Source organism: Pongo pygmaeus, chromosome 21 (assembly GCF_028885625.2).
Source record: "Pongo pygmaeus isolate AG05252 chromosome 21, NHGRI_mPonPyg2-v2.0_pri, whole genome shotgun sequence".
NCBI classification, from domain to species: Eukaryota; Metazoa; Chordata; class Mammalia; order Primates; family Hominidae; genus Pongo; species Pongo pygmaeus.
Genome location: NC_072394.2, coordinates 21063378 through 21351735, shown reverse-complemented (window position 1 = coordinate 21351735; position 288358 = coordinate 21063378). Strand labels below are relative to the sequence as shown.

The 288358-nt window shown below is 41.8% G+C and overlaps 3 protein-coding genes, 3 long non-coding RNA genes and 2 pseudogenes across 14 annotated transcripts; 3 read left to right on the top strand and 5 right to left on the bottom strand.

Moving 5' to 3' along the window:
* Window positions 1–117414: 117414 nt before the first annotated feature.
* Window positions 117415–139053, bottom strand: LOC129021898 (uncharacterized). 3 transcript variants are annotated; one of them, XR_010125213.1, is made up of 5 exons: window positions 138764–138948; window positions 136206–136303; window positions 135100–135177; window positions 124021–126466; window positions 117415–120023 (listed from the first exon to the last, which is right to left on the bottom strand). It is a non-coding gene; the product is annotated as an uncharacterized LOC129021898 (long non-coding RNA). The 3 variants fall into 3 exon arrangements; XR_010125212.1 differs by lacking the exon at window positions 124021–126466 and having other exon boundaries at window positions 117687–118657; window positions 118838–120023; window positions 138764–139053; XR_008496170.2 differs by lacking the exon at window positions 124021–126466 and having other exon boundaries at window positions 117687–120023.
* A 24374-nt stretch (window positions 139054–163427) lies between these two features.
* LOC134738926 (putative vomeronasal receptor-like protein 4) lies at window positions 163428–202592 on the bottom strand. Its single transcript, XM_063659508.1, has 2 exons — window positions 202121–202592; window positions 163428–165761 (listed from the first exon to the last, which is right to left on the bottom strand). The coding sequence occupies exons 1-2, from the start codon at window positions 202368–202370 to the stop codon at window positions 165478–165480; spliced, it is 534 nt and encodes a 177-aa protein (XP_063515578.1). The 5' UTR covers window positions 202371–202592; the 3' UTR covers window positions 163428–165477.
* On the top strand, window positions 202136–224082 carry ZNF337 (zinc finger protein 337). Of its 7 annotated transcripts, none has more exons than XM_054467875.2 (6): window positions 202349–202456; window positions 207184–207347; window positions 212698–212773; window positions 213042–213168; window positions 213499–213594; window positions 221246–224082. In XM_054467875.2, exons 3-6 carry the CDS (start codon window positions 212741–212743, stop codon window positions 223249–223251), a joined length of 2262 nt encoding a protein of 753 aa, XP_054323850.1. In that variant the 5' UTR covers window positions 202349–202456; window positions 207184–207347; window positions 212698–212740; the 3' UTR covers window positions 223252–224082. The 7 variants fall into 7 exon arrangements, with proteins under 7 accessions (XP_063515574.1, XP_054323849.1, XP_054323850.1 ...); XM_063659506.1 differs by having other exon boundaries at window positions 202374–202401; XM_054467871.2 differs by lacking the exon at window positions 202349–202456 and adding an exon at window positions 202555–202756.
* Window positions 217040–234837, bottom strand: LOC134738927 (uncharacterized). The gene is made up of 3 exons (XR_010125214.1): window positions 234090–234837; window positions 224290–224445; window positions 217040–221347 (listed from the first exon to the last, which is right to left on the bottom strand). It is a non-coding gene; the product is annotated as an uncharacterized LOC134738927 (long non-coding RNA).
* LOC129021896 (mediator of RNA polymerase II transcription subunit 28-like) lies at window positions 228413–228946 on the top strand (annotated as a pseudogene).
* A 17536-nt stretch (window positions 234838–252373) lies between the features above and the next one.
* On the bottom strand, window positions 252374–271490 carry LOC129021897 (uncharacterized). The gene is made up of 3 exons (XR_008496169.2): window positions 271345–271490; window positions 259182–259287; window positions 252374–258606 (listed from the first exon to the last, which is right to left on the bottom strand). It is a non-coding gene; the product is annotated as an uncharacterized LOC129021897 (long non-coding RNA).
* On the top strand, window positions 271042–282359 carry NANP (N-acetylneuraminic acid phosphatase). The gene is made up of 2 exons (XM_054467876.2): window positions 271042–271648; window positions 279353–282359. The coding sequence occupies exons 1-2, from the start codon at window positions 271199–271201 to the stop codon at window positions 280007–280009; spliced, it is 1107 nt and encodes a 368-aa protein (XP_054323851.1). The 5' UTR covers window positions 271042–271198; the 3' UTR covers window positions 280010–282359.
* A 2354-nt stretch (window positions 282360–284713) lies between these two features.
* Window positions 284714–284792, bottom strand: LOC129022194 (U6atac minor spliceosomal RNA; annotated as a pseudogene).
* Between the last annotated feature and the right edge of the window lie 3566 nt (window positions 284793–288358).

Sequence of the window (288358 nt, the reverse complement as noted above, 5' to 3'; positions counted from 1 at the left end):
ATTCTTCCCATATGAAGCATTTCCCTCCAGTATGAATTCTCCTATGTCTAATAAAGATTGAGGACCAGTTAAAGGCTTTGCCACATTCTTCACATTTGTATAAATTCAATCTAATATGAATTATTTTATGTTGAATTAGGTGTAAAAGCATGCAAAACGACTTACCACATTTTTTACATTTGGAAAATTTCTTTCTAGTATGCCTTATCTTACATCTATTTGAATTTGAAAATTTATGAAAGACTTTCACATATTTATCACATTGAAATATTTTGCTCTGAGTAGTCGTCAAAAATTGGATAAGTTTCTTATAACCTCCTTTGTGTACTTTGCAATCATCTACATGTTTAAGGGCTTTTCTTAGTTGTAAATTCTCATGTCCATATTTTCCATATCTTCCCAGTATCATTTTTTGGAAAAAATGTTTTTCATCCTGCTCTGGCCAAATAACTTGGGCAAAATGAGAACACACAACTGAAACAAATAAAAATAACAACTTACTCTACTTGCTAGACTCAGATGAATATATGTTACAAATCTAACCTATAAAATTAGACACACTATGTAAGCAAGATGGCAAAGCAAAGTACCACAGGTCCTAATTCCTTCATAAACATATAAATGTAAAAAGAAAAAATAAACTGACCAAAACACATTTATGGAAAATTTATATATGAATTTTGTGTGTGCATGTCCCAGGTGAGTATAATGCAAAGAGTCCCATAGAAAAAAAGAGTCCGTTACATTTACCCAGCACAACTCTTCTTTCACCTCAATATAACATAGTGCCCTTAGAAGTAGGTTGCCAACTCTTGTTCTTTTTGTAAAGACAAGAAAAATTGTGGCAAATACATCCTTATTTAAGGCTTCTACAGGCCTTTCCAGTCAATAGCTTCTGTCTCTCATGACATAAAGTACTAAAAATAAAATGGTGATATACTTTGGAATGACCGTTTAAGTCTGCTGAGACCAAGGGTAAATGTTACAGCAGCAGAGAGACTGCAGTACCACAGGGAGGAAACAGGAATAGCAAGTAATGACTGACCATTAAAAAGAAACATGAATAATCTTGTGTAACAAAAAAAAAAAAACCACAAAATTTCAGACAAGACTCATCCTAAGAACATGTTTGAGACATTCCCAGAATCTCTAGCTAAGACTATTGGTTTTAGACTATGCCAGGACAAAGGTACATTATAAAGATTGTGACAGGTAGATATTTTTAAATGTCCAGTTCTCAATCAATGATTATAATATATACAAAATATTAGGGAAACATGTCCCCATTGAAAAAATTATAAAATATTCAGAAAGCAACCACAGAAACAAAGATATATAAATTAATTTTATAAATTTAAAATAAATTGAATAATACTCTGAGTAAAAGAGAAATACAGACAACCATAGAAAATCAGAAAAATGAGGATAACAACAAAAATATTTAAAATATCAGAAAAACAGAAATTGTGGAGACACAAAATAAAAAAGAAATAATGACTGAAAAATCCTAAAAGTAAGAAAACATGATGTAAAACTAAAAAAGCTCAAGAAACAAACTAGGATACACACAAAGATATTTATAACAAACACATATATAAGCACAATTTTGAAAGTCACAGATCACAAGAGAATCTTGGGAGCTGCAAGATAAAAGTAATGTTTACAAGCATAGTCTTATGAGATAACCAGTAAATTTGTTAACAAAAATTTTTCAGACCAGAAGGGAATTGTGTAATTAGTCAAAGTCCTGAAAGAAGTAGCTGTCAAGTGAGAATAATACAATCAGTAAAACTTTCCTCCCAAATAAAAAGAAAAAGGCCTTCCAAAATAATCAAATCCTGAAAACGTATATTGGCACTATTATGCCCTACATATCAAAGATGCTGAAATGAGTTCTTTCCATTGAAAATAAGATGATGCAAGAAAATAACACATAATTATATTAAAACACATAAATTTTTAGGAAAAAAACATGCACATGCACAGAAATAGAATTCTTCAGGATTATTATAATGATGCAGAAAACATTTTCAATTATTCTCTAAAATCTGAAAAATAAAAGCATAGAAATTATAAACATCTGTTAATGAATATACAACTTAAACAAGATATTATTAGTGACATCAATAACAAAGTTAGGAGCAGATGTAATGAGGAATAATTTCTGTATGCACCTGAAGTTAACTTTTTATCAGATTAAAACATACTGTATCTTTTAGGGGTTTTATGTAATCCCCAAGGTACCACAAAAAATGTCTCTATAGATATATGACAAAAAATAAGACAGTGAAAGCACACTAATACAAAAAACAAAAAGCTACAAAGGAAGACAGAGAGAAAATGAGAAATGAAGATACAAGAATCATATAACACAATTAATAAAATAACATTAGTAAGTTTTTCTTTCAGAAAAGTATTTAAATATATATAAAATTAACTTTCCAATTAAGAGATATACTTCCAATTAAGAGATTTTTCCAAAAAAACTTTTTGAAAACAAGATCCAACTTTCTACAAGTCAGTTGATATCTAATGATTAAAAAAACCTGAAAGTGGTAAAATAGAAGTAGACATTACATGCAAATACTAAGCAAATGATAGAAGATGTCAAAATAATCTTACAGTTAGAATGGTGATTATTAAAAAGTCAGGAAACAACAGGTGCTGGAGAGGATGTGGAGAAATAGGAACACTTTTGCACTGTTGGTGGGACTGTAAACTAGTTCCACCATTGTGGAAGTCAGTGTGGCAATTCCTCAGGGATCTAGAATTAGAAACACCATTTGACCCAGCCATCCCATTACTGGGTATATACCCAAAGGATTATAAATCATGCTGCTATGAAGACACATGCACACATATGTTTATTGAGGCACTATTCACAATAGCAAAGACTTGGAACCAACCCAAATGTCCAACAATGATAGACTGGATTAAGAAAATGTGGCACATATACACCATGGAATACTATGCAGCCATAAAAAATGATGAGTTCATGTCCTTTGTAGGGACATGGATGAAGCTGGAAACCATCATTCTCAGCAAACTATCACAAGGACAAAATACCAAACACCGCATGTTCTCACTCATAGGTGGGAATTGAACAATGAGGACACATGGACACAGGAAGGGGAACATCACTCACCAGGGCCTGTTGTAGGGGAGGGGGAGGGGGGAGGGATAGCATTAGGAGATATACGTAATGTTAAATGATGAGTTAATGAGTGCAGCACACCAACATGGCACATGTATACATATGTAACTAACCTGCACGTTGTGCACATGTACCCTAAAACTTAAAGTACAATAAAAAAAAGAAAAAAAAGAGAAAAAATTTCTGACTTTTAAAAAATAATAATAATAATAATATTACACAGGATACATCTTAAGTCAGAAACTGTCATATTTTACAAAATGTACTTAAAAATCAAAACTCCAAAGATACAAAAAAGAATATTAAATAATAATAGATTTATTCACTGGGAATCTGTGAAAACTTTGTATGTGTGTGTGTGTATGTGTGTGTGTGTGTGTCTCACATTAAGGCACCAAACATATAAAGCAAATATTGACAGGATTGAAGAAACACACAGAGAGTAATATAATTATAGTAAGATATTTTAATACTCCACTTTCTGTAACAATAATAAAACAGGACACTATATTAGCAAAGAAACAGAAAACTTGAAAGCATTATAAAACAATTATTTCTAAAAGAGGTATAGAGAACATTTCTCAACAACTTCAGGATACATACCCATCTCAATACCTCATGAAACATTCTCCTTGATAAACTGTCTGTTACCCCAAAAAAGAAGTCTTAACAATTTATTTTAAACTGAATTTGTATAAATTACTTTTTATTATCAACATGGAATGAGAGTCTAAAACAATGATAGAGCCTGGGTGCAGTGGCTCATGTCTGTAATTCCAACACTTTGGGAGGCCAAGGCAGGTGGATCACTTGAGGTCATGAGTTTGAGACCAGACAGGTCAACATGGTGAAACACCATCTCTACTAAAAATACAAACAAACAACAACAAAAAAAAATAGCTGGACATGGGTATGTATGCCTGTAATCCCAGCTACTGGGGAGGCTGAGGCTGAATTGCTTGAACTCAGAGGGCAGAGGTTGCAGTGAGCTGAGATTTTGCCATGGCACACCAGCATGTGCAACAGAGCGAAACTCCATCTCAAAAATAAATAAAAAATAAATAAAATTAAAATTAAACAATGATACAAAAAACTGATTTTTGAACATATAGAAATTAAACAACACACTCTTGAGCATGCTCTTGTTCAAAGGTTGAAATAACTAAAATTGTGAAGATGTCCACACTACTCAATGTAATCTACAGATTTAATGCAATACTCTTTAAATTTCTCCTTGCATTTTTGAAGAAACAGAAACAGCAACTTCAAAAATATATAAAATCTCAAGGGGCAAAAAAGTGTTCAACAATCTTCAAAAAAGTAACAAAGTTGGAGGCATTAAAGTTTCTGATTTCAAAACACAAAGCTATAGAATTAAAACAATTTGGTATACTATAAAGGTGAAAAAATAGACTAATAAAATAGAATGTAGCACATATATAATCTTTCACATATATGGTCATATGAAGAGTCATTTGCTACCCATAGTTATTGCAACACTGTATTCAAAGCCAATAGGTAGAAGCAATGCAAACTTCTGTCACCAAATTATTCAGTAGATATAATTTGAAAAATAAAAATACTGAAGTATCACTCAGTTTTCTAAAAGTAGGAAATATCCTAACAACTATAAAGATAAATCTTGATGACATTATGCCAAAGGAAATGAACCAGCCACAAAAAGAGATTTTATAGCATATATAAATCAGTTACATTCTTAGAAACAGAAAACAGAGTGGTATTGGAAAAGTGCCAGGAAATTACCAAAATTGGTAGTTGTTTAATGTGTATTGAGATTGAGCTTTGCAAGATTAAAACATTCTAACAATATGCTGCATAACAACGTCAACATAATTAACATAAATAAACTGAATTTTTAAAATACTGTATTGTAAATTTTGTTATGTGATTTTGACAAGTCAAAATGAACAATAATACCTAAAAAAGATTCAGAATTAGGATAGTTTTCAACTTATCTTCAAATCAAATAGTGTTTCTCCCACATAAAAATAATATAGATTCACAAATAAATAGATAATAAAATTAGAAGAATTTTTATGACTATTCACCTAGACAGGATTAAACAACCATTCACAACAAACCTACATCACAAATATAAAAGTCATTAAAATATACCGGGATAATATTTATCCAGGCAAACAAGCATAGAGATAATTATATTGGCAATAGACATATGGCTGATTTATATTTGATTTTGCTCCACACCATCTTAAATTGTACAGTTAAACATTTTCATACAGAATTATAAACTAAAAAATCAAAACACAGTTAACTGGTGTAAAGTGGCATACCCTAAAATATATAACACAAAAATATAAAACTGTGAATTAAAACATGGAATTTAAAACTTATTGGACACCCTCAAGTAAATCAATATATTCATGAAAGGAATCTCAAAAGAAGAATATAGGGAAAAAGTAACACAGAGATTACTTGAAGATAAAAAAGGCTGAAATCTTCCCAAATTTTGATGTAATAAAAATTTCTAACCAATATTACTTAATTCAAAATTATTTTACTTCAAAACCAAGATACAAATAAAGACTTTCTAAAATAGAAGGCAAGGGTGTTCGTCACTACTAGCACAGTCCTACAAAAAAAACTCTATATGGTGGCCAGCCACAGTGGGCCATGCCAGTAATCCTACAGCTTTAGGAGGTCAAGGCAGTCAGATCACTTGAGACCCAAAGTTCAAGATCAGCCTGAGTAATATAGTGAGACTCTGCATATAAAAAAAAGAGAAATGCCAAAATGAGTTCATTATGTTGAAAAATGAAATGATACTGAACAGCATCATAAAACTGTATACAAGTATAAAGCTCTCTGTTAAATGTAAATATACAGACACAGAATTCTTTACTATCATGATGGTGTATAAAACCCTTAAAGTTCTTCTACAAAATATGAAAAATGAAATATAAATCTGCAAAATCTGTAAAAAGATATACAATATAAAGTAATATAATCTTTAATATCAATAACAAACTAAACAAAATGTAGTTTTTGCATTCAATTGAAGTTGTCATGAGATTAAAATATACTGTTTTAACTTTAAGATGTTTTAGGTAATCTCCATTATTCAAGATTAAAATGATAATATTTATAGAAAGTATGTAAAACAAAATTAAAAAATCAAATCATCACTGCAAAATTAAAATAAACAAAAAAGCAGTAAAACAGGAAATGAGAAAAAACTACAAAATACACACAAAACAATAACAATAAAACTGGTAATAGTAACTTCATTTCTTTAAGCAATCATTTTAAATATAAATTAATTAAACAACTTTAAAAAAAGAAATGTAATCCCAGGACTTTGGAGTGCCAAGTGATTCTAGAAGCTGGAGACCAACCTGGGCAAAATGGCAAAACCCTGTCTCTACAAAAAATACAAAATACTAGCTGGATGTGATGACACAAACTTGTAATCCAGCTACTTTAGAGGCAGAAATGAGAGGATCATCAGAGTTTGAAAAGTTAAGGCTGCAGTGAGCTGTGATTATGCCATTGCAAACCAGCCTGGTTGACAGAGGAGATGCTAACTCAAAAATAAGTGAACAAATAAATAAATAAATTAGAAAAAGAAAAAGAAATAAAATTCCTGAGTGGCTTAAGAAAAAATGCATAGAGCCAGGCATGGTGGCTCATGCCTTTAATCCCAGCAGTGTGGGAGGCGGAGGCAGGTGGATTGCCAGAGGTCAGGAGTTTGAGAACAGCCTGGCCAATGTGGCAAAACCTCGTCTCTACTGAAAACACAAAAATTAGCCATGCGTGGTGGTGCATGTCTGTAATCCCAGCTACTTTGCAGGCTGACATAGGAGAATCGCTTGAACCCAGGAGGCAGAGGTTTTAGTGAGCCGAGATTGCACCACTGCACTCCAGACCCAGTGACAGAGCAAAATTCCACCTCAAAAAAGGAAAAAAAATGCATACAATCTACTGCCTACAAGAGATTGATTTTAACATTGAATCAAATAGGCTGAAAGTAACAGGATGGAAAAAATATATATTCCATGCAAATGGTAACTATGATTGGGTGAGGTAGTCTTAATTATATTAGACATTACATGATTTAAGTCAAGTACTAGCATGAGACAATAGCTGATATTATATAATGGCAAAATGGGTCAATTTAACAAGAATCTATAATTATTATATTTATCTATCTATATGTATGGGTATATACAACATCAGTGCTCCAAAATATATAAAGTAAATATTTACAAAAGTGAAGCAAGAAATACATAGAAACATAATAATTGTACCTAGCAAAACCCCATTTTCAGTAATAAATAGAAAATTCAGATGAAAAATCAATAAGAAAATAGAAAACTTGGGGGGAGGAGCCAAGATGGCCGAATAGGAAGAGCTCTGGTCTACAGCTCCCAGCGCGAGCGATGCAGAAGACGGGTGATTTCTGCATTTCCATCTGAGGTACCGTGTTCATCTCACTAGGGAGTGCCAGACAGTGGGCAGAGGTCAGTGGGTGAGTGCACCGTGCGCCAGCCGAAGCAGGGGCGAGTCATTGCCTCACTCAGGAAGCACAAGGGGTCAGGGAGTTCCCTTTCCAGGGGTGACAGATGGCACCTGGAAAATCGGACCACTCCCACCCGAACACTGTGCTTTTCTGATGGGCTTAGGAAACGGTGCACCAGGAGAGTATAGCCCGCACCTGGCTCAGAGGGTCCTACGCCCACGGAGTCTCCCTGATTGCTAGCACAGCAGTCTGAGATCAAACAGCAAGGCGGCAGCGAGGCTGGGGGAGGGGCGCCTGCCATTGCCCAGGCTCGCTTAGGTAAACAAAGCAGCCCGGAAACTTGAACTGGGTGGAGCCCACCACAGCTCAAGGAGGCCTGCCTGCCTCTGTAGGCTCCAACTCTGGGGGCAGGGCACAGACAAACAAAAAGACAGCAGTAACCTCTGCAGACTTAAATGTCCCTGTCTGACAGCTTTGAGGAGAGCAGTTGTCCTCCTAGCACGCAACTGGAGATCTGAGAACGGGCTGACTGCCTCCTCAAGTGGGTCCCTGACCCCTGACCCCCGAGCAGCCTAACTGGGAGGCACCCCCCAGCAGGGGCAGACTGACACCTCACACGGCCGGCCAGGTACTCCAACAGACCTGCAGCTGAGGGTCCCGTCTGTTAGAAAGAAAACTAACAGAAAGGACATCCACACCAAAAACCCATCTGTACATCACCATCATCAATGACCAAAAGCAGATAAAACCACAAAGATGGGGAAAAAGCAGAGCAGAAAAACTGGAAACTCTAAAAAGCAGAGTACCTCTCCTCCTCCAAAGGAACGCAGTTCCTCACCAGCAACAGAACAAAGCTGGACGGAGAATGACTTTGACGAGCTGAGAGAAAAAGGCTTCAGACGATCAAATTACTCCGAGCTACGGGAGGATATTCAAACCAAAGGCAAAGAAGTTGAAAACTTTGAAAAAAATTTAGAAGAATGTATAACTAGAATAACCAATACAGAGAAGTGCTTAAAGGAGCTGATGGAGATGAAAACCAAGGCTCGAGAACTACGTGAAGAACGCAGAAGCCTCAGGAGCCGATGCGATCAAATGGAAGAAAGGGTATCAGCCCAGGAAGATGAAATGAATGAAATGAAGCGAGAAGGGAAGTTTAGAGAAAAAAGAAAAAAAGAAACGAGCAAAGCCTCCAAGAAATGTGGGACTATGTGAAAAGACCAAATCTACGTCTGATTGGTGTACCTGAAACTGACGGGGAGAATGGAAACAAGCTGGAAAGCACTCTGCAGGATATTATCCAGGAGAACTTCCCCAATCTAGCAAGGCAGGCCAACATTCAGATTCAGGAAATACAGAGAACACCACAAAGATACTCCACAAGAAGAGCAACTCCTAGACACATAATTGTCAGATTCACCAAAGTTGAAACGAAGGAAAAAATGTTAAGGGCAGCCAGAGAGAAAGGTCGGGTTACCATCAAAGGGAAGCCCATCAGACTAACAGCGGATCTCTCAGCAGAAACTCTACAAGCCAGAAGAGAGTGGGGGCCAATATTCAACATTCTTAAAGAAAAGAATTTTCAACCCAGAATTTCATATCCAGCCAAACTAAGCTTCATAAGTGAAGGAGAAATAAAATACTTTACAGACAAGCAAATGCTGAGAGATTTTGTCACCAACAGGCCTGCCCTAAAAGAGCTCCTGAAGGAAGCGCTAAACATGGAAAGGCACAAGTGGTACCAGCCACTGCAAAATCAAACCGAAATGTAAAGACCATCGAGACAAGGAAGAGACTGCATCAACTAACGAGCAAAATAACCAGCAAACACCATAATGACAGGATCAGATTCACACATAACAATATTAACTTTAAATGTAAATGGACTAAATGCTCCAATTAAAAGACACAGACTGGCAAATTGGATAAAGACTCAAGACCCATCAGTGTGCTGTATTCAGGAAACCCATCTCACGTGCAGAGACACATATAGGCTCAAAATAAAAGGATGGAGGAAGATCTACCAAGCAAATGGAAAACAAAAAAGGCAGGGGTTGCAATCCTAGTCTCTGATAAAACAGACTTTAAACCAACAAAGATCAAAAGAGACAAAGAAGGCCATTACATAATGGTAAAGGGATCAATTCAACAAGAAGAGCTAACTATCCTAAATATATATGCACCCAATACAGGAGCACCCAGATTCATAAAGCAAGTCCTGAGTGACCTAGAAAGAGACTTAGACTCCCACACATTAATAATGGGAGACTTTAACAACCCACTGTCAACATTAGACAGATCAACGAGACAGAAAGTCAACAAGGATACCCAGGAATTGAACTCAGCTCTGCACCAAGCGGACCTAATAGACATCTACAGAACTCTCCACCCCAAATCAACAGAATATACATTTTTTTCAGCACCACACCACACCTATTCCAAAATTGACCACATAATTGGAAGTAAAGCTGTCCTCAGCAAATGTAAAAGAACAGAAATTATAACAAACTATTTCTCAGATCACAGTGCAATCAAGCTAGAACTCAGGATTAAGAATCTCACTCAAAACCACTCAACTACATGGAAACTGAACAACCTGCTCCTGAATGACTACTGGGTACATAATGAAATGAAGGCAGAAATAAAGATGTTCTATGAAACCAATGAGAAACAACACACAACATACCAGAATCTCTGGGATGCATTCAAAGCAGTGTATACAGGCAAATTTATAGCACTAAATGCCCACAAGAGAAAGCAGGAAAGATCCAAAATTGACACCCTAACATCACAATTAAAAGAACTAGAAAAGCAAGAGCAAACACATTCAAAAGCTAGCAGAAGGCAAGAAATAACTAAAATCAGAGCAGAACTGAAGGAAATAGAGACACAAAAAAACCCTCAAAAAATTAATGAATCCAGGAGCTGGTTTTTTGAAAGGATCAACAAAATTGATAGACCACTAGCAAGATTAATAAAGAAAAAAAGAGAGAAGAATCAAATAGATGCAATAAAAAATGATAAAGGGGATATCACCACCGATCCCACAGAAATACAAACTACCATCAGAGAATGTTACAAACACCTCTCCACAAATAAACTAGAAAATCTAGAAGAAATGGATAAATTCCTCAACACATACACCCTCCCAAGACTAAACCAGGAAGAAGTTGAATCTCTGAATAGACCAACAACAGGAGCTGAAATTGTGGCAATAATCAATAGCTTATCAACCAAAAAATGTCCAGGACCAGATGGGATCACAGCCGAATTCTACCAGAAGTACAAGGAGGAGCTGGTACCATTCCTTCTGAAACTATTCCAATCAATAGAAAAAGAGGGAATCCTCCCTAACTCATTTTATGAGGCCAGCATCATCCTGATACGAAAGCCTGGCAGAGACACAACAATAAAAGAGAATTTTAGACCAATATCCTTGATGAACATTGATGCAAAAATTCTCAATAAAATACTGGGAAACAGAATCCAGCAGCACATCAAAAAGCTTATCCACCATGATCAAGTGGGCTTCATCCATGGGATGCAAGGCTGGTTCAACATGTGCAAATCAATAAATGTAATCCAGCATATAAACAGAACCAAAGTCAAAAACAACATGATTATCTCAATAGATGCAGAAAAGGCCTTTGACAAAATTCAACAACCCTTCATGCTAAAAACTCTCAATAAATTAGGTATTGATGGGACGTATCTCAAAATAATAAGAGCTATTTATGACAAACCCACAGCCAATATCATACTGAATGGGCAAAAACTGGAAGCATTCCCTTTGAAAACTGGCACAAGACAGGGATGCCCTCTCTCAACACTTCTATTCAACATAGTGTTGGAAATTCTGGCCAGGGCAATTAGGCAAGAGAAGGAAATCAAGGGTATTCAATTAGGAAAAGAGGAAGTCAAATTGTCCCTGTTTGCAGATGACATGATAGTATATCTAGAAAACCCCATTGTCTCAGCCCAAAATCTCCTTAAGCTGATAAGCAACTTCAGCAAAGTCTCAGGATACAAAATCAATGTAAAAAATCACAAGCATTCTTATACATCAATAACAGACAAACAGAGAGCCAAATCATGAGTGAACTCCCATTCACAATTGCTTCAAAGAGAATAAAATACCTAGGAATCCAACTTACAAGGGATGTGAAGGACCTCTTCAAGGAGAACTACAAACCACTGCTCAAGGAAATAAAAGAGGATACAAACAAATGGAAGAACATTCCATGCTCATGGGTAGGAAGAATCAATATCATGAAAATGGCCATCCTTCCCAAGGTAATTTACAGATTCAATGCCATCCCCATCAAGTTACCAATTACTTTCTTCACAGAATTGGAAAAAACTACTTTAAGTTCATATGGAACCAAAAAAGAGCCCACATTGCCAAGTCAATCCTAAGCCAAAAGAACAAAGCTGGAGGCATCACGCTACCTGACTTCAAACTATACTACAAGGCTACAGTAACCAAAACAGCATGGTACTGGTACCAAAACAGAGATATAGATCAATGGAACAGAACAGAGCCGTCAGAAGTAATGCCACATATCTACAATTATCTGATCTTTGACAAACCTGACAAAAACAAAAAATGGGGAAAGGATTCTTTATTTAATAAATGGTGCTGGGAAAACTGGCTAGCCATACGTAGAAAGCTGAAACTGGATCCCTTCCTTACACCTTACACAAAAATCAATTCAAGATGGATTAAAGACTTAAATGTTAGACCTAAAACCATGAACCCTAGAAGAAACCCTAGGCAATACCATTCAGGACATAGGCATGGGCAAGCACTTCATGTCTAAAGCACCAAAAGCAATGGCAACAAAAGCCAAAATTTACAAATGAGATCTAATTAAACTAAAGAGCTTCTGCACAGCAAAGGAAACTACCATCAGAGTGAACAGGCAACCTACAAAATGGGAGAAAATTTTCGCAACCTACTCATCTGACAAAGGGCTAATATCCAGAATCTACAATGAACTCCAACAAATTTACAAGAAAAAAACAAACAACCCCATCAAAAACTGGGTGAAGGACATGAGCAGACACTTCTCAAAAGAAGACATTTATGCAGCCAAAAAACACATGAAAAAATGCTCACCATCACTGGCCATCAGAGAAATGCAAATCAAAACCACAATGAGATACCATCTCACACCAGTTAGAATGGCAATCATTAAAAATTCAGGAAACAACAGGTGCTGGAGAGGATGTGGAGAAATAGGAACACTTTGACACTGTTGGTGGGACTGTAAACTAGTTCAACCATTGTGGAAGTCAGTGTGGCAATTCCTCAGGGATCTAGAACTAGAAATTCCATTCGACCCAGCCATCCCATTACTGGGTATATACCCAAAGGAATATAAATCATGCTGCTATAAAGACACATGCACACGTATGTTTATTGTGGCATTATTCACAATAGCAAAGACTTGGAACCAACCCAAATGTCCAGCAATGATAGACTGGATTAAGAAAATGTGGCACATATACACCATGGAATACTATGCAGCCATAAAAAATGATGAGTTCACGTCCTTTGTAGGGACATGGATGAAATTGGAAATCATCATTCTCAGTAAACTATCGCAAGAACAAAAAACCATACACCGCATATTCTCACTCATAGGTGGGAATTGAACAGTGAGAACACATGGACACAGGAAGGGGAACATCACACTTCGGGGACTGTTGTGGGGTGGGGGGAGGGGGGAGAGATAGCATTGGGAGATATACCTAATGCTAGATGATGAGATGGTGGTTGCAGCGTACCAGCATGGCACGTGTATACATATGTAACTTACCTGCACGTTGCGCACATGTATCATAGAGCCTAAAGTATAATAATAATAAGAAGAAGAAGAAGAAGAATAAAAAGAAAAAAAAAGAAAATAGAAAACTTGGACGACATTAGAAACTGGAATATTTTGCATATAGAGGAATACTTGAGAGTAGATAATTTATTTTAAAAAAGGTTTATTTGGCTCACAGTTCGCAGACTTTACAAGAAGTGTGTGCCAGGATTTGCTTCTGGTGAGGGTCTCAGGAAGATTACAATCATCATGGAAAGCAATGAGTAACTGGACATATCACATGGTAAGAAATAGAGCAAGTGTGAAGTAAAGGAACCACGTTCTTTTAATGAACCAGCTGTCATTTGAATTAATGGAGTGTAAACTTTTTGATTACTAAGAGGCTAGAGTCAAGCCATTCATAAGGAATTTAACCCCTTGACCCAAACATCTCCCACCGGGTCCCATATCCAACACTGAAGATAACATTGCAGCATGAGGTTTGGAGAACATGGACATCTAAACTAACCATAGACCAACTAGGCTTAGTAGACATGTACAAACTTTTGAGTCAAAAGCCAGATAATACATTATATTCTTATTTGCACCTGTTGTATTTTATTAAGACACACTAACAAGTCTTATTAAATTTAAGAATACCGTCTGGGTATGGTAGCTCATGCCTATAATTTCAACACTTTGGGAGACTAAGGTGGGAGGATCACTTGGGACCAGAATTTCCAGACCAGCCTGGGCAACATAGTGAGACCCTGTACCTCCAAATAATCAAAAAGTTAGCCAGGCATGTTGGTGAAGGTTTGTAGTTCCAGCTACCTGGAAGACTGAGCTGGAAGGATCCCTTGCACCCAGGAGGTTGAGGCTGCAGTGAGCCAAATTTATGCCACTGAACTCCAGTCTGGGCAACAGAGTAAGACTGTGTTTAAAAAAAAAATAGAGCCAGACACAATGGTTTACACCTGTAATCCCAGCACTTAGGGAGGCTGAGTCAGGTGGATCTCGTGAGGTCAGGAGTTCGAGACCAGCCTAGCCAACATGGTGAAACCCAGTCTCTACTAAAAAATACAAAAATTAGCTGGGTGTGGTGGCAGGTGCCTGTAATCCCAGCTACCTGGGAGGCTGAGGCACAAGAATCACATTAACCTAGGAGGTGGATGTTGCAGCAAGCTGAGATTGCACCACTGCACTCCAGCATGAGCAACAAGAGCAAAAGTCTGTCTCAAAAGAAAAAAACCCAACAACTACAAATAAATTTAAGAATATCAAAATAATAAATCTGTGTTTTCAGACCAAAACAAAACGAAACTGGAATTAAAAAAATAAACTAAAACTAAAAAAAACAAAAATGTATAAAATTAAAATACACTCTTCAACATATTCTTGCCCAAGAGTCAAAAACTTTAATTTTTAAAGATGCTACTACAGGGGGGAGGGGCCAAGGTGCAGAATAAAAACAGCTCCGGTCTGCAGCTCCCACTCAGACCAATGCAGAAGGTGGGTGATTTCTGCATTTCTAACTGAGGTACCCAGTTAATCTCACTGGGACAGGTTAGGCAGTGGGTGCAACCCATTGAGGGTGAGCAGAAGCAGGGTGGGGTATCCCTTCACCTGGAAACTGCAAGGAGCTGGGGGACCTCCTTCCCCCAGCCAAGGGAAGCCGTGAAGGACTGTGCTACCCAGCTGGGTTACTAGGCTTTTCCCACGGTTTTTGCAATCTGCAGATCAGGAGATTCCCCTGTGTGCCTACACCACCAGGGCCCTGGGTAACAAGCACAAAACTGGGCAGCTGTTTGGGCAGACACTGAGCCAACTGCAAGAGTTTTTTTGTACCCCAGTGGCACCTGGAACACCCAGAGAGACAGAAATATTCACTCCCCCGGAAAGGGGACTTAAGGCAGGGAACCAAGTGGCCTCACCCAGCGGGTCCGACTCCCATGGAGCCCAGCAAGCTCAGAACCACCAGCTTGAAATTCTCATTGCCAGCACAGCAGTCTGAAGTCAACCTGGAACAATTGAGCTTGGTTGGGGGAGGGGGGTCCACCATTACTGAGGGATTAGTAGGTGGTTTTCCCTTGACTGTGCTAAAGAGCCTGGGAGGTCTGGACTGGGCAGAATTTATCACAGCGTGGCAAAGCGGCAGTGGTCAGACTGCTTCTCTAGATCCCTCCTCACTGCGCAGGGCATCTCTGAAGGAAAGGCAAGGGACCCAGTCAGGGGCTTACAGAGAAAATCTTCATCTCCTTGGGACAGGAAACCTGGGGGAAGAAGCAGCTGTGGGTGAAGCTTCAGCAGATTTATTCATTTCTGCCTGTTGCATCTGAAAAGAGCAGTTGGTCCTCACAGCAAGGATTCTCCTAGCACAGCACACCAGCTCTGCTAAGGGACAGACTGCCTCAAGTGGGTCCTGACCCCTGTGCCTCCTGAAAGGGAGAGAACTCCCAAAAGGATTTGAGAGACACCTCATACAGGAGAGCTCCAGCTGGCATCAGAAGCTGGAAAGATCTAAAATCGACACCCTAACATCACAATTAAAAGAAGTAGAGAAGCAAGAGCAAACAAATTCAAAAGGTAGCAAAAGACAAGAAATACCTGAGATCAGAGCAGAACTGAGGAGACAGAGACACAAAAAAACTCTTCACAAAATCAATGAATCTAGGGGCTGGTTTTTTAAAAGATTAACAAAATAGATACACCATTAGCTAGACTAATAAAGAAGAAAAGAAAAAAGAATCAAATAGACACATTAATAAATGATAAAGGGGATACCACCACTGATCCCACAGAAATGCAAACTACCATCAGAGAATACTATAAGCACTTCCATGCAAATAAACTAGAAAATCTAGAACAAATGGATAAATTCCTGGACACATACACTCTCCCAAGACTGAACAAGGAAGAAGTCAAATCCCTGAATAAGCCAATAACAACTGCTGAAATTGAGGCAGTAATTAATAACCTGCCAACAACAACAACAAAAAAGCCCAGAACCACACGGATTCACAGCCGAGTTCTACCAGAGGTACAAAGATGAGTGGGTACCATCCCTTCTAAAACTATTCCAAACAAGAGAAAAAGAGGGACTCCTCCAGAACTCATTTTATGAGGCCAGTATTATTCTGATACCAAAACCTGAAAGAGACACAACAAAATAAAATTTCAGCCCAATATCCCTGATGAACATCAATGCAAAAATCCTCAATAAAATACTGGCAAACCAAATCCAGCAGCACATCAAAAAGTATATCCACCAGGATCAAGTTAGCGTCATCCCTGGAATGCAAGGCTGGTTCAACATATGCAAATCAATAAATGTAATCCATCACATAAACAGAAGCAATGACAAAAACCACATGATAATCTCAATAGATGCAGAAAAGGCCTTCAATAAAATTCAACATCCCTTCATGGTAAAAACTCTAAATAACCTAGGTATTGAAGGAACATATCCCAAAATAATAAGAGCTAATTATGACAAACCCATAGCTAAGATCATACTGAATGGGCAAAAGCTGGAAACGTTCCCTTTGAAAACAGGCACAAGAAAAGGATGCCCTGTCTCACCACTCCTGTTCAACACAGTATTGAAAGTCCTGGCCAGGGAAATAAGCCAAGAGAAAGAAATAAAGCATATTCAAATAGAAAAAGAGGAAGTCAAAATGTCTCTGTTTGCAGATGACATGATTTTATATTTAGAAAACCCCATCGTCTCAGCCCAAAATCTCCATAAGCTGATAAGCAACTTCAGCAAAGTCTCAGGATACAAAGTCAATGTGCAAAAATCACAAGCATTCCTATACACCAATAATAGACAAACAGAGAGCCAAATCATGAGTGAACTCCCATTCACAATTGCTACAAAGAGAATAAAATACCTAGGAATCCAACTTACAAGGGATGTGAAGGACCTCTTCAAGGAGAACTACAAACCACTGCTCAAGGAAATGAGAGAAGATATAAACAAATGGAAAAACATTCCATGCTCATAGACAGGAAGAATCAATATTGTGACAATGGCCAAACTACCCAAAGTAATTTACAGATTCAGTGCTATTCCTATCAAGCTACCATTGATTTTCTTCACATAATTAGAAAAAAAACTACTTTAAGTTTCATATGGAACCAGAAAACAGCCTGTATGGCCAAGACAATCCTAAGCAAAAAGAACAAAGCTGGAGGCATCACACTACCTGAATTCATACAATACTACTGGAGCTTGTAGCTGCAGTGAGCACCAAGAATGAAGTACTCCGACAATTCCAGCTGAGCAGAGCAGAGCACCTTCTCTGAGAAACTGCCACCCAGAATCCATCCTTCAAGTATTTCTTGAAAGGGCTGGTTAGACCACAAACATCCACCAGATGGCCTTTTGCAGTCTGGTCATAAGACACATATGGCCTTGAAAAAGCATTCAGACCACATTCTCAGAAGGCTGTTTTCAGCGATCCTTATCACACATTCTACTCCTTGTCCTGTTTTCAGGGTCATGGAGTTACAGTCTGATGTGCAAACAACGTACACATACTGCCTCAGTATTTTTCCTTGCCATGACCTCAAATGCCTTGTACATAAACTTGAATATATTGTCGTGCATCCCCCACATCTCCCCCTTCTTTAATTCTTAAAGCATGCTTGCTATCCAATGCAAAGTAAGCTTCTATTGTTCTTCCCTGGTCATAGATCCATTGGGTGGCAGCACAGAGTCATTTGTAGATGCCTAGCAAACAGATACAAAAAAGAATAAGTATAGCGGCCATCACCCAAATATGTATGTTTAACCCAGATAACCAAGTATTCAGGTTTAACCATTGAAAGCCTTGTAATTGCTGAAGGGTATTTGTTTGTAATTGCTGTGACCATTCTTCAAGTTGTTTCTTTAACTCACACTCAAGAGTAGAAATTTGAGAGGACAAGAGGTCATGATAATCCCCTTGCAAGTATGCCTTAACTCTCTCCCAAGCATATTGGGAGCTATTATGTGGCAAAGGGGTAAAATAGATAGAATTATATTGCCAATCACAATGTAAAGTTTGATGGGTAATGAATTCCTGCTGCTGATCCCCTAGCCTTTCAACAGCAGCTTCAAGAGCCTCCAGGTGAGACAAAATACTGTTACCAATATTTACTTGTTCTTGAAATTCATGGGTTACATTGTATACAATGTGGTTCACTACTGAGGCTGTATGAATAGATTCTGACAGAGAGGCAGCTGCAGTAGCAGCAGTTGCTAATATAATAATAGCTGGGATTAAAAAGGCAATTAAAGTGGCCAGAAACTTTTTTTTTTTTTTTTTTTTTTTTTTTTTTTTTGAGTATGAGACAGTGCCTTTCTAAACAACTGCAGTGTGGAATCCCTTTCCCAGCTCCATGTTAAATTTACAGGGAGCCACAATTTTGCATGCCGTTTTAAGATCATAACATAAGTTCTATTTAACTCTGTAATGTTTTGATGAGACAACCATGTAGCATACCAACTATTGGAAGAGACATTAATACTATAAAAGGATTGATTCTGCTCTATGTTAGGAACACCTTGCCCAGACAAAAGTATATAAGGGTGTGTAGTACAAATCAAGGCTGTATCAGTAACATTATTGTGCAAGGAAAGGGTGTAGTTGCCACCTCTAGTAATGTACTCACCACTTGAAAGAACCTGTTCAAAAAAGGAAGTCCTAAGCTCCAAATTTGGTTATGAGCAGGGCTTAAAGCTTGATCCCTTTTAGTTGTAATATTGGTCCTGAAAGCCCATACTCTGACCAGGTGATTTATGTTAGGGACCAACCTCAACACCACCCATAAGGTACCTGAAATCTGATGTTGATGAAGGAATGAGAACAGACAGTTAAGAGGGCATAAAGGTGGGGGTAAGGGGGCCAGGTGCAATTATGATGCTGCAAAGATACAGAGCTCTGGTCTCCACACTATTTATTGAGTACAATCACTTAGATCTAAGAAGCAGATGTTCAGGGGTGAAATGGTGAAAGTGAGGAAGTGTATCATACACCTAATCTATAGCAGTGGCAGTTTAGGTAAATTTTCTTTGTGCTGAAGCAGCATAAACTTAACTACAGATTTATTCTTTAGCTTATCAGAGAGCAGATGTGGGGAGTGGGCCTAACTAGGAGCCAGCATATCTGGCCACATTGCAATGCTTCAAAGGACTGTCTTTCCCCTTGAGCACAGTGTTTATAGATAAGAGAGCAGGTCATGCTCTGGTCATGGGAACGTGATGGCAATAAGGAGGCTTTCCTCCTCAGAGGCCTCCTGTGGCTTTCCACAACTTATTGTCCCATATCGTTATGGCCAGTTTACACAGGCACCTCATAAGCCTTTTTCCCAACAATGTAACTATTGGAGGGACCCCAAAATCCTATAGTCTGATTTGCAGACACAAGATTACCATGAGGACCCCAATCAAGTAAGGTGCCATTATCAAACAGAGGCCCTTGGCACAGCACAGGTTGTTTCCGTGGAGACCACCGGATGGCCTCAAACTTATATTGCCAGTCCCTACTCAGATGGCATATAGGAAGATCAGGCACTTGTGTAGCTTCATTAGACACCTCGGTAAGTTTAGTAGTAACCGCAGAAATAAAGGTCAAGTTTGTGAGCTTGGCATCCCTTTTGGGCTGATGGTAAAGATACACCTGAGGAATGAGAGTAACAAACTTATCATAGCTATTATGGAAAAACAGAGTGGGATTACTAGACAAAAAAGTCAAGGAGTCATTAAGTTTAATCCATCTCAAATTTTCAGTTAAGGGGTAAGACAGGGATATCCATCGACCTCCTGTCCAAGAAGTATCATTAGATGACAAAGGCGGTTCAGCATCCCACCATGTAGTAACATTAAAAACAGGGAGATTCAGAACATGACTCCAATAAACATGTTCTTGAGCTGATCCCACTTGGCAAAGGACAAGAATTACCAGCCCCCCCAACATCCATGTCTGTCTTACTTTCTCAGACGTTTCCCCAATTACCGTCCGATACATAAGAAGCCGATTCTCTGCAGTTGCAGGGGCTCCCACAGTAGCAAGCTGGATAGATGCTTATTGATCCAATCTCTTTAGCTGTCCCCAGGCAATGTCAGGTGCCTTCTGAGTTATCACCGTCATTGTCGATCAATTCTCCAATGACAGGTACTTCATCATCGCGAGGAGATTGTTCAGTGGTCTCCAACTCATAATATGGCTTTACTCATTTTATGGGGATCCACTCTAATCCTGTAGTTCATGAAACACAAACCGCACCTTGACTCCATTGCAGTGACACATAAGGTCCCTCCTAATTCCCCGTGCAAATGTCTTGAATTAACACCTTTCTTTCTGTGACCTCAACTGGCTGCATTCTATGATCAATAGCCATCTGACCATCTTGTCCGATATACAAAAAGTTGAAAGTAAATAAGACCTTTGCTATCTGTTCTTGAGGAGACAGCGCCATATTCCCTCTTTTTTGTTTATTAATAAATATTTTAAGAGTTCAATCAGCTTATTCACCAATGGTCTCACTGGTTGAGTTATAGGGAATGCCAGTTTTATGTTGTATGTGCCAAAGATGTAATGCTTATGCAAAGTGAACACTAACATAGAAAGGGCCATTATCAGTTTTTATAATGTGTATAAGGCCTAGAGTCATAATAGATTGTGAAACATGAGCAATTGCTTCCTTAGTTTTTTCTCCATTCCAGGGGATAGCATGTATCAAGCCTATAAAAGTGTCCACACTAAGGTGAAAGAATTTGAAACAGCCAAAGGGTGGATACTGAGTAACATCATTTTGCCACATACCATTAGGCACCAGACCTCGTGGGTTGGCACCAAGTCCTAATGAAAAAGTTGAGAGAGAATGCCATTGGCAATCAGGACAAGTTTTTTTTTTTTTTTCCTTTTTTTTTATTATTATTAAACTTTAGGTTTTATGGTACATGTGCGCAATGTGCAGGTTAGTTACATATGTATACATGTGCCATGCTGGTGCGCTGCACCCACTAACTCACCATCTAGCATTAGGTATATCTCCCAATGCTATCCCTCCCCCCTACCCCCACCCCACAAAAGTCCCCGAAGTGTGATGTTCCCCTTCCTGTGTCCATGTGTTCTCACTGTTCAATTCCCACCTATGAGTGAGAATATGCGGTGTTTGGTTTTTTGTTCTTGTGATAGTTTACTGAGAATGATGATTTCCTATTTCATCCATGTCCCTACAAAGGACATGAACTCATCATTTTTTATGGCTGCATAGTATTCCATGGTGTATATGTGCCACATTTTCTTAATCCAGTCTATCATTGTTGGACATTTGGGTTGGTTCCAAGTCTTTGCTATTGTGAATAATGCTGCAATAAACATACGTGTGCATGTGTCTTTAAAGCAGCATGATTTATATTCCTTTGGGTATATACCCAGTAATGGGATGGCTGGGTTGAATGGAATTTCTAGTTCTAGATCCCTGAGGAATCGCCACACTGACTTCCACAATGGTTGAACTAGTTTACAGTCCCACCAACAGTGTCAAAGTGTTCCTATTTCTCCACATCCTCTCCAGCACTTGTTGTTTCCTGACTTTTTAATGATTGCCATTCTAACTGGTGTGAGATGCTATCTCATTGTGGTTTTGATTTGCATTTCTCTGATGGCCAGTGATGGTGAGCATTTTTTCATGTGTTTTTTGGCTGCATAAATGTCTTATTTTGAGAAGTGTCTGTTCATGTCCTTCGCCCACTTTTTGATGGGGTTGTTTGTTTTTTTCTTGTAAATTTTTTTGAGTTCACTGTAGATTCTGGATATTAGCCCTTTGTCAGATGAGTAGATTGCGAAAATTTTCTCCCATTTTGTAGGTTGCCTGTTCACTCTGATGGTAGTTTCTTTTGCTGTGCAGAAGCTCTTTAGTTTAATTAGATCCCATTTGTCAATTTTGGCTTTTGTTGCCATTGCTTTTGGTGTTTTAGACATGAAGTCCTTGCCCATGCCTATGTCCTGAATGGTAATGCCTAGGTTTTCTTCTAGGGTTGTTATGGTTTTAGGTCTAATGTTTAAGTCTTTAATCCATCTTGAATTGATTTTTGTATAAGGTGTAAGGAAGGGATCCAGTTTCAGCTTTCTACATATGGCTAGCCAGTTTTTCCAGCACCATTTATTAAATAAGGAATCCTTTCCCCATTTCTTGTTTTTCTCAGGTTTGTCAAAGATCAGATAGTTGTAGATATGTGGCGTTATTTCTGAGGGCTCTGTTCTGTTCCATTGATCTATATCTCTGTTTTGGTACCAGTACCATGCTGTTTTGGTTACTGTAGCCTTGTAGTATACTTTGAAGTCAGGTAGTGTGATGCCTCCAGCTTTGTTCTTTTGGCTTAGGATTGACTTGGTGATGTGGGCTCTTTTTTCGTTCCATATGAACTTTAAAGTAGTTTTTTCCAATTGTGGGAAGAAAGTCATTGGTAGCTTGATGGGGATGGCATTGAATCTGTAAATTACCTTGGGCAGTATGGCCATTTTCACGATATTGATTCTTCCTACCCATGAGCATGGAATCCTTCCATTTGTTTATATCCTCTTTTATTTCCTTGAGCAGTGGTTTGTAGTTCTCCTTGAAGAGGTCCTTCACATCCCTTGTAAGTTGGATACCTAGGTATTTTATTCTCTTTGAAGCAACTGTGAATGGGAGTTCACTCATGATTTGGCTCTCTGTTTGTCTGTTATTGGTGTATAAGAATGCTTGTGAGTTTTGTACATTGATTTTGTATCCTGAGACTTTGCTGAAGTTGCTTATCAGCTTAAGGAGATTTTGGGCTGAGACAATGGGGTTTTCTAGATATACAATCATGTTGTCTGCAAACAGGGACAATTTGACTTCCTCTTCTCCTAATTGAATACCCCTTATTTCTTTCTCCTGCCTAATTGCCCTGGCCACAACTTCCAACACTATGTTGAATAGAAGTGGTGAGAGAGGACATCCCTGTCTTGTGCCAGTTTTCAAAGGGAATGCTTCCAGTTTTTGCCCATTCAGTATGATATTGGCTGTGGGTTTGTCATAGATAGCTCTTATTATTTTGAGATACGTCCCATCAATACCTAATTTATTGAGAGTTTTTAGCATGAAGAGTTGTTGAATTTTGTCAAAGGCCTTTTCTGCATCTATTGAGATAATCATATGGTTTTTGTCTTTGGTTGTGTTTATATGCTGGATTACATTTATTGATTTGCGTATATTGAACCACCCTTGCATCTCAGGGATGAAGCCCACTTGACCATGGGGGATAAGCTTTTTGATGTGCTGCTGGATTCTGTTTGCCAGTATTTTATTGAGGATTTTTGCATCAATGTTCATCAAGGATATTCGTCTAAAATTCTCTTTTTTTGTTGTGTCTCTGCCCAGCTTTGGTATCAGGATGATGCTGGCCTCATAAAATGAGTTAGGGAGGATTCCCTCTTTTTCTATTGATTGGAATAGTTTCAGAAGGAATGGTACCAGCTCCTCCTTGTACCTCTGGTAGAATTCGGCTGTGAATCCATCTGGTCCTGGACTTTTTTTGGTTGGTAAGCTATTGATTATTGCCACAATTTCAGCTCCTGTTATTGGTCTATTCAGAGATTCAACTTCTTCCTGGTTTAGTCTTGGGAGGGTGTATGTGTTGAGGAATTTATCCATTTCTTCTAGATTTTCTAGCTTATTTGCATAGAGTTGTTTGTAGTATTCTCTGATGGTAGTTTGTATTTCTGTGGGATTGGTGGTGATAACCCCTTTATCATTTTTTATTGCATCTATTTGATTCTTCTCTCTTTTTGTTTATTAATCTTGCTAGCGGTCTATCAATTTTGTTGATCCTTTCAAAAAACCAGCTCCTGGATTCATTAATTTTTTGAAGGGTTTTTTGTGTCTCTATTTCCTTCAGTTCTGCTCTGATTTTAGTTATTTCTTGCCTTCTGCTAGCTTTTGAATGTGTTTCCTCTTGCTTTTCTAGTTCTTTTAATTGTGATGTTAGGGTGTCAATTTTGGATCTTTCCTGCTTTCTCTTGTGGGCATTTAGTGCTATAAATTTCCCTCTACACACTGCTTTGAATGCATCCCAGAGATTCTGGTATGTTGTGTCTTGGTTCTCATTGGTTTCAAAGAACATCTTTATTTCTGCCTTCATTTCGTTATGTACCCAGTAGTCATTCAGGAGCAGGTTGTTCAGTTTCCATGTAGTTGAGTGGTTTTGAGTGAGATTCTTAATCCTGAGTTCTAGCTTGATTGCACTGTGATCTGAGAGATAGTTTGTTATAATTTCTGTTCTTTTACATTTACAGAGGAGAGCTTTACTTCCAAGCATGTGGTCAATTTTGGAATAGGTGTGGTGTGGTGCTGTCAAAAATGTATATTCTGTTGATTTGGGGTGGATAGTTCTGTAGATGTCTATTAGGTCTGCTTGGTGCAGAGCTGAGTTCAATTCCTGGGTATCCTTGTTGACTTTCTGTCTCGTTGATCTGTCTAATGTTGACAGTGGGGTGTTAAAGTCTCCCATTATTAATGTGTGGGAGTCAAAGTCTCTTTGTAGGTCACTCAGGACTTGCTTTATGAATCTGGGTGCTCCTGTATTGGGTGCATATATATTTAGGATAGTTAGCTCTTCTTGTTGAATTAATCCCTTTACCATTATGTAATGGCCTTCTTTGTCTCTTTTGATTTTTGTTGGCTTAAAGTCTATTTTATCAGAGACTAGGATTGCAACCCCTGACTTTTTGTTTTCCATTTTCTTAGTAGATCTTTCTCCATCCTTTTATTTTGAGCCTATGTGTGTCTCTGCACATGAGATGGGTTTCCTGAATACAGCACACTGATAGGTCTTGACTCTTTATCCAATTTGCCAGTCTGTGTCTTTTAATTGGAGCATTTAGTCCATTTACATTTAAAGTTAATATTGTTATGTGTGAATATGATCCTGTCATTATGATGTTAGCTGGTTATTTTGCTCGTTAGTTGATGCAGTCTCTTCCTAGTCTCTATGGTCTTTACATTTTAGCATGATTTTGCAGTGGCTGGTACCACTTGTGCCTTTCCATGTTTAGCGCTTCCTTCAGGAGCTCTTTTAGGGCAGGCCTGGTGGTGACAAAATCTCTCAGCCTTTGCTTGTCTGTAAAGTATTTTATTTCTCCTTCACTTATGAAGCTTAGTTTGGCTGGATATGAAATTCTGGGTTGAAAATTCCTTTCTTTAAGAATGTTGAATGTCGGCCCCCACTCTCTTCTGGCTTGTAGGGTTTCTGCAGAGAGATCCACTGGTAGTCTGACGGGCTTCCCTTTGAGGGTAACCCGACCTTTCTCTCTGGCTGCCCTTAACATTTTTTCCTTCATTTCAGCTTTGGTGAATCTGACAATTATGTGTCTAGGAGTTGCTCTTCTTGTGGAGTATCTTTGTGGTGTTCTCTGTATTTCCTGAATATGAATGTTGGCCTGCCTTGCTAGATTGGGGAAGTTCTCCTGGATAATATCCTGCAGAGTATTTTTCAACTCGTTTCCATTCTCCCCATCACTTTCAGGTACACCAATCAGACATAGATTTGGTCTTTTCACATAGTCCCACATTTCTTGGAGGTTTTGCTAATTTCTTTTTATTCTTTTTTCTCTAAATTTCCCTTCTCACTTCATTTCATTCATTTCATCTTCCAGGGCTGATACCTTTTCTTCCATTTGATCGCATTGGCTCCTGGGGCTTCTGCATTCTTCACGTAGTTCTCGAGCCTTGGTTTTCAGCTCCATCAGCTCCTTTAAGCGCTTCTCTGTATTGGTTATTCTAGTTATACATTCTTCTAAATTTTTTTCAAAGATTTCAACTTCTTTGCCTTTGGTTTGAATATCCTCCCATAGCTCAGAGTAATTTGATCATCTGAAGCCTTCTTCTCTCAGCTCATCAAAGTCATTCTCCGTCCAGCCTTTTTCCGTTGCTGGTGAGGAACTGCATTCCTTTGGAGGAGGAGAGGCTCTCTGCTTTTTAGAGTTTCCAGTTTTTCTGCTCTGTTTTTTCCCCATCTTTGTGGTTTTATCTACTTTTGGTCTTTGATGATGGTGATGTACAGATGGGTTTTTGGTGTGGATGTCCTTTCTGTTAGTTTTCCTTCTAACAGACAGGACTCTCAGCTGCAGGTCTGTTGGAGTACCCAGCCGGCCGTGTGAGGTGTCAGTCTTCCCCTGCTGGGGGGTGCCTCCCAGTTAGGCTGCTCAGGGGTCATGGGTCAGGGACCCACTTGTGGAGGCAGTCTGCCCGTTCTCAGATCTCCAGCTGCGTGCTGGGAGAACCACTGTTCTCCTCAAAACTGTCAGACAGGGACATTTAAGTCTGCAGAGATTGCTGCTGTCTTTTTGTTTGTCTGTGCCCTGCCCCCAGAGGTGGAGCCTACAGAGGCAGGCAGGCCTCCTTGAGCTGTGGTGGGCTCCACCCAGTTCAAGTTTCCAAGCTGCTTTGTTTACCTAAGCGAGCCTGGGCAATGGCAGGCGCCCCTCCGCCAGCCTCACTGCCGCCTTGCTGTTTGATCTCAGACTGCTGTGCTAGCAATCAGTGAGACTCCATGGGCATAGGATCCTCTGAGCCCGGTGTGGGCTATTATCTCCTGGTGCACCGTTTCCTAAGCCCGTCGGAAAAGCACAGTATTCGGATGGGAGTGGCCCAATTTTCCAGGTGCAGTCTGTCACCCCTGGAAAGGGAACTCCCTGACCCCTTGTGCTTCCCAAGTGAGGCAATGCCTCGCCCCTGCTTCGGCTGGTGCGCGGTGTGCTCACCCACTGACCTGCGCCCACTGTCTGGCACTCCCTAGTGAGATGAGCACGGTACCTCAGATGGAAATGCAGAAATCACCCATCTTCTGCATCGCTCACGCTGGGAGCTGTAGACCAGAGCTGTTCCTATTCGGCCATCTTGGCTCCTCCCCCCAAGGACAAGTTTTAATAATCATGCAAGCTAGAGCAAGCATCAAATGAAACTGCTGTTTAAGACTGCAGTCTTTCTGATGAAAAAAAGAGTGATCAGCTTGAGCTCACAAAAAGACAGGAGAGTCTGCAGACCACATCTGTGGTCGTACCAGAGCATCAGCTCGAGCATTCCCTTCTGATAAGGGACCAGGTAGCCCAGAATGAGAGCAAATATGTGTGATGTAAAGAGGGTGATGATGGCCACAGAGGAGCTCTTGCACTGTGAGAAACAAAGCTAATGGGGATTCATTAGTAATGCCCTTCACGTGTGCAAGATTTAAATGAGTAATACAGTACACTGCTTAAGCAGAATCACTATATTTATGTCTTGCTGAGGAAAAGTTTGTAAGGCTAGCCAATTATCCCAGCACGATTTGTTGAAAAGGGTGTCCTTTCCCCAGTTTATGTTTTTGTTTGCTTTGTCGAAGATCAGTTGGCTGTAAGTATTTGGGTTTATTTCCAGGTTCTCTGTTCTGTTCCATTGGTCTGTGTGCCTATTTTTATACCAGTACCATGATGCTTTGGTGACTATGGCCTTATAGTATAGTTCGAAATCAGGTAGTGTGATGCCTCCAGCTTTTTTCTATTTGCTTAGTCTTGCTTTGGCCATGCAGGCTCTTTTTGGTTCCATATAAATTTTAGAATTGTTTATTTCTAACTCTGTGAAGAATGATGGTGGTCTTTTGATGGGGATTGAGTTGAATTTGCAGATTGCTTTTGGCAGTATGGTCATTTTCACAATATTGATTCTACCCATTTATGAGCGTGGTATGTGTTTTCATTTTTTTGTGTCATCTATGATTTATTTTAGCAGTGTTTTGTAGTTCTCCTCGTAGAGGTATTTCGGCTCCTTTGTTAGGTATATTCCTAAATTTTTTTATTTTTTGCAGCTATTGTGAAAGGGTTTGAGTTCTCGATTTGACTCTCCACTTGGCCATTGTTGGTGTATAGAAGAGCTACTGATTTGTATACATTAATTTTGTATCTTGAAACTTTTGCTGAATTATTAGTTCTAGGAGCTTTCTGGAGGAGTCCTTAGGGTTTTCAAGGTAAACGATCATATCCTCAGCAAACAAGGACAGTTTGACTTCCTCTTTACCAATTTGGATGCACTTTATCTCTTCCTCTGTCTGAATGCTCTGGCTAAGACTTCCGGTACTATGTTGAAGAGGAGTGGTGAGAGTAAGCATCCTTGTTCTGTTCCCATTCTTAGGGGGAATGCTTTCAACTTTTCCCCATTCAGTGTTATGTTGGGTGTGGTTTTGTCATAGATGGCTTTTATTACACTAAGTTATGTTCCTTGTATGCCAATTTTGCTGAGGGTTTTGATCATAAAGTGATGCTGGATTTTGCCAAATGTTTTTTCTGCATCTATTGAGATGATCATGTGATTTTTGTTTTTAATTCTGTTTATGTGGTGAATCACATTTATTGACTTGCATATGTTAAACCATCCCTGCATCCCTGGTATAAAACCCACTTGATCATGGTGGATTATCTTTTTGATATGTTGTTGGATTCAGTTACCTTGTATTTTGTTAAGGATTTTAGCGTCTATGTTCATCAAGGATAGCAGTCTGTAGTTTTCTTCTTTGGTTGTGTCCTTTCCTGGTTTTGGTATTAGGGTGATGCTGGCTTCATAGAATGAATTAGGGAGGGTTCCTTCTTTCTCTTTCTTGTGGAATAGCATCGAAGGGATTGGCATCAGTTCTTCTTTGAATTGGTAGAATTCTGGTAGAATTCTGCTTTGAATCCATCTGGTCCTGGACTTTTTTTTAGTGGTAATTTTTAAATTACCAATTCATTCTCACTGCTTGTTATTCATCTGTTCAGGGTATCTAATTCTTCCTAATTTAAGCTAGGAAGGTTGTATTTTTCCATGAATTTTTCCAGCTCTTCTAGGTTTTTTAGTTTATGTGCATAAAGGTATTCATAGCAGCCTTGAATGATCTTTCGTATTTCAGTGGTATCAGTTGTAATATCTCCTGTTTCATTTCTCAGTGAGATTATTTGGATTTTTTTCTCTTCTTTTCTTGGTTAATCTTGCTAATGGTCTATCAATCTTATTTATCTTTTCAAAGAACCAACTTTTTGTTTCATTTATCTATTGTACTGTTGTTGTTGTTGTTCTTGTTTCCCTTTCATTTAGTTCTGCTCTGATCTCAGTTATTTCCTTTCTTCTGCTGGGTTTGGGTTTGGTTTATTCTTCTTTCTCTAGTTCCTTGAGGGGTCACCCTAGATTGTCTGTTTGTGCTCTTTCAGACTTTTTGATGTAGGAGTTTGGGCTATAAAGTTTCCTCTTAGCTCCATCTTAGCCATATTTCGGAGGTTTTGAGATATTGTGTCATTATTGTCATTCAGTTCAAAGAATTTTTTAATTTCCATCTTGATTTCATTTTTGACTTAAAACACTGTTAGAATTTATAAATGAATGCAGTGAAGTAGCAAAATACAAAATCAACATACAAAAATAAGTAAAGTTTCTGTACACTAACAATGAACTATCCAAAAATAAGAAAACAATCTAATTTACAATAGCATCAAATAAAATAAATGCTTAGGAATAAATTTAACAAAAGAGAGAAAATGTATACACTGATAAGTACAAAATATTGATGAAAGAAAATGTAGAAAATACAAATAAATGTAAATCTACCTCATGTTTATGAATTGGAAGAAATAAAATGTCTATGTTATTTAAGCACTCTAGAAATTCAACATTGGCCTTTGCATAAAGTTTTGGGCTAAGTCCTCAAAAACAATTGCAACAAAAATAAAAATTGACATATGGGACCTAATTAAACCACAGAGTTTCTGCACAGCAAAAGAAACTATCTAAAGAGTACACAGGCAACCAACAGAATGGGAAAAAATATTCACAAATCATGCATAAAACAAAGGTCTAATATTCAGAATCTATAAGAAACTTAACAAATTAACAATCAAAAATTAAATAATCGTATTTTAAAAAGTGTGCAAAGGACTTGAACAGGCACTTCTCTAAAGACATACCAGCAGCCACAAAACATATGAAAAAAGTTCATCACTAATCATCAGAGAAATGCAAACTAAAACCACAATGATATACCATCTCACACTAGTCAGAATGACTGAAACAGTCAAATTATGAAAAAGTAAAAGAAAAAAACAGATTCTGGCAAGGCTGCAGAGAAAATGGAATGCTTATACACCATGGGTGGGAATGTAAATCAGTTCAGCTACTGTAAAAGGCAGTTGGCAAATTTTTTTTCAAAGAACTTAAAACAGAGGTACCACTTAACCCAGAAATTCATTTAGTGGGTAAATACCCAAACAAAAATACGTCATTATACCAAAAAAATACACTCACTTGTATGTTCATTACAACACTATTCACAATAGCAAAGACATAGAATCAACCTAGGTGCCCATCAACAGTGGATCAAATAAAAAAATTTGATACATATACTTCATGAAATACTATGCAGCCATTAAAAAGAATGAAATTGTGTCCTTTGCTGCATAATGGTTGGAATTGTAGGCCATAATCCTAAGTGAATTAATGCAGAAATAAAAAAGCAAATACTGCATATTGTTACCTATAAGTAGGAGCTAAACATTGAGCACTCATTTACATACACATGGGAACAATAGACTACAGACATGAGAAGGCATGGGTTGAAAAACTACCTACTGGATACTATGGTCACTACCTAGGTGGAATATGCCCATGTACCAAACCTGCATGTGTACTCCCTGTATCTAAAATAAAATTTGAAACTAAAAATAAAAAAATAAAAATAAGAATTCTTATCAAAATTTAAATGACATTTTTACAGAAATAGAAAAAAAAATCCTAAAGTTAGCATGATCCAAAAAGGATTTCAAATAGCCAAAGCAATCTTGAACAAAAAGAACATACTACCTCATTTCAAAACCTACTACAGTGCTTTCATAATCAAAACAGCATGGTAGGAGCACATAAGCAGGCACATATATTAATAGAGGAAAGAATACAGAAATAAATCCACCCATTTACAGTCAACTTATTTTCTACTAAGATGGCAAGAGTACACAATGGGGAAAATAGATTGTCTTCAACAAATTTTGCTGGGAAAATGGAATATCCACTTCAAGAAGAATGACATTATATTCTCCTCTCACACTCTATGCAAAAATCCACTTAAAATGAATTGAAGACTTAAATATAAGACCTGAAATTGCAAAATTACTAAAAAAAAAAAAACAGAAAAAAAACTTCACAGCATTTGTCTGGGCGATGATTTTTAGATATGATTCCTAAAGCATAGGCAACAAAAGCAAAAAAAATAGACAAATAGTGTTGTGTCAAACTACAAACCTTCTGTACAGCAAAGGAAATAGTCAATAGAATGAAGAGACAACTTTTGGAATAGAATAATTGAAACCATATATTCAATAAAGGGTAAATATCTAAAATACATAAAAAACCTCAAACAACTCAATAGTAAGATAATAATACTAATAACCCAACTTAAAATGGGCAAAGGACCTGAATAACATTTCTTAAAAGAACACAGACAAATGGCTAATGGGTATATGTTTTAAATGTTCAACATCACTAATCATCAGGAACATGCAAATTGAAACCACAATGAGATATCATCTCACATCTGTTAAAATGACTATTATAAAAAAGTTGAAAGATAACAAATGTTGGAGAAGATGTAGAGAAAGGAGAACATTTGTACACTGTTTGCAGTAATATTATTTAGTGCAGCCATCATGGAAAATAGTATAGCGTTTCATCAAAAAATTAAAAATAGAACTATCATGTAATCCAGCAATCCCATTAAGAGGTACATATCCAAATAGCATGTATCAGTATCTCAAGGAGACCTCTGGTCTTCCATAACAATACATTGCTGGTGGAAATGTAAAAGTGTAGTCATTTTGGAAAACAATGTGAAATCTATGAAAGTCTTACTCATAAAAAGAGAGAGTGAAATAATGATTACCAGAGGCTGCAAAGTTGGGAGATTGGGCCAAAACTGGTCAAAAGAGAGAAAATACCAGTTACAAGGAATAATTTCAAGAGATCTATTGTGCTTCATATTTCTTTAACATGTATGTTAAATAGTTTCATTCAGCCATTTTACAATGTGCACATATATCAAAACATGTTGCATACCATAAATATATGCATTTTTACTTATCAATAAACAAAAAATTAACTACATCTTACATAACTTTAAGTAATGAAGTTGGTATATAATCCCTGATACAATGCAATGAGAAAAAAGGCCCTTCATACTGTGATGTTCTTCCCTCTCCTAAAAAAAATTCCAAGCTAATTATGAGAAAGACACAATTAAATTGATGGACACTCTACAACTACCTGACTACACGTTTCAAAACTGTCAAGGTCATGAAAATAAGAAAGTACTAAAAAACTGTCATAGAATGAAGAAAACTCAGAAGGCATAAGGAATAAATTTAATAAGGGATCTTGGTTGGAGCTCTGAGCCATAAAAGAACATTAGAAAGAAAACCGCTAAAATCTAAATAAAGTCTGTAGTTTAGTTAGTAGCAGTATGTTGATGTTAATTTCTTAGTCTTGAGAGATGTACCACAGTTATGGAAGAGGTTAACACAGGAAATCTGGTTGAAGGGAATTCTTTACTATCTTTGCAACTCATTTTGACCACAGCAAGTGTCTACAGCTGCCAGGGCTGGGCATTCTCACTCTAAGAGCTTGTCAATCTTAATTCACAGAATATAAATGAGTTAGTAATCTGTGTAATGAATGCATTCATTCTCTAATTTCTATCATTTTGCATGAATTGAATTTGCATTGCCAGATCAAAATGTTCCATTTTACAGTAAAATAGTTTACAAATGGAGTTTGTCCCCAAATCACTTTAAACCTTTCAGTCCATGAATAGTAATCCTGGCTGTGATAAGTTGTTACCAAAACACTCTACTGTCTGTGGATGAGTGCCATTTTCCTTTAGAAAATAAGGTGGTGCTATTAACTAACATCCTCATGGCCTTGTAGGTGGTAAATTCCCAGAGCATCATGGATTGTAATTTTACTTGGCTTAATAAAATTGACAGAAATATGTCCTTTCATCTATGTCAGACATGTCCCAAAATCTTTCATTCAGAGAGATGACCTGTCTTCCACACACTGTCTTTTAATGTAATGTCAAACATTTCATAATACGTGGAATGTATATGTTCACCGATATATAACTATGAACAAATAATGTATGTCCAGGTATGAACAATAAATGGGGTAGTTACATACATTACAAATTTAATACAATTGCTTAGAAAAATTAGAGTGAATTGCCTCTGTCCTGACACTATCCACAGAACATCACATCATTGGTGGCCACTTTGTGTTTTATCTGTAACAAAAAGCACAATGAGCCACGCAGGTTGTGTTGCTTCTATTTTGGAAACAGTCTCACATTTCAGGTACCATATATAACTAGATCCACTGTCCATCGTGGGACATGAAATTTAAACTTTAGCTTGGGGTATAGCTCCCTTTGTAGGGGTGTCAGGGCCACAAACACCACACTGGAAAAGCACAATAAAAAGGCTTCTTACCTTTAAGTGGCTTCAGAGTCATAAAAGGTATTTTTAACAACCTCATTCAATTACATAATCAGAAGTCCTGGGAAGCTCAGTCATTTACAAAACAACATGTTATTCTTAAGTAATTTCATATTCACAGAAATTATTTAAATCAATAAAGGAACAAAAAAAATCAAAAACAAAAAGAAACCTGAACTAAACCAGCAACAGCAGTCTTGGGGAAGATCAGAACTCAGAGTTGCTGTATTATCTCAAATGTCCAGCTCCCACCCTAAAAATTATGACACATGCAAACAAATGAGAGTACAGCCATTACATGGGAAGGAAAAACAGTCAATCAAAGGGAAGAGTGGGAGGGACTTGATGGGATTCCACCTTGCTGGAGAAAGATGAGCAAAGAATGGATTTATCTGGCCCCATCAGTTTGTTTCCTGGAGAGAATGTTTATCATTTACTCTGTCTCTTTAATTTACCTGCAGCTTTGCCGTTGGTATTTCCAGTCACCCCATGGAGGATTTTAACTGCACCATACACATTTTATGTAAATATTTAATCACTTCAGGACATTGCATCTCTGCAAAAGTCCATTATCAGTAGGTGAGAACATCCCCACTTTAAGGGAGAAGGGAAAGGTTGTAAGCAGCACAGCCACGCTCACTGCTGACCTCAAACTCAAGCATCTACCTGTCTACATAGCATTTGCCCTCAGAGTTCAAACACTGCAAATGCAAAGATTCTGTTTCTGAGCTCCTAACTCTTCACTCCCCTTCTCATTCTCTTTTTTTTTTCCTTTTTTTTTCTTTTTTTTTCTTTATTATTATTATTATTATTATTATTATTATTATACTTAAGGCTCTATGGTACATGTGTGCAACGTGCAGGTAAGTTACATATGTATACATGTGCCATGCTGGTACGCTGCAACCACCAACTCGTCACCTAGCATTAGGTATATCTCTCAATGCTATCCCTCCCCCCTCCCCGCACCCCACAACAGTCCCCGAAGTGTGATGTTCCCCTTCCTGTGTCCATGTGTTCTCATTGTTCAATTCCCACCTATGAGTGAGAATATGCGGTGTTTCGTTTTTTGTTCTTGCGATAGTTTACTGAGAATGATGATTTCCAATTTCATCCATGTCCCTACAAAGGACATGAACTCATCATTTTTTATGGCTGCATAGTATTCCATGGTGTATATGTGCCACATTTTCTTAATCCAGTCTATCATTGTTGGACATTTGAGTTGGTTCCAAGTCTTTGCTATTGTGAATAATGCTGCAATAAACATACGTGTGCATGTGTCTTTATAGCAGCATGATTTATAGTCCTTTGGGTATATACCCAGTGATGGGATGGCTGGGTCAAATGGAATTTCTAGTTCTAGATCCCTGAGGAATCACCACACTGACTTCCACAATGGTTGAACTAGTTTACAGTCCCACCAACAGTGTCAAAGTGTTCCTATTTCTCCACATCCTCTCCAGCACCTGTTGTTTCCTGAATTTTTAATGATTGCCATTCTAACTGGTGTGAGATGGTATTTCATTATGGTTTTGATTTGCATTTCTCTGATGGCCAGTGATGATGAGCATTTTTTCATGTGTTTCTTGGCTGCATAAATGTCTTCTTTTGAGAAGTGTCTGTTCACGTCCTTCACCCACTTTTTCATCGGGTTGTTTGCTTTGTCGTGTAAATTTGTTGGAGTTCATTGTAGATTCTGGATATTAGCCCTTTGTCAGATGAGTAGGTTGTGAAAATTTTCTCCCATTTTGTAGGTTGCCTGTTCACTCTGATGGTAGTTTCCTTTGCTGTGCAGAAGCCCTTTAGTTTAATTAGATCCCATTTGTCAATTTTGGCTTTTGTTGCCATTGCTTTTGGTGTTTTAGACATGAAGTCCTTGCCCATGCCTATGTCCTGAATGGTAATGCCTAGGTTTTCTTCTAGGGTTTTTATGGTTTTAGGTCTAATGTTTAAGTCTTTAATCCATCTTGAATTAATTTTTGTATAAGGTGTAAGGAAGGGATCCAGTTTCAGCTTTCTACATATGGCTAGCCAGTTCTCCCAGCACCATTTATTAAATAGGGAATCCTTTCCCGATTTCTTCTTTTTCTAAGGTTTGTCAAAGATCAGATACTTGTAAATATGTGGCATTATTTCTGACGGCTCTGTTCCGTTCCATTGATCTATATCTCTGTTTTGGTACCAGTACCATGCTGTTTTGGTTACTGTAGCCTTGTAGTATAGTTTGAAGTCAGGTAGTGTGATGCCTCCAGCTTTGTTCTTTTGGCTTAGGATTGACTTGGCAATGCGGGCTCTTTTTTGGTTCCATATGAACTTTAAAGTAGTTTTTTCCAATTCTGTGAAGAAAGTCATTGGTAACTTGATGGGGATGGCATTGAATCTGTAAATTACCTTGGGAAGGATGGCCATTTTCATTTTGATTCTTCCTACCCATGAGCATGGAATGTTCTTCCATTTGTTTGTATCCTCTTTTATTTCCTTGAGCAGTGGTTTGTAGTTCTCCTTGAAGAGGTCCTTCACATCCCTAGTAAGTTGGATTCCTAGGTATTTTATTCTCTTTGAAGCAATTGTGAATGGGAGTTCACTCATGATTTGGCTCTCTGTTTCTCTGTTATTGACATATAAGAATGCTTCTGATTTTTGTACATTGATTTTGTATCCTGAGACTTTGCTGAAGTTGCTTATCAGCTTAAGGAGATTTTGGGCTGAGACAATGGGGTTTTCTAGATATACTATCATGTCATCTGCAAACAGGGACAATTTGACTTCCACTTTTCCTAATCGAATACCCTTGATTTCCTTCTCTTGCCTAATTGCCCTGGCCAGAACTTCCAACACTATGTTGAATAGGAGTGGTGAGAGAGGACATCCCTGTCTTGTGCCAGTTTTCAAAGGGAATGCTTCCAGTTTTTGCCCATTCAGTATGATATTGGCTGTGGGTTTGTCATAAATAGCTCTTATTATTTTGAGATACGTCCCATCAATACCTAATTTATTGAGAGTTTTTAGCATGAAGGGTTGTTGAATTTTGTCAAAGGCCTTTTATGCATCTATTGAGATAATCATGTTGTTTTTGTCTTTGGTTCTGTTTATATGCTGGATTACATTTATTGATTTGCGTATATTGAACCAGCCTTGCATCTCAGGGATGAAGCCCACTTGATCATGGTGGATAAGCTTTTTGATGTGCTGCTGGATTCTGTTTGCCAGTATTTTATTGAGGATTTTTGCATCAATGTTCATCAAGTATATTGGTCTAAAATTCTCTTTTTGTGTTATGTCTCTGCCAGGCTTTGATATCAGGATGATGCTGGCCTCATAAAATGAGTTAGGGAGGATTCCCTCTTTTTCTATTGATTGGAATAGTTTCAGAAGGAATGGTACCAACTCCTCCTTGTACCTCTGGTAGAATTCGGCTGTGAATCCATCTGGTCCTGGACTTTTTTTGGTTGGTAAGTTATTGATTATTGCCACAATTTCAGCTCCTGTTATTGGTCTATTCAGAGATTCAACTTCTTCCTGGTTTAGTCTTGGGAGGATGTATGTGTTGGGGAATTTATCCATTTCTTCTAGATTTTCTAGTTTATTTGTGTAGAGGTGTTTGTAATATTCTCTGATGATAGTTTGTATTTCTGTGGGATCGGTGGTGATATCCCCTTTATCATTTTTTATTGCATCTATTTGATTCTTCTCTCTTTTTTTCTTTATTAATCTTGCTAGCGGTCTATCAATTTTGTTGATCCTTTCAAAAAACCAGCTCCTGGGTTCATTTATTTTTTGAAGGGTTTTTTGTGTCTCTATTTCCTTCAGTTCTGCTCTCATTTTAGTTATTTCTTGCCTTCTGCTAGCTTTTGAATGTGTTTCCTCTTGCTTTTCTAGTTCTTTTAATTGTGATGTTAGGGTGTCAATTTTGGATCTTTCCTGCTTTCTCTTGTGGGCATTTAGTGCTATAAATTTCCCTCTACACACTGCTTTGAATGCATCCCAGAGATTCTGGTATGTTGTGTCTTTGTTCTTGTTGGTTTCAAAGAACATCTTTATTTCTGCCTTCATTTTGTTATGTACCCAGTAGTCATTCAGGAGCAGGTTGTTCAGTTTCCATGTAGTTGAGCAGTTTTGAGTGAGATTCTTAATCCTGAGTTCTAGCTTGATTGCACTGTGATCTGACAGATAGTTTGTTATAATTTCTGTTCTTTTACATTTACTGAGGAGAGCTTTACTTCCAAGTATGTGGTCAATTTTGGAATAGGTGTGGTGTGGTGCTGTCAAAAATGTATATTCTGTTGATTTGGGGTGGAGAGTTCTGTAGGTGTCTATTAGGTCTGCTTGGTGCAGAGCTGAGTTCAATTCCTGGGTATCCTTGTTGACTTTCTGTCTCATTGATCTGTCTAATGTTGACAGTGGGGTGTTAAAGTCTCCCATTATTAATGTGTGGGAGTCTATGTCTCTTTGTAGGTCACTCAGGACTTGCTTTATGAATCTGGGTGCTCCTGTATTGGGTGCATATATATTTAGGATAGTTAGCTCTTCTTGTTGAATTAATCCCTTTACCATTGTGTAATGGCCTTCTTTGTCTCTTTTGATTTTTGTTGGTTTGAAGTCTGTTTTATCAGAGACTAGGATTGCAACCGCTGCCTTTTTTTGTTTTCCATTTGCTTGGTAGATCTTTCTCCATCTGTTTATTTTGAGCCTATATGTGTCTCTGCACATGAGATCGGTTTCCTGAATACAGCACACTGATGGGTCTTGACTCTTTATCCAATTTGCCAGTCTGTGTCTTTTAATTGGAGCATTTAGTCCATTTACATTTAAAGTTAATATTGTTATGTGTGAATATGATCCTGTCATTATGATGTTAGCTGGTTATTTTGCTCGTTAGTTGATGCAGTCTCTTCCTTGTCTTGATGGTCTTTACATTTTAGCATGATTTTGCAGTGGCTGGTACCGGTTGTGCCTTTCCATGTTTAGCGCTTCCTTCAGGAGCTCTTTTAGGGCAGGCCTGTTGGTGACAAAATCTCTCAGCATTTGCTTGTCTGTAAAGTATTTTATTTCTCCTTCACTTATGAAGCTTAGTTTGGCTGGATATGAAATTCTGGGTTGAAAATTCTTTTCTTTAAGAATGTTGAATATTGGCCCCCACTCTCTTCTGGCTTGTAGGGTTTCTGCCAAGAGATCCGCTGTTAGTCTGATGGGCTTCCCTTTGATGGTAACCCGACCTTTCTCTCTGGCTGCCCTTAACATTTTTTCCTATATTTCAACTTTGGTGAATCTGACAATTATGTGTCTTGGAGTTGCTCTTCTCGAGGAATATCTTTGGGGCGTTCTCTGTATTTCCTGACTCTGATTGTTGGCCTGCCTTGCTAGATTGGGGAAGTTCTCCTGGATAATATCCTGCAGAGTGTTTTCCAACTTGTTTCCATTCTCCCTGTCACTTTCAGGTACAGCAATCAGACGTAGATTTGGTCTTTTCACATAGTCCCACATTTCTTGGAGGCTTTGATCGTTTCTTTTTATTCTTTTTTCTCTAAACTTCCTTTCTCGCTTCATTTCATTCATTTCATCTTCCAGGGCTGATACCCTTTCTTCCATTTGATCGCATCGGCTCCTGAGGCTTCTGCATTCTTCACGTAGTTCTCGAGCCTTGGTTTTCATCTCCATCAGCTCCTTTAAGCGCTTCTCTGTATTGGTTATTCTAGTTATACATTCTTCTAAATTTTTTTCAAAGTTTTCAACTTCTTTGCCTTTGGTTTGTATATCCTCCCGTAGCTTGGAGTAATTTGATCGTCTGAAGCCTTCTTCTCTCAGCTCGTCAAAGTCATTCTCCGTCCAGCTTTGTTCCATTGCTGGTGAGGAACTGCGTTCCTTTGGAGGAGGAGAGGTACTCTGCTTTTTAGAGTTTCCAGTTTTTCTGCTCTGTTTTTTCCCCATCTTTGTGGTTTTAGCTACTTTTGGTCTTTGATGATGGTGATGTACAGATGGGTTTTTGGTGTGGATGTCCTTTCTGTTAGTTTTCCTTCTAACAGACAGGGCCCTCAGCTGCAGGTCTGTTGGAGTTCCCAGCCGGCCGTGTGAGGTGTCAGTCTGCCCCTGCTTGGGGGTGCCTCCCAGTTAGGCTGCTCGGGGGTCAGATGTCAGGGACCCACTTGAGGAGGCAGTCAGCCCATTCTCAGATCTCCAGCTGCGTGCTGGGAGAACCACTGCTCTCCTCAAAGCTGTCAGACAGGGACATTTAAGTCTGCGGAGGTTACTGCTGTCTTTCCGTTTGTCTGTGCCCTGCCCCCAGAGGTGGAGCCTACAGAGGCAGGCAGGCCTCCTTGAGCTGTGGTGGGCTCCACCCAGTTCAAGTTTCCGGACTGCTTTGTTTACCTAAGCTAGCCTGGGCAATGGCGGGCACCCCTCCCCCAGCCTCGCTGCCAACTTGCTGTTTGATCTCAGACTGCTGTGCTAGTAATCAGTGAGACTCCGTGGGTTTAGGACCCTCTGAGCCAGGTGCAGGCTATACTCTTCTGGGGCACCGTTTCCTAAGCCCATCGGAAAAGCACAGTATTCGGGTGGGAGTGGCCTGATTTTCCAGGTGCTGTCTGTCACCCCTGGAAAGGGAACTCCCTAACCCCTTGCGCTTCCCGAATGAGGCAATGCCTCACCCCTGCTTCAGCTGGCACACGGTGCACTCACCCACTGACCTGCTCCCACTGTCTGGCACTCCCTAGTGAGATGAACACGGTACCTCAGATGGAAATGCAGAAATCACCCGTCTTCTGTGTTGCTCACGCTGGGAGCTGTAGACCAGAGCTGTTCCTATTCGGCCATCTTGGCTCCTCCCCCTCCCCTTCTCATTCTTATCCCCAGTACTGCTTTTCCTGAAACTTCCTGGTCTCCACCCTTTACCCAGTTTCTCAGGACAAGCCCTCATGTGATTCTTACATCATCCCTTCAAGAGCCCCATCCACTGAAGGAAGAAACCTGGCAGGTCTACATTCAAAACACATCCTGAGGCCAGTCTCTCCTCATGGCCTCCATCACTTACTCTAAGCAACCACCTTCTCTCACATAAAACACTAAAAGAAGAAAAAAAAAAAAACCCTTAGGCCGGACGCGGTGGCTGACGCCTGTAATCCCAGCACTTTGAGAGGCCGAGGCGGGTGGATCACAAGGTCAGGAGATTGAGACCATCCTGGCTAACGCAGTGAAACCCTGTCTCTACTAAAAATACAAAAAATTAGCCGGGCGTAGCGGCGAGAGCCTGTAGTCCCAGCTACTCGGGTGGCTGAGGCAGGAGAATGGCGTGAACCTAGGAGGCGGAGCTTGCAGAGAGCAAAGATCGCGCCACTGCACTCCAGCCTGGGCGACACAGCGAGACTCCGTCTCAAAAAAATAATAATAATAAAACCGGCACCATTTGATGCTTGAGGTCTGACCCTTTGACCTCCACTAACTTCTATTCATCAAAGGCTTTCCAAAACCTAAGTTAGGTTATGCCCTTCCTTCTGTGGTTTCCATCACACTTCAAATACATTCTGAAGCAAAGGCCATCTTGTTCTATATGACCTGATCCCTATTTACATCTAAACCTTTATTTCCCACAGTTGTCCCATTGCTCACTGTGCTCCAACACATATGCTAAAAAGCTTGTCATTGGGGATGACAGGCTTCTTTTATTTTCACAGTCTTAGCATTTGCTGCTTCCTCCAGCTAAGTCACTCTTCTCACACAGATCCACTGGGTCCCTCCCTTACATTATTTTATGCTCTGCTTAACTGTAAGATCTTCAGGGAGGCCTTCCCTGCAACTCACCTAAAGTACTCTCTTTTTTATTTATAATTCTTTTTTTCTCTTCATAGTACCAAGCACCACCTGACAAAATGTCACCTTTTTATTTCTCTACTATTTTTTGCATGTTTTCCCATTTAATGAAAGCTCACAGTGAGCAGGATCTTGGTCCCTTTTGCCCTCTGCTATAGACCTGATGCTCAAGCATGGATAACAGCTGCTGAAGGAATCCAAAATCTTCATATATGTTATGGTTGTTGAATGAATAAGTGAAAAATAAAGTGAGCAAATGAAGAGAATTGGATCACAGAAAAAAGCCCATGTTCATGCAAACTCATGGTAATCTTAATTATTCATTTTGTAAAGGAGCAATACTTCTTACATTATTGTCACATTAGGACCTCCCTTGTAGTCTTTTGATTTTTTTTTTTTTTTTTTTGAGACGGAGTCTTGCTCTGTCGCCCAGGCTGGAGTGCAGTGGCATGATCTCTGCTCACTGCAACTTCTGCCTCCTGGGTTCACGCCATTCTCCTGCCTCAGGCTCCTGAGTAGCTGGGACCACAGGTGCCCGCCACCAAGCCCGGCTAATTTTTTATATTTTTAGTAGAGAAGGGGTTGCACCGTGTTAGCCAGGATGGTCTCGATCTCCTGACCTTGTGATCCGCCCACCTCGGCCTCCCAGAGTGCTGGGATTACAGGCGTGAGCCACTGCTCCTGGCCTTAGTCTTTTGATTTTGATTTATGAATTCTCATTGTTCAAAGGGAGGCATCTAAGTTGTGCAGCATCTAAACTGAGTTTAAGGTATCAGGCACATTGTGATCAAGCCAGGGGCCTTCGGTTGCACATGGAGGTGTAACTAGTGTTCTTGTTTGGGCCCCAAAAGAGAAAGTAAGTGATGAAGAATGATGGCGTGCATCCCAATCCTACTTTCTGCATTTTCCAGCTTTGTGAATTTGAGCAAATGATTCGAGACGCTGTACTTCATTTGTAAAAAAGGCGGTGATAAAATGATCACCTTACAGCTGATTACAAGAGTCAAATTGGAGCTCATTGGGTTAGTCCACCATTTAACTTTCATTAAAGATTCCTGGCATTACAATTATCCAGGAGAAGAGGAATCTCAAGAAAGATCACCAGATTCACCTTTTCTTTATTTACTTTCTTTTTGGAGACACAGTCTTGTTCTGTTGCCCAGGATGGAGTGCAATGTCATGATCTTAGCTCACTGCAAACTCTGCCCCCAGGCTCAAGTGAGTCTCATGCCTCAGCCTCCCGAGTAGCTGGGACTACAGGCACACACCATCACACCCAGCTAATTTTTGTGTTTTTAGTAGAGATGAGGTTTTTCCATGTTGGCCAGGCTGGTCCAGAACTACTGACCTCAAGTGTTTCACCTGCTTTGGCCTCCCAAAGTGCTGGGATTACAGGCATGAGCCGCCGTGCCCTGCCACACAGAAATTTTTTTATGTAGAAAATCCTAAAGATTGTACACACAGGAAAAAAAAATAGTTGGAACTAATAAATTAATCAAACATGCATGACATAAAACCAACATGTAATAATCAATCGCATTTTTATACAGTAACAGTAAATCATCTGAAAAACAATAAAACAATACCATGAATAATAGCATAGAAAAGAATAAAATACTTAGGAATTAACGAAAAAGGCAAAAAATGTGTACATGTAAAACTACAAAATGTTGCTCAAAGAAATTTAAAGATATACAAATAAGTGGATGCACACCTTTTATTCATGAGTTGGAAGACTTAATATTGTTAAAATGTTGATGTTACCCAAAATTATCTACAATTTTAATGCAATCCCTACCAAAATCCCAATGGCATTTATTTTCACAGAAATAGAAAGCACCATCCTACAATTCATATGCAATCTCAAGAAATTTCAAATAGCCAAAACAATTAAAAAAGAAAAACTAATTTGCAAGTCTCACTTTCCCTGATTTCAAAAGTTACTCAAAGTTATAGTAATCAAAACAGTGTGGTACTGGCATGAAGACAAACATATACACCAATGGAACAAAATAGTGTTCACAGAAATATACCCTCACATATATAATAAAATGATTTTCAGCAAGGTGTCAAAATCACTTAATGGGAAAAGAAAGTCTTTGCAAAAATGGTTCTGTGAAAACTAAGTATTCAACATGTAGAAGTATGAAGTTAGACCCCAATGCTACACAATGTACAAACGAAATCAAAATGAATAAAAGACCTAAAATTAAGAGATAAACCTAAACAACCCTTAGAAGAAAATATAGAGCAAATGCTTCAAAACATTTAATTACACAATGACTTATAGAATACAACAAAATGAGTATGGTCAACAACAACAAAAAGACATTTGATTTCAACAAATCAAAAATGTGTTTCCCTCAGGAAACACTGTCAATGGACTAAAAAGGCAACACACAGAATTGTAGAAAATATTCGCAAGTCATATACTTGGCATGGCATTGATATCAGGAATTTACAAAGAAAAAGAGATCTTCCTCAAGATGCTATAGGGCACCTAAAATCCCCACAGCTAACATCATACTTTATGACAAAAGACCGAATGCTTTCCCTCTAAGATCACTGACAAGACACATATGCATGCTCTCACCACTTCTATTCAACAAGATAAGGGAGGTGCTACCAGAGAAATCAGGCAAGAAAGTAAAGTAAAAGTACTCCAGATTTTAAAGGTCATACACACATAGCTCCCCAGAAATATACAAAATCACAGACTTTTTCACTGTACATATAGGTGAGTACAGCCAGAGATGAACACACAAGCTCACTAATCCTCAGAGATAGCCATCCAAGGACACCAACAGATACCCAGATAGACACACACATCCCAGGCCTCTGTTCCCTTCAGCACGGGCATCTCACTTTTTAATAATAACCACCATCTGTGTTTTTTACATATATTTCTCATTTGTTGTTTCCTAGTATATCACGTTTGGGTAGACAGAATCTTTGCTGTGTTTTATTCACAGTAGAACCTACTAGGAGACCTGTTACACAGAAGAAAGTTTATACTTAATGAATCACACACACACTAGTTTTACATAAATGTTATCCACATTCACTTGATTTCTCACATAGTAGATTGTTCTTAACCCTATACTATGTAGCAGAAAGCTGCCTTCTGCACCCCAAACTAGTTCCCAAAGGTTAATTTACCAATATGAGTTGAAAATGAAAATTTGCACAGAGATGTTTGTAGCAGTACTCATAATTTTTAAAATTTACCAGCAACAAAGATGAAAATGTGGTCACCAAGGCTGGAAGTACAAAACAAATACACAAACATGAATTCTACTTCTATAAACTTGCAATAAGATATCTTAAAAAGACATTTAAGGAAAAAAATCCATTTACAATAGCACCCAAAAAACAAATACATAGGAATAAATTTAACAAAAGTGGTACAAAACTTATACTCTAAAAACTACAAATGTTGTTGAAAGAAGCAACAGATCTAAATCAATGGAAAACCATCCCATGCTAACGGATCAGTAGGCTTAATATTATTTAGATGACAATAACTTCCCCCAGAAATTTTCAGATTTCATACACTCTCTATAAGAATGCAGATACGTTGTAGAAATTCAAAATTGATCCTGAAATTTAAGTGGAATTAAAAAAGCAAACAATCTCAAAAGGCAGCAAAGTACAAAGACCCAAACCTCACAATTTTAAAACTTGCGTCAAAGCAGCAGTAATTAAAATAGTGTAGTAATGGTACAAGGACAGTCATTTAGATTAATGAAATATAGCAGAGAGCCCAGGGAGCATAAGGTCAGCAAAATGGCAGAGTGAGACCCTCCAAATACTTGTTCCTGCAGAGAAACATGAAAAAAACAAACAGAATTGTCAGAAATAACCTTGTCAAAACTATTCAAAACTGTCAAAGATTTACAGCAACCATGTGAATGCAAAGTCAGGAAACACAGTAAAAACACAAGGAAAGCTTTGGTCAGTATTTACTTGTCATTGCCCGAAGGTTTCCTTAGCTTTCTGCCAGTCTTAAAGATAGCAGGCTGAGTTCCCAGCTTGGGATCCTGGCCACTGGTTCCAGAGGGAGCAGAACAGATCTTATTTGCAAATTATTATATTTTTATATTATGATATTTATGAGGATAACTAAGAGGCTTACCTGAAATAAGTATCTTTCACTGTTTTACCTAAGTCAGAATTTACAAGGCTTGCTTGAAAATGTTGTTAAGAAAACAAAAAGGCTGCAGCCTTCTGGAAAAATAGATTATGGTTGACACATAGAACAGACTACCTAAAGCAAGCTTGTCCAACCTGTGGCCCATAGGCCACATGCAGCCTAGGATAGCTTTGAATGCAGCCCAACACAAACTTGTAAACTTTCTTAAAACAATATGAGACTTTTTGGTATTTATTTATTTATTTTTAGCTCACCAGCCATCATTAGTGGTAGTGTATTTTATGCGTGGCTCAAGACAATTCTTTTTCCAATGTCACCTAGGGAAGCCAAAAGATTGGACACCCCGACCTAAAGCCTGGGAGAAAAAGCTTGAATAGAAATTTCTTTTAGAAATTAAAATACTCAAATGCACCCAGGTATACAAGGAAGTTCAGAAAATTATGTGCATTTTCAATTTAAAAAAACTCATTTTCATAAAACACCAGAGAAAGAGAACACTAGGCTCAGTTCAGTAGGAAGTAAAGGCTGAAGCAGAGTATTAAACAGCCCGGCTGTGTGTTAAAGAATTCCTCCAACACAAATCCATTGATGAAAACTGGAAGATGTAAAGTATTTTGTTGTTGGCTGCTTCATTTTCTTTTTCATCTCCTAGCATTCAAAAAAAATCTGTGTCAAAACACTGGCTAAACACAAATGAAAAATCAGATTTCAGTGACTGCACACAACTATTAATACAGTCTCTATAAAAATACTTTGGAAGAGTCACCAAACAACTGGAAAGGACAGCCTTCAACAAGCAAGAAAAGCAAACACTGCAGAATGGGGAGCAATTGATTTCCAGAATTACCACATTATAATACTCAAATGTCCACTTTTCAACAACAGAAAATTAGGAAGAACACAAAGAAACAGGAAAATATGGCTCACGAATAGGAGAACACCCTGAAGATAAAACATCTCTGAGAAACCCCAGACATTAGACTTACTAGATAAAAACTTTAAATCACATCTTAAATTTGTAATTAATATTTATGTATCTAAAACAGAAGGTCAAGATACATGAGGTACTAGAAGTACAGTAACTTATCCCTATAGTCTCAGCTACTCTGGGGGACTGGGGTAGAAGAATTGCATGAGACCAGGAGTGTGAGATTAGCCTGGACAACTTAGTGAGACCTTGCCTTTAAAATTTTTTTAAATAAAAAGTCAAAACTTTTAGAACAGAAAAAAAAGGGAGAAAAATCCACAATTACATTGAGAGACAACAACATGCTTCTATCAATAATCAACAGATTAACAAGGCAGAAATTCAGTAATGATATAGTTTAACTCAACAGCAACATTAATTGCCTGGATTTAATTGATATTTATAGAATATTTTAACCAACCACAGCAAAGTACACATTTTTCTCAAAATCACAGGATTCTGAGACCACATTCTGAGTCATAAAACACAAGTTAACAAGTGTAAAAGACCATTAAACATATAAAGTAGACTCTAAAAATATATTGAAATTAAACTAGAATGTGATAACAAAAAAAAATAGCTGGAAGGTGTTCAAATAATTAAAGATTAAGCCACAAAGTTCTAAGTAACACAAAGTGTCAAAGAAAAGTCTCTAGAGAAATTTAATTTTTTAAAGGGAAATAACTAGAGGTATATTATATGAAAATTTGTGGAATGCAGCAGCTCTTAGGAGAAAAGTTAAGGCATTGAAGGCATGTGCTAGAAAAAAATTAAAAAGTCTAAAATCAATAACCTAACCTTCCACTTTAGAAAAGTAGAGAAAGAAAAGAAAGGTAAACCTAAACCAAGCAAAGAAAAATAACAATTGGAGAAGACACCAATAAAACTGCACACAGAAAATCACCAAAGAAAATCAATAAGAAGAAAAGCTGGTTTTTCATAAACATCAATAAACTTGATAAACCTATAGGCAGGCTGAAAAAAAGAAGACACAGAAATCACTGTGCCAGAAATGAAAGAGGGCCTATTACTACTAATCCTATGAACATTAAAATGATCATAAAAAATATTAAGAACTATTCCATGATCACGAATTTGATTAGAATAAATGAACTAATTATTGGGGGAAAATAGCCCCCAAAACTCATACAAGGAGAGAGAAACAACATGAAAAGATCTGTATGTAATTTAAAAATTTAATCCATAACTAATAAGTGCTCAGAAAAGGAAGAACACCCAGGTGGTTTTATAGGTGAATTCTCCCAAACACTTAGGGAAAAACTGACAACTATTCTCTACAATTTCTTTCAGAAAATAGGAGAGTAAACACTTTCTACATTTATGCTGTGAGATCAGCATCACCCTACTGCCAAAGCTACATGGATACATTGGAAAAACACAGAGCTACATATAAAGAACCCTTATGATCATACATGCAAAAGTTCTCAACAAATAGCATGTTGGAAATAAAGCTTGTAGTCTTAAGGAAAACGAGCACTCAAACAAAGGGTTTCTCAGCAAAGCAAATTTACTTTTGTGCAGAGGGGTGCTTCTCCTTGGCCAGTTGCCATGAGAGCACACTAGAACAAAGGAGGGTGAAAGTTTTTATCCCTGATGCAAATCCTGCCCCTGTACCCTTTCCCCATTGGCTGCAGTCAGGCCACACAATCTAAACTAGACCCGATTGGCTAAACATTTGAACTTTCTTTAGATAAGGTGGGCAAGGGGAGAAGGGGAAAGGGTGTCTGCAGTGAGTTGGAGAGTTAGTCTTCTTCCCAAATAAGGAAAGGTATGTGAGTCAGTACTGATAACTCCTGGTACTGTGGCATGCCTTGGCATGTAGCAAAAGCAGAAAGAAAAGAAAAAAGAAGGAAAGGGAAGGGGGTGGTGTTGTGAATTAAAGAATAAAGGATTGATCAGTGTTGGGAGCAAGCCCCCCAAAATCCGGCCATAAACTGACCCCAAAACTGGCCATAAACAATATCTCTGCAGCACTACGACATGTTCATAATGTCCCTAACACTCAAGCTGGAAAGTTGTGGGTTTACAGGAATGAGGTCAAGGAATACCTGGCCGGCCCAGGGCGGAAAACTGCTTAAAGGCATTCTTAAGCCACAAACAATAGCATGAGTGAATTATGCCTTAAGGACATGTTCCTGCTGCAGTTAACTAGCCCAACCTATTTCTTTGATTTGGCCGATCCCTTCTTTTCCCATAAGGGATACTTTTAGTTGATTTAATATCTATAGAAACAATGCTAATGACTGGTTTGCTGTTAATAAATATGTGAGTAAATCTCTGTTCGGGGCTCTCAGCTCTGAAGGCTGTGAGACCCCTGATTTACCACTTCACACCTCCATATTTCTGTGTGTGTGTCTTTAATTCCTCTAGTGCCACTGGGTTAGGGTCTCTCTGACTGAGCTGGTCTCGGCACATCAGGCTATTTGAAGAGAAACTTTTCATATCCCATAAATTTCCTCTTCTTCTTTTTAAAACTCGTTCTCTTTAAACGTTTTTAGCATATTCTGGCTGTGTTGTTTGGCTTGATTTTCTAGAAGAAAAAGTCCATTTGAATAGGTTGGAAGAGGGATGGAAAAAGCTTTGGTAAGAGTTGTTTCAAAAAGTTTTTGTATTACTCCTCCAGCACAGGGTATGAGGTAGCATCCAACAAGGATTAGTATAATCGTGACAATTACAAAACAGGTGAGCACTGAGGTTATTAATCTTTTCCATCTTCCAAACCACTTTTCTATAAGGCCTGTAAAGGAAACATCTATCCCTGGGTTCTTAGCTAACTCATTTGATAGGAAGGTAAGGCCTTGTAAAGCTTTTGTAATCATCCCATTGGGGGCCGTGTTATTAGGAATATAAGTACAACATAGGGTTCCTATCATGACACAAACTCCACCTTTTTCTGCCAGTATCGTGTCTAATGCTAATCTGTTTTCCCAGGCTATTTGACTGGTGGGTTCTCATTGTTCAGCTATTCCTCTAATTGCATCTCAAGTATAATTAACAAAACATTGTTGGATATAGTAATGTTGTAACCATGCGAGATACAGAGAAATGCCACACTCTGAGATGAATTCAGGAGTCCTTTATTAGCTGGTGACCAAGAGATAGCTAGTGCTCAAAATTATCTCAGCCCCGAAGAAGGGGCTAGATTTTCTTTTATACTATTGTTTAGACAGGGGAAGGGGGCAGTCTAGTTAAAACAATCTTACAGAAGTAAAGCAGGCAAAAAGTTAAAAGGATAAATCGTTACAGGAAAGCAAAGAGTTCCAGGTGCAGGGGCTTTAAATCTATTACAGGGTGAGAGACACAGGACTTTGGCTGTTATCAGCTGGACACAAAGCAGGGGCTATGGGTGCTATCAACCAGGCGAATTCCTAGGAACTGCAGATATAGCATGCCACAGTATCTTATCAGTTAACTGCATTCTTGGATGTGCTGGGAGTCTGATTACACAAGTTAATTCCTTGAGGAAGGGTATGGGTAAGGAGCTGTAAGGGAAGGAGCCAAGATGGAGTCTATCTGGCTCTCTCAGCTAAGGGAGAATCAATACAGTTTAAAATAAGGTTGGGTATCACATTCCCCACTTGTGTTTTTGGGGAATCAAATTGTTGATTCCTCAGTTATAACAAGGGGGTTATATTGAGTTTAAAGATACATAAGCTTCACAGAAGCTATGCGTTGCTTTACAAATTTAAGAAACCAATTTAATATACAAAGTCCAAAGACTAAGCCTAACAATAGGAGAAGGGGTCCAGCTAACCCAGTGATTAGAGTAGTTAGCCACGGATTCCAGTTAAACATGTTTTTGCTGGGTTCTGCTTGTTTGTCCCTCACAAAGGTTTCCAGAGCACCGCTGCTGATTTCTGAGTGTTTGTCTATCACATAGGATTCCAGAACACTTTTACGAGTGTCTGAACGTTTGTCCCTCAGATAGGATTCCAGAACACAGTGGCTGGGTTCTGAGAGTTTGACGCTCACATAGGATTCTAGAACACTGCTGCTGGGTTCTGAGAGTTTGTCCCTCATATAGGATTCCATACACTGCTGCAGTGTTCTGAGTGTTTGCCCCTCATTTAGGATTCCAGAACACTGCTGCTGGGTTCTGACTGTTCATCCGTCACATAGGAGTCCAGAACACTTCTGGTGGGTTCTGAGTGTTAGTCCCTAACATAGGATTCCAGAACACTGCTGCTGGGTTCTGAGTGTTTGTCCCTCACATAGGCTTCCAGAACATTGCTACTGGGTTCTGAGTGTTTGTTACTCACATAGGATTCCAGAGCACTGCTGCTGAATTCTGAGTGTTTGTCCCTCATGTAGGATTCCAGAACACTGCTACGACGGTCTGAATATTTGTCCATCACAAGGGATTCCAGAACACTGTTTTAGTGTTCTGAGTGTTTGTCCCTCACATAGCATTCCAGAAGAGTGCTACAACATTCTGAATGTTTGTCCCTCACAAACGATTCCAGAGCACTGTTGCTGGGTGTTGAGTTTTTGTCCCTCACAAAGGATTCCAGAACACTGCTGCTGGCTTCTTAGTGTTTGTCCCTCACATGGGATTCCAGAACACTTCAACGAGTGTCCGAATATTTGTCCCTCAGATAGGATTCCAGAACACAGTGGCTGTCTTCTGAGTTTTTGTTCCTCACATAGGATTCCAGAGCATTGCTGCTGTTTTCTGAGTGTTTGTGCCTCACATAGGATCCCAGAACCTTACTGCTTCATTCTGAGTGTTTGTCCCTCACTTAGGTTTCCAGAACACTGCTTCAAGGGTCTGAAGGTTTGTCCCTCACAAAGGATTCTACAACACTGCTGCTGTGTTCTGAGTGTTTTTCACTCACGTAGGATTCCAGAGCACTGCTGCAGGGTTCTGAGTGTTTGTCCCTCACATGAGATTCCAAAACCCTGTTGCGTATTCAGAGTGTTTGTCCCTCACATAAGATTCCAGAACACTTCTACTAGGTTCTGAATGCTTGTCCATCACAAGGGATAATAGAACACTTTTGCAGGGTTCTGAGTGTTTGTCCCTCACTTAGGATTGCAGAACACTGCTGCTGGATTCTGAGTGTTTGTCACTCACATAGGATTCTAGAAAACTGCTGCTGCATTCTGAGTGTTTGTCCCCCACATGGTATTCAAAAACACTGCTGCTGTGTTCTGAGGGTTTGTCACTCACATAAGATTCCAGAACACTGCTACGATGTTCTGAAAGTTTGTCCCTCACGAAGGATTCCAGAACACAGAGGCTTTGTTCTGAGTGTTTTACCCTCACTTAGGATTCCAGAACGCTGCTGCTGTGTTCTACTTGTTTGTCCCTCACATAGGATTCCAGAACACTGCTGCTCGATTCTGTTTGTTTGTCCCTCACAAAGGTTTCCAGAGCTCTGCTGCTGATGTCTTAGTGTTTGTCCCTCACAAAAGATTCCAGAACACTGCTGCTGCTTTCTGGGTGTTTGTCCCTCACATATGATTCCTGAACACTGCAGCGAGTGTCTGAATGTTTGTCCCTCAGATAGAATTCAGGAACACGGTGGCTGGGTTCTGAGTGTTTGACGCTCACGTAGGATTCCAGAACACTGCTACGATGTTCTGAATGTTTGTCCTTCACGAAGGATTCCAGAACATGGCTGCTGGGTTCTCAGAGTTTGTCCCTCATATAGGATTCCAAACACTGTTCCTGTGTTCTGAGGGTTTGTCCCTCATATAGGATTACAAAATATTGCTGCTATCTTCTGAGTGTTTGCCCCTCACATAGAATTCCAGAACACTGCTGCTGGATTCTGAGTGTTTGTCCATCACAGAGGATTCCAGAACACTTCTGCTGGGTTCTGAGTATTAGTCCCTAACATAGGATTCCAGAACACTGCTGCTGGGTTCTGAGTGTTTGTCCCTCACATAGGTTTCCAGAACACTGCTACTGGGTTCTGAGTGTTTGTCACTCACATAGGATTCCAGAACACTCCTGCTGAGTTCTGAGTGTTTGTCCCTCACATAGGATTCCAGAACACTGCTACGACGTTATGAATGTTTGTCCATCACGAGGGATTCCAGAACACTGCTGCTGCGTTCTGAGTGTTTGTCCCTCACATAGGATTCCAGAAGAGTGCCATTGGATTCTGAATGTTTGTCCCACACAAAGGATTCCAGAACACTGCTGCTGGTTTCTGAGTTTTTGTCCTTCACATAGGATTCCAGAACACTTCTACAAGTGTGTGAATGTTTGTCCCTCAGATAGGATTCCAGAATACAGCGGCTGTGTTCTGAGTGTTTGTCCCTCATATGGGATCCCAGAACCCTACTGCTGGGTTCTGAGTGTTTGTTGCTCACATAAGATTCCAGAACACTGTCTCGAAAGTCTGAAGGTTCCTCCCTCACAAAAGATTCTAGAAAACTGCTGCTGTGTTCTGAGTGTTTTTCACTCACATAGGATTCCAGAACACTGCTGTAGGGTTCTGAGTGTTTGTCCCTAACATGGGATTCCAAAACACTGTTTCTGTGTTCAGAGTGTTTGTCTCTCACATATGATTCCAGAAAACTTCTACGAGGTTGTGAATGCTTGTCCCTCACAAAGGATACTAGAACACTGCTGCAGGGTTCTACGTGTTTGTCCCTCACTTAGGATTCTGGAACACTGCTTCTGGGTTGTGAGTGTTTGTCCCTCACATAGGATTCCTGAACACTGCTGCTGGGTTCTAAGTGTTTGTCCCTCACATAGGATTCCAGAACACAGCAGCTGGGTTCTGAGTGTTTGTCCCTCACATAGAATTCCAGAACACTGCTACGAAGTTCTCATTTGTTGTCGCTCACTTAGGATTCCAGAACACTGCTGCTGGGTTCTGAGTGTTTGTCCCTCACACAGTTTTCGAGAACACTGCTATGAGGGTCTGAATGTTTATCCCTCACAAAGGATTTCAGAATACTGCTTCTGGGTTTTTAGCGTTTTTCACTCATATTGAATTCCAGAACAATGTTATGAATGAATGAATATTTTTTCCTCACACAGGATTCCAGAACACTGCTGCTGGGTTCTGAGTGTTTGTACCTCACATAGGATTCCAGAACACTGATACGAGGTTCTGAATGTTTATCCCTCACAAAGGGTTCCGGAACACTGCTACTGGTTTATGAGAGTTTGTCCCAATATAGGAATCCAGAAGAATGCTGCGGGGGTCTGAATGTTTTTCCTCACATAGTATTCCAGAACACTGTTACGAGAGTGGGCATATTTTTCCCTTCTAAAGGATTCCAGACACTGCTGCCGGGTTCTGAGTGTTTGTCTCTCATATGGGATTTCAGAACACTGCTACAAGGGTCTGAATGTTTTTCCGTCACATAGGATTCCAGAACATTGCTACGAGTGTCTGAATTTTTTTTGCCCACAAATTATTGTGGAACACTGATACTGGGTTCTGTTTGTTTGTTCCCCACAAAGGATTTCAGAGGACTGCTACAAATTTCTTAGTGTTTGACCTTCACATAGGATTCCAGAACATTTCTACAAGATTCTGAATGTTTGCCCCTCAGATACGATTCCAGTACACAGTGGCTGGTTTCTGAGTGTTTGTCCCTCACATAGTATTGAAGAACATGGTTGCTGGGTTCAGAGTGTTTGTCCCTCACATAGGATTCAAGAATACTACTGCTGGGTTCAGAGTGTTTGTCCCTCACAGAGGATAGCAGAAAACAGCTACGAGGGTCTGAATGTCAGTCCATCCCGAAGGATTGCAGAACGCTGCTGCTGGGATCGAAGTGTCTTCCCTCACATAGGATTCCAGAACACTGCTTCGAGTGCCTGAAAGTTTGTCCCTCACAAATGATTCTAGAACATTGCTGCTGGTTCCCGAGTGTTTGTCACTCACATAGGATTCCAGAACACTGCTGCTGGTTTCTGAGTGTTTGTCCCTCACATATGATTCCAGAACACTGCTGCAGGGTTCTGAATGTTTATCCCTCAAAAAGGATTCTAGAACACTGCTGCTGGGTTCCAAGAGTGTGTCCCTCACAAAGGATTCTAGAACACTGCTGCCGGGTTCTGAGTATTTGTCCCTCCCATAAGATTCCAGAACACTGGTGCTGGGTTCTGAGTGTTTGTCCCTTACATAGAATTTCGCGACACTACTATGAATTTCTGAAAGTTTGTCTCTCACGTAGGTTTCCAGAACACTGCTGCTGGGTTTTGAGTGTTTCTCCATCACATAGGATTCCAGAACACTGCTACGAGGGTCTGAATGTTTATGCCTTACAAAGGTGTCCAGGACACTGCTACTGGGTTCTAAGTGTTTTTACCTCATATTTGACTCCAGAACAATGCTACGAGGGTCTGAAAGTTTTTCCCTCATATAGGATTCCAGAATATATTTATGAGGGTCTGAATGTTTTGCCGTCAAAAGGATTGCAGAACACTGCTTCTGTGTTCCCTTTGTTTGTCCCTCACAAAGGATTCCAGAGCTCTTCTGCAGATTTCTTACTGTTTGTCCCTCAGGTAGGATTCCAGAAAAATGCTACGAGGTTCTGAGTGTTTGTCCTTCAAAAAGGATTCCAGAACACTGTTGCAGGGATAGGAGTGTTTATCCCTCACGTAGCCTTCCAGAACACTGCTTCGGGATTCAGAAATTTTGTCCCACAAAAAGAATTCTTGAACACTGCTGCTGGGTTCTGAGTGTTTGTCCCTCACATAGGATTCCAGAACATTGCTGCTGCGTTCTGAGTACTTGTCCCTCACATAGGATTCCAGAACACTGCTGCTGGGTTCTAAGTGTTTGTCCCTCACATAGGATTCCAGAACACTGCTGCTGAGTTCTGAGTGTTTGTCCCTAACATGGGATTCCAGAACACTGTTACAAACTTCTGAAACTTTGAGGATCACACAGGATCCCAAAACCATTGCTACTGATTTCTGAGTGTTTGTCCCTCACATAGGATTCCAGATCACTTCTTCGAGGTTCTGAATGTTTGCCCTCAGCTAGGGTTCCAGTACACAGTGAATGGATTCTGAGAGTTTGTCCCTCACTTTGTATTCAAGAACACTGCTACTAGATTCTGAATGTTTGTCCCTCACAAAGGATTCTAGAACACTGCTGCTGGGTTCTGAATGTTTGTCCCCCACGAAGGATTCTAAAACACTGCTGCTGGGTTCTTAGTTTGTCCCTCACATAGGATTCCAGAACACTGCTGCTGGGTTCTGAGAGTTTGTCTCTCACATAGAATTCCAGAAGACTCCTACGAAGTTCTGAAAGTTTTTCACTCACGTAGGATTCCAGAACACTGCTGCTGGGTCCTGAGTGTTGTCCCTCACGTAGGATTCCAGCACACTGCTATGAGGGTCTGAATGTTTATCCCTCAGAAATGGTTCCAGAATACTGCTACTGGGTTATGAGTGTTTGTCCTTCATATTGGATTCCAAAACAATCCTACGAGGGTCGGAATATATCGCCCTCACAAAGGATTGTAGATCACTGCTACTGGGTTTTGCTTTTTTGTCCCTCAAAAACGATTCCAGAGCTCTGCTGCAGATTTCTTAGTGCTTGTCCCTCACATTGTATTCCAGAACACTGCTATGAGGTTCTGAATTCTTTCCCTCAGATAGGATTCCAGTACACAGTTGTTGGATAATGAGTGTTTGTCCCCCACATACAATTCCAGAACACTGCTGCTGGGTTCTGAGTGTTTGTCCCTCACATACGATTCCAGCCCACTGCTACGAACGTCTGAGGGTTTATCCCTCACAAAGTTTCCCAGAACACTGCTACTGAGTTCTGAGTGTTTGTCCCTCATATTCGATTCTAGAACAATGCTAGGAAGGTCTGAATGTTTTTCCCTTACATAGGATTCCAGTACACTGTTACGAGTGTGTGAACGTTTTTCCCTCCCAAAGGATTCCAGAACACTGCTGCTGGGTTCTGAGTGTTCGTCCCCCATATAGGATTCCAGAACACTTCTACGAGGGTTTGAATGTTTTTCCCTCACATAGGTTTCCAGAACACGCCTGCGAGTGTCTGAATGTTTTTGCCTCACAAAGGATTGTAGAACACTGCTACTGGGTTCTGTTTGTTTGTCCCTCACAAAGGATTCCACAGCACTGCTGCAGATTACTTAGTGTTTGTCCCTCACATAGGATTCCAGAACACTTCTACGAGGTTCTGAATGTTTGTGCTCAGATAGGATTCCAGTACACAGTAGCTGGATTCTGAGTGTTTGTCCTTCACGTAGGATTCCAGAACACTGCTATGAGGTTCTGAATGTCTGTCCCTCACAAAGGATTCCAGAACACTGCTACTGGGTTCTGTGTGTTTGTTCCTCACATAGGATTCCAGAACACTGCTATCAGGTTCTGAATGTTTATCCCTACAAAGAGTTCCAGAACACTGCTTCTGGGTTCTGAGTGTTTGTCCCAAAAATTGGATTCCAGAACAATGCTACGAGTGTCTGAATGTCTTTTCCTCACAAAGGATTCCAGAACACTTTTAGGAGGGTGTGAATGTTTTTCCCTCCCAAAGGATTCCAGAACACTGCTGCTGGGTTCTGAGTGTTTGTCCCTCATATGGGATTCCAGAACACTGCTACGAGGTTCTGAATGTTTTTCCCTCACATAGGATTCCAGAACACTGCTACGAGGGTATGAATGTTTTTCCTTAACAAAGGATTTTAGAACACTGCTACTGGGTTTTGTTTGTTTGTCCCTCACGAAGGATTCCAGAGTACTGCTGCAGATTTCCTAGTGTTTTTCCCTCACATAGGATTCCAGAACACTGCTATGAGATTCTGAATGTTTTCCCTCAGATAGGATTCCAGTACACAGTGGCTGGATAATGAGTGTTTGTTCCCCACATGATTCCAGAACACTGCTGCTGGGTTCTGAGTGTTTGCCCCTCACATACGATTCCAGCCCACTGCTACGAAAGTCTGAATGTTTATCCCTCACAAAGTTTTCCAGAACACTGCCCTTGAGTTCTGAGTGTTTGTCCCTCATATAGGATTCCAGAACAATGCTAGGAGGGTCTGAATGTTTTTCCCTCACATAGGATTCCAGAACACTGATACGAGTGTGTGAACGTTTTTCCCTCCCAAAGGATTCCAGAACTCTGCTCCTGGGTTCTGAGTGTTTTTCCCTCGTGTAGGATTCCAGGACACTGCTACGAGGTTCTGAATGTTTTTCCCTCACATAGGATTCCAGAACACTTCTACGACGGTCTGAATGTTTTTCCCTCACAAAGGATTTTAGGACACTGCTACTGGGTTCTGTTTGTTTGTCCCTCACAAAGGATTCCACAACACTCCCGCAGATTACTTAGTGTTTGTCTCTCACATAGGATTCCAGAACACTTCTACGAGGTTCTGAATGTTTGCACTCAGATAGGATTCCAGTACAGAGTAGCTTAATTCTGAGTGTTTGACCTTCACATAGAATTGCAGAACACTGCAAGAGGTTCTGAATGCGTGTCCCTCACCAAGGATTCCAGAACACTGCTACTGTGTTCTGAGTGTTTGTTCTTCACATGAGATTCCAGAACACAGCTGCGAGGGTCTGAATGTTTATCCCTCACAAAGTGTTCCAGAACACTGCTACTGGGTTCTGAGTGTTTGTCACTCATATTCGATTCCAGAACAATGCTACGAGGGTCTAAATGTCTTTTCCACACATAAGATTTCCCATCGTATGTGTGGAATCGAAAGTCCCACTCGTACGATTCCAGAACACTGCTACGAGTGTCTGAAAATATTTCCCTCCCAAAGGATTCCAGAATACTGCTGCTGGGTTCTGAGTGTTTGTCCCTCACATGGGATTCCAGAACACTGCTACGAGTGTCCGAAAATTTTTCCCTCACAAAGGATTCCATAAGACTGCTACTAGGGTCTGTATGTCTTTTCCTCACAAAGGATTGTAGAACAATGATGCTGGGTTCTATTTGTTTGTCCCTCACAAAGGATTCCAGAGCACTGCTGCAGATTTCTTAGTGTATGTCCCTCACATAGGATTCCAGAACACTTCTCCGAGGATCTGAATCTTTGTCCACAGATAGGATTCCAGTACACAGTGGCTGGATTCTGAGTGTTTGACCCACACATAGGATTCCACAACACTGCTACGAGGTTCTGAATGTTTGTCCCTCACAAAGGTTTCTAGAACACGGCTGCAGGGTTCTGAGTGCTTGTTGCTCACAAAGTATTCTAGAACACTTCTGCTGGGTTCTGAGTGTTTGTCCCTCACATAGGATTCCATAACAGTACGGCTGGCTTCTGAGTGTTTGTCTGTCAGATAGAATTCCAGAACACTGCTACGAAGTTCAGAACGTTTGTCGCTCACATAGGATTCCCGAACCCAGCTGCTTGGTTATGAGTGTTTGTCTCTCACATAGGATTCCAGCACACTGCTGCTGGATTCTGAGTGTTTGTCCCTCACATAGGATTCCAGAACATTTCTACGAGGGTATGAATGTTTATCCCTCCCATAGGTTTCCAGAACATTGCCACTGGGTTCTGTATTACTGTCCCTCATATTGGATTCCAGAACAATGCTACGAGGGTCTGAATGTTTTTCCCTCACATAGGATTCCAGAACACTGCTACGAGGTTCCAAAAGTTTGTCCTTCACAAAGGATTCTAGAACACTGCTTCTGGGTTCTGAGTCTTTGTCCCTCACAAAGGATTCTAGTACACTTCTGCTGGGTACTGAGCATTTGTCCCTCACATAGGATTTCAAAACAGTGATGCTGGATTCTGATTGTTTGTCGCCCACTTAGGATTCCAGAACACTGCTGCTGGGTTCTGAGTGCTTGTCACTCACATAGAATTCCAGAACACTGCTACGAATTTGTGAAGGTTTGTCGCTCCCATAGGATTTCAGAACACTGCTGCTGATTTCTGAGTGTTTGTCCCTCACATAACATTAAAGAACACTGCTGCTGGGTTATGAGTGTTTGTCCCTCACATAGGATTCCAGAACACTGCTTCGAGGGTTTGAATGTTTATACCTCACAAAGGGTTCCATAACACTGCTGATGGGTTCTGAGTGTTTGTCCCTCATATTGGATTCCGGAACAAGGCTACGAGGGTCTGAATACTTTTCACTCACATAGGATTCCAGAACACTCTTACGAGGGTGTGAATATTTTTCCCGCCAAAGATTCCGGAACACTGCTACTGGGTTCTGAGTGTTTGTCCCTCACATAAGATTCCAGAACAGTGTTGTTGGTTTCTGAGTGTTTGTCCCTCACTTAGGATTCCAGAACACTGCTGCTGGCTTCTGAGAGTTTGTCTCTCACATATAATTCCAGAACACTGCTACGAAGTTCTGAAAGTTTGTCGCTCCCAAAGGATTCCAGAACACTGCTGCTGGGTTCTCAGTGTTTGTCCCTGACATAGGATTCCAGAACACTGCTGCTGCGTTCTCAGTGTTTGTTCCTCGCATAGGATTACAGAACACCCCTGCTGTTATCTGAGTGTTTGTCCCTCTCCTAAGATTCCAGAACACTGTTATGAGCGTCTGAATGTTTATCAATCACAAAGGGTTCCGGAACAATGTTACTGGGTTCTGAGTGTTTGTCTCTTATATTGGATTCGAGAACAATGCTACGACCTGTTGAATGTTTTTCCCTCACAAAAGATTCCAGAACACTTTTACGAGGATGTGAATGTTTTTCCCTCCCACACTGCTGCTGGGTTCTGAGAGTTTGTCCCTCATATGGGATTCCAGAACTCTGCTGCGAGGGTCTGAATATTTTTCCCTCTCATAGGATTCCAGAACACTGCTACGAGTTTCTGAATGTTTTTCCCTTACAAAGGATTCTAGAACACTGCTACAGGTTTCTCTTTGTTTGTCCCTCACAAAGCTTTCTTAGTGTTTCTTAGTGTTTGTCCTTCACGTAGGATTCCAGAACACTTACCCGAGATTCTGAATGTTTGCCCTCAGACAGGATTCCAGTACACAGTGGCTGGATTCTGAGTGTTTGTCCCACACATTGGATTCCAGAACACTGCTATGAGGTTCTGAATGTTTGTCCCTTACAAAGGATTCTCCAACACTGCTGCTGACTTCTGAGGTTTTGTCCTTCACTTAGGATTCCAGAACACTGCTCCTGGCTTCTGAGTGTTTCTCCCTCACATGGAATTACAGAACCCCGTTATGAAGTTCTGAAAGTTTGTCGCTCACGTAGGATTCCAGAACACTGCTGCTGGGTTCTGAGTGTTTCACCCAAAGATAGGATTCCAGAACACTGCTACGAGGTTCTGAATGTTTGTCCCTCACAAAGGATTCTAGAACACTGCTGTTGGGTTCTGAGTGTTTGTCCCTCACAAAGGATTCAAGAACACTGCTGCTGGGTTCTGTGTGTTTGTCCCTCACATAGGATTCCATAACACTGCCGCTGGTTTCTGAGTGTTTGTCCCTCACTTAAGATTCCAGAACACTGCTGCTGGCTTCTTAGTGTTTGTTCCACATATGGAACTCCAGAACACTGCTACGAAGTTCTGACAGTTTGTCCCACAAATAGGATTCCAGGACACTGCTGCTGAGTTCTGAGTGTTTGTCCCTCAGATACGATTCCACAACACTGATGCTGGTTTCTGAGAGTTTGTCCCTCACATAAGATTCTACAACACTACTACAAGATCTGAATATTTATCCCTCACAAAGTGTTCCAACAGTGCTACTTGATTCTGAGTGTTTGTCCCTCATATTGAATTCCAGAACAATGCTACGAGGGTCTGAATGTTTTTCCCTCACATAGGATTCCAGAACAATGTTAGGAGGGTGAGAATGTTTTTCCCTCCCATAGGATTCCACAACACTGCTGCTGGGTTCTGAGTGTTTTTCACTCATATAGGATTCCAGAGCACAGCTACGAGGGTCTGAACGTTTTTCCCTCACATAGGATTCCAGAAGACTGTTACGAGGTTCTGAATGTTTTTCCCTCACAAATGATTGTAGAACACTGCTACTGGGTTCTGTTTGCTTGTCCGTCACACAGAATTCCAGAGCACTGCTGCAGATTTGTTAGTGTTTGTCCCTCACATAGGATTCCAGAACAACTCTCCGAAGTTCTGAATATTTGCCCATATATAGGATTCCAGTACGCAGTGGCTGGATTCTGAGTGTTTATCCCTCACATAGGATAACAGAACACTTCTACGAGATTCTGAATGTTTGTCCCTCAGAAAGAATTCTGGAACACTGCTGCTGGATGCTGGGTGTTTGTCCCTCACAAAGTATTCTAGAATACTGCTGCTGGTTTCTGAGTGTTTGTCCCTCACTTAGGATTCCAGAACACTGCTGCTGGCTTCTGAGTGTCCCTCTCATAGAATTCCAGAACACTGCTATGAAGCTCTGCAAGTTTGTCCCTCACATAGGATTTCAGAACACAGCTTATGGGTTTTGAGTGTTTGTTCCTCTCATAGGATTCCAAAACACTGCTGCCGGGTTTGAGTGTTTGTCCCTCACATAGGATTCCAGAACACTGCTAAGAGGGTATGAAGGTTTATCAATCACAAAGGGTCCCAGAACACTGCTACTGTGTTCTGAGGGTTTGTCCCTCATACTGGATTCCAGAACAATGCTTCGAGGGTCTGAAAGTGTTTCCCTCACATAGGATTACATAACACTGTTATGAGGGTGTGAATGATTTTCCCTCCCAACGGATTCCAAAGCACAGCTGCAGGGTTATGAGTGTTTGTCCCTCACATGGGATTCTAGAACACTGCTGCGGGGTTCTGAGTGTTTGTCCCTCACATAGTATTCCAGAACACTGTTACAAAGTTCGGAAAGTTTGTCACTCACATAGGATTACAGAACAAGTCTACAAGGTTCTGAGTGTTTGTCCCTCACTTAGGATTCCAGAACACTGCTTCTGGGTTCTGAGTGTTTGTCCCTCACGTAAGTTTCCAGAACACTGCTACGAGTGTCTGAATGTTTATCCCTCACAAAGAGTTCCAGAACACTACTACCGGGTTCTGAGTGTTTGTCCCTCATATAGGATTCCAGAACACTGCTACGAGGGTATGAATGATTTTCCCTCACATAGGATTCCAGAACACTACTACGAGAGTCTGAATGTCTTTCCCTCAGAAAGGATTGTAGAACACTCCTACTGGGTTCTGTTTGTTTGTCCCTCACAAAGGATTCCAGAGCACTGCTGCAGATTTCTTAGTGTTTGTCCCTCACATAGGATTACAGAACACAGCTACGAGGTTCTGAATGTCTTTCCCTCGCAAATATTCCAGAACACTGCTGCTGGGTTCTGTGTGTTTGTCCCTCACATAGGATTCTAGAACACTGCTACTGAATTCTTAGTGTTTGTCCCTCACATAGGATTCCAGAACACTGCTGCTGGGTTCTGAGTGTTTTTCCCTGGCTTAGGATTCCAGAACACCACTGCTTGGTTCTGATTGTTTGTTCCTCACATAGAAATCCAGAACACTGCTACGAAGTTCGGAAAGTTTGTCGCTCACATGGGATTCCAGAACACTGCTGCTGTGTTATGAATGTTTGTACCTCACATAGGATTCCAGAACACTGCTGCTGGGTTATGAGTGGTTTTCACTCACATAGGATTCCAAAACACTGCTGCTGGGTTCTGAGTGTTTTTCCCTGGCTTAGGATTCCAGAACACCACTGCTTGGTTCTGATTGTTTGTCCCTCACATAGAAATCCAGAACACTGCTACGAAGTTCGGAAAGTTTGTCGCTCACATGGGATTCCAGAACACTGCTGCTGTGTTATGAGTGTTTGTCCCTCACATAAGATTCCAGAACACTGCTTCTGGGTTCTGAGGATTTGTCCCTCACATGGGATTGCAGAACACTGCTGCTGGTTTCTGAGTGTTTGTCCCTCACAAAGGATTCCAGAATACTGCTACTGGGTTGTCAGTGCTTGTCCCTCACATAGGATTCCGGAATACTGCTACTGGGTTGTCAGTGCTTGTCCCTCACATAGGATTCCAGAACACTGCTACGAGGGTCTGAATGTTTGTCCATCACATAGGATTGATTACAGAACTCTTCTACGAGTGTCTGAATGTTTGTCCCTCAGATAGGATTCCAGAGCACAGTTTCTGGGATCTGAATGATTGTCCCTCACATAGGATTCCAGAACACTGCTGCTGGGTTCTGAGTGTTTATCCCTCACATAGGATTCCAGAACACTGCTGCTGGTTTCTGGGTGTTTGTCCCTCACGTATGATTCCCAAACACTGCTGCGAGGTTCTGAATGTTTGTCCCTCAAAGAGCATTTCCGAACAGTGCTATGAGGGTCTGAATGCTTGCCTTCACGTAGGATTCAAAAACATTACTGCGGGTTTCTGAGAGTTTGGTCCTCACATAGGATTCCAGAAAACTGCTCTGAGTGTCTGAGGGTTTGACCCTCACATGGAATTCCAGAACACTACTGCTGGGTTTTGAGTGTCTGTCCCTCACATGGGATTCCAGAATACTGCTATTGGGATCTGAGTGTTCTCCCTTACATAGAATTCCAGAATACTGCTGCTGGGTTCTGAGTGTTTGTTCCTTACGTAGGATTCCAGAAAACTGCTTCAACTCTCTGAATGTTTGTCCCTCACAAAGGATTCTAGAACACTGCTGCTGGGTTCTGAGTGCTTGTCACTCACATACGATTCCAGAACACGGCTGCTGGGTTCTGCGTGTTTGGCCCTCACATGGGTTCCAGAACACCGCTGTTGGGTTCAGAGTACTTGTCCCTCAGATAGGAGTCCAGAACACTGCTACGAGGTTCTGAATGTTTGTCCATCACAAATAATTCCACTGCACTTCTGCTGCGTTCTGAGTGTTTGTCCCTCACGTAAGATTCCAGAACACTGCTGCTGGTTTCTGTTTGTGTGTCCCTCACAAAGGATTACATAGCACTGCTGCGAGGTTGTGAATGTTTTTCCCTCAAGAAGGATTCCAGAACACTGTTACTGGACTCTGTTTGTTCCTCACAACGGATTCCAGAACACCACTACTGGTTTCTGAGTGTTTGTTCCTCACAGAGGATTCCAGAACACTTCTACGATTGTCTGAATGTTTGTCCCTCAGATCGGATTCCAGAACACAGTGCCTGTGTTCTGAGTGTTTTTCCCTCACATAGGATTGCAGAAAACCGCTGCTGAGTTGTGAGTGTTTGTCACTCACATAGGATTCCAGAACAGTGCTGCTGGGTTCTGAGTGTTAGTTCCTAACATAGGATTCCGGAACACAGCTGCTGTGTTCTCTGTGTTTCTCTCTCACATAGGATTCCAGAACAATGTTGCTTGGTTCTGAGTGTTTCTCCCTCACAAAGGATTCCAGAAGACTGCTACTGGGTTATGAGTGTTTGTCCCTCACATAGGATTCCAGAACACAGCTACTAATGTCTGAATGTTTGTCCATCACAAAGGACTCCAGAAAACTGCTGCTGAGTTCTGAGTGTTTGTACCTCACATAGGATTCCAGAACACTGCTTCGAGTGTCTGAAAGTTTGTCCCTCACAGAGGATTCTAGGACACTTCTGCTGGGGTCTGAGTGCTTGTCACTCACATAGGATTCCAGAACACGGCTGTTGGGTTAAGAGTGTTTGTCTTTCACACAGGATTACAGAACACTGCTAAGTGCTTCTGAATGTTTGTACCTCACAAAGGATTCCAGCACACTGCCGCTGGATTCTGATTGTTTTTCCCTCACATAGGATTCCAGAACGCTGCTGCTGGTTTCTCTTTGTTTGTCCCACACAAAGGATTACAGGGCATTGCTGCTGGGTTCTGAGTGTTTGTCCCTCACATAGGATTCCAGAACACTGCTTCGAGTGTCTGAAGGTTTATTCCTCACAAAGGACTCTAGAACACTACTTCTGGGTTCTGAGTATTTGTCCCTCACATGGGATTCCAGAACACTGCTGCAAGGTTCTGAGTGTTTCTCTGTCACAAAGGATTCCAGTACAATATTGCTGGGTTCTGACTTTTTGTCTCTCACGTAGGATTCCAGAACACTGCTGTTGGGTTCTGTTCGTTTGTCCCTCAGAAAAGGATTCCAGAACACTGCTGCTGGTTTCTCAGTGTTTGTCCGTCACATGGGATTCCAGAACACTTCTGCGGGTGTCTGAATATTTGTATCTCATATAGGACTCCAGAACATAGTGGCTGGGTTCTGAGTGTTTGTCTCTCACATAGGAATCCAGAACACTGGTGCAGGGTTCTGAGTGTTTGTCTCTCACATAGGAATCCAGAACACTGGTGCAGGGGTCTGAGTGTTTGTCCCTCACATAGGATTCCAGAACACTGCTGCTGGGTTCTGAGTGTTTGTCCCTCACATAGGATTCCAGAACACTACTGCTTTGTTCTCAGTGTTTATCCCTCACATGGGATTCCAGAAAATTGCTGCTGTGTTCAGAGTGTTTGTCCCTCACATACGATTATAGAACACTGCTACAGGGTTCTGAAAGTATGTCCCTCACAAATGATTCTAGAACACTGCTGCTGAGTTTTGAGTGTTTATCCCTCACAGAGGATCCTAGAACGCTGCAGGTGGGTTCCGAGTGTTTGTCCCTTATATTGTATTACAAAACACTGCCCCTGGGTTCTGAGTGTTTTTCCCTCACATAGGATTCCAGAACAGTGCTGCGAGGTTCTGAATGTTTTTCTCTCACAAAGGATTCCAGAAAAATGCTGCTGGGTTCTGTTTTTTTGTCCCTCACAAAGGATTCAAGAGCACTACTGCTGGTTTCTGTGTGTTTTTCCCTCACATAGCATTCCAGAACACTTCTACGAGTGTCTGAATATTTGTCCGTCGGATAGGATTCCAGAACACAGTGGCTGGGTTTTGAGTGTTTGTCCCTCACATAGGATTCCAGAAAAATGCGGCTGGGTTCTGAGTGTTTGTTCCTCACGTAGGATTCCAGAACACTGCTGCTGGGTTCTGTGTGTTTGTCCCTCACATAAGATACTATAACACTTCTGCTGGATTCTTAGTGTCTGTCCATCACATAGGATTACAGAACAGTGCTACGAGGGTCTGAATATTTCTCTGTCACAAAGGATTCCAGAACAGTGCTGATGGGTTCCGACTGTTTGTCTGTCATGTAGGATTCCAGAACACTGCTTCGGGGGTCTGAATGTTTGTCCCTCACAAAGGATTCTAGTACATTGATGGTGAGTTCGGAGTGTTTGTCACTCATATATGATTCCAGAACACTGCTGGGGGCTTCTGAGTATTTGTCCCTCACAAACGATTCCAGAACACTGCTTGGAGTTTCTAAATGTTTGTCCCTCACAAAGGATTCCAAAACACTGCTGCTGGTTTCCGTTTGTTTGTCCTCCACGACGGATTCCAGAACACTGCTGCTGGGTTCTGAGTGTTTGTCCCTCACATAGGATTGCAGAACTCTTCCATGAGTGTTTGAATGTTTGTCCCTCAGATAGGATTCCAGAACAGAGTGGCAGGGTTCTGAGTGTTTGTTCCCCGTATAGGATTCCAGAACACTGCTATGAAGTTTGGAATGGTTGTCATTCACTTAGTATTCCAGAACACTGCTTCAGGGTTCTGAGTGTTTGTCTCTCACATAAAATTCCAGAATACTGCTTCGAATGTCTGAATGCTAGTCCATCACAAAGGATTCTAGAAGACTGCTGCTGGGTTCTTAATGTTTGTCACTCACTTATGATTCCAGAACACTTCTGCAGGGTTCTGATTATTTGTCCCTCACAATGGATTCCAGAACACTGCTGCTGGTTTCTGAGTGTTTGTCCCTCACAGAGGATTCCAGAACACGTCTGCAGGGTTCTGAGTGTTTGTCCCTCACAGAGGATTCCAGAACACGTCTGCAGGGTTCTGAGTGTTTGTCCCTCACAGAGGATTCCAGAACACTGCTTCGAGTGTCTGAATGTTTGTCCCTCACAAAAGATTCCAGAACACTGCTACTGGGTTCTGAGTGTTTGTCCCTCACATAGGATTCCGGAACACTTCTGCAGGGTTCTGAGTGTTTGTCCCTCACATAGGATTCCAGAACTCTGCTTCAAGTGTCTGAATGTTTGTCCCTCAAAAAGGATTCGAGAACACTGCTGCTCGGTTCTGAGTGTTTGTCCCTCACAGAGGATTCCAGAACACTGTTACTGGGTTCTGAGTGTTTGTCCCTCACATAGGAGTCCAGAACACTTCTGCAGGGCTCTGAGTGTTTGTCCCTCACATAGGATTCCAGAACTCTGCTTCAAGTGTCTGAATGTTTGTCCCTCAAAAAGGATTCGAGAACACTGCTGCTGTTTTCTGAGTGTTTGACACTCACATAGGATTCCAGAACTTGGCAGCTGGTTTCTGAGTGTTTGTCCCTCACATGGGATTCCAGAACACTGCTTCTGGGTTAAAAGTGTTTGTCCCTCACATAGGATTCCAGAGCACTGCTGCTAGGTTCTGAGTATTTGTTCTTCACATAGGATTCCAGAACACTTCTACGAGTTTCTGAAGTTTTTTACCTCCAAATGATTCTAGAACAGTGTTGCTGCGTTCTGAGTATTTGTCCCTCTCATGGGATTCTGGAACATTGCTGATGGGTTCTGAATGTTTGTCACTCACATAGGATTGCAGAACACTGCTGCGAGAGTGAGAATGTTTTTCCTTCACAAAGGATTACAGAACACTCCTGCTGGGTTCTGTTTGTTTATCCCTCACAAAGGACTCCACAGCATCGCTGCTTCTTTCTGAGTGTTTGTCCCTCACAGAGCATTTCACAACAGTGCTTCGAGTGTCTGAATGTTTGTCCCTCACAAAGGATTCCAGAGCACTGCTACTGGGTTCTGAGTGTTTGTCCCTCACATAGGATTCCAGAACATTTCTGCAGGGTTCTGAGTGTTTGTCCCTCACATAGGAATACAGAACTCTGCTTCGAGTGTCTGAATGTTTGTCCCTCAAAAAGGATTCGAGAACACTGCTGCTGGGTTCTGAGTGTTTGACACTCACATAGGATTCCAGACATTGGCAGCTGGGTTCTGAGTGTTTGTCCCTCACATGGGATTCCAGAACACTGCTTCTGGGTTAAAAGTGTTTGTCCCTCACTTAGGATTCCAGAGCACTGCTGCTGGATTCTGAGTATTTGTCGCTCACATAGGATTCCAGAACACTGATACGAGAGTCTGAAGTTTTGTCCCTCACAAAGGATTCTAGAACACTGCTGCTGCATTCTGAGTATTTGTCCCTCTCATAGGATTCCGGAACATTGCCGATGGGTTCTGAGTGTTTGTCACTCACATTGGATTGCAGAACACTGCTGCAAGAGTGAGATTGTTTTTCCTTCACAAAGGATTACAGAACAATCCTGCTAGGTTCTGTTTGTTTGTCCCTCACAAAGGACTCCAGAGCATCGCTGCTTGTTTCTGAGTGTTTGTCCCTCACAGAGGATTCCAGAACACTTCTACGATTTTCTGAATATTTTCGCCTCTGGCAGGATTCCAGAACACACTGGCTGGGTTCTGAGTGTTTGTCCCTCACATGGGATTCCAGAACACTGCAGCTGGTTTCTGAGTGTTTGTTCTTCACATAGGATTCCAGAATTCTGCTACTGGGTTCTGAGTGTTTGTTCTTCACATGGGGTACAAGAACACGACCGCTGAGTTCTGAGTGTTTGTCCTAACATTGGATGCCAGAACAGTGCTACGAGGGTTTGAATGTTTGTCTGTCAGAAAGGATTCCAGAACACTGCTGCTTGGTTCTTAGTATTTGTCGATCACGTAGGATTGCAGAACACTGCTTTGATGGTCGGAATGTTTGCCCCTCACAAAGTATTCTAGAAACTGCTGCTGGGTTCTCAGTGTTTGTCACTCACGTATGATTCCAGAACACTGCTAGGAGGTTCTAAATGTTTATGCCTCACATAGGATTCCAAAACACTGCTGCTGGGTTCTGTTTGTTTGTCCTTCACAAATGATTCCAGTACACTGCTGCTGGTTTCTGAGTATTTGCCCTTTACATAGGATTCCAGAACACTTCTACGAGTGTCTGAATGTTTGTCCCTCAGATAGGATTCCAGAACACAGTGGCTGGGTTCTGAGTGTTTGTCCCCTAAATAGGATTACAGAACACTACTACGAAGTTCTGAATGTTTGTCACTCACATAGGATTCCAGAAGACTGCTGCAGGTTTCTGAGTGTTTGTCCCTCACATAGGATTACAGAACACTGCTGCTGGGTTCTGAGTGTTTGTCCCTCATATAGAATTCCAGAACAATTCTGCTGGGTTCTCAGTGTTTCTACCTCATGTAAGATTCCAGAACACTGCTGCTGGGATCTAAGTATTTGTTCCTCACAAAGAATTACAGAACACTGCTACTGGGTTCTGAGTGTTTGTCCCTCACATAGGATTCCTGATCCCTGCTACGAGGGTCTGAATGCTTGTGCATCACAAAGGATTCCAGAACACTCCTGCTAAGTTCTGAGTGTTTGCCCCTTCATTAGGAATCCAGAAAACTGCTTCGAGAGTCTGAAAGTTTGTGCCACAAAAAGGATTCTAGAACATTGCTGCTGAGTTCTGAGTGTTTGTCACTTACATAGGAATCCAGAACACGGCTGCTGAGTTCTGAGTGTTTTTCCCTCACAATGGATTCCAGACCACTGCTGCTGGGTTCTGAGTGTTTGTCCACAACATAGGGCTGCAGAACAGTGCTACAAGGCTCTGAATGTTTTTCCCTCACAAATGATTCTAGAACACTGTTGCTGGTTTCTTAGTGTTTGTCACTCACATTGGATTCCAGATCACGGCTGCTGGGTTCTGAGTGTTTGTCCCTCAAATGGAATTCGTGAACACTGCTGCTGCGTTAAGAGTGTTTGTCCCTCACATAGGATTGCAGAACACGGCTACGAGGTTCTGAATGTTTGTCCCACACGAAGAATTCCAGAACACTGTCTCTGGGTTCTGAGTGTTTGTCCCTCACCTAGGATTCCAGAACTCTGCTGCTTGGTTCTGTTTGTTTGTCCCTCACAAGGAATTCCAGAGCACTGCTGCTGGGTTCTGAGTGTTTGTCCCACACATGGAATTAGAAAACACTGCTGCTGGGTTCAGAGTGTTTGTCCCTCACATAGGATTCCATAACACGGCCACGAGGGTCTGAATGTTTTTCCTCACAAAGATTCCAGAAAACCGCTTCTGGGTTCTGTTTTTTGGTCCCTCACAGAGGATTCCAGAGCACTGCTGCTGGTTTCTTCGTGTTTGTCCCTCACATTGGATTCCAGAACACGTCTACGAAGGTGTGAATGTTTGTCTCTCAGATAGGATTCCAGTACACAGTGGTTGGGTTCTGAGGGTTTGTTCCTCAGATGGGATTAGAGAACCCTGCTGCTGGGTTCTGAATGTTTGTCCCTCACATAGGATTCCAGAACACTGCTGCTGGGTTCTGAGTGTTTGTCGTTACATAGGATTCAGGAAAACTGCTAGTAGGGTCTCAATGTTTGTCGATCACAATGGATTCCAGAACACTGCTGCTGGGATCTGAGTATTTGTTCCTCACATAGGATTCCAGAACATTGCTTCGAGGGTCTGAATGTTTGTCCCTAACAAATAATTCTATAACACTGCTGATGGCTTCTGAGTGCTTGTCAGTCACATGGGATTGGAGAACACTGCTGCTGGTTTCTGAGAGTTTGTCCCTCACATAGGATTGCACAACACAGCTATAAGGTTCTGAATGTTTCTCCCTCACAAAGGATTCCGCAACACTGCTGGTGGGTTCTGAGTGTTTGTCCCTCACATAGGATTCCAGAACACTGCTTCTGGGTTCTGAGTGTTTGTCCCTCACATAGGATTCCAGAACACTACTCCTTTGTTCTGAGTGTTTATCTCTCATGTAGGATTCCTGAACAATGCAGCCGAATTCTGAATGTTTGTCCATCACAATGGATTCCAGAACACTGCCGCTGGGTTCTGAGTGCTTGTCCCTCACATATGATTCCAGAACACTGCTAGGAGGTTCTGAATGTTTGTCTCTCACGTAGGATTCCAAAACACTGCTGCTGGGTTCTGAGTGTTCGTCCCTCACATATGATTCCAGAACAGTGCTAGGAGGTTCTGAATGATTGTCTCTCACGTAGGATTCCAAAACACTGCTGCTGGGTTCTGAGTGTTTGTCCGTCATATAGGATTCCAGAACACACCTACGAGGGTCTGAGTGTTTTTCTGTCAGAAGGAATTCCATAACATTGCTACTGGTTTCTGTTTGTTTGTCCCTCACGTACAAATCTGGAACACTGCTGCTAGGTTCTGAGGGTTTGTCCCTCACATAGAATACCAGAACACTGCTGCTGAGATCTGAGGGTTTGTCCCTTACACGGGATTCCAGAACACTGCTACGAGTGTCTGAATGATTATCCCTCACAAAGGATTCCAGAGCACTGCTGCTGGGATCTGTTTTTTGCTACCTCACAAAGGAATCCAGAGCACTGCTGTTGGTTTCAGAGAATTTTTCCCTCACATAGGATTCCAGAACACTTCTACGATTGTCTGAATGTTTGTCCCTAAAATAGGATTCCCGAACACAGTGTTTTGGTTGTGAGTGTATGTCCTTCACATAGGATTCCAGAACACTGCTGCTGGGTTGTGAGTGTTTGTTCTTCACATAGGATTCCGGAACACAGCTGCTGGGTTCTGACTGTTTGTTCCTCACATAGGATTCCCTAACACTGCTGCGGGGTTCTGAGTGTTTCTCCTTCACATAGAATTCCAGAACACTGCTACACGGGTCTGCATGTTTGTCCATCACAAAAGATTCCAGAACATTGCTGCTGGGTTCTGAGTGTTTGCTCCTCAGCTGTGATTCCAGAATACCGCTTGGAGGGTCTGAATATTTGTCTCTTAAAAAGGATTCTAGAACACTGCTGCTGGTTTCTTAGTGTTTTTCAATTGCGTAGGATTCCATAAAACTGCTGCTTGGTTCTGAGTGTTTGACACTCACATAGCATTCCAGAATACGGCTGCTGGGTTCTGAGTGTTTGTCCCTCACATAGGATTCCAGAACACTGCTTCTGGGTTCAGAGTGTTTGTCCCTCACATACTATTACAGAACACTGCTACCAGGTTTTGAATGTTTGTCCCTCACAACGGATTCCAGAACACTGCTGCTGGGTTCTGAGTGTTTGTCCCTCACATAGGATTCAAAACACTACTTCGAATGTCTGAATGTTTGTCTCTCACAAGGGATTCTGGAACACTGCTGCTGGGTTCTGAGTGTTTGTTATTCGCATAGGATTCCCGAACACTGCTGCTGGGTTGTGAGTGTTTGTCACACACGTAGGATTTCAGAACACTTCTGCTGGGTTCTGTGTCTTTGTCCATCATGTAGTATAAAACAACACTGCTCCTGGGTTTTGAGTGTTTTTCCCTCACATACGATTCCAGAACACTGATGCTGTTTTCTGAGTGTTTGTCTCTCACATAGGAATCCAGAACACTGCTGCTGGATTCTGAGTGTTTGTCCCTCACACAGGATTCCAGAACACTGCTGCTAGGTTCTGAGGGTTTGTCTCTCACCTAGAATTCCATAACACTGCTGCTGGGTTCTGAGGGTTTGTACCTCACATAGGATTCCAGAACACTTCTATGAGGGTCTGAATGTTTGTCCCTCACACAGCATTCCAGAACAGTGCTATGAGGGTCTGAGTGTTTGTCCATCAGATAGGATTCCAGAACACTGCTTCTGGGTTCGCAGGGTTTGTCCCTCAAATAGGATTCCACAACAATGCTTCTGGGTTCGCAGGGTTTGTCCCTCAAATAGGATTCCACAACAATGCTCTGAGGGTCTGAATGTTAGTCCATCACAAAGGATTCCAGAACACTCAGGGTACTGAGTGTTTGTCTCTCACTTAGGATTCCAGAACACTGCAGCTGGGTTCTGAGTGTTTGTCTCTCACCTTCCATTTCAGAACACTGCTACGAGAGTCTGAATGTTAGTCTGTCACAAACGATTCCAGAACACTGCTGCTCGATTAAGAGTGCTTGTCTTCCACATAGGATTCGAGAACACTGCTACAGTTTTCTGAGTGTTTGTCCTTCACATAGGATTCCAGAACACTACTAAGAGGTTCTGAATGTTTGTCCCTCACATAGGTTTCCAGAACACTGTTGCTGGGTTCTGACTGATTGTCCCTCACATAGGGTTCCAGAACACTGCTGCTGGGTACTCAGTGTCTGCCACTCTTATAGGACTCCAGAACACTGCTGCTGGGTTCTGAGTGTTTGTCCCTCACATGGGATTCGAAAACACTGCTGCTGGGATCATAGTGTTTGTCCCTCACATAAGATTCCAGAACACTGCTACGACGTTCTAGATGTTTGTCCTTCACAAAAGTTTACAGATCACTGCTGCTGAGTTCTGAGTGTTTGTTCCACACAGAGGATTCCAGAACACTGCTGCTGGGCTCTCTTTGTTTGTCTCTTACATTGGATTCCAGAACACTGCTGCTAAGTTCTGAGGTTTTCTCCCTCACATAGGATTCCAGAACACTGCTTTGAGGGTCTGAATGATTTTCCGTTACAAAGAATTCGATAACACTGCTGCTGGGTTCTGAGTGTTTGTCTCTCATATTGGATTCCAGAACAATGCAACGTGGGTCTGAATTTATTTCACCTGACATAGGATTCCAAAATACTACTAAGAGGGTCTGAATGTTTTTCCCTCACAAAGGATTCCAGAACACTGCTGCAGGGTTCTGAGTGTTTGTCCCCCATATAGGATTCCAGAACACTGCTACGAGGGTCTGAATGTATTTGAATCACAAAGGATTCCAGAACACTGCTGCTTGCTTCTGTTTGTTTGTCCTTCACAAAGAAGTCCAGAGCACTGCTGCTGGATTCTTAGTGTTTGTCTCGCACATAGGATTCCAGAGCACTTCTGCGAGTGTCAGAAAGTTTGTCCCTCAGATAGGATTCCAGTTCACAGTGGCTCGGTTCTGACTGATTTTCTGTCACATAAGATTCCAGATCTCTGCTCCTGGGTTCTGAGTGTCTGTCCCTCACATAGGATTCCTGAACACTGGTAAGAAGTTCTGAATGTTTGTTGCTCACATAGCATTCCAGAACACTGCTGCTGGGTTCTGAGTGTTTGTCCCTCACATTGGATTCCAGAACACTGCTGCTAGGTTCTGAGGTTTTGTCCCTCACATTTGATTCCAAAACACTGCTGCTGGGTTCTCGGTGTTTGTCCCTCACATAGGATTCCAGAACAATGTTGTAGGATTCTGAGTGTATTTCCCTCATATAGGATTCCAGAATAGTGCTACGAGTGTCTGAAGTTTTTGCCTCAAATAGGAATACAGAACACCGCGAAGAGGGTCTAAATGTTTTTCCCCCACAAAGGATTCTGGAACACTGATGCTGGTATCTGAAGGTTTGTCCCTCATATAGGATTCCAGAACAAATCTACGAGTTTCTGTATGATTTTCTCTCACAAAGGCTTCCAGAACACTGCTGCTTCTCTCTGAGTGTTTGTCCTTCACATTGGATTCCAGAACACTGCTGCCAGCTTCTGAAGTTTTGTCCCTCACATAGGATTCCAGAACAATGTTTCGAGGGTTTGAATGTTCGCCCCTCACCAACGATTCTAGAACACTGCTCCTGGGTTCTGATTGTTTGTCAGTCAGATTGGATTCCAGAACACTGCTGCTGGGTTCTAAGTGTTTGTCCCACACATAGGATTCCAGAGCACTGCTACGAAGGATTGAATGTTTGTCCTTCATAAAGGATTACAGAACACTGCTGCTGGGTTCTAATTGATTGTCTCTCACATAGGAATCCAGAACAATGCTACAAGCGTTTTGAGTGTTTGTCCCTCACATAGGATTCCAGAACACCGCTAAGAAAGTCTGAATGTTTGTCCCTCAGATAGGATTCCACAACACTGATAAGAGGGTCTGAATGTTTTTCCATCACATAGGATTCTGTATAACTGCTACGAGTGTCTGAATGCTTGTCCCTCACATAGGATTCCAGAACACTGCTACTGGGTTCTGAGTGTTTGTCCTTCATGTAGGATTCCAGAACACCTCTGCTGGTTTCTGAGTGTTTGACCCTCTCATAGGATTCCAGAACACTGCTGCTAGGTACTGAGGGTTTGTCCCTCACTTATAATTCCAGAACAGTGATGTTGGGTTATGAGGGTTTGTACCACACATAGGATTCCAGAACACTTTTAAGAGGGTCTGAATGTTTGCCCCTCACATAGGCTTCTTGAACAGTGCTATGAAAGTCTGAGTGCTTGTCCATCACATAGGATACCAGAGCACTGCTGCAAGGTTCTGAGTGTTTGTCCTTCAAATAGGATATGAGAACAATGCTCCGAGGGTCTGAATGTTTGTCCCTCACAAAGGATTCCAGAACGCTGCTGGGATCTGAGTGTTTGTCCCTCACATAAGATTCCAGAACCCTACAGCTGCGTTCTGAGTGTTTGGCTTTCACCTAGGATTCCAGAACACTACTCTGGGGGTCTGAATGTTAGTTCCTCCCTGCTGCTGGGTTTGGAGTGTTCATCATTCACATAGGGCTCCAGAACACTGCTACTGTTTTCTGAGTGTTTGTCCTGCACATATTATTCCAGAACACTGCTACGAGGGTCTGAATGTTTGTCCTTCACATAGGATTCCAGAACACTGCTGCTGGGTTCTCACTGATTGTCCCTCATATAGGATTCCAGAACACTGCTGCTGGGTTCTAATTGTTTGTCCCTTACATAGGATTCCAGAATACTGCTGCGGAGAACTGAGTGTATGTCCCTCATATACGATTCCAGAACACTGCTGCTGGGTTCTTAGGGTTTGTCCCTTACATAGGTTTCCAGAACACTGATTCGAGGGTCTGAATCTTTGCCCCAGATATGATTCCAGAATACTGCTGCTAGGCTCTGTGTGTTTGTCCTTCACATAGGATTCCAGAACAATGTTGCTGGCTTCTGAGTGTTTGTCCCTCACATTGGATTCGACAACACTGCTGCTGGGTTCTGAGTGTTTGTACCTCACATAGGATAACAGAATACTGCTGCTAGGTTCTGACGGTTTATCCCTGAGCTAGAATTACATAACACTGCTGCTGGGTTCAGAGCGTTTGTACCTCACGTAGGATTCCAGAACACTGCTATAAGGGTCTGAATGTTTACCCCTCACAGAGCATTCCAGAACAGTGCTATGAGGTTCTGAATGCTTGTCCATCACATAGGATTCCAGAACACTGCTGCAGGGTTCTGACTGCTTGTCCCTCAAATACGATTCCACAACAATGCTTCCAGGGTTTGAATTTCAGTCCTTCCCAAAGGATTCTAGAACACTGCTGCTGGGTTCTGAGTGTTTGTCACTCACTTAGGATTCCAGAACACTGCAGCTTGGGTTTGAGTGTTTGTCTCTCACCTAGGATTGTAGAACACTGCTACGAGGGTCTGAATGTTAGTCCCTCAGAAACAATTCCAGAACACTGCTGCTGGGTTCAGAGTTTTTCTCCCTCATATAGGATTCCAAAACACTGCTGCTGGGTGCTGAGTGTTTTTCCATCACATAGAATCCAGAACTCTGCTGTTGTGTTCTGAATGTTTGTCCGTCACATAGGATTCCAGGTCACTGTTGCTAGGTTTGATGGTTTGTCCATCACATAGGGTTCCAGAACACTGCTGTAGTGTTCTGGGTGTTTGTCCCTCACATAGGATATCAGAACAATGCTCCGAGGTTCTGAATGTCTGTCCCTCACAAGGGATTCCAGAAAACTGCTGCTGGGTTCTGAGTGTTTGTCCCTCACATAAGATTCCAGAACACTACGGCTGGGTTCTGAGTGTTTGTCTCTCACCTAGGATTCCAGAACACTGCTACGAGGGTCTGAATTTTAGTCCCTCACAGCTGCTGGGTTCAGAGTGTTCGTCCCTCACATAGGATTCCAGAACACTGCTACCGTTTTCTGAGTGTTTGTCCTTCATATAGGATTCCACAACAATGCTACGAGGGTCTAAATGTTTGTCCCTCACATAGGATTCCAGAATACTGCCGCTGGATTCTGAGTGATTGTCCCTCACATTGGACACCAGAACATTGCTGCTGGGTTCTGAGTGTTTGTCCCTCACATAGATTTCCAGAACACTGATTCGAGGGTCTGAGTCTTCGCCCTCAGATAGGATTCTTGAACACTGCTGCTAAGCTCTGAGGGTTTGTCCCTCAGATAGGATTCCAGAACACAGCTGCTGGGTTCTGAGTGTTTGTCCCTAACATTGCATTCCAGAACACTGCTGCTGGGTTCTCAGTGTTTGTCCCTCACTTAGGAAACCAGAACACTGCTGCTGGTTTCTGAGTGTTTGTCTGGCAAAGAGCATTCCAGACCACAGCTGCTGGGTTTAGAGTGTTTCTCCCTCACATAGGATTCCAGAACACTGCTACAAGGGTATGAAAGTTTGTCTCCCATAAAGATTGCAGAAAAATGCTGACAGGTTCTGAGTGTTTGTCCCTCACATAGGTTTCCAGAACACTGCTGCTGTTTTCTCAGTGTTTGTCTCTAACGTAGGATTCCAGAACACTGCTGCTGGGTTCTGAGTGTTTGTCCATCACATTGAATTACAGAACACTGCTCCTGGGATATCAATGATTTTCCCTCAATAGGATTCCAGAACACTGCTGCTGGTTTCTGAGTGTTTGTCCCTCATAAGCATTCCAGAACACTGCTTCGAGTGTCTGAAAGTTTGTTTCTCGCAGAGAATTCTAGAACACTGCTGCTGGGTTCTGAGTGTTTGTAACTCACATAGCATTCGAGAACACGGTGGCTTGGTTCTGAGTGTTTGTCCCTCAAATGGGATTCCAGAACACTGCTGCTGGGTTCTGAGTGTTTGTCCCTCACATAGGATTCCAGAACAGTGCTACGAGGGTCTGAATGTTTCTCTGTCACAAAGGGTTCCAGAACACTGCTGCTGGCTTCCAACTGTTTTTCTCCACGTAGGATTCCAGAACACTGCTTCAAGGCTCTGAATGTTTGTCCCTCACAAAAGATTCTAGAACAGTGCTGCTGGGTTCTGAGTGTTTGTCACTCGTGTATGATTCCAGAACACTGCTGTGGGGTTCTGAGTATTTGTTCCTTACATACGATTCCAGAAGACTGCTTGGAGGTTCTAAATGATTGTCCCTCACAAAGGATTCCAAATCAGTGCTTTTGGATCCTGTTTTTTTGTCCTTCATAAAGGATTCCAGAACACTGCTCCTGGTTTCTGAGCGTTTGTCCCTCACATAGGATTCCAGAAATCTTCTACGAGTGTCTGAATGTTTGTCCCTCAGATAAGATTCCAGAACGCAGTGGCAGGGTTCTGAGTGTTTGTATCCCACATTGGATTCCAGAACACTGCTACGAATTTCTGAATGTTTTTCGCTCATATAGGATTCCAGGACACTGCTGATGGGTTCTGAGTGTTTGCCCCTCACATAGGATTACAGAACACTGCTGCTGTGTTCTCAGTGTTTGTACCTCACATAGAATCCCAGAACAGTGCTACGAGGGTCTGAATGTTTGTCTGTCACAAAGGATTCCAGAACACTGCTGCTAGGATCCGAGTGTTTGTCTCTCATGTAGGATTCTTGAACACCGTTTCGAGAGTCTGAATGTTTGTTCCTAAGAAAGGATTCTAAAACCCTGCTGCTGGGTTCTGAATGTTTGTCCCTCACACAGGATTACAGAGCACTGCTGCTGGTTTCTGACTTTTTGTCCCTCATGTAGGATTCAAGAACACTTCTATGAGTGTCTCAATGTTTCTTCATTAGATAGGAGTCCAGAACACAGTGGCAGAGTTCTGAGTGTTTGTCCCTCACATTGAATTCCAGGACACTGCTGCTGGGTTCTGAGTGATTGTCCCTCACATAGGATTCCAGAACACTGGTGCTGCTTTCTGAGTGTTTTTCCCTTACAAAGCATTCCAGAACACTGCTTTGAGGGCCTGAAAGTTTGTTCCTCACATAGGATTCTAGAACACTGCTACTGGGTTCTTAGTGTTTGTCACTCACATAGGATTCGAGAACACGGCTGCTGGGTTCTGAGTGTTTGTCCCTCATATGTGATTCCAGAACATTGCTGCTGGGTTAAGAGTGTTTGTCTCTCACATAGGATTCCAGAACACTGCTACGAGGTTCTGAATGTTTCTCCTTCACAAATTTTTCCAGAACACAGCTGCTCAGTTGTGAGTGTCTGACCCTAACATGGGATTTCAGAACACTGCTACTGGTTTCAGAGTGTTTGTCCCTCACATACTATTCCAGAACACCGCTACGAGGTTCTTAAAGTATGTCCCTCACAAATGATTCTAGAACACTGCTGCTGCGTTTTGAGTGTTTATCCCTCACAAAGGATTCTAGAACGCTGCTGCTGGGTTCCAAGTGTATGTCCTTCACATAGGATTCCACAACACTGCTACGAGGGTCTCAATGTTTATCCCTCACAAAGGGTTCTAGAACACTGCTACTCGGTTCTGAGTGTTTGTCCCTCCTATTGGATTCCAGAACAACGCTACCAGGGTCTGAATGTTTTTCCCTTATATAGGATTCCAGAACACTGTTACGAGGGTGTGAATGTTTTTCCCTCCCAAAGGAGTCCAGGACACTGATGTTGGGGTATGAGTGCTTGTCCCTCATATAGGATTCCAGGACACTGCTATGAGGTTCTGAATGTTTTTCCCTCACATAGGATTCCAGAAGACTGCTACGAGAGTCTGAATGTTTTTCCCTCACAAAGGATTGTAGAACACTGCCACTGGTTTCTCTTTGTTTGTCCGTCACAAAGGATTCCAGAGCACTACTGCAGATTCTTAGTGTTTGTCCCTCACATAGGATTCCAGAACAATTCTACGAGGTTCTGAATGTTTGCGCTCAAATAGGATTCCAGTGCACAGTGGCTGGATTCTGAGTGTTTGTCACTCACATAGGATTCCATAACACTGCTACGAGGTTCTAAATGTTTGCCCCTCAAAAAGGATTTGAGATCACTGCTGCTGGGTTCTGAGTGTTTTTCCCTCACGGAGGATTCTAGATCACTGCCGCTGGATTCTGGGTACTTGTCCCTCACATAGGATTCCAGCACGGTGCTGCTGGGTTCTGAGTGTTTGTCCCTAACTTAGGATTCCAGAAAAATGCTGCTGGGTTCTGAGTTTTTGTCCCGCACATAGAATTCAAGAACACTGCTACAAGGTTCTGAAAGTTAGTGGATCACATAACATTCCAGGACACTGCTGCTGAGTTCTGAGTGTTTGTCCCTCACATAGGATTCCAGAACACTGCTTCTGTGTTCTGAGTGTTTGTTCTTCACATAGGATTCCAGAACACTGCTACGAAGGTCTGAATGTTTATCCCTCACAAAGGGTTCCAGAACACTGCCACGTGTTCTGAGTGTTTGCCCCTCATTTTGGATTCCAGAACAATGCTGCTAGATTCCCAAAGTTTTTCCGTCACATAGGATTCCAGAACATTGTTACGAGTGTGTGAATGGTTTTCCCTGCAAAGGATTCCAGAACACTACTCTGTGGTTCTGAGTGTTTGTCCCTTACATAGGATTCCAGAACACTGCTACGAGGGTCTGAATGTTTTCCCTGACATAGGAATCCAGAAGACTGCTACAAGGGTCTGAATATTTTTCCCTCACAAAAGAATGTAGAACACTGTTACTGGATTCTGTTTGTTTGTCCCTCCCAAAGGGTTCCAGAGCACTGCTGCAGATTTCTTAGTGTTTGTCCCTCACGTAGGATTCCAGAACCCTTCTATGATGTTCTGAATGTCTGCCCTCAGATAGGATTCCAGTAAACAATGGCTAGATTCTGAGTGTTTGTCCCTCACCTAGGATTCCAGAACACAGCTGCTGGGTTCTGAGTGTTTGTCCCTTACTTAGGATTCAAGAACACTGCTGCTGGGATCTGAGCGTTTGTCCCTCACATAGAATTCCAGAACACTGCTACGAAGTTCTGAAAGTTTGTCGCTCACTTAGGATTCCAGAACATTGCTGTTGGGTTTTGAGTGTTTGTCCCTCGCACAGGATTCCAGAACACTGCTGCTGGCTTCTGAGTGTTTGGCCCTCCCATAGGATTCCAGAACACTGCTACGAGGGTCTGAATGTTTATCCCTCACAAAGGATTCCAGAACACTGCTCCAGTGTTCGGAGTGTTTGTCCCTCATATTGGATTCCAGAACAATGCTACGAGGGTCTGAATGTTTTTCCCTCACATAGGATTCCAGAGCACTGTTACGAGAGTGTGAATGTTTTTCCCTCCCTAAGGATTCCAGAACACTATTTCTGCGTTCTGAATGTTTGTCCCTCCATAGGATTCCAGAACACTGCTACGAGTTTGTGAATGTTTGTCCCTCACAAAGGATTCTAGAACACTGCTGCTGGGTTCTGAGTGTTTGTCCATCACTTAGGAATCCAGAACACTGCTGCTGGATTCTGAGAGTTTTTCCCTCACAAAGGATTCTAGAACACTGCTACTGGTTTCTGTTTGTCCCGCAAAAAGGATTCCAGAGCACTGCTGCTTGTTTCTTAGTGTTTGTCCCTCACATAGGATTCCAAAACCCTTCTACGATGTTCTGAATGTTTGCATTCGAATAGGATTCCAGTAAACAGTGGATGGATTCTGAGTGTTTGTCCCTCACATAGGATTCCAAAACACTGCTACGAGGATCTGAATCTTTGTCCCTCGCAAAGGATTCTAGAACACTGTGGGGGTGTTCTGAAAGTGTTTCCCTCACAAAGGATTCTAGAACACTGCTGCTGGTTTCTGTTTGTTTGTACCTCACAAAGGATTCAAGAGCACTGCTGCTGTTTTCTTAGCGTGTGTCCCGCAAATAGGATTCCAAAACACTTCCGTAAAGGTCAGAATGTTTGTGCCTCAGATAGCATTCCAGTACACTCTTGCTGGGTTCTGACTGTTTGTCCCTCACATAGGATTCCAGAACACTGCTGCTGTGTTCTGAGTGTTTTTCCCCTACATAGGATTCCAGAAAACTGCTACGAGGGTCTTAATGTTTGTGTATCACAAAGGAATACAGAACTATGCTGCTCGATCTGAGTGTTTGTCCCTCACATACAATAACAGTACACTGCTTCGAGGGTCTGAATGTTTGTCCTCACAAAGGATTCTAGAACACTGCTGTTGGTTTCTGACTGTTTGTCGCTCACATAGGTTTCCAAAACACGTCTGCAGAGTTCAGAGAGTTTGTGCCTCACAAAGTATTCCAGTACAGTGCTATGAGGGTATGAATGCTTGTCCCTCATATAGGAATCCAGAACACTGCTACAGGTTTCTGAGTGTTTGTCCCTCACATAGGATTCCAGAGCACTGCTCTGAGTGTCTGAGTGTTTGACACTCACAAAGGATTCCAGAACACTGCTGCTGCTTTCTCAGTGTTTGTCTCTAACATAGGATTCCAGAACACTGCTACGAGGAGCTGAATGTTTGTGCCTCACAAAGGATTACAGAACAGTGCTGCTGAGTTCTGTTTGTCCCTCACTTAGGAATCCAGAACACTGCTGCTGAGTTCTGAGTGTCTGTCCCTCACATAGAAATCCAAAACACTGCTACGTGGTTCTGAAAGATTGTCGCTCACATAACATTCCAGAACACTGCTGCTGGGTTCTGAGTGTTTGTCCCTCGCATAGTATTCCAGAACACTGCTTCTGTGTTCTGAGTGTTTCTCCTTCACATAGGATTCCAGAACACTGTTTCGAGGGTCTGAATGTTTATCCCTCACAAAGGGTTCCAGAACACTGCTACTGGGTTCTCAGTGTTTGTCCCTCATATTGGATTCCAGAACAATGCTATGAAATTCTGAAAGTTTTTCCGTCACATAGGATTCCAGAACACTGTTACGAGGATATGAATAGTTTTCCCTCCTAAAGGATTCCAGAACACTGCTGCCTGGTTCTGAGTGTTTTCCCTCATATAGGATTCCAGAACACTGCAACGAGGGTCTAAATATTTTTCCCTCACATAGGATTACAGAAGAATGCCACGAGGGTATGAAAGTTTTTCCTTCACAAAGGATTGTAGAACGCTGCCTCTGGATTCTTTTGTTTGTCCCTCACAAAGGATTTCAGAGCACTGCTTCAGATTTCTTAGTGTTTGTCCCTCACTTAGGATTCCAAAACCCGTCTACGATGTTCTGAATGTTTGCCTTCGGATTCGATTCCAGTACAGTGGCTGGATTCTGAGTGTTTTTCCCTTACATAGGATTCCAGAACACTGCTACGAGGTTCTGAAAATTTGTCCCTCGCAAAGGATTCTAGAACACTGCTGCTGGTTTCTGAAAGTTTTTCCCTCACAAAGGATTCTAGAACACTGCTGCTGGTTTCTGTTTGTTTGTCCCTCAAAAAGGATTCCAGAGCACTGCTGCTGGTTTCTTAGTGTTTGTCCCTCACAAAGGATTCTAAAACCCTTCTACGATGTTCTGAATGTTTGCCCTGGGATAGGATTCCAGTAAACAGTGGATGGATTCTGAGTGTTTGTCCCTCACATAGGATTCCAGAACACTGCTACAAGGCTCTGAATGTTTGTCCCTGGCAAAGGAGTCTAGAACACTGCTGCTGGTTCTGAAAGTTTTTCCCTCACAACGAATTCTAGAACACTGCTGCTGGTTTCTGTTTGTTTGTCCCTCACAAAGGATTCCAGAGCACTGCTGCTGTTTTCTTAGTGTTTGTCCCGCACATAGGATTCCAAAACACTTCTGCGAAGGTCAGAATGTTTGTCCCTCAGATTGGATTCCAGTACACACCGTCTGGGTTCTGAGTGCTTGTCTCTCACATAGGATTATAGAATACTGCTGCTGTGTTCCCTACATAGGATTCCAGAAAACTGCTACGAGGGTCTGAAAGTTTGTTTATCACAAAGGAATACAGAACAATGCAGCTGGATCTGAGTGTTTGTCCCTCACATACGATAACATTATACTGCTTCGAAGGTCTGAATGTTTGTCCTCACAAAGGATTCCAGAACACTGCTGCTGGTTTCTGAGTGTTTCTCACTCACATAGGATTCGAGAACACGTCTGCAGAGTTCTGAGGGTTTGTGCCCCAAAGAGTATTCCAGAACAGTGCTATGAGGGTATTAATGCTTGTCCATCATATAGGAATCCAGAACACTGCCGCAGGGTTCTGAGTGTTTGTCCCTCACATAAGATTCCAGAGCACTGCTCTGAGAGTCTGAGTGTTTGACTCTCACAAAGGATTCCAGAACACTGCTGATGCTTTCTTACTGTTTGTCTCTCACACAGCATTCCAGAACACTGCTACGAGGATCTGAATGTTTGTGCCTCACAAAGGATTACATAACACTGCTGCTGAGTTCTGAGTGTTTGTCCCTCACATTGGATTCCAGAACCCTACTGCCAGGTTCTGAGGGTTTGTCCATCACATAGGATTCCAAAACACTTCTGCTTGGTTCTTAGTGTTTGTCCCTCACATAGGATTCCAGAACGCTGCCGCTGTGATGTTTGTCGCGCACATAGGATTTCAGAACACTGCTACGAGTTTCTGAATGTTTGTCCCTCACAAAGGGTTCTAGAACACTGCTGCTGGGTTCTGAGTGTTTGACTCTCACAAAGGATTCTAGAACATTGCTGCCGGGTTCTGAGTATTTGTCTCTCACACACGATTCCAGAATACTGCTGCTGCGTCCTGAGTGTTTGTCGCTCACTTAGGATTCCAGAACACTGCTGCTGGATTCTCAGTGTTTGTCCCTCACATGGAATTCCAGAACACTGCTACGAATTTCAGAAGGTTGGTCGCTCACATAGGATTGCAGGACACTGCTGCTGGGTTCTGAGTTCTTGTCCCTCTCATAGGATTCCAGAATGCTACTGCTGGGTTCTGAGTGTTTGTCCCTCACATAGGATTCCAAAACACTGCTACGAGTGTCTGAATGTCTATCCCTCACAAAGGGTTCCAGAACACTGCTACTGGGTTCTGTTTGCTTGCCTCTCACAAAGGATTCCAGAGCACTGTTGCAGATTTCTTGTGTTTGTCTCTCACATAGAATTCCAGAACACTTCTACGAGGTTCTGAATGTTAGCCCTCAGATAGGATCCCAGTACCCAGTGACTGTATATTGAATGTTTTTCCCTCACATAGGATTCCAGAATACTGCTACGAGGCTCTGAATGTTTCTCCCTCACAAAGGATTCTAGAACACTGCTGCTGAGTTCTGAGTGTTTGTCCCTCACATAGGATTCCAGAACACTGCTGCTGATTTCTGAGTGTTTGTCCCTCACTTAGGTTTCCAGAACACTGCTGCTGGGTTCTGAGTGTTTGTCCCTCACATAGGATTCCAGAACACTGCTACAAGGTTCTGTATGTTTGTCCCTCACAAAGGATCCTGGAACACTGCTGCTGGATTCTGACTGTATGTCCCTCACAAAGGATTTTAGAACACTGCTGCTGGGTTCTCTGTATTTGTCCCTTACATAGGATTCCAGAACACTGCTACGAGTTTCTGAATGTTTTTCCCTCACAAAGGATACTGGAACACTGCTGCTGGGTTCTGAGTGTTTGTCCTTCACATAGGATTCCAGAACACTGATTCTAGGCTCTGAAGGTTTGTTCCTCAAAAAGGATTCTAGAACACTGCTGATGGGTTCTGAGTGTTTCTCACTCACACAGGATTCCCGAACACTGCTGCTGGTTTCTGAGTGTTTGTGAATCACATGGGACTGCAAAACACTATTCCTGGTTTCAGAGTGTTTGTCCCTCACATACGATTCCAAAACACTGCTGAGGGGTTCTGAATGTTTTTGCCTCACAAAGGACTCTAGAACAGTGCTGCTGGGTTCTGCGTGTTTGTCGCTCACAAAGATTCTATAACACTGCTGCTGGCTTCTGAGTTTTTGTCACTCACTTAGGATTCCATAACACTGCTGCTGGGTTATGAGAGTTTGTCCCTCACATAGGATTCCAGAACAGGGCTGCTGGGTTCTGAGTGTTTGTCCCTCACATACGATTCCAGAGTACTGCTTCTGAGTTGTGAGTGTTTGCCCTCACATAGAATATCAGAACACTGCTACGAAGTTCTGAATGTTAGTCGCTCACATAGGATTCCCGAACACTGCTGCTGGGTTGTGAGTGTTTGTCCCTCACATAGGAATCCAGAGCACTGCTGCTCTTTTCTTAGTGTTTGTCCCTCGCATAGGATTCCATAACATTTCTACGAATGTTTGAATGTTTGTCCCCCAGATACGATTCCAGTTCACAGTGACTGGGTGTCCAGGGGGTGTCCCTCAGTTACGATTCCAGAACACTGCTGCTGGGTTCAGAGTCTGTATCCCTCACATGGGATTCCACAATACAGCTGCTGGGTTCTGAGTGTTTGTCCCTCATATTGGATTCCAGAACAATGCTACGAGGGTCTGAATGTTTTTAGCTCACATAGGATTCCAGAAAACTGCTACGAGGGTCTGAATGTTTTTCCCTCATCTAGGATTCCAGAACACTGCTACGAGGGACTGAATGTTTTTCCGTCACAAAGGATTCCAGAACACTGCTGATGGGTTCTGAGTGTTTTTCCCTCATATAGGATTTCAGAACACAGCTGCGAGGGTCTGAATGTTTTTCCCTCACTTAGGATCCCAGAACACTGCTTAGATGGTCAGAGTGTTTTTCCCTCCCAAAGAATTCCAGAACACCCCTCCTGGTTTCCTAGAGTTTGTTCCTCACATAGGATTCCAGAACACTTCTACAAGGTTGAGAATGTTTGTCCCTCAGATAGGATTCCAATACACAGTGGCTACGTTGTGAGGGTTTGTCCCTCACATAGGAATCAAGAACACTGCTGCTGCGTTATGAGTGCTTGTCCCTACCATGGTATTCCAGATCATTGCTGCTGGGTTCTGAGAGTTTGTCACTCACATAGGATTCCCGAAACCTGCTAAGAGGGTGTGAATGCTTGCCCTTCACAAAGAATTGCAGAACACTCCTGCTTGGATAGGAGTGTTTGTCCCTCACATAGGATTCCAGAACACAGCTTCTAGGGTCTGAATATTTGTCCCTCACAAAGGATTCCAGAACACTGCTGCTGGTTTCTGAGTGTTTGTCACTCACATAGGATTCCAGAACATTGCTGCTGGGTTCTGAGTGTTTGTCCCTCACATGGGATTCCACAGAAATGCTGCTGGGTTCAGAGTGTTTGTCCCTCACATACGATTCCAGAACACTCCTACGAGGTTCTGAATGTTTGTCCCTCACAACGATTCCAGAACACTTCTTCTGGGTTCTGAGTGTTTCTCCCTCACATAGGATTCCCCAACACTGCTGCTGGGTTTTGAGTGTTTGTCCCTCAAATACGATTCCAGAAAACGATTGCTGGCTTCTGAGTTTTTGTCCCACACACAGGATTCCAGAACACTACGGCTGGGTTCTGAGTGTTGATCACCCACATAGGATTCCAGAACACTGCTGCTTTGTTCGGAGTGTTTGTCCCTCACAAACGATTCCAGAACACTGCTGTTGGTTTCTGAGTGTATGTCCCTCACAAAGGATTCTAGAACAGTGTTTCGAGGGTATGAAAGTTTCTCCCTCATTTAGAATTCCTGAACACTGCTACGAGGGTCTGAATGTTTTTCAAACACAAAGGATTCCAAAGCACTGCTACTGGGTTCTAAGTGTTTTTCCCTCACATAGGATTGGAGAACACTGCCACGAGGGCCTGAACGTTTGTCCCTCACGTGGGATTCCAGTACACTGCTGTTGCGTTGTGAGTGTTTGACGCTCATATAGGATTCCAGAACACTGCTCTTGTGTTCTGATTATTTGTCCCTCACATAGGACTCCGAAACACTGCTATAAGGGTCTGAATGTTTGTCCCTCACATAGGATTTCAGAACAGAGCAGCTGGGTCCTGAGTGTTTTTCCCTCACAATGATTCCAGAACAGTGCTACAAGAGTGTGAATGTTTGTCCCTCACTTAGGATTCCAGAACACTGCTGCTGGGTTCTCAGTGTTTGTTCATCACATAGGATTCCAGAACACTACTGCTGGGTTCCGCGTGTTTTTTCCTCACATAGGAGTCCAGAGCACTGCTACGAGGCTCTGATTTTTTGTGCCTCGCATAGGATTCCAGAACACTGGTTCGAGATTCTGAATATTTGTCCTCACAAAAGGTTGCAGACAACTGCTGCTGAGTTCTGAGAGTTTTTCCCTCACTGAGGATTCCAGAATACTGATTTTCTGTTCTGAATGTTTGTCCTTCACATAGGATTCCAGAGCAGTGATGCTGGCTTCTGAGTGATTGTTCCACACATAGGATTCCAGAACACTGCTACGAGGTCTAAAAGTTTTTCCCACACAAAGGCTTCCAGAACACTGCTGCTGGTTTCTGTTTGTTTTACCCTCACAAAGGATTCCAGAGCACTGCTGCTGGTTTCTTAGTGTTTGTCCCGCGTATAGGATTTCAGAACACTTCTGCGAATTTCAGAATGTTTGTACCTCAGATAGGATTCCAGTACACAGTGGCAGGATTCTGAGTGTTTGTCCCTCACATAGGATTCCAGAACACGGCTACTGGGTTCTGAGTGTTTGTCCCTCACATAACATTGCAGAACACTGCTACTGGGTTCTGAGTGTTTGTCCCTCACCTGGGATTCCAAAACACTGCTGCTGTTCTCAGAGTGTTTTTCCCTCACATACAATTCCAGAACACTGCTATGAGGTTCCATATGATTGTCCCTCACAAAGGATTCCAGAACACCGATGCTTTCTTCTGAGTGTTTGTCGCGCAGATAGGATTCCAGAACACTGCTGCTGGTTTCTGAATTTTTGTCCCTCACATAGGATTCCAGAACACTGTTACGAGGGTCAGAATGTTTGTCCATCACAATGGATTCCAGAACACTGCTGATGGGTTCTGAGTGTTTGTCCCACACATAGGATTCCAGAACACTGCCTCGAGGGTCCCAATGTCTGTCCCTCACAAAGGATTCTAGAGCACTGCTGTTGTATTCTGTGTGTTTTTACCTCACATAGAATTCCAGAACACTGCTGTTGGCTTCTGAGTGTTTGTCCCTCACCGAGAATTCCAGGACGCTGCTGCTGGTTTCTGAGTGTTTGTCCCTCATGTAGGATTCCAGAACATTGTTATTGAGTTCTGAGTGTTTGTCCCTTACATAGGATTCCAGAACCCTGCTACAAGGGTATGAGGGTATGAATGTTTACCCATTACAAAGGATTCCAAAACACTTCTACTGGGTTCTGAGTGTTTGTGCCTCACATAGGATTCCAGAACACTACTAGGAGTTTCTGAATGTTTGTCCCTCACAAAGGAGTCTAGAACACTGCTGCTGGGTTCTGAGAGTTTGTCCCTCGCATAAGATTCCAGAACACGGATGCTAGGTACTGAGTGTTTGTCCCTCACATGGGATTCCAGAACACTGCTGCTGGTTTCAGAGTGTTTCTCCCTCACATAGGATTCCAGAACACTGCTACGAGGTTCTGAATTATTGTCCCTCACAAACGGTTCCAGAACACTGCTGCCGGGTTCTGAGTGTTGGTCCCTCACATAGTATTCCAGAACACTGCTGCTGGGATCTGTCTATTTGTACCTCACAAAGGATTACACAGCACTGCTGCTGGTTTCTGAGTGGTTGTCTCTCACTAGGATTCCAGAACACTGTTTCTGGGTTCTGAGTGTTTGTCCCTCATGTAGGAATCCAGAACACTGCTACGAGGATGTGAATGTTTATCCCTCACAAAGGATTCCAGAACACTGCTACGAGGATGTGAATGTTTATCCCTCACAAAGGATTCCAGAACACTGCTGCTGGGTTCAGAGTGTTTTTCCCTCATATTGGATTCTAGAACAATGCAACGAGGGTCTGAATGTTTTTTCCTCACATAGGATTACAAAACACTCCTACGAGGGTCTGAATTTTTTTCCCTGTCATATGATTCCATAGCACTGCTACGAGGGTCTGAATGGTTTTCCCTCCAAAGGATTCCAGACCACTGCTGCTGGGTTCTCTTTGTTTGACCCTCACAAATGATTCCAGAGCTCTGCTGCTGGTTACTTAGTGTTTGTCCCTCACATAGGATTCCAGAACAATTCTATTTGGGTCTGAATGTTTGTCCCTTAGATAGGATTCCCGAACACTGCTTCTGGGTTCTGAGTGTTTGTCCCTCATATTGTATTCCAGAACAATGCTACGAGGGTCTGAATGATTTTCGCCACATAGGATTCCAGAACACTTTTACGAGGTTGTGAATGTTTTTCCCTCCCAAAGGACTCCAGAACACTACTGCTGGGTTCTGTTTGTTTGTCCTTCACCAAGGATTCCAGAGTACTGCTGCAGGTTTCTGACTGTTTGTCCCACACATAGGATTCCAGAACATTTCTACGGGTGTCTGAATGTTTGTTCTTCAAATACGATTCCAGAACACAGTGGCTGGGTTCAGAGTGTTTGTCCCTAATATAGGATTCTAGAACAATTCTGCTGGGTTCTGATTGTTTGTTCCTCACATAGGATTCCACAACACTGCCCCAGGTTTCTGAGTGTTTTTCCCTCACATAGGATTCCAGAACACTGCTGCTGAGATTTCAGTGATTGTCCCTTACATAAGATTCCAGAACACTGCTATGAGGGTCTGAATGTTTGTCCATCACAATGGATTCTAGAACACTGCTGCAGGGTTCTGAATGTTTGTCCCTCACATTGGATTCCAGAAAAATGCTTCGAGGATCTCAATGTTTGTCCCTCTCAAAGGATTCTAGAGCACTGCTGCGGTGAAATGAGTGTTTGTCACTCACGTAGGATTCCAGAAAACTGCTGCTGGGTTCTGAGTGTTTGTCCCTCACATGGGATTCCAGAACACGGCTCCTGGGTTCTGAGTGTAACTCACCTAGGATTACAGAACAGTGCTGCTGGGTTCTGAGTGTTTGTCCCTCACAAAGGATTCCAGAACACTGCTGCTGGGTTCTGTGTGTTTGTCCCTCACATATGATTCCAGAACACTACTAGGAGGTTCTGAATGTTTGTCCCTCACATGGGATTCCAAAACACTGCTGCTGGGTTCTGTAGGTTTGTACCTCACAAAGGATTCCAGAGCACTGCTGCTTGTTTCTGAGCGTTTGTTCCTCACATGGTTTTCCAGAACAACTCTACAAGTGTCTGAATTTTTGTCCCTAACATGGGATTCCAGAACACAGTGGCTGGTTTCCGAGTGTTTGTCCCCTAGACGGGATTCCAGAACACTGCTAAGAAGCTCTGAATCTTTGTGGATCACATAAGATTTCAAAACACTGCGCCTGAGTTCTGAAGGTTTGTCCCTCACATAGGATTCCGGAACACTGCTGTTGGGTTCTGACGGTCTGTCCCTCACATAGGATTCCAGAACATTGCTACGAGGGTCTCAATGTTTTTCCCTCACAAAGGATTCCAGAACAGTTCTACTGGCTTCTGTTTGTTTTTCCCTCACAAATGTTTCTAGAGCACAGCTGTTGGGTTCTGAGTGTTTCTCCTTCACATAGGATTCCAGAACACTGCTGCTGGGTTCTGAGTGATTGTCCCTCACAAAGGATTCCAGAACACTGGCGCTGTGTTCTCAGTGTTTGTCCATCACGTAGAATTCCAAAATACTGCTGCTGGGTTCTGAGTGTCTGTCCGTCACATAGAATTCCAGAATACTGCTGCTGGGTTCTGAGTGTCTGTCCCTCACACTGGATTCCAGAACACTGCTGCTGGGTTCTGAGTGTTTGTCCTTCACAAAGGATTCCAGAATACTGCTACTGGGTTGTGAGTGCTTGTCCCTCACATAGGATTCCAGAACACTGCTACGAGGTTCTGAATGTTTGTCCCTCACAAAGGATTCCAGAACACTGTTGCTGGGTTATGAGTGTTTGTCCGTCAAACAGTATTCCAGAACACTGCTGCTGGGCTTTTTTTGTTGGTCCCTAACAAAGGAATCCAGAGCACTGTTGCTGGTTTCTGAGTGTTTGTCCCTCACATAGGATTCCAGAACACTTCTACAAGGCTCCGAATGTTTGTCCGTCAGATAGGATTCCAGAACACAGTGGCTGGGTGCTGAGTGTTTGTCCCTAAAACAGGATTCCAGAACACGGCTTCGAGGGTCTGAATGTTTGCATATCACAAAGAAATCTAAAACACTGCTGCAGGGTTCTGAATGTTTGTCACTCACTAAGGAATCCAGAACAGTGCTGCTGGGTTCTGAGTGTTTTTCCCTCATATAGGATTCCAGGATACTGCTTTTGAGTTCTGAGTGTTTGTTCCTCACAAAGGATTCCAGACTACTGCTACTGGTTTCTGAGTGTTTCTCCCCCACATAGGATTCCAGAAGACATCTTTGAGGCTCCGAATGTTTGTCCTTCATATAGAATTCCAGAACACAGGAGCTGAGTTCTGTTTGTCCGTCACATAGGGTGTGAGAACACTGCTGCTGGGTTCTGAGGGTTTGTCCTTCATATAGAATTCCAGAACACAGGAGCTGAGTTCTGAGTGTTTGTCCCTCACATAGGGTGTAAGAACACTGCTGCTGGGTTCTGAGTGTTTGTCCTTCACATAGGATTCCAGAACACTGCTGCTTTGTTCTGAGTGCTTGTCCCTCACATAGGATTCCAGAACACTGCAGCTCGGTACTGAGGGTTTGTCCCTCACATAGAATTCTAGAACACTGCAGCTCCTTTCTGAGCTTTTCTCCCTCACTTATGATTCCATAAAACTGCTACGATTTTCTGAATGTTTGTCCCTTACCAAGAATGCCAGAACACTGCTGCTGGTTTCTGAGTGCTTTGCCCTCACAATGGTTTCCAGAACACGACTATGAGGGTCCGAATGTCCCTCACATAGGATTCCAGAACGCTGCTAAGAGTGTCTGAGTGTTTGTCACTCACAAAGTATTCCAGAACACTGCTAATGGTTTCTTAGTGTTTGTCTCTCACATAGGATTTCAGAGCACTGCTACGAGGATCCGAATGTAGTCCATCACAAAGGATTACAGAACACTGCTGCTGGGTTCTGAGGTTTTGTACCTCACATAGGATTCCAAAACACTGCTGCTGGGTTCTGAGTGTTTGTCCCTCACATAGGATTCCAGAACAATGTTCTGATTGTCTGAATGTTTGTCCCTCACAAATTATTCCAGAGCACTGCTACTGGGTTGTGTGTTTTGTCCCTCACATAGGATTCCAGAACAGTGCTGCTGGTTTCTGCGTGTTTGTCCCTCACATATGATTCCTGAACACTGCTGTGAGTGTCTGAATGTTTGTCCCTCAAACGGATTCCAGAACACTGCTTTTGATTTCTGAGTGTTTGTCCCTCACGAAAGAGTCCAGAACCCTGCTGCTGGGTTCTGAGTGTTTGTCCCTCACATAGGACACAAGAACACAGCTACGAGTGTCCGAATGTTTGTCCCTCACAAAGGATTCCATATCACTGCTAGGAGTGTCTGAATGCTTGTCCCTCACATAGGATTCCAGAACACTGCTCCGAGGGTCTGAATGATTTTTCCCTCACAGGGGATTCCAGAACACTGCTGCTGGTTTGTGAGTGTATGTCCCTCATACAGGATTCCAGAACACTTAGCTTGGTTGAGTGTTTGTCCCTCAAATATGATTTCAGAACACTATTGCTGCGTTCTGCGGGTTTGTTCCTCACGTCGGATTCCAGAACACTACTACGAGGGTCTCAATGTTTGTCCCTCACAGAGTGTTCCCGAACAGTGCTATGAGGGTATGAATGCTTGTCCCTCACAGAGGATTCCAGAACACTGCTGCTGGGTTCTAAGTGTTTGTCCCTCACTTAAGATTAAAGAACACTACTATTGAGTTCTGACTGTTTGTCCCTTACTTAGGACTCCAGAACACTGCTACGAGGGTCTGAATATTTGTCCATCACAAAGGATTCCAGAACACTGCTACTGGATTTTGTGTGTTTGTGCCTCACATAGGATTCCAGAAAACTGCTGTGAGGGTCTAAATGTTTGTCCCTCACAAAGGATTCTAGAACACTGCTCCTGGGTTCTGAGTGTTTGTCACTCACGTAGGATTCCAGAACACGGCTGCAGAGTTCTGAGTGTTTGTCCCTCACATGGGATTCCAGAACACTACTGCTGGGTTCAGAGTGTTTCTTCCTCACATAGGAATCCAGAACACTGTTATGAGGCTCTGAATGTTTGTCTCTCACAAACGATTCCAGAACACTGCTGCTGGGTTCTGAGTGTTTGTCCCTCACATAGTATTCCAGAACACTGCTGCTGGGATCAGTTTGTTTGTCCTTCACACAGGATTACAGAGCACGGCTGCTGGTTTCTTAGTGGTTGCCCTCACATATGATTCCAGAACACTGCTTCCAGTGTCTGAAGGTTTGTCCTTCACAAAAAATTCTAGAACACAGCTGCTGGGTTCTGAGTGCTTGTCCCTCACACGGGAGTGCAGAACACTGCTGCTGGGTTCTGTGTTTTTTCCTCACATAAGATTCTAGAACACTGCTAGGATGTTTGGAATATTTGTCCATTACAAGGGATTCCAGAACAGTGCTGCTAGGTTCTGTGTGTTACTCCCTCACATAGGATTCCAGAACACTACTTCGAGTGTCTGAAAGTTTGTCCCTCACAAAAGGTTCTAGAACACAGCTGCTGGGTTCTGAGTGTTTGTCCCTCACACGGGATTCTGGAATACTGCTGCTGGGTTCTGAGTGTCTCTCACATAGGATTCCAGAACTCTGCTACGAGGGTCTGAATTTTTTTCCCTCACAAAGGATTCCAGAACACTGCTGCTGGGTTCTGTTTGTCCCTCACAAAGGATTCCAGAGCACCCTGCTTGTTTCTGAGCATTTGTCCCTCACATAGGATTCCAGAACACTTCTATGAGTGTCTGAATATTTGTCCCTCAGATAGGTTTCCACAACACAGTGGCTGGGTTCTGAGTGTTTGTCCCTAACATAGGATTCCAGAACACTGCTGCTGGGTTCTGAGTGTTTGTCCCTCACATAGGATTCCAGAACACTGGTAGGAATTTCTGAATGTTTTTCCCTCATAAAGGATTCCAGAACACTGCTGCTGGGTTCTGTTTGTCCCTCACAAAGTATTCCAGAAAACCGCTGCTAGTTTCTGAGTGTTTGTCCCTCACATAGGATTCCAGAACATTCTACGAGTGTCTGAATGATTGTCCCTCAGATAGGATTCCAATCGACAGTGTCTGGGTTCTTACTGTTTGTTCCTCACATAGGATTCCAGAACACTGCTGCTGGGTTCTGAGTGTTTGTCTCTCACATAGGTATCCAGAACACTGCTGCTGGGTTCTGAGTGTTTGTAACTCACATAGAATTCCAGAACACTGCTGCTTGGTTCTGAGTGTTATTCCCTCACATAGGATTCCAGATCTCTGCTGCTGGGTTCTGTTTGTTTGTACCTCACAAAGGAATTCAGAGCACTGCTTCTCGTTTCTGAGTGTTTGTCCCTCACATAGAATACCAGAACACTTCTACGAGGCTCCGAAAGTTTGTCCATCAGATAGGATTCCAGAACAGAGTGGCTGGGTTCCGAAAGTTTTTCCCTGACATAGGATTCCAGAACAGTTCTACGGGGTTCCGAGTGTTTGTCCCTCACATGAGATTTGAAAACACTGCTGCTGGGTTGAGAGTGTTGTCCCTTACATGCGATTCCACAACACTGCTTCGAGATACTGAAAGATTGTCCCTCACAAAGGATTCCAGAACACTGCTGCTGGTTTCTGAGAGTTTGACACTTAGGATTCCAGAACACTGCTGCTGCGTTCTGACTGTTTCTCTCTCACATAGGATTCCAGAACACTGCAACTGGGTTCTGACTGTTTGTCCCTCACAAAGTATTCCAGAACACTGCTACGAATTTCTGAATCTTTGTCGCTCACACAGGATTCCAAAACACTGCTGCTGTTTTCTGAGTGTTTGTCCCTCACATAGGATTCCAGAACACTGTTACAAGGGTCTTAATGTTTTCTCTCAGAAAGGATTCCAGAACACTGCTGCTGGATGCTGTTTCTTTGTCCCTCAGAAAGGACTACAGAGAACTGCTGCTGGATTCTGAGTGTTTGTCCCTCACATAGGATTCCTGAACACTTCTACAAGTGTCTGAATGTTTATCACTCAGATAGGATTCCAGAATAGAGTGGCTGGGTTTTGAGAGCTTGTCCCTCACATAGGGTTCCAGAACACTGCTAAGAAGTTCTCAATGTTTCTCACTCACATAGGACTCCATAACACTGCTGCTGTGTTCTGTATGTCCCTCACATAGGTTTCCAGAACACTGCTGCTGGGTTCTGAGTGTTTGTCCCTCACATAGTATTCCAGAACACTGCTACGAGGGTCTCAATGTTTTTCCCTCACAAAGGATTCCAGAACACTGCTGCTTGTTTCTGAGTGTTTGTCCCTTACATAGGATTCCAGTACACGTCTACGAGTGTCTGAATGTTTCTCCCTCAGATGGGATTCCAGAACACAGTGGCTGGGTTCTGAGTGTTTGTCCCTCACATACTATTCCAGAACACTGCTGCTGGGTTCTGAGTGTTTGACCCTCACATAGGATTCCAGAACACTGCTGCTGGGTTCTGAGTGTGTGTCCCTCACATAGAATTCCAGAACACTGCTGCTGGGTTCTGAGAGTTTGTCCCTCATATAAGATTCCAGAACACTGCTGCTAGGTTCTGAGTGTTTCTCCCTCACATAGGATTCCAGAACACTGCTACTGGGTTCTCAGCGTTTGTCCCTCACATAGGATTCAAGAACACTGCTACAAGGGTCTGAATGTCCATCGCAAAAAATTTCAGAACACTGCTGCTCGATTCTGAGTGTTTGTCCCTCACATGGGATTTCGGAACATTGCTGATGGATTCAGAGTGTTTGTCCCTCACATGGGATTGCAGAACACTGCTGCAAGGGTCTAAATGTTTTTCCCTCACCAAGTATGGTTTCTGAGTGTTTTCCCCTCACATGGGATTCCAGAATACTTCTGCTGGGTTAAGAGTTTTTGTCCTTCACATAGTATGCCAGAACAGTGCTACGAGGTTCAGAGTGTTTGTCCCTCACAAAGGATTCCAGAACACTGCTGCTGGATTCTGAGTGTTTGTGCGTCACTTAGGATTCCAGAACACTTCTTCGAGTGTCCGAAGGTTTGTTCCTCACAAAGGATTCTAGAACACTGCTGCTCGGTTCTGAGTGTTTGTCCCTCACATGGGATTCCGGAATATTGCTGATGGGTTCAGTGTGTTTGTCCCTCAATAGGATTGCAGAACACTGCTGCGCGAGTCTGAATGTTTTTCCCTGACCAAGTTTTTCAGAACATTGCTGCCAGATTCTGTTTATTTGGCCCTCACAAAGGATTCCAGAGCACCGCTGCTGGTTTATGAGTGTTTGTCCCTCACAGAGGATTCCAGAACAATTCTACGAGTGTCTGAATATTTCTGCCTCAGATAGGATTCCAGAACTCAGTGGCCGGGTTCTGAGTGTTTGTCCCTCACATAGGATTCCAGAACACTGCTGCAGGGTTCTGAGTGTGTATCCTTCACATAGGATACTAGAACACGTCCGCTAAGTTCTGAGTGTTTCTCCCTATCATAAGATGCCAGAACAGTGCTAGGAGAGTCTGAGTGTTTGTCTGTCGGAAAGGATTCCAGAACACTGCTGCTTGGTTCCGAGTGTTTGCCTCTCACGTAGGATTCCAGAACACTGCTTCAAGGGTCTGAATGTTCATCCCTCGCAAAGGTTTCTAGAACACTGCTGCTGGGTTCTGAGTGTTTGTCATTCACATATGATTCCAGAACACTGCTGCGGGATTGGGAGTGTTTGTCCCTCACATACGATTCCAGAACACTGCTATAAAGTTGTAAATGTTTGTCCTTCACATAGGATTCCAGAAAACTGCTAGGACGTTCTCAATTTTTATCCATCACAATGAATTCCAGAACACTGCTGCTGGAATCTGAGTGTTTTTCCCTAATATAGGATTCCAGAACATTGCTTCGGGGGTCTGAAATGTTTGTCTCTCTCAAAGGATTCTATAACGCTGCTGTTTGTCAGTCCCATGGGATTTGAGAACACCACCACCACCACCACCACCACCACCACTACTACTACTACTACTACTACTACTACTACTACTACTACTGCTGGTTTCTGAGAGTTTGTTCCCCACATAGGATTTCAGAACACTGCTACGAGGTTCTGTATGTTTGTCCCTCAGAAAGGATTCGAGAACACTGCTGCTGTGTTCTGAGTGTTTGTCCCTCACATAGGATTCCAGAACACTGCTGCTGGGGTCTGAGAGTTTGTCCCTCACGTGAGATTCCAAAACACTGCTATGAAGTTCTGAATGTTTTTCGCACACAAAGGATTCCAGAACACTGCTGCTGTGTTCTGTATGTTTGTGTCTCTCAATGTATTCCAGAGCACTGCGGCTGGTTGCTGAGTGTCTATCCATCACATAGGATCGCAGAACACTGCTATGAGGTTCTGAATGTTTGTCCCTCACAACGGATTCGAGAACACTGCTCCTCTCTTCTGAGTGTTTGTCCTTAACAAAGGACACCCGAACACGGCCGCTGAGTTCTGAGTGTATGTCCCTAACATAGGATGCAAGAACACTGCTACGAGCGGCTGAAAGTCTGTCCGTCAAAAAGGATTCCAGAACCCTGCTGCTAGTTTCTGAGTGTTTGTCTCTCATGAAGGATTCTGGAACACTGCTACGAGGTTCTGAATGTTTGTCCCTCACAAACAATTCGAGAACACTGCTGCTCTGCCCTGAGTGTTTGTCCCTCATATAGGATTCCAGAACGCTGCTGCTGGGTTCTGAGTGTTTATACCTCACGCAGGATTCCAGAACACTGCTGCTTAGTTCTGAATGTTTCTCCAACACAATGGATTCCAGAACACTGCCTCTGGGTTCTGAGTGATTGTCCCTCACATATGATTCCAGAACACTGCTAGGAAGTTCGGAATTTTTGTCTCTCACATAGGACTCCAAAACACTGCTGCTGGGTTCTGTGTGCTTTTCCTCACAAAGGATTCCAGAGCAAAGCTGCTTGTTTCTCTGTGCTTGTCCCTCACATAGGATTCCAGAACATTTCTATGAAGTTCAGAATCTTTGTCGATCACACAGGATTCCAAAAAACTGCTGCTGGGTTCTGAGTGTTTGTCCCTCATATAGGATTCCAGAACAAAGCTACGAGGGTCTGAGTGTTTTTCCCTCAGAAGGAATTCTACAACACTGCTACTGGTTTCTGTTTGTTTCTCCCTCACAAAGCATTCCAGAGCACTGCCGCTGGTTTCTGAGTGTTTGTCCCTCACATAGGATTCCAGAAGGCTTCTAAGAGTGTCTGAATGTTAGTCTCTTGGATAGGATTCCAGAACACAGTCCCTGGATTCTGAGTGTTGTTCCTCATATACGATTCCAGAACACTGCTGCTGTGTCCTGAGTGTTTGTCATTCACATACGATTCCAGAAAACTCCTGCTGGGGTCTGAGTGTTTGTCCCTCTAAGAGGATTCCAGAACACTGCTGCTGGATGGCGAGTGTTTGTCCCGCAGAAAGGATTCCATCACACTGCTACGATGGTCGGAATGTTTGTCCATCACAAAAGATTCCAGAACACTGCTGCTTGGTTCTGAGGGTTTGTTCCTCACATACGATTCCATAACACTGCTTCGAGGGTCTGAATGTTTGTCCTTCAACAAAGGATTCTAGAACACTGCTCCTGGCTTCTGAGTGTTTGTCCCTAACATACGATTCAAGAACACTGCTGCTGGGTTCTGAGTGTTTGTCCCTCTCATGGGATTCCAGAACACTGCTGCTGGATTCTGAGTGTTTGTCCCTCACATGGGATTCCAGAAGACTGTTGCTGGGTTCAGAGTGTTTGTCCCTCATATAAGATTCCAGAACACTGCTACGGGGTTCTGAATGTTTGCTCCTCACAAAGGATTCCAGACCACTGCTTCTGGGTTCTAAGTGTTTCTCCCTCTCATGGGATTCCATGACACTGCTGCTTGATGTTCTGTATGTTTGTGCCTCACAATGCATTCCAGAGCACTGCAGCTGGTTGCTGAGTGTCTGTCCCTTACGTAGGGTTCCAGAACACTTCCACGAGTGTCTGAGTGTTTGTACGTCAGATAGCATTCCAGAACAGAGTGGCTGGGTCCTGAGTGTTTGTCCCTCACATTAGGATTCCAGAACCCCGCTGCTGAGTTCTGAGTAGTGGCCTTCACATAGGATTCCAGAACACTAGTGCTGGGTTCTTAGTGTTTGTCCCTCACAGAGGATTCCAGAACACAGCTGCTTGGTTCTGAGTGTTTGTCCCACATATAGGATTCCAGAACACTGCTACGAGGGTCTGAGTGTTTGTCCATCACAATGGATTCCAGAACACTGTTGCTGGGTTCTGAGTGTTTGTCCATCACATAGGATTCCAGAACACGGCTGATGGGTTCTGAGTATTTTTCCCTCAAATAGGATTCCAGAACACTGCTGCTGGGTTAAGAGTGTTTGTCCCTCACATAGTATTCCAAAATACTGCTACGAGGTTCAGAATATTTGTCCCTCACAAAAGATTCTAGAACACTGCTGCTGGGTTCTGAGTGTTTGTCCCAAACATATGATTCCAGAACTCTGCTCGGAGGGTCCAAAAGTTTGTTCCTCACCAAGGATTCGAGAACACTGCTTCGAGGGTCTGAATGTTTGTCCCTCACGAAGGATTCTAGAACACTGCTGCTAGCTTCTGAGGGTTTGTCCCTCACATGGGATTCCAAAACACTGCTGCTGGGTTCAGATTGTTTGTCCCTCACATTGTATTCCAGAGCCCTGCTACGAGGGTCTGAATGTATTTCCCTCACATAGGATTCTAGAAGACTGCTGCTGGGTTCTGAGTGTTTGTCCCTCACATAGGATTCCAGAACACTCCTGCTGGGTTCTGAGTGTTTGTCCCTCACATTGTATTCCAGAACCCTGCTACGAGGGTCTGAATGTATTTCCCTCACAAAGGATTCCAGAACACTGCTGCTGGATTCTGTTTGTTTGTCCCTCACAAAGGATTCCAGAGCACTGCTACTGGTTTCTTAGTGTTTGTCCCTCACATAGGATTCCAGAACACTTTAGCAAGTGTCTGAATGTTTGTCCATCTGATAGGATTCCAGAAAACAGTGGCGGAGTTCTGAGTGTTTATCCCTCACATTAGGATTACTGAACACTACTGCTGGGTTCTGAGTGTTTGTCCCTCACAGAGGATTCCAGAACACTGTTGCTGTGTCCTGAGTGTTTGTCCCACACATATTACTCCAGAACACTGCTACGAGGGTCTGAATGTTTGTCCATCACAACGGACTCCAGAACACTGCTGCTGGGTTCTCAGAGTTTGTCCCTCACATACGATTCCAGAACACTGCTTTGAGGGTCTGAATGTTTTTCCCTCACAAAGGATTCTAGAACACTGCTGCTGGGTTCTGAGTGTTTTTCTCTCACATAGGATTTCAGAACACTGCTGCTGGATTCAGAGTGTTTGTCCCTAACATGGGATTGCAGAACACTGCTGTTGGGTTCAGAAGATTTGTTGCTCATGTACGATTAAAGAACACTGCTACAAGGTTCTTAATTTTCTTCCCTCACAAAGGATTCAAGAATACTGCTGCTGGTTTCTGAGTGTTTGTACCTCACTTATGATTCCAGAACACTGCTGCTGTGTTCTGTTTCTTTGTCTCTCACAAAGGACTGCAGAGCACTGCTGCTCGTTTCCGATTGTTTGTCCCTCACACAGCATTCCAGAACACTTCTATGAGTGTCTGAATGTTTGCCCCTCAGATAGGATTCCAGAAAACGGTGGCTGCGTTTTCAGTGTTTGTCCCCCTCATAGGATTCCAGAACACTGTTACGAATTTCTGAATGTTTGTCGCTCACATAGGATTTCAGAACACTGCTGCTCGGTTCTGAGTGTTTGTCCCTCACATAGGATTCCAGAACACTGCTGCTGGGTCCTGAGTGTTTGTCCCTCATATAGGATTGCAGAACATTTCTACGGGCATCTGGGTCTTTTCCCCTCACAAAGGATTCCAGAACACTGCTACTGGGTTCCGTTTGTTTCTCCCTCACAAAGGAGTCCAGAGCACCGCTGCTGATTTCTGAGTGTTTGTCCCTTACATAGGATTCCAGAACACTTCCAGGAGTGTCTGAATGTTTGTCCCTCAGATAGGATTTCAGAACACAGTGGCTGGGTTTGGAGTGTTTGTCCCTCACATAGGATTCCAGAACACTGCTGCTGGGTTCTGAATGTTTGTCCCTCACATAGGATTCCGGAACACTGCTGCTGGGTTCTGAGTGTTTGTCCCTCACATAGGATTCCAGAACACTTCTACGAGGGTCTGAATGTTTGTCCATCACAATGGATTCCAGAACACTGCTGCTGGGTTCTGAGTGTTTGTTAAACACATATGATTCCAGAAAACTGCTAGGAGGTTCTGAATGCTTTTCTCTCACATAAGATTCCAAACCAATGCTGCTGGGTTCTGTATGTGGTCCCTCACAAAGAACTCCAGAGCACGGCTGCTCATTTCTGAATGTTTGTCCATGACATAGGATTCCAGAACCCTTCTATGAATTCTGAATCTTTGTCGATCACACAGGATTTCAAAACACTGTTGCTGGGTTCTGAGTGTTTTTTCCTCACATAGGATTCCAGAACACAGCTACGAGGGTCTGAATGTTGTTCCTTCTGACAGAATTCCAGAACACAGGTACTTAGTTCTGTTTGTTTGTCCCTCACAAAGGATACCAAAGCACTGCTACTGGTTTCTGAGTGTTTCTTCCTCAGATAGGATTCCAGTACACTGCTACGAGGGTTTGAATATTTGTCCATCACAATGGATTCCAGAACACTGCTGTGGGGTTCTGAGTGATTGTCCTTCACATAGGATTCCAGAAGACTGCTTCGAGGTTCTCAATGTTTGTCCCTCACAAAGGATTCTAGAGTACTGCTGTTGACTTCTAACTGTTTGAAACTCACATAGGAATCCAGAAAATAGCTGCTGCGTTCTGAGTGTTTGTCCCTCATATGTGATACTAGAACACTGCTGCTGGGTTCTGAGTGTTTGTCACTCACATAGGATCCCAGAACACTGATGCTCGGTTCTGAGTGTTTGTCCCACACATATGATTCCAGAACACTGCTAGGAGGTTCTGAATGTTTGTCTCTCACATAGGATTCCAAGAGACTCCTGCTGGGTTCTGTATGTTGTCCCTCACAAAGGATTCCAGAGCACGGCTGCTGTTTTCTGAGTGTTTGTCCCTCACATAGGATTCCAGAACCCTTTTACAAATTCTCAATCTTTGTCGATCACACAGGATTCCAATACACTGCTGCTGGGTTCTGACTGCTTGTCCCACACATAGGATTTCAGAACACACTTACCAGGGTCTGAATGTTTTTCCCTCTGAAAGAATTCCAGAACGCAGTTACTGGGTTCTGTTTGTTTTTCCCTCACAAAGGATTCCACAGCACTGCTGCTGGTTTCTGAGTGTTTGTCCCTCACATAGGATTCCATAACACTTCTTTGAGTGTCTGAAAGTTTGTCCCTGAGATAGGATTCCAGAACACATTGGCTGGGTTCTGAGTGTTTGCCCATCACATTGGATTCCAGAACACTGCTATGAAGTTCTGAATCTTTGTCGCTCACACAGGATTCTAGAACACTGCTCCTGGGTTCTGAGTGCTTGTCCCTCACATAATATTCCAGAACACCGCTGCTGGTTTCTGAGTGTTTGTCCCTCACATAGGATTCCAGAACACTGCTACGAGGGTCTGAATGTCTGTCCATCACAATGGATTCCAGAATACTGATGCTGGATTCTGAGTGTCCCTCAACTAGGATTCCAGAACACTCCTTCGAGGATCTCAATGTTTGACCATCACAAAGGTGTCTAGAGCACTGCTTCTGGCTTCTTATTGCATGAAACTCACATAGAATTCCAGAAAACTGCTGCTGAGTTCTGTGGGTTTGTCCCTCGCATGGGATTCTAGAACACTGTTGCTGGGATCAGAGTGTTTGTCCCTCACATACAATTCCAGAACGCTGCTGTTTGTTTCTGAGTCTTTGTCCCTCACATATGATTCCAGAACACTGCTAGGAGGTTCTGAATGTTTGTCTCTCACATAGGATTCCAGAACACTGCTGCTGGATTCAGAGGGTTTGTCCCTCACATACGATTACAGAACACTGCTACGAGGATTTTAATGTTTGTCCCTCACAAAGGATTCTAGAACATTGCTGCTGGATTCTTAGTGATTGTCCTTCACATAGGGTTCCAGAAATCTGCTGCTGGGTTCTGTTTGTTTGTCCCTCACAGAGGAATCCAGAGCACTGCTGCTGGTTTCTGAGTGTTTGTCCCTCACATTGGATACCAGAACACTGCTATGGCGGTCTGAAAGTTTGTCTTTGACAAAGGATTCCAGAACACTGCTGCTGGGTTCTGAGTGTGTGTCCATCACGTAGGATTCCAGAACACTGCTTTGGGGGTCTGAATGTTTGTCCCTCACAAAGGATTCTAGAACACTACTGCTGGGTTCTGAGTGTTTGTCCCTCACATAGGATTCCAGAACACTGCTGCTGGGTTCTGAGTATTTGTCACTCACATAGGATTCCAGAGCACTTCTTCTGGGTTCTGTGTGTCTGTCTATCATGTAGGATACAAGAGTACTGCTCCTGGGTTTTGAGTGTTTGTCCCTCACATAAGATTCCAGAACAGTGATGCTGATTTCTGAGTATTTGTCCCTCTCATAGGAATCCAGAACACTGCCGCTGGGTTCTGAGTGTTTGTAATTCCAGAACACTGCCGCTGGGTTCTGAGTGTTTGTAATTCCAGAACACAGCTCTGAGGGTCTGAACGTTTGTCCCTCACAGAGCATTCCAGAACAGTGCTATGAGGGTGCGAATGCTTGTCCATCACATAGGATTCCAGAACACACCTGCAGCGTTCTGAGTGTTTGTCCCTCAAATAGGATTCCACAGCAATGCTCTGAGGATCTGAATGTTAGTCCCTCACAAAGGATTCCAGAACACTGCTGCTGAGATCTGAATGTTAGTCCCTCACTTAGGATTCCAGAACACTGCAGCTGGGTTCTGAGTGTTTGTCTCTCACCTAGGAGTCCAGAACACTGCTACGAGGGTTTAAATGTTAGTCCGTCACAAACGATTCCAGAACACTGCTGCTGGGTTCAGAGTGTTTGTCCCTCACATAGGATTCCAGAATACTGCTACTTTTTTCTGAGTATTTGTCCTTCACATAGCATTCCAGAGCACTGCTACGCAATTCTGAATGTTTCTCCCTCACATAGGATTCCAGAACACTGTTACTGGGTTCTGAGTGATTGTCCCTCATATACTGTTCCAGAACACTGCTGCAGGGTGCTCTTTCTGCCTTACATAGGATTCCAGAACACTGCTGCTGGGTATGAGTGTATGTCCTTCATATAGGATTCCAGAACACTGCTGTTGGGTTCTGAGTGTTTGTCCCTCACATAGGTTTCCAGAACACTGCTGCTGGGTTCTGAGTGTTTGCACCTCACATGGGATTCGAAAACACTGCTGCTGGGTTCTTAGTGTTTATACTTCACATAAGATTCCAGAACACTGCTACGACGTTCTGAATGTTTGTCCCTCACAAAGGTTTCCAGATGACTGCTGCTGGGTTTTGAGTGTTTGACCCTCACGTAGGATTCAAGAACAACGCTGCTGGGTTCTGAGTGTTTTTCCCTCACATAAGATTCCAGAACACTGCTTTGAGGGTCTGAATGTTTTTCCCTCACAAAGGATTCCAGAACACTGCTGCCGGGTTCTGAGCGTTTGTCCCGCACATAGGATTCCAGAATAATTCAACGAAGGTTTGAATGTTTTTCACCTCACATGTGATTCCAGAACACTGCTAAGAGGGTGTGAATGTATTTCCCTCACAAAAGTTTCCAGAACACTGCTGCTGTGTTCTCAGTGTTTGTCCCTCATATAGGATTCCAGAACACTGCTATGAGTGTCTGAATGTTTTTCCCTCACAAAGGATTCAAGAACACTGCTTCTTGTTTCTGTTTGTTTGTCCCTCACAAAGGATTCCAGAGCACTGCTGCTGGATTCTTAAGGTTTGTCTCGCACATAAGATTCCAGAACACTTCTGTGAGTGTTGGAATATTTGCCCCTCAGATAGCATTCCAGTAAACAGTGACTCGTTTCTGACTGTTTGTCCCTCACATAGGATTCCAGAACAATGGATTGTGAGAGTATTCTTAGAGTATTTCCCTCATATAGGATTCCAGAACAATGCTACGAGTGTCTGAATGTTTTTCCCTCACGTAGGATTCCAGAACATGGCTAAGAGGGTCTGAATGTTTTTCCCTCACAAAGTATTCCAGAACACTGTTGCTGGGTTCTGAAGGTTTGTCCCTCATACAGGATTCCAGAACACTGCTACGAGTGTCTGAATGTTTTTCCCTCTTAAAGGCTTCCAGAACACTGCTGCTTGCCTCTGGGTGTTTGTCCTTCACATTGGATTCCAGAACACTGCTGCTAGCTTCTGAGGGTTTGTCCCTCACATAAGATTCCAGAACAATGCTTCGAGGGTTTGAATGTTTGTTGCTCACAAAGGATCTAGAACACTGCTCCTGGGTTCTGAGGGTTTGTCACTCACATAGGTTTCCAGAACACTGCTGATGGGTTCTGAGTGTTTGTCCCTCACATAGGATTCCAGAGCACTGCTACAAGGGTCTGGATGTTTGTCCCTCACAAAGGATTACAGAACACTGCTGCTGGATTCTGAGTGTTTGTCCCACACTTTGGATTCCAGAACACTGCTCCTAGGTTCTGAGGGTTTGTCCCTCACATAGGATTCCAAAACACTGCTACTGGGTTCTGAGTGTTTGTCCCTCACATAGGATTCCAAAACACTGCTACTGGGTTCTGAGTGTTTGTCCCTCATATAGCATTCCAGAACACTGCTAAGATTGTATAAATGTTTGTCCCTCACAAAGTATTCCAGAACACTGCTGCTGGGGTCTTATTGTTTGTCTCTCACATAGGATTCCAGAACACTGCTACAGGGTTCTGAGTTTTTTTCCCTCACATAGGATTCCAGAACACCGCTACGAAGGTCTGAATGATTGTCCGTCAGATAGGATTCCAGAACACTGCTACGAGGGTCTGAATGTTTGTCCTTCACATAGGATTCTGTATCACTGCTACGAGTGTCTGAATGCTTGTCCATCACATAGAATTCCAGAACACTGCTACTGGGTTCTGAGTGTTTTTCCCTCACATAGGTTTCCAAAACAGTGTTGCTGGTTTCTGAGTGTTTGTCCCTCACATAGGAATCCAGAACTCTGCTGTTGGGTTCTGAGTGTTTGTCCTTCACATAGGATTCCAGAACTCTGCTGCTGGGCTCTGAGAGTTTGTCGCTCACATAGGTTTCCAGAACACTGCTGCTGGGATCTGAATGTTTGTCCCTCACATAGGATTCCAGAACACTGCTAAGAAATTCTGAATGTTTGTCGCTCACATAGCATTCCAGAACACTGCTGCTGGGTTCTGAGTGTTTGTCCCTCACATAGGATTCCAGAACAATGCTGCAGGTTTCTGAGTGTATTTCCCCCACATAGGATTCCAGAACACACCTTCGAGGGTCTGAATGTTGTCCCTCAGATAGTTTTCCAGTACACATTGGCTGGTCTCTGAGTGTTTGTCACTCTCATAGGATTCCAGAACACTGCTGCTGGGTTCTGAGTGTTTGTCCCTCACATAGGATTCCAGAACACTGCTCCTGGGTTCTGAGTGTTTGTCCCTCACATAGGATTCCAGAATGCTACGATTGGTTTCTGAGTGTTTGTCCCTCCCATAGGATTCCAGAACACTGCTGCTGGTTTCTGAGTGTTTCTCTATCACATAGCATTCCAGAACACTGCTAAGAGCGTCTGAATGTTTGTCCATCACAAATGATTCCAGACCACTGCTGCTGGGTTCACAGTGTGTGTCCCTCACATAGGATTCCATAACAATGCTTCAAGGGTTTGAATGCTTGTCCCTCATAAAGAGTTCTGGAACACTGCTGCTAGGTTCTGAGTGTTTGTCACTCACATAGGATTCCAGAACACTGCTGCTGGGTTCTGAGTGATTGTCCCTTGCATAGGATTCCAGAACACTGCTGCTGGTTTCTGAGTGATTGTCCCTCACATAGGATTCCAGAACACTGCTGCTGGGTTCTGAGTGATTGTCCCTCTCATATGATTCCAGAACACTGCTGCTGGGTTCTGACTGTTTGTCCCTTACATAAGATTCCAGAACACTGCTGCGGGATACTGAGTGTATGTCCTTCATATAGGATTACTGAACACTGCTGCTGGGTTCTGAGTGTTTGTCCCTCACATAGGTGTCCAGAACACTCATTCGAGTGCCTGAATCTTTGTCCTCAGATAGGATTCCAGAACACTGCTGCTAGGCTCTGAGGTCTTGTCCCTCACATAGGATTCCAGAACACTGCTGCTGGGTTCTGAGTGATTGTCCCTCGCATAGGATTCCAGAACACTGCTGCTGGGTTCTGAGTGATTGTCCCTCGCATAGGATTCCAGAACACTGCTGCTGGTTTCTGAGTGATTGTCCCTCACATAGGATTCCAGAACACTGCTGCTGGGTTCTGAGTGATTGTCCCTCTCATATGATTCCAGAACACTGCTGCTGGGTTCTGACTGTTTGTCCCTTACATAAGATTCCAGAACACTGCTGCGGGATACTGAGTGTATGTCCTTCATATAGGATTACTGAACACTGCTGCTGGGTTCTGAGTGTTTGTCCCTCACATAGGTGTCCAGAACACTCATTCGAGTGCCTGAATCTTTGTCCTCAGATAGGATTCCAGAACACTGCTGCTAGGCTCTGAGGTCTTGTCCCTCACATAGGATTCCAGAACACTGCTGCTGGGTTCTGAGTGCTTGTCCCTCACATTGGATTCCAGAACACTGCTGCCGTGTTCTGAGTGTTTGTCCCTCACATAAGATACCTGAACACTGCTGCTCGGTTCTGACGGATTGCCCCTCACCTAGAATTCCATAATACTGCTGCTGGGTTCTGAGGGTTTGTACCTCACATAGGATTCCAGAACACTGCTATGAGGGTCTGAATGTTTGTCCCTCACAGAGCATTCGAGAACAGTGCTATGAGGGTGTGAATGCTTGTCCATCACATAGGATTCCAGAACACTGCTGCAGGGTTCTGAGTGTATGTCCGTCAAATAGGATTCCACAACAATGCTCTGAGGGTCTGAATGTTAGTCCCTCCCAAAGGATTCCAGAACACTGCTGCTGAGATCTGAGGGTTTGTCCCACACTTAGGATTCCAGAACACTGCAGCTGGGTTCTGAGTGTTTGTCTCTCACCTAGGATCCCTGAACAGTGCTACCAGGGTCTGAATGTTAGTCCCTCACAAACGATTCCAGAACACTGCTGCTGGGTTCAGAGTGTTTGTCACTCACATAGGATTCCAGAACACTGCTACTGTTTTCTGGGAGTTTGTCCTTCACATAGGATTCCAATACACTGCTGCGAGGTTCTGAATGTTTGTCCCTCACATAGCATTCCAGAACACTGTTGTTGGGTTCTGAGTGATTGTCCCTCACATAGGATTCCAGAACACTGATGCTTGGTTCTGAGTGTTTGTCCCTTACATAGGATTCCAGAACACTGCTGCTGGGGACTGAGTGTATGTCCCTCATGTAGGATTCCAGAACACTGCTGCTAGGTTCTGATTGTTTGTCCCTCACGGGTTTCCATAACACTGCTGCTGGGTTCTGAGTTTTTGTCCCACATACGGGATTTGAAAACACTCTTCCTGGGTTCATACTGTTTGTCCCTCACATAAGATTCCAGAATATTCCTATGACATTCTGAATGTTCGTCCCTCACAAAGGTTTCCAAATCACTGCTGCAGGGTTCTGAGTGTTTGTACCTCATATAAGATTCCAGAACAATGCTGCTGGGTTCTGAAGGTTTGTCCCTCACAATGGATTCCGAAACACTGCTGCTGGGTTCTGAGTGTTTTTCTCTCACATAGGATTCCAGATCACTGGTACAAAGTTCCGAATGTTTGTCGCTCTCATAGCATTCAAGAACACTGCTGCTGGGTTCAGAGTGTTTGTCCGTCACATTGGATTCGAGAACACTGCTGCTAGGTTCTGAGGGTTTGTCCCTCACAATGGATTCCGAAACACTCCTTCTGGGTTCTGAGTGTTTGTCCCTCACATAGGATTCCAGAACAATGTCGCAGGATTCTGAGTGTATTTCCCTCATGTAGGATTCCAGAACAATGTTATGAGTGTCTGTTTTTCCCTCACATAGGATTCCAGAACACGGCTAAAAGGGTGTGAATGTTTTTCCCTCACATAGGATTCCAGAACAATGCTTTGAGGGTTTGAATGTTTGTTCCTCACAAAGAATTCTAGAACACTGCTCCTGGGTTCTGAGTGTTTGTCACTCACATAGGTTTCCAGAACACTGCTGCTGGTTTCTGAGTGTTTGTCCCTCACGTAGGATTCCACAGCACTGCTCCTAGGTTCTGAGTGTTTTTCCCTCACATAGGAATCAAGAACAGTGCTATAATTGTCTGAATGTTTGTCCCTCACAAAGTATTCCAGAACACGGCTGCTGGGGTCTGATTGTTTGTCTCTCACATAGGATTCCAGAACACTGCTACAGGGTTCTGAGTGTTTGTCCCTCACATAAGATTCCAGAACAGTGCTACGAAAGTCTGAATGTTTGTCCATCAGATAGGATTCCAGAACACTGCTATGAGGGTCTGAATGTTTGTCCCTCACATAGGATTCTGTATCACTGCTACGAGTGTCTGAATGCTTGTCCATCACATAGAATTCCAGAACACTGCTACTGGGTTCTGAGTGTTTTTCCCTCACATAGGATTCCAAAACAGTGTTGCTGGTTTCTGAGTGTTTGTCCCTCACATAGGAATCCAGAACTCTGCTGTTGGGTTCTGAGTGTTTGTCCTTCACATAGGATTCCAGAACTCTGCTGCTGGGCTCTGAGAGTTTGTCGCTCACATAGGTTTCCAGAACACTGCTGCTGGGATCTGAATGTTTGTCCCTCACATAGGATTCCAGAACACTGCTAAGAAATTCTGAATGTTTGTCGCTCACATAGCATTCCAGAACACTGCTGCTGGGTTCTGAGTGTTTGTCCCTCACATAGGATTCCAGAACAATGCTGCAGGTTTCTGAGTGTATTTCCCCCACATAGGATTCCAGAACACACCTTCGAGGGTCTGAATGTTGTCCCTCAGATAGTTTTCCAGTACACATTGGCTGGTCTCTGAGTGTTTGTCACTCTCATAGGATTCCAGAACACTGCTGCTGGGTTCTGAGTGTTTGTCCCTCACATAGGATTCCAGAACACTGCTCCTGGGTTCTGAGTGTTTGTCCCTCACATAGGATTCCAGAATGCTACGATTGGTTTCTGAGTGTTTGTCCCTCCCATAGGATTCCAGAACACTGCTGCTGGTTTCTGAGTGTTTCTCTATCACATAGCATTCCAGAACACTGCTAAGAGCGTCTGAATGTTTGTCCATCACAAATGATTCCAGACCACTGCTGCTGGGTTCACAGTGTGTGTCCCTCACATAGGATTCCATAACAATGCTTCAAGGGTTTGAATGCTTGTCCCTCATAAAGAGTTCTGGAACACTGCTGCTAGGTTCTGAGTGTTTGTCACTCACATAGGACTCCAGAACACTGCTGCTGGTTTCAGTGTTTGTCCCTCACATAGCAATCTAGAACACTGCTATGAGGTTCTGAATGTTTGTTCCTCACAAAGGATTCCAGAACACTGCTCCTGGGTTCTGAGTCTTTATCCCTCACATAGGATTCCAGAACTATGCTGCTGGGTTCTCTTTGTTTGTCCCTCACAAAGGAATCCAAAGCACTGCTGCTGGTTTCTGAGAGTTTGTCCCTCACATAGGATACCAGAACACTGCTATGACGGTCTGAATGTTTGTCCCTCACAAAGAATTCTAAAACACCGCTGCTGCGTTCTGAGTGTTTGTCACTCACATAGGATTCCTGGAAAATTCTTCTGGGTTCTGAGTGTTTGTCCATCTCATAGGATTCGAAAACACTGCTGCTGGGTTCAGAGTGTTGTCTCTCACATAGGATTGCAGAACACTGCTACGAGGTTATGAAAGTTTGTCCCTCACAAATGATCCCAGAACACTGCTGCTGGTTTGTGGGTGTTTGTCCCTCACACAGGATTCCAGAACACTTCTGCTGGGTTGTTAGTGTTTTTCACTCATAAAGGATACCAGAACACTGCGGCTGGGTTTTGTGCGTTTGTCCCTTACATAGGATTCCAGACCAGTTCTGCTGGGTTCTGAGTGTTTTTCTCTCATATAGGATACCAGAACACTGCTGCTGGGTTTTGAGTGTTTGTCCCTCACATAGCATTCCAGAACACTGCTGCTGGATTCTGAGTGTTAGACTCTCACATAAGATTCCAGAACACTGCTGCTAGGTTCTGAGGGTTTGTCCCTCTACATAGAATTCCAGAACACTCCTGCTGAGTTCTGAGGGTTTGTACCTCACATAGGATTCAGGAACACTGCTACAAGGTTCTGAATGTTTGTCCCTAACAGAGCATTCCAGAACAGTGCTATGAAGGTCTGAATGCTTGTCCCTCACAAAGGATTCCAGAGCACGGCTGCTGGTTTCTGAGTGTTTGTCACTCACATAGAAATCCAGAACACTTATATTAGTGTCTGAATGTTTGTCCCTCAGATAGGATACCGGAACAGAGTGGCTAGGTTCTGAGTGTTACGCCCCCACATAGGTTTTCATAACACTGCTGCTGGGTTCTGAGTGTTTCTCCCTCATATAGGATTGCAGAACATTAATGCAGGGTTCTGAGTGATTGTCCCTCACATAGGATTCCAGAACATTGCAGCTGGGTTCTGAGTGTTTATCAGTCACATAGGATTCCAGAACACTGCTGCTGAGTTCTGAGTGTTTGCCCCTCATTTAGGATTCGAGAACACTGCTACAAGGGCCTGAATGTTTGTCCATCACCAAGGATCCAGAACACTGCTGATGGGTTCTGAGTGTTTGTCCCTCACATAGGATTGTAGAACACTGCTTCGAGTGTCCGAATGTTTGTCCCTCACAAAGAATTCTAGAACCCTGCTGCTGGGTTCTCAGTGTTTGTCCCTCACATAGGATTCCAGAACACTGCTGCTGGGTTTTGAATGTTTGTCCCTCACATAGGATACCAGAACACTGCTACGACGGTCTGAAGGTTTGTCCATCACAAAAGATTCCAGAACACTGCTGCTGGGTTCTGAGTGTTTTTCCCTCACATAGGATACCAGAACAATGCTACGATTGTCTGAAGGTTTGTCCATCACAAAAGATTCCAGAACACTGCTGCTGGGTTCTGAGTGTTTGTCCCTCACATAGGATTCCAGAACACTGTTTCGAGGGTCCGAACGTTTGACCCTCACAAAGGATTCAAGAACAGTGCTTCTGGGTTCTGAGTGTTTGCCCCTCACATGGGATTCCAGAACACTGTTGCATGGTTCAGAGTGTTTGTACCTCACGTACGGTTCCAGAACACTGCTGCTGGGTTCTGAGAGTTTGTCCCTCACAAAGGATTCCAGAACACTGCTTCGAGGGTCTCAATGTTTGTCCCTCACAAAGGATCCCAGAACACTGCTGCTGGTTTCTGAGTGTTTGTCACTCACTTAGGATGCAGAACACTGCTACGAAGATCTGAATGTATTTTCCTCACAAAGGACTCCAGAACACCGCTGCTTGTTTCTGTATGTTTGTCCCTCACAGAGGATTCCAGAGCTCTGCTGCTGGTTTCTGAGTGTTTTTCCCTCACATAGGATTCCACAGCATATCTATGAGTGTCTGAATATTTGTCCCTCAGATAGGATTCCAAAACATAGTGTATGGTTTCTGAGTGTTTGTCCCTCACATAGGATTCCAGAATACTGCTGCTGGGTTCTTAGTGTTTGTCTCTCACATAGGATTCCAGAACACTGCTGCTGGGTTCTGAATGTTTGTCCCTCACATAGGATTCCAGAACACTGCTGCAGAGTTCTGAGTGTTTGTCCCTCACATAGGATTCCAGAACACTGCTACGAGGGTCTGAATGTTTGTCCATCACAAAGGATTACAGAGCACTGCTGCTGGGTTCTGAGTGTTTGTCTCTCACATAAGATTCCAGAACAATGCTTCGAGGTTCTCAATGTTTGTCCCTCACAATGGACTCTAGAGCACTGCTGCTGGATTCTTAGTGTTTGTCATCACATAGGATTCCAGAACACTTCTGCTGAGCTCTGAGAGTTTATCCCACTCGTACGATTCCAGAACACGCTAGGAGGTTCTGAATGTTTGCCCCTCACATAGGATTCCAAAACACGGCTGCTGGGTTCTGTATATTTGTCCCTCACAAAGGATTCCTGAACGCTGCTGGCGGTTTCTCAGTTTTTATCTGACAAATAGGATTCCAAAACACTTCTACGAGTGTCTGAATGTTTGTCCCTCAGATAGGATTCCAGAACACAGTAGCTGGGTTCTGAGTGTTTTCCCTCACTTAGTATTCCAGAACACTGCTGCTGGGTTCTGAGTGTTTGTGCCTCACATAGCATTCTGGAACCCTGCTCCTGGGTTCGGAGTGTTTGTCCGTCACATACGATTAAAGAACACTTCTACGAGGTTCTGAATGTTTTTGCCTCACATGAGATTTCAGAACACAGCTGCTGGCTTCTGAGCGTTTGTCCCTCACATAGGAATCCAGAACACTGCTGCTGGGTTCTGAGAGTTTTTCCCTCACATAGTATCCCAGAACACTGCTCTTGGGTTCTGAAGGTTTCTCCATCACATAGGAGTCCAGAACACTGCTGCTGGGTTCTGAGAGTTTTTCCCTCACATAGGATTCCAGAACACTGCTACGAGGGTCTGAATGATTTTCTCTCACAAAGGATTCCAGAAAACTGCTGCTGGATTCTGTTAGTTTATCCCTCACAGAGGTTTCCAGAGCACCGCTGCTGGTTTCTAAGTGTTTGTCCCTCACATTGGATTCCAGAACAGAACACAGTGGCTGGGATTTGAGTGTTTGTCCCTCACATAGGATTACAGAACACTGCTACTGGGTTCTGAGTGTTTGTCCCTCACATTGGATTCCAGATCACTGCTGCTGGGTTCTGAGTGTTTTTCCCTCACATAGGATTCCAGAACACTGCTGCTGGATTCTGAGTGTTTGTCCCTTACATAGGATTCCAGAAGAATGCTACAGGGTTCTGAGTGTTTGTCCCTCACTTAGGATTCCAGAACACTGCTATGAGGGTGTGAATGTTTGTCCCTCAGGTAGGATTCCAGAACACTGCTGCTGGGTTCTGGGTGTTTGTCACTTACATAATATTCCAGAACACTGCTTCTGGGTTAAGAGCGTTTGTCCCTCACATAGGATTCCAGGTCACTGCTACAAGGATCTGAATGTTTGTCCCTCACAAAGGATTCCAGAACACTGCTGCTGGGTTCTGAGTGTTTGTCCCTCACAAAGGATTCTAGAACACTGCTGCTGGGTTCTGAGTGTTTGTCCCTCACTTAGGATTCCAAAACACTGCTGCTGTGTTCTAAGTGTTTGTCACTCACATGGGATTCCAGAACACTGCTGCTGTGTTCTGAGTGTTTGTCCCTCACGTAGGATTCCATAACACTGCTGCTGGGTTCTGAGCGTTTGTCCCTCACATTGGATTCCAGGACACTGCTGATGGGTTCTGAGTGTTTGTCCCTCATGTAGGATTCCAGAACACTGCTGCTGAGTTCTCAGTGTTTGTCCCTTACATAGGAATCCAGAACACTGCTAAGAAGGTCTGAATGTTTGTTCATCACAAAGGATTCCAGAAAACTGCTGCTGGGTACTGAATGCTTTTCCCTCACGTAGGATTCCAGACCACTGCTACGATGTTCTGTATGTTTGTCCCTCACAAACGATTCCAGAACACTGCTGCTGGGTTCAGGGTGTCTCTCCCTCACATAGGATTTCAGACCAATGCTGCTGGGCTCTGAGAGTTTGTCTCTCACATAGGATTCCAGAACACTGTTGCTGCGTTCTGAGTGTTTGTCCCTCATATAGGATTCTAGGACAATTCTAGTGGTGTCTGAATGTCCCTCAGATTGGATTTCAGCACACAGTGGCTTTGTTCTGAATGTTTGACCCTCACTTTGGATTCCGGAACGCTGCTACTGGGTTCTACTTGTTTGTCCCTCACATAGGATTCCAGAACCCTGCTGCTTGTTTTGGTACCAGAGGGTGTTATTTTCTCATCTTGCTGGTATCTATCTAGGTTTTCTCAAACTTTTTGGAGAGTATCTTTTATGACTCCAGACTGATTGGCATAGAAGGAACAACTATCTCGCAGAGTGGCACATAACCCTCCTTGGGAAAGAAATAGCAGATCTAAGCCTTGGCGGTTTCGAAGAGCTACTTCACGTAGAGACTCTACTTGGGTATGTGGTATTTTTATGGCTGATTGGAGACTGCTTAAATCAGCATCTACTTGTTGAGATAGGGACATTAGCCCAGTTTCTCCCTGAAACAGGGCAGCCATGCCAATGGCTGCTGATCCAGCTATGCTAAGGCCAGCCAGAAGGGGTACGAAGAGTGGGGCTGCTTGGCAAAACTTGGAATGTAATTCAGGGGAAGCGATGAGAAGTTGTCCTTCTGGCCCACTATACATGTAGACCTGGGGGAGCACATGAACCAACATACACAGGAGAGGTCCTGATTCAGTTCTATTGATGCAGCATGTGAGACCTGAAGTGCAGGCTAACCAGGTATTGTTAAGTGCCTGGTAGAAGACTGAGGCACTTAAGGAAGTAAGTAGAGACTGATTACAGGTGGCCTGAAAGGGAGAAGCAGATAAGTTATATCTGGTGCTAATTAAACAAGAAGCATTTCCAGACACATCTCCTAATGTGAGGGCATGGGGGCATATATGACAAGAAAGAGAGCCAATTTTTAAGTGTGGCTTCTACTCCTAATCCAACATAATATGGGCGGTTGGACTTTAGGGATAACCAACAATCTTGGGCTAGTTTAGGCTAGGTGAGATTGAGGAGGTGATGTACCCCACCTAGAAAGGACATCAGGCAGGGTTGGAGGTGCAATCATTGCAGCTGAGGTTTGGGAATGAGGAATGGCAGCAGGACAGTTAAATCAGCCCTGCCTGGGCGTTTTGGGAACACAGGGTCACCTACATCAGTTAAAGGCTCGATTGGCTTAGGAGGGCTCCATGAGACTAGGATTTTCTTTTGGATGCTGAACATAGTTCCAACATCAAATCCCAGGATATAAAGCCTTAATCCTCATGACAAGCCATAATACAATTGAGCTAAATTAGGGTTATGGACGGTTATAGTGAGAGGATTGCAATTTTTTCTAGTACACAGCTTAGGTCGGGAAGCGTGAGCTATGGAAAGGGTTGAAGATCAGGTTGATCCCCTAGAGTAGGTGGCCAAAGTTACACATGTCCAGTCAGGGCAGAAAAACTGGTAAGAATCTCAACAACTAGAGTCAGGGTGATTTCCAGGACAGAGGCAAAAGTCAACATTCTGAAGTCCTTTTTCTGCACCTTTGGAGTTTCCACATCCATTCTGGCTTCCAGTGTCCAAATCCCGCAGCAACGTTGATGTTCCCCACTCTTATGACCAGCAGGTTGCGTTGTTCTTCGTGGGTATGGGCAGGCTCTGGGAACAAAGCACATAAATCAAAAACTTCTTTGGAGGTTCCTGCCTTCCAAGTAGTGTTTGCAAACACACGTCCTGTCGTGAAAGAAGTGAGGAGGAAAGAGTAGGATGGAGTAGAGGACATACTAGGCAGAAACAGACAGTAAAGGTAAATAAGAAGAATTAATCTGATGGCTTCACCTGACTTAGGCGCAGTTTTAAGAGGCCTGGCCCAGGCTTGGGGATCCATATTTTTTTGGGGCTCTGTTGGCCTTTTTGATGTGAGAGTGATGAATCCAAGCTGGAATGCCATCCACTTTCAGAGCTGTCCACTTTCAGACGGTATGAGGTCCTTTCGAGGCAGGAGTGAGTCCTTCTTTCTGAAACCTTTTAACGTACACCAGGTCACCCAGCTGGAAAGAGTGGCAGGGCCCCATCTGGTCAGGAACTGGATTGGGGTGAGCTCCCCAGACAAGTGGCTGGATAATGTCTTGTACCTTTTGGAGAGACTGACCACCAGCCATACACTGGAGAGCTGGTTGGTTAGCTAAGTCCTGAGGGTGGGGGACCTTGAAATGGCTCCTTAGAAGCTGGGCCAGTTTTACTCCTCCTACTTGGGTGGTAGAATGCAGACGACTGATTAAAGTTTTCTGAGGGCTTGGGGCATGAAGATTCTGGAATCAGGAAGAATCCACCAACCTTCCTGATTTTTACTGGCCTGAAGATCCAAAGCCTGTCTTTCTTCCTCTGTGGAGTATTCGGGATGATCTAATAAGTCAGGTTGAGGAAAGGACACTGCAGGTAGCAGGGTCAGAGGCACGACTGGAAGCCAAGCTGCCTCCCGAGCTGCAGAGTCTGCTCTTTGGTTACTACGAACAACGGCCATCTCCTCTCTTTGATGTCCTGTGTAGTGAATTACAGCCACCTGCTGAGGGAGCCAAACAGCTTCAAGCAGGGCTAAAATTTCTTCTTTGTTCTTGATAGTCTTTCCTGCTGAGGTGAGTAGCCCACGCTCTTGGTAGATGGTTCTGTGCACATGCACAGTAACAAAAGCATACCTGCTGTCAGTGTAAATGTTAATACGTTTGTCCTTACCCCATCAGATGGCCTGAGTGAGGGCAACCAACTCAGCCCTCTGTGCCGAGGTACCTGCTGGTAGTGCCTGGGCCCACAGTATATCTGTCTCCATAGTGATGGCTGCAGCAGCCTTTCGAACTCCCTGCTCAAGGAAGCTGCTACTGTCTGTAAACACAGTGGCATCTGCCTCCTTTAAAGGCACAACTTGGAGATCACGTCAGGCCGTTTCTGTAGTCTAACAGCTCCTGGCAGTCATGGACAAGTGCGGTGAAGTCTGGATCTGGGATAAAAGTAGCTGGATTTAAACACCCTGTGGGAGAGAAAGTTAAATGAGGCTGATCTAACAGTAAACTCTGATACTGCAGGATGCGAGCATTTGACATCCATTTGCCAGAAGCACTTCATAGCAAAGTCTCTACAGCATGAGGAGCCTTAAGGGTTAAATTTTGGTGTAGATTCAGCTTATCAGCCTCCTGAACCAGGTTTGTTGTGGCTGCTATGGCTCACAGACAACTTGGTATCAATTAGGAAGCGTTTAGGCTGGCCCCCCCACTGTGGTGGTTATCATGGGCTCCCGGGGGCCAAGTGAGAGGGAGCCCCGGTCCCATCAACCGTGCAACTCCTCAGCTGCAGGGAGGGTAAGGACCTTTTTCTTTTCTGGTTTTTCCTCTGGCTTTAATGGACATTCCTTCTTCCAGTGTCCTATCTGCTTGCAATAAGCACACTGGTTTCTTTGTAGGGAACTCTGCTCACTTTTCTGGCCTTTCTGGCATGGATCCGGGGTCCCTTGGCTAGTGCTCTGTGATGGGGTCCCTTCCTTTCTGGCTTCCTGGATGGCCACCACTAAGATTTTCACTTGTCTTTTGGATGCTTTATTAGCAACCTTTTCAGCTGCCTCAGCTGACTGTTTTTGTTTTTCAAACTCTCGATTGTCAAAAATATTCTGGACTATTTCTAAAAACTGGCTAATGTTCATTCCAGCAAATCCCTCCAGCTTTTGTAATTTTCTTTTAATATCAGTCTCTGCCTGAGCCACAAACGCTAAATTAATAGCATGGCTATTCTCGGGAGCCACCGGGTCAAAAGGGGTGTAAGTTCAATAGGCCTCTTGGAGGCGTTCTAAAAATGCTCCAGGTGACTCATCAGGCCCCTGGACAACCTCAGTCGTCTTAGACGATTCATAGGTTTTCGAGCGGCTCCCTTGATGCCCGCAAGAAGATACCAGTGAAAATCATCTAAAGCCCTCCTCCCACCCTAGGAATTAGGTTCTCAATTAGGCCGCTTAGAGGGAAAAATCTTCTCAAGGAGGTTTTGGGCTTCCCCCTCCGGTCTATTGGCTGACGTAAGGAAATACTTTCTGGCTTCTCTTTGGATATGATCCCTCTCTTCAGAGGTGAAAAGGGTTAAAAGGCATTGCTGATAATCATCCCAGGTGGGCTGGTGAGTCTGCAGCACGGACTCCATCAGTGAGGTCAGAACCTGGGGCTTTTCAGAGAAGGGGGGATTATGAGCCTTCCAGTTGTACAGGTCAGAAGCAGAGAAGGGGACATAAACTAAGAATGGAGCTGAGCGCTCATCACCAGGAGGGATTTGTGCCTCTCTCAGCGGGAGGAAGGGGGCTACCTCCTGCCGAGGCCGTAATTGGGAGGCTATAGGCGGGGATGCCACAGCAGATGTAGTCAAGGAGACAAGGAAAGATTCTGGGGGAGCAGGAAGGTTTTAGGGTGGCGGAAATGGGTGAGGAACACTTTCCTCTTCTTCAGAAGGAGGCAACACAGGAGGAGCCAAGGGAGCTGAGGGTCGGGACGAAAGTGCAGTCTGGCTCAAAAGGACCTTGGAAGTGGGATCATGAAGGGCACATGAGTGGAGCCAAGGTGGAGGGCTCTGAACCAAGCTCGGCCATTGATCAATGTAGGGAAACTGATCAGGGTGACCGGGAGTTACAGCAACAACCAGCCACACAGCCTGAACAGCTGTGATATTTAGTGACCTTCTGGGGGCCACTCGGTTCCAAACTGTGGCCGTTATACTTCACAGAGTGTCCGGAGTTTGCCTCTTTTAAGGCATACTTCGTAATCATCTGAGAAGCCTAGAGAGAAATTCTGTAACATACATCGGAGAGGGCTCCAATCTTTACTGGGCTGGGAAGAAGGGTTTCCTATTCTGGAAGCAATTAACAAGGTTTGAGCAGAATTATTAAACCCAGTACAGACAGAGAAATTCACGGCCTAGGGGGCTGTAGTACAGGAAGAACAGAAATAGTATAGCCAAAAGAAGCAGGAAAACAGCTATAGTCAGTGCTTCTTGCCACATAAAGTCTGTCTTTTTACACTTCAAGATTTAGGGAGAGGATAAGAAGCAGGTCAGAGGCCAGTGGGACATATGTGATCCCCCCTCCTCTTTGACTTATAGCCTAAATATTTTTGGAGTCTCCACGACTCGAAGGCAAAAAGATCAAACTTGGCCTTTTTTTAAGGGCTCTAAGAGGGAGAGCAGAGCCAAGTCTTGGAGGAGCTGGACATGCTGTGACACAGAAAAACGAGATGCGCGGCATAAGGGATGGGGATGTGGAGGAAAGGGGCCACTTGGATCTTCTCAGGCTGGGAGAAGCCACGCTGGGCAGCGCTGGATAGCCAGGACGACTGACTCCGCGGTCCCCTGCCCGCCTTCAGGCCCCATCAGGCGCTGCAAGCCCAGCTCAGAAGCCTGGCCTGGGGCCAAGGTCACCGCAGCAGGCTGGGCCTCTGTCTTCTGAGCCGGGTGTGGACACACTGGTGCTCAGGGAAGTCGGGAGATTTTATGCCTGAAGGCGCGGGAGCCAGGGGCCAGCGGGGGTCCCTGGGGGAGGGGGTCTGGCGCCGTCACCTCCCACTCTTGGCCCGCGGGTTGGGGAGCCCCTGCTGTGGGGGAAGGAAGCTGTTTCCTTTGTAAACTGGCAGAGGCGTGCCTGCTCAGACCTCCGGACGGAGTAGAGCAGTATGGGCATAGGTTTCTCTGCACAGTGCCTTATCCAAGGGCACGGGAAAAGTTAGGGGATGACAGAAAAGGTGAGCAAGGAGGTCTGCAGCGTGGCTATTTTGGACCCACCATGGGTCTAACGGGAAGATGGACCAGTTGTTGGGGCATGGGGTATGGCAATCTAAATGCCAGCAATATGTGTGGTACCAGAAATCCCAAACGGGTGAATGTTTCCCACACTCTTCCCCATAACAACACCTGATTTGTTTCTGACAGAAAAGGCAGGACTGGGATGGCCAGCTTAAATGACTAATGAGAGATTTGACCTCCTGTGATAGAAAATCACTACTGAGGGATAGCATTGGGCGATATACCTAATGCTAGATGATGAGTTGGTGGGTGCAGCGCACCAGCATGGCACATGTATACATACGTAACTTACCTGCACGTTGTGCACATGTACCATAGAGCCTAAAGTATAATAATAATAATAAGAAGAAGAAGAAGAAAGAAGAAGAAAGAAGAAGAAGAAGAAGAAGAAGAAGAAGAAGAAGAAGAAGAAGAAGAAGAAGAAGAAGAAGAAGAAGAAGAAGAAGAAGAAATTAGCAAAAAAAAAAAAAAAGAAAGAAAGAAAATCACTACTGAGGACCTTGAAGAAGTCCTTACCTAGTCGTCTATGGCAATATCGATGACCTGACATATCAAACTTAGACACCAGACAGGACAATAGACACAAACATGACAATAGACACCAAACAGGACAATAGACACTGGGGTATATAAACAATTATGGCAATTTTTACAGACAGACAAGGGGAGGGGGTCCCGTGATGGGATCAGTCAGATGCCCACCTGGCCACTCCCCTGGAGGGGATGTAAGCTCCTCTTGGCATTGGCAGGCCGGTATAAACCCCTGGCTTGGATCAAGCTATGCCTGATGCTGCCTTAAGCCTTATGAGGTAACCACAGAACCTCAGGTGAGGGCCCACTCAAACTCTGTAGCTTTTGCCATGGAGCTACAAACTGGAAATTCAAGTGCGAGCCCTTGAACTCCACATCCACTCACTCATTCACACAGAGTTTATAACAGTTTTCTTATTCTCGTTCCAAAACAGGTCTCTGGGAGACCTGAACGACAGAAGGAGAAGAGATAGAGAAAGAGGGAGGGTGGGAGGGAGAGAAAGAGAGAGAGGGGCAGAGAGAGAGAGAGACTAGTCTTAACGCAGAGGCCAGCCTGCCAGAAACCAGGACTCTGTCCTCCAGCATCCTGGAACATGGACAGAGTCAGAGACAGACGCCCTTATCAGGGCCGCTTCCATCTCAGAGAAACACGGTCAGATCTGACTTACCTTCCCTGGACCAAAACTGGACTCAGGAGTTGAATTTGGTTGGGCACACACACCAGTAGTCAATCCATTCCCCTCAGGAAGACAGTGGCCTAGGGGTCCCTGGAACATCTTCAGGTGGGGCTGCCCCTATAAGCTGGCATCTGTCCAGGGAAGCCCGGAGTGAGTCCGGCTCACACCCGATGGCATATAAAATCTCTCTGGGGCCTCCAAATGCTGTAACTGTGCAAGTTACAGAGAAACTCCACACACTGAGATGAATTCAGGAGTCTATTAGCCAGCGACCAAGAGATGGCTAGTGCTCAAAATTCTCTCTGCCCCAAAGAAGGGGCTAGATTTTCTTTTATACTTTGGTTTAGAAAGGGGAGTTGGGGAGTCTAGTTAAAACAATCTTACAGAAGCAAAGCATGCAAAAAGTTAAAAGGATAAATGGTTACAGGAAAGCAAACAGTTCCAGGTGCAGGGGCTTTAAATCTATTAAAAGATGATGGACATGGGGCTTTGGGTGATATCAACCGGACACAAAGCTGGGGCTATGGATGCTATCAACCAGGCGAGTTCCTAGGAACTGTGGATATAGCTTGCCACAGTATCTTATCAGTTAATTGCATCCTTGGATGTGCTGGAAGTCTGCTTGCACAAGTTAAGTCCTTGAGGAAGGGGGTTGGTAAGGGGCTGTAAGTGAAGGAGCCGAGATGGAGTCTGTCTGGCTCTCTCAGCTAAGGGAGAGTCAATGCAGGTTAAAACAAGGTTGGGTATCACAGTAAATGTAGTTTATCCAATCTACATTTTTATTGATAGTTACCCATCAGAACAATGCAGATTTAAACCTGGCAGCTATTTGGTTTTGAGCTTTGAATTCATTGCGCACTCCTCGTGGAACCCCGATAGCATCTATATAGACCTGTGGATCAAATAACTCATAAGGAACCTCTCTTGATGCATGGCGTTTTGCTTTTACTTTCTCGGGTTGATGAAATGCCAGGGTGAAAGGGATGGCCAACTGGACTAGAGCACAAGTTCTGCCCCAGTTACTTGGCAGAGTGTCCAGTAAAAGTCCACAATACCACCATACATCCACTTGGGGATGGCTAAGGACAGACTGATGGGCAAGCTCTTGAAAGGGCCTAAGCTCTTTGCATTCCTTTAAGCTTCCGAGAAATGTCAAGTTTTCCCTGTCATGAGAGACATCAAGTAAATTTGGCATTGAGAGGCGGAGCCTGAATGACCCTCAGGGGCTGACCCACAGGGTATCAAACCCCTGGGAAGAGCAAGGAGAGAGCTTGGCATGATTTATCATCCTAGCCTGTGGGATTTTTGAAAAAAGCCACCACACAGCTCATGCCCAGTCGACAGAGAGACCATCCAAGTGGAAAGGGGACAATCTGGGCCTCTGGCCTACCGTGTGCACAGGCGTAACAGTCGCTTTTGTTCAAAGTGCAGATGAAATATTTAATCCATTCCAGCCAGGCATTTACATCTTTGTATCCTGTCTCAATTGTTAAGGTTTGTTTCGAGTCATTTACTTTTACAACTGACACCTTAGTCCTATTATTAGGTATAGTAATAACAGATGTCTGATTTACAGCTGAAGCTTTTGGGGGTGGGGAAGGAGGAGGAGAAGGAGTAATAATATATTTCAAAAATACCTATAGGATCTTTTCCATTGATATTGGCCCCGATTCCATAGAAGCAACTGAGGGCAGGCTGAGGATCGGTGGAGGTAGGGGTAATAGAAGAAATGAGAATAGGGTTACATTGGGATTGGCAATCAGGGAAAGTAGTTCCTTTGGTAAAGTGGAGGAGGGTCTTTAGATTGACACAAACCCCCCACCCCCATAGAAGTCCAACATTGGTTTTGAGTGGTCCAAAGGACGTAGTCCCAATCACTGCAAGGTTCCCAGGCTGTGGGAATAAAGAAACGGTGTCTTGGTTGTAGATGAGAACTAGGGGTGAGAACTAGGGGCAACAGAGGAAGCTAGGGGGCCAGGGCAGAGATATCTGTCTGAGGAAGCTAGTTGCCTTTGGTTCTTTAAATCCCCACAAGGTGTAATAAGACAAGCATCAAAAACAATGGTTTGGGGTGAGTCAGACCTAGTTATACTAATAACGAAATGGCTAGCAGTGGAATAAGGAAAGAGGGAGAGACAGCACAATAGGTAAAGGAGAGTTAACTCTTTCTTAGCTTTAATTTGGTAGGGCTTGACCCTGGAACAATGGCCCATGATTCTAAAGGTGGCGGTAGTGCCTCTTTGACTCGAGTGTCAAAGGACTTAAGTCCACCCTCTTTCTGCTGTTCAGACTGCAGTTTCAGTAGTCGGGATCATTAGATATGATCCTTCCTAAGCTGGCTCAAGTCTCCCTTCTTTCCACCCTTTGATGAGGAAGTGATCTCCAGGTTGATGCTGATGTACCAGGAACTCCAGGGTTGGTGTCTGTGCTAGGAGACCTTTGGTTTTAAGAGAAAAAAAAGTAGAAGATAGACTAAGTACATAATTTTTGAGGAATTGGTCTGTGGTTTCAAAGGTAAGGACATCAATGGTAAAATGTAAATAAGGCAACCCATATAACATCTCATAAGGAGATGAACCAACATCCTTTCGAGGGGCAATTCCCATTCTTTTTTTTTTTTTTTTTTTTTTTGAGACAGAGTCTCACTCTGTCGCCCAGGCTGGAGTGAAGTGGCGCAATCTCGGCTCACTGCAAGCTCCACCTCCCGGGTTCACACCATTCTCCTGCCTCAGCCTCCTGAGTAGCTGGGACTACAGGCGCCCACCACCAAGCCCGGCTAATTTTTTCGTATTTTTAGTAGAGACGGGGTTTCACCGTGTTAGCCAGGATGGTCTCGATCTCCTGACCTCGTGATCCACCTGCCTCGGCCTCCCAAAGTGCTGGGATTACAGGCATGAGCCACTGCACCCAGCCCAGTTCTGATTCTTAACAAAGCAATGGGGAGGCGTTTGGTCCAAGGTAACTGAGTTTCTAGGACCAGTTTGGTTAGGTGACTCTTTAGATTTTGACTCATTCTTTCTACCCTTCCTGAAGAGGATGGATGCCAAAGGATATGATATTCCAATTTTATGTCTAATGCCTGGGCCAATCCTCAAACAACATTTGCTGTAAAATGGGTCCCGTTGTCTGAGCAATGTGTTCTACTAGTCCAAACCTGGGTATGATGTTTTCAATTAATGCCTTAACTACATTGGTAGCAGTTGCACTTGAGAAAGGGATAGCCTCTACCCAGTGAGTAAAATGATCTACTATTACTAACACATACTTTAAGCAACCCATTGGAGGCATTTCAGTGTAATCAATTTGAACACTTTGGAATGGTCTTAGCCCTGTATCCCTTCCTCCTAAAGGTAATTTTCTTAGGGCTTGTTTATTAGTTTTCTTGCATATTAGGCAGCTGTCTGTGACCTATTTGGCTAGGGTATAAATTCCAATACACACATATATCCTGAGAGTCGCAACAAACATAGCTTGGAGTCCCCAGTGGGTCCCCTGATGTAATTGAGACAAGACCTCCTTCATGAGAGGTTTGGACAACATCTCCCTTTGATCTGGTAATATCCATTTCCCTTCTGTGTTCTCTTTCGCTCCTATTCTTACTAACTTCTTTTTGGTGGAAGAGAAAATGGGGACTGCAGTAGGAGAAGGAAGGCATGGAGTTAAGTAAAAGACAGGTGTTTTGGAAGAAATGGCAATTTGTTTTGCTACCTGATCTGTGAGGTTATTTTCCCAACTTATGAAAGAAAAGTTATTTTGATGCCCTGGGACATGTACAATAGCTGTCTCTTCTGGCAACTGGAGATTGTTGAGGATATAAACAATTAGTTCTCTGCGAACTAAATCTTGGCCTCTACTATTGATAAAGCCTCTCTAAATCCAAATTTTTCCAAAGGCATATTTAGAGTCAGTATAAATAGTTCCTTCTTGGTTCTGTAAATGTTCTAAAGCTTGGCTGAATGTGAACAGTTCGAATCTGGGCAGACCTCCTAGCTCTACTTCTTCAAGAGTTTCTTCATCAATTATGGCATACCCATTATGCGTTTTCCCTTCAATTACCTGGGAAGGCCCATCTATGAATAAGTGTTCCCCTGTCTTGAAGGGTGTTTCTCCCAAGTCTGGTCAAACCTTTGTACGGTAAGCAAATCTAAATATGCATGCTCTCTTTTTAAGTTTAAGTCCCCTGTTAGAAAGACTGCTGGATTAAGTGAATTATCAGTAGTTAATATTAAATCATCTTTTTACAGCAAGATAGCCTCATACTTTAAAATCCTTGAGTCAGTGATCCACCTTCCTGCTTTCTGATTTAAGATAGTTCTAACTTGGTGGGGCATGCTTACTGTTAATTTTCCTCCAAAGGTTAGCTTCCTATTTTCTTCAACTAATAGAGCTGTAGCCATGATGGATTGGATACATTGAGGCCACCCACAAGTGACTGGGTCTAAGACCTTTGATAGGAAGTCCACGGGCTGTCACTGGCCTCCATGCTCTTGGGTAAGCACTCCTAGAGCTACCCCGTTATTCACATTAACAAAGAGGTGAAATGGCTTTTTCAGGGAGGGTAGAGCTAGAACAAGGGCAATTATGAGCATCTCTTTTAATTCTCCAACCTGATGGATTTCCTCAGAAGTCCACAAGAGAGTCAGGCTTCCACTGGGTAAGTTTTTCATATAAAAGTTTACTTTCTAATGCATATGAATCAATCCATAAATGACAATATCCAATTAGTCCCCAAAACTTCCTGAGTTCTTGTTTAGTTTGAGGCAGGGGTAAGGAAACAATTCCCTCCACTCTTTCAGGTCCTATTCTTCATTTACCTGCACTGCTTAGGTGACCTAAATATTTAACTTCGGGTTCTACATATTGAAGTTTCCCTTTTGAGACCCATAACCCCTCACATTGTAAGTGGTTGAGAAAATGTGTAGAGAAGTCACCCACTTCCTTTATATCTTTACCAGATATAAGGATATCATCCACGTACTGAAGCAGGCATATTTGCTTAGAGACTATGACTTTCTCTAGTACTTGTTCCAGAATCTGACCAAAGAGGTTGGGGGAGTCTGTGAACCCTTGGGGCAGGACTGTCCATCAATATTGTTGTTTCCGCCCCAAATAGGGATCTTCCCACTCGAAAGCAAATATATCTCAGCTATCCTCAGCCAAGGGGCATGCTCAGAATGCATCCTTTAAATCTATAACTGTGAACCACTGATGATCATAAGGAATTTTTCTAAGAATGGTGTAAGGGTTGGGAACAATGGTTGAGTAGTCTGGACTATTTGATTAATAGCTCTGAGGTCTTGCACTAATCGATATGACCCATCTGGTTTCTTGACAGGCAGGATTGGGGTATTGTAAGCAGACAAACAGGGTTCAAGAAGCCCATCTTTAATGAGACTTTCAATTACAGGCTTTAGCCCTACCCTGCCTTCTAAAGGAATGGGATATTGCTTTCTCCTTACTATTTCCCCATGAGTTTTTAGTTTGCTATATATCGGAGGGACTTGCAGTCTCCCTCTATTTCCTTCCCTTGACCAGACATCAGGATGAATGTATTTTTCATCCACAGAAATGAATAAGTTTAATGAAGTGAGGAATACCTTGGGGCCTACTTGAAGGCCTGTGCCTAGCTTCAGCATTAAGTCTCTTCCTAATAGATTAGTTCCCACTTCAGGGATCAATAAAAATTGAATATGAGTAAATTGATCTTGATATCTGACTTGAGTGCTTTCTGAAATTTTTGCCTAAATCCTTCTCCTTTTACCCTAGAGACTAAAAGTTCTTCTGAAGAGCAAGTAAGACCAGGTGGAGGGAAACAAATAGAGGAGCATGAAGCCCCTGAATCAAGTAAAAAGGTGATAAATTCACATTTAGGTCCTACCTCCAAATTTATCAAGGGTTCCTGGTGGGACTCAAAATAAAAGAGGCAGAGCCCCTGACTCCCCTATTATCCCTCAAAAGTCATGAGTGTGAAGGTTTCTCCTTCCTTGTTTAGTTCAGAACATTCTTGAAGTGGCCCATTCTTCCACATTTGTAGCTTCTATCTTGTTCTTCTTCCTCCTCAGTCTTAGTATTCTCTGACCTTGCTCCCCTATACCCCTTAGGGGGCTTGTTAAACGAGGGCCTCAGCCTTCCAGATGGAGGCTTGGGTCCTCTAAAGGAGGGTTTAGGCTCTTTATAATTTCTGGCTCCCTGAAAGCTCTGCTTAGAAATAGATGGGTTTGGAGCCATCTGCTGGAAGGTGGATAACAGAAGTTTTGTCTTTTGTTTTTGTTTATCCTCATCTCTCCTCACATATACTTTCTGAGCCTCCATGAGAAGTTCATTCAGGGGATGGTCCTCCCAATTTTCTATCTTTTGTAGTTTTTTGGAAATGTCTGGCCAACTTTTAGTAACAAAGTGGAGTTTTAACATTCCTTGTCCAAGGGGATCTTCCAAATTGAGGCCTGCATATTGTCTCATTTGCTCCCTCATTCTGTCTAAGAATCTATTGGGCCCTTCATCCTTTTCCTGTTGTATGTCAAATGCTTTAGAAAGATTTTGAGTTTGGGGTACTGATTCTCAAATTCCTTTTATTATCATCTCCCTTAGGTCCTGCATGTTTTCCTGGTGATTTACATTGTTATTATCCCACTGGGGGTCTCAGGTGGGAAATTTATGGTCTGCAGGAGGAACGTTTTGACCAGGAGGGTGCTCACGTTCCCAAACTGCCATAGCAGCCCTACGAATTGTATTTCATTCTTCCCCTGAAAAGAGGATGTCCAGATGGACCTCAGCTCGGCCCAAGTGTATATCTGAGGTCCTAAAAATTGATCAATTATCTAGTAATGGCTTAAGCTCCTTTTTAAAACTCCAGACTTCTGAACCAGTCAAGGGAACATTTACAAAGCCAATGGCTCCCCCTCCCTCTGGTACTTCTCTTAGAGGAAAAAAAATTGGATCTGGCTCTTTAGGCATGGAGGGAAATGGGAAGTTTTGAATATCCTTTTGACATTCCTCTATCTCACCTTGAAGGCCCTTTAAGGAGGATTACTTAATAGGTTGTGGAAGGACAGGCTCATGAGATGGTAATTCCATAAAGTCAGGATTGGAGGGTGGATGAGTATTATGAGCAAGGGAAGGATGTGGGGTGGTAGTCAGAGGGACACCAGAAGTGGAGGAGAGATCTGCAGCAGCAGCCGCTGAAATGGAACACGAGCAAGGGACACAGGCGAGGGAGGGGTGGGACACGGCAGCTGCAGCTGGAGAAGCAGCAGCCAGAGCGATGGCACAGGTCGGGGAGGGGCCTGAAATGGCAGCCAGAGGAGCGGCAGCCGGAGGATATGGAGCAGCAGCTGGAGGAATGGGTTCGGGGGCACTAAATGGAGGAAGTGGAGGAAGATAATCTAGAGGGCCGCACGTGCTGATGGGTGTGGTTGCCTAGGAACGGGGACTCTTCCTCTCTCAGAGGGGTTGGTTTCTGGCTTGCTCCCTCCAAGTTTTAGAGAGTAAAGGAGGACAGGTCCCTGTCTCCAACAAAGAGCATAATCTATCTCCTCCTGGGAGACAGGGCTCCTATCATTAACATGTTTGATTAAAAGCTGATAAATCCACTCCACATTAGACCCAAATTTTGGCCAGAAAAGTGAAGGTTTAAGGATGGGTTGTCAAACCCAAATAAAACAACAATATTTTATCATCTGCTGCTTCTGTTTATGTTTGGTTCTTTCATTATCTTTCCAATATTTTAACATAAGCCCCAAGAGACCATCAGAAGGAATTTCATCTCTCTCGACTCTTTATCTTTCCTGTCTTACTTGAAACGTTTCCCGTCTCAGAGGTTATGGGTGTTCCAACCTCTCCCACTAGAGGTGTCTTACCCTCCTCTTTCCTCCTCATCCCAGAGGCTCACTGAGGCTTTAAGAGGTGGTTCCAACCTCTCCTATTAGAGGTGCCTCACTCTCCCCTTTCCAGTGGCTGTGTGAAGGCTCAGTCCCTCCCAGAGGGGTTTCTTGCCTATCCTGTAGCTCCACCTACTGGAGGTTCCTTGTACCCTTCTTTCACTTTGTCCACTCTGACTGTTCCTGCCCCAAGCCAATATGTGGCAGCATAAGACCACAGAGAAGACTCACTCTCTACACACAATAATGCTTAGCACCATTCACACACACTCTCAACCTCCAAAATGTTGTCCTGACCACCAAGGAAATACTTTGTCACTCTTGCGAGGTTTCCTACCTTGGTCTGTTCACAAGAGTTACCTGGTCCCCTGATCGCCGCGGTCTTGCAAGCCTCTCCTCCCCACGTTGCTGAGAACCTGGATTTATTTGTCACAATGGGTGGGTCCTGATCCCCCACCCCGTGGCCACCATGACTAGACAGTGGGATGTGTCTCCCCGTGGGTGGGGTGACCAAAGGCCCCCTCCCAAAGGAGAATGCTCACTTCACGTTGGGCATCAAGAATTGTTGGAACTAAAGCTTGGAGTCTTAAGGAAAACGAGCACTCAAAGGATTTCTCAGCAAAGCAAATTTACTTCTGTGCAGAGGGGTGCTTCTCCTTGACCAGTCGCCAAGGACAAAAGAGGATGAAAGTTTTTATCCCTGACACAAATCCTGCCCCTGTGCCCTTTCCCCATTGGCTGGAGTCAGGCCACACAATCTAAACTAGACCTGGTTGACTAAACATTTGAACTTTCTTTAGATAAGGTGGGCACATAAGGGAGAGAGGGGAGAGGGGGAAGGGGTGTCTGCGATGAGCTAGAGAGCTAGTCTTCTTCCCAAATAAGGAAAGGAATGTGAGCTGGACTGATAACGCCTGGTACTGTGACATGCCTGGGCATGTAGCAAAAGCAGAAAGGAAAGAAAAGAGAAGGAAAGGGAAGGGGGTGGTACTGTGAATTAAAGAATAAAGGACTGATCAGGCTATTTGAAGAGAAACCTTATCATATCCCACATAGTAGGAAACTGAATCTAATCTAAAAATGTATAAAAAGAACTATAATAGGTGACACCACTGCACTCCAACCTTGGTCACAGAGCAAGACCCTATCTCAAAAAAAAAAAAAAAAATTATACATTACAATCAAGTGAAAATTGTTACAGGTAGGAAAGGCTAATTAAAAATTCAAAAGTCAGTTAATGTAATCCATTACAACAAAAAGCTAAACAACATAAATCATTTAATTCTATTAAATTAATTCTATTAATAGTTGCAGAAAAAAACATAAGGCAAGAAAAGAGAAAAAAAGACATTGATATTGTGAAAGAAGAAATAAAACTGTTTTAGTTTGCATATGACATAATTGTCTATGTAAAAAAAATCCCAAATGACCAAACAAAGAACTCCTGGAACTACTAAGAGATAATAATAATCAGGTTGTAGAATATGTGGTTGATATAGAAAAGTCAAACGTTTTCCTGTATATCAGCAAAGAACAAGTAGATATGAAATGAAAAACACAACACTACTATGACACTGAGAAAAACAGAGAGAAACAAACTCCTGTGTAGAAATATAACAAAGACCTTTTGACAAAAATTATACATTTCTAATTAAAAGAATCAAAGAAGGTCTAAATAAATGGAAATACATTTTATGTCATGGATAAGAGGCCTCAATATTGTTTTAAGGTTAGGTCTCCTGGATTTGAATTACAGATTCAACACAATCCCAACAAAAATCCTAACAACTTATACAAAAAACTGATTCTAAAGGTTATATAGAAATGAGGCAGGAGAATAGTGTCTGGAGACAGGGAACCTAAGGTTGATTCGTGTTAATTTGGATAGGAGAGGCCACTCTCTTTTCAACCCCTCCTTCTTCTGCATGGCAGTTGAAAAATGAAAGTACCCCCATTTGGTTCCTTCCCACAGTCAATCAGACTGGTCGCGGGCCTACTGTTCCCCTCCCACAACCAATCAGACTGGTCATGGGTCACTACTTCATTTGCATAGAGTGAACCAATGGGATACCTCTAGAGGGTATTTAAACCCCAGAAAATTCTGTAACTGACACTCTTGAGCCATTTTTTCAAGCCCACGCCCACCCTCTGGAGTATACTTTCGTTTATAATAAATCTCTGCTTTTGCTGCCTTGCTTTGTATGTGCATTTTGTCCAATTCTTTGTTCAAAATGCCAAGAAGCTGGACAACTACCCTCAACTGGTAACAGAAATGCAAAAGCTCCAGAACTGTCAATGAATAGTGAAGAAGAAATTGACAGTATTCACACTACCTCACTTCAAGACTTAATACAGCTAGAGTAATCAAGACAGTGTTTTATTTGAAAAAGAATACAAAAATACACCATAGAACAGAAAACCCAGATATAAATGCACATAAATACAGTTAACTGATCTTCAAAAAAGGAACAGAGGAAATTCAATGGAAAAAATATAATTCTTTCAACAATTATTGCTTGACATCTGAACATCCATATAACAAAAAATAAAGGAGACATAGACCTTGCAACTTTCACAAAATTAGCTCAAAATTATCATAAATCTAAACATAAAATCCACAGTTTGAAACTTCTAGACGATAACACAAACCACCTAGGGTGTGGCAATAAGGTTTTAGATGCAATGCCAAATGCATGATTTGTGAAAAAGAAAACTAATAAATTGGGCTTTATTGGAATTAATTTTGTTTTGCCAAAGGTACTGTTAAGAGAATGAAAAGACAACTGCAGACTGGAACAAGATATTTTTCAAAAAACACACTTGATAAAGAATTGGTAGTCAAAATATACAAAGAACTATTAAAACTCAGAAAGAAAACAATCAACCAATTATAATATGGTCAAAATATCTGGAAAGACACCTCATGCAAGATAGAAAGCAATAAGCATATGACAAGCTCAAAATCATGTCATTGGGGAGTTGTAATTAAAACAGTGAGGTACCACCATATACCTAGTAGGGTGGCTAAAACCCAAAACACTAACACCAAAAATGCTGGAGAAAATGCAAAGCAACAGGAAGTCTCATGTATTTTTCCTATGAAAGAAAGATAAAAAGCCACTTTGGAAGACAGTCTGACATGCTCTTACAAAGATAAACATTCAATTTAGCAATTGCATGTCTGGGTACTTACCTAAATGAGTTAAAAACTGATGTCCACACAAGTCTTCATGGGGACATTGATAGCAATCTTGTTAATAATTGCCAAAAACTAGAAGCAATCAAGATATACCTTTTAATAGGTGAATGAGTGAACTGTTGAACACCCATAAAATAAAATATTATCCAGAAACTGCACTATCAAGCCACAAAAAGACATGAAGAGACCTTAAATGTATATTGTTAAGAAAAAAAAACCAGTCTAATCGGGCTACATACAAAATGATTTTCTGGGAAAGCTAAAAAATAACATTCTGAAAAAGGTAAAACTATGGAGACAGTAAAAAGATCAATGGTTGTCAGAAATTTCGAGAAAAAGAATAAGGAAAGGGAAATAGTGATGAGTGCGTAGAACATGGGATTTTCAGGGCAGTAAACCTCATCTGTATGACACTATGATGGATATATGACACATGAATTTTTCAAAACCCATGTAACTATGATGAAATTTTTCACAAAGAGTGAACCCTAATGTAAAGTATGAACTTTAGTTAACAATCTATTGCTTCATCAATTCTCAACCCCATCAAATGTAATATATTGGTTCATCAATTGTAATAAATGCACTATACAAATGTAAGACATTAAAAACAGGGGAAATTATGAGTTAAAGACAAGTATATGGGTAATAATTTATCTGATCAAACTTTTTGTAAACCTAAAACCGCCCTAAAAAATAAAATATATTAAATTAAAAAGCAAATAAATGACCATTCCATGAAAGATTAACAACTGTGCAAAAAGGAATATCACATACAGAATAACATTTTCATAAACACATGTAAAAATAAAGCGTATTAACATAGAGATGCATACACAGGTCATAAATGTATGAAGAAAAGCAAGCAAAGCATTTTACTATTAACAATGCTGACTCTATCTGCAGAGAAATTGGACAACTCAACCTTGAAAACTGATTTCAAGGTCAGGTGAGGTGGCTCACACCTGTAATCCCAGCACTTTGGAAGGGCAAGGCAGGCGGATCACCTGAAGTCAAGAGTTTGAGACCAGCCTGGCCAACATGGGGAAACCCCGTCTCTACTAAACATACAAAAATTAGTGGGGTGTGGTGGCATTCACCTGTAATCCCAGTTACTCAGGAGGCTGAGGCAGGAGAATCACTTGAACCCGGGAGGTAGAGGTTGCAGTGAGCCGAGATCGTGCCATTGCACTCCAGCCTGGACAACAAGAGCAAGACTCCATCTCAACAACAAGAACAACAAAATTATTTCAAGCAGGGTGTGTGGTGTGAAGACGTTTTCCAAGTCTTTGCCTGGTTTTCATTATGTGGATGTACCATTTACAGTGCACAGTTGACTGTGCAAATATCTGTATTTTCCTTATATGTAATATTTGTAATAAGATTTTATGATCCAAACTCAATATACAAATCTCAGTGCATTTTCAATTGCTACCAAGACTTTGAAGTTAAATTTTTAAAGTTAACATAACCCATTAAAACTAATTTTTTGAAGTCCCAAAATATCTCTAACGATATAAAATGATTACATAAGAAAAAGCATACATTAAAAGACATCAAAGTATAATGAAATAAATGGAAAGATGGTACATGTTCTTAGAAAGAGAACTGAACATCACCATGATGCAAGTTTTCCTAAATAGATCTAGTGTCTTAAGTTCCATGAAATTCACAATTGTTTGTTTTTATTGATGAGTTTTAGAAAAACTACTTCTAAAAACTCGAAGACAAATGTCTATAGTCAAGATATCATAGAGAACTATTAGACAGTGTTATACAGTGAATGTTTATATATCCCCCGAAATTCATATGATCAAATCCTAACCCCAATGTGATGATATTAAGAGGAGGCACTTTGGCTGAATGCAGTGGCTCACGCCTGTAATGCCAGCACTTTGGGAGGCTGAGGTGTGTGGATCACATGAGGTCAGGAGTGCGAGACCAGCCTGGCCAACAAGGTGAAACCTCATCTCTACCAAAAGTACAAAAATTAGCGGGGCATGGTTGTGGGCGCCTGTAATCCCAGCTACTCAAGAGGCTGAGGAAGGAGAATCGCTTGAACATGGGAGGCAGAGGTTGCAGTGAGCTGAGATCACGCCACTGCACTCCAGCCTGGGCGACAGAGTGAGACTCCATCTCAAAAAAAAAAAAAAAAAAAAAAAAGGGGCACTTCTAGGAGGTAACTAGAATTGATGAGCTCATGAGGAAGCCTTATCAATGAGATTGGTACCCTTATGTAAAGAGGCACATGTCTATTTCTTTCAGGCAAAAGAAATTCCATTTAATTATTATTTTTATAATACATTATTCAGTAAGCAGATAGTCACATTTGAGTATTTCTAGGTGTTGTCAAGGTTGTCCTATAGAATTTAGCATTAATCTTCAAAGTACAGAAAACAAAAACAAAAAGAAAACAAACTAAAAACTACTACTGTCATTAGAAACAAATCCCTCACCTTGCGAAGAAAGAGGAATTGATGTTTTAGTGAATCTTTGTGCTTTATCAACTTATCTACTAGACTTTTTTTTCTGGAAATGTATACATTTTTTACAATAATGGAAAATATTTTCTTATTTCTTTTCTGTGGTAGCATTCTTAAAACCGCTAAAACTTCATTTGAAATCACCCAAAAGAAATAAACAGACCTCAGAAACTTAGTACACATACACAGAGAAAGAAAAAAGTAAATAATTTTTAACAAATGGAATACGAAACTAAACATTTAATTATTTTCAATGCTACTTCCTTCTTGCTTCTGTGAAACTATTTTACCTTATCTTTCAAGTTGGCATTTGGGAGTATGGGGAGGAAACTGGAAATTTAGGATTTTACTGCCAGCCCTAGAAGAGTTGGGCTGAGCGAACAGGGTGGTGGATTGGAGATCCTGTTTGCCAAACATATGGAAAATGCAAAGGAAAACATTTCCCCACTGTGGAGTATTAAAATAATTAAATAGGAGTGAGTTAGACTGAAGTGGCTGTAGTGCCCTGGGTTTCTACCTAAGAAAACCAAACCTAACTCTAATGTATTTTCTTGTAAGTTACTAACTTAAAAGAAAATTCAGGTTTAACTACCCACAAACTATCAATTAACTTCTGATTACACACCCAGGAAATTTCCACCTGGATAGTCCAAATAAGGCGAATACATAACTGCACCCAATGAATTACTGAATGAACCTTATAAAAGCCTTTCCTTCAAGCCCCTCCAGAGAACCCCAAAACCACAAACCATGGCCGAGGGCTCTACAATTCATGACCCGCTGTTTGCTCAAATAAACTCTTTAACAGAGCCTCAGTTTAATTTTCAACAGAACAAGAAGAGCTGGGACCCCACCAACCACAGCTCCTTCCACACAGGAACCGCACACGCCGAGTCGGGGTCTCCCCTGGTGACCCTCCCGCCCTCCTAGAGCAGCCCAGAGAGGGCTCCAGATCATCACACAAAACCGGGACCGGACAGGACGCCCAGGGTCGCAGTTGTTGCTCCAGTCCCGCCCTGCAGCCGGAGGGTTCTGACGGCCCAGCTGAGCCAGCAGGGACTCAGTCCACAGACTCCGGAGCTGACTTCCAGGAGCTCGAGTCCCACCACAGCCGTTTCCCGCCGACAGCAGCCAGCCCCCAACCCCGTGTGGAGACTCCCAGCCCCTGGGCTCACTATTTCCTGGCTTCCGGAATGTTCTGGCATCCTGCTTAAGGATCTCCAAGGTCACAGGGCGGCAGAGGCTGTGGCAGAGCCACCCAGTGCCTCCTGAGCCAAGGAGAGAACAATGAGGCGGAATGGGAGCCGGGCGGCCAGACCGGAGACAAAGGCCCCGCCAGACGGTGGAAGCCACATCCTCCTCTCCAGCTGCCCTCCTGACTGGATAATTCCCACTTCCGCGCTCCTGATTGAATAGGGCTAGAAGCCCCGCACCCTCCCCTTGAGCTACAGGAGATGCGGAAGATGCGCTCAGACAAGGGGCTGAATGGGACCTAAATGAGGCTCTGGGCTGCAGCCCATGGCAGGCGGGGCTTCCTCCCAGAACTGGGACATGACCTGCCCAGAGGGCATTTGTATTTAACCTTGTATATAACATTATATCCATTTATGAATTATACGTATATACATACACATATTATTCACAAATTGAAACAATGTAATAATTATTATTTCAAAATTTCAGATTTCATAACTTTCCTGGCCTCTGGTGTTTTGAAAAGGCAGCCTGAGCTTTGAAAAGGAAGTCAGTCCTCTCAGACAGCAATGTCCAATAAACATAAAATTGAGCTAAGTGTGTCACCTTAAAGTTTCTAATAGGCACATCAAAGAAAAGAAACCAGTAACACTAATTGTAAAAATTTACCTAACCCAATATATCAAGAATATTAACATTTTAGTATGTGATCAATATAACATTATTTAAAAATTAATTTTTGGTACTAAATCTTCAAAACTCTCTGTATTTTGCCCAACAGCCCGGGGCCCACGTCCCGCTCCGGCTCCGCGCTCGCTCACCCCCCGCGCAGGGCTGGGCAGGGCCGGCGCCCTTTAGCTCCGGAGTGTGAAGCCGCGTGTTAATGGAACCAGCGCCAGAGTAGCAGCGGCGGCGGCAGGGACCCTGTGCCCCGCGTCCCGGAGGCCGCCGACAGCGCCACCCCAACCCTCTCACGGCCGGCTGGACTGGAGCCACCAGCCCCGTCCTCCGCCCTGCCGCGGCGCCCAAACCCCTAGCTGGCCCTGCCGCCCTGACGACTGCGGACTCGCCGGCGGAGTCTGCCCGCCGGGGAGGAAGGCCAAGCGGTGGAGCGCACTGCTGCCGTTTCCCCCCCAGTCTCCTGAATGTCGTCCCTCGGGTAGTGAGAGAACTTAGCGGCAGGCTGGAGCGCCCTTAGCGGAGAGACGCAGGAAGGGAAGGAAAGAAAGAAAGACGGAGGAAGAAGCGGATCGGAAGAAGGGTCCGGAGCTGCCAGGCCGACAGTGCGGAGAGAGTGGGAGCGGTGCGGGGCGAGTGGTAGCGATGCGTGGCGCCCTGATGCGTCCCAGGCCCGAGGAGCAGCGGGCAGCTGCGGGACAGCCCTCCGCGGAGTAGCCCCGTCGGGCCAGGAGGGCTTATACAACCGCTGAGAACACCAAGTGCTGGTCGCACCAGGCGTGCGGAGTCGCCCCCCGGCACACCCTCTGCGCGTTCCCCGCCTTGTCATCCCTCGCTAACCCGCCGGGAGCCTCCGCCGCAGCCTCAACCTCGCTCCCTGCCCTGTCCTGGGAGCCCGCGAGCACCAGGCCGAAGGCGCAACCGGGCCTTGGGGGAGTCGCCCCGAAAGCGTTGGGTTTGCTTGTGTGGGGTTAGCCGGGGCCGCGGCGCCACCCGCACGCACTTCGCCCGCCGCAGCCGCCGCCGCAGCCGCGGGGAAATCCCGGAGAGGAGGCGGACCAGAAAAGCGAAGAAACGCAGCCGGCCAGGGTTTGCCAAGGACTGGCGCCACACAGGCGGATCGCCGAAGGGAGTGCAGTTGGAGTCACCGCGTCCCCATCTTCCCGCCCCGGCGGCTGAGCTCCGCGGGTTGGAGCGCAGCCCCAGGGCACAGCCCCCGGGCGCCCGGCGTCGCCGCGCAGGTTCTTGGAGCAGATGGGCCTGGGGCGCCCAGCGATGTGGCCCTGAGGAAGGGAGCCCGTACCTACCGAGCAGGAACAGCCGCGAGGCCGAGTGGCAGGTGCGCCAAACCGAGCACACCCCCTGCGCTACCCGCTTCTGCCCGGCTTCCGTGCTTAATTTTCCTCGGCGGGACTAAAGTTGGAAATTGACCGCAGAATTGAGCTGCCCGGGAACAGAGCCCCGGCAGCCGCCAGAGCGATGTTTCCGCAGATCTGGCACCCGACGCGGCACCAGGCTGCAGACCAGCCCTTCAAGTTCACTGTCCCGGGGTCCCCGGACCGGATTAAAGGGGAATTCCCGTTCCTGCAAGCACGGTATCACATCCTTAAAATGTGAGAAACTGGCAAGTGAAAAGTCAAATGCAGAGGCGCTATGTGATGTATTATAAAATGTCATATGGATTAAACACTGATGTTGGAGGGATTTTTTTTTTTTTTTAGATGGAGTTTCACTCTTATCACCCAGCTGGGGTAAAATGGTGCGATCTCGGCTCACTGCAACCTCCACCTCCCAGGTTCAAGTGATTCTCCCGCCTCAGCCTCCTGAGTAGCTGGAATTACAGGCGCCCGCCACCACGCCGGGCTAACTTTTATAATTTTAGTAGAGACGGTATTTCACCATGTTGTCCAGGCTTTTCTCGAACTGCTCACCTCAGGTAATCCACCCGCCTCGGCCTCCCAAAGTGCTGGGATTACAGGCGTGAGCCATCGCGCCCGGCTTGGATTAAACATTGAAATGCATAAACGGACTCTAATCGCCAAGAGATTGAATACGATTTGTGCAAAAGTCATCCCATTTCTGGGATGGGAACATCAACGACAGATGGCCCAGGCTGTCGAACGTGCCAAACAGGTTACCATGGCACCTGTTTGAATGCCATCATCGGGCAGCAACAGCTGCAAACTCAGCATCTTTCATGGCCACAGACCCCCGTTCCCCTTACTCCTCACCCTTGGAGACTTCAGCCTCCTGGAATCTCGCTCCTCGGGGGCAGTGCTGGCCTTCTTGCGCTGCCTAGTGCTCTGAGTGGGCAGTCTTATTTGGCAATACAAGGTGACAAGAAAGCACCATGATGCAGAGCACCACAGAGGTGAGAGGCCGGGCAAGCCAGATTAGGACATTTTCCTGATACTCTTACAGTACTGCAAAATTGTGTGCATCGCTAAAGAAAGCCCCAGCCTATACAGAAAGCAAACAATGAGATAAGAGGAACTGTTGCAAAGCTTTCCGCTGAAACACGAGCAAACCTGGAAGTTTGCTGGGTTTGCTGTGGGCATCTGTAGATTTCTCGATCTCGTTAGATTGCAGGCATCTTGATATCTTGGCAACTGCCTAGTTAATGCTAGTGGCCTGTACCATATTATGGATAATTTTCAAAGAAATTTGAAATTTCTTTGCTTAACTGAGTAATTTTCAAAGAAAGTAATGTTGTTAAATGGGGTGAAATAAGTTAAATTTGAAAGTGAATATGTTCAAACGGAAGGTTTGATAATTGCATCTGCTACTACTACTTAGTTTCATAGGCTTTAATTCTAGTGCGCATTAAATATTGGGCAAAATTGCACTTGACTAATTTTTGGAAGAAAAGCAATTCTGTCAAGAAATAAAAATAGACTTTGGGTATGGTTAAAGTATAAATCTTATGTTTACAAAATACTGTGATTTCAAGAAATCACTGTATTAGGAATGTGCAATGACATACAAATAAAAACCATTTTTAAACACACACACACACACACATAAAGAAAAACCATAAAACTCTGTATTTTAAACTTCCAGCACATCTCAATACTGACCAGCCACATTCCAGGGGCTCAGTGGTCCCAATGGTCAGTGGCTGCCACATTGAAATGAAGCTCTGAGTGCTGAACCACACCCCCCACCCGCCATTCGCTTTCAGAGGCAAGGGAGTACCCCATCCTTGCAACATCTGAAAGTGGTAACCTGAGAGAGCAGTGGGCTGCAAGCAGGAAGTGTCCACGGGTAGATTACTACTTCCCATCTGCTGGTTGGTGAGTTAGGGGGAATCCTGTTTCACAGAGCAGACACTGATCAAAGGATGATGGTGCCCAGAAGAAAGAAACCCCATGTCTTCAGGTATGTCCATGGGCTTGATCAAAGTTTAGATATGGAGTGAATAGATTAAAGGCAAACTTATTTTGCTGTTGGTCCTAATGATCAGGCTGTGGTTGTGTTTCCTCTTGTGGTATGGGGAACTGTGTGCATTTAAGCACCAATCACATTCATACCTGCCATTTCTGTATTATTCAACACCATCTAACAAGAGATCAAACTTTTTAAAGAGGGGGAAAAAATCAGTATTTGTAGGATGCCTACTGTTTGCCAGGTAACTTTTAATCCTCCTCCTAAATTCACAGTCAATCGTGCAGCCTACAGGTGTCCTCTCTCCACAGGTAGAAGCAATGCCAGTTCTTCACCTGGATGCTCCAGTCGCTTACCCAAACCCAATGCATGCTGGGATTATAGTCCGCAGCCCTAGAACCAACAGGCTGGGAGTGGAACAGATACTACAACTTCCAACATTCCATACGAAGGTCCCGCTTTCCAAATCACGCTTCCATGCGTCCAGTGCAGTTCTGCCTTGCTGAGGGAAGCGTGGGTGTTCCCAAACCTCTCCTGCCTGCGAGGAGACGGCGGGGCCAGGGCATCTGGTCTCACCTTGTAATTGTGACACTGTGTCTCCTCGAAGCTTCCCGCTCAAAGCTTGATTTTCTGCAGGCCGGCAAGGACCCCAGAGACTCTCACAGTCTCCTTAGGGTTGCCATGGTAATGTTGATCCTCCAGTAGGTAGGCGCACACGGCCCCTTTCGTCTGCCCCACCCCTCCCCTCAGCACCCCCCCCTTGTCCCGCCCTTCGGGCATGCGCTGTGTACCCTCCTCCGTAGAGGTGGGGCTATCAGCCCGTGGACCTGGCAGCTGCAGGTTTTCTTTGTATCCTACTCGGGAAGTTCCCTCGTAGTGTCTGAAACCGTCATTTCACTGCCAGAAGTGAATATACACGGTCCTAGTAACCTGGAACTTGCCTTTCCAAAGTCACCTTTCCCTCGGACTCTCCGTGCTGCCACGAATCCTCTGCACCCCAGGAGCACCCCGGTCTGGCTGCACCCCCCACACGTGGGTCAGGCCTCTCACAGGGACGCTCCAGCCGCTGTAATAAAGTCACATGAGAAAGGCCTGTGACGTTATTAGGAGAAAACGTCACCGGGGAAAGGCCTGAACACTGCTCCATCCAGTCAAGAAACAGCCACAAGGAAGGGACCCCCTAAACTGCTTTTGGGGCCACATCCACCACTGACCCCCACCCAGGCTGGTTCCCAGGTCTTGGGGTCCTAGTGATAAGGAAGGGAACTGCTGGGAAGGGAAGAGCGTGGTCCCTTTAAATGATACGGAAGGGGGAAGGGAAGTATGAGTTAGAGGAGGGCATGGTCCCTGGCTAGGGCTCCACCCCCACGGACCTAGGTGGACAGGCATTTTTGTTTTCTTGCCCAAATGTTGCATTTCCCAAGACCACCGTGGCCTGCCACGCCCCCATCTTGTGCCTATAAAATCCCTGAGGCCCTAACAGGCAGACACACAGGTGGCTGGACGTCCTCTGGGCATGGAGGGGAGTATTGTGGAAGAGCACAGGATAGACTCCAGCAGTCCAGCAGGCTATCCACCGGGAGAAGGAGGTGGTTTGGCCAGAGACCCAGGCCCCCCGGGCGCCCAATTCCAGGGGGAAACCATCTCCCTTCTGCCTCCCCCATCTGCTGAGAGCTACTTCCACTCAATAAAACCTCGCGCTTATTCTCCAAGCCCACATGTGATCCAATTCTTCCAGTACACCAAGGCAAGAACCCCAGGATACATAGAGCCCTCCGTCCTTCCAATAAAGCAGGGGTCTAATTGAGCTAACACAAGTCGCCTACGGACAGCTAAACTAAGAGTTGTAACACACATCCAGTGGGGCTTCAGCTGTAAACATTCACCCCTAGATCACTGCCATGGGGTCAGAGCCCCATAGCCTGCCCCTCTGTATGCTCCCCTAGAGGTCTGAGCAGCAGGGCACTGAAGAAGCAAGTCACACCCCCATCGCACGCCCTGCAAAAGGGACAAGTGAACTTTTCCCGTTTCACTAGTATGGACTTCTCTGCCATAATTAACGCAGGCCAGCAAGACCAGAAGGCCCGTTGGTCCCTCCCAACACATAAGGGAAGTTTGTTTGGTGAGGTCATGTTCAGTGTCTGCATTTCTGCTGTGAATAGGGCTCCCTTAGAAAATCTTTTAATTTTGCTTTTTAAATATCCCTTTATAACCACTTTCAATACTTTGCTGGTGGAACTTAACAGTGATAATTATCTGAATCCATTTTTCCATTTACTTTTTCAGATTAACTCTAAGTACTCCACAACTACACACTTCTGAAACTAGTGTAGGTGCAGCCTCAGCTCCGTGCAGGGTGGATGCACCAGAGCAGACTCTCCCTGGGACATTTTCTGGAGCATTAATTTTACTGCAGGATTTTGAAGAAACAAATAATTTCCAAGGTAAGAAATTGAAAATGTAAGAGAAGGCTGAAAAGTCATCTGCCTTTAATACCTGTCAGTCATCTATGCCTGTCAGACTCTCCAAGAAAAAAAAAACTCTGCTTTCCATTATTATAAATAGTAAATATTAGAAATCATAACAAGTCAATTGAAAGCCCTGCCTTGCCAGTTTCCACAGTCACAATGTGGCCTTGGTATGATTTTATTTGTATTTATTTGTATTTATTTTGGGGGAGTTTTTGTATATTGTTTTTGTATTTGTATATTGTTTATGTATTTATGTTGGGGGAGTTTTTGTATATGCAAAAGTATATTGACCTTTTGCATATAAAAATTAAGGTCTTGGAAAATTTTTTGAAAGTATTCACTTACCAGTTGGTGATTTATTTTGAACCTCATTTGATTTGTCTGTCTCTCTCCTCTTTCTCAGACTCAATTATCCCACAGGTCTCTAAGGCTCTATTTTCTTTAAATTCTTTTCTTCAGATTGAATCATTTCTATTGCTGTGTCTTCTGTTTCTAATCTGTGGATAAGCTCAAAATATTTTTTCATCTCCTTATCTTTCTATGTGGTTCTTTTTTATATACATAATTTCCATTTCTCTGCTGAAGTTTCACATGTTCATTTGTAATGCGACTATTTTCCTTTATCCCCATGAACGCATATATAATAGCTGCCTTTAAATCCCTGTCTTCTGATTACAATATCTTGGATATATTGGGGTAGCTTCTACTGCCAGCATTTTATCTTCTGTATGGATTACGTTTTCATGTTTCTTCACAGGTCTCATTAATTGCAAAACTGTGTACTACAAACTAAAAAGGATATTTATAGAGACTCTGGATTTGGTTGTGTTTATTTGAAGAGTGTTTTTTTTTTTTTTTTAAGGTGTTACTGGGCTGAACTGAAACTTTATTACCTATCTCCCCTATAGTGGGCACAGGTGAAATCCTCATTTAGTTCTTATTCACACATATATCATGTTTATATTATATGTAGATGGATTTCTATAATAATATATAGTATTTTTATCCTGGTTTCATGTTTGTTATTTGTAAGAGTGTTAGTTCACCAAGCTACTCCACAATGAGTAGAAGCCAGAACCTCAGTTTTGTTTGATTTTTGGATTTAATATGAATGAAATTATATAGTATGTATACTTTTACATCAACTTTCTTTTATGAGACATTATATTTGTGATATTCATTCATGCTGTTGCATATAGCTATAGTCTGTTTATTTTTTAAGTATTTTTATATTGTGGTAAAATATATATAAAATTAACCATTTTAACAATTTTTAAGTGTGCAGTTCAAAAGAATTAAGTACATTTACATTGTTTTGCAACCATCATCCACATTCATAGGAAATGTTATATTTTTCATTCTGCAAAACCAAAACTGTGCCCATTAAACAATACCTCCCTGTTACCCTCCCTATATCCCCTGGGAACCACTCTTCTACCTTGTGTTTCTATGAATGGAACTACCATAAGTACCTCATATGACTGGAATCATACAGTATGGTGTAGAAATCATGAGGAACAATGATATACACTGTATAACATATGTTTATTAATTTGAATAAAAACACTAACAGAGCAGTGATTACAGAGGAAGATAAAAAAGAAAAAGATTGGAAGAGTGTTTTATATTTGTGACAATGGTGCCCCAAGTTCCTGAGCAGTGAGGCTGCCCCAATCACAGTGCTAGTCACAGTGGAGTTGGAAGCCCAGAGCCCCTGCTCAGCCCAAACTTCACTGAGCCCTGAGGCACTCTGCACCTATCACGTGGGCACTCATTGGCCCTGAGATTCTTCATGGCCTCATCTTCTTAGCCTTGAGGGTGTTGCTGGCCTACTGGGATGGAGGCTCAGTGGGCAGGACAGGTTGTCACTGCAGGAAAGAGCAGTAACTATGACGCTGCAGGAGCCACACCTCAGGCCTCCCTCCCAGTGCCTGCCCAGGGGTCCCCATGCAACATGGTCTCCTGCTGACCAGGGAGCCATGGCCACAGGCTGTCTGAAGCTGGCCATAAGAGAGAGTCTCCTCCTACCCTCTGAATATCTGCTACCCCCAAGTTTTATTCCAACTGTGCTTTTCAATGGACCTGAACCAAACCCCAAATTCCTCCTCAGTCTGAAGATGACAGTTTTCTCTTGTTACAGAAGCAGCTGCATTTCTTGGAGGACTTTGATTTCCTGGACCCAGAGGGAAGGACAGGATGCTGACAGGGCCTGGATGGAAGATGCTGAAGGGGACTTGTTGGGGTGGGAGGAGCAGGGGCTGGTCTCTAGGGCTTTTCTCTTAAGGGGCCCCCTCTTCTTCAATGCCAGTCAGCTTCAACCTGTTTTCAGAGTTGGATATAAACAGCCCCTCCTCTAGGAATTTGTCATTGATTGCAGTCCTCTACCCCCACCTTCCACTGGGATGGGTTTCTTCCTTCTCTGTGCATCAAACCCTCCCAATAAATCTAAGAGGCAGAGGGTGGAGCCAGGGGGCGTCCTGCCTAGGAGGGTCTCTGACTTCCACATTCCCAACGTCCCCCAAAGTGAGGGCCCCAATTGCTCATCTTCCTCTTTTGAGTGCTGGCCTAATATCCCTGGAAGGCAGACAGCCAAGGTTCATCAGAAAGGCGCTCCGGCCCATGGTTAGCCCCACTCCTCACCTGCCCTCATGCTGTGCTACCGCCAAGGCTATGAGGGTCAGGGGTTGTGCACCAAGCAGAACTGAGACCTGTGTTAGGCTCTGGGCTCCAGAGGAGACAGCATGGGCACTGAGGCTTAGGAACCTTCTGCCTCAACCCTCTCTCATGACAGACAGGGAAACTGAGGCCTTGCATAAAGAGAAAGTGCTCAGCCATTTAGGACCTGTCTGATCTTTCATGGGTGCAATTTCCCTCTCCTCTCATGGGCACCACCTGAGGGACAGGCTAAGTTCAGCTCAGCCCAAACCTCACACAACTTTGCAGTCAGACAGCCCTGAAGCATCACTACTCAGGAAGCAGAGGCTGGCAGCTGCTATGGAACCTCCACCACTCATAGGTGACATAGGCCTGACACCCCAGCTCACAGGGGCAGCTGTGAGGCTCTCATGAGAGGAGGTCTGCTGAGTGCTGAGATCCAAGGGCTCAATCCTCGGCTCTCTCCTCCCAGGCCTCAGGATCCTGGTCCCTGACCTGCCTGCCCCAGGCTCACTCCCATCCATACAGTCCTTCATGGCAGTGTCCAGCATCAGTGAGGAACGTGCCCAGAGACAGCACACAGCCTGGGCCATCAGGGTGCTAGAGATGATGAGCACCCACTTTTAGGTGCCTGTCCAAGGTCTGTCCCGTGAAATCTCACCACTCCTGTCTTCTGTATCCCCTTACCCAGGTCTTTCACTTGGAGTAACTAAGGACCCCCAGCTGTCTTCCCCCAATTCTCACCTTCTTTTTCCCCTAGCTGGCGTCCAAAGCCAGCGAGCATCCCCAGTTGTTTTTTTTTTTTTTTCTGGTGGGATATTAGCAAGTAATAAGATCATGTGGTCCCCTGCTTCACCCTTCCCAAAATCCACAGTGAGCCAAGGTCTCCCAGGCCCTTTTTCTGGTCTCTCTACTGGAGGTATTTCAGGCACTGTGGTCATAGGAGGGAAGAGCTGTGGGAGAAAGTTCCCCTGCTTGCTTGATGTAGAGGCCTCCAGCTGGGAGGGACAGTCCCTGTCCTCTGACTCCCTGCAGCCCCTCCCCACCACAGGCACACTCACCTGCTGCTGCCCCAGATTTGCTGGGTTCCTCTCCAGGGTGACCAACTTGGAGGTCCCCTACTGTGAGGGTCAGGGGCAAGGTCAATGAGATTATCCTCCATCAACCATTTTGCACCCCAGCCACACTAACCTCAAACCCTGGTTAACTGGCCTTGGTCAGCTGATGCAATACCCCCACTACCTCCAGTGAGTCCTGATTCTAGACTCACTCCCAGCTCCAGCACTCACTGCTTTGCCATCTGGGCATGAAGCCGGTCCTCCCAGAGGCTGCTTTCTCATCAGGAAAGGGCAGTGGAAACCACGCCTACCTCAGGGCCTCCTGAGGACTCAGTTGAATGTGACTATCACCATTGTTCTCACCATTATATTTATCAACAAGAGCCAGATGCAAGGACCCTCAAATTCCCTTTCTCCCTTGAACCTCATCAGGACCCTATAAGGCCTGCACAACAGGTTATTTGTACATTTTCCAGATGAGGAAACAGAGACCTGCTCAACCAGGTCTCCCAAGGCACCACATCTTACTTCCACCACGGCTGAGCCCAGAATGGAGATGCCCATAGAGTCCAGAAGATGGAACCCCGGTCAGTAGTGGTGCTGGGGTATGGGGTGAAGGTAGCTGGGACAGGGCCTCCAGGTGGGAGGAGGAGTTCGTCTCTCTCCTGGGGATCTAGGCAAGTTACTGCCTGCTTTGGGTCTGTTTCCTGCCGTGTTGAGGTGCAAGACAGAATTAGCCGCAGAGGCCTGGCTTCCTGGGGAATTGCTGGGCTAGTCTGGGGAAGAAAGGAAGCCCCACCTACCACATTCAGCCCACAGCCTGGAAAAAGCTCCATGCTAGCAGGAGGGACCAGCCTGGGAGCCAGAGCCCTGCTAATTCTGCCACTCATCACCCTGCTTAACAGCCCAGCTGCCATCACCACATTCCATTACCAGGGTCATCTGGCTACAAGAAAAATTACTGTTAAGCATGAGTATGAGGACATCCATGTCTGTGTTAGTGACTACCTTGGGGGATGAGTTCAAAACACGGGAGGCACAGTTGGAAGCTCTAGCCGCCATTTGTGCAGCTGGGAGGGTGGAAGTTGCACCAGCTGAAAGTGGAGGACTGCCTTGCTAAACCTGACTGGGATGCGAAGGTCTGGAATCATCAGAAAGCAACAGGTCAGGTGAAGACAGAGTTTATCACAGAAGAGGTGTAGGATTACCTTCCGCATTTTAGAGCAATCCACTCATACAGCAGAAAGCAAAAGCCCAACACATGGAGCTGGGCAATAATGGACAGTCTTTGCAATAAACCTGAACTGTCTGAGAGTACACCTTAGTAGAACTATTAGACATAGCAAAAATACTTAAATAGTTGCTGACAGAAAGGTTAGCCACATGGTTGTGTGACTAGGACTCTGATAGAAATGGCATCTCCCTAGCTGACAGTGAAGCTAAAACAATGAACAAATAACCACCCATCCTGCTTTGAGACAGTGTTTGCACAAAGCTAGAACTGTTCAGGGCAATCATAGTCCAGTCGTGTTATGGACTGGATTATCATGGCCATGAGCGAGGCCGGGCCAAATGAAGACTTCTCAGGTCAGACCCTGGCATGGCCATCGCTGGAGGAAACATACATCAATTTAAGCGAGTTGGGTATGTGGCAAGCCATATATATCCAATAATTTGAAGGATCAGATAAGGCTGTGTTTACCATGGTCATGAAAAATCAGTAGTTAACAAAATGTCCCTCGGGATTGGCATGGTGCCCTCATATACATCTTGAGTTCCCTCATGGGAAAAGATGTGTGTAATGTGGGAGAACTGTAGCTAATCTTGGAGAAAGTGAAGAGGGAAGAAGTAAGGTCTGACTGGTTACCAAAGGAAAAGGAAAACAAGGACATGCCAAGTCTTTCAGGTATAAAGACTCAGTTAGGGTTACTAGAAAAACTAATGTATAATCTAATCTCAGCTGGGGTAGACAAAGAAAAGGCCATATTTGTGGGCATTTGGAAGGAGTTGACTTCTGCTAATGCCCTGCCTAGTGCGCTGCCTATTGCCCCAGCAGAAGAGTAGAAGATAGAAAAAACTTTGCAGAAAAGAACTCCAATCTGTGTTCAATGAGTGGCGTCCTTCCCAGCCTAGAGAATAGGGTTAAGGCCGAGGTTGCCTTCATGTATGAGCAATCGAAGTGACCAGAGGTCCATGTGGAGTTCACAATTCATTTAAGTCCAGAAAACAAGCAGAGGACCTTAGCAGTGGTAGGCACAGGTGTCAAATGCACCTTAATTCATGGAAATGCAGAAAGACATCCTGATAAGTGGGGAGCTATAGACGGCTATGGGGGATGAACAATCTGTGTTAAACAAACTTCTTTCCTCCTTGGTTCTGGTTAGAACCTCCTGCTTGCTTTACTGTATCTCATCTAGTCCAGAAAACATCTTGGATATAAATGTCCTCTTAAGGCACACTTTACAAACATCTGTTGGAGAATTATGCCTATGGATTTGGGTAGTAAAAGCTATGTTAAGAGGGAAAGTAAAATGAAAATCTGTACACCTTTCTTCCCCACAGTGTGCTATATTATTTGGCCAGCCCAGAGTCCCTTCAACAGTAGCAATGTCTTTGGATGTGACCATAAGTCCTGAGGGGAACACTTGGGCCCTCTGGCAAGTCCAGAATAAAAAAAAAAAACAGTTCCCCTAGGATGTTTGTGGAAGAGTGGTGAAATCCACTGTTTTGATTGAACAGGTATACAAGGCTTGCAGCAAATGGAACCCATTTGCTGCTTTGCCAGCAACAGCAGGAACAGGTCTCCCTATGAATGGCTGGATGAAAGGCTTGTTTGCCAGGCCTGAATTAGCCATTGCTCAAGCCTCCACTGTACAAAAATGGCATGCAGATCTGCAGTGACATAGTGTCCTCTCCATGAGTCCCTTGGGGAATGAACTGCCTGCTATGTTAGGGCCACTGAACTATGAGACAAGGGCTGCCCCTGCGGATCCCCCACAGGAGATGCTTCCAATGTACATGAAGGCATGGCCCCATTCTTGAAAATGATTGGTATTCAGATCAAGCCACACACAGTAACATGCGTGTGAATGGCTATAGCTATACAACTAGACAGATGCTATCTGGATTGAGGAGGGAATGCAACAAAGCCGTCAATGGTCAGAGCTTCAAGCTGCATAATTGGTTGGTATCCATGAGTTATGGCCTATCCAGGTGGGCCTGTCCTTACAGAGAACTATAGGGTCTTAGGGGTCTTACAACTTGGCTTCCCAATGGTCCTGAGATGGTTGCTATGTGCTTTAAAAACCCTTATGGCCAGCTGCCATGTGAAACGACATTTGGGAGAGGCTACAAGGACCCACTGTGAGCCTAATCATGTACTGTGTTTCAGCACACTGGTCAGACTTCCTTCCTGGTAATGTGGATGCAGATACCCTAGCAAAAATCAGAACATTGGCTTCCTCGCAGTCATCTGAGCTAGCTGATTGGGTACATAAACATAGTGAGCATCACAGTGCACGAGTGGGCTGGCAAATAGCGAAGGGAGGATGATTGCCCTCCATTATGCAGATTTAGTGGTGGCAATAACAGTCTGCTTAGTTTGCTCTCACCTGAGCCCTCACCACATACCACATACATAGGGACTCATTCATAAGACAGCTACCCCTCTGATAAGCTGGTAAAGAGACTACATCGAATCCCTGCCAGTAAACTTGAGACAAAAGTATGCACTAAAATATGTGGATACTATTTCAGGCCTTCACTTGCAAAAGGCAAACCAGACAGCAACCATCAAGGGCTTGAAGCAACTTGGTGTCATATATGGATAGCCTCAACACATTGATGGTGACTGAGGCACACATTTCACTGAACATGATGTCCAAGGTTGGGCACATGAAAAGGATATAGACTGGGGATTCTATTTACTATGTAATCCTCAAGTGGCAGGTTTGATTGAAAGGAAAAATAGCACTAGACACAACTGTGAGCACTCTTAAAATCTAATATTTTGCATGGCTGGGCAAAGGTTTTGCCTCCAACCATCAGATACCTTAATTCAGTTGAAACAAATATAGGGTTGGCACTATACCAATGATTCAGGATCCCCATAAAGGAGGGTCTGTTAACCATCATTGTAAAGAAAATCCAACCAGATCCATTTCTACTGTAGCTGATAAAAGGCCAATGGCACGTATTATTTAGGACTCCCCAAGACCTCCAGCCAAGAAAGGGAGCCCTTGAATACTGTTGGACTGGCAAATTTCCCCTGGTTGGATAGGCTATTTCTTGCCAGAGAGTGAGAACTTACCCAGCCAGCTAAAGTGGTCTCTGTTGATGCTGTTGGAGTCTGGGCAAAAATGCACTAAATACCAATACACTGGAACAAAACTTCTTTTAAAGAACACTTTGATCAGTGGTTTAATGTGGTCTTTTGCTGTCCCTGTAACTTTACAGATAATACTGGCACATTTACCCCTTAGGCCCCATGTTTGGTGTGTACTCCAAGCCCATAATCTTTTGGCTGCCTATGTCCTAACTAACAGGGACAAAGTCACTACAATCATTCTGTTTGATGGGAAAGAACTGCCCTTTCAACTACTGCTAAACACTTGTATTTACACCCATAGTCTTCTGTTCCTGTTGCTGCTCTGCTGTATTTTCTCTACAATGGGCTCAACATTATGCTGACAGTTCATAAAAGGATGCCCACTGACATTGTGGTTATTTTATTCCAGCACCTCTGGTATGCCTTGGTATGTATCACCTATGCAGAAAAATGACTTCCAGAATTTACAGATATTCATCAAGGCTCTTCAACTGTGGACTACACCTTTAGAAGATGTGACAAGAAGTGATGTAATTAGTTAGCCTATTAACAAGACACTTAACAGTTATGGACATGGAAAGCCCTTTTCAATAAATGCCACACAAAAACATGTAGTAACTAGAGCTACACCACAACCAAAGGATTCTAAGGAATGAGTCTTATTATAAGACCTTGACATTCTCACTGTAAAGAAAGTCTTTTTAAAATTTGGGATGGTTTCATTTGGCTGACACCAGCTATAGGGCATTTAATTCAGTTAGTGCCCCTATGATGTGAGCAATGAAACCATGCCTCATGGCTCAATTATACCCATACAAAGGGCTGGATGTCCCAGGAACAATGCCAACACATTGTAATACTGCAAGCCATGGACTGGGTTACTACAGACTCATCTCAACAACCTGGAATAAACTGGCAGCTCCAAATGGTACTGAATGGTTGTGTGGATTTAATCTCTGGCCTTGGTCACCATTGGGATGGCTAGGACGCTACATGTTAGGTTTTCTATTGGTCCAAGGATGATGGAAAAAGCCAACTGATAAACCTGTTAATTTCCCATATGTGACTAGTAGGTGGGTAAGGGCTTTCTTTTATTGGTATGATTATTTAGCTTCAATCTCTGTGCCATTTGTAGGCATTGAAAACACACTAACTATACTCAGCTTTTTCTCAATGACAGCCTCCAAGGTATTTTTTTTTAAATGGGGTGAGCTTTTCCTTCCTATCTTTATTTATTTTTTTATTATTATTATACCTTAAGTTTTAGGGTACATGTGCAGAATGTACAGGTTAGTTACATATGCATACATGTGCCATGCTGGTGCGCTACACCCATTAACTCGCCATTTAGCATTAGGTATATCTCCTAATGCTATCCCTCCCCCCTCCCCCCACCCCACAACAGTCCCCAGAGTGTGATGTTCCCCTTCATGTGTCCATGTGTTCTCATTGTTCAATTCCCATCTATGAGTGAGAACATGCGGTGTTTGGTTTTTTGTTCTTGCGATAGTTTACTGAGAATGATGATTTCCAATTTCATCCATGTCCCTACAAAGGACATGAACTCATCATTTTTTATGGCTGCATAGTATTCCATGGTGTATATGTGCCACATTTTCTTAATCCAGTCTATCATTGTTGGACATTTGGGTTGGTTCCAAGTCTTTGCTATTGTGAAGAGTGCCGCAATAAACATACGTGTGCATGTGTCTTTATAGCAGCATGATTTATAGTCCTTTGGGTATATACCCAGTAATGGGATGGCTGGGTCAAATGGTATTTCTAGTTCTAGATCCCTGAGGAATCGCCACACTGACTTCCACAATGGTTGAACTACTTTACAGTCCCACCAACAGTGTAAAAGTGTTCCTATTTCTCCACATCCTCTCCAGCACCTGTTGTTTCCTGACTTTTTAATGATCGCCATTCTAACTGGTGTGAGATGGTATCTCATTGTGGTTTTGATTTGCATTTCTCTGATGGCCAGTGATGATGAGCATTTTTTCATGTGTCTTTTGGCTGCATAAATATCTTCTTTTGAGAAGTGTCTGTTCATATCCTTCACCCACTTTTTGATGGGGTTGTTTGTTTTTTTCTTGTAAAGTTGTTTGAGTTCATTGTAGATTCTGGATATTAGCCCTTTGTCAGATGAGTAGGTTGTGAAAATTTTCTCCAATTTTGTAGGTTGCCTGTTCACTCTGATGGTAGTTTCTTTTGCTGCACAGAAGCTCTTTAGTTTAATTAGATCCGATTTGTCAATTTTGGCTTTTGTTGCCATTGCTTTTGGTGTTTTAGACATGAAGTCCTTGCCCATGCCTATGTCCTGAATGGTAATGCCTAGGTTTTCTTCTAGGGTTTTTATGGTTTTAGATCTAACGTTTAAGTCTTTAATCCATCTTGAATTGATTCTTGTATAAGGTGTAAAGAAGGGATCCAGTTTCAGCTTTCTACATATGGCTAGCCAGTTTTCCCAGCACCATTTATTAAATAGGGAATCCTTTCCCCATTGCTTGTTTTTCTCAGGTTTGTCAAAGATCAGATAGTTGTAGATACGCAGCGTTATTTCTGAGGGCTCTGTTCTGTTCCATTGGTCTATATCTCTGTTTTGGTACCAGTAACATGCTGTTTTGGTTACTGTAGCCTTGTAGTATAGTTGGAAGTCAGATAGTGTGATGCCTCCAGCCTTGTTCTTTTCGCTTAGGATTGACTTGGCGATGTGGCCTCTTTTTTGATTCCACATGAACTGTAAAGTAGTTTTTTCCAATTCTGTAAAGAAAGTCATTGGTAGCTTGATGGGGATGGCATTGAATCTGTAAATTACCTTGGGCAGTATGGCCATTTTCACGATATTGATTTTTCCTACCCATGAGCATGGAATGCTCTTCCATTTGTTTGTATCCTCTTTTATTTCATTGAGAAGTGGTTTATAGTTCTCCTTGAAGAGGTCCTTCACGTCCCTTGTAAGTTGGATTCCTAAGTATTTTATTCTCTTTGAAGCAATTGTGAATGGGAGTTCACTCATGCTTTGGCTCTCTGTTTGTCTTTTATTGGTGTATAAGAATGTTTGTGATTTTTGTATATTGATTTTGTATCCTGAACTACATGGAAACTGAACAACCTTCTCCTGAATGACTACTGGGTACATAACAGAATGAAGGCAGAAATAAAGATGTTCTTTGAAACCAATGAGAACAAAGACACAACGTACCAGAATCTCTGGGACACATTCAAAGCAGTGTGTAGAGGGAAATTTATAGCACTAAATGCCCACAAGAGAAAGCAGGAAAGATCCAAAATTGACACCCTAGCATCACAATTAAAAGAACTAGAAAAGCAAGACCAAACACATTCAAAAGCTAGCAGAAGGCAATAAATAACTAAAATCAGAGCAGAACTGAAGGAAAAGGAGACACAAAAAACCCTTCAAAGAATTAATGAATCTAGGAGCTGGTTTTTTGGAAGGATCAACAAAATTGATAGACCGCTAGCAAGACTAATAAAGAAAAAAAGAGAGAAGAATCAAATAGATGCAACGAAAAGTGATAAAGGGGATATCACCACCGATCCCACAGAAATACAAACTACCATCAGAGAATACTACAAACACCTCTATGCAAATAAACTAGAAAATCTAGAAGAAATGGATAAATTCCTCAACACATACACTCTCCCAAGACTAAACCAGGAAGAAGTTGAATCTCTGAATAGACCAATAACAGGAGCTGAAATTGTGGCAATAATCAATAGCTTACCAACCAAAAAGAGTCCAGGACCAGATGGATTCACAGCCAAATTCTACCAGAGGTACAAGGTGGAACTGATACCATTCCTTCTGAAACTATTCCAATCAAAAGAAAAAGAGGGAATCCTCCCTAACTCATTTTATGAGGCCAGCATCATCCTGATACCAAAGCCAGGCAGAGACACAACCAAAAAAGAGAATTTTAGACCAATATCCTTGATGAACATTGATGCAAAAATCCTCAATAAAATACTGGCAAACCGAATCCAGCAGCACATCAAAAAGCTTATCCACCATGATCAAGTGGGCTTCATCCCTGGGATGCAAGGCTGGTTCAATGTACACAAATCAATAAATGTAATTCAGCATATAAACAGAACCAAAGACAAAAACCATATGATTATCTCAATAGATGTAGAAAAGGCCTTTGACAAAATTCAACAACACTTCACGCTAAAAACTCTCAATAAATTAGGTATTGATGGGACGTATCTCAAAATAATCAGAGCTATCTATGACAAACCCACAGCCAATATCATACTGAATGGGCAAAAACTGGAAGCATTCCCTTTGAAAACTGGCACAAGACAGAGATGCCCTCTCTCACCACTCCTATTCAACATAGTGTTGGAAGTTGTGGCCAGGGCAATTAGGCAGGAGAAGGAAATAAAGGGTATTCAATTAGGAAAAGAGGAAATCAAATTGTCCCTGTTTACAGATGACATGATTGTATATCTAGAAAACCCCATTGTCTCAGCCCAAAATCTCCTTAAGCTGATAAGCAACCTCCAAGGTATTTTTTTAATGAACTCTGAGATGACCCCCATACCGAAGGCTATTCTCCAAAATTACGTGGTATTGGATGTATTAACTGCTGCACCAGGAAAAGCTTTTGCCATGATTAAGATGGAATGTTGTGTATTTATTCCTGATCATTCTAGCAGTATAACTCTAGCCCTACAAGACATGCATAAACAAATAACCACAATGTCTGACTCTAACCTTTCTCCCAATGGCTCTCCTCCTGGTTTGGATCCTGAGGAACATGGTGGCAGAAAGTGCTATTAATTCTGTGTCTGACACATGTCATACATGTCATTGCCTGTTGTTGTCTGTATTGTTACTGCTGTATCTGCTTATAAGCAAAAAACACAGTGATAAAACATGTCACCTACAGTCTCTCCACAAAAACTAATGGATCAACACAGAAGAGCAGAATGCTGAGATAGTAACAGGTGGATAAGATGGGTGGAGTGTTAAACCAAAGAGCTTCTGCACAGCAAAAGAAACTACCATCAGAGTGAACAGGCAACCTACATAATGGGAGAAAATTTTCACAACCTACTCATCTGACAAAGGGCTAATATCCAGAATCTACAATGAACTCAAACAAATTTACAAGAAAAAAACAAACAACCCCATCAAAAAGTGGGCGAAGGATATGAACAGACACTTATCAAAAGAAGACATTTATGCAGCCAAAAGACACATGAAAAAATGCTCATCATCACTGGCCATCAGAGAAATGCAAATTAAAACCGCAATGAGATACCATCTCACACCAGTTAGAATGGCGATCATTAAAAAGTCAGGAAACAACAGGTGCTGGAGAGGATGTGGAGAAATAGGAACACTTTTACACTGTTGGTGGGACTGTAAAGTAGTTCAACCATTGTGGAAGTCAGTGTGGCTATTCCTCAGGGATCTAGAACTAGAAATACCATTTGACCCAGCCATCCCATTACTGGGTATATACCCAAAGGACTATAAATCATGCTGCTATAAAGACACATGCACACGTATGTTTATTGCGGCACTCTTCACAATAGCAAAGACTTGGAACCAACCCAAATGTCCAACAATGATAGACTGGATTAAGAAAATGTAGCACATATCATCCCATTACTGGGTATATACCCAAAGGACTATAAATCATGCTGCTATAAAGACACATGCACACGTATGTTTATTGTGGCATTATTCACAATAGCAAAGACTTGGAACCAACCCAAATGTCCAACAATGATAGACTGGATTAAGAAAATGTGGCACATATACACCATGGAATACTATGCAGCCATAAAAAATGATGAGTTCATGTCCTTTGTAGGGACATGGATGAAATTGGAAATCATCATTCTCGGTAAACTATCGCAAGAACAAAAAACCAAACACCGCATATTCTCACTCATAGGTGGGAATTGAACAATGAGAACACATGGACACAGGAAGGGGAACATCACACTTCGGGGACTGTTGTGGGGTGGGGGGAGGGGGGAGGGATAGCATTGGGAGATATACCTAATGCTAGATGACGAGTTGGTGGGTGCAGCGCACCAGCATGGCACATGTATACATATGTAACTTACCTGCACGTTGCGCACATGTACCATAGAGCCTAAAGTATAATAATAATAATAAAAAGAAAAAAAAAAAAAAGAACATGTGGCACATATACACCATGGAATACTATGCAGCCATAAAAAATGATGAGTTCATGTCCTTTGTAGGGACATGGATGAAATTGGAAATCATCATTCTCAGTAAACTATCGCAAGGATAAAAAACCAAACACTGCATGTTCTCACTCATAGACGGGAATTGAACAATGAGAACACATGGACACAGGAAGGGGAACATCACACTCTGGGGACTGTTGTGGGGTGGGGGGAGGGGGGAGGGATAGCATTAGGAGATATACCTAATGCTAAATGGCGAGTTAATGGGTGTAGCACACCAGCATGGCACATGTATACATATGTAACTAACCTGCACATTGTGCACATGTACCCTAAAACTTAAAGTATAGTAATAAAAAAAAAAAAAGACTAAAGTAACTCCATCCTGAATTATAATTTGCCATTTGACTTTGATTACCCCCCAGTTCCAGGAATGCCTTTAGGATATCCACTTTATCTACTGCTCTTTATATAAGACCACATCCTGCCCCTAGGTCAACAGAAACCTTGATGTTACTGCACAAATTACAGGATATGATACACATAGATAGCAATCTCATCATTTCCTGGAAGGTCCACTTTAATTGTCTGGCACATTGGTCATATGCCCTTTTCTACAGTGTATAAGCCCTGGGTCTGGAGGGTTACAGTGCAGACATCTACCTGTATTGCAGCTGCCAAAGATCATGCTTCATTCTCTGTGTCCCCCCAATAAATCACCCTCTACTGACAAACTGGATTTGTCTGCCTTAGTGGTATTTTAGTGAATTCTTCTTATATTTTTTAACAGAAAATTGTATCATTTACAATAAATACAGTTCTACTTTTATATTTTACAATCTGGAATATTAAAGTGAAAATTCTTGTCTTCTCCCCAAACTTTCAGGTAGAAAAAAACACTAGTTTGTCACCATTAAGTATGATGTTAGCTATAGATTTAAAAAATAGATACATTTTAGTAGGTCTCAAAATTTCCTTCTATTAGTAGTTTGCTAGGGGTTTTCTCAGGAATGGATATTTGATTTTTGAAATTTTCTCTGTGCCTATTTAAATTATCACTTTTGTTCTTTACTAGTATTGAGCATTATCTTGATTAAATTTTAGATATTGTCACAATTGCATTTATAAAACAATATCATATGGTCTTCGTGTATATGCATATTTAATGTGACTGGATTTGGTTTGCTAATATTTTCTGGGGATGTATGTATATACATAAATATGCCACATTGGTCCATAGTCCTTCTCTGTCATATATTTGAGTCTGCCCTTAGTATTACAGAAATACTGGCCTCCTAGAATAAATTGGAAAATGTTCCCTCTTTTTCAATTTTTGAAGATATTTTTGGGTGAAGAGTTAGTATTAATTATTTATTGAATATAGGGAGAGTTTTCCATAAAGGTTATTTTGCCCTGGAATTTTCTTTGTGAAAATATTTTTAATTAATAATTTTGCTTGTTATATAACAATTCATAATATATAAACATATATTCATATATTCTACTTACTCAGTTTTTTATAATTTGTACATTTCAAGATATTAATTTCTAATTTGTAGTATTCTATGTGTAAGAAATTTTTCTAGGCTGTTAACATAGAAAAATCAGAAACATAGAAAAATCATAAATAATATAGAGCAAGGCTTCAGCCCTATTAATGAATGACTCAAAGCCTCTTTATTGTAGGATGGGTAATTAAAATATAATTTTATCCTTACTGTTTATATTTATCATGTGATGCAAATAAGGTATTGAATTTAAAATATTAGTGAAACTGCCATTTAGCTTTGGCTTTTATCATGAGGGCAGACTGAGTAGACCTTTTAATTTTCATTGATATTTAAATAAGACAGAAACATAATTTTTAATTAGAACAAATAGAAAATAATATTCCATTTGAAGAATGGTATAAAGATGATAATTTGATGAATCATATCTTTTAGTAGTCGGTTAGTGCATACAATATGTTAGGTAAGATTCTAAGTCATTACACACACACACACACACACACACACATATATATAGACATCATACGTAAGAGTTTGAAATGAGGAATCCAGAGATTCTTGAGCAGTGACGAATTGACATATTTTCAATCTTACCTGGTAACTTTAAAACTATCATTAAAATCTATTGTTTGGGCTTACAACAACTAAATGCATATAAAGGTATTAAATAACTTTATTAGAAAGCTTGACTAACTCTGCCTGGAAATAAATGTGTAGCACCACTGAAAAGTAACCAAAGGACACACTATTATACAATACCGGACAAAAGTATTTTAAAAGAAAAAAAAATTAGGACTAAAGATGCCATTAAATTTGTCACTGCAGAAATACAGCAGAGCACATTTTTAGGCACTGTGATATGTTAACAGAATATTAATGTATGTGTAAACACAGTCCCGTGTGCTCATCATTACAAGAAAAAAACTTTTAAAACTAATAAACTAATTCAGTAATGTTGCAGGATACTATATCAATGTACGAAACAATAAATTGCATTTCTATACACTTACAACAAAATATATGGGAAAAAATTAAGAAAATTCCATTTGCCATAACATCAGAAATAATACTTATAACTAAGATGGTAAAAGATTTGTACAATAAAAACTCTAAAATAGTGGCAAAAGCAATTATAGAAGAGACAAAAAAAACTTAGTGTTCATGGATTGGATAAATTAATATTAAAACATTCATACTACTAAAAGTGATACAAAGATTTAAAGCAATCTCACCGGGTGCAGTGGCTCACACCTGTAATCCTAGCACTTTGGGAGGCCGAGGCGGGTGGATTGCTTCAGGTCAGGAGTTCGTGACCAGTCTGGCCAACATGGTGAAACACCGTCTCTACTAAAAATACAAAAAAAATTAGCCAGGCATGGTGGCGTGCACCTGTAATCCCAGCTACTCAGGAGGCTGAGTCAGGGGAACTGCTTGAACTAGGAAGGTGGAGGTTGCAGTGACCTGAGATCATCTCACTGCACTTCAACCTGGGCCCTGGGCAACAGAGTGAGACTCCATCTCAAAAAAAAAAAAAAAAATTAAAGCAATGTCTATCAAAATTAAAATATCATTTTCCAGAAAAATAAAAAATTTCTAAAGTTTGTGTGGAATTAGAAAAGACCCAAAATAACCAAAGAATTTTGAGCAAGAACAAAGCTGAAGGCATCAAACTTCTTAATTTCAAATGATATAACAAAGCTACAGTCATCAAAACAGCATGATACTGGCATTAACACAGACACATAGACCAATGAAACTGAATAGAGAGCTCAGAAATATCCATCTGAACACAGTCAACTAATTTTCAACAAAGATATGCAAATACACAGTGAAGAAAGAATAAACTGTTCAATAAATGGTGATGGGAAAACTGGATATACACATGCAAAAAAAATTTAACCCATCTTTTACAGAATACACAAAAATTAACTTAAAAGAGATTAAAGACTTCAATATTGGACCTGAAACCATAAAACTTTTAGAAAACAACATCAGGGAAAATTCTTTGGCATTGTTTGCGGCAATAATTATTTTTTGTATTTGACACTAAAAGCCCAGGGAGAAAAAAAATGAAACTACATCAAACTAAAAAGTTTCTACTGCATACCAAAAGACAGTCAATCAATTTAAAAGGCAATCCACAGAACCGGAGAAAAATACTTGTAAGCCAAATATCAGATAAGGGGTTAGCATTCAAAATCTGTAAGAAATTCATAAAATATAACCCCCTCTGAATAAAAATAACAATAAAAATAACATTCTTTTTAAAAGTAGCCAAATAATCTAAATAGATCCTTTTTTGAAGAAGCCATTAGTAATCATCAGGAAAATGCAAATCAAAACCAAAATGAGATAACAATTCAAGCACATGTTAGGGTAATGTTTATTAAAAATTCAAAAGAAAACAAATGTTATCAATGATGGAGGACCTTATACACTGTCACTGGGAATGTAAATTGGTAAAGCCATTATGAAAAACAGCATGAGGATTCATCAAAAAATTAAAAATAAAACTATCGTATGATTCAGGAATCCTACCTCTGGTTAAATATCCAGAGACCACAAAATCACATACTGAAGAGGTATCTTCCCTCCTATGTTTCTTGAAGCATTATTCACAATAGACAAGATATGAAAACAACGTAAATGTCCATCAACACATAAACGTATAAAGAAAATGTTATAAAGCTAGGCATGTGGCTCATGCCTATAATCCCTGTATTTTGGGAGACTAAGGCAGGAGGATTGCTTGAGGCCAGGAGTTCAAGACCAGCCTGGGTAACATAGCAAGACTCTGTTACTACAAATTAGCTTGGCATAGTGGTGCACCTCTGTAGTCCTTTCTAGCTACTTTTGAGGCTGAGGTGGGAGAATGATTTGAACCCAGGAGTTTGAGGTTTCAGTGAGCTATGATAATGCCACTGCACTCCAGCCTGGGGAACAAAGACAGACAACTGTCTCCAACAATAACAAAGAGAAGTTAATATAAATATATGCATACGGCATGGAGGCTATATTAATAATAATGTATTGTATAAGTAAATTATATTAATGAAGTAGATGTAAGTATGGTGTATGTATGGTGTATGGTGTAGATGTATGTATGGTGTATGAAGTAGATGTAATGTATGGCGTATGTTCTCATTATACACCAAAAATACCCTCGTAAGTATGAGAAGTAGTTGACATGTTATTAAGCTTGATTTTGGTAATTTTACAATGTGTGTGTGTGTGTTTGTGTGTCTGTGTGCACATGTCTGTACCTCAAAACATCATATTGTGTACCATAAATATATAAAATTTTTGTCAATAATATCCCAATAGAGGCGGGAAACTATCAAGTATTACCAAAACAGTATCTAGCCACATATAAATTTCATTTAAAACCCTTTAAAATAAATTCTAGATTAAATTTAAAATCCAAATTGACATAACTTTTTTTAGTCAGGGAGGTTACAATGAGCAAGCATGGCTTAAAAGCTAGAATTGAATATTTAGCTAAAGTATCATTAATAAACAGAGTAAGTAAAATATTTTCAAAAGTAAAAACATTGAGAGATTTGATTACCAAAGAAGATTTTTTTTAAAGTATACTTCAAAAAGACAGAAACATTTTCTTGTACAAAGTTAACATAAAAATAAAAGTATAAAAGACTTCATATTTGAAATGTCAATCTATGGTGGACATTGAACTGAAGAAACTACATAGTCCTTAGATGCCTCAGTTTCAGAAGCATAAAAATTTAACAAAAGTGTAATTCCATGCATTTTATTTAAACTCAATAAGCTAAATCTGGGGCTACTTGAACAATTTAACTATAGAATGAGACTACTTTTTAGAAATATTTTTCATCACCAACACATTAAAAATTTATAGCACTTTAATTCCATTTTTTGGAGAATATTAACTATTTTTTATCAGAGCGGATTTGTACCAATGCAACAAGAGTGGCATAAACACAGGCTACAAGGTTCTGGATGCTCAGGGTGACTGGGTTATACATCCATAACAGGGCTGCAGAGGATGAGATGACAAGGTCCACCCCGTACACGACCACAAAGCAACTCACCAGTGGTAGGATGATCTGGGTAACCCTTTTCTCTGGTGAGGATCTTGGGGACAGGCTGGTACTGTGAAGATGCTGGGATCACCTCTGATGCTTGGACAAAAAGATCATCATGTATGCACTTGAGAGCAGCGTAATCCTACAAGGAAAACACTCCCCACATAATGGACTTCATGGGAGAACATGAGCAGTATTTGAGGACCTTAAGTAGATTGGTCTGGGTCACAATGGAAGAAGCCACAGTGAAGAATATTATGTCACTACTGAAAGACAAATTGAGGGAACAAAAAAGAAAAAAGAGGACACTGACAATGTTATTTGTAAATTTATGTTTAAAGCTTGCCAATCAGAAGTTGCTGAGGCTGATTGTGCTGGCCTGGTGTATACTCAGGAGACAGATGGTATAGATATATAGGCCCCTCGTCACTCTGTTTATGTAGATCAAGGACTTGCATTTGAAGTTATTCCCAAAATGCAGTGATTCAAGCATATCTGGAGGCAAAACATCCACTACAGTGAGGATCATCACTACCCGAATGAAGGCCAAGTGACGGCTGATCCAGTCATGTGGCTTAGGTTTTTGATCCTGAAGGAATGTGAAGATGTGGAAGAAAAGCAAAAAGGTGTTGTCTGAAAGTCCAATGGCAGATTCAGAAGAAAAAAAAAACATTTTTAAGCATAACTGAAGAGAAAAGTGTGTTCATATTAATGACAAACATATTTCATATATCTGGGAACAAAACAATGGATCTCACATTATCAACGTTTGTTCTTTAGTGTCCAAAATGATTACATCATTATTTTAATTTTACCCACTTCTTGGTTAACTCTCTCTCTTATAAATTCTGCATAATCCAGTCTCTGCACTATTTTCTACACCAAATACTTATATATGTAAAACATCAACACATTCATAATTATGCCTGTGTAGATGCACAATTTCTAAATTTCTATTATACCTGTGCCTCTCCTTTTAGAAATCATATCCTTGTTCTTTAATATTCCTGCATTCTATATTAAGCATCTAGAATGGTAAGGAACATATAAAATTGCTCAATGGTATTTGCTCAGTTAAATTAAATGAAAATTTATTCTAATAGGAAAGAATCAATAATAAACAAACGCTAATATCCAGTTGACTCTTTCTCACATCCCATCACTTTGATACATCTCATTCTTCATCAATCGCCTGTGAGTTTGGACTCGGTAATTCTACTGAATGCACTATAATAATTAATGATAATATCTTTATTTTCTTTTTTAAATTTATTATTATTATACTTTAGGTATATCTCCCAATGCTATCCCTCCCCCGTCCCCGCACCCCACAACAGTCCCCAGAGTGTGATGTTCCCCTTCCTGTGTCCATGTGTTCTCATTGTTCACTTCACACCTATGAGTGAGAATATGCGGTGTTTGGTTTGTTCTTGTGTCCATGTGTTCTCATTGTTCACTTCACACCTATGAGTGAGAATATGCGGTGTTTGGTTTGTTCTTGCGATAGTTTACTGAGAATGATGATTTCCAATTTCATCCATGTCCCTACAAAGGAAATGAACTCATCCTTTTTTATGGCTGCATAGTATTCCATGGTGTATATGTGCCACATTTTCTTAATCCAGCCTATCATTGTTGGACATTTGGGTTGGTTCCAAGTCTTTGCTATTGTGAATAATGCCACAATAAACAAACGTGTGCATGTGTCTTTAGAGCAGCATGATTTACAGTCCTTTGGGTATATACCCAGTAATGGGATGGCTGGGTCAAATGGTATTTCTAGTTCTAGATCCCTGAGGAATCGCCACACTGACTTCCACAATGGTTGAACTACTTTACAGTCCCACCAACAGTGTAAAAGTGTTCCTATTTCTCCACATCCTCTTCAGCACCTGTTGTTTCTTGATTTTTTGATGATTGCCATTCTAACTGGTGTGAGATGGTATCTCATTGTGGTTTTGATTTGCATTTCTCTGATGGCCATTGATGGTGAGCATTTTTTCATGTGTCTTTTGGCTGCATAAATGTCTTCTTTTGAGAAGTGTCTGTTCATGTCCTTCGCCCACTTTTTTATGAGGTTGTTTTTTTTTCTTGTAAATTTGTTGGAGTTCATTGTAGATTCTGGATATTAGCCCTTTGTCAGATGAGTAGGTTGCGAAAATTTTCTCCCATTTTGTAGGTTGCCTGTTCACTCTGATGGTAGTTTCTTTTGCTGTGCAGGAGCTCTTTAGTTTAATTAGATCCCATTTGTCAATTTTGGCTTTTGTTGCCGTTGCTTTTGGTGTTTTAGACATGAAGTCCTTGCACACGCCTATGTCCTGAATGGTAATGCCTAGGTTTTCTTCTAGGGTTTTTATGGTTTTAGGTCTAACGTTTAAGTCTTTAATCCATCTTGAATTGATTTTTGTATAAGGTGTAAGGAAGGGATTCAGTTTCAGCTTTCTACATATGGCTAGCCAGTTTTCCCAGCACCATTTATTAAATAGGGAATCCTTTCCCCATTGCTTGTTTTTCTCAGGTTTGTCAAAGATCAGATAGTTGTAGATATGCGGCGTTATTTCTGAGGGCTCTGTTCTGTTCCATTGATCTATATCTCTGTTTTCGTACCAGTACCATGCTGTTTTGGTTACTGTAGTCTTGTAGTATAGTTTGAAGTCAGGTAGTGTGATGCCTCCAGCTTTGTTCTTTTGGCTTAGGATAGACTTGGCGATGCGGGCTCTTTTTTGGTTCCATATGAACTTTAAAGTAGTTTTTTCCAATTCTGTGAAGAAAGTCATTGGTAGCTTGATGGGGATGGCATTGAATTTGTAATTTACCTTGGGCAGTATGGCCATTTTCACGATATTGATTCTTCCTACCCATAAGCATGGAATGTTCTTCCATTTGTTTGTATCCTCTTTTATTTCCTTGAGTGGTTTGTAGTTCTCCTTGAAGAGGTCCTTCACGTCCCTTGTAAGTTGGATTCCTAGATATTTTATTCTCTTTGAAGCAATTGTGAATGGGAATTCACTCATGATTTGGCTCTCTGTTTGTCTGTTGTTGGTGTATAAGAATGCTTGTGATTTTTGTACATTGATTTTGTATCCTGAGACTTTGCTGAAGTTGCTTATCAGCTTAAGGAGATTTGGGGCTGAGACAATGGGGTTTTCTAGATATACCATCATGTCGTCTGCAAACAGGGACAATTTGACTTCCTCTTTTCCTAATTGAATACCCATTATTTCCTTCTCCTGCCTAATTGCCCTGGCCAGAAATTCCAACACTATGTTGAATAGGAGTGGTGAGAGAGGGCATCCCTGTCTTGTGCCAGTTTTCAAAGGGAATGCTTCCAGTTTTTGCCCATTCAGTATGATATTGGCTGTGGGTTTGTTATAGATAGCTCTTATTATTTTGAGATACGTCCCATCAATACCTAATTTATTGAGAGTTTTTAGCATGAAGGGTTGTTGAATTTTGTCAAAGGCCTTTTCTGCATCTATTGAGATAATCATGTGGTTTTTGTCTTTGGTTCTGTTTATATGCTGGATTACATTTATTGATTTGCATATATTGAACCAGCCTTGCATCCCAGGGATGAAACCCACTTGATCATGGTGGATAAGCTTTTTGATGTGCTTCTGGATTCGGTTTGCCAGTATTTTATTGAGGATTTTTGCTTCAATGTTCATCAAGGATATTGGTCCAAAATTCTCTTTTTTCATTGTGTCTCTGCCCGGCTTTGGTATCAGGATGATGCTGGCCTCATAAAATGAGTTAGGGAGGATTCCCTCTTTTTCTATTGATTGGAATAGTTTCAGAAGGAATGGTACCAGTTCCTCCTTGTACCTCTGGTAGAATTCGGCTGTGAATCCATCTGGTCCTGGACTCTTTTTGGTTGGTAAGCTATTGATTATTACCACAATTTCAGCTCCTGTTATTGGTCTATTCAGAGATTCAACTTCTTCCTGGTTTAGTCTTGGGAGAGTGTATGTGTCGAGGAATGTAACCATTTCTTCTACACTTTCTAGTCTGTTTGCATAGAGGTGTTTGTAATATTCTCTGATGGTAGTTTGTATTTCTGTGAGATCGGTGGTGATATCCCCTTTATCATTTTTTATTGCATCTATTTGATTCTTCTCTCTTTTTTTCTTTATTAGTCTTGCTAGCGGTCTATCAATTTTGTTGATCCTTTCAAAAAACCAGCTCCTGGATTCATTAATTTTTTGAAGGGTTTTTTGTGTCTCTATTTCCTTCAGTTCTGCTCTGATTTTAGTTATTTCTTGCCTTCTGCTAGCTTTTGAATGTGTTTGCTCTTGCTTTTCTAGTTCTTTTAATTGTGATGTTAGGGTGTCAATTTTGGATCTTTCCTGCTTTCTCTTGTGGGCATTTAGTGCTATAAATTTCGCTCTACACACTGCTTTGAAAGCATCCCAGAGATTCTGGTATGTTGTGTGTTGGTTCTCGTTGGTTTCAAAGAACATCTTTATTTCTGCCTTCATTTCGTTATGTACCCAATAGTCGTTCCGGAGCAGGTTGTTCAGTTTCCATGTAGTTGAGCGGTTTTGAGTGAGATTCTTAATACTGAGTTCTAGCTTGATTGCACTGTGATCTGAGAGATAGTTTGTTATAATTTCTGTTCTTTTACATTTGCTGAGGAAAGCTTTACTTCCAAGTATGTGGTCAATTTTGGAATAGGTGTGGTGTGGTGCTGAAAAAAATGTATATTCTGTTGATTTGGGGTGGAGAGTTCTGTAGATGTCTATTAGGTCCGCTTGGTGCAGAGCTGAGTTCAATTCCTGGGTATCCTTGTTGACTTTCTTTCTCGTTGATCTGTCTAATGTTGACAGTGGGGTGTTAAAGTCTCCCATTATTAATGTGTGGGAGTCTAAGTCTCTGTGTAAGTCACTCAGGACTTGCTTTATGAATCTGGGTGCTCCTGTATTGGGTGCATATATATCTAGGATAGTTAGCTCTTCTTGTTGAATTGATCCCTTTACCATTATGTAATGGCCTTGTCTCTTTTGATCTTTGTTGGTTTAAAGTCTATTTTATCAGAGACTAGGATTGCAACCCCTGCCTTTTTTTGCTTTCCATTTGCTTGGTAGATCTTCCTCCATCCTTTTATTTTGAGCCTATGTGTGTCTCTGCACGTGAGATGGGTTTCCTGAATACAGCACACTGATGGGTCTTGACTCTTTATCCAATTTGCCAGTCTGTGTCTTTTAATTGGAGCATTTAGTCCATTTACATTTAAAGTTAATATTGTTATGTGTGAATTTGATCCTGTCATGATGATGTTAGCTGGTTATTTTGCTCGTTAGTTAATGCAGTCTCTTCCTAGTCTCGATGGTCTTTACATTTTGGCATGATTTTGCAGCAGCTGGTACCAGCTGTGCCTTTCTATGTTTAGTGCTTCCTTCAGGAGCTCTTTTAGGGCAGGCCTGGTGGTGACAAAATCTCTCAGCATTTGCTTGTCTGTAAAGGATTTTATTTCTCCTTCACTTATGAAGCTTAGATTGGCTGGATATGAAATTCTGGGTTGAAAATTCTTTTCTTTAAGAATGTTGAATATTGGCCCCCATTCTCTTCTGGCTTGTAGAGTTTCTGCCAAGAGATCCACTGTTATTCTGATGGGCTTCCCTTTGAGGGTAACCCGACCTTTCTCTCTGGCTGCCCTTAACATTTTTTCCTTCATTTCAACTTTGGTGAATCTGACAATTATGTGTCTTGGAGTTGCTCTTCTCGAGGAGTATCTTTGTGGCATTCTCTGTATTTCCTGAATCTGAATGTTGGCCTGCCTTGCTAGATTGGGGAAGTTCTCCTGAATAATATCCTGCAGAGTGTTTTCCAACTTGGTTCCATTCTCCCCGTCACTTTCAGGTACACCAATCAGAAATAGATTTGGTCTTTTCACATAGTCCCATATTTCTTGGAGGCTTTGCTCGTTTCTTTTTATTCTTTTTTCTCTAAACTTCCCTTCTCACTTCATTTCATTCATTTCATCTTCCATCGCTGACACCCTTTCTTCCATTTGATCGCATCAGCTTCTGAGGCTTCTGCATTCTTCATGTAGTTCTCGAGCCTTGGTTTTCAGCTCCATCAGCTCCTTTAAGCACTTCTCTGTATTGGTTATTCTAGTTATACATTCTTCTAAATTTTTTTCAAAGTTTTCAACTTCTTTGCCTTTGGTTTGAATATCCTCCCGTAGCTCGGAGTAATTTGATCGTCTGAAGCCTTCTTCTCTCAGCTCGTCAAAGTCATTCTCCATCCAGCTTTGCTCCGTTGCTGGTGAGGAACTGTGTTCCTTTGGAGGAGGAGAGGCACTCTGCTTTTTAGAGTTTCCAGTTTTTCTGCTCTGTTTTTTGCCCATCTTTGTGGTTTTATCTACTTTTGGTCTTTGATGATGGTGATGTACAGATGGGTTTTTGGTGTGGATGTCCTTTCTGTTTGTTAGTTTTCCTTCTAACAGACAGGACCCTCAGCTGCAGGTCTGTTGGAGTACCCAGCTCCAACAGACTGTGTGAAGTGTCAGTCTGCCCCTGCTGGGGGGTGCCTCCCAGTTAGGCTGCTCGGGGGTCAGGGGTCAGGGACCCACTTGAGGAGGCAGTCTGCCCGTTCTCAGATCTCCAGCTGAGTGCTGGGAGAACCACTGCTCTCTTCAAAGCTGTCAGACAGGGACATTTAAGTCTGCAGAGGTTACTGCTGTCTTTTTGTTTGTCTGTGCCCTGCCCCCAGAGGTGGAGCCTACAGAGGCAGGCAGGCCTCCTTGAGCTGTGGTGGGCTCCACCCAGTTCAAGCTTCCCAGCTGCTTTGTTTACCTAAGCAAGCCTGGGCAATGGTGGGCACCCCTCCCCCAGCCTCGCTGCCACCTTGCAGTTTGATCTCAGACTGCTGTGCTAGCAATCAGTGAGACTCCATGGGCGTAGGACCCTCTGAGCCAGGTGCGGGATATAATCTCCTGGTGTGCCGTTTTTTAAGCCCATTGGAAAAGCGCAGTATTCGGGTGGGAGTGACCCGATTTTCCAGGTGCCGTCTGTCACCCCTTTCTTTGACCAGGAAAGGGAACTCCCTGACCCCTTGTGCTTCCCAAGTGAGGCAATGCCTCGCCCTTCTTCTGCTCGCTTACAGTGCGCGCACCCACTGACCTGCGCCCACTGTCTGGCACTCCCTAGTGAGATGAACCCAGTGCCTCAGATGGAAATGCAGAAATCACCCGTCTTCTGCATCGCTCATGCTGGGAGCTGTAAACCGGAGCTGTTACTATTCGGCCATCTTGGCTCCTCCCCGAAGACTTTTTATCCTTATTTTCAATCAGCTGATTCTCAATCTTGATTTCATCTGAAACCTTATATTTCTTTTGCCATGAACTGTGAAATATTCTCAGTATCTGACAATTAAAATGAACATACCTAAGGGGCATTATTGCCCCTTAAAGGTTATACTGTGTTTACCAGTAATCTACTCATTCTTTTACCTAAAAATGATGCTGATTTTCTCCAGCTTATTTTTCATCCCAGAAATATTTTATGAGACTCTCTTCCTCTCAGTACAGGATTGCCATCTCTCAATTATCAAGAAAAAAATTGCCACTTTAGTCACTACATGACAACCATGAACTTGCTTCTAAATAATCACATGTTGATTCTTTTCCTGAGACATCACTTACTGCAGGGATACTCTCAAATGCCTAGAAAAATACTCTCTCCAATAGTGAAGGTAATTCCCCTAAAGTTTTCTCCAAATATCTCCAATACCAGAATATCTTGTAAAGTTTCACAGAATAATGATGCAGTTACTGTCTCATGTTATTTAGCTTGGGTTCAGGCATCATTATTTTATCAGTTGAATTTAATCCAGATCTAAGAACAGTTTAGCTTCATGACATGGAGAAATAGAAAACCACCACCTTCACTCAGATTCTTATGAGATGAAGGTGTGTCCATCTCTATATTCAAGGACACTTATTACTGTACTGTCCCATAAATATAAATATATAAGGCAAAGCAGAAATGTTGACAGCATTCTTGGCTAATAATCAGGATAGGCTGATTAATGACTGAGGTAGAAAATTGCCTTAAAGACACCTGATACATACACATAATTTTATAAGACATACATTGTATAGTTAATTAAATAATTGTTACTTTTTTTAAAGGCTTAATCTAGTAAGACAACACGTTTATTTTAGCTGCAAGAACCAAACAACAGAGAGCTCCTACCAGCATACAGTGACACCCTTGGCACAGTTTGGTTCTACTAGCAGTTTGGAGCCAGAAATAGTAGGATCATATTAAATTAATGGCTTAATGTTCTCTAAATACTAGGATTACATTCCATTACCAGTAACGGAATAGTTGGGTATGGATTAATAATATGTGTACAATGACTTATTAACTACATTTATATAATTTTATTGGTTTACTCCATGTTATAAACCATGTATCAAAAAGAGATGATATAAAGTTAGATAAAATAACATTGATATAGTATTTTCTTCTCTCACTACCAACAGATATTGAGCTTACCCTCTCTCATTCATGCCCTTCCCTCTGTAACTGGCCATCACACACTGAAAAGGACTTGACTTTCTGAATTATCAAATGGTGTATTTCTCCATGAGAACCTGGAGGGCATTGCTACTATGCCTGGAAAGGAAAGAATCATGGTCCCCATGGAACAGGTGTACAAATAATTACTTTTAATAATAAATTATTTTTATTGTATATTTAAAAAATATACCTCAATTGACAAAACTGAACTGATTGTTGTCTTCAATATATCAAAAGTATTTTATTTTATGCAAATTTTAAACTGTGCATCGTTAATTTCTTCTAATGATTCTGGCAAATTTATTATGAAAAAAATCATGGAATTTGCAATAACAGGATGACAAACTGGGAGAAATAAAATAAATAAAAAATCCATAGAAGTTACTTACACTTTGGTCAGAGTGCAAAAAAATAATTGAGTTTTATTTGATACACTAAAAATATAAAATCTGAACACTTTTTAGCTCAGACTATGAGAAGTGACAACTACAGATTGCTAGGGCTAAGGGTAAAGCTATTCTCAGAGAACAGACAATGCAAATTAAGTTCACTCTCATTTTACTGACTTTAATTTTAGGCTGTTCTCAACATCATAAGTCCCAAAGTGTAGACATGATCATGGATAATGATGGGGAAAATAACACCATTAAATGCACTAGGCAAAAAAAGACTGATCATAATAACATATGTGGGGTTAGATCAGACATCTGAAGAAGAGATAAGGCATATAATGAAAGACAGAAGTCATTTATAAGAACCCAAGAACTATTTGTATAGAATGAATATGTTCCATTGAGGGGAAAAAAGTAGTCTGGTAAAATTTATTCTTTTACCTTCATCACAAGATTTAACTTTTAAAGTGGTATTATTTTACAAATAATATTACTTGAATAGTGAGTAATCTTTTCACTTTGCTTTCTGTAGATTTAAGAATAAAATCTATTTTTAAAAACTTTTGTTTTATTATATTAATCAAAATGTCATTTTAAACATACATTTTTTCCATATTAGTTGAGGAACCTTGTAAGAACTATGATTGCTCATAAAAACAAAAGTTAATTATCAGCATTTTGGGTGTCAACTTGAGGGGGGTTGATTGACAAATGACAATAAGTGGCAACCTCAAAAAGTCAGATGACATTTAGAAAATAAAAACTCATTTTTCACTAAAATTAGTTTCATAAACATATCTTTTTAAAATACACAAATGCCAGAAGAATAACTAGATAAGCATCAGATGTTACTGATTTACTGCAGTGCATCAACAATTCCTAGAAATTAAACTTAGTGTGGGGTGTAGCTGAAAGTACAACTCTTGCTGACAAGCATATTGCTAATTCTGAGACATTTAATTCTCAACTGCCCTGGGGGAAAACATAGGCAGGGAAAGTATCACTGCTGAATTAGGAGGCAGAAAAATAGCTGGAGAGACTTGATCACAAATTGTGTGCTACCAATTTTGAAAAACCCTAAAAATACTACAGGAAAATTTTTAGTTTCTATTTTGTTTATTGACCATCCCAACCAAGAAGACATCAATTAGTAGACACCCATCTTTACTAAAGGCTTGAAAGTTTTATTTTTACCCATTATGTCCCTGTGTATTACAGCAAAGAGATTGCAAGTCATAGCTATTAACTGTGTCAAATATTAAATTTGGAGGGATATTTCCAAGTGGGAAATTGAAATGTGAAGGAATGCATTCTTTTCTGTGTACACTAATTAAAAGCAATTGAACTTTGTTCTGATATTATCCTCCCTCAGAGCATAAAATGCAGAGAGAACATTTAAAATGCTTTAATTAATTTATTTAATATTCACAGACATAATGATTTTGTGCTTTTAACTTTTCTGGAGAATTCTATGCCTTCATTGATCATAGATTTTTGACCTGAGTTTAGGCTGCTGGTTTAAAACAGGCACACTTGCCCCTCTACTGCCACTGCCAGGGCCCAAAGACTGGTTCATTGGTGTCCAAGTCCCCAGCTAAACTTCAGCACAACTTCAACTAGTACCTGCACCCTAGGCCACTGAGGAAATCACAGAAACCACTGACCCTATGTACTGCCAAAGAAGTCATAAAAAGATCACACTACAACAGGCGCACAAAATCAAAGCCAGAGTAATTTCTGCAGTCAACAACATACATATATCCTTAGGAAAACATATTTTTCTACAAAAGCAAATTTTAAAAATTGGAACACCAGATGTGTACATATCAATAGAATGACACAGGAAACATAAAAAAGCAGGGAAATATGATACCACCAAAAGACCACAACAATTGTCCAGTGATATGATTCAGATGTGTGCCCCTGCCCAAATTTCATATTGAAATGTAATTCCCAAGGTTGGAAGTGGGGACGGGTAGGAGGTGACTGGATCATGGGAGTGGATTTCTCATGAATAATTTAGCACAATCCCTCTTGGTACTGTCCTCATAATAGTGAGTGAGTTCTCATGAATTCTGTTCATTAAAAAGTGTGTAACACCTCCCCTTTGTTCTCTTGCTCCTGCTTTCACCATGTGATGTGTGTGCTCCCCCTTGGCCTTCTGCCATGATTGGAAGCTTCCTGAGGCTCGTCCAGAAGCAGATGTTACTATGCTGCTTGTAATGTCTGCAAAACAGTGAGCCAATTAAACCTCTTTTCCTTATAAATTACCCAGTTTCAGATATTAGCAATGCAAGAACATGCTAATACATTCATCAACAGACCCTAATACAAAAAGAATTGCTCAAAATGCCACATGAGGAATACGAAATATTGATTTGAAAGAAGTTCAATGGGATACAAGAGAAATCTAGAAACAAACACAAAGAAATCAGAAAATCAATTCAGGATAAGAACTGAGAAATTTACCAAAGAGATCAATATTTTAAAGAAAAAGCAAGCAGAAAATCTGGAACTAAAAAATTCATTGAAAGAAATACAAAATACATTGAAATCATTAATAATAGAATAATCAGAAAAACAAATCTCAGAAATTGAAGACAGGTCTTTTGAAATTATCCAGTCAGACAAAAAAAAAAAGAATAAGAATGAACAACATCTTCAAGATGTCTGGGACCACACAGAGTGATGAAACTTACGAATTATCAGTATTCCTGAGATCACCCTCTATTAGTCCATTTTTGCACTGCTATAAAGAAATACCTGAGACTGGATAATTTATAAAGAGAAGAGGTTTAATCGGCTCACAGTTCTGCAGGTTATACAGAAAGCACAATGACTTCTGCTTCTGGGGAGGCTTTAGGAGCCTCCAATCATAGCAGAAAGCAAAGAGGAAGTGAGGCACATAACATGGCTGGAGTAAGAGAAAGAGGCAAGGAAGGTGCACACTACACACTTTAGATCAACCACATCTCACAATAACTCACTCACTCACTGTTATAAGAACAGCACCAAGGGAATGGTACTAAGCCATTTATGAGAAACTGCCCCAATGATCCAATCATTTTCCACTAGGCCCCAACTCCAACATTGGGGCCTCACCTTCAACATGAGATTTGAGTGGGAACACAGATCCAAACCATATCACCCTCAGATGTAGATAGATCAAAAATTTAGAAAATATATGTAAGGAAATAATCAATGAAAACTTCCCAAGTTTATCAACAGAGTCAGACATCCAGATAAAGGGGGCCCAGTGATCCCCAGGAAAATAGTTGAACAAAGGACTTCACCATGGCATATTATATTCAGAATGTCTAAAGTAAAAGTGAAAGTATTTTAAAATTAGCAAGAGCAAAGCATCTAGTCACCCATAAAGAAAACTGCATCAAACTAACAGCAGACTTTCCAACAGAAAGCTTGCAGGCCAGAAGTGAACGAGACGGTATCTTCACAAAGTGCTTAAAGAAAAACACTGTCAGCCAGAAGTTTGTATCCTTTTGATAAGCTTCGTAAATGAAGAAGAATTAAAGTTTTCCCTAGACAAGCAAATGCTAAGAGACTTTGTCACCACTAATCTAGTCCTACAGGAAATGCTCAAAAGGGTCTTAAACATGGAAACAAAAGGTTGATAGTCCCAAAAATATATGAAAAAATATAAAATTCACGGTTTGTATAAAACAATCACACAAGGAACAAGAGAAAAATATAAAATGGCAACATGACAGAATTTCATCAAACCACAAAGACAGAGAAAAATAAAGAAAAAAAGAAGTTATAAAATAACTTGAAAACAACAATATAACAGGAACAAAATGTCATATAATAACGTTAAACTTGAATGTAAATAGAATAAATGCTCTACTTAAAAGATAAAGATTGGCAGAATGAATTTTTAAAAACCATAACCCAACTATAGGCTGCCTGTAAGATACTCATCTTACCCATAGACACATATAAACTAAAAATAAAGAGGTGGAAAAAGATATTCCACACAAATGAAAATCAACAGTAAGCAAGATAAACACTGTACAATAAAAATGGTTTTATAAAAGACAAAAAAGGTCATTATATAATGATAAAGAGATCAACTTAGCAAGAGGATATAACAATCCTAAATACATATACACCCAACATCGGAGCACCCAAATTCAGAATTCCAATATTTCTAGACCTGAAAAAAGAGATAGACAGCAATACAATAATAGTAGGGGAATTCAACACCCTGCTCACAGCACCAGACAGATAATCAAGACAAAAATTAACAAACGTTGGTATTAAATTAGACTTGAGACCAAATGGACATAACAGACATTTACAAAACATTCTACCCAATATATATTCTTTTCATCAGCACAGGGAACATTCTCTAAGATAGACTATATGTTAGGTCACAAAACAAGTCTTAAATTTTTAAAAATCAAAATCATATCGAGTATCTTCTCAGGCTGCAGTGGAATAAAGCTAGAAATCAACAGCAAGAGGAACTTTGGAAACTATATAAATACATGGGAATTAAATAGCATGCTCCTGAACAGTCACTAGGTCAATAAAGAAATTAAGATGGAAATTAAACATTTTTTGAAACAAGTGAAAATAAAAACACAACATACCAAAACATATGGTACACAGCAATAGCAGTGCCAAGAGGGAAGTCTTAACATTAAGTGCCTATATCAAAAAAGTAGAAGGACCACAAATTTACAAGCTAATGTCACACCTCAAGGAACTAGAAAAAGAACAAACCAAACCCAAAGTTAGCAGAAGAAAATAAATAACAAGGAACAGAACAAAAATAAATAAAATAGAACCCCCCCAAAATACAAAGGATCAATGAAACAAAAAAATTAGTTCTTTGAAAAGATATACAAAACTGATAAACCACTAGCTAGACTAACTAAGAAAAAAATAAAGACCCAAATAAACACAATCTGAAATGACAAAGGAGACATTACAACTGATACCACAGAAGTGCAAAAGGTCACTAAAGACTATTACAAACAAGTATTCACAACTTAGATAACCTAGAGTAAACGGATAAATTCCCGAAAACACACAATTTCCCACGATTAAACCAGGATAAAAGAGGATTCCCAAACAGACAAATAATTGGTAGTGAGACTGAAATCAGTAATAAAAAATCTCTCAACAAAAAAATCCCAGGATCAGGAGGATTCACAGCCAAATTACACCAAACATACAAAAAAAAATAATACCTGTTCTTTTGAAACTATTCTAAAACACAGATAAGCAGGGAATCCTCAACAAAACACTAAAAAATGGAATCCAACAGCACATCAAGAAGATACTACACCACAATCAGGTGGAATTTATCCCAAGGGCGGAAGGATGGTTTAACATATGGAAATCAGTAAGTGTGATATATCACATCAACAGAATTAGAAACAAAAACCATATGATCATCTCAACAGATGCAGAAAAGGCATCCAATAAAACTCAGCATCACTTCATAATAAAAATCCTCAACAAACTAAGCACAGAAGAAATATACCTCAACATAATAAAGCTTATATACAACAAACCCACAGCCAACATCATACTTTTTAAAAAATAGAAATCTTTCAGATCCTCCTGTGTATCATTCATCTATAAGAATGTTGTAGTATTTCTGCTTATTCCAACAGGGCAGCTGATTAACATCAAACTCTTTTTCTTTCTCCCACTAGAATCAGAAGACCTTTCAAAACAGGATTTTCTTGTTCACTTGTTTTACCTACATCCTTAGCAACTAGCACAGGGCCCTAAATAGAGAAATTTGAAAATACATTTGATGATGCTGGTAGAAATATTTCTGAGGACATGTTTGGTGCATAAGGAAATGAGTAAGAAGACATTTTCCCCACTTTTTGCAAAGACCTCAATCCTAAGGCTAAAATATGCATTACCTAATCTAATAATTCTATCCCGTTTTTTTAAATTTTAGATTCAGGGGGTACCTGTGCAGGTTTTTTATATGGGTATATTTTGTGATGCTGAAGTTTGGGCTTCTAATGATCTGTTGCCCAAGTAGCAAACATAGTACCCAATAGGTAATCTCCCAACCCTTGCTCCCCATCCTTCCTCCCCTAATTTAGAGTGTCCCATGTCTACTCTTCCCATCTTTGTTTCCACGTGTACCCAACAACATCATATCTAATATGGGAAAGTTGAAAGCATTTCCTTTAAGAACTAGAACAAGACAAGGATGCCAACTTTCACTATTCTTATTCAACACAGTACTGGAATTTCTTGCCAGAGCAATCAGGCAGAAGAAAGAAATAAAATGCATCCAAATTGGAAAAGAGGAAGTCAAGTTACCCCTGTTTGCTGATGATATAATATTATTCCTGAAGAACCCTAAAGACGCTGACAAAAATTCTTAAATTTGACAAAGGAAGCAGTAAGCTTCAGGATACAAAATTAACGTACAAATATCAGTAGTGTTTATATACACCAATAATGAGCCAGCCAAAGGCCAAATCAAGAAAACAATCCCATTTACAATAGCTACAAAAAAATACCAAGCAATATCTTTAACCTAGAAGCTGAAAGACATCTAGAAGGAGAACTACAAAACACTGATGAAAAAAATCCTAGATGACATAAACAAATGAAAAACCCCCATGCTTATAAATTAGAATATGCAATACCATTAAAATGACCATACTGTTCAAGGCAAACTACAGATTCAACACAATTCCTATCAAATTACCAATGTCATTTTTCACAGAATTAGAATAAACAATCCTAAAATTAATATGGAACCAAAAAAAGGGCCTGAATAGCCAAAGCAATTCTAAGCAAGAAGAACAAAGCTGGAGGCATCACATTACCTGTCTTCAAATTATACTACAAAACTATAGAAACCAAAACAGCATTGTACTGGCATAACATACACACATAGATCAATGGAGCAGAATAGACAACTCAGAAATAAAGCCCCAAACCTACAACCAACTTATCTTTTAAAAACTCAACCAAAATATATTCTGGAGAAATGACACCCTATAAGTAAGTGGTGCCAGTAAAATTGGATAACCACATGTGGGATAATAAAACTGGACCCATACCTCTCAACATATACAAAAATAAACTCAATATGGATGAAAGACCAAAGTGTAAGACCTGAAACCACAGAAATCCTAGAAGAAAACTTAGGAAAAACCCTTCTGGACATTGGTCTAGGCAAAGAATTTATGACGAAGTCCTCAAAAGCAAATGCAATAAAATAAACAAATGAGAATTTAACTAAAAAGTTTCTGCACAGCAAAAGAAATAATTAATACAGTAAACAAACAACCTACAAAGTGGGAAAATATATTTGCAAACTATGCATCCCACAAAGGGCTTACATCCAGAATCTACAAGGAACTCTAACAACAAAACAACAAGAAACAACCCCATTATAAAGTGGGCAAAGGACACAAACAGACATTTTTCAAAAGAGTACCTACAAGCAGTCAACAAACATGAAAAATGCTCAATATTTCTAATCATCAGAGAAATAAAAATTAAAATAGTACAATATAATCTTATACCAGTCAGAATGGCTATTATTAAAAAGTCAAAAAAAAACCAGATGTTGGTGAGGATGTGAAGAAAAGGGAATGCTTATATACTGTTGGTAGAAATGTAAATAAGTACAACCTCTATGGAAAACAATAAGGAGATTTCTCAAAGAACTAAAAACAGAACTACCATTTGATCCAATTCCATTACTGGGTATATACCCAAAGGAAAAGAAATCAGTATATCAAAAATATACCTGCACTCATGTTTATTACAGAACTATTCACAACTGCAAAAAAAAGAAATAAACCTAAATGTCCATCAATGGAGAACTGGATATAGAAAATACTACTCAGCCATAAAATAATGTATTTTGCAGCAACACTGATGGTATTGAAGCCCGTTATCTTAAGTGAAAAACTCAGAAACAGTCAAATACTGCATGCCATCACTTGTAAATGAGAGCTAAACAATTGATACATATGGACATACAGAGTGAAATAATACGCATTGGAGACTACAAAAGATAGGAGGGTGGGAGAGAGGTGATGGTTGAAAATTTACCTATTGGGTACAGTGATCACTATTAAGGTGATGGGTACACTAAAAGCCCAGTCTACCCAACAGTACGCAATGTATGCATGTAAGAAATCTGCACTTGTACCTACTAAAGAAATGAAAAATAAAAATTAAAAAGTATAACAAGTACAACTATGTAAGGTACATAACCTTTTATCATGATTGGAGGCTCCCATTGAAAAAAAAACGTAAGCCAGGATTCTGCTGCAAGATGGCCGAATAGGAACAGCTCTGGTCTGCAGCTCCCAGCGTGATCGACGCAGAAGATGGCAATTTCTGCATTTCCAACTGAGGTACCTGGTTCATCTCATTGGGACTGGTTGGACAGTGGATGCAGCCCATGGAGGGTGAGCCAAAGCAGGGCAGTGCATCACCTCACCTGGGAAGTGCAAGGGGTCAGGGGATTTCCCTTTCCCAGCCAAGGGAAGCCAAGACAGACTGAACCTAGAAAATCGGGACACTCTCACACAAATACTGTGCTTTTCCTACAGTCTTAGCAAATGAAACACCTGGAGATTATATCTTGCACCTGGCTTGGCAGGTCCCTTCCTCACTGCTACCGCAGCAGTCTGATATCGACCTGCGAGGCAGCAGTCTGGCAGTGGGAGAGGTGTCCGCCATTGCTGAGGTGTGAGTAGGTAAACAAAGTGGCCTGGAAGGTTGAACGGGGCAGATCCCACTGCAGCTCTGCAGGACCTGCTGCCTCTGTAGACCCCACCTCTGGGGGTGGGGAATAGCTAAACAAAAGACACCAGAAACTTCTGCAGACTTAAATATCCCTGTCTGACAGCTCTGAAGACAGCAGTGGTTCTCCCAGCATGGTGTTTGAGCTCTGAGAATGGATAGACTGCCTCCTCAAGTGGGTCCCTGACACGCAAGTAGCCTAACTGGGAGACAACTCCCAGTAGGGGCCAACTGACACATCATACAGGAGGGTGCCCCTCTGGGATGAAGCTTCAAGAGGAAGGATCAGGCAGCAATATTTGCTGTTCTGCAGCCTCCACTAGTGATATCCAGGCAAACAGCATCTGGAGTGGACCTCCAGCAAACTCCAACAGACCTGCAGCTGAGGGACCTGACACTTAGAAGGAAAACTGACAAACAGAAAGGAATAGCATCAACATCAACAAAAGGGACATCCACAGCAAAACCCCATCTGTCGGTCACCGGCATCAAAGACCAAAGGTAATTAAAACCACAAAGATGGGGAGAAACCATGGCAGAAAAGCTGAAAATTCTAAAAACCAGACCACCTCTTCTCCTCCAAAGGATCGCAGCTCCTTGCCAGCAATGGAACAAAACTGAATGGAGAATGAATTTGACAAGCTGACAGAAGTAGACTTCAGAAGGTTGGTAATAACAAACTTCTCCAAGCTAAAGGAGGATGTTTGAACCCATTGCAAGGAAGCTAAAAACACTGAAAAAAGATTAGATGAATGGCTAACTAGAATTAACAGTGTAGAGAAGATATTAAATGACCTGATGGAGCTGAACACCATGGCACAAGAACTACGTGATGCATGCACAAGCTTCAATAGCCAATTCAATCAAGTGGAAGAAAGGGTATCAGTGATTGAAGATCAAATTAATGAAATAAAGCAAGGGGAGAAGTTTAGAGAAAAAGGTAAAAAGAAACGAACAAAGTCTCCAAGAAATATGCGACTATGTGAAAAGACCAAATCTACGTTAGATTGGTGTACCTGAAAGTGACGGGGAGAATGGAATCGAGTTGGAAAACACTCTGCAGGATATTATCCAGGAGAACTTCCCCAATATAGCAAGGCAGGCCAACATTCAAATTCAGGAAATACAGAGAACACGACAGATACTCTTCGAGAACAGCAACCCCAAGATGTATAATTATCAGATTCACCAAGGTTGAAATGAAGGAAAAAATGTTAGGGCAGCCACAGAGAAATGTAGGGTTACCCACAAAAGGAAGCCCATCAGACTAACAGTGGATCTCTCAGCAGAAACTCTACAAGCCAGAAGAGAGTGGGGCCAATATTCAACATTCTTAAAGAAAAGGATTTTCAACCCAGAATTTCATATCCAGCCAAACTAAGCTTCATAAGTGAAGGAGAAATAAAATCCTTTACAGACAAGCAAATGCTGAGAGATTTTGTCACCACCAGGCCTGCCTTACAATGGCTCCTGAAGGAAACACAAAACATGGAAAGGAACAATCAGCACCAACCACTGCAAAAACATGCCAAATTGTAAAGACCATTGATACTAGGAAGAAACTGCATCAACTAATGAGCAAAATAACTAGCTAATATCATAATGACAGGATCAAATTCACACATAATAATATTAACCTTAAATGTAAGAGAGATAAATGCTCCCATTAAAAGACACAGACTGGCAAATTGGATAGAGTCAAGAACCATCAGTGTGCTGTATTCAGGAGACCCTCTTGTGCACAGACACACATGGGCCCAAAATAAAGAGAAGGAGGAAGACACCAAGCAAATGGAAAGCAAAAAAACCAGGGGTTGGAATCCTAGTCTCTGATAAAACAGACGTTAAACCAACAAAGATCCAAAGAGACACAGAAGGCCATTGACAAAGAAGGCCATTACATAATGGTAAAGGGATCAATGCATCAAAAAGAGCTAACTCTCCTAAATATACATGCACCCAATACAGGAGCACCCAGATTCATAAAGCAAGTCCTTAGAGACCTACAAAGAGACTTAGACTCCCAAACATTAATAATGGGAGACTTTAACACACCACCATCAGTATTAGACAGATCAACAAGACAGAAGGTTAAGAAGGATATCCAGGACTTAAACTCAGCTCTGCACCAAGCAGACCTAATAGACATCCTCAGAACTCTCCACCCCAAATCAACAGAATATACATTCTTCTCAGCACCACATCACACTTATTCCAAAATTGACCACATAGTTGGAAGTAAAGCACTTCTCAGCAAATGTAAAAGAAAAGAAATCAGAACAAACTTTCCCTAAGACCACAGTGCAATCAAATTAGAGCTCAGGATTAAGAACTCACTCAAAACTGCACAACTACATGGAAACTGAACAACCTGCTCCTGAATGACTACTGGGTACATAAAGAAATGAAGGCAGAAATAAAGATGTTCTTTGAAACCAATAAGAACAGGGACACAACGTATCAGCATCTAAGGGACACATTCAAAGCAGTGTGTAGAGGGAAATTTATAGCACTAAATATCCAGAAGAGAAAGCAGGAAAGATCTAAAATCAACACCCTAACATCAGTATTAAAAGAACTAGAGAAGAAAGAGCAAACAAATTCAAAAGCTAGCAGAAGGCAAGAAATAACTAAGATCAGAGCAGAACTGAAACAGAGAGCAAAAAAAAAAAAAATCTTCAAAAAATCAATGAATCCAGGAGCTGGTTTTTGAAAAGATCAACAAAATTGGTAGACCACTAGCAAGACTAATAAAGAAGAAAAGAGAGAAGAATCAAATAGATGCAACAAAAAGTGATAAAGGGGATATCACCACCGATACCACAGAAATACAAACTACCATCAGAGAAAACTATAAATACCTCTATGCAAATAAACTAGAAAATGTAGAAGAATGGATAAATTTCTGAACACACACGTCCTCCCAAGACTAAACCAGGAAGAAGTTGAATCTCTGAATAGACCACTAACAGGCTCTAAAATTGAGGCAATCATTAATAACCTACCAACCAAAACAAGTCCAGGACCAGAGGGATTCACAGCCGAATTCTACCACAGGTACAAAAAGGAGCTGGTACCATTCCTTCTGAAACTATTCCAATCAAAAAAAGAGGGAATCCTCCTTAACTCATTATATGAGGCCAGCATCATCCTGATACCAAAGCCTGGCAAAGACACGACAAAAAAAAAAGAGAATTTTAGACCAATATCCCTGATGAACACCGATGTGAAAATCCTCAATAAAATACTGGCAAACTGAATCCAGTAGCACATCAAAAAGCTTATCCACCACGATCAAGTCGGCTTCATCCCTAGGATGCAAGGCTGGTTCAACATATGCAAATCAATAAACATAATCCATCACATAAACAGAACCAATGACAAAAACCACACGATTATCTCAATAGATGCAGAAAAGGCCTTCGACAAAATTCAGCAGCACTTCACGCTAAAAACTCTCAATAAACTAAGTATTGATGGAACATATCTCAAAATAATAAGAACTATTTATCACAAACCCACAGGCAATATCATACTGAATGGACAAAAACAGGAAGCATTCCCTTTGAAAAACTGGCACAAGACAGGGATGCCCTCTCTCACCCCTCCTATTCAACATGGTGTTGGAAGTTCTGGCCAGGGCAATCAGGCAGGAGAAAGAAATAAAGGATATTCAGTTAGGAAAAGAGGAAGTCAAATTGTCCCTGTTTGCAGATAACATGATTGTATATTTAAAGAACCCCATCGTCTCAGCCCAAAATCTCCATAAGCTGATAAGCAACTTCAGCAAAATCTCAGGATACAAAATCAATGTGCAAAAATCACAAGCATTCCTACACACCAATAGCAGACAAACAGAGAGCCAAATCATGAGTGAACTCCCATTCACAATTGCTTCAAAGAGAATAAAATACCTAGGAATCCAACTAACAAGGAATGTGAAGGACCTCTTCAAGGAGAACTACAAATGACTGCTCAAGGAAATAAGAGAGGACACAAACAAATGGAAAAACATTTCATGCTCATGGATAGGAAGAATCAGTATCATGAAAATAATCATACTGCCCAAGGTAATTTATAGATTCAATGCCATCCCCGTCAAGCTACCAATGACTTTCTTCATAGAATTGAAAAAACCTACTTTAAAGTTCATATGGAACCAAAAAAGAGCCCACATTGCCAAGACAATCCTAAGCAAAAAGAACAAAGCTGGAGGTATCACACTACCTGACTTCAAACTACACTACAAGGCTACAGTAACCAAAACAGCATGGTACTGGCACCAAAACAGACAGATAGGCCAATGGAACAGAATGGAGGCCTCAGAAATAATACCACACATCTACAACCATCTTATCTTTGATAATCCTGAAAAAAACAAGACATAGGGAAAGAATTCCCTATTTAATAAATGGTGCTAGGAAAGCTGGTTAGCCATATGTAGAAAGCTGAAACTGGATCCCTTCCTTACACCGTTCACAAAAATTAATTCAAGATTGATTAAAGTCTTAAATGTAAGACATAAAACCATGAAAACCCTAGAAGAAAACCTAGGCAATTCCGTTCAGGACATAGGCATGGGCAAGGACTTCATGACTAAAACACCAAAAGCAATGGCAACAAAAGCCAAAATTGACAAATGGGATCTAATTAAACTAAAGAGCTTCTGCACAGCAAAAGAAACTACCATCAGAGTGAACAGGCAGCCTACAGAATTGGAGAAAAATTTTGCAGTCTACCCATCTGACAAAGGGCTAATATCCAGAATCTACAAAGAACTTAAACAAATTTACAAGAAAAAATCAACCCCATCAAAAAGTGGGCAAAGGATATGAACAGACACTTCTCAAAAGAAGACATTTATGCAGCCAAGGGGCACATGAAAAAATGCTCATCATCACTGGTCGTTACAGAAATGCAAATCAAAACCACAATGAGATACCATCTCACACCAGTTAGAATGGCGATCAATAAAAAGTCAGGAAACAACAGATGCTGGAGAGGATGTGGAGAAATAGAAATGCTTCTACACTGTTGGTGTGAGTGTAAATTAGTTCAACCATTGCGAAAGACAGTGTGGTGATTCCTCAAGGATCTAGAACTAGAAATACCATTTGACCCAGCAATCCCATTACTGGGTATATACCCAGAGAATTATAAATCATGCTTCTATAAAGACACAGGCACACGTATGTTTATTGTGGCACTATTCACAATAGCAAAAACTTGGAACCAACCCAAGTGTCCATCAATGATAGACTGGATTAAGAAAATGTGGCACATATACACCATGGAATACTATGCAGCCATAAAAGAGGATAAGTTCATGTCCTTTGCAGGGACATGCATGAAGCGGGAAACCATCATTCTAAGCAAACTATCACAGGTACAGAAAACCAAACACCGCATGTTCTCACTCATAGGTGAGAACTGAACAATAAGGATACTTGGACACAGGGTGGGGAATATCACACACCAGGGCCTGTCATGGGGTTGGGGGAAGGTGGAAGGATAGCATTAGGAGAAATAACTAATGTAAATAATGAGTTAATGGGTGCAGCAAACCAACATGGCACATGTATACAAATGTAACAAACCTGCATGTTGTGCACATGTACCCTAAAACTTAAAGTATAATAATAATTTAAAAAAAAAAGAAAGAAAATTTCAGGCCAATATACCTGATGAACGTCAATGTGAAAATCCTCAATAAAATACTGGCAAACTGAATCCAGCAGCACGTTAAAATGCTTATCCACCACAATCAAGTCGGCTTCATCTCCAGCATGCAAGGCTGGTTCAACATTTGCATATCAATAAACACAATCCATCACACAAACAGAACCAACGACAAAAACCAAATGATGACCTCAATAGATGCAGAACATGCCTTTGAATAAAATTCAACACCCCTTCATGCTAAAAACACTCATAAACTAGGTATTGATGGAATACATCTCAAAATAAGAGCTATTAATGACAAACTCACAGCCACTATCATATTGAATGAGCAAAAGCTGGAAGCATTCCCTGTGAAAACCAGCACAAGACAAAAATGTCCTCTCTCACCACTCCTATTAAACATAGTATTTGAATTTCTGGCCAGGGCAATCAGGCAAGAGAAAGAAACAAAGGGTACTCAAATAGGAAAAGAGGAAGTCAAACTGTCTGTTTGCAGATGACATCATTGTATATTTAGAAAACTCCATCGTCTCAGCCCCAAAACTCCTTAAGCTGATAAGCAACTTCAGCAAAGTCTCAGAATACAAAATCAATGTGCAAAAATCACAAGCATTCCTATACACAAATAATAGACAGAGAGCTAAATCATGAGTGAACTCCCATTCACAATTGCTACAAAGAGAATTAAATACCTAGAAATACAACTTAAAAGGGATGTGAAGGATCTCTTCAAAGAGAACTACAAACCACTGCTCAAGGAAATAAGAGAGGACACAAACAAATGGAAAAACATTCCACGCCCACGGAAAGGAAAACTCAGTATCGTGAAAGTGGCCATACTGCCCAAAGTAATTCATAGATTCAATGGTATTCCCATCAAGTTACCATTGACTTTCTTCACAGAATTGGAAAAAACTACTTCAAATTTCATACAGAACCAAAACAGAGCCTGTATAGACAAGACAATCCTAAGCAAAAAGAACAAAGCTGCAGGCATCACACTACCTGACTTCAAGCTATACTACAAGGCTACAGTAACAAAAACAGCATGGTACTGGTACCAAACAGACATATAGACCAATGGAACAGAACAGAGGCCTCAGAAATAACACCACACATCTACAAACATCTGATCTTTGACAAACCTGACAAAAACAAGCAATGGGGAAAGGATTCCATATTTAATAAATGGTGTTGTGAAAACTGGCTAGCCACAGGCAGAAAACTGAGACTGAACCCCTTCCTTACACCTTATATGAAAATTAACTCAAGATGGATTAAAGATTTAAACATACGACCTAAAACCATAAAAACTCTAGGAGAATACCCAGGCAATACCATTCAGGACATAAGCATGGGCAAAGATTTCATGACTAAAACACCAAAAGTAACTGCAATAAAAGCCAAAATTGACAAATGGGATCTAATTAAACTAAAGAGCTTCTGCACAGCAAAATAAACTATCATCAGAGTGAAGAGGCAACCTACAGAATGGGAGAAAATTTTTGCAATCTATCCATCTGACAAAGGGCTAGTATCCAGAATCTACAAGGAACTTAAACAAATTTACAAGAAAAAGAAAACCCATCAAAATGTGGGTGAAGGATATGAACAAACAGTTTTCAAAAGAAGACATTTATGTGGCCAACAAACACACAAAAAAAAGCTCATCATCACTGGTCATCAGAGAAATGCAAATCAAAACCACAATGGATACCATCTCATGCCATTTTGAATGGCGATCATTAATAAGTCAGGAAGCAACAGATGCGGGAGAGGATGTGAATAAACAGAAACATTTTACACTGTTGGTAGGAGTGTAAATTAGTTCAACCATTGTGGAAGACAGTGTGGAGATTCCTCAAGGATCTAGAACTAGAAATACCTTTGACCCAGCAATCCTATTACTGACTATATACTCAAAGGATTATAAATCATTCTTCTATAAAGACACATGCACACCTATGTTTATTGCAGCACTATTCACAATAGCAAAGACTTGGAACCAACCCAAATGCCCATCAATGTCAGACTGGATAAAGAAAATGTGACACATATACACCATGGAATACTATGCAGCAATAAAAAAGGATGAGTTCACGTCCTTTGCGGGAACATGGATGAAGCTGGAAACCATCATTCTCAGCAAACTAACACAGGAACAGAAAACCAAACACCACATGTTCTCACTCAGAAGTTGGAGTTGAACAGTGAGAACATATGGGCACAGGGATAGGAATATCACACACTGGGGCCTGTTAGAGGTTGGGGAGCAAGGGGAGGGATGTCATTAGAAGAAATACCTAATGTAGATGATGGGTTGATGGGTGCAGCAAACCACCATGGCACATGCACACCTATGTAACAAATGTGTACGTTCTGCACATGTATCCCAGAACTTAAAGTAAAATAAAAATAAATAAATAAATAAGAAATTGAAAAAAATTAAGCCAATAAAAAATCCAAAACTTAAAAACTAAAAAATAAACAAATCACAAGGAAATTAAACCATACCACCAGAGAAAACCACTTTTACACAAAGGAAGACAGGAAGTAAGGAAGAAAAGAAGAGAAGATTGATAAAGCAACTAGTAAACAAATAAAATGGCCGTATTGAGTTCTTACCTATAAATGCCAATACTGAATGTAAATGGCCTAACTTCTGCAATCAAAAGACATAGAGTCCTTGAGTGGTAATAAAACAAGACCCAACTATATGCTCCTACAAGAAACTCACTTCATCTATAAAGGCATGCAAAGACTGGAAATAAAGGGATGGAAAAAGATATTCCATGCAAATGCAAGCAAAAAAAGAACAGGAGTAGCTATACTTGTATCAGAGAAATAAATTTCAAGACATAAATGGCAAAAAAAGAGTCAAATAATGTGTTATATAATGATAAAGAGGTCAATTCAGCAAAAGGATATAAAAATTGTAAATATATGTACAGCCCACACCAGTGGACCAAGATATATAAAGCAAATGTTATTAGAGCTAAAAAGAGAGTGAAACCCTAATAATAATATCTGGGGACTTTAACACCCCACTTTCATTCTTGGACAGACTATTTGACAGAAAATCAATAAAGAACATCAGACTTGATCTACACTATAGAAAAAATTAATCTAATAGACATTTAAAGAACATCTCATCTTTAAGCCCAACAGACCTGAAAGGTAAAAACAAACATTTTTTTAAAGAATATTTCACCAAACAGCTGCAGAATACACATTCTTCTCAGTACATGGAATATTCTCCAGGAAAGACCATGTGCTAGGCCACAAAACATGTCTCAAAAAAGTAAAAAATTGAATGGTATCAAGTATCTTTTCTGACCAAAACGGAAAACTGAAAATCAATAACAAGAGGAACTTTGGAAACTACACAAACTTGTGGAAAATACATCAAATGCACCTATAAAATGACTTGGTCAATTAAAAAATAAGAAAATTTTAAAATTTTGAAATAATGAAAATGGAAACACAACATCCCAAAACCTATGGGATAAAGCAAAAATAGTACTAAGAAAGAAGTTTATCGCAATAGATGCCTCCATCAAAAAGGCTCTTAAAAACTTTAAATAAACAACCTAATGATGCACCTTAAAAAGACCTGGAAAAGCAAATGCAGACGAAGTCTAAAATTAGAAGAAAAGATATAATATAGATAAGAGCAGAAATCAGTGATTGAGACAAAAAAAAAAAAACAAAGACCAGTGAAACAACAAAAATGGTTTTTTGAAAAGATAAACAGGTTGCTGGCAAGATGGCCAAATAGGAACAGCTCCGGTCTGTAGCTCCCAGCGAGATTGACACAGAAGGCAGGGTGACTTCTCCATCTCCAACTGAGGTACCCAGCTCATCTCATTGGGACTGGTTGAACAGTGGGTGCAGGCCACGGATGGTGAGGCAAAGCAGGGTGGGGCGCCACCTCACCCAGGAAGTGCAAGCATTCAGGGGATTTCCCTCCCCTAGCCAAAGGAAGCCATGAGAGACTGTACCAGGAGGAATAGTGCACTCCAGCCCAGATACTGTGATTTTTCCATGGTCTTCACAACCAGCAGACCAGAAGATTCCCTCCAGTGCCTACACCACCAGGACCCTGGGTTTCAAGCATAAAACTGGGCGGCTGTTTGGGCAGACACTCAGCTAGCTGCAGGAGCTTTTTTTTTTTCATACCCCAGTGGCACCTGGAATGCCAGTGAGACAAAACCGTTCACTCCCCTGGAAAGGGGGCTGAAGCCAGGGAGCCAAGTGGTCTGGCTTGGCGGTCCCACACCCATGGAGCCCAGCAAGCTAAGATCCACTGGCTTGAAATTCTCACTGCCAGCACAGCAGTCTGAGGTCGACCTGGGACGCTTAAGCTTGGTGGGGATTGGGGCGTCCGCCATTGCTGAGGCTTGAGTAGGTGGCTTTACCCTCACAGTGTAAACAAAGCCATGTGAAGTTCGAACTGGGGGGAGCCCACCACAACTCAGCAAGGTCCCTGCGGCCAGACTGCCTCTCTAGATTCCTCCTCTCTTGGCAGGGCATCTCTGACAAAAAGGCAGCAGCCCCAGTCAGGGACTTAGAGATAAAACTCCCATCTCCCTGGGACACAGCACTTGGGGGAAGGGGTGACTATGGGCACAGCTCTAGCAGACTTAAATGTCCCTACCTGACAGCTCAGAAGAGAGCAGCAGATCTCCCAGCACAGTGTTTGAGCTCTGATAAGGGACAGACTGCCTCCTCAAGTAGGTACCTGACCTCTGTGTATCCTGACTGGGAGACATCTCCCAGTAGGGACCCACAGACACCCCATACAGGAGACCTCTGGCTGGCATCTGGTAGGTGCCCCTCCGGGACAAAGTTTCCAGAGAAATAAACAGGCAGCAATCTTTGCTGTTCTGCAGACTCCACTGCTGATACCCAGACAAACAGGGTCTACAGTGAACCTCCAGCAAACTCCAGGGGACCTGCAGCAGAGAAGCCTGACTCTTAGAAGGAAAATTAACAAACAGAAAGCAATACCATCAACATCAACAAAAAGGAAAATCATGCACAAACTCCATCCAAAGGTCACCAACAGCAAAGACCAAAGGTAGATAAATCCATGAAGATGGGGAGAAACCAGTCCAAACAGGTTGAAAATTCCAAAAAACAGAATGCCTCTTTTCCTCCAAAGCATCACAAGTCCTCACCAGCAAGGGAACAAAACTGGACAGAGAATGAGTTTGACCAATTAACAAAAGGAGGCTTCAGAAGGTGGGTAATAACAAATGCCTCTGAGCTAAAGGAGCATGTTCTAACCCAATGCAAGGGAGCTAAGAACCTTGAAAAAAGCTTAGATGAGTTACTAACTAGAATAACCAGTTTAGAGAAGAACATAAATGACCTGATGGAGCTGCAAAACAACATGAGAACTTCATGAAGCATACACAAGTATCAATAGCTGAATTGATCAAGTGGAAGAAAGGATATCAGAGATTAAAGATCAACTCAATGAAATAAAGCGAGAAGACAAGATTAGAGCAAAAAAAGAGTGAAAAATGAATAAGGCCTCAAAGAAATATGGGAGTATGTGAAAAGACCAAATAAATCTGCATTTGATTGGTGTGCCTGAAAGTGATGGGGAAAATGGAATCAAGTAGGAAAATACTCTTCAGGATATTATCCAGGAGAACTTCCCCAACCTAACAAGGCAGGCCAACACTCAAATTCAGGAAATATAGACAACACCACAAAGATACTCCTCGAGAAGAGCAATCCCAAGACACAAAATCGTCAGATTCACCAAGGTTGAAATGAAGGAAAAAATGTTAAGGGCAGCCAGAGAGAAAGGTTGGGTTACCCACAAAGGGAAGCCCATCAGACTAACAGCAGATCTTCCAGCAGAAACCCTACAAGCCAGAATAGAGTGCAGGCCAATATTTAAAATTCTTAAAGAAAAGAATTTTCTACCCAGAATTTCATATTGAGCCAAACTAAGCTTCATAAGCAAAGGAGAGTGAAGAAGAAATAAAATCCTTTACAGACAAGCAAATGCTGAGAGATTTTGTCACCACCAGGCCTGCCTTACAAGAGCTCCTGAAGAAGCACTAAACATGAAAAGGAACAACCAGTACCAGCCACTGCAAAAACATCCCACATTGTAAAGATTTTCGATGCTAGGAAGAAACTGCATCAATTAACTGGCAAAATAACAGCTAGCATCATAATGACAGGATCAAATTCACATGAAACAATATTAACTTTAAATATAAATGGACTAAATGCCCCAATTAAAAGACACAGACTGGCAGACTGAATAAAGAGTCAAGACCCATCAGTGTGCTGTATTCAGGAGACCCATCTCACATGCAAAGACACACATAGGCTCAAAATAAAGGGATGGAGGAATATTTACCAAGCAAATGGAAAGGAAAAAAAAAGCAGGGGTTGCCATTCTAGTCTCTGACAAAACAGAGTTTAAACCAACAAAGATCAAAAGAGACAAGGCCATTATGTAATGGTAAAGGGATCAATGCATCAAGAAGAGCTAACTATCCTAAATATATATGCACCCAATACAGGAGCATCCAGATTCATAAAGCAAGTTCTTTACTGGGAGAACTTAATAATACTGGGAGACTTTAACACACCACCATCAATATTAGACAGATCAACAAGACAGAAAATTAACAAGGATATCCAGGACTTGTACTCAGCCCTGGACCAAGTAGAACTAATAGACATCTACAGAACTCTCCACCCCAAATCAGCAGAATGTACATTCTTCTCAGCACCACATCGCACTTACTCTAAAATTGACCACATAATTGGAAGTAAAACACTACTCAGCAAATGCAAAAGAATGGAAATCACAACAAACTGTCTCTCAGATCACAGTGCAATCAAATTAGAACTCAGGAATAAGAAACTCACTCAAAACTGCACAACTACATGGAAACTGAACAACTGGCTCCTGAATGACTACTGGGTAAATAACAAAATTAAGGCAGAAATAAAGATGCTCTTTGAAACCAATAAGAACAAAGACACAATGTACCAGAAGCCCTGGGACACATTTAAAGTAATGTATACAGGGAAATTTATAGCACTGAATGCCCACAAGAGAAAGCAAGAAAGATCTAAAATTGACAACCTAGCATCACAACTAAAAGAACTAGAGCAGCAAGAGCAAACAAATTCAAAAGCTAGCAGAAGGCAAAAAATAACTAAGATAAGAGCAGAACGGAAGGAAATAGAGACACAAAAAAACCTTCAAAAAATCAATGAATCCAGGACCTGGCTTTTTGAAAAGTTCAAGAAGATAGACCACTAGCCAGACTAATAAAGAAGAAAAGAGAGAAGAATCAAATAGACGCAATAAAAAATGATAAAGGGGATATCACTACTGATCCCACAGAAATACAAACTATCATCAGAGAATACTATAAACACCTCTGTGCAAATAAACTAGAAAATCTAGAAAAAATGGATAAATTCCTGGACATATACACCCTCCCAAGACTAAACCAGGAAGAAGTCAAATCCCTGAATAAACCAATAACAACTTCTGAAATTGAGGCAGTAACTAATAGCTTACAAACCTAAAAAAAATCCAGGACCAGACGGATTCACAGCCAAATTCTATGAGAGGTACAAAGAGGACCTGGTACCATTCCTTCTGAAACTATTGCAAACAATAGAAAAAGACGGAATCCTCCCTAACTCATTTTATGAGGCCAGCATCATCCTCATACCAAAACCTGGCAGAGGCACAACAAAAAAAGAAAATTTCAGGCCAATATCCCTGATTAACATCAATGTGAAAATCCTCAATAAAATATGAGCAAACCAAATCCAGCAGGACATTAAAAAACTTATCCACCACGATCAAGTCAGCTTCATCCCTGGCATGCAAGGCTGGTTCAACATATGCAAATCAATAAACGTAATCCATCACATAAAGAGAACCAATGACAAAAACCACATGATGAACTCAATAGATGCAGAAAAGACTTTCAACAAAATTCAACAGCCCTTCATGCTAAAAACTCTCAGTAAACTAGGTATTGACTGAATGTATCTCAAAATAATAAGAACTATTTATCACAAACCCACAGCCAATATCATACTGAATGGGCAAAAGCTGGAAGCCTTCCCTTTGAAAACTGGCACAAGACAAGGATGCCCTCTCTTACCACTCCTATTAAACATAGTGTTTGAATTTCTGGCCAGGGCAGTCAGGCAGGAGAAAGAAATAAAGGGTATTCAATTAGGAAATTAGGAATTCAATTAGGAAAAAAGGAAGTCAAATTGTCTCTGTTTGCAGATGACATGATTGCATATTTAGAAAACCCCATCATCTCAGCCCCAAATCTCCTTAAGCTGATAAGCAACTTCAGCAAAGTCTCAGGATACAAAATCAATGTGCAAAAATCACAAGCATTCCTTTACACCAATAACAGACAGATAGCCAAATCATGAGGGAACTACCATTCACAGTTGCTACAAAGAGAATTAAATACCTAGGAATACAACTTACAAGGCATGTAAAGGACCTCTCAAAGGAGAACTACAAACCACTGCTCAAGGAAATAAGAGAGGATAAAAGCAAATGGAAAAACATTCCATGCTCATGGATAGGAAGGATCAGTATCGTGAAAATGGCCATACTGCCCAATGTAATTTATAGATTCAATGCTATCCCCATTAAGCTACCATTGATTTCTTCACAGAATTGGAAAAAACTACTTTAAATTTCATGTGGAACCAAAAAAGAGCCCGTATAGCCAAGACAATCCTAAGAAAAAAGGACAAAGGCATCAAGCTATCTGACTTCAAAGTATACTACAATGCTGCAGTAACAAAAACAGCATGGTACCAAAACAGAGAGATAGACCAATGGAACAGAACAGAGGCCTCAGAAATAACACCACACATCTACAACCATCTGATCTTTGATAATCCTGACAAAAACAAGCAATGCAGAAAGAATTCCATATTTAATAAATGATGTTGAGAAAACTGGCTATCCATACGCAGAAAGCTAAAACTAAATCCCTTCCTTATACCTTATACAAAAATTAACTCAGGTTGAATTAAAGACTTAAACATAAGACATAAAACCATAAAAACCCTAGAAGAAAACCTAGGTAATAGCATTCAGGACACAGGCATGGGCAAAGACTTCATGACTAAAACACCAAAAGCAATGGCAACAAAAGCCAAAATTGACAAATAGGATCTAATTAAACCAAAGAGCTTCTACCCAGCAAAATAAACTATCATTAGAGTGAACAGGCAACCTACAGAATGGGAGAAAATGTTTGCAATCTATCCATATGACAAAGGGATAATATCCAGAATCTACAAAGAAGGTAAACAAATTTACAAAAAACAAAAATAAAAAATTGGGTGAAGGATACGAACAGAAACTTCTCAATAGAAGACATTTATGCAGTCAACAGACACATGAAAAAATGCTCATCATCACTGGTTATTAGAGAAATGCAAATCAAAACCACAATGAGATACCATCTCATGCCATTTAGAATGGCAATCAATAAAAAGTCAGAAAACAACAGATGCTGGAGAGGACGTGGAGAAATAAGAACACTTTTACACTGATGGTGGGAGTGTAAATTAGTTCAACCATTGTGGAAGACAGTGTGGCGATTCCTCAAGGATCTAGAACTAGAAATACCATTTGACCCAGCAATCCCATTACTGGGTATATACCCAAAGGACTATAAATCATTCTACTATAAAGACACATGCACATGTATGTTTATTGCAGCAATGTCCACAATAGCAAAGACCTGGAACCAAACCAGATGCCTATCAATGTTAGACTGGATAAAGAAAATGTGGCATATATATATATCATGGAATACTATTAAGCAATAAAAAAGGATGAGCTCATGTCCTTTGCAGGGACATGGATGAAGCTGGAAACCATCATTCTCAGCAAACTAACACAAGGACAGAAAACCAAACACCACATGTTCTCACTCATAAGTGGGAGTTGAACAATGAGAACACATGGACACAGGGAGAGGAACATCACATACTGAGGCCTGTTGGAGGGTGGGGGCCTGGGGGAGGGATAGCATTAGGAGAAATACCTAATGTAGATGATGGGTTTATGGCTTCAGCAAACCAGGATGGCATGTGTATACTTATGTAACAAACCTGAACATTCTGCACATGTACCCCAGAACTTAAAGTATAATTTTAAAAAAGATAAAATTCACAAACTAAGCCAGACTAAGCCAGACTAAGAAAAAACAGAAGACCAAAACAAATAAAATCAGAAATGAAAAAAGGAGACATTACAATTGATACCATAGAAATTTAAAGGATCATTAGAAATGATTATGAGCTACTATATGCTATTAACTTGGAAAATCTAGGAGAAATTGATACATTCCTAGATACATAAAACCTAAGATTGAACCATGAAAATATCCAAAACATGAGTAGACTAATAACAAATGAGATAGAAGCAGTATTAAAAAGTCTCCCATCAAAGAAAAGCCCAGGACCTGACGGTTTCATTGCTGAATTCTACCAAACATTTTATAAAGAACTCGTATCAATCTATGAAAACTATTTAAAAAAAAAAAAGAAAGAAGGATCACTTCCAAACTCATCCTATAAGGTCAGTATTATCCTAACACCAAAACCATACAAAGATGTAACAAAAAAAGAAAACTATAAGGCAATATCTCCAATAAACAGAGACCCAAAAATCCTTAACAAAATGCTTGCAAACCAAATTCAACAACACATTAAAGAGATTACTCATCATGACCAAGTGAAATTCATCCCAGGAATGCAAGGATGGCTCAATATACGTAATTCAATAAATGTGACACATCACATCAAAAAAATAAAAGACAAAAACCATATGATCATCTCAATGGATACCAAAAAAGCATTTGTGAAATTCAACATCCCTTCATAATAAACACTCAAAAAAAAATCTCAGTGTAAAAGGAATATACCTCAATATGATAAAAACCATATGTGACAAACCCACAGCTAGTATCATACTGAAAAATTGAAAGCCTTTCCTCTAAGATCTGGAAGAAGACAAAGATTCCCACATTCCCCACTTTTATTCAACGTAGTACTAGGAAATCTTAGCTAGAGCAATTACTGAAGACAAATAAATAAAAAGTATTCAAATTGAAAAGGAAGAAGTGAAGTTATCCTTGTTTGCAGATGGTATGATCCTATATTTAGTTAAACCTAAAGACTTCAGCCAAAAAACATTAGAATTGATTAAGAAATTCAGTAAAGTTTCAGGATACAAAATCAACTTACAAAAATGGGTGGCATTTCTATATGCCAACAATAAACAATCTGAAAAAGATATCAAGAAAGTAACCTATTTATAACAGTTACAAATAAAAAATACCTAGGAATAAAATCAACCAAAGATGTGAAGGATCTCTACAACAAAAACTATAAAACACTGATGACAGAAATTGAAGAGGATACAAAAAATGGAAAGATAGTCCGTGTTTTTGGACTAGAAGAATTAATCTTATTAAAATGTCCATTCCACCCAGCCTACAGATTCAATGCAATCCCAATCAAAATACCAATGACATTCTTCACAGAAATAGATAAATTAATCCTAAAATTTATATGGGACCATGAAAGATCCAAAATAGCCAAAGCCATCCTGAACAAAAGTAATAAAGCTGGAGGAATCATATTACCTGACTTCAAATTATGCAAACTATAGTAATCCACACAGCAAAATGCTGGCAAAATAGGCACACAGACCAATGGAACAGAGTGGAGAGCCCAGAAATAAATCCACACATTTATAGTTCAACTCATATCCCACAAAGGTGCAAAGAACTTACATTGGGGAAAGACAGTCATTTCAATAAATGGCACTGCAAAAACTGGATATCCATTTGCAGAAGAATGAAACTAAATCCCTATCTAAAGCAAACCCCTCACCACATATGACAATCCACAGAATGGGAGAAAAAATTTGCAAACTATCCATCTGAAAAGAAAGTAATTGCCAGAATATATATAAGGAGTTAAACAACTCAATAGGAAAAAGACAATCTGATATTTTAAATGGGCAAAAGATCTGAATAGACATCTCTCAAAATAAGACATATGAACCGCCAACAAGTGTATGAAAAAAATGCTCAACGTCACTAATCATCAGAGAAATGTAAATCAAAACCACAATGAGATATCATGTCACCCCAGTCAAGATGGCTTTTATTCAAGAGACAGGCAATAGCGAATACTGGTGAGGATGTGGATACACCCTCATACACTGTTGTTAGGAATGTAAAGTAGTACAACCACTATGGAGAGCAGTATGGAGGTTCCTCAAAAGAATTAATAAATATACATATGATCCCGCAATCCCACTGCTGAGTATATATCCAAAAGAAAGGAAATCAGTATTTCAAGGATGTATCTGCACTCTCATGTTTACTACAGCACTATTCAAAACAGTAAAGATACAGAATCAAAGTGTCTATCAACAGATGAATGGATAAGGAAAGTGTGGTACATAAACACAATGGGATATTAGCCAGTCATTAAAAGACTGAAATTCTGTCATTTTCAATAGCATGTATGAAAATGGAGGACATTATGTTAAGTGAAATGAGGCACAGCATGACAAATATCACATGTGCTCACTCATTTGTGGGGCTAAAAACGTGAACTCATGGAGATGGAGAGTAGAAGGAGATGGTTAACAGAGGCTGGGAAGGATGGTGGGTAGAGGGGATAAAGAGGGACTTGTTAATGGGTACAAAAATACAGTTAGATAGAACGAATAAGATCTAGTAGTTGGTAGCACTATACAGTGACTATAGTTAAGAACAATTTTACTATATATTTAAAAATAAAAGAGAGAACTGGCAAGCTCCTATAACAAACAAATGCTAAATGCTTGAGGGGATAGATACCCCAATCACCCTCATTTGACCATTAAACACTGTATGGCTGTATCAAAACATAACATGTACCCTACAGATATGTACAACTAATATTTATCCAGAATAATTAAAAATTTAAAAACCAAAAGAGAAAAAGCAAACAGCAAGTATACCTAGTAAAGCCCTGAAATATAAAGTCTATGTGGTTTGGCAAGCCACAAAAGATATCAGCATATTATACACCCTACATAATGAAAGAATTCTGGTATTGATGCAAATTAGATAAATGGGGGAACAATTAGAAATTGACTGAAATGCAAATGTAAATTGAGTATACTGAATTATGTAGCTGAAATCTTAAATTATTTGGTAAAAGACTATATTTTTAATAAATTTAATGGGAAATTAATAAAATATTGGAAAATTTTAAAAATAAGTGTATATTCACAGTGTGTACCTGGAGAAAAATTAAACCATTGAGAGATCTAAATGCGAAAGATAAAACCACAAAATCCGTAGGAAAATCAGAGATCAAAAGTACTACATAGCAAAAAAAAGAAAAAAAAGAAATAACCATAATCAAAAGACAGTGGGAAAATTATTTACCTATATCATAGAAATGGAAAAATATTCTTAATGTATGTATAGGGCTACATAAATAAAAGAAATCGCCGGATCTGAAAGGATCCCTCCGCGGCCAAAAGACCATAGGCTCGCCCCACCTGTCAGAGAGGAGTCCTTCCGAGGAGTCCTTCCGAGGAGTCCGGGTCGCGCAGTCCCGGGTGGACGGCTATGCCCAATATTCTGGGGCGTGTACCTGGACGACTCCCGAGGACTCTGGGGAGTGTAGTCCACCGAGGGGATGCGACGCGGAGGGTCGCATAGCCCCGGGCCGCGCCGAGGATGCTGGGTAGTGTAGTCCCGGCCGCGCTGAGGATTCTGGGTAGTGTAGTCCCGGGTGGCGCCGAGCATTCCAGATCCTTGGGCGTCAGCGAGCCGTGAGGTGCGTGGTCCACCGTCGGTGACCTCACCGCCTCGGTTCGCCCTCAGCCGCCCTGGTGAGCCGCGCTCCTGCGGGTCCCTCGCTGCAGCGCGCCCTTCCCGCGGAGGAAGAAGGGCCGGGAAGGCCTGGGACGCGAGGGCGCTGCTGGGGCCGTAGCGCGCCCTCCCTCAGGCCCGGCGTCTCCGCGTTCTGGAGAGGGGCGGAGACCCAGGCCGCGCCTTGGAGTGGGCGGTGGGGCTGCGGCTTGCCGAGCGCCCGGAGTCTGGGCCGCCACTGAGTCTCCGTCCCCGGTTACATGTAGTGGCGGCTCGGGCGGTGAACAGCCCGGATTTCATAGGGGCGCCGAGCAACCCAGGTCCTAGTGTGCCAGGGTCGCCGCTCCTCGGGTGGGGACGGGCCAGCGGCCTAGCGAGCTGCCACGGGGGTCTTTTGGCCGGAGGTGGAGGGGGATTCGGCCACAGCCAGGGTCCACTGGTGGGGTGGGGGTTACAGCCCTGAGACTGATGGGCTAGGTCCGAGTCGGGTTCCCTCCGACTTGATACTCCAGACTTTGTTGTGGGAGGCGGGACAGGGGAGGACTTTGCCCGCGTGTTTTGGGGAAGGGCCTCTGCTTTGGGTTGGGGACACCCCGCCTTGGGACGATCTTCCGCGGATAGGAGTGTAGGCCGGGACCAAATGTCCTCGCACGGGCACGTCTAGACGTGTGGGGAAGGGGGGGGCTCTGCGTGGGGCAGCGTCCGCGGGAGGTGAGGTGGCTGTGGGGACCCAGTTGGCCTCTTCCCTGAGGCCTTGCTAATGACGGCAAAATCCGAGTTCTGCCGAAATATATTTAAAAAGGTTTATTCGTAGTCAGTGTGGGTGACTGTGGCCCAGGTTATTCAGTCTCAAGAGGTCCTGAGAAAGTGCCCGAGGCGGTCGGGCTTGCAGGTTAATTTTATACAATTCAGGGAGACAGGAATTTCAGGTAAAATCATAAATCAGGCTGAGCACTGTGGCTCATGCCTGTAATCCCAGCACTTTGGGAGGCCAGGAGTTCCAGAGCAGCCTGGGCAGCACAGCAAGATCCTGTCTCTACATGAAATTAGAAAAATAAAAAATTAGCAGGGCGTGGTGTCCCGTGCCTGTAGTCTCAGTTACTTGGGAGGCCCAGTCAGTTGAGTCCGGGAGGTGGAGGCTGTAATGAGTTATGTTGGCTGCACTGCACGCTAGCCTGGGCAACACAGTGAGATCCTGCCTGCAAAAAGAAAATCAAAAAACAACAAGAGAAAGATATACATGGGTTCCTCCCAAAAAGCCGGTATATCTCCAAACAGGTTTACACCTCATGGGGGCACTTAGGGATTCTTTAATGGACAGTTGGTTGAGAGACTTAAGCTATTGCCTAAAGACTGGAATCAGAAGCATGCCAGAGTTAAGGGGATTGCGTAGATCAAAGTTCTCATTATGTAGATGAAGGCTCTTAGTTGGCAGCTCTCAGAATAGATGGTAAATGTCTATTTTCAGTTTTTTGGGTTTTTGTTTGTTTTTAGAGAGAGTCTTGCTCTGTCCCCAGGCTGGAGTGCAGTGGCGTGATCTCAGCTCACTGCAACCTCCACCTCCCAGGTTTGAGCAATTCTCCTGCCTCAGCCTCCTGAGTAGCTGGGACTACAGGCGCCCGCCACAACGCCTGGCTAATTTTTGTATTTTTAGTAGAGATGGGGTTTCACCATGTTGCTCAGGCTGGTCTTGACCTCCTGACCTCAGGTGATCCACCTTGTCTTGGCCTCCCAAAGTGCTGAGATTACAGGCTTGAGCCACCATGCGTCAGGCTGGCTGTCTCTTCCAGACCTAGGAAAGGCTTAGAACGAAGGAGGTCTGGCTACATTGATAGAGATTCGCTGCAGATGCAAATTTTCCCACTAAAGACAGCTTTGCGGGGCTATCCATTTCAATCTGTTGCCCCTGTGGCAGCCACTTCAAAACATGTCAAAGAAGTATATTTTGGGGTAAAATAATTTCCTTCAGCATCTGCTGTCATGTGATGCTGTACCAGAGTCAGGTTGGAAAGTGAGCCTCATTATATGAGTAATAAAACTCATCTGATGAGATTTTATGGTTTCTCGGGCAGGATTCCCCAAGCTTCATAGATAGGCATTTGGGCAAGGGAAAAAAGGTGAATTTAGTCCTCACCAGGTTGGTAGGGCTTCCTCGGTTATTGGAGTGGGAGTAACAGCAACCACTGGGCCCAATGCCTCTGGGGCTGTGGACTGACCATCCAAATAACTGATTTTAATCATTTCATTATGGAAAAATTGTCAGCAGAACCCCAAAGTAGAGAGACCCATCAGTCAAGATATACCTCATGACCTTGCAAGCTAATCTAGCTTGACCCAGATCCCCTCCTAACCTGTGCAGATTCATTGAGAAATGTCATAGCCATGCCTACTGGTTAAGACATAGCCCTTTATAGTGAGAGTTGAAACCCAAGCTCTATCACTTTCTTGGCTGTGTTGCTTTGAGAAAGGTATTTAAATGTTTTGTGCCTGTTTCCTCATCTGAAATTGGTGGGTAATAGTCACTTCATAGGACAGTTGTAAGATTGAATGCAGAAAAATTTGTGCCATGCCTGGAACCGTCCCTGGCATATATTAAATTCTCAGTAAGTGTTAAATATTATAATGAATATCAACACTTCCTTATTCTGGAAGCACCGACAGGATAAGCTGTGTTTAGTGTTAGCATCATGTCAGGACAGGCTCTGTTGCGATGCCCACACTCAGGATCTGCTCCCAGGAACCTGCGTACAGTTGTTTTCTTCTCTGGAAGACTTTGGGTCCTTTTTTTAACAAGAAGAGCCTCTACCCTGGGACTGGGAATTTCCAAGGCCACCTTTGAGGATCACAGAGCTAATTTTAGAGCTATTTTAGTCCCCAGCTCCTCTTCCTCCACTCCCACGTTACCCATGAGAGGACTGTCTGCAGGGTAAGGGAGGACAGCCCAACCCCAGGTGGGGACTTCTTATGTATTGCCTTCCTGCAGTGCCTTCTCTGCCCTAAACCATGGTGGGTTTCCTTTGCTAATGTCTGACATCTTGTGCCCTATACTGTCCCATCTGAGGCTCAGAACCTCTCAGCTGGTTCTCCGCAAGGGGAGCGTTCCCCAGATCTGATGACCTTATTCAGGACACTTCCATCATTGTCCCTACATTTCTTCTCTCAGTGCTTTATTCAGGCTGCTGCATTCGTGGTGCAGACCAGGTCTTGTAAAAAATTATTCAGTCAGCATGTGCTGAGCCATTGTCCTGTCCCAGGGACAGGGCTTTATAGTCATTGCCATATTCATCTCTTCAACCAATGTGGAAGTTAGGAATTGGAACCCCCATTTCACAGACTAAGAAGTGGTGTGTTAATCAGTTGAAATAATTTTTACGGCTGGGCGTGGTGACTCACACCTGTAATCCTAGCACTTTGGGAGGCCAAGGTGGGCAGATTACCTGAGGTCAGGAGTTCGAGACCAGCCTGGCCAACATGGTGAAACCTCATCTCTACTAAAAATACAGAAATTAGCCAGGCATGGTGGCTCATGCCTGTAATCCCAGCTACTCTGGAGCCTGAAGCAAGAGAATCTCTTGAATCCAGGAGATGGAGGTTGCAGTGAGCACAGAACATGCCACTGCACTACAGCCTGGGGGACAGTGAGACTCTGTCTCAAAAAATAATAATTTTTACTTTATGTAACATATCTGGGATCAAGTGGACTGAGTTGGGAGCAAGCTGGGATTTTAGGAGTTTCTGTTAGGAATTAGCTTCATTGAGGTATAATTGAGACAATAAAATTCTCTCCCATTTTAAGTTCTAGTTGATGAGTTTTGAGAAATGTATATAGTGAAGTCTTGATCATCAAATCAACATATGAACATTTTTCATCTCCCAAAAATGTAGGAGCTGTTTTTTTATCTTAGGAGAATTTTAATGAAATGTACGTGGAGGAGCTAAATGTTTCAAGTTTGCCTCATATTCATATCTAATTTATTGGTAACTAATTTAAACCACTTTCTTATGGCTCTCAGTTTCTGTTCCTACAGGATATTAACTCCCACAGATGTCAATAGATGGCAGGAGTGAGACCAAACAGTTTGCAGTGTTCTCCACTCACACCCTGGAAATGAAAGTTTTCTCTATTTTTCCTCTCCAAATTATCTTGGAAGGGATATTCAATTTTTTTCAAATTTACAATGAAAAATATTGAAGTAGGAACTAAACTAGAGAGAATATATAACAGATCTCTCTGTTCCCTTCTTGCACCTTAACACTTTGCTCTTCTTATTTCATCCAACCCCCTCCCCATCCCATGCTTTCTGTTTTCAGGCTAGAGCATCTTGAAGCCAATCCAAGACACCATTTTATCTGTAAATTTACTGCAGCTACTTCTCTGAGGACTATTTTTGTTGTTATTGTCTTGCCTTTTAACATAACTAGAGTACCAGAATCATACTCAACAAAATTAGCAGTGTATTAATTTCACCCATTACCCAGTTTATGCAGAAATTTTCCAGGTCTCAAAAATTTCTCCTTACAATTCAGATTTCACACTCAGGTTCATTAAGATGGGAAGCATGAGAGAAGAAATATCTAGAAACCGTCTCAGTAGTGCCCCTTGTCTGTTTTACTTCTCTCTTTGTGATCTAGGTAAAGGAAGTTTCCCTACCTTGGCAAAGTTCCCATCTGCTTGCTTAGGTGCTGAGGCTTGTTCATTCTTTCCTTGACATAACTTTTTCCTCCCCTTCCTCCTTCTGCCTGCCAGGCTCATCTCCTAATTCTACTTCTGCCCATGAGGACAAATAATGATCACACCACTTACCTAATCGCCTGGCCCTAGTTCTGGTCCCAACTCTAATCAGAAATGTGGATTCTGGAATGGCAGTGAGGAGCGATGTGGACTGTATCTCCAGCAAAACACCATAACTGGTAATTTAGAAAACCAAAAACAACCATTTAAACTACACAGAATTTGTCTTAAGACCACTCAGGAATTTAGAGAAACATTTATTCAGAAAAATCAACTGAGCCTTTCTGAGAACAGTGAGAGTCTGTAACATTTGACACACAAACTGCTACCCTCCCCACCCCCATTTTGGTCCACTCTGAGAGAAACTCCACTGTGGGCTGTGAAAATGACAAGATGGAACCCTGTCCCTCTCCAGTTCTCAGTTTATGGTGACAGCTTTTCCCTGAGAGAGGCACAATGCCACTATTCTTAACTTCTCTCCCCCTGCCAGTCCTGTGTTCCTGAAGCTGATTTCATGTAAGTGTAGTTGAGAAGTGTGTTTGGGTGTGGACCTCCTTGAATTTATTCCTGGAGTTTGTTGAGTGTGCTGGCCTTGTAGATTCATGTCTGTCTTCAAATTTTGAAGTTTTGGCCATTATTTCTTCAGTAATCTATCAGCAGCTTCTAGACACCCATATATATCCAGTTAATGGCGCCTTATAACTCTTTTGGGGTTGTTTACTTTATGTCATTCTTTTCTCTTCCTGCTTCTCTGTCTCTGAAATTTCAAATTCTTCTCTATGTTTACTGATTATTTCTTCTGCCTGCTCATCTGCTGTTAAACCCCTCTACTGAATTTTTCAATTACTGTGCTTTCAGGTCCAGAATTTTTTTTGCTTCCTTTTTGTAATCTCTGTTGATATTTTGTTCATATATATTTTCCTGATTTCCTTTTCTCTACCCATGTTTACATGAGTTTTTGAGAATATTTTAGACAGTCTAAAATCTGTCTAGTTTGCCTGAAGCTTGTTTCTCCAGGGAAGGTTTCCGTCACTTTATTTTCTTCCACTTATTGGGCCATGTTTTCTGAGTTTTTGTTGTTGTTAGAAATTAGGCATTGTGGAAAAAACAACCTCCTTTTCCAGTTTTTGCAGACTGACTCCCAGGGAGGATTTTTGCTATTATCTTGGCATTCGTTCTAAGCTTTGGGATCAATCTGAGGAGAAGGTTTAAGATTTTCTCAGGCCTTTTTGGAGCATGGATCTTACCTTTGCTTGTGGCTTTTTCCATTTTCTCATAGGCAACTGCTTTTAAATATTTATTTGTCCCAAGAGTCTCTCCTCTGGGCCTTTGATGGTCTGTTGTATGTCTTCACCCATAATATCTTGCCCCAGGCATCTGCTCTTCAGTCTGTCTGCATCTTTGCCAAGCATGATCCAGTGCTTTTCCTCCCTAAGGTGTGAGATCCTCAAAACAGAGAGAGCAGTCCCTCAGGCAGCCTCCAACAGCTTAGAACCTTGTAAGAAAGGTCTACTGTGCTTTCTCAGGTTTGAGGGAATGAAGTGGAAACTGGGATGCTGCTTTAGAAGCTCTGTTGTATTCTGCACCTGTAATTTTTTGCCCCAGGGATCTATAGGCAAGTTCACCATGAGATTTTTCCATTAGGCAACACTTGGACAGGATAAACATTGGGAATAAGGTGTATTGGGCTGCAAATATGACTGTCTCCTGTTTTGTTTTTGTTGTTGTTGTTTTGTTTTCTTGAGACTGTGTCTTGCTCTGTTGCCCAGGCTAGAGTGGAGTGGCATGATCAAGGCTCATTGCAGCCTCAGCCTCTTGGGCTCAAGCCAGGAGTAGCTAGGACTACAGGCACGTGCCACCACATCCAGCTAATATTTATATTTTTTGTAGAGATGAGCCTTTGCCATGTTGCCCAAGCTGGTCCTGAACTCCTGGGATCAAGGGATCCACATGCATCAGCCTCCCAAAGTGCTGGGATTACAGGAATAAGCCACTGTGCCCAGCCAACTGCCTTCTGTTTTTAATGTGTCTTTTTCTTGATTGGGCAGTTTCCTGAATGCTGGGGACTTTTGAGTATTTTCAAATGAAGTTAGCTCCTATAAGATTATTTTAGCCAATTTTTTGGTAAGCATAGAATTAGCAATATGATTAATGCTTTTTCTGTAAACTAGTGTTATGAAAAATCTCAAACGGGTAGCAAAATTGGGAGATGGTAATATGAATCCCCATGTTGCCTTCATCCAGATTTGATCATTTTAAAACCATGGGTAGTTTTGTTAGATTTATCCCTTCCCCCTGTTTATGTGCCAAAGTATTTTAAACAAATCCAGATGTCTTGTTGTTTTACCCATATATACTTGATCTCTGAGAGGATTTTTAATCAATGTTGAGGTGTAACTTGCATACCGTAAGAAGCACTGCTTTTAACAGTATAATGAGCTTTGACTCTTTAAAGTATACACAGGTCACTTATCACCTCAGTCAAGATACAGAACATTTCAACAGAGTTCTCATGTGCCCTTACATGTAATCATTCCAGAGGAAAATAGTCAGGAATTCTCACCAAAATATGGACAAGTAGTGTTCAGCAATACATGAAAAGGATAATATATTCTAGCCAAAAAGAGTTTGTTCCCAAAAAACCGAGGATAGGGTGAACATAGAGTAAGCTACCTGTGGAGATATTTAACTTTTTTTTTTTTGATGCGGGATCTCGCTCTGTCGCCCAGGCTGGAGTGCAGTGGCACGATCTCCACTCACTGCAAGCTCCGCCTCCCTCGTTCACACCATTCTCCTGCCTCAGACTCCTGAGTAGCTGGGACTACAGGCGCCCGCCACCTCGCCCGACTAATTTTTTTTTTTTTTTTTTTTGAGACGGAATCTCGCTCTTGCTCAGGCTGGAGTGCAGTGGCACGATCTCGGCTCACTGCAAGCTCTGCCTCCCGGGTTCACGCCATTCTCCTGCCTCAGCCTCCCGAGTAGCTGGGATTACAGGCGCCGCCACCACTCCCGGCTATTTTTTGTATTTTTTTGTATTTTCAGTAGAGATGGGGTTTCAAGGTGTTAGCCAGGATGGCTCAATCTCCTGACCACGAGGAGGAGGCCCGCCTCGCCCTCCCAAAGTGAGCCACCGCTCCCGGGGGAGATACTTAACCTTACTTAACCTTCTATCTGTAGTTCTCCGCTTAGGAACAAAAGGAAAGGCAGCTTCTTGGATGAATCAGCTTTCAGCTTAATATTTTTCTTTTGGCAGAGTGGTTTGGGTTTTGACGTTTTTATTTTCCCTTCACTGCTTTCAGGGAGCAAAAGAGAAAAACCTACATGACTATCTTAATGCAGAAAAATACTTGATAACATTTCACACCTATTCAGGGTAAAAATTCTCAGCAAATGAGGAATAGAAAGAATTTCCCTTAATGAAACAAAAGTTATGTGTGACAGCCTGGCTGCAATCATCATATTTAATGGTGAAGTGTGTTCACACTAAGATCAGGAACAAGTATTAATGTTGATTCTTATCATTCTTATTTAGCATTATCCTAGAATATCTAGCTAACCTGTTATTAAAAAGGAATAAAAGGCATAAACGTTGAAACTGAAAAAGAAAAATTTTTTATTCACAGAAGATGTGAGTATGTACATGGAAGAATCTGTAGTTAAACAACTAGATACTAGTAACACACAGTTTAGGAACTTCAGAAAATAAGGTCAGTATTTTTAAAAAGCACTTGTATTTCTGTAACCTAGCAGCAAACAGTTAAAAAATGAAATACGTATTTATACTACCATCAAAAACAAAATATCTAAACTTCTAAGAGTAAATGTAGGGGAGTATCTTTGTGACTTTGGAATAGGTAAAGATAGCAGAGATGGGACATGAAAGGTGTAAACTATGTAAGTATATAGAAAGAAATAACAAAAATGTTTTAAATCACCTTTCAACTGCCGTCAGAAGAAGAAATTTCACTGTTTTTCTTCTCCAACTACATGTAAACCAAAAAGTATCAGAGTCAAGTACCAATTTAGATGTTTATTTTGCCACAGTTGAGGACATGCCACAGAGAGAGGTCAGTGGCTTTCCCCAAAGATGAGTTTGAGAGCTTCATTGTTTAAAAAGGGAAAGTAGGCTGGAGGGGAAAGAGGAAAGGTGTGGTAATCCACCTGTGACAAGAGAAAAGGAGCAGGTAGGAGAATAGTTATGCATCCATCTCACACTCAGTAAATCAGCACTTTACATAAGATAAGGTGTGCATAGAGTAGCTACTATGGAGATATTTAACGTTTTATCTGTAGCTATCTCTTTAGCAACAAAAGGAAAGGCAGCTTCTTGCATGACTCAGCTTTCAGCTTAATGTTTTCCTTTTGGCAGAGTGGACTGGGGTCCCTAGTTTTATTTTCCTTTCATAACACCATACTATTTGTTCACTTCTTCTGTCTCAAAGTTACTGGCTAGTGGATGTATGCTGTGTTCATCATAATCACCACATGATAGCATCTTTGTTCCTTCACATTTCCTTCTTTTCACCCCATATGTCTGTGTTTTTACTTTTACTTTTTTTAATCAAAACATTCACTTAAAAGTATAGTGAATACTCTAATGAAATCATTACACCCACCACTTTAATTTACAGTTCTTTTCCTGTATTTCTACTGGAATTTTTTTCAAAAAATTCAGAGAAAATAATATAATGAACCCAGTACATATTATTCAGTTCTAAAAATTATGAAGTGTGGCCAGTAATGCTCAATTGACTTTTGAGGGTGAGAAGGAGTGTTTAAGCACATCCAGACATCATTTTCACTCATGAATGTTCCAAAAGTTTGTATACAAGGAAGGGCTCATGTTTTTAAAACCCAAAATATTTTTATAACAACAAAACTAATGTTTGATGATCTAATATCCAATTAGTGTTCAGATTTCACTGGCTGTTAAAACTCCTCACATATTCTTTGTTGCAATCAGGATCCAAATTGCATTGGATCACTCATTGCCTTAGATTGACCATGTGTCTGAGGACTTTTATTCCTGACAGCTCACACTCCCCATGCTATTAATTTGTTAAAGGCTTTGGTGTTGTACAGTACTGAATAACTGCCAATGCCATCTGCTTGTGGCCTTTTCAAGTTTGTCTGCCCCTGTGGTTATCCTGACTTCAAATCCGGGGAGACAGAGGCTAGAAAAGGCAGACAGCTTTTGTGTGTTCTGTCCAGTGCAAAGAACACCTGGAACTCTGAGCCCTAACCTTAAACGCAAGACCTCATCTGCAGGTGTTCCTCATCCTTTTAGCCCCTCAGTGATGTAAGCAACAAACCTCACCCAGCTCCTGGGGCACAGGGTCTTCACTCCCAGATGAGCTTGTCCTGGATTTGCAGGGAGCCTGGCTCCCTAGACCTTTTGGCTAGACCCCCACAGGGGAATTGTGCAGGTGTGCCCTCCCCAGATCCCCAGTTGGTATTGGAATCAGGCCTGTGTCACACATGGGGAGGGCAGCTGCACCCAGCCACCCTCTGACCTCTCTCCTCCCACAGATCGGCCATCTGCAAGCTTCCCTTCTCCGTGGAGAGCAGGAAGATGGTCATGGGACCCCAGGGAGCCAGGAGACAGGTGAGACTTCCCAGAACTGTCCTTCTTGCTGTCACAGGATGGGCCCATTTCCTTCACTGGCCCTAGCAGTCACATTGTTAGCACAGGACCAAGGCCAGCACCACTCCTGGGGAGTGATCTGTCTTTCCTGGCGTCCTCCAGCAGGTGACTGGCCTGTGGGTGTCATTCATCAAGTAGTGATCTGTGTACAGGTGGCAGAACCTGGAATCCTCCAACTGCCTGAGTGCAACACTGTCCCTAGTGAGCATGCCTGGGTTTTGTGTTACAGGCTTTCTTGGCATTTGGGGATGTCACTGTGGATTTCACCCAGAAGGAATGGAGGCTGCTGAGCCCTACTCAGAGGGCCCTGTACAGGGAGGTGACACTGGAGAACTACAGCCACCTGGTCTCACTAGGTAAGCGTGGCTTCCCTCAAGCCTAACATTTGGCCTGCAGTGCCTCTGATGTTGCCATAGGGTTAGGTTCAGAGACAAGAATGTTGTTTTCTCTATTCCCCTGAGGAAGGTCTGGCTTTGGTAAAGTTTCATACTGACTGCCACTGGGCACCTGCAGGCCTCTTTCCCTACACTGGGGCTCCCCCTGGGGTACTCTGAGCATGGTAGACAGGGTCCTCCTGAGCCTTCCCCCTCTGATTCTCCCTCCCTTCCTGCCCTGGGTGGCTCCAGCAAATGGCCCGTGGAGCCTACAACCAGGCGTCACCTCATGGTTTTTTTCCCTGTGAGCAGGAATTCTCCATTCTAAACCAGAACTCATCAGGCGGCTAGAGCAAGGGGAAGCGCCCTGGGGAGAAGAGAGAAGACGCTGGCCGGGCCCCTGTACAGGTGAGGGGATAGACAGGGCAGACAGAGCACAAGGCACTCAGCCTTTCAGAAGGGAGGAGGCTTCTCTGAGGCCAGAGGACCTGGAAGCTGTTCTGGCCTCCTTGGCTGCTCTTCAGACCACCTGGCCCTGCCTTCCTTCCAGTCCTTGCTGAGTGAGAGGTTCTCCTGAGGTCCCTGGACTCCTCCCAGGAAGCCTCCTTTCCCCCTACTTGCTAGGCTTCTTTCTCCCACTCAGTCTCCTCATTTGTGACCTTCCTCGTGACTGCCTGACTGCAAGCCTAAGTCTATTGCCCCTTCCTGATACTGTCCAGGTATTCATATTTTAGCTTCTTTTTGTTTTGTTTTGTTTTGTTTTATTTTGTTTTTTAATTATTTATTTTTCTGTGTAAGTAAATATAAATTTTTTGACACAATTTGGATCTCATTCTTCTATATACTGATTTTCTTTCTTTTTTTTAATTTAAGTTCTGGGGTACATGTGCACAACGTGCAGGTTTGTTACATAGGTATACGTGTGCCATGTTGGTTTGCTACACCCATCAACTCGTCATTTACATTAGGTATTTCTCCTAGTGCTATCCCCTCCCCTGCCCCCTACCACACAACATGCCCCAGTGTGTGATGTTCTCCTCCCTGTGTCCATGTGTTCTCATGGTTCAGCTCCCACTTACGAGTGAGAACATATAGGGTTTGATTTTTCTCTTCTTGTGTTACTCTGCTGAGAATGATGGTTTCCAGTTTCATCCATGTTCCTGCAAAGGACATGAACTCATCTTTTTTTATGGCCACATAGTATTCCATGGTATATATGTGCCACATTTTCTTTATCCAGTCTATCATTGATGGGCATTTGGGTTGGTTCCAAGACTTTGCTATTGTGAAAAGTGCTGCAATAAACATACATGTGCATGTGTCTTTATAGTAGAATGATTTATAATCATTCCTATTTCTCCACATCCTCTCCAGCATCTGTTGTTTCCTGACTTTTTAATGATCGCCATTCTAACTGGCGTGAGATGGTATCTCATTGTGGTTTTGATTTGCATTTCTCTAATGACCAGTGATGATAAGCATTTTTTTCTAAGTTTGTTGGCTGCATAAATGTCTTCTTTTGAGAAGTGTCTGTTCATATCCTTCACCCACTTTTTGATGGGGTTTGTTTTTTTCTTGTAAATTTGCTTAAGTTCTATTTTAGCTTCTTAAAACCTCTGTCCGTTATTCTCCTTCTTCAGTTCCCATAGCTTTTTTTCCTTGTCGTTTAATGTTTTAAGCAGTACTACTGTTGCCAGAGGTCACTTCACCTTCCTCCTTCCCCCCATTTACCCCAGATGTACTGCCTGAGTGGGGCTGCGGTCTAGAATTGTGCAACCTCTTAAGTCCCTGTAGTCACTGCAGTGGTTCATCAGGACTCATGATGATGATGATGATGATGATGATGATGATGATGATGATGATGATTCTTACCTCTAGGGTGGACTTGTTCTTTCTTGGAGCAGTTTTTGTTCACAGTTAGGCCCTGTGTTCCTCTCTTCTCTTTTCATGCTGTTTTACTGGCTTCCCTCACTCCTCACAGTGGGACCACAGGAGACTGCTGAAAAGTGGTGTTAAGTTTTCTCCTTATAACAATGATAAATTTAGTTTTCTCTATCTTGTTACGTGTCAGTTTCAGGGGTCATCTGTTTCTATTGACCTTTATATCCTATTTGGAGAATGTGTGGACAGATTTAGCCTTACACAGCTGCAGTTCTCCTCAAGTACTTGGAAGTCTCTTTTATGTCTCGTTTAAGAAACCCTTCCTAGATCAAGTTTATAAAGACACAAAGATTTAAGGATATAAAGATTTTTTTTTTTTTTTGAGACGGAGTTTCACTCTTGTAGCCCAGGCTGGAGTGCAATGGCGCGATCTTGGCTCCTTGGAACCTCCGCCTCCCAGGTTCAAGCAATTCTCCTGTCTTAGCCTCTTGAGTAGCTGGGACTACATGTCCTCACCACCACGCCTGGCTAATTTTTTTGTATTTTTAGTAGAGACAGGTTTCACCATGTTGGCCAGGCTGGTTTTGAACTCCTGACCTCAGGTGATCCTCCCGCCTCAGCCTCCCAAAGTGCTGGGATTACAGACGTAAGCTACCATGCTTGGCCAATATATAAAGATTTTTGTTGTTGTTATGTAACTCTTCTGCGGCTTTATAGTTTTTTTTGGGAGGGCAATTTGAAATATCCAATACTTGAAAAGATGATTTTTACATCTTCTATATTCATAGTGGATTGTTCCATATCTACTAAGTTTTGTAGGACTTACTTTATATATTTTAGCCTACTATTAAATACATTCAGGGTTAGAATTATTATAATTTTATTGGCTCATAGGGAATCTTGTGTCCTCTGTACTTTCACCCTCATCTCCCATTCCTGGATTATTTTGAAGCAAATCCTGGTCATCATATTTCATCTGTAAAACCTAATAATAGTTACTGTATTATAATCTATTTCATTTAATATTAATATTAGTTCCTTAGATTTTTTTTTGGTGACTGTAACCCTCATTTAACTTTCCTTATTTCATGGCATATATATTTTGAGTTTACATCCTATAATACTTCCTTTTCTCCAGCATTTTTTTGTGAAGCAAATGTTGAACAATTATATTTTGGTGGATACTAAAAAGTTGAAAGGCTTATAGAATGAACACCTGTCGATCTGCCACGTACAGTCAGCATTTAGCTTTGTGCTCAATATTCTTTATCGCTTACTTACCCAGCTGTGCATTGCTCTCTCCATCCATAAGTCCATCTTCCTTTTGATGCTCTTTAATATTGTGGACATCATTATCCTTTACGCATAAACACTTCAGCATGCATATCAATAAGTAGTATTATAATGTTTCTTTGTGGTTCTTTTTAGGATTTATATAAGATGCATAAATCTTAAGTGTAACATTCAGTGAGCTTTGACATACACATAACTTTGTGTAATCTGGACCCCTATGACAACACAAAAGAATTACTCTCACCCCAGAAGTGCTTTTGTGCCTTTTTCCAGTCATTTCCTGCCCCCACGTCCACCAGAGAAAATCACTATTCGGATTTTGTTCAATATGCCTTAATTTTACCTATCTTAGAACTTCATGTAAGTGGAATTACACAGGTATATACTCTCTGTCAGAAAATTAGCAGGTTGATTTTTTTTTATGGTTATTGTTGTTGACTTTGTCCAATTGTCTGCAAAAAAAGCAGGTTCATACAGACTGTGGAGTTCTTTCCCATTCCTTGCTTCCCACCACCCCATAAAAAATGTGGGGGCATCCACTGAGAAATTTGGAGCTGGCCTGAGTTTTCACGTGCATAAGGTCTCTGCTTTTGGATCGGTGCCACTCCCTCAGTTTACATAGGTGGGAAGAGACTCTTAGTCATCTTGAGTATCGTAGAAATGATGAAATATCATAGACTGGGAGGCTTAAACAACAGACATTTATTTCGTACAGTTCTAGAATCTGGGAATTCCAAGATGAAGGTGCTGGCACCTTTGCTTCATTGTGAGGGTTCCCATCCTGGCTCGCAGGCTGCCACCTTCTTGCTGTGTCCTCCCATGGGCTCACCCCATGAACTCAACTAAACCTGTTTATCTCCCAACAACTCCACCTCCAAATACCATCACATTGGGGGTTAAGGCATCAACATATTAATTTGGGGGGGGATGCTAATGTTCAGTCCATTATCAACTCCCTTCTCTCGTCCCCACATCAATTGCTTGCTGATTTGTCTGTCAGTGAATTAAAATAAAAGGCTTCTTGTCTACCACTGACTTCTGAAAGTGTGAATGTTTAATGTAATGGGAGTATATGTTAGGATTTTATTTAACTCATAAGTGAGGTTACTGGCAGAATGACAAAGCTGGTTCAGTGCAGGTATGAGAAGGTGGGATGTATGTGGGTAGTGCCAAAATAACACCATTGTAAGTTACCCTGTAACTTTACAGAATCAGCACACTTAACTGTCATTATCTGAGTGATCAGAAAAATTAGAAATCATACAGATGATGTAGGAAAGCTCATATAATCATATATCTGACAAGTTTTGGAGTATTTTTCCTGAATAATAAGCACATTGACTGTCATAGTACCAGCAGTATTTTCTATCAGTTTGCTATTTCTCTTTTCACTTTAGTTTTTCCTTTCTTAATATGAATATTCATTTTAATGTATTAAAAAAGATAATTCTTTATTATTCTCCATTTATATATAAATATCTCCCCTTTGTAGATGCCTACTATTCTGTATTAGTTTTGGGGGGATTATTTTCTTATTTGTTGATACATAATAATTGTACATTATTTATGGAGTAGATGTGGAATTTTGATATATGCATACCATATGTAATGATCAAATCAGGATCCATAACCTCAAATATTTATCATTTCTCTGTATACTCAATTTTTTTCTATTTTGAAATATAAATTACAGTTAACTGTAGTCACCTTACTGTGCTATCAAACACTTATTTCTTCTATCTAACTATATTTTTGTACCCATAATCAACTGCTCTTTGTTCTCCCTTCCATCTCCCTTTCCTAGCCTCTGCTCCCACATATGAGTGACAATATGCAATATTTGGCTTTCTGTGCCTGGCTTATTTCACCTAACATAATGAACTAATGATACTGATTATATCATTAGTTAATGATTCTAATGATACTGCTGTAAATGACAGCAGTATTCTTATTCTTCTTTATGGTTGACTAATATTCCATTATATATACGTACTACATTTTCTTTATCCATTCAACCACTGATGGACATTTAGGTTAATTCCATATCTAGACTATTGTGAATAATGTTAACATGGGGGTACAGGTATCCTTTTGCCATACTGATTTCCTTTTCTTTAGATAAATATGAAGTAGTGGGATTGCTGGATTGTATCGTAGTTCTATTTGTAGTTTTTTAAGGAACCTCCATACCATTTTCCATAATGGCTGTACTAATTATACACCAAGAGTGTATAATTATTGCCTTTTTTCTGCATCTTTGCCATTATTTGTTATTTTTTGTCTTTTTGATAATAGCCATCCTAATTGGGGTAAGAGGATCTCTCAGTGTGATTTGCATTTCCCTGATGATTGGTGATGATGAGCATTTTTTTATATACCTGTTGCCCATTTGTATGTCTTATTTTGAGAAATGTCTATTCAGATCCTTTTCCCACTTTTTAGTTGGAGTTTTTGTTGTTGTTGTTTGACTTCTTGTATATTCCATATATTAGTCCCTTGTAAGATGAATACTTTGCAGATATTTCCTCCCATTCTACATTTTGTATATTCACTATTGATACTTTCCTTTGCTGTACAGAAGCTTTTTAGTTTTTAGTTTAATGTAGTCGCATGTGTGTATTTTTGCTTTTGTTGCTTATGATTTTGAAGTCTTAGCCATAAAATATGGCTAGTTTAGGCCAGTGTCCTGAAGCATTTCTCCTGTGTTTCTTCAAGTTGTTTTATAATTGTGGAACTCATGTTGTCTTTAATCTATTTTGAGTTTATTTTTGTATAGTATGAGAAACAAGCATCTCATTTCATTCTTACACATTTTGGAATTCACTTTTTCTAATACCATGTATTAAAGATTCTGTCCTTACCCTAAGGTATGTTTTTAGTGCCTTTGTCAAACATCAGTTGGCTGTAAATATATGGATTTATTTGTAGATTATCTATTCTCTTCTATTGGTCTATGTGTATTTCATTTTTGTTTTTGTTTTTATGGACAGGGTCCTGCTCTGTCCACCCAGGCAGGAGTGCAGTGGTGCCATCATAGCTCACTGCAGCCTCTAACTCCTGGGCTTAAGTGATCCTCCTGTCTCAAGTAGCTAGGACTACAGGCATGTGCCACCATGCCCAGCTAATTTTTTTAAATCTTTTGTAATGATGGGGTCTCATCGTGTTGCCCAGGCTGAACTCGAACTCCTAGCCTCAAGCAATCCGCCTGCCACAGTCTCTCAGAGCACTGGAATTACAGGTGTGAGCCACTGTGTCTGGCCAGTGTCTATTTTTAGACCAATACCATGCTGTTTTGGTGACACTAGCTTTGTATTATATTTTGAAGTGAGGTAGTATGATGCCTCCCACTTTGTTCTTTATGCTCACTATTGCCTATTGGAGGTCTTTTTGGTTCCTTATGAATTCTAGGAGTATTTTGTCTATTTTTATAAAGAATGTCACTGGTATTTTAATAGGTATTGCAGTGAATCTGTAGATTGCTTTGGGCAGTATGGTCATCTCAACAGTATTATTTTGCTCCACGAACATAAGATGTCTTTTCATTTGTGTCCTCGTCCATTTATTTCATTGTTTTTAACATAGAGAACATTTAATTTGGGGTTAAGTTTATTCATATACTTTTTTGTACCAATTATAAACGGGATTGCTTTCCTGATTTCTTTTTCAGCTAGTTATTATTGGCATATAGAAACACTACTGATTTTTTTTTCTGATTTCGTATTGTGCAAATTTATTGACATCATTCATCAGTTCGAAGAGTGTTTAAGTTTTCTATAGGTATGATCATGTCATCTGCAAAAAGAGACAATTTGACTTCAGTTTTCCAGCTTGGATGCCTTTTATTTCCTTTTCTTGCCTTATTTTTTTCTCTTACCATAGTTCTGACTAGGACTCCCAGAACTATGGTAATAAGAGTGGTGAAAGTAGACATTCGAATCTTTTTCCAGTTCTTAGAGGAAAGACTTTTACCTTTTCCCCATTCACTAAGATGTTTGCTGTGGGTTTGGAACATATTGTCTATATTATGTTGTGATATGTTTCCTGTACACCTGATTTAAGTTTTTATCATAGGCCGGGTGTGGTGGCTTATGTCTTTAATCTCATCACTTTGGGAGGGCAAGATGGGCAGATTGCTTGAGCTCAAGAATTTGAGACCAGCCTGGACAACATGGCGAAATCCCATCTCTACAAAAAATACAAAAATTATCCAGGCAATGGCACCTGTGGCTTGACTACAGGCAGGCACCTGTAGTCCAGCTATTTGGAAAGTTGAGGTGGGAGGATCGTCTAAGCCTGGGAGGTCGAGGCTGCAGTGAGCCATGATCATGCCACTGCACTCCAGCCTGGGTGACACAGTGAGACCCTGTCTCAAAAAAATAAAAGTTTTTATCATAATGGGATTTTGAATCATATCAAATCTTTTTCTATATCTGTTGAGATGATCATATGTCTTTTGGTCTTTCACTCTGTTGATGTGATGTGTCACAAGTATTGATTTGTGTATGTTGAATCATGATTGCATACCTAACATAAATCTCATTTGATCATGGTATATTATCTTTTCTGTGTTGTTGCATTGGGTTTGCTAGTATTTTGTTGAGGATTTTTCCATTTAGCATCATCAGGGATATTGGCCTGTAGTTCTCTGTTTTTGCTGTGTCCTTGTCTGGTTTTGGTATCAGGATAATGCTGGCCTTGTAGAATGAGTTAGGAAGAATTCCTCCCTGCCCTGCTTCAATTTTTTGGAATAGTTTGAAAAGAACTGGTGTTTGTTGTTCTTTATGAGTTTACTAGAATTAAGCAGTAAAGCAATCTGGTCCTGGGTTTTTCTTTGATAGAAGACTTTTCATTACTGATTCAGTCTCATTGTTGGTCTATTCTCCAGGAATATATGCAGAACATGTCCTGCGGCCCAAGAATCTTGGACTTGCACATCAGAGGCAACAGCAACTACAATTTTCTGATCAAAGCTTCCAGAGTGACACAGCTGAAGGTCAAGAGAAAGAAAAAAGCACTAAGCCCATGGCATTTTCCAGCCCACCCCTAAGACATGCAGTAAGCTCAAGGAGGAGGAACAGTGTAGTGGAAATAGAGTCTAGTCGAGGCCAGAGGGAGAATCCTACAGAAATAGACAAAGTATTGAAAGAAATAGAAAATTCAAGATGGGGAGCATTCAAGTGTGCAGAGCGTGGGCAAGACTTCAGCCGGAAGACAATAGTAATCATACACAAAAAAGCACATTCCAGGCAGAAACTTTTTACATGCAGGGAGTGTCACCAGGGCTTTAGAGATGAGTCAGCATTGCTCTTGCACCAGAACACACACACAGCAGAGAAGTCCTATGTGTGCAGTGAGTGTGGGCGAGGCTTCAGCCTCAAGGCAAATCTCCTCAGACACCAGAGGACACACTCAGGAGAGAAGCCTTTTCTGTGCAAGGTGTGTGGACGAGGCTATACCAGTAAGTCATACCTCACTGTGCATGAGAGAACACACACAGGAGAGAAGCCTTATGAATGCCAGGAGTGTGGGCGAAGGTTTAACGATAAGTCCTCATACAACAAGCACTTGAAGGCGCATTCAGGGGAGAAGCCTTTTGTGTGCAAGGAGTGTGGGCGAGGCTATACTAATAAGTCATACTTCGTTGTGCACAAGAGAATACACTCAGGAGAGAAGCCTTACAGATGCCAGGAGTGTGGCCGAGGCTTTAGCAATAAGTCACACCTTATCACACACCAGAGGACACACTCAGGGGAGAAGCCCTTCGCGTGCAGGCAGTGTGAGCAAAGTTTTAGCGTGAAAGGAAGTCTCCTCAGACACCAGAGAACACACTCAGGGGAGAAGCCTTTTGTGTGCAAGGATTGTGAGCGAAGCTTTAGCCAAAAGTCAACTCTTGTCTACCACCAGAGAACACACTCAGGGGAGAAACCTTTTGTTTGTAGTGAATGTGGGCAAGGATTTATTCAGAAGTCAACCCTTGTGAAGCATCAGATCACACACTCAGAGGAGAAGCCTTTTGTGTGCAAGGACTGTGGACGAGGCTTTATCCAAAAGTCAACCTTCACTTTACACCAGAGGACACACTCAGAGGAGAAGCCTTATGGATGTCGGGAGTGTGGGCGAAGGTTTCGGGATAAGTCCTCCTATAACAAGCACCTGAGGGCACACTTGGGTGAGAAACGTTTTTTCTGCAGGGATTGTGGGCGAGGCTTTACCTTGAAGCCAAATCTCACCATACATCAGAGGACACACTCAGGAGAGAAGCCCTTCATGTGCAAGCAGTGTGAGAAAAGTTTTAGTTTGAAGGCAAATCTTCTTAGACATCAGTGGACACACTCAGGGGAAAGGCCATTTAATTGCAAGGATTGCGGGCGAGGCTTCATCCTAAAGTCAACTCTCCTCTTCCACCAGAAGACACACTCAGGGGAGAAGCCTTTCATTTGTAGTGAATGTGGGCAAGGATTTATCTGGAAGTCAAACCTTGTGAAACACCAGCTTGCACATTCTGGCAAGCAGCCTTTTGTATGCAAGGAGTGTGGGCGAGGCTTCAACTGGAAGGGAAATCTCCTCACACACCAGAGGACACACTCAGGGGAGAAGCCCTTCGTGTGTAATGTGTGTGGGCAAGGCTTCAGCTGGAAGAGAAGTCTCACCAGACACCACTGGCGGATACACTCAAAGGAGAAGCCTTTTGTGTGCCAGGAGTGTAAGCGAGGATATACCAGTAAGTCAGACCTCACTGTGCATGAAAGAATACACACAGGAGAGAGGCCTTATGAATGCCAAGAGTGTGGACGAAAATTTAGCAATAAGTCATACTACAGTAAGCACTTAAAGAGACACTTACGTGAGAAGCGTTTTTGTACAGGGAGTGTGGGTGAGGCTTCGTCTTGAAGTCATATCTCACCAGCCATCAGAGGACACACTCAGGAGAGTAACTTTTGCTTTGTTACAAGCTTTAGTTGAGGCTGCATAACTTGTTCATGAAGATATAACAAAGGCAGACAGAATCCAGAGGGGTACAGAGAACCTGAATTCAACCCATGTGTCCCCAAGAGATTCAGAGAAAAGAGGTCAACGTTTAGGGAACAGAGATGCCAGTTGAGGGGAGGGCATTACCTGGGCTATTGGGGAAATGTGGTCTCTTTCTTACTGAGCACATATTCTTGTTGTATTTGTGCCAGGCTGTGCTTTCTAAGGACTGCTCTTAGCCAGTGACTGCAGAGCAGGGATACCAAGGCAGGCCTGTTACTGACACTCTCCCCAACCTCCCTGGACTGCAAACAGTCTAGAACACCTCCACCAAACCTCCTCTTGCACTTTCCTTCCCTCTGGCTGCCCTCCCAGCCTTCCTTGGTTTGGATGTTTTGTCCCCTCCTTAATTTATGTTGAAACTCTACATAAACTGTTTATTGTTGAAACAGTGTAACAGTATTAGGAGGTGGGACCGTTGGAAGTGATTAAGTCAAGTCACGAAGATAGACAGAGCTTTGCGAATGGGATCAGGTGCCCTTATGAAAAGGCTTGATAGAGGGAGTTTGTCCTGTGGCCCTTCTATTTTCTGCTCTGTGAGGACACAATGCTCCTCTCTTCCAAAAGACGCAGCATGAAGGCATCATCTTGGAAACAGACATGAGCCCTCAACAGACAACTGAACCTACTGATGTTTTGATGTTGAACTTCCCAGCCTCCAGAACTCTGGGAAAATAAAGTCCTCTTTATACATTTCCTAGTCAGTGGTATTTTGTTATAACAGCTCAAATAGACTAAGTAAGTGCTCCCCTCATCATTCTCTCACAATCATATCTTGAAATAAAATCTCTGTATATGCAGTCCCATATTGGTCTTTGCAGAGAACTCCCTCCAACACAGGTGATACCAAGAACAGTCTGATAAAACAGGTGGTAAAATAGGGATCTGGGGACCACTCACCTTCCTGGCAGGAGTAAAGCAGGTTGGCTGGCGGGGCACAGGTAGGTGGTTAGCTGCAAAATATTTCACAGGTGATTTCCTGAGAAAATGCCTCAATGATAGAGAAAGCTGCGGCAGGTGTGATGATGCAGGCCTTTGAAAATGTAGGGAAAATGCCTACAAAGAGCAGAGTAGACTGATTATCGCCGATCTGCATTACCACCTGCAGAAGGACCTTGAGAAATTGAAGACTTCATTCAGCCATTAGCAAACAGTTAATGGTTAAGTAAACCAGGACTCCTTGGTGAGTGCTTACAAGGCCTTTATCTTCTTGGATAGAAGGCAGAATTATTGCCCAAATATGTGAGCTGAAGGCCTTGTAGTTAGAGTGGCAGAGCTCTACCGATGTTGGGATGCTCAGCCAATGCATGTCTATTTTGTAGAGGTCAGACCCTTGTTGAGGAAAACCTGGGATCCTAAAAAATGACACAGGAACATCTCCATGGATGCCCAAGATTGCCTGGGCCATGCTCCCAGCCACAGACCATCTGGGTGTGTACAGATGGCCCATCCTTCCTTATGAATAGCATTTCCACCATTCATTACCACGGAACCTTCACAATTAAGGCCAGCTTAATGAGCATGTGCCCTACATAGCTGCACACAACCCTTGTCCAGCACAGGGAAGATACATGCAATATGCCTATCCTTTTGTAAATGGTATTTGTGATGCTTGCCCTTCAACTTCCATAACTTTCCTCATACTCATTTTGAGTTTCACTGCACATTGTGGGTTCACCAGAATTCTGTGCTCCTCTTCCATATTAAACACATTTATATCTGAGTAATCTGGGACACTGACAGCCCCAAGAGACATCACTGTCCATTTGGACCCAGAATTTGATTTGAACTCAGAAGATAATGTCTTAGCATAAACAGCCAAGGAACCCGGTCAACGCATTTCCTGCTCAAGTTCCTCTTATTAGCCAACCACTTGTGTTGAAAATGATCACACAGAAGGGACTGGAAACATAAGGCAACTCATAGCTACTTTTTGTCTGTTTCTTACTCAACTTGAAGTTAGAGTGCACCGGTAGAATGCGCATATGGAGAAGTGAAGTAAAACAGTTGAATTAGACTAGACACAGTGGTTCATGTCTGTAATCCCAACACTTTCTGATGCCAAGTTGGGTGGATTGCTTGAGCGTAGGAATTCAAGACCAGCCTGGCCAAAGTGACAAAATCCCATCTCTACAAAAAACTAGCCAGGTGTGGTGGCACATGCCTGTAGTCCAAGCTACTTGAGAGGCTGAGGTGGGAGGATCACCTGAGCCTGGGAAGTTGAGGCTGCAGTGAGCTGTGATTGCGCCACTGCACTCAAGCCTGGGCAATAAAGCGAGACCTTGTCTAAAAAAAACAAAAACAAAAACAAAGGTTGAATTAGTTTCTGCAACATTTCTAACGTTCTAAAAAAAAACATCCTAATAGGAGCAACAAAGTAGAAATTGTGTCATTTCACTGATTGTGCTGATTTAAATGGACAACGCACAATATAATGATGAACAGGAAAGGTCAAGAAATATATACACACCCACACATACACATACATATATATACATAATTTTATTTATATGTGTATATATATATATATATATACTTTTTTTTTTTGAGATGGAGTCACGCTCTGTTGCCCAGGCTGGAGTGCAGTGGCATGATCTCAGGTCACTGCAACCTCTGCCTCCTGGATTCAAGCAATTCTCCTGCCTCAGCCTCCCAAGTAGCTGGGATGACAGGCGTGCACCACCATGCCTGGCTAATTTTTGTATTTTTAGTAGAGACGGGGTTTCACCATGTTGGCCGGACTGATCTCAAACTCCTGACCTCATGATCCACCCACCTCAGCCTCCCAAAGTGCTGGGATTACAGGCATGAGCCACCGTGTGCGGCCTTATATATATTATTTAAAACACTTAAGCAAGAGAAAAGGACCACAGAAAAAAAGAAACTTTGTTTTTATGGCATGTTTTCCTCTACCTTTTGAACAAAGGTCCCCATATTTTCATTTTGTACTGTACCTGCAAATTATGTTCACAAGGGAATAGGTACTGCTCTCCCAGGAGCTGGTCCAACCTCCTCTCCCAGCCACCAGGCCAGTAATTATGATTATGTCTAAGGATAACCCAGTGCACAAGTGTTGGTCTTGATAAAGGAAGAAAATGGTACATAGATACCTAAAGAATTGCCAAGAACTACCCAGCATGTATCAGCAGAAAGTTGAGTCCCTAATGTGACACTATTTCTCAAGAAAATAAACTACTTACTTGGGGACAAACTGACTACATCAGCCACCTGCCAGCCTCTAAAATACAGTGGTTCAACCTCACAGGGATAAATACCTGGATTTATTCCAAACATGGATTTGCCTTTCTAGTCCTGTAAGGCTCAGCCAGCACTATTATTCACGCTGATCCAAAGACATGAAATACCAAGTAATATAACATCCAACCCAGGAGATTCACTTCGTAGCAAAAATGCTACCGGAGTGTAAGAGTAGATAACAACTCTAAATATATATATACCCAACAACAGAGCACTCAGATACATAAAGCAAATATTATTCACTATAAAAATAAAGATTCCAAGACAATAACTATTGAGAACTTCACTCCACTGTCAGCATTTGATCATCTAAACAGAAAATCGACAAAGACTGGATTTAAACTGCACTTTAGACCAAATGGACCTAACAGACATTTTCAGAATCTTTTATCCAACAGCTGTAGAACACACATTCTTCTCATCAGCACATGGAACATTCTCCAGGGTAGACCATACATTAGGCCACAAAACAAGTCTCAACATTTTTTTTTTTAGACACGGTCTCGCTCTGTCATCCAAGCAGGAGTACAGTGCTGTGATCATAGCTCACTGCAGCCTTGAACTCCTGAGCTCAAATGATCCCCTCTTCAGCCTCCCAAGTAACAAGGCCTATAGGTGCACACCACAATGCCTAGCTAATTTTCAACTTTTTGTAGAGACAAAGTCTCACTATGTTGCCCAGTCTGGTCTCAAACTCCTGGCCTCAAACAATCCTCCCACTTGAGGATCCTCAGATTCCAAAATACTAGGATTACAGGCGTGAGCCACCAAACCTGGCCTCAACAAATTTTTAAAAATTAAGGCTGGGTGCGGTGGTTCATGCCTGTAATCCCAGCACTTTGGGACACCAAGGAGGGCGAATCACCAGGTCAGGAGTTCGAGACTGGGCTTAACACGGTGAAACCCCATCTCTACTAAAAATACAAAAAATTAGCTGTGCATGGTGGTGGGCGCCTGTAGTCCCAGCTACCCGGGAGGCTGAGGCAGGAGAATGGCATGAACCCAGGAGGCGGAGCTTGCAGTGAGCTGAGATCGCGCCACTGCACTCCAGCCTGGGCGATAGAGCGAGACTCTGTCTCAAAAAAAAAAAAAAAAAAAAATTGAAATCACATCTAGCATCTTCTCAGACAACAGTGAAATAAAACTATAAATCAATAACAAGAGGAACTTTAGAAACTACAAATACATGGAAATTAACATATTCCTGAATGATGGTCAATGAAGAAATTAAGAAAGAAATAAAAACATTTCTTCAAGTAAAAAATATTGGAAACACACATCTCAAAACCTATGGGATACAATAAAAGCATTGCCATGAAGGAAATTTGTAACAATAAATAACTAGAGTCAAAAAGCAGAAAGACTTCAAATAACCTAATAATGAGACACCTCAAGGAAAGAAAAACCAAACCCCAAATTAGTAAAAGGAAGACATAATAAAGACCAGAGCAGAATAAAACAAAATAGAGACAAAATCTACAAGGAAACAATGACAGCGAAAGTTGTTGTTGTTTTTTAAGATAAAGAAAATCAATAAACCAGTAGCTAGACTAACCAACAATAAAAAGAGGAAGACCCAATAAATAAAATTAGAAATGAAAAAGGAAACATTACAACTGATTCCACAAAAATGCAAAGGTTCATTAGAGACTCTTATGAACAATCATACACTAACAAAGTGGAAAACCTAGAGGAAATGAATAAATTCCTAGATGCATTTTATATAACAAGATTGAATCATAAAGAAATACAGGCTATTCGAGACATGGTGGCTCCACTAGGTGGTATATTCTCTTGGCAGCCACCAGGGCCCCCACTACCCACATTGGAGCTCTGGGGCCAGGCTTCACTTCTTCAGGCAGCACCAGATACTCTGAGACCTTCTAACAGTACCTGGTGAATGAGCTGGAGTCATCTTTTGAGGCTTGCTTTGCTTCTCTGGTGAGTCAGGACTATGTCAATGGCACTGGTCAGGAAAACATTCAAACTGCTGTTGATCAGTATATCTAGGAGTTTCTGGATATTGCAACACAGGCAGAATGTTTTCTTACAAAAACGATTGCAATTATTTGTCCAGGCACCAGAGCAAGTTACCAAAGAGGATGTCTCAGAACTAAGGAATGAATTACAACAGAAACACACACTGGTCCAGAAGCACTTGACAAAGCTGAGGCATTGGCAACAGGTGCTGAAGGGCATCAAATGTGCAGCACAGAACACCAGGCAGCAGCCCTCAGGGCTCCTCCACGTACCTCAAGCAGGCATCTGCCAACATCCTGCACCTCAGAAGCTGACCTGAGCACAAAGGCCAAAGCCGTCAGCCCCATTGGGCTGGTGTCTGAGGCAGCCCTGTGCAGACAGTTTGCCACAAATCCCTTCTTGTGAACTTGGCATTTTGAATGAAGGAGTTAGTTTTATGCTCCCACCTAAATTTTTTCACTATTTTTATAAGCTGTTAATGTCTTGAGTACTTTATAAAATGCCCAGAGCTTGAGTAAACCAAATAAATTCTTTTTCTCTTTAGCACAGTTAAGACTGTTAGTGTGATGACACTTACAGATTCTATGTTTTTATTTTTGTATGACTTTTCATCTTTTTGTGTGTGTTTCCTATTATTTGATCTGAGGGAGAAAAAAAATAGCCTGAGAATCAGGGGATGAGGATTTTGGTTGTAGGCCTTTTATGATAATTACCCTTCAGTGGTAGTATAGAAAAATATGTAAATTTGCTGTGTTTCAAGGCTTCAGAATACCTCAAAAGAGGAATCTAATGCAACAATGTTTGTAATGCTTCCAAAGCTCTTAGAATGGGGATTTTTTGTGTGAATAGGTCAGAACAGGATTAAGGTTTCCTGGGTTAGGGTAGTCACATTACAGTAGGATCCTTAGGACGATGGTGACTTTTATTCAGGGTAAGGTTATATTTTGTGTGGTGTTTGTTTACTTTTTTTTTATAGGGAGGGACATAGTAGGATCAATGATATGCTAAATTTTGTCATGTTCTGCAGTAATGAATCCATTTAAGTAATGGGGCAGACCCTGTTCTCAGTAACATGGCAGTTGGGGCATAGGTGAAGTATGAGAGGCTAAAGCTTGCTCTGATTATCTCTTTTTGTTTTCAGTTTTGTTTGCTTATATTGTTTTTGTTTTACATTTTGGGAAGGGAGAGATTTTCCATTAAGGAAGATTTTTGCTGTGGATTTGATTCCAAGGACTGGGGTCTCAGAATGGAGGTGGGCTTGCGGTGTGATCCTTGGCTACTTAACCTCCACCAACAGCATGTGGTGCCTCTGCCTTTAGGAAGATATTTTGTTCTTTCGTTCGTTCCACAGGCCACCTCAGATACTCTTTTGAATTGCTGTTAAGAAATACTCACAAGCACTGTTTCCTGCTCTTGTTGCGTGAGGTTTTCCAGTGTTTTATGCAGTCTTTTATTAGATTACATATTTTTACTCAGAACAAATGCTTCACTGTCATCTGAGCAGGGAGTACTCCTGTGGCTCAGTGTTTTGGCTCACTTTGTTTTCTCCAGCCTTGAAGGTCCCTCCCACACACATTGACATCCATTCATATCTTGATCTGACCTAGATGCCACCTGATCCCTAAAGCCTCCCAGCACCCTTTCTGCTGCATCCCTAGGGCACAGGACTTTTATCTCTTCTATTGCCCTTGTTAGGTTCTCCCTTGTGGGTTAGTCATTTGTATCTGTCTCCCTGCCCATCACTAATTGTACACCCATAAAAATTAGACATTATTCCCCTTGAATATACTAGGACCATATGTTATTTATCCTTATAAATGATACCTATTACTCTGTTTTGTCTGTGTATATACAGTGTCTCACACTTGAACCTGTGATTAATCACCTGAGACCAACGAATCCCCTCTGTTAGAAAGTATAGTTTAAACAAAGCTTTTAAAATCCACATTATATGACCTGAAGGTTGTTAGCCTAGTCATCTAATGGTGATTCAAAACTCTGATTAGCAGCTTTAGATTTCTTGATTAAAGACCTAAATAAACTAAATTTTAGGCTTTTTTTTTTTTTTGAGACAGTCTCACTCCGTCGCCCAGGCTGGAGTGCGGTGGTGTGATCTCGGCTCACTGCAACCTCCGCCCCTCCAGGTTTGAGCAGTTCTCTGCCTCAGCCTCCAGAGTAGTTGGGATTACAGGCGCGTGCCACCACGCCCAGCTAATTTTTTGTATTTTTAGTAGAGATGGGGTTTCACCATTTTGGCCAGGCTGGACTTGAACTCCTGACCTCATGATCCACCTGCCTCAGCTTCCCAAAATGCTGGGATTACAGGTGTGAGCCACCGTGCCCGGCCTTTTTTTTTTTTTTTTTTTGAGACAGAGTCTCGCACTGTTGCCCGGGCTGGAGTGCAATGGCACCATCTCGGCTCACTGCAATCTCCGCCTCCCAGGTTTAAGCAATTCTGCCTCAGCCTCCCGAGTAGCTGGGATTACAGGCTCCCACCACCATGCCCAGCTAATTTTTTTCTATATTTTTTGGTAGAGATGGGGTTTCACTGTGTTGGCCAGGCTGGTCTCGAACTCCTGACCTCGTAATCCGCCCACCTCGGCCTCCCAAAGTGTTGGGATTAAAGGCCTGAGCCACTGCACCTGGCCAGTTTTAGGCATCCTTTAAAAGGGGTTCTTAGTGAAAAGATTGGAAACTATTCTATTTAGTGCTCAGTGAAAATATTTTGAATTAATGTATATACCAGTTATTGCCATTTCCCTATTTAATTCAGAAGTTTTTTTAAATAAATAGCAATTTTTCAATCTTGAAAAAAAAGGAATACAAAACCTGAACAGACTAATAATAAGTAATGAGATTGAATCCATAATAAAAAGCCTCCCAACAGTGAAAAATCTAGGACCAGATGGCATTGCTGCTACATTCAACTTATAAAGAACAACTAACATTAATTCTCAAATTATTCCAAAAACATGAAGAGGCAGGAACTCTTTCAAACTTGATCTATGAGACCAGCATTACTCTGATACTAAGGAAACAACAGCAAAAAAAGTCCCTAATGAACATACAGTAAAAATCTTCAAGAGTACTAGCAAACTGAACCTAGCAACACATCAAAAAGATAATATACCATGATCAGTGGAATCTACCTCAGGGATGCAAAGGAGGTTGAACATACGCAAATCAATAAATGTGATATATCACATCAACAGATTGAAAGACAAAAATTATGATCCTCTCAATAGATGCAGGAAAAGCATTTTATATAAGTTAACATCCCATCCTGATAAAAACTGTCAACAAATTAGGTATAGAAAAAACATACCTCAACATAATATAAGCCACATATTACAAACCCACAGCTAACATCATAATGAATAGGGGAAAGCTGAAAGCCTTTCCTCCAAGAACTGAAACATGAATCAAATGCCTACTTTCACCTCTCTTATTAACATAGTAGTGGAAGTCTTAGAATAAGGCAAGATAAAGAAATAGGTATCCAAATTGGAAAACAGAAAGGCAAATTATCCCTCTTTACAGACAAGATGATCTTACATACAAAAAATTCTAAAGACTTCACCAAAAAACTCAGAACACACAAATTCAGTAAAGTTGCAGGAGATAAAAATCAACATACTAAAATCAGTAGCATTTCTATACACTAATAATGAACTAGTTGAAAAATCGAAAAAGCAATCCCAACTATAGTAGCTACAAAAAATTTAAATACCTAGGAAAAAATTTAACGAAGAGATAAAAGGCCTAGGCAATGAAAACCAAAAAATACTGATGAAAAAAACTGATGAGGACACAAATGGAAAGACATGCCACGCTTAAGGAGCAAAAGAATTAATGTTGTTAAGATGACCATACTACCCAGAGCAATCTACAAATTTAATGCAATCCTTATCAAACTACCAATGACATTCTTCACAAAAATAGAAGTAACACTCCTAAAGTTTGTAAGGAACCACAAAAAATCTCAAAATAGCCAAAGCAATGTAAGCATAAAGAACAAAGTGGGAGGCATCCTTTCTATATATACTAGAACAATGAATAGAGTAAATAGCACAGAAAAACATTCATGTATTTACAGCCAACTGATTTTTAACAAAGTCACCAAGAATATACATTGGGAAAAGGACACTGTCTAATAAATGGTACTAGGAAAACTGGACAGCCACATGCAGAAGAATAAAACTATACCCCTATCTTTTACCATATGCAAAAAAATCTGCTAAAAGCAGATTAAAGACTTAGTGTAGGACCTGAAATCATAAAACTGCTAGAAGCAAACTTAGGGAAAATGCTTCAGGAATTGGTCTAGGCTAAGATTTTGTGACGGAGACCTCAAAATCACAGGCAACAAAACCAAAAATTGACAAATGGGACTATATGAAACTAGAAAGCTTCTGCATAGCAAGTAAAACAACAGAGTGAAGAGACAACATATAGAATAGAAGAAAATATTTGCAAACTATTCATCTTATAAGGGACTAATATACAGAATATACAAGGAACTCTAACAACTTGACACAAAAACCAAATAATCTAATTAAAAAGTGGCAAGGGATCTGAATAGGCATGTCTCAAAAGAAGACAGACATACAAATAGGCAACAAGTATACGGAAAAATGCTCAACCTCACTAATCACCAGGGAAATGCAAGTTACAATGAGAGATCCCCTTACCCCAGTTAGGATGGGTATTATCAAAAAAGACAAAAAAAAAATAATGGCAAGATGTGGAGAAAAGGCAATTCTTATACACTGCTGCTGGGAATGTAAATTAGTACAGCCATTATAGAAAATGATATGGAGGTTCTTTTTAAAACTACAAATCGAACTGCCATACAATGAAGCAATCTTAAAACTTGGTATTTATACAAAGGAAAGGAAATCAGGCAGGGTGTGGTGGCTCGTGCCTATAATCCCAGCACTTTGGGAGGCTGAGGCTGGTGGAACACTTGAGGTCAAGAGTTCGAGACCAGCCTGGCCAGCGTGGTGAAACCCTGTCTCTAATAAAAATACAAAAATTAGCCAGATGTCGTGGTGCACACCTGTAATCCCAGCTACTTGGGAGACTGAGGCAGGAAAATCGTTTGAACCTGGGAGGCAGAGGTTGCAGTGAGCCAAGATCACGCCACTGCACTCCAGCCTGAGTGACAGAACAAGACTCCTCAAGAAAAAAAAAAAAAGGACATCAGTATACCAAAGGAATACATGCACCCTAATGTTTATTGTAGTAGCACTGTTCACAGTAGCCAAAACATGGAATCAACCTAAGTATCCATCAGTGGATGAATGATAAATAAAATGTCCTATATATACACAGTGGAAAATTATTCAGCCATAAAAGCATAATTAAATTCTGTTATTCTACACCAAAATGGATGGAACTGGAGGTCATTATGTTAAGTGAAATAAGCCAGACACAGAAACACAAACATCACATATTCTTACTCATATGTGGGAGACAAGAAAGTTGATCTCATGGAGGTAGAAAGTAAAACAATGGTTACCACAGGTTGGGAACAGGGCAGGCCTAGGGGAATGAAAAGGCATTGGTTAATGCGTAGGAACATAGAGTTGGATGGAAGGAATATGTTCTAGTGTTTGATAGCACAGTAGGATGGCTATAGTTAACACCAATATATTGTATATGTCATAATAGCTAAAAGAGAAGATTTGAAATGTTCCCAACACAAAAACAGTAAACGTTTGAGGTGATGGATAGACTAAGTACTCTGATTTAATCATTTCATATTGTATGTACACATTCAAATATTACATGTACTTCATAAATATGTGTCGTTATTATGTATCAATAAAACTTTTAAAGGCAACTATTATGCTAAGCAAAGAAACCAGACATAAGACACCTCAAATTGTATGAGTTTACTTATTAAATTTCCAGAAAGGCAAATCTTAAAAATAGAAAGTATATTAGTTGTTGCCTAGGGGTGGGAAGATCAGATGAAGAATGACTACAAAGTGAACTTTTGGGAGTGAAGGAAGTGCTCTAAACTAAATTATGGTGATCATCACACAACTGTATAAACTAAAACTCATCAAACTGAATACTTTCCATGGTTAAATTTCAAAGTACATAAATTATACCTCAATAAAATGTTCTTTTTAAAAAAGGATTAGGCCGGGCGCAGTGTCTCATGCCTGTAATCCCAGGACTTTGGGAGGCCAATGCGGGCGGATGACTTGACCTCAGGAGTTCGAGACCAGCCTGGCCAACATGGCGAAACCCTATCTCTACTAAAAATACAAAAATTAGCTGGGCATGGTGGCGCGCGCCTATAGTTCTGGCTACTTGGGAGGCTGAGGTATGAGAATCGCTTGAACCTGGAAGGCGGAGGTTGCAGTGAGCCAAGATTGTGCCACTGCACTCCAGCCTGGGTGACAAAACGAGACCCTGTCTCAAATTAAAAAAATTAATTAATTAATTTAATTTAATTAAAAAGGATTATACTCCATGACCAAGTGGGACTTATTCCTGGAATGCAAGGGTAATTGAGTATATAAAAATCAATCAATGTAATACACTACATTAACAAATTGAAAGGGGAAAACCACATGAACATCTCCATTGATGCAAGAAAATTATTTGACAAAATTCAAACACCTCTTTATGATTAAAACAAAATTCAACAAACTAGGAATAAAAGGAAACTATGTCATGGGAAGGTAGTTTCTGTAAAGGAAACATAATAAAGGCCATATATAAAAACCCACAGCTAACATCATTCTTAATGGTGAAAGACAAAAGTTTTTCCTCTAACAGCAAGAACAAGGCAGGGATGTCCACTTTTATCACTTCTATTCAACATAGCACTGGAATTTCTAGCCAGAGCAATTAGGCAAGAACAGAGAAGGTATCCAATTTTGAAAGGAAGAAAAATCATTTGTTTGTAATTATGATCTTATGTGTAGAAGATTCCACACAAAAAACTGTTAGAACTAATAAATAAATTCAACAAAGTTGCAAAATACAAATACAAAAAAAAGGTGGCCAGGCGCGGTGGCTCACGCCTGTAATCCCAGCACTTTGGGACGCCGAGGTGGGCGGATCACGAGGTCAGGAGATTGAGACCATCCTGGCTAACACGGTGAAACCCCGTCTCTACTAAAAATACAAAAAATTAGCCAGGTGTATTGGCGCGCACCTGTAGTCCCAGCTACTGGGGAGGCTGAACCAGGAGAATGGCGTGAACCCAGGAGGCGGAGCTTGCAGTGAGCTGAGATTGCACCACTGCACTCCAGCCTGGGAGACAGAGCGGGGTGACAGAGTGAGACTCCGTCTCAAAAAAAAAAAGAGGTGACCTTGAATTGGCCAACCTAAGTCTTCTTCAGTGTCTGAATAGAGCTGGAAATAGAAATTATTTTCTCATCTAAAAAATTTTAAAATTATATTGTTCAGGCACCAAATTTTGGCAATTCCCAATCTAATTTGCATTATCTATGCAAAGACATCTAAACAGATTGTCATTGAATAATTTAAATATCCAGAGCCACAAATTAGTATTTCCCTACTTCATTCCTATCCCAAGGAAATACTTTCACCACAGCAAAACTTTCTCCAATAAATTTGCCCTGATGATGAAATTCATTTGCCTCTGCAAACTGATCAAATATTTATCTAGACACTCACACACACCTCCCACCCCACCCCACTTCTCTCTCTCTCTCATTCACTCACAATTTGGCTTACACTTTTTAAACTTTTTTATTTTTTTGAGACAGGGTCTTGCTCTGTCACCCAGGCTGGAGTGCAGTGCTGCAATCATGGCTCACTGCAACCTTGACCTCCTAAACTCGGGTGATCCTCCCTCCTCAGCCTCCCAAGTAGCTGGGACTACAGGCACATGCCACCATGCCTGGCTAATTTTTGCATTTTTTGTAGAGACTAGGTGCCCAGGCTGGTCTCAAACTCCTGGGCTCAAGTGATCCTCCCACCTCAGCCTCCCAAACTGTCAGGATTACAGGAATGACCACCGTGCTATAAGAGAAAATTTTACTATTTTTAATTGGTTAAAAAAATATATCTAAGACATAGCCTTTACATTTATTTTGATGTTTTAAAAATTGCAGGCTGGATGCAGTAGCTCATGCCTGTAATCCCAGCTGAGGCAGGAGGATTGCTTGAGCCTAGGAATTCAAGACCAGCCTGGGCAACATAGCAAAACCTCATCTCTACAAAAAAAAAAATATAAAAATTAGCTGGGCGTGGTGGTGCATGCCTGTAGTCCCAGCTACTTGGGAGTCTAAAGTGGGAGGATCGCTTGAGCCCAAGAGGTTGAGGTTGCAGTCAGCCAAGATGGTGCCACTATCCTCCAGCCTAAGGAACAGAGTGAGACCCTGTTTCAAAAAAAAAAATTATATTAAAACACACAACAAAATTTACCAACTTGGTCCTTTTTAAGCTATATTTTAGTATCATTAAATATATTCGCAATGTTGTGGACCAGATCCCCAGAACTTCTGCATCATGCAAAATGGAATCTCTATACTCATTAAACAACTCCCCATTTTTCCCCTTCCCTCCACACCCTAGTAAATACCATTCTACTTTGTGTTTCTATGAATTTTTCTACTTTAGATTACTCATGTAAGTGAAATCACACAGTCATTTTGTGACTGGATTCTTTCACTTAGCACTCAAGATTCATCCATGTTGGAGCATGAGATAGGATTACCTTCCTTTTTAAGTCTGTGTAGTATTCCATTGTGCATATATTATGGGCCTTCCGTATCCATGGGTTCTGTGTCTCTGGATTTAACCAAACTCAGATTTAAAATATTCAAAAATATGTTAAATTTCACAAAGTTCCAAAAAGCAAAACATGCATTCCCTGAGCCAAATACTAAGTCAAATCCACACCAATAAAGTTATACGTAGACACTGTACTAGGTATTATAAGTAACCTAGGAATCTAAGTATTATAAGTAATCTAGGATTTAAAGCAGTGGTCCCAAGCCCCAGGCTGTGGATGGGTACCAGTTCATGGCCTGTTAGGAACCGGACCACAGAGCAGGAGGTGAACAAAAGAGCCAGCAAGTATTACCGCCTGAGCCTCACCTCCAGTCACATCAGCAGTGGCATTAGATTCTCATAGGAACATGAACCCTATTCTGAACTGCACATGCAAGGGATCTAGGCTGCACACTCCTTATGAGAATCAAACTAATTCCTGATGCTCTAAGGTGGAACAGTTTCATCTGAAAACCATCCCCCTGACCCTGTCCATGGAAAAATTGTCTTCCACAAAACCGGCCCCTGGTGCCAAAAAGTTAGGGACTGTTGTTAAAGTATATGGGAAAATATGCCTAGATTATATGCAAATACTATGCCACACTATATAAGGGACTGGAGCATTTGTGAATTTTGGTATCCACAGAGTATCCTGGAATTAATCCCCTACAGATACTGAGGGAAAAGTGTGTCACATTTTGCTTATCCATTCATCTGTTGATGGACATTTGGGTTGCTTCTATCTCTTAGCTATTCTGAATAGTGCTGCTATAACATGGGTGTGTAAACATCTCTTCAATACCCTGCTTTCAATTATTTTGGGCATATACCCAGAAGTGGGATTGTTGGATCATATGGCAGTTTTAATTATTTGAGGAATTTCCATGTTGCTTTCCAAAGCAGTGGCACCATTTACAATCCCCAAAAAGGTGCACGAGGTTGTAATACGTTCACATCCTCACCAACACTTGTTATTTTCTGTTTTTCTTATAGTAGCTATCCTAATAGGTATGAGGTGGTATCCCAATAAAATTTTGGCTTGCATGTCTTTAATGATAAGTGATAGTGAGCATCTTTACATATGCTTCTGGCCATTTGTATATCATCTTTGATGAAATGTCTATTCAAGTCCTTTGCTATTTTTAAATGTTATTTGTCATTGAGTTGTAATTCTTTATACATTCTGCACATAAACCCCTTATCATATATATGATTTGTAAATATTTTCTCCTACCCTGTATGTTGACTTTTCACTTTATTAATTATATTCTTTGATAAATATTCTTATTTATTATATTTAAGAAATATTTATATTCTTAAATATATATTCTTTATATACAAAGAAATAATTATATTCTTTGATAAATAAATAAATTTATTTATTTATTTATTTATTTATTATTTTTTGAGACAGCCTCGCTCTGTCGCCCAGACTGGAATGCAGTGGTACAATCTCAGCTCACTGCAACCTCTGCCTCCCAGGTTCAAGCGTTTCTCCTGCCTCAGCCTTCTGAGTAGCTGGGATTACAGGTGTGTGCCACCACGTCCAGCTAATTTTTTTGTATTTTTAGTACAGACAGGGTTTCACCATGTTGGCCAGGCTGGTCTTGAACTCCTGACCTCAGGTGATCCACCTCAAGTGATTACAGGTGTGAGCCACCATATCCGGCGATACACAGAAGTTTTAAAGTTTGATTTAGTGGTCTTTAAATTTTTGAATGCTTTACAGGAGACATAAAACTGCCATACTACATGAGAACTCAAATGGTAAGTACTTAAATAAATATGAATTCTGGAACATTAGATTCTAAATGGGAGGCATGCAACAGATAGAACTGGAAAGGTCCCTGAAAGGACAGGAAAACAGACTCCACCCTCTGGTTCACCCTCCCAAGGCTCAGTCCTTCCCTCACTGTCCCAGGCCCACTGCAGAATCTCTCAAAATAGACATATCCTGGACAACCCACCAGACTTGTCACTAACAAATGTATGCAGGATTGGGAATGGCTCCAAAAGCAAAAGCATTAATAGTAGGGTCATTGAGTCCCGTATGCCTTAATGCTTTGACTGGTTTCCAGTCTGTACCTAGAAAGCTTGGAACCAGTGCCTTACCTTTCATGTTTTTGGATAACTCCAGATGTTTCCAAACAATAAGAATGCCCAGATCACCATACTGTTCTTCCCATACTCCCATGAGAAAAATATACTCAAAGGTTGAAAGGAAATTACAAGAGAGTGGCCAGGCACAGTGGCTTATTATGCTTGTAATCCCAGCACTTTGGGAGTTCAAGGTAGGAGGATCACTTGAGCTCAGGAGTTTGAGATCAGCCTAGGCAACATCATGAAACCCTATATCTACAAAAAAAAAAAACACAAAAAATTAGTCAGGTGTAGTGGTATGTACCTGTAGTCCCAGCTACTCAAGAGGCTGAGGTGGTAGGATTACTTGAGCCTGGGAGGTCAAGGCTGCAGTGAGCCGAGATTGAACCACTGCACTCCAGCTTGGGTAACAGAGTGAGATCCTGTAAAAAAAATAAAAAAAAAAAAAAAAGAAGGAACGAAAAGAGAAAGAGAAAGAAAATTACAAAAAAGTAATTATACCATCTGTTACAATGTGGATGAACCTTGAAGACATTATGCTTAGGGAAAACAGACAAACACAAAAGGTCACATATTGTATGATTCTATTTAAAACATTCAGAGTACGTAAATCCATATGGATGAAAAGAACACTGGCAGTTGTCCGGGGCTAGGAGGAGGGAGAAATAAGAAGGAGCTGTTAACAGTAGGTACAGAGCTATATTTTGACATGGAATTGTTTGGAACTAGATGGAAGCAATGGTTGAGCAACACTGTGAATCTACCAAATGCCACTGAGTCGTTCTCTTTACAATGGTTAGTTTCATATTACATAAAATCTCACTTCAATAAAGAAATCAATCAATCAATGTATAAAACACTGAATGTCACCTCAAATCCCATGATTAAGGCAGAGACTCATTGTCCCCATGATTAAATGGCTTTCTCTCCATTCACTCCCAAGCCTGCATACATTTGTCAGTGTGAATCTTAGCAGGGTCTGGCCCACACCTTCTGCAGCAACCAGCTCAGAAAGGCAAACCAGGAACTGCTGTAGCAACCAACCCACACCAGTCAGGACATGGCAGTGATGCAGCTTCTCTAATTTGTGCCCTGGCTTCCAACTCAGAACCAAGCAGAGAAAGCCAAATATACTTCCATAACCAGTCATATGAGATGCCTCAATGCTTATTAGACACTTCCAGTGTCCCATGTCAATAGCCTCCAGCCAATAGCACATCTGATGCCTTCTCTTTCGTTCACTACAAAGCTTTCCCACTTTGTCAAAAGTGGCTGACTCTCTTGCTTTAGCAAGCACTTTCTAAGTGGGCCCTGATTGTTCCCATTTGAGTTGTCTTTATTTCCACACAGCTGTCAAGCCATTACCAGGGATTTTCACATTTCAGTGACCTTCAGTGATAATCACATCTACCATCGCACACCACAGTACACAGACACTCTCTCCTAAACAAAACACTTTCTTCAACAATGGGTGAACATCTTATGTACAAATGATGAAGTAAAAACACAGTGCCATTCAGATCTTTACTGATATTTAAATAAACTATAGAGGAAAATTCCAAATAAACAATACAGACACAAAAAAATAAGTGCTGGTTGAAACTACTGAGAAGTGACCTGCAGTTTAGTGAATCAAAGGTTTTCCTTATTCTTTAAACACTTTTTAATAACAGGCATGTCCTTCCTAGAGAAGCACATACCTTTCTCCTAATTTTATTCTTACCAAAGATTATATTGTATTTCTTTACAATTACATACTCTCCTCCACACCTGTGGTTATGTCTTACTTTTGGTTTTCTTTTTCTTTTAAGAGATGGGGCCTTGCTATGTTGCCCAGGCTATTCCAAGTGATCCTCCTGCCTTGGCCTCCCGAAGTGCTAGAATTACAGGTGTAAGCCACCATGCCCAGCCACTTTTGCTTCTTATGTTCTTTACTTTATAACTATTCTTGCTAAATATTTTTCTATTTTAATTTTGATCAAAGAACTAGCTTTCTGTTTCCTTGATCACTAATTCACTTCTCTTCTTTGTTTTGTAGTTTGTTAAACTACATTTTTATATTTACTTATTTTCTTGGTAATTTCTTTGAGCTATTTTTATTGTTTTCTCTTTCTCTCTCTTTTTTTTTTTTTTTTTTTTGGTCTTGCTGGAATGCAATGGTGTGATCACAACTCACTGCAGCCTCAAACTTATGGGCTCTAATGATCCTTTCCTGCCTCAGCCTCCCAAGTAGCTGGGACTACAAGCAAGCACCACCACACTTGGCTAATTTTTGTACTTTTTGTAGAGACAGGGTCTCACTCTCTTGCCCAGGCTGGTCTTGAACTCCTGGCCCCATGTGATCTTCCCACTTCAGGCTCCCATAATGCTGGGATTTCAGGTATGAACCAACATGCCTGGCCATTTGGTCTTTTTCCAGCTTCTTACATTGGTATTAAACTCATTTATTTGCTTCTTCTTGTTTTCATCAAAATATCTTTAAGATTCTGAACGTATGCTGAATGTCATTTCCTTTCTTTATGCTGCAATTTTTACTTTTACTTCTTCTGTAAGCTAAGACTCCAATGTATGTTTTCAATGTCCAAATGGACACATTTTTTGTTATCTTTCATTTTTAAACTTCTGCATTGTGGTCAATGTCTCACATTACTTCTGCTTTTTCAAATTTATAGTTTATTTTTGAAACCAAGTACCTGATAAGGACTTCTGAATTTTCATGTTTTACAGTAAACTGTAGTATCTAAAAGGAAAGTGTAGGTATGTATATACACATACACAGAAATCAATTGTTCACATTTCATCTCATTTTAATTTTTCTGTTGTTTCATACTCTTTAATATTGTCTCATTTTTATTTTAAAACATCTACTAAATTATATATGTAAAGAAAACATACAAAATATACTTTTTTTTACTATTTATATTACACTTATAAATAGATGTGTTTAAAAACACATGACAAGAAGTTCCAAGCTGGCTTCAATCCCCACCACAGAAAACCAAAACCAAATATGCACCTCCAAACTCCTCACCAGCAACAACCCAGAGCTCAGGTACAAGAGGGAGACCGTTCCCAGGGCCACAGAGAAGGGGAAAAACTTCAAGCAAAGGACAGGAGAATTGGACTTCCATATCCATGATGCCCCTTCCCCTATTATGCCTGGCACCATTCTCCCCGCAGCTCATGGTTTCTACAATGGAAAAAGTGAAATTGAAGTGGTCAGCCATTTCTCCAACTTCTTGGATTCCCAGGCAGGAGACCTCTCCATTCTTTAACCCATGGGTAGCATCGTGACTGCCTGAAGGGAGAACTAACCCTAAGGACAGACAGAAACAAGCAGGGTAGGCTGGACTACCATCCCCAGCCCCAGAAACTGCTTTGTAACTCAGCCAAAGGAGATGCTAAATCAGAGTGTCTGTTCACCAGCACCATGCTGTAGGAGGGAGTTCCCCAGGTCCCCTGGACATGAACTCCTAGACAATCTTCCCTCACTGCTGGGATAATATCTTTAGGACCTCCTCCACTTAGCACAGGCAGGGCTCTGACCACTTACAAGAGAAGAGGCAAACCTGGGCTTAACGCGCCACCTACAGCCACAGAGAAGGCAGCGACTTAGTAGCGAGGATCCACTAAGCAAATGTGTTCAATAAAAAGCAAAACAAGCCAGAGAAAACTAGAATAAATAACTAATCCTCCATTGCAAAAACATAGATATATACCCACAAGAAACAACAGTAAACAGAGGAATATGACCTCCCCAAAAGGACAAAGCAAAAATCCAGAGAGTGACCCTATCTAGGTGGCGACTTGTGAGCTCTCTGACCAGGAATTCAAAATAGCAGTTTTGGCCGGGCAAGTGGTGACTCGCGCCTGTAATCCCAGCGTTTTGGGAGGCCGATGCAGGCGGATCACTTGAGATCAGGAGTTCAAGACTAGCCTGGCCAACATGGCGAAAACCTATCTCTACTAAAAATAAAATAATTCAGCTGGGGTGGTGGCTGGCGCCTGTAGGTGGGAGGATCACTTGACCCCAGGAGGTCGAGGCTGCAGTGAACCATGATCGTGCCACTGCACTCCAGCCTGGACAACAGAGCAAAACTCTGCCTCAATAAAAGAAAGAAAGAAGATAGAGAAAATTACCTCCAAAGACAGACCAAATCTAAGAATGATGTTCAAGAGGAAGCTGACCAAGAGCAAAGGGTAGAAATCGTCTTCAAAGAAATGATAACAGAAAATGCCAAAAATAGGAGAAAGAGATAAATATCCTGGTGCAGGAAGGTGTTAGAACATCAAACAGATTCAACCCAACAAGACTATCCCAAGGCATATAATAATCAAACTCTCAAGGGTCAAAGACAAAGAGAAGATCCTAAAACCAGTGAGAAATAAGAAGCAAATAACATACAAAAGACCTCCAATGTGTCTGGCAACAGACTTCTCAATGGAAATCATACAGGACAGGAGGGAGTGGAATGACATTCTCAGTACTCAAAGAAATAAAAACTGCCATCCAAGGATATCGTATCCAACTGAACTGTCATTAAAATATTAAGGGGAGATAAAGTCTTTCCCAGATAGAATTCACCACCACCAAACCCTTCTTGCAAGAAATGTTAAAGACAGTTCTTCAACCTGAAAGAAGAAAACACTAATGTGCAAAAGAAAACTTATTATTTTACATAAAAATGTATAAATTGGCTGGGAGCATTGGCTCATGCCTGTAATCCAAGCAGCTTGGGAGGTTGAGGCTGGCAGACCACCTGAAGTCACAAGTTTGAGACCAGCCTGGCCAACATGGCAAAACCCCATCTCTACTAAAAGTACAAAAATTAGATGGGTGTGGTGGCAGGCAACTGTAATCCCAGCTACTCGGGAGGCTGATGCAGAAGAATTGCTTTAACCCGAGAGGCAGAGGTTGCAGTAAGCTGCGATTGCACTACGGCACTCCAGCCTGGGAGACAGAGTGAAACACCATCTCAAAAAAAAAAAAAAAAAAAAAAGTATAAATTGAGACAACTAAAAGTTAAAACGTGGGGGTAGGAATTAAACTGTAAAACTTTTGGGGTTTTTTTGGCTTTGTTTGTTTCTATTATTTGGGATCTAAGATAAGTTGTCATCTCTTTTAAATAACTCATATCTATAAAAACATTTTTGTAAGCTTCATGGTAACCACAGCAGTTTTTATAATAGATCCACTACAAGTAAAAAGCAACAAATTAAAACATACTATGAGATAAGGAAGACAGTAAGAAAGGAAGAAAGAGACAAGTCTCAAAACAACCAGAAAACGAGCAACAAAATAGCAGTAGTAAGTCCTTACTTATCAATAGTTAACACTGAATGTAAATGTTCTCACTTCTCCAGCTAGAAGATGTGAGTGGGTGAATGGATAAAGAAGCAAAAACCAACTATATGCTACCTTCAAGAAACCCATTTCACCTCTAAAGACACATGTAGACTGAAAGTGAAGGGGTGGAAAAAGATATTCCATGCAACTGGAAAATTTTAAAAAGCAGGACTATCTATACTTATATATGATAAATTATGCTACAAATCAAAGACTATAAAAAAGAAAAGGAGGGTCACTGTATAATGATAAAGGCATCAATTCAGGAGAAGAATATAACAATTATAAATATCTGTGCACCAGGCCAGGCGCGGTGGCTCACACCTGTAATCCCAGCACTTTGGGAGGCTGAGGCGGGTGGATCACGAGGTCAGGAGATCGACACCATCCTGGCTAACACAGTGAAACCCTGTCTCTACCAAAAATACAAAAAATTAGCCAGCACCTGTAGTCCCACCTACTCGGGAGGCTGAGGTAGGAGAATGGCGTGAACCTGGGAGGCGGAGCTTGCAGTGAGCAGAGATCGCGCCACTGCACTCCAGCCTGGGTGACAGAGCGAGACTCCATCACAGAAATAAATAAATAAATAAATAAATAATCTGTGCACCTAACACCAGAGCGCCCAAGTATAAAAAGCAAACATTAATAGCTCTAAAGAGAGAGTTAGACTATAATACAATAATAGTAGAGGCTTTTAACACCTTACTCTCAGTAATGGACAGATCATCCACATGGAAAATTAACAAAGAAATGGCAGAGTTAAACTACACAAGATCTAATAGGTCTAACTGACATTTAAAGAAAACTTCGGCTGGGCACGGTGGCTCACGCCTGTAATCCCAGCACTTTGGGAGGCCGAGGTGGGAGGATCACCTCATGTCAGGAGTTCAAGACCAGCTTGGCCAAAATGGTGAAACCCCGTCTCTACCAAAAATAAAATTAAAAAAAAATTAGCCAGGCGTAGTGGCGCATGCCTGTAATCCCAGCTATTCGGAAGGCTGAGGCAGGAGAATTGCTTGAACCCAGGAGTCAGAGGTTGCAGTGAGCTGAGATCGTGCCATTGCACTCCAGTCTGGGTGACCAAAAAAAAAAAAAAAATTTCACCAAACTGCTATTGAATGCAGCAGTTTTACCAGTACATGGAACATTCTCCAGAGCAGACCATACCTAAAGCCACAAACCAAGTCTGTATCAAGTCTGATTTCTATTCAAAAAAAACAAGTCTGACTTCTATTTGAAAAAATAGAAATCATATCAAGTATTTTTTCTGACCACAATGGAATAAAACTACAGAAATCAATAACAAGAGGAATCTCAGAAAAATATACAAACACATGGAAATTAAACAACATGCTCCTGAATGACCAATGGGTCAAAGAAAAAATTAAGAAGGAGCCAGGTGCAGTGGTACATGCCTATTGTACAAGTTACTCAAGAGGCTGAGGCTGGAGGATCACTTGTATCTAGGAGTTCTGGGATATAGTATGGTATGTCAATTAGGTGCCCATGCTAAGTTCAGCATCAATACAGTGACCTCCTGGGAGCAGGGAATCATCAAGTTGCCCAAGGAGACTGGGAAGTGACCCAAGTTGGAAACAGGGCAGGTCAAAACTTGCATGCTGATCAGTAATGAGCTATGCCCAGGCAACATAGCATAGGCAACATAGCAAGATCATCTCTTAAGAAAAAAATAAAAGAAGAAATTTTTTTTTTTTTCTTTTGAGACAGGGTCCTGCTCCATTGCCCAGGCTGGAGTACAGTGATGTGATCACTGCTCACTGCAGCCTCAAACTCTCAGGCTCAAGTGATCCTCCTGCCTCAGCCTCCTGAGTAGCTGGGACCACAGGCATGCGACTTGGCTAATTTTTTATTTTTATTTTTGTAAAGACTGGTTTTTGCCATGTTGTCCAGGCAGGTCTCGAAATTCTGGACTCAAGAGATACACCTACCTTGGCCTCCCAAAGCACTGGGATTACAGGCCTGAGTCACCACACCTGGCCTAGAAAAGGGAAATTTTAAAATGTCTTGAAACAAATGAAAATGGAAATATGGCATACCAAAGTCTATGGGATACAGGAAAAGCAATACTAAGAGGGAAGTTTATAGCAACTAACGCCTATATCAAAAAAGTAGAAAGACTTCATATAAACAACCTAACGATATACCTCAAGAAACTAGAAAAGCAAGAACAAACCAAACCCAAAATTAGTAGAAGGAAAGAAACAATAAAGATTACAACAGAAATAAATGAAAAGAAATCAACAAAATGAAAAGGTAGTTTGGTGGGCTTTGTTTTTTGTTTTTTTGTTTTTTTTTTTTTTTTTTAGACAGGGTCTCACTCTATTGCCCAGGCTGGAGTGCAGTGGCACCATCTCTGCTCACTGCAACCTCTACTTCCCAAACTCAAGCCATCCTCCCACCAAATAGCTGTGACTACAGGCATGTGCCCCCACACCCAGCTAATTTTTGTATTTTTTATAGAGATGGGGTTTCGCCATGTTGCCCAGGCTGGTCTTGAACTCATGGGCTCAAGTGATCTGCCCACCTCAGCCTCCCAAAATGCTGGGATTACAGACGTGAGCCACCATGCCCGACCTTGTTTTTTTGAAAAGATAAACAAAATCAACAAACGTTTATCTAGACTAAGAGAAAAAGAGAAAGATCCAAATAAATAAAATCAGAAATGAGAAAGGAGATACAAGTGAGACCTTAGAAAGGATTATTAGATACTATTGAAAGGAGTTATTTAGCTTGCCTTAGACAGATAACAAGGGAAGGTTGCCAGAGAGCCCCTGGCCCGTGGGTCAGTGCCTCATTTTCACATAACATAAAAAGCAGCCTGAGAGGCCAGCGGTGGCTCACACCTGTAATCCCAGCACTTTGAGAGGCAGAGGCGGGTGGATCACATGGTCAAGAGATCGAGACCATCCTGGCCAACATGGTGAAACCCTGTCTCTACTAAAAATACAAAAATTAGCTGTGCGTAGTGGCGCGCCATCTGTAGTGCCAGCTACTCTGGAGGCTGAGGCAGGAGAATCGCTTGAACCTGGGAGGCGGAGGTTGCAGTGCGCTGAGATCGTGCCACTGCACTCCAGCCTGGCGACAGAGCAAGACTCTGTCTCAAAAAAAAGTAGCCTGAGAAAAAATTTAGGCTGATAAGGGAACTAACACAGGGTGCTGTGCCTAGAGACACGCCCATGGTGGCACAGATAGTAAAACCTCTGGCCCTTTGGGATAGAAACTTGTGCAAACCTCCAGCTCACTCAGATAAGAGAACAAGGCCTGGCATAGAAATGCCTTTGTCCTTTGTATACTCAGCAGGTTCTGAGGAAAAGTTTCTTCTCCTTTTGTGGGCATGGGCACAGTGGGCTCCAGTGGGTTCTAGTGGGCACTCTATTTTCCTTTATTTGGACTGTAAGTCGGGCTTCTATGAATTATCATTTCAGACCCTGATTGGTCCCAGGCTAAGGTCCTGGGCCAAGCTTTCAATTCAGCTTCTGATAGGTCCTGGGCCAAGCTGAGCAGCATCTCATAAGCACAGACAACAAAAGCAAAATGGAACTACATCAAATTATAAAACTTTTGTGGACACTATCAAGAAAGTAAAATGGAAATTTACAGAATGGGACAAAAGATTTTCAAATCATATATCTGATAGGTGGTTAATATTCAGAACATTTAAAGAACTCCTATAACTCAACAAAAAAACCAATAACACATAATCCTAAAATGAATAGGAAACCACAAAAGACTTCAAGTAGTCAAAGCAATCTTAAGTGAAAATAACAAAGCAAGAGGTATTACACTACCTAACTTTGAAATATACTACAAAGCTATAGCAACCAAAACAGCATGGTACTGGCATATGTGAAAGGAAAATAAATCTTGGAGCCCCAAAAATCATTAAGCTAAAGGGAAAAGTAAAGCTGGGAACTGCTTAGGGCAAACCTGCCTTTCATTCTATTCAAAATTATCCCTCTGCTCACTGACATAAATGCATATCTGATTGCCTCCTTTGGAAAAGCTAATCAGAAACTCAAAAGAATGCAACCGTTTGTCTCTCATTTGTCTCTCACCTACCTGTGACCTGGAAGCCCCCTCCCTGCTTGAGTTGTCTTGCCTTTCTGGACAAAACCAATGTACATGTTACATATATTGATTGATGTCTCATGTCTCCCTAAAATGCATAAAACCAAATTGTCCCCTGACCACCTTGGCACAAGTCGTCAGGACATCCTGATGATACAGGATATAAAAAGAAATTATTTGGGCAGATAGTGAGGGCAAACGAGTCCTTGGCAAAACTTCTCTTCTAACAAAAAGCAGCCCTAGAAATAATTTCTTTTCTAACACAGAGCAGCCTGAAAGATAGAGCTGCAAAGATAGAAAAGGAAGCTGGAAGCTTGCATGGGGGAGGCCTGTGGCTACACCAATAAAAAAGGGCTACCTGGGGGCCAGGCATGACCACCATGGGGCTCCACCTTCCCTTTTTTGTTAGCACGTATACGGTAAGAAATGGGGAACATGAAGAAGTTCAGGCACAGAACCCACCTGCATAATAAAAAATTGGGGTGGAGGCTGCCAGAGACTCACACCCTGTGCAGATGGCACACCTAATCCTGGTGGTTTTTCACACCCTATGTAGATCAGACACTGCCTCCCCACTAGCTCATCTATAAAATCCCCTGCATTTCACCACTGATCAGCAATCCATTTTTCTTGGACCCCTCTCTGTAGCAGAGAACTATTCTCTTTCACCTATTAAATTTCTGCTCTTAAAGTCACTCTTTGTGTGTCTGCATACTTGATCTCCGTGGACATGAGACAATAAACTTCAAGTGTCACCCCAGATGATGAGGCCACTTTATTGAGGCTGTGTCACTGGCATGCATCCTCAACCTTGGCAAAATGAACTTTCTAAATTAACTGAGACCTGTCTCAGATTTTCAGTGTATACATTTTGGTAACTACAAAGGGATTCTGAGTGGAGGTGCCCCTGACCTTTGACAAATCTCCTATCAGTGCTTGGTACCAGTTTGAGCTATCTTTATGGCTCAAACCAGTAGGACAATTTGCTGAAGCCTGAAGCCCCACCCCCCCAAATCCCAGAGAATCTCTAATCTCCCAAGATTTAAAGTTTATTTTGCTGTACAACTTTTTTTTTTTTTTTTTTTTTTTTTTAGTTTTACTTGCTTCCAACACAATCAAGGCAAGTTTTTCCTGCATCCATGAAATTCTTGAAAGGCAGGTAATTCCTTTATGGAGCTTGAGCTCCCTTCCAACAGGGAAGACAGATTTGAGTTTGTTCCTGTTTCTAGGATGGTTAAGAAAGCATTCTTCCTCCTGAGACCCATCCCTAGGAGAGTGACTGAATTGGGGTTTGTCTTGGCTAAAGTTTAACAATGAGCTGGTCTTAATTTCTCCTTGCCATTGGAGCACTCAGTAATCATGTAAGTTGTGTCATTATTTGTTTTCCTTAACTGTTTTCTTGTTGTTATTTCTTTCTGTTTTTGTTGTTGTGTTGGTCTTTTTCCCATTGGGTTTGATCAACTCTGACTTGATCAAATCCAGAGAAAAGTTCCAAATTATGGAGAACAAGGCCTCTGAAGTGGCTAAATTCACACACACACACACACACACACACACACACACACAAAGGTGATGTAGTAGGGGGAGAAAAATGGCTGGCAAAAGGAAAAAAAAGAGTAAAGATTTTTTATTTTGACTACTAAAGGGGCTTTATTTACATAACAAGGCTGCCTTTTTGCTAGCCAGGCCAAACTGCAACAGCAATGGCTGTACTTCTGAAATAGCAGCAATTTGTCCTAGCTGAAATATGGACATGAGATTTTAAGATTTTTTTCCAAATGATCTCAATGGTTAAAAGTCAGCTTAGTTGAAAGTTAACATCCAAGACATGTACGTGTGTGTGTGTGTGTGTGTGTGTGTGTTTAAAAGGCCTTCATATTTTTGTTTCTCTCCTAGGACCTTGTCTTTTTTTTAAGCAATTTTTTTTTTCTTCTCAGTTGACTGAATTCTGTTTTCTTCATTTACTTCTGTTGTCTCCTTTCTCTTGCACCTTCTGCTGCCTGAGAGACCTAAAACAGTTTATGATAGCCAGGGTTTCCTTAAAGAAAATGATGAAGGGGCCAGCCACACTGACTCATGCGTGTAATCCCAATGCTTTGGGAGGCCAAGGTGGGCGAATCACCTGAGGTCAGGAGTTCGAGACCAGCCTTGCCAACAAGGTTGGTCTTTGGTAGAGATAGCCTTGAAACCCCGTCTCTACTAAAGATACAAAAATTAGCCAGGCATGGTGGTGCATGCCTGTAATCTCAACTACTCAGGAGGCTGAGGCAGGATAACTGCTTGAACCTGGGAGGCTGAAGTTGCAGTGAGCCAAGATCGCACCACTGCACTCCAGGCCAGGCACGGTGGCTCACGCCTGTAATTCCAGCACTTTGGGAGGCCGAGACAGGTGGATCACCTGAGGTCAGGAGTTCGAGAACAGCCTGGCCAACCAGGTGAAACCCATCTCTACTAAAAATACGAAAATTAACTGGGTTTGGTGGTGGGCACCTATAATCCCAGCTACTCAGTAGGCTGAGGCAGGAGAATCACTTGAACCCAGGAGGTGGAGGTTGCAGTGAGCCAAGATCATACCATTGCACTTCAGCCTGGGCAACAGAGTGAGACTCCATCTCAAAAAAAAAAGGAAAAGAAGGCACCAGACTCCCAATGCCCTTTTGGGGAGAAATCTCTGTTTTTCATTATAGAACCCCAAGAGTGTAAACAGACAAGTTCATCTCAGCTCTTAACTGCTTACTTTTACATTATGTTACCTGTTTCTTTTTTTAAAAAAAAAACTAAAATAGTTATTGCAACAGAGGCTACACTTGGGTTTTTAAGGAAGAGTGTAGTTTAGATACATAAAAATGTCTTTGTTTAAAAAAAATTTTAAGTGCACTGTAAAAGCATCACCTGCCCTAACCTCATCATAATTCTCCCTTTTTGGAGACCTAGGATTTAGTGTGGGCTCTTCTCAGACCTCAGAGATCTAGCTAAAAAATAAGTAGTCCCTATCTAAATAAAATTGGTCTCCTTGTACAATCCTATGATAAATTTCTATAATTTTGTTTGATTGGTATGCATCTTTAATCTCCCTCTAGCACCTTTAATCTCCCTCTAGCACCACCAGACTTTCTCTGTCTACATTATGATGTAAATTTTGCTATTTGATTTTCACCTCAGTTGTTTCCTTTAATAGTAAAATTTAAGGCTATTTAGCTGACAACTGTCTATGTGAAACAGGTTATCAAGAATCTGAAAGTCTAAGACAGAGGAAAAAAACAGTTTTTATGAATCTATAAGATATATTTCTATAGGCATGCCCAATACATCTATGTATTCACGTGTTGTGTATACAATGTTTCACTATTGTCAATATATAATAGAGCTCTAATTAATTGGCTTAAGAAAATAAAAGTGCTTGAATCAAATACATTATCAGGAAAAAAGAACAGACTGGTCAAATGCTTTTTCAAGTTTACATAACAATTTAAATCTTTAATAAATAAGTTTGTTTTAAGATTGTTGGTAAAGTAATATTAGAAATGTCTTAAGAATTGCCAGCATACATTTTTGTTTGCATTTACTAATCAAGCAATTTCATACTTATCCCTGACAAATACTATTTGCTGTCAAAATTTGGTATAGGGGCTACAAAACTGTAAACCCAGCCCAAAACAGAATAATCTTTGCTTATGTAATTTTTAATAAATAAGACATTGATATTCATTTAATCAAAATAGCTACATCTTGAATTATTCAGTAAAATTACCATAACTTCTAATCTTGTGGCTTCAGACAATTGAGTCCACAAACAGTAAGGAGGTTTGTTGGGGAAAGGACAGTTATTGTCTTTGCTTCAAAGCTAAACTATAAGTTTCTCCCAAAGTTAGTTTGGCCTATGCCCAGGAATGAACAAGAACAGCTTGGAGTTAAGAAGCAAAATGGAGTCAGTTAGGTTAGAACTTTTTCACTGCTTCAGTTATAATTTTGCAATGGCGGTTTCATAACTTTAAACAATAATGATCACAGTTTCCATAAATAATCTAGGTAAACAATTAAAATAAAATATGTAAATGTAATGGGATAAATACTTGTTGACAAATTTGTCATAATTTAGAGTCTAAAGTTATATTAAATTAAATAATAGATATTTCATTATTTGAGTATTTTCCAATTAAGATAATTGAAGGAAAACATTCTTGCTAGAAAAAAAAGTGTCCTTTTTAAAAATGGTGAACAATTTTTGTCTAATTCAAAGTTTATTTAAAGGTTACATATAAAATGAGGTAAAAGGGACCAAGAAATAAGAGAGATGTAAAGAAAGTTATCAAAATAAAGAGGGTTGTTTTTGGTTAAATAAATAAATAAAAAGAAATCATTTTATATGAGAAAGAATCCTGTATGGTAGATTTAGTCCTAGAATAAAATGACTGGTTGTTTAAGAAAGAGGGATGTTTAGGCCGGGCACTGTGGCTCACGCCTGTAATCCCAGCACTTTGGGAGGCCGAGGTGGGCAGATCATGAGGTCAAGAGATCGAGACCATCCTGGTCAACATGATGAAACCCCGTCTCTACTCAAATACAAAAATTAGCTGGGCGTGGTGGTACGTGCCTGTAGTCCCAGCTGCTCGGGGGGGGCTGAGGCAGGAGAATCGCTTGAACCCGGGAGGCAGAGGTTGCAGGGAGCCGAGATCACACCATTGCACTCCAGCCTGGGCGACAGAGTGAGACTCCATCTCAAAAAAAAAAAAATTTAAAGAGGGATGTTTAGAACACACCAGAAAGTGCAAGTCATGAACACTCTGTGTAAGTCACAATAAGAGGATTTATTTTAAAACAAAGAAAAGAAAAAAAAAAAGAGGCCAGGCACAGTGGCTCATGCCTGTAATCCCAGCACTCTGGGAGGCCAAGGTGGGCAGATCATCTGAGGTCAGGAGCTGGAGACCAGCCTGGCCAACATGGCAAAACCCCATCTCTACTAAAAATACAAAAATTAGCCAGGTATGGTGATGCATGCCTGTAATCCCACCCATTCGGGAGGCTGAGGCAGGAGAATCACTTGAACCTGGGAGGCAGATGTTGCAGTTGCAGTGAAATGAGATCACATCACTGAACTACTTCAGCCTGGGCGACAGAGCAAGACTCTTGTCCAAAAAAAAAAAAAAAAAAACCTTTTATATGATCAAGTTGTCTATAATTAAAAGGAAATTACAGTAATCTTTCTAGAGATTGGGCTTGATGAAAAAAAAACACTTATACATTAAATAATTGCCTAGAACAATGAAATTTTCCTAAGGGATTGATTTACTCAATAGAATATAAGATATTTTAATTTTTTTAACCCAAAGTTCAACTTTTACTGCATCTCACCATTTTTTTGTTTTCTTCCCTTCTGAAATAGTAATGCCCTCATTCAACTCATTTTCAGCTCATCTAAGTTTTTTTCAAGTTCTGTTTGTTGAGGTCTGATGCTAACAATATTTTCTTAAAGGTCTAAACAAAATGTTTTCTTCCAATGTAATATTCTGTGCAGTGCAGAAGGTGTTTTCTTTTGCCTTTTGGTAACTGGCCTAACAAATTTTATGGTTTATTGAAACAATTCCTATGCCATTATTATTAAGTTTTGGTTTGCTTAGGAAAAAACTGAGATTAAAACAATTTTTTAAATTAAAGTTATTACATCCATATATCTTTCTGTATGTGCTTTTAGAGTCCTTGTGACATTGATTTATAAGTCCTTGACTCCTGGGTCTAAAAAGGACACCAAGTCCTGCTAAATCTTAAACACTGACAGTAATTAAAGCCTCATCTTCAGGCCTGGTAAAAGATGCCAATCAAAATAAACTGCATTCCTGAGACACAGAAATTAAAGCTATTCAACTCCTCAAGGCCAAGGGACTATCAAGGAAGAGATGGGCATGTGAGATTGTATGGGCTGATTTTGAGAGATAAAATAGTTCAGTTTCTCTATAAATTAACCTTTAATGTCAAAGGCACACAAATGCAAGACCAGCACATGGGCCCCTGTGTCAGATTAACAAGGTTTTCTTAAAGCATTAACTGACTCCCTAATAAAGGTTATAAATGTTATAAAAAGTTTATGGAAGTTATATCTTATGATTAACATTAAAATTTTATAGATTGTTTATAGAATTTTGAAAAACAAATTTAATTGGCTTCATGCTGTTTTTATTAGGGCTTATCATTTGGAAAATTAAGTCTCCTCTCTGAAAGAATGAAGGTTTTCACCCTTTTTTGAAATCCTTAAGTTATCACTTCAGTTAAATGAATAACATATTTTACAATGACCTCTAATCCCATTTTGTAATATTGAGTGTTTTAAACCTTTGATATTTGACAAACTTTCCAAAGTGAAATTATAAATTATGTCTTTTTCTGACATAATTAATCCTTTAAGGTATAAAGTTCCCTAAAGTCCAAAAATGATATATATGGGGGTTTTTTGGTATAAAAATTATACAGTTAACATTGTCAAATATGAAATGCTGTTTGGTTTTCTTTGGGCTGTATTTGTATAAATATATTATTGATGTGTTCCAAAATTATGAAAAACTCCTACAATTCTGATATGACTTAGTGTATGTTATCAGTAATAATTATAATTATGTTAAATTATTGTATGCCACAGAGGTAACAAGTTTTCTTCTCAATTGTGTCTTTGACTATGACTGCTCTAACATTTTTTGTCATCCATGGACAATTGTTGTTTTGGTCCTCTTTAGAAGGTGGTTTTAAAATCAGCTATAAAACTCTTAATAGGTGCTCCTCAATGCAAGTTTCTGGTAACTTTGGAGGCTGCAACATCAGAATAGAGGAAAAACTTTTAGGACTCAAACAGAGCTGAAATGTTCATGAATATCAAGCAAAATAAAAGTTAACTGCATGGACTGAACTAATAGAAGACTGAAGTAATCTTTTTGACTTTTTACTTAAAATGTTGCTGTTTTTTCAGTCAAAGAAACCTTTCTTTTGAGCTATTGACAGCTTTTAACAATTAAGTATACTCCTATGAACAAAATCTGGAACATATCTGTTTCTCTCTACCTGATTTCTCCATAATTTTGAAGCTATTTGTGAGTATTCTTAACTTATGGCAATATAGTTATTGCATAAGCAGAGTAAGAATCTGTTTTCATTTGTAACAGGACACAATTTGAGACTCTGGTTATTTTACCAAGGCTTTGACCAGAATGGTGTGCTTTCCTTTAAGGAATCCAACTTGACTTACAGAGCCAATAAAAGCTCCTTGAGAAAACTGGCCCACACCTCATCTATACAGTTCCTGAACAGGGTTCCTGACCTGTAGTAAGTAGAGACTGTCATTTTCTGACAGGCCCAGGGCCCCAAGTTATCTTAAAGCCTCAAGAGGAGAATTCAGACAATTCATGAGTATTTGATGGTACAAATCCATGGCTGTGCTTGGCTTTAAAAAGTCTTATCTGAGATTCCTTCTATGAAACAAAGTTCCATCAAAGCCAATTTTAAAAGCCTATTGAAAAAATCATTTTTCTTGCTGCACTTCATACAAATAAGCTGGTCAAGTATACTAAGCCAAATTGGTCTCATCATGACTTGTCTTTAGTAAAAATGGGAAACTAGAGAGAGAAAAATTATGTTTCAAAAACTATAGTACACCTATTCTTAGATTCTAGTCTTGCCTGTTTTTCAATTTTTATCATTTTCAACAGTTTGAACTGAATTCTAATTTTTCCTGGTTACTGGTCTCCAAAATAATGTTTTCAATACTTTTCTTCTTTCTTTTCCTTTTTTTATTTTCCTAATTTGAAATCACTGAAAACTAAGATGTGATTTCTTAAAGCCCTGCAAACTGAATCTGGACAACTTAAACATCAGAAGAAAGTAACAGCAACCTATTTACTTACATAAGCCACTTTCATTCCTGCCTACTGATGTATAGACTTCAGAGTAATGTGGCCTATACTGATTTTCCAGGATTGTTCTTTTGTTTGTTGTTGTTTTTCTCCCTTTTTCTCCCTATTTTCTCTTCATAGAACATGAGAATTCTAACCTGCTAAAAATTGCTTTCTTAACTCAGGACCTACACATCTAGGAATAAACCATCCTAGCCATGAATGATCAGAGAAAACCTGAGACCAGAGACTTGCTTTCTTCTAAAATGCTTTCTCCAAAAGATTTTAAAAAAAGAAAAGGGGGGAAATGTGAAAGGAAAATAAATCTTAGAGCCCAAAAATCACTGAACTAAAGGGAAAAGTCAAGCTGAAAACTGCTTAGGGCAAGCCTGCCTCCCATTCGATTTGAAGTCATCCCTCCGCTCACTGAGATAAATGCCATATCTGATTACCTCCTTTGGAAAGGCTAATCAGAAACTCAAAAAAAATGCAGCCATTTGTCTCTCACCTACCTGTGACCTGAAAGCATCCTCTGTGCTTGAGTGGTCCCACCTTTCCTGATGGAACCAATGTATATCTTACGTATACTGATTAATGTCTTATGTCTCCCTAAAATGTATAAAACCAGCCAGATGTGGTGGCTCATACCTGTAATCCCAGCACTTTGGGAGGTCGAGGAGGGTGGATCATGAGGTCAGGAGTTCAAGACCAACCTGGCAAAGATGGTGAAACCGTGTCTCTACTAAAAATACAAAAATTAGCCAGGCAAGTGGTGGGCGCCTGTAATCCAAGCTACTCAGGAGGCTGAGGCAGAGAACTGCTTGAACCTGGGAGGCGGAGGTTGCGGTGAACCAAGATTGCACCACTGCACTCCAGCCTGGGCAACAGAGTAAGACTCTGTCTCAAAACAAAACAAAACAAAACAAAACAAAAAAAAAACAAGCTATGCCCCAACCACCTTGGGCACACATCATCACAACCTCCTGAGGCTGTATCACAGGCACACATTTTCAACCTTTGCAAAATAAACTTTCTGAATTCACTGAGACCTGTCTCAGATTTTTGAGGTTGACACGTGAAATCAGACATACTAGTAGAACAAAATAGAGCCCAGAACTAAATCAATACATTTGTGGTCAATTGATTTTTGACAAAAGTGCCAAAGGGGAAAGGGCGGTCTCTTCAATACATGTTGCTGAGAAAACTGAATAACCACATACAGTAGAATGAAATCAGAATTTTGTCTCACACCATATTCAAAAATCAACTTAAAATGTATTACAAACTTAAATGTAAGACCTGAAACTAAAAAACTACTAAAAGAAAACTTAAGAGAAATGTTCCATGATATTAGCAAGGGTTTTTTGGATATGACCCCAAAAGCACAGGTTACAAAAATATATAAATGGAATTACATCAAACTAAATAGCTTCTGCACGGGAAAAAAAAAAACAATCAACAGAGTGAAGAGACAACCAAAGGAATGGAAGAAAATATTTGTAAACCACATATCTGATAAGAGGTTAACATCCAAAGTATATAAGAAACTCAGGCCAGGTGTGGTGGCTCATGCCTGTAAACCTAGCACTTTGGAAGGCTGAGGTGGGTAGATCACCTGAGGTCAGGAGTTCGAGACCAGCCTGGCTAGCATGGTGAAACCCCGTCTCTACTAAAAATACAAAAATTAGCGGGCAAGGTGGCACACACCTATAGTCCCAGCTATTTGGGAGGCTGAGGTAGCAGAATCACTTGAACCCTGGAGGTGGAGGTTTTCAGTGAGGTGAGATCATGCCACTGCACTCCAGCCTGGGTAAGAGAGAAAAAAAAGAGAATATGACAAATAGCAGTTTCAGTGTGGGAAAGACATATACTTTCTTATACTTCTGCCATTGTCTGCTGCATGATTTATTCAGATATTTTGGAGTATAGGGAAGGCAGGATTCTGCAATTCTGAATAATGGAAACTGTGGCTAAGTATATAAAGCCCAGGTAGCAGTTATCAGGTATTCTGATAATACTTTGACAACCTTGTTGGTCAGCTGGTATTAACTTGAGTGTGTTCTAGTTTAGTTATTACTCAATTGGTGTCTTCTCATTTTCACTTCTGACTTCAACAAATGCCTGGAAACTTATTCTGTATTTGACACAGGTCTATGCTATGGGAGAATAATAAATATATTAGTGCTCTCAAAAACTTGCAATAAATGGGCCAGGTGCAGTGGCTCATGCCTGTAATCCCAGCACTTTGGGAGGCCAAGGCAGGCAAATAACTTGAGGTCAGGAGTTTGAGACCAGCCTGGCCAACATGGTGAAACCCCATCTCTACTAAAAATACAAAAATTAGCCAGGCGTGGTGGCAGGCGCCTGTAATCTCAGCTTACCCTTGAGGCTGAGGCACGAGAATCACTTGAGCCTGGGAGGTGGAAGTTGCAGTAAACCAAGATGGTGCCAACACACTCCAGCTTGGGCAACAGAGACAGACTCCATCTAAAAGAAAAGAAAAAAAACCAGCAATAAATACAGGATGATAGATGCAAGCTGGTAATTTGTGGATACTGTTGAGAGCTAAAGAAATAAAGTGCCTGGGATCATGGGATGTAAAAAAATACTTCATGGAGAAAGTGGGCCTCAAGAATGGCTGTGACTAGACCAGTAATTAAGGAAGCAGGGGCCTCCACATTTTAACCTCCTGCACTCACTCTTCAGTAATAAGGGGACAGAAAAGGAGGGGCATGAAAGGAAGTCTTTTTTCATCCTACTTCTAGGGAAACTGCCCCAAGAAAACTTTGGTTGGCAGCTTCTATAAATCATTGTGAATCTTGTGATCCCCAACATGCAGAAGAAACTCCTCTGTTTACATTTAAGTCTCATAGTATTCCATCCTGCAGATATGCCAAATTTTATTTTGGGTTCCTGGAGCACCCAACGGTGGTTTCCACCCTTTTGAATATACAGTGCTGCAGGAAATGTTCTAGTATCTGCATCCTGTAAAAGTTGTGAAAGTATTTCCAAGGGTAAATTCCTAACAGTGGGAATGATTGTTCAAGGGACAGATTATGCCAAATTATTCTCAAAGGAGGCTGCACCAATTTACATTCCCTCCACCGGTACATAAGGGCCTGTTTTCCTACATGGTCACCAGCTCTAACTGTCAAATGTTAAACTTGTGCTTATCCCATATATGTACGTGGTATCTTCTTATAGTTTGGATTTGCATTTCTTAAAATGTGAGTATGACTGACCACCTTTCTGGGATTAATTGGCTGTATTTACTTTTCTATCCTCTGGCCAAGCTAAGTGTTAAGAATCCAGGGAAGATACAATTTTGAGTCATCAGCATATACATACAGATGGTATTTAAAGTCATAAAAGTGAATGAGATCACCAAAGAAGTGAGTATAATTAAGCAGCCCTGGGGCACTCCAATATCAGAAAGTCAGGGAAACGGGAAGAACCAGAAAAGAGGCTATGAAGAGTAGTCAGTGAGCTGGGAAGAAAATGAAGAAAGTGTGGTGTCCCAAAAGCCAAGCAAAGAAAGTTTATCAGCTGGGCACGGTGGCTTATGCCTGTAATCCCAGCACTTTGGGAGGCCAAGGTGGGTGGATCACTAGAGGTCAGGAGTTCAAGACCAGCCTGGGAAACATAGTGAAACCCCATCTCTACTAAAAATACAAAAATTAGCTGGGCATGGTGGTGCTCACCTGTAACCCCAGCTTCTTAGGAAGGTGAGGCAGGAAAATTGCTTGGACCCAGGAGGCGGAGGTTGCAGTGAACCAGGATTGTGCCACTGCACTGCAGTCTGGTCAACAGACAACAGAGTGAGGCTCCATCTCAAAAAGAAAAACAGAAAGAGAAAAAAAAAGCTTATCAAGGAGAAAGCAGTGACTGGCTAGTCCAAATGCTACTGATAGGACAAATAAGAAGAGGCCAGGAAACGGCGATTGAAGAGCAAGGTGAAGGTCATTGGTGGCCTGACAAGAGTAGTTTTCAGTGGAGTGGCGTCAGTGAAATGCTAAGTGGAGTGGATTCAAAGGGTGGGAGAACTTTGAAGATGCAAATCCAAGGAGGAAAGAATTGCTGAAAGATGTCCCTCAGTAAGGGTGGGATCCAGCGAACAACAGAAAGGGCTGGCGGTAGCTGGGTAGATATGGAGCCTAAGATTCTCTTCTGGTTGCTTCTGTTTCATCCCTATAAACCTGACAATGTCCTAATCTGAGAAAACTTTAAACCAGAAGGTACACTTGCTCTTGAAGCCGTTCAGTTGTAATAAACTTGCACAGGGGAGGTAGTTGGGAAGGGCCAGGGGAACTTCCCCTAAGGTAGGAGACGACAGGCTCAACACTGGGCATCAGCATCTGCACAACAATGGTGCCATTCTGCAGACGGAAGAATGCAGGAGAAACATCACTACAGTTCCATTTCCATTGGTTCCTAGATCAAGTCTCACAGTCACAAATCTTTTCTTTTTTTTTTTTTTTTTTGAGGCAGGGTCTTATTGTTGCCGAGGCTGAAGTGCAGAGGCAGGACCACAGCTCACTGTAGCCTCAACCTCCTCAGCTCAAGCTATTCTCCCACCTCAGCCTCCCGAGCAGATGGGACCACAGGCACACACCACTACACCCAGCTAATTTTCAAATTTTTTGTAGATATGGGGTCTCACCATGTTGCCCAGCCTGGTCTCAAACTCCTGGCCTAAAGCAATCTTACTGCCTCAGCCTCCCAAAGTGCTGAGGTTATAGGCATGAGCCACTGAGAACAGTGACTTACAAATCTTCTATTCAAACCTTGTTTCCTGCAAATTTGAAGATGTCCTGTAACTACTAGTGTTAATCTACCAAAATGGCAGTTTAAGTACTGTGCTTAGCAAACAGGTCCATCTGTAATGAGTCTGTACATCTCACCTCCTTAAAATGCTACAGGAAGACTCATTCATCCACAAATATTAACTGTAACATCCTGAAGTTTCCAGACATTTAATTTAGAAGGAATTAAAGCTGTCAGGCAGGGTGTGGTGGCTCACACTTATAATCCAAGCATTTTGGGAGGCTGAGGCAAGAGGATTGTTTGAGCCTGTGAGTTTGAGACCAGCCTGGGCAATATAGGGAGACCTCCTGTCTACAAAAAAAGAGGGCAAGAAATAACCAAAATCAGAGCAGAACTGAAGGAGATAGAGACACAAAAAAACCTTTCAAAAAATGGATGAATCCATGAGCTGGTTTTTTGAAAAGATCAACAAAATTGATAGACCACTAGCAAGACTAATAAAGAAGAAAAGAGAGAAGAATCAAATAGATGCAATAAAAAATGATAAAGGAGATATCACTACCGATCCCACAGAAATACAAACTATGATCAGAGAATACTATAAGCACCTCTACACAAATAAACTAGAAAATCTAGAAGAAATGAATAAATTCCTGGACACATACACCCTCCAAAGACTAAACCAGGAAGAAGTTGAATCTCTGAATTGACCAATAACAGACTCTGAAATTAAGGCAATAATTAATAGTCTACCTACCAAAAAAAGTCCAGGACCAGATGGATACACAGCCAAATTCTACCAGAGGTACAAAGAGGAGCTGGTACCATTCCTTCTGAAACTATTCCAATCAACAGAAAAAGAGGGAATCCTCCCTAACTCATTTATGAGGCCAGCATAATCCTGATACCAAAGCCTGGCAGAAACACAACAAAAAAAGAGAATTTTAGACCAATATCCCTGATGAACATCAATGCAAAAATCCTCAGTAAGACACTGGCAAACCGAATCTACCAGCATATCAAAAAGCTTATCCACCACATTTCAGTTGGCTTCATCCCTGGGATGCAAGGCTGGTTCAACATTCACAAATCAATAAACATAATCCATCATATAAACAGAAACAATGATAAAAACCACATGATTATCTCAATAGATGCAGAAAAGGCCTTTGACAAAATTCAACAGCCCTTCATGCTAAAAACTCAAAAAACTAGATATTGATGGAAAGTATCTTAAAATAATAAAAGCTATTTATGAAGCTCTTGTTATTTTATACAAACCCACAGCCAATATCATTCTGAATGGGCAAAAATTGGAAGCATTCCCTTTGAAAACCAGCACAAGACAAGGATGCCCTCTCTCACCACTTCTATTCAACATAGTGTTGGAAGTTCTGGCCAGGGCAATCAGGCAAGAGAAAGAAATAAAGGGTATTCAGTTAGGAAAAGAGAAAGTCAAATTGTCCCTGTTTGCAGATGACATGATTGCATATTTAGAAAACCCCATCATCTCAGCCCCAAATCTCCTTAAGCTGATAAGCAACTTCAGCAAAGTCTCAGGATACAAAATCAATGTGCAAAAATCACAAGCATTCTTATACACCAATAACAGACAGAGAGCCAAATCATGAGTGAACTCCCATTCACAACTGCTACAAAGAGAATAAAATACCTAGGAATCCAACTAACAAGGAATGTGAAGGACCTCTTCAAGGAGAACTACAAACCACTGCTCGAGGAAATAAGAGAGGACAAAAAGGAATGGAAAAACATTCCATGCTCATGGATAGGAAGAATCAATATCGTGAAAATAACCATACTGCCCAAGGTAATTTATAGATTCAATGCCATCCCCATCAAGCTACCAATGTTTTTCTTCACAGAATTGGAAAAGACTATTTTAAAGTTCATATGGAACCAAACAAGGGCCTGCATAGCCAAGACAATCCCAAGCAAAAAGAACAAAGCTGGAGGTATCACACTACCTGACTTCAAATTATACTACAAGGTTACATTAACAAAAACAACATGGTACTGGTACCAAAGCAGGTATATAGACCAATGGAACAGAACAGAGGCCTCAGAAATAACACCACACATCTACAACCATCTGATCTTTGACAAATCTGAAAAAAAACAAGAAATGGAGAAAGGATGCCCTATTTAATAAATGGTGCTGGGAAAACTGGGTAGCCACATGTAGAAAGCTGAAACTGGATCCCTTCCTTACACCTTATACATAAATTAATTCAAGATGGATTAAAGACTTAAATGTTAGACTAAATCCATAAAAACCCTAGAAGAAAACCTAGGCAATACCATTCAGGACACAGGCGTGGGCAAGGACTTCATGACTAAAACACCAAAAGCAATGGCAACAAAAGTCAAAATTGACAAATGGGATCTAATTAAACTAAAGAGCTTCTGCATGGCAAAAGAAACTACCATCAGAGTAAACAGGCAACCTACAGAATGGGAGAAAATTTTTGCAATCTACGCATCTGACAAAGGGCTAATATGCAGAATCTACAAAGAACTTCAACAAATTTACAAGAAAAAAACAACCCCACCAAAAATTGGGCAAAGGATATGAACAGACACTTCTCAAAATAGGACATTTTTATGCAGCCAATAGACACATGAAAAAATGCTCATATCACTGGTCATCAGAGAAACGCAAATCAAAACCACAATGAGATACCATCTTATGCCAGTTAGAATGGCAATCACTAAAAAGTCAGGAAACAACAGATGCTGGAGAGGATGTGGAGAAATAGGAATGCTTTTACACTGTTGGTGGGAGTGTAAATTAGTTCAACCATTGTGGAAGACAGTGTGGCGATTCCTCAAGGATCTAGAACTAGAAATACCATTTGACCCAGTGATCCCATTACTGGGTAGTATATACCCAAAGGATTATAAATCATGCTAGTATAAATACACATGCACATGTATGTTTATTGTGGCACTATTCACAATAGCAAAGACTTGGAACCAACCCAAATGTTCATCAATGATAGATAGATTAAGAAAATTGGTACATATACACCATGGAACACTATGCAGCCATAAAAAAGGATGAGTTCATGTCCTTTGCAGGGACATGGATAAAGCTGGAAACCATCATTCTCAGCAAACTATCACAAGGACAGAAAACCAAATACTGCATGTTCTCACTCATAGGTGGGAATTTAACAAAGAGAACACCTGGACACAGGGCGGGGAACATCAAACACCAGGGCCTATTGCGGGATGGGGGCCTGAGGGAGGGATAGCATTAGGAGAAATACCTACTGTAAATGACAAGTTAATGGGTGCAGCAAACCAATATGACACATATATACCTATGTAACAAACCTGCACGTTGTGCACACGTACCCTAGAACTTAAAGTATAATTTAAAAAAAAGAAAAAAGAAAAGAAAACAGAGGGGCTCCGTTACAGGCTTCAAACAGAGAGAAAGCCAGAGCCACCTACAGCCGAGTCAATGTGGGGATTCCCGCAATGCCTCGGCCAACTGAAGGGTAGAGCATGAAACACACAGTCATTTGATGGTAATTATCTTGAAAAGATCAGACCAGTGATACTTCTGCAAGGAGACCAATTCTGCAACAATTCCTTCCATATATTAGTCACTATCTCACAATTATTTTGCCTTTTCTAATCAGCAGCTAGGCATTTGAAGCCCTTTCTTGAACACATTTATCATCTCCAATATTATGTGGAGACAACCAATTTTATTTACCCATGCTAAGCCTACCACAATCTCATTTGTAATTAGAGAAGTATGCGTGAGGGAAATGATTTGTTGTTGCTAAATTAGGTCCAATGTTCCCATCCTTGATGTGTCTGGTGTGTTTATAACATGCCCTCCGCGGCTAGCGGCAGGCAGACTCAGGGTACCCAACAACATTCTTCCCTAAATCAAAGTTCATCGTGACTTTTCCTATCTAAGTTGCTTCAGGAATTGTCCCAGCTGTCCCCAGCCTGTCCAAGGAGTTCCCTGCTGGAGATTGTTCCCAGTCCACTAGAACTGAACCTGAAATTGACTTTGCCTAACTCTAGTAAGATCTGCAGACAAGGAAGAAACCAGGAAATGGTGGCCAAAGAAAGACACTGTGGCACCTCAAAAGTGACAAAACATTGAGAAGCAATGCCCCTCGTAATTCTCCATCTCTGTCCAAATGGGCACTTCCTGGGGAACCAGGAATGCACTTCTGATCAGCAGAAGGGTATCTTAGGAAGGACATTCACTGCCCATTCCTCACCCAACCCTTGCTGGTTCCAGGCTTCACCTGAATGGGTGTCTCTCCTTCTCCTGATGGCAAACTCAAGGGCTCTGAAGAGCTAATACGTTTCCAGGTCAGGAATGACCCACAATATAACTCAGTCTGTGTTATAACTCCCCTCTTTCTAACCCTTTTAACTTCCCAGTACAGAGCAGACAGCTGTGCTCAGGAACCGTGTCTCCCATGGGTCTTTATTTGGGGAATATGACAAGGAAAAAATGGGACACATACTTTCAGGTGTCACAAGGGAGAGGATGATCCAGCAGCAGTTTTCCCCTTCTTTTCCTGTTAAAGTCCTACCTGACAGCCTACCCCATAGAGAAGCCTCATAGGAATTAAGATATTCCAGATATTCTTAGGAAAACGAAATATTGAAGAATGGCTTCCTGAGCCGATAATGGTGGTATATTTGAAAAACAGACCAGAGTGCCATGTTTAAAAGCCTGAAGTCATAAAAGGTATTATGAATGGATGGATGGGGAACTTCTACGAGCAGAATTCATTGATGTCACTGTAAACGATGAATGCTGTCACTTTTTTTTATATACAACAAGAAGATATGCTGCTGCCTCCAGACCTCATTGTAGAAGCTGTCAGGCTCACTGAAATGGCATTATATAAGCTACTTATGATGATATGAGGGAAAATATAAGGTTAAGAGATCTTTATCTGCTATCTATGGAAATGTGCTTCCACACAAAGGCAGTACATGAAATAACCTTCCGGACGTTGGGGGAACTGTAAAGTGAGATTAACTAGCAGAGACAAATCTGCATTCAAATTGTTTGTGCTCAACCCTGATGCCTTGGTCTCATGAACACACAGTTGTTTTTCTAGCTTTCTCTATGTAAAATCCCACTCCCGAATTTTACAGCACTCGTTGGTGTTACCGATTCACAAGTGAACCAACAAAAAATTCATGCCCCACCTTCCAGAAGATAGAGAGGCTGCTGGGAACAGCTGCCCAGCCACAGATGACATCTCCCAGCCTCCCTTGTCTTTGTCATGGCCAAACAATAGGCTACAAGCAGAGGGGAGGGGGTCATTTCCAGGCCAGGGTTTTTTAAAATCAGGTGTGCTTCCCCGATGATCTCTCCAGGTTTCCAGTGCCCAGGGATAGAGGATTCCCAGGCTCTAGGGGATGGTGAAGCTATGACAAGAAAAACCCTGGGCCTTGCGTCACCCCATGGAGAAGTGACACCACCAACCCAGGACCAATCCACACCGTACTTTATATAAATGAGAAGTGAACTTCTATTTCACTGCCCAGCCAACTAAAATTTGCAGTTTGTTACAACAGTTAGTGTTATCTTTATTAGTTAATACGGCTTGGCTCTGTGTCCCCACTCAAATTTCATGTCGAATTGTAATCACCAGTGTTGGAGGAGGGGCCTGGTGGGAGATGACTGAATCATGGGGGCAGACGTCCCCCTTGCTGTTCTTGAGATAGAGTTCTCATAAGATCTGTTTGATTGAAAGTGTGTAGCACCTCCCGGCCTCCTCTCTCCTGCCAGCGATGTGAAGATGTGCTTGCTTTCTCTTCACCTTCCACCATGATTGTAAGTTTCCTGAGGCCTCCCCAAAAGCAGAAGCCTGTATAGGCCAAAGAACCATGAGCCAATTAAACCTCTTTTCTTTGTAAATTAAAAAAAAAAAAAAATTAGCCAAGCATGCTGCCACATGCTGGTGGGAGGACCACTTGAGCCCAGGAGACAGAGGCTGCAGTGAGCCGAGATTGCGTCACTGCCCTCCAGCCTGGGCAACAGAGCAAGACCCTGTCTCAAATAATATTAATTAAAAAAATAAAGCTGGCCGGGTGCAGTGGCTCATGCCTGTAATCCCAGCACTTTGGGAGGCCGAGGCAGGCGGATCAACTGAGGTCAGGAGTTCGAGACCGGCCTGGCCAACATGGCAAAACCCCATCTCTACTAAAAATACAAAAATTAGCCAGGCATGGTGGCACGCACCTTTAATCCCAGCTACTAGGGAGACTGGGGCAGGACAATTGCTTGAAGCTGGGAACTGAGATCACGCCACTGCACTCCAGTCTGGGCAACAGAGTGAGACTCTGTCTCAATCAATCAATCAATCAATCAAGGTGTCAGCCAGGCATGGTAGCTCATGCCTGTAATCCCAGCACTTTGGGAGGCCGAGGCAGGCGGATCACCTGAGGTCAGGAGTTTGAGACCAGCCTGGCCAACAGAGAGAAACCCCGTCTCTATTAAAAATGCAAAATTAGCCAGGCATGGTGGTGCATGCCTGTAGTCCCAGATACTTGGGAGGTTGATGCAGGAGAATTGCCTGAACCCAGGAGGTGGAAGTTGCAGTGAGCTGAGATCACACCATTGCACTCCAGCCTGGGCGAAACTCCATCTCAAAAAAAACAGTTAATAATAAAATAATAAAGCTGTCAGGTTTTACTGCATCTAGCCATTATTCAAGTAGCAAAGTTGCAAGGAGCCGAAGACCCATGGGACATGACCAACTCAGCATTCGGCTGGAGGCTATATGATCAAACAGCAAACTGTTTATCATGAATGCAGGATGTGGGCAAATTCACACTGCCCTGCCACCAAAAGGTTTGCTGAAGGACATCACTCCCTGGTGCCAGGCTCCTTAAAGTTATCTATTGAGAAATCTAGTGCCTATTGTCCAAAGGATGCAGTCTCACAAGCCTGCTGTGAACCAAATGGCCGACTATTACCAGACAATCACCCTCCTTCTCGCTGTCTCTTTTGCCTAATAAATACGGAGGGCTGTGTAAAGCTCAGGCCCCTTGTCCACTAGAGGCAAGGTGCCCCCTGACCCCTTCTTCCAAATATACTTTTATCTCTTGTCTTTCATTCCCGTGTTCCCGCCCTTTGTTCAGTCCCCCTAGGTCCGTGCTGGTTACATAGTGGTGCCTGCACAGGGACTGATGGCTGTAGTATATCCTCTGTCCTTTTTCCTATCTATTGGAGGAGGAGGCTTAGGTAAGACCTCTGTTTCCTCTTTGTTATTTTGGCCCGGTGATATTAGGGCTGAGGGAAGAGGAGGTGATAAGGCAGGTGATGGTTTCTTCTCCTTCCTCTTTTTAGGATCTTCTGTATGTAACTGAGCCACGGCTGCTCAAATTAAAGCCCATAACGTTAAAGATTTTACTGGGACCTGATGCCTTTGCACCTGATGTTGTTTAAGGTTTATCCCCACTTGTTCCCAGAGTTCTACATCTAGCATTCCTTCCTCTGGGAACCATGGGCTTTGTACTCCATTATTGACCACACTAGTTTTTAATTCCTTCAACAACTTAAATTCCTGTGGAGTGTGTTCATGAATAACCTACTGTGGATTATTTGGATCAGGCCTTATGGAAACAGGAAAAGCACAAGGTCCTAAGGGCTCTCCAGCTATGACAGCAGAGTGTAAAATTCTTTGTATTAGGGTTTCTATTTCTACTACCGAAGGAGGCGGTATCGATGTTTCTGCAATTGGAGGAGGCGGTATAGGCCAATTTTAATCCTCCCTCTCCTGTTTTTTATTTTCAATTGGTGCTATGCGTGGGACAACAGATTCAGATTTTTATGAACAGCAACAGAATAGGGTGCTCTACACAAAGTTGGACAGGTCATGGGATGCCATTAGACGACTTGTCACAAAAGGAAATTGTCAAACAACGCATCCCCTTAAAAGGATTATACAGACTGCTATGCCTCATCTAACCTTAGATTTTTGCCTAAATCAGCAAACAACGAACTCTGCCTGCAAGTCAGAAAACAAAAAAAAGCTGTTCCAATCCTATAAGCTTCCTGTGCCTATAGTTTTAGGCTAAATTGATTCTGACATTTCAGTCAATTAAAAGTAACTCCAATTAATTCACCATAATTTTGGCTGATTGCTAATCTAAATGTCCACAATTGATAGGCTAGCCCTATACGTCAACGAGGTAAGCACAGAAAGGAGTCATGGTTTTGAGGAATGCCTGTGGGTTTATTCTCCACCGTAGCAATGAGATGTCAACTGTGATTGTGCTCCATAAAATATAAAGACTGTAGGTAGTCTAACGCTGCAGAAGAAACTCCTATTAATATAAAGATAAACCAATTAATCTAACCTACTGAACATCAGTGGTCTGTTAAGGAGTTCCGCCAGCGAAGTGAGAGACTGGCAATTTTTTTCTCTAAAGAGCTAAATAATGAATATTTTAGGATTCCAGCCACGTGGTCTCACTTGCAATTACTCAACTCTGTCTGCTTCTATATGGCAAAAGCAGCCACAGAAGATACAGAAATGAATGTGTGCACTGTGTTCTAATGCAACTATGGGCACTAAAATTTCTTGATTTTCATGTGTAACAAAATACTGTTATTTTGATTTTTTAAATCCATTTACAAATGTAAAAATCACCCTTAGCCAGGCGCGGTGGCTCACCCCTGTAATCCCAGCTCTTTGGGAGGCCAAGACGGGTGGATCACGAAGTCAGGAGTTCGAGACCAGCCTGGCCAACATGGTGAAACTCCGTCTCTACTAAATATACAAAAATTAGCCGGGGGTGGTGGCGTGCGCCTGTAACCCCAGCTACTCAGGAGGCTGAAGCAGGAGAACTGCTTGAACCCGGGAGGCGGAGGTTGCAGTGAGCCGAGATTGCGCCACTACACTCCAGCCTGGGTGACAGAGCAAGACTCCACCTCGAAAATAAAAATAAATTTAAAAATAAAAAAACCACTTAGCTCACTGGCTAAACAAAATCAGGTAATTGGCCTGTACCTGACAGTCAATTTCTGGTCACTAATGATGACCACATATCCAAATTACAGTAAAGTTACCCAAGAGAGACAAAGATTAGAGATTAGTGTCACGATCCCCGTTCTGCCAGCACTAGAGGACAAGAGTTGCTACATCCCTTTCGCGGGTTTAAAAGGCGGTCGACGTCCCTCAACCTCTTGCTATGCCTGAAAACAACCGAGTAAAAGGCATCCAAAGACCTGAGAATGCAAGGTTTCAGGAAAGCAATCAGGAAGGGCAAAACATGGGGCAGCCACTACATAGCCCCTCCGTCTTAGGGCACAGGTACTGAACGGGTTGTAAGAGACCCAAGTCACATCCTTCAGAAACGTGCTGGCGCGGGCCCAGGCAGACAGGGATTCCACCTCGGCGAAGGCCGCAAATGGCGCGAGGCGGGAAGGCGCAGGCTCCACCCTCCGCAGTCCCCAGATCACCGACAGTGACCTGCGCGCACAGGCAGGCTAGGACCGCGGGCGCTCAAGGCAGACACCGGGCCCGCCGACGTCTCCGCGCCGCCCGCCCGGCCACCCGGAGAGCCCGCTGCCCAGCGCCTGGCAGCGCGGACAACCTCCCTCGGGGCAGTGATGATGGTCCCTCGCGCCGGAGAGCCCAGGGAGGAAAGAGATAAGCGGAAAGACACCAGGGAAGAGCACCACGCTTCGGACCAACCCCAGCCACAGCCACAGCCACTGCCACTAAGAAGTCGCCGCACCCGGAGGCGCCGACGTACGTTTCCAGCGCTCTTGAGAGACCAGACCCTGGGAGTCTCGCGGGATCTCACTTTTCTCGGCGGCGCAGGGAATGAAACCGATCGCGGGAATTCCACCCGCGCCGGGAGATGGTCTGGTGACCTCGCGGCTCCTCCCACGTCTCGCTGGGCAGCCCGCCTTGCGCATGCGCAGGCGGCGGTGGCAAGGCTACGGTTCGCGCGAGCGGCCGGCGCTATGGGGCTGAGCCGCGTGCGGGCGGTTTTCTTTGACTTGGACAACACTCTCATCGACACGGCCGGGGCGAGCAGGAGAGGCATGTTGGAGGTAACGTCCCCTCCCGTGGCGCTCCTCTGGGCGGGGTCAGTGCGCCCCGCCCCGTCCTACGCGCTCACTTCCCCTTGACCCCACTTCCACCCTGGCGCCGCGGGCCGCTCTTGCTGGTTGAGACCTCTGGAGCGTCCGGGTGCGGAGGTGGCTGGAGACGCGCGGGCCCTGCGGGTCTGCTTTCCCTGGCCTGGCGGCCGCTCGTCACCCAATCTCGAACCCTGGAGCGGCTGCTCGCAGGTGCCTCGGCGCTCGGTACGCGGAAGGGCTCCGTGACGGCTGCCACGGTGGCGGAGGTGCCCGTGGGCGCGGGAGGCGACAGCAAAGCCGCGAGACCAGGCGCTGGGCCCGCCCCCGGTCAGGCTGTCGGTGTGGAGCTCGACAGAGGGTCGTGTCCCCCACGCGACTTTCGGGGGTGCTGGGAGGAGACTTGGTAGAGTTAGCCCCAGTGTTGACCCTTGAAGGGACACGGCTGTCAGTACCGAGCCTGGACTTAAGCCCTGCTTTAGAGAATTGTCCCCGTAGAACTCCTTCTGACCTCCCTGGCGGGGTGGTGGTCACCGTGGCTTTCTGAGGTGACACAGCAAAAGCCCGTGCTGCGAGGGAATGCCCTTCCTGAGGCGCTCCTCCGCGGCACTGCCCCTCTACACGCGCGGAGGCGGTTTCAGACCTTCCCGTGTTCCAGCCCCAGTCCACCCCGGCTTCCCTTTCTCTGCCTTCAGCTTCAAGGGGAAAGGGAAGGATTTATCAGATGTGGAAAACCCACTTTCAAAAGCTAATTCATCCAAACCTGAGCGCCCCGTCCTCTTCATGCTTCATCAGTTAGTTTTTGTGTCCCTGGATCTTCCACTACCTCATCCGTTTTCTTTTTAGCTGCATTCCACTCCTGCCGCATATTCATGTTTGCCCCATAGTTTTAAAAAATCTGTAAAAAGGATGCCTCCCTTTGGGCTATTCTTCCTGCTATAGATGTTGCCTGTCTCTCTTGACAGCCATGTTTTCCCGGAGAAATCTATACCCGTTATCTCCTTGTCTCTACCTCCTATTTATTACTAAATCCATCGTAATGTCGCTTTATCTTCACCGCTAGACTGAAATAGACTTGCTGGGTCACTAGGCAGTCCCAAATTGCCGGAATCCGTAGACATTTTTAAAGTCTGTCTTCATGACTTTACTGAGGCATTCCACACTTTTAACTTGTTGGCCTCCACCTCAGGGGTGCCACCCTGTGCCATATTGCCTCCAGTATCTCTCACTGCAGATGTTAAATATTTACCTGTGTGTTATTAGTAAGCTGAGTCCTGTGCATTTCAATTAAATTATTGCTTTAGGCCAATTCTTGCTGTAGGCCCAGAGTTTGGGCTTTAAAATCAGACATTTGAATATGAATCACAGCTCTTCCAAAACCAAGCTGAAAGTGCCTCAAGGAATTAACCACTCGGAGCCTTATATCTTCATAAAATGTGAATTATATTAGTCCTCAGTAACCCTGTAATACTTGGGAAGCCCATAGGTGCAGTGTCCACTCAGTGAATTATAGCACCTTCCACCCTCGTACGCTGTCTGTCCACCACTGCATATGCCCCGTGCGTGTCTCAGTTACAGCTGAACTCATCTCTCACCTAGACTGTTGCTGTGGGCTTGTCTCCAGGTTTACCACATCCAGTGTGTCCTCCACATTCTTGCCACAGCAATATTTTTAAAACAAAGACTAAATCGTATGCCTCCCTGGTCTTTACACCCTCACTTATAGTAGTGCTGTATTTTGTTCAGATATTTCTTAATGCATCTGTCAAAGGATATTTCAATTAATTTTGCAACTAGGTGCCTACTACTAAATAGTGAGCTTCTTGGGAGGGAACAAGCTGTCTTAATTATCCTCGTTTGACACATGGCAAATGTTAAATAAATGTTGGATGGATGGATACAAATTTTTACTTCGAGACTTGGTTCTATTACTGCCTCCTTTATAATTACAAATCATTGTAAATAATTTATGAATGGGCCGGGCGCGGTGGCTCACGCCTGTAATCCCAGCACTTTGGGAGACCGAGATGAGCGGATCACGAGGTCAGCAGATGGAGACCATCCTGGCTAACACGGTGAAACCCCGTCTCTACTAAAAATACAAAAATTAGCCGGGTGTGTTGGCGGGCGCCTGTAGTCCCAGCTACTCGGGAGGCTGAGCCAGGAGAATGGCGTGAACCCGGGAGGCGGAGCTTGCAGTGAGCCGAGATCGCGCCATTGCACTCCAGCCTGGGCGACTCCGTCTCAAAAAATAGTAATAATAATAATTTATGAATGGAGGAAGAGGGAAAGGTCCAGCCATTTATGGCCTTGAGCTTGGGGAGAAGGGGTCATATACTGACTGTATGTATCAACTTTAATTTTTTTTCTAATCACCTAGGGAAGTTATTTTTTTCCTCCCTCTTTAGACGTGTTTTTCATGGTAATTACTCAAGAGGAACTTTTCTACAGAAGCCTGGAGTTTCTCAGTGAACAAAGCAGAAGAGATTTCTGCATTTGTGAATTTACTTCTTAGTGGGTATGGCAGTGAACATAATAAATATTTACAGGAGTGATAGAAAAAGCAGAGAGGGTAACAAATCAACATTTTAAATAGACTGGTCAGATTTGGCCTCATCGAGTAGGTGATGTTTGTGCACAGATTTGAAATAAAAACAACAGAAGCGCTGCTTGAATTGCTAGGCTGAGTGCAGGCCTCATTTTGTGAGCGTGTTTTAAAATTATTAATAGTTTTATTTGGAATTCATCCCCTTCTGTCGTGCTAGATCCCTATTGATTTCAGAAGGGATAGCACCATGTTCAAGAGGCTGAAGATGAGACCCGGAGCCAGCAAATGAGAAAGGGTTTTTGAGGGAACTTATATACAAGACGGTCCATTGGCGGCAGGCTGGACAGAACTGCAGCCACTTGTAAAAAGAATGCAGTTTATATAGCATTTTCACTTAGCACCGTCCCTGCAGCACCCTCCTCCTGGCTACCTTCATTTAATGGAAAAAAAAAAAGGGGCCTGTATCCCCTCTGCAACCTGAGTTCCGCAGGATGAGATGGGCCATGGTTCGGATCTTCCTCATAAATAAGGAATGAATCTCTGGATTGGACACTCCTGGACTCCTTATCTTGGAACCCGAATACACATTCCTCATAGACCACAGGGTCATTCTAAGGGTGTGCGTAAGTTAGTGCTGTCAGGTGCACCTGCTATACGCTTCATATCCAAATGATTAGTATTCAGAATACACTTTTCTTAAAGTGTTGTAAAGTATTAGATGGTTCCCAAACTAAGCCCTCAAAAAGTCTTTTAAAATCAGTTAGCTAAACTAAAGTATTGATGATACTAACTTTAGTTCTGGGTCTAGGGAGCAGACAGAAGAATAGTTTCCTTTTTTGTATATGTTCAGAGAGAGCCTTAAAATAGAGTTTTGAAGTGGGTGAAGTTTGAGTTCATATTAGTCTACTAACTGATAGCCCTTCTGTCAGAGCAGGGCCCCTTTCTTCAGGCCAGCGAGCACCTTGTGGGCTTCTTTTTCAGCCCTGCCTTACCAGTCACACACAAAGTATCACGCCTCCAAGTAAGAGAGCTGTTTCCTTCACCTCCAGTTCAATCAATACTCCCATTTTCAGTGCAGGTGTTAAAAGAGTTTGTAATAACGCATACTAATTCAGGGTAGGTGTTGATTTCTGTTTGAACTAATAAATGAATGCTGATAAACTTTTTTCCTAAAGATGTTAATATTGTTAAAATGCTACTTACTGTCCCACACCAACCTGTAATTAGTTGCTGTATGACAAAATGAGGAAGTTAATTGAAGGGATAGACTAGGAAGAGATTTTGAAACTTGGGAGTGGCATACCATGCCTTTATAAACATCTCCCTTTTAAGGTGAGCAAATCCTGCTTTTTCAGAGCCCCAAGAATGTGCTTAATGAAGTGTCAGTTGAAGTAACAGGAAATTGGGTCTGTATTGGGAGCCAATAGGAAACTGGGTCTGTATAGGAGCTGGTTATGAGCCAGCCCCTCTCTGAGCTCAAGCTCTGTGGAGTCCTAGAGGCATGTGTCCTTGCACTGCTGTAGGGTTGCTGAAACTTTGGAGCTCCTGTCAATCATAGCTTAAGAGTCCTTCAATTAATGTTGCTAGCAAAGATGGTGAGATAAACATGGAGATTGAAAAAGCTTTATTTGTTCATAGAAATTTATAAAGCAAAAATTTACGTTTTGCCTCTACCTAAAATTCCTAGGGCTGGTATATTTTTCTTGGGCAGATAAGATTTTTCTTAATGATTACATTTTCTTTTCTTTTTTCTTTTTAAAATTTTTTTTTCTCATATGGCCAAGTCTTCTGATACATTTTCTGATTAGCACAAATACCTCAAAAAATATTTTCCTTTCAGCCAGGCACAGTGGCTCACGCCTGTAATTCCCAGCACTTTGGAAGGCCAAGGCAGGAGGATTGCTTGAGGCTAGGAGTTAAAGACAATCCTGGGCAATACAGCAAGACCCCTGTCTCTACAAAAAAAATTTATTAGCTGGGTATGGTGGTGTGCAGTTGTAGTCCTAGCTATTCGGGGGACTGAAGGGAGATGAGCCCAGGAGTTTGAGGCCACAGTGAACTATAATCATTCCTCTACTGCACTCCATCCAGCCTGAGTAACAGAGCAAGATCCTGTTTGGGGGGAAAAAAAAAAAGACCCTTTTCCTTTGTTGTGATTATTTTACTCTGAAGGAATAAAAACACGTGCGTTTCTCTCTCAGTAGGTGAGTTGAGTTTTTGGTGTGAGTAGCATGCTGCTTATTCCCTAGTCCTGTTACAACAGATATATTTTAACCATAGCTGGGTGCATTTCAAAGAGCAGCATTGCCCGGCATGTTTGACTTTCTTCAGGTGCTCACCTGAACGCAGGATTTCCAGTGCAGACAGTTCATGAGGCGATCCCAGGTTACACGTTAAAGGGTCGGGGAGACAAGAAGGGGAAGGAGTCCAATACGGGTTAGAGCAGCTTAATGAGCAGGTTACTGCTGTGAGCAGCTGGAGATTTCTGGGGAACAGTACACAGAACAGGGTTCAGTTGTGCTCCCCAAGGGGCAAGGAAGCTGTGATATTTATTCGCCATTTCTATCCTACATTTGTTGAGGGCTGCTCCCAAGGCAATACTTTTTAGCCCCATCCTGTGTGTTTAGATACCCTTGTGTGTAGCCAAGTAAAGCCCACAAGCAGAGAGGCCCATACGTGGAGTGGGAAGCCACTGGCGAGTGAATATAGTATGTGCCAAGGGGATTTAGGCAGCACCTGCTATAGCATGGGGTTCAAGGCCCTTCACAAATCATCTGTGAACAGATTCCCCAGTTGCATCTCTTGGCATCTTCCCTCATGTGCCTCCATTTGGGCTCAACTCAGCTTCTCGCTTTTTCCACAAAATTTTAAACTCTTGGCCTTTGTTCATGCTGTTCCTTTGTCTGGAATGATTTTCTTCTCTTCCCATACCCACTTTTTCTGCTTGTTTACTCCTTGGTCTCAATGTGACTTCCTCTGCCAGCTACCCTGTGAAATGACTTCCATATTATTCCCACAGCTTGTTCAAACTACTGTCATGGCATCTCCCCCACCCCCCACCCCATGATTTGTAGTGGTCGTATATTATATTCCCCACCGATAGTGCCCCAACGACAAAGGCCAGTCTCTAGTGCTTAAGACGTAGTGCAAAGGCAAGCATGTGGGCTTTGGAAGTAAGCAGGTATGGATGCAGATCCCAGATGGGCGAGTTATTAACAGTTCTGCACTTCCCTGCCTCATTTGGAACATGGAACTGTCTTGCAGGATTGTAGAAAAGTTTAGAAATAATGTATGTAAGTATGTAGTACAATGCTTGCCACATTAGGGGTTTTAGGAAAAGTTAGAAGACAGGCCAAATGGATTAGTGTTATAAAAGCCACATAAAGAGGCTTGGGAACACGTGAAGAGAGAGTATTTAACTCAAAAGTACAGAATTGGGGCCGGGCGCAGTGGCTCATGCCTGTAATCCCAGCACTTTGGCAGGCAGAGGCAGGAAGATCACTTGAGGTCAAGAGTTCGAGGCTAGCCTGGCCAACATGGTAAAACCCTGCCTCTCCTAAAAATACAAAAATTAGCCAGGCATGGTGGCGGGCATCTATAGTCCCAGCTACGCGGGAGGCTGAAGCAGGAGAATCACTTGAACCCAGGAGGCAGAGGTTGCAGTAAGCTGAGATTGCGCCACTGCACTCCAGCCTGGGCGACAGAGCGAGACTGTATCCAGAAACAAAAAAGTACAGAATTGGGCCAGACACAGTGGCTCACGCCTGTAATCCTAGTAATTTGGAGGCCGAGGCGGGCAGATCACTTGAGGTCAGGAGTTCGAGACCAGCCTGGCCAACATTGTGAAACCCTGTCTCCGCTAAAAATACAAAAATTAACCAGGCGTCGTGGCGGACGCCTGTAATCCCAGCTACTCGGGAGGCTAAAGCAGGAGAATCTCTTGAGCCTGGGCGGTGGAGGTTGCAGTGAGCCGAGCTGGTATCATTGCACTTCAGCCTAAGCTACAGAATGAGACTGTGTCTCAAAAAAAATAAAAGTGTAGAATTGGATCCCATTATAGGTGATAGTCAATTTAGGTCTTCAAAATGTGAAATGGATGTAGATGAGAAAAGATTAGATGAACTAAGTGTTATTTTTTTCTGATGATAGTCAACCACTATTTAGTGGTTGTCAGAAATTTTAAATGTTTTACCAAAAATAAATACAAGGATTTTTTGTTTTTGTTTTGTTTTGTTTTTAAGATGGGGTCTCGATATGTTGCCCATGCTGGTCCTGAACTCCTAAACTCAAGTGATCCTGCCACCTTGGCCTTCCAAAGTGCTGGGATTACAGGCATGAGCCACCACGCCTGGCCCAAAAAGCACAAGTTTTATTTTCATGTCTTCATGACCAGAATGAAAGATGTTGGACTCTAAACTGTCAAACAAAGGATTGTTGCTAGCTATATATGAAGAAGTTGGTTTTAAAAAATGAGTGAGTTCTAGAGCAGTTGGGAGAGCCTCACTTTGTTGTCTCTAAAAATAAGGCCAATTCCCATTACTGGGTATATACCCAAAGGACTGTAAATCATGCTGCTATAAAGACACATGCACACGTATGTTTATTGCGGCATTATTCACAATAGCAAAGACTTGGAACCAACCCAAATGTCCAACAATGATAGACTGGATTAAGAAAATGTGGCACATGTACACCATGGAATACTATGCAGCCATAAAAAATGATGAGTTCATGTCCTTTGTAGGGACATGGATGAAATTGGAAATCATCATTCTCAGTAAACTATCGCAAGAACAAAAAACCAAACACCGCATATTCTCACTCATAGGTGGGAATTGAACAATGAGAACACATGGACACAGGAAGGGGAACATCACACTCTGGGGACTGTTGTGGGGTGGGGGGAGGGGGGAGGGATAGCACTGGGAGATATACCTAAAGTATAATAATAATAAATTAAAAAATAATAATAATAAGGCCAATTCCCACCAGAAACGGTGTAGTTAATAGCTGCTTTAAAGCAGAGGAGTGGAGTTGGAATCTCTCAGCCACTTGTAGGATCACAGCTTCCTAGGGCATGACTATTAAAGACATGCAATGTGTTAATGGAGTTATTTTCCATTATTTAGGTGATAAAACTCTTACAATCAAAATACCATTATAAAGAAGAGGCTGAAATCATCTGTGATAAAGTTCAAGTTAAACTCAGCAAGGAATGTTTTCATCCTTACAATACATGCATTACTGATTTAAGGACTTCACACTGGGAAGAAGCAATCCAGGAAACAAAAGGTGGTGCAGCCAATAGAAAATTGGCTGAAGAATGTTATTTCCTTTGGAAATCTACACGTTTACAGCATATGACATTAGCAGAAGATGTCAAAGCCATGCTTACTGAACTTCGAAAGGAGGTCCGCCTACTTCTATTAACGAATGGGGACAGACAGACCCAGAGGGAGAAGATTGAGGCTTGTGCCTGTCAGTCCTATTTTGACGCTGTTGTTGTAGGTGGAGAGCAGAGAGAGGAGAAACCAGCACCGTCCATATTTTATTACTGCTGCAATCTTCTCGGAGTACAACCTGGGGACTGTGTGATGGTCGGTGACACATTAGAAACCGACATCCAAGGAGGCCTCAATGCAGGATTGAAAGCAACAGTCTGGATCAATAAAAATGGAATAGTGCCACTGAAGTCCTCCCCAGTTCCGCATTACATGGTTTCTTCTGTGCTAGAGTTACCTGCTCTCTTACAAAGTATAGACCACAAAGTCAATATGTCCACTTAAAGCACATAAAAGGGCATGATTATAAATGTTAGAGTCAATTTGCTGAGTATGAAATAAGAAAAGTTAGGGTACTCCACTTACAATAATCCAGCTCTAAGAATAATTTTACTTATGATTTAATGGCCAATATTTTGAAGGTCTTCCCAACCCTATTGCTTCTAAGTTGTAACAACCAACCATTGAGTGGTACTTATATCTGAAAATTCAGATTGCATGAGTTCAGGTCAGTAGTATAGCCCAGAAAATTTGAGGAAATATATTATTTGTTAGTCGGTAACTGGAGCTTTTTAAAATTATGTTATTAATCTTTTAGTATCTTGGCTGCATAATGCCAAGCAGGATTGCTTTACACATGGATGCACAAATGTAAGGTTTATCTTCTGGCCTAAAAACAGATATTTTTAAAAAATAGATTTTCTAAAGCACAGATTTATCAAAGCAAGTGAATCTGGTTAATATGAAATAAGTACTAAGTCACATGCAAATCAAGGTATTTTATAGTGAAATTATTTTGCATATTTTGAAAACATAAACCATAGTTTTTGCCTACTTTGGATGTATACTTTCTTTTATGAACCTGATTTTTCTGTATGACTTTTTTTTTTTTCAGAGGGCAGGGAGCAATTTTTCTATGGCATGTGACAGATTCCTCCAGTTAGAAAAAGCTGTTAAAATCAACACGTGGTGCTCCTTTACCATGACATTTTCTCACCTGTGCACAGTGAGCTGGTAGCTTCCTTTTAGTCTTCACCTCTCAAGGAAATGTTTTTATTGTCTTTTCCCAGACACACAGTGGGGTTGAGGGAGCTAGGCTGTTTTGCTAGAGATAATTGCAAGGCACGTGGCACTAAAAGTCATTTTTCTTCTGTGGATCCGTAAGAGGAACATTTCCTCTGTGTAGCCTAACCATGCAGCCCCCAATCTGTTCCTTTTTTTTTTTTTTGAAATGGGATCTCTGTCACCCAGGTTAGAGTGCTGTGGCACCATCTCTGCTCACTGCAACCTCTGCCTCCTGAGCTCAAGTGATCCTCCCACCTCAAACTCCCAAGGGTGTGTGTGACTACAAGCACACACTACCACGCCCGGCTAATGTTTTTTTTTGTAGAGATGGGATTTTGCCATGTTGCCCAGGCTGGTCTCAAATTCCTGGACTCAAGTGATCCTCCCACCTCAGCCTCCTAAAGTGCTAGGATTACAGGTATGAGCCACTGTGCCTGGCCCCCTCATCTGATAGAAAATTAGATTTTGCTATCAGCCATTTCCCGAGGGCCAATTTAATACTCATGTGACTCTTCTTAGAGTTACCATCTGCCTTAAATTTCCTCTGTTTTTCACATTCTTGGAAATATATCATTGTTTTGCAAATTTCTATATCTAATTCAGGGTTTACCAGGAGCTTAATAATTAATGGCTACATAGCAAGGCATCATCTTGGAACCGGAGAATTTTCTCTAGACTGTTAGGCTAGAGAGTCTCATGATTATCCTAACCAAACCTGGAATAAAGTGGTTAAAAAAAAGTATAAAGGGGCTTATTAAAGTGGTTAATAAATATGATTTAGGTTGGTTTTTGATATGTTTTTCTTCCAACTGTTATATAAGAAACTACTAATGTAAAATAGTAGGCTGTATGTTGGGATGTGTATAGCTATGTCTTCAAGACTAATACTCAGAGAATCAAATTGTAGATTGTACCTATCTGTGAGCCTATTTCTTTAGCCAGTTTTCTGTCTACTTCCAAGAAACAGGATTCTCTGCTTCATGCAAATGCCCTTTTGTGTTTACTTTTCGCTCTAGATTTTTAAAAATGTGATTGTGCCCTTGACTGTCCCAAAGTGCTGCTGCTATAACAGCAAACATTTGTCAACAGAGGATGTTGTAGTTTCAAGTGCAGTACCCATATGACCTTAATCATATTTTAGCTATTTAAAAATTAAGTTGGAGGATTTTGGCAGAAGTAGTCATGGGCATGATTGCTCTGATACATTGGTTGGCGTGTGCTGCAGGGGGCTTGTCCTTTTAACTCCCCCACAGGATGGATGTAGGCAGTGTCACATTCATTATGCTGAGAGTGAAGGTTCATCACTCCTATATCATGGTAGCAAATCTCAACAAGATAGCTTCTAGGATGTTAAGTGAGCAGTTCTCCAGCAGAAATGATGTAGGAGGAAAAAACTGAATAATTGAATTTCCTTGTCTTCACAGTTTGTATTCTACAGAGTACAGTAATGTATTACATTCCATTTGCACCCTTCCTTAGGGAAGAACTTTGTGGTTATCTACCTTCTGAGTGGAATGTTACAGAAAATATTTTAAAATATTGGAATAAACCTATGATTTTATTAATAATATTTTTTGTTTTAGAATAATATTCCTTAAAATTATGAGTGATGTTTTTTCATCTTTATTTTTTTCAAAGTTTCCCTATAGTGGCCTTCTCACACAAAGCCAGAGGCCCTCCCTAACACTGCTTACAGAGGTGGGCCTAGAACAGACATGAATGAACACTGCACCTGGAATACCAGCACCTGGTGGGGATGTTTGGTTCCATGTGCACCTCCACATACAAGGGCACAAACATCTCAGATCTGGGAGTGCCCAGGACCCAGTGGATGCTCAGTATTGTAGGAAAGCAGGTCTTTACCAAAGTTCTTGGTTTATTGCTTTCAAACTTCTTTGCAACCTTCAATAAGAAACATTTTCTATCATAACTTCTTTAACGCATTTATAGTGTTAGATAACACTGTAAATATATATAAATATAACACATTTATATAAAAATATATAAATAAATATAAATATAACATATTTATAGTATAACATTAATATGTGTATGGAATCTAGTTTTATATGTTTAATTTTCATAAAACGTTATGTATGATGATATTTTTCATTCCATTCTTTTTTGAATTAGGGAATATATTCATTGTTGAACAAGTACTACTTGTAGTACACAAGTCAAAAAAATAAAAGGGTGAATGGTGAAAAGTCATTCTCCTCATCTCTTTGCTAGGGGCCCACAACCCACTTGCCCTAAAGGCCACTACTGTTTAGTTTTTGTTTTATTTTTAAAAATAGAGACAAGGTGTCACTATGTTGCCCAGGCTAGTCTCAAACTCCTGAGCCCAAGCAGTCCACCTGCCTCGGCCTCCAAAAGTGCTAGGGTTACAGGCGTGAACCATGTCACCCAGCCAAGGCCAGTGCTGTTACCAGCTTCATGTATACCTGCATATAGAAGTGTATAAGACTATATAGACTCAATTGAATTCAGGCAGATTTTTAATTTCTGTGTTTCAGTTTAGGAAACAATGTTCTTGCTCAGATAATCTAAGAGTCATGCAGCTTGTGTTTAAGCCATTTGTGTTAGGAACATAATACCTTCATGGTCTCAGCCATGTGCAAGATCTCTGTAGTTCCATTGACTTTCGCATACCACCACCCTGGTGATTCCCTTTGCCTCTTATGTTAAATTTCCTATTTTCTGTGTCCTGTGTATTCCTGTTTTGACTTATTCCCTCTTTTTGGTGGCATGCATCCTTGAGTAGGTTCCCTGTAAACGTGTGTAGGAGGTAAAACTTTTGAGATCTGAATGTCTGAAAATGTCTTTATTCTCCTCTCCCATCATTGATAGTTTTAATAGTGTGTACTTTGATAACATTTTTACTTGAAATTTTGAAGGCATTGGTCTGTGGTCTAGCAGCCATTTGTATGTAACCCCTTTCTTTTTCTCTTGTAACTCTTAGAACCTTATTTTCCTCCAGTGGTCCATGATCACATGCCTTGGAGAGGGTGTTTCCATCCTCTGTGCTTGGCACGCTGAACCGTTTCAATCAAAATCATATTTTCTTGGTCCTAGGGAATTTAATGACTTCAATGATAATTGCCTCCCTTCATTTATTTTCTGATTTCTCTTTATGATTTCGGAATTTTTTTGGTTTCTCTTATCCCTGTTATTCAGATGTTAGAACTCCTTTACTGACCTTCCACTTTATCTTTTCACTCCCATTTTTCCATCTCTGTTACTCTGTTTCTTCAACTTTACCTTCCAATCCTTCTATGATTTTTTTCTCTCTACTATCATGCCTTTTAAAGATTTCCAAGAGCTTGATTTTTTTTTTTTTTTTTTTTTGAGACGGGGTCTTAACTCGGTCACCCGTTGAGGAATGCGGTAGCACAGTCATGGCTCACTGCAGCCTTTAATTCCTGGGCTCAAGTGATTCTCCCACCTCAGCCTCCAGAGTAGCTGAGACTACAGGCACATGCTATGATACCCAGCTAATTTTTTTGTATTTTTTTGTAGAGACGGGGTTTCACTGTGTTGCCTAGGCTGGTCTCAAACTCCTGGCCTCAAGCAATTGACTCACCTGGGCCTCCCAAAAGTGCTAAAATTACAGGCATGAGCCACCATGCCCAGCCCCAGTGTATTTTTTAATCACTTGAGTTCAGGTATTCAAGACCAGCCGGCCAACATAGTGAAACCCCATCTACTAAAACAAAAATTAGCTGGGCATGGTGGCACACACTTAAGTCCCAGCTACTTGGGAGCCTGAGGCAGGAGAATCACTTGAACATGGGAGGCAGAGGTTGCAGTGAGCCGAGATCACACCACTGCACTCCAGCCTGGGCAACAGAGTGAGACTCGGTCTAAAAAAAAAAAGGCTTTAGTTTTACTTAAAATATATATATATATATATATATATATAAAAATATATAATAATTAGATACTGTGAAGTAGGTGGCAAGGCCTTAACCATATGTGTGTTGTGAGGCCCAAGGGCCTCCCAAAAGCTTTTTGTTGTTGTTGTTGAGATGGAGTCTTGCTCTGTTGCCAGGCTGGAGTGCAAGTGGCGTGATCTCGGCTCGCTGCAATTTCCACCTCCCAGGTTCAAGCGATTCTCCTGCCTCAGCCTCCCAAGTAGCTGGGACTACAGGTGTGCACCACCACGCCCAGCTAATTTTTGTATTTTTAATAGAGATGGGGTTTCACCATGTTGGCCAGGATGATCTCGATCTCTTGACCTGGTGATCTGCCCGCCTCGGCCTCCCAAAGTGCTGGGATTACAGGCCTGAGCCACCGCGCCTGGCCCCAAGAGCTTTTTTAAAAAAATTTCTAAATGACATTCTGGGATTTTGTTTGTTTGTTTTTTGTTTTGTTTTTGAGTGGAGTATCATTTCTGAAAAAAAAAATTAAGTTTTAAAAGAATCCACAGCATATACCATTCTAAATTTCCCTAATCTGTTTATTTGGGTCTATTTGTTCATACTAGAGGCTTTCCTCAAATGTTATTTATGATAAAGAGAAGAGAGATGGAAATGCTGATTGGAAGTTCCACACAAGTGCATGGGCCTTCTCAAATCAGAGGTTCTTTTACTGTGGGGTATCTGGATGGGCTGTTAGTTGAGGGATCCCTGAGGTCAGTGTGTTAAAGTCTTTTCTCTTCGTTGGTCTGCTCTCTTAGAGATGAATCTTCAGACTGCAGAGTAGAGGTCTGATGTCAGCATTAGGAGCTGAGTGGGAAGGGTGTGTGTGCATATAGACACCTGCTCTCTGTTTCTGGTTGCACCTAAGTCCAGCTATGCTTGGTATTCCCCAGGCTAGAGACCCCTCTGTCTTACCCTCCACAGAGAAGCATCCCAGTGTCTGCTGAGAGAGAACAAGTTGGAGTGGGGACAGGGATCTAGGGGTTCGTTTGTACCTTGAGCACCTTTTTACCCCAGCCTCCTTAATTCAGCTGCTCCTTTCCTCTCCTTCAGGACCTCAGCATCTGGGGATGTCAGTGCCCGCGTCTTTGGAGGAGTCTGCTGCGTACCTCATTATTTCTCAGCCTTCCCCTCTGCTGGTCAGGACTCGCTTTCTTTAGTCTACTAGATCCTTTGCCACTTGTCCATATGCTTTGCAGCTTCCAAACTTGTGTTGTGGTTGACGCCTGTCTTCCTGGTCCTTGTGGGTTTGTGTGTGTGTGCTTGTATGTTTGAATTCCTTTACTGTAGTTTTAGCTGAGTTTGGGGTACAAGCTATCAGATGTGTATTTCCATCCACCATCTTGATGTGGAAGTTCTTTTTCCACTTTGTGTTCAATGTTGGTCAAGACCCATGAAACTGACCCCATGCCCGATAGTCACTACTCACAGGTCAGAAATGCTCATTTGAGGTGGAGATTTACAGCATGCCTGCAGCTTTTTTCTTCTTTTAGTTTATGTTTTGAATTACTAGTTTCCTTTTTCTCTGTGTCCTTGTATGTGACACTCTTTGACATAACTCTTATCATGATGGGAGTCTACTTGTTGTCCTGTGTTTTGAACTTTCGCCATTGCTTGGACATAGCTGTTTATTGACATGCTTGCACAATCTGACTGGGTCTTTGGCCAACATCAGCAACTCTATTCCCAAATCACTTCTAAAACAGTTACACTCTCTTAGATTTCTTTAAAATTAAAATCCTTGCTGGGATACATTAGATTTATACTTTGTTTCTTTTTTTCTTAGATTTATACTTTTAAAAAATTAACTTACTCCTAGCAATAGGACTAAAATTTAGCCAGATAAAACCACAAATTTTTAAAACCAGTCTTCATTCATATATGACATATATGATAATACAGTTATTTCCACTAGATTTCTTAGAAGATGTCATTGTGATCAGCCTGACCTTCAGATAAGATCTTCAGGCTGGGTGTGGTGGCTCACGCCTGTAATCTCAGCACTTTGGGAGGCCAAGGTGGGAGTATTGCGTGAGCCCAGGAGTTCAAGACCAGCCTGGGCAACAAGGAGAGATACTGTGTCTACACAAAATAAAAAACAATTAGCCAGACATGGTGACGTGTGCCTGTGGTCCCAGCTACACAGGAGCCTGAGGCAGGAAGATTGCTTGAGCCCAGGAGGTCAAGGCTGCAGTGAGCTGTGTTTCCACCACTGTATACTGTGTTTTTGTCATTGTCTGCCTGGGTGACAGAGCAAGACTCTGTCTTAAAAAAGAAAGATTTCCAGTACTCGATTTTTTTTTTTTCCAGACAGTCACACTCTGTCGCCCAAGTGGGAGTGCAGTAGTGCAATCTTGGCTCACTGCAACCTCTGCCTCCCAGGTTCAAGCAAGTCTTCTGCCTCAGCCTCCAAAGTAGCTGGGATTACAGGTGCCTGCCACCACGCCTGGCTAATTTTTCTATTTTTAGTAAAGATGGGGTTTCCCCATGTTGGCCAGGCTGGTCTCGAATTCCTGACCTCAAGTAATCTGTCCACCTTGGCCTCCCAAAATGCTGGGATTACAGGTGTGAGCCACTGCGCCTGGCCAATACTCAGATTTTAAAAGTCATGGAAGATAGCCAGGCATGGTGGCTCACACCTGTAATCTTAGCACTTTGGGAGGCTGAGACGGGAGGATCGCTTAAACCCAAAAAGTAAAAAAAAGTAAAATTTTTTTAAAAGTCACAGAAGATAAAATGGTTTTAACCACCAGACAATTAAAGAAATAATACTCAAAACAGTTCCTGTTTAAAATTACATTTTTTAATGCTTAAAGGAATTATATTGACCATTTTATTGAAGCTTAGAGGTTAAGCAAATCTGCCAATTTGGACTCTCAGATATGTGTCCTCAGCCCACTTGGCATCTCTGCGTAGATGTCTAATAGACATTACCAAAATAACTCCTTTCCAACCAAACTCCTGGATTTCTCTCAAAAACCTGCTCTTCCTGCTGTCTTCCACATCTCAGTAATGGCAATGCCACTTTTTTTTTCAGGATATGGCTATATCTTGCACTTAAGAATATTCCTGGCCCATGGTAGGCACTCAGTGAATATCTGTGGAATGAAGCAGTTATTGGCTATTTCTATGAAAATTAATTAAAATTAAACATTTTAACAACAAAGGGCAACTCATCAACTCGTTTTTGTTAAAATTTTACTTTTCCTTCCTTTCACATGCAGATTTGTCCTTTGCACCATGATAAAGCAGAATGGGAATTCTGTGTTGAGGACTGCAGTGATGATGCTACTTCACTTCCTGTAATGTGCCATTTCCAAGCACCAGCTAATAACCTGTACCACACTGTTGAGCTGATACAGAAATGACAGTTGATGGAATGGTCACAAATCTCCATTTATTTGACATATGTATTTAATGAAGAAAATCTTTCTTGAGTACATTTACAAACTCCAGCAGTGACTGTCATTATGATGGAAAATATTCACGTTCTGTTCCTTTTTTTTTGAGACAAGGTCTCACTTTGTCACCCTGGGATGCAGTGGTACGAACATGGCTCACTGCAGCCTTGCCTCCCAGGCTCAAGCAATCCTTCCACCGCAGCTTTCCGAGTAGCTGGGACTATAGGTGAGCGCCATCACGCCCGGCT

Coding starts and splice junctions, on each gene's coding strand:
- ZNF337 (XM_063659504.1), top strand. CDS start 212,741: ATGGTCATGGGACCCCAGGGAGCCAGGAGACAG. Junction 213,169..213,498: donor CAGCCACCTGGTCTCACTAG/GTAAGCGTGGCT, acceptor CCCTGTGAGCAG/GAATTCTCCATTCTAAACCA. Junction 213,595..221,245: donor CTGGCCGGGCCCCTGTACAG/GTGAGGGGATAG, acceptor TCTATTCTCCAG/GAATATATGCAGAACATGTC.
- LOC134738926 (XM_063659508.1), bottom strand. CDS start 202,370: ATGCTCGGCGCCACCCGGGACTACACTACCCAGAATCCTCAGCGCGGC. Junction 165,762..202,120: donor GAAGGACTCCTCTCTGACAG/GTGGGGCGAGCC, acceptor TTGGACTTTCAG/ACAACACCTTTTTGCTTTTC.
- NANP (XM_054467876.2), top strand. CDS start 271,199: ATGATGGTCCCTCGCGCCGGAGAGCCCAGGGAGGAAAGAGATAAGCGG. Junction 271,649..279,352: donor GCAGGAGAGGCATGTTGGAG/GTAACGTCCCCT, acceptor TCCATTATTTAG/GTGATAAAACTCTTACAATC.